The sequence below is a fragment of the Balaenoptera acutorostrata genome, chromosome 12 (genome assembly GCF_949987535.1).
Source record: "Balaenoptera acutorostrata chromosome 12, mBalAcu1.1, whole genome shotgun sequence".
Classification (NCBI taxonomy): domain Eukaryota; kingdom Metazoa; phylum Chordata; class Mammalia; order Artiodactyla; family Balaenopteridae; genus Balaenoptera; species Balaenoptera acutorostrata.
The window spans coordinates 47,877,410-48,165,767 of record NC_080075.1 but is presented as its reverse complement, the minus strand read 5'-3'; the positions used below and the strand labels follow the sequence as shown (position 1 = coordinate 48,165,767).

General features: G+C 43.4%; 2 protein-coding genes across 6 annotated transcripts; both read left to right on the top strand.

Moving 5' to 3' along the window:
• The first annotated feature begins 79,588 nt into the window (after nucleotides 1-79,588).
• On the top strand, nucleotides 79,589-79,828 carry LOC103013676 (CDC42 small effector protein 1-like). The gene has a single exon (XM_057558741.1). It carries the CDS (start codon nucleotides 79,589-79,591, stop codon nucleotides 79,826-79,828), a length of 240 nt encoding a protein of 79 aa, XP_057414724.1.
• Nucleotides 79,829-91,758: 11,930 nt separating this feature from the next.
• SPTBN1 (spectrin beta, non-erythrocytic 1) lies at nucleotides 91,759-287,826 on the top strand. 5 transcript variants are annotated; one of them, XM_057558643.1, is made up of 37 exons: nucleotides 91,759-91,993; nucleotides 94,803-94,884; nucleotides 145,436-145,630; nucleotides 218,987-219,138; nucleotides 230,203-230,376; nucleotides 234,187-234,278; nucleotides 235,520-235,600; nucleotides 235,973-236,088; nucleotides 239,824-239,936; nucleotides 240,721-240,908; nucleotides 242,252-242,369; nucleotides 243,418-243,576; nucleotides 244,253-244,555; nucleotides 246,407-246,560; nucleotides 247,262-248,132; nucleotides 248,227-248,364; nucleotides 249,192-249,948; nucleotides 250,897-251,099; nucleotides 256,016-256,106; nucleotides 260,913-261,059; nucleotides 262,341-262,604; nucleotides 263,775-263,999; nucleotides 264,626-264,715; nucleotides 264,888-265,166; nucleotides 265,836-265,966; nucleotides 267,194-267,398; nucleotides 267,782-268,156; nucleotides 271,751-271,995; nucleotides 273,142-273,280; nucleotides 274,091-274,175; nucleotides 275,986-276,182; nucleotides 277,286-277,398; nucleotides 278,102-278,165; nucleotides 282,478-282,716; nucleotides 283,938-284,111; nucleotides 285,617-285,659; nucleotides 286,490-287,826. In XM_057558643.1, the coding sequence occupies exons 3-37, from the start codon at nucleotides 145,483-145,485 to the stop codon at nucleotides 286,706-286,708; spliced, it is 7,092 nt and encodes a 2,363-aa protein (XP_057414626.1). In that variant the 5' UTR covers nucleotides 91,759-91,993; nucleotides 94,803-94,884; nucleotides 145,436-145,482; the 3' UTR covers nucleotides 286,709-287,826. The 5 variants fall into 5 exon arrangements, with proteins under 5 accessions (XP_057414626.1, XP_057414624.1, XP_007190078.2 ...); XM_057558642.1 differs by lacking the exon at nucleotides 91,759-91,993 and adding an exon at nucleotides 92,655-92,697; XM_057558641.1 differs by lacking the exon at nucleotides 94,803-94,884.
• Nucleotides 287,827-288,358: the final 532 nt, after the last annotated feature.

Here is a 288,358-nt window from a genome sequence, read left to right as displayed (position 1 = left end):
CAGCTTCCCTTGTATCTGGATTGACAATATGACTATGTTCTGAGATGTAACTAAAACAGCAGAAACAACTTCCAGAAATGTACTTAGAGGGAGGAGGTAGGCCCTTCTCTGTACTTTTTCCTTCCTAGTAACTGGAATGCAGATGTTATGGTTTAAGTTCGAGTAGAGAATCTCCTTGCTGAGAATGGTGGAACAATAAAATAGAAGGGTCCCTGAGTCCCTGACATCATCAAACACTGCTTGGAAGGCCTAGTTCATATGAGAAAGAAACTTCTGTCTTGTGTAAATCACTCTGATTTAGAGTTTTTCTGTTTTTTGTTTGTTTGTTTTTATCACTTGCAGCAGAATCTTATCCTAATTTACACAATAATTGATAATTTTGTAGGACTGAAGGAAGATGTGAGTCTTCACTTTGAAGGAGCAAACAATTTTGAGCTGGGAAAATGAAGTTAAATTCACACATGAACACATAATAGTGAAACCACAAAATATCAAGTGTAAAGAGAAAAAGCTTTAAAGCAAGTAGAAAAAAGAGATTCTTGCCTATAAAGGAAAGGCAATCATAATGGCAATGGACTTCTCATCCACAACTATAGATGTAAGAAGATAGTGGAGTAATATCTTGAAAATACTGAAGGAAATAATGGTCAACATAGAATCCCATGCTTAACTAAACTGTAATTCAAGAATGAGGACAAAACATGGACTTTTTTGACATATACAGATTAATAATAATAGCAAGTGTTATATAATACAATTTTACAAGGCACTGTACTAAGTGCTTTATATATTTTTATTCAGTAATCCCCACAGCAACACTTTGAGATATTATTAATATTACCTTATTAGAGATGATGAAACTAATATACAGGGAGGTTAAATAACTTGCCCAAGGTCATACAGCTAGTCAGTGGCCAAATGGGGATTCAAGCACAGGCATTCTGCCCCAGATTCCATGGTTTTAATCACTCGCAGTAATGCAGTTTGTTCCTCACAGACCTTCACTGAAATTACTACTAAAAGACATATTGAGCCTGAACAGAAAAAGTAGGATGTAAGCAGAAAAATAAGACAAATCAGTAAATCATATTGATTAACTCGTATATTAACTACACAAATATTCTTTTGTAAAATAATTCTGATACTAGATTCTGTGGGATTTTTTTTCCTGGTAGTGTCTTTACTTGGCAAAAGAAAATATTTGACAACTCTATGTTAGTTCTCCCAAAAAAAACTTTGGGAATTTTCCTAGTCTGTGAAATCACAAAGTCTGGAAACTATTGGCTTAATCTATTGTGCAACAAAGGTTTGTTTCTTTAAAAATCAAATTATCCAAGTTAATTACTAGTGTGTTATATAAAAAATATATTTATTGGTAAGAGGATATTTTGCTGAGTATTTGAATTCATGGTGTAAGGAGGACAGGCTACATGTAACCATTAGAGAGAATCACTGTTCTCTTAGAGACACAGCTCAGCAAAGGGCATGCTATAAATCAAAATGTAAAAAAGGGGGGGAAAAGCCCTTTCCACCACAGAAATTCATTGCTAACTTATTAAGATTTATGGAGAGAATGCTTTTGGTTGATAAATTATCTCAAGATGATCTATAATATTTCAGCCAGGAAGGCAGAGCCCAGTGCTGTTATATGCCCAACAAAGTCAGAGATGGATAACCACACTAAACATCTCTGAAAGAGTGAATTTTGTGAGAAAGAGAGAAAACATGTTACTTTTTATTTGCTTGTAATGATTGACTTCTTTATTATAAAACTTTCTTCAAATGACTCTGTAAACTATCTTTTTTAATTCTGTAGATTAAGAATGCCTAATATTTTACTCTTAAGTAACCTTATAAGTCACACAATTTCCTCATTCTTTAGTCAACTTTGCACTAATGTCCCCAAAATGGTCCCAAGAGTTCTTAGCTCTTTGTTTCACAATCATAAACAAGTGTGTTGAAGAGACGTATGACCTAATGGAGTTTTTATGGCTAGAATCTTAATTGTAGCCCTAACAGAAGTTGAGTTTTCCAGATTAAGTTCTTCTGTAAAAACAATTTCATTATGTAGGTTGTTTTTGTTTCCTTTGTTTTTGTTTCTTTATAGTATCAGCTGCTTATGTATTTCATTGTGGTGGGAGCTGGGTATAGTGAGAAGGTATTTTTATTTATTTATTTATTTATTTTTAAATATTTTTGTTTACCTGGTTGCATCAGGTCTTAGTCGCAGCATGCGGGATCTTCATTTAGGCATGTGGGATCTTTCGTTGCAGCACATGGGGCTTCTCTCTAGTTGTGGCATGTGGGCTCCAGAGCATGCTGGCTCAGTAGTTGCAGTGCATGGGCTCAGTAGTTGTGGCATGCAGGCTGTAGAGCACACGGGCTTAGCTGCCCTGCAGCATGTAGGATCTTAGTTCCCCAACCAGGGATTGAACCCACATCCCCTGCATTAAAAGGCAGATTCTTAACCACTGGACCACCAGGCAAGTCCCAAGAAGGTATTTTTAAAAGTTAAGCTATAAAGTAAAAAGTCCTTTGAAAGTCCATCATGTAGCCCAGGATGTCTAGTATACAAAATTTTGTGTATAGTAATTCTTATATACACTAAAGTAGCACTGAGCTATAAGGACAAAAGGAAAATCTCTATCAGATGTCTGCCTGCCTTAAGGGTTTCCTTCATTCTGTTTTTGTAAATTAGGATTCTATAACCCTACATGCTTGTGTAGTGAAGGATTAACCTTGCCTAAAAATAGGACTGGCCTCTACCCTTGGCTCCTGTAAGGTCACTTCTAAGTGACCTTGGAATATCCTGCCTGATAAGAGTATCTTTGTTGACCTGGGAACCTTGGGCCATGCCAGATGGTCTATGCAACAGTGTGATTTATTGAGGGGTGTCTTGGGTTACGCGATATTAGTTTGATCTCTGGAGGGGCTGGAGACTAAGGTCAGCCATGCAGGCAGTCAACAATGGCTATATGACCAAGCTCAATAAAAACTCTGGACACCAAAACTCAGGTAAGCATCCTAGGTGGCAATATTTCATATGTCTATCATGCAGTACTGATGGAAGTTAACACTATCCACAACTGCACAAGGAGACAACAACTGGAAGCTCATTCTTGGATCTCTCCTGGACACTGCCCTATGTGCCTCTTTTCTCTGCTGATTTTAATGTGTGTCTTTTCACTGTAATGAACTATAACCGTGAGTATAAGAGCTTTTAGTGAGTTCTGTGACTCCTAGCAATTTATTGAACCTACAGGTGATCTTGGGGACCCTTGAACTTGCAGTTAGTGTCAGAAGTGAAAGTGGTCTTGGGGGCTCTCAAACATTGCATTGCTGATTTATTTGTTGTGAGGATTAAACAAGATAATTAAGTCTATAGTGAAACTTCTTGGTAATGTAGAACCTCTCACTACATTAGATGGAGCTGGAATGATTGATAGAAGAAGTTAACAATAAATTGCATTTGTTTAGTTCTAAAAATATTCCCAAGCATTTTCAACCAAGAAATTCTGAAATTTTAAAGGATAAAGTATTGATATTACTACAACTAACCTCGGTTATGGTACAAGAAATGGCAAAACGAAGAAGAACTCTACATGAGTCGATAAAACTCTCATTTCTTTAATCAATCCTATAAAAGGTCTTTTCGGCCTTGAAGTAGTAGTTGCTATTTCTGGCTACGGTACAGCACCCTCCTTACTGACTTCTTTTAACTCTACCCACAGCTTTGTAAATAATCCCTTTATTCTCCACATTCACCCTGTTTGAGTGGCCATTATTATCTAGCTGGACCAGACTGATACAGTGATTGGCACTATCACATATGATCACAGAATCTACTCAGCACTGAGCTCCAGGTTGTAACTACGAATTGATTAAAGTTGACATTTGAAATGCATTTGTCATTCTTAGATTTGGGATGATATTCCTCTTGGTTTAAGCCTCCACCAAGAAACATGAAAACCATGCCTTATTATTGGACACTTGATGGCTCTCTCAATTTCAGTTCACTGAGGAAAAACTTCTAGTTAAACCACGTCTCAGGTATACCACTCTACCTGTGGCCTCAGTAATGGGAATTTCAGCCCAATATATCTGTCTGTTAATATAACCTTGACAACCACCAAGATGCCCTGTGACCCAATGAACTTCTGCATCATACCTCTTTGTTTGAGTCACCTGCCTCTCTACCTCAAATGTCCTCAGAGACCAGGCAGGTAAGCCAAAATAAGGCAGTGGTATAAATAAGAGACAGTCCTGATTTCTGGTATGTCAGAGAAAAGACTTCAGAAAATCCACTCCTCCATGAAAGAAATCAGAACACTGGCAAAAGTGGTTAAAATCAACTATTTCAAAACTTTGAAAATTAATCAAAGGCTTACAGTAACTGGAAGAGCAGTCATTCAATAAAAATGACTGAATCTCTATGAGAACAGTGAGCTTTGTGGTGTTTTAACTCGCTCTATTTGCATCCCACTCTCAAAAAGAATAAAACACTTAGGAATAAATGTATCAAAAAATTCCAAGTCTTTTAAACTGAAAACTATAAAATATTGTTGAAAGAAATTAGAGGATCTAAATAAGTGGAAAGAACGTGCATGTTCATGGATTGGTACAACTGATATTGTTAAAATGCAACACTCCCCAGACTGGTTTACAGAGTCAACACAGTACGTTTCAAAATCCCAGGTGCCTTCTTTTGCAGAAATCAAAGCTGATCCCAAAATTCATATGGAAATGCAAGGGGCCCAGAATAGCCAAACAACCTTGAAAAAGAACAACAAAGTAAGTACTCACACTTCCTAGTTTCAAAACTTACCACAAAGCTACAGTAAATCAAGACGGTGTGGTACTAAGATAAGGATAGACGTATAGACCCATGGAATAGAATTGAGATTCCAGAATAAACTTATACATCTATGGTCAATTGATTTTCAAGAAGGATGCCAAGACAATTCAAAGGGGAAAGAATAGTCTTTTCAACAAATGGTGCTAGGCAGCTGGATAACCACATACAAAAGAATGAAGCTGGACCTCTTTTTTACACCTAACAAAAATCAATTCAAAATGGGTCACTGATCTAAATGTAAGAGCAAAAATTATAAAACTTGTAAAAATAAAACATAGGTATAAATCTTTATCGCCTTGGATTAGTCAATGGTTTCTTAGATATGACACCAAAAACACAAGGAACAAAAGAAAACATAGACAATCAGACTTTATCAAAACTTAAAGCATTTGTGCTTCAGATAACACCATCAAGAAAGTAAAAAGTCAACTCACTGGAGAAAATATTTGCAAATCATATGAGAGACTTTTATCCAAAACATAAACAATTTGTAAACTCAACAATAAAAAAAAAAGGCCCATTTAAAAAAAAACGGGCAAATGATTTGAATAACTATTTCTCCAAGAAAGCTATATAAATGGCCAATAAACACATGAAAAGATTCTTAACATCTTGGGTCATTAGGGAAATGAAAATCAAAACCACAATGAAAAGCCACTCCATACCCCCTAGGATGGTAAAATCAAAAAGAAGACAAGTGCTGTTGAGAATGTGGAGAAATTGGAACCCTCATTCATTGCCGGTGGGTTTATAAAATGATGCAGCCACTGTAAAAACAGTTTGGCAGTTCGTCAAAAAGTTAAACACAGAGTTATCATACAACCCAGCAATCCCACTCGTAGGTATATACCCAAGAAAACGGAAAACATGTCCACACAAAAACATGTACACAAATGTTCTGGCAGTGTTATTTATGAGGCAGAAGGCAGAAACAACCCAAATATCCATCAATTTTTGAATAAACCAAATGAAGTACAGATCTTCCTTGACTTACAGTGGTGTTAAGTTTCAATAAACCCATCTTAAGTTGAAAATAAAAGTCGAAATGCATTTAATAAACCTAACCTACCGACTATCATAGCCCAGTCTACCTTAAAGGTGCTCAGAACATTTACATTAGCCTACAATTGGGCAAAATCATCTAACAGAGCCTATTTTATAATAAAGTGTTGAATATCTCATGTAACTTATTGAATGCTGTACTGAAAGTAAAAAAAGAACGGGTGTATGGGTACAGAATGGTTGTACATGTATTGGTTGTTTACCCTTGTGATCCTGTGGCTGATGGTTTCTGCTGAATGTGTATCACTTTCACACCACCTAAAGTCAAAAAACGCTTAAGCTGGGGGCCATCTGTATACGCATCCAATGGAAGATTTATCAGCCATAAAAAGAAATGAAGTACAGATACATGTTATGGCATGGACAAATGTTGAATATATTATGCTAAGTGAAAGAAGCCAGACAAAAAAGGTCACAAGTTATATGATTCCATTTGTAGGCAATGTCCCAAATAGGCAAATCCAGAGAGACAAAAAGGAGATTAGTGGTTGCCAGGGGCTGGGGGTGGGAGAGAGGGAGTGAGGAGTGACTGCAAGGTAAGAGGTTTTTTCTGAGGTGATGAAAATGTTCTGCAATTAGATAGTGGTGATCAACGCACAGCACTGAATTCTACACTTTAACATGGTGAATGGGGGGGGGGGTATAAATTAGGAGTTTGGGTTTAACATATACACACTATTATATATAAAATAGATAACCAACAAGGACCTACTGTGTAGCACAGGGAACTATACTCAATATTTTGTAATAATGTATAAGGAAAAAGAATCTGGAAAAGTATATACACACACATATATATATGAATCACTGTGGTATACTTCTGAAACTAATTCAACATTGTAACTCAACTATACTTCAATTTTAAAAAGGTGCATTTTTATTGCATGTGAATTATATCTCAATGAAGTTGTTATTACAAAAAAGACAATAGGCAGTGCTTAAATCTATAGAAAGCTCTGGAGTTCAGGCCCCTTCTAAAGATATAATTCAGAGACATTAAATATACAGGGCTCGTTAAATAAAATACAGACTCAGACTTAAGCCCCACGTAAGCATCCTCTAAGAAGGTCTTTATCTCATCACACCAGCCCTCTTAGAGATTCTGACCTCTCAACTGGGAAGGAGAAAGGGAGGGGTTTCCCTCTGAAGTGAGTCATCACCTCTTGGCTGTCACCCCCTTTGTCTCCCACACGTGGGACCTGGTCAGGAGAACACCAAGAGTGAACCTGAGGTGTCTCCCTGTCACGTTACTCCCTTCTTTGCTGCCCCCTTGCCCACCTGGGATTACTGATTCCAGCTCCAGTAGGGTGGCTCAATCAAATCTAGCCCAACCATCCTTCTAATCTTCTTGGAAACCTTGAATCCTCTCAAAACCAAGTCCCAGCTTCCTCAGGAGCTACCCAATCACTCTCATCTTCCTTATTGGCCCGTGGTGCCTCGTACCTCAGGCACGTGAAGCACAACTGGCCACAAGAAACTTCAACTGTCATACCAGCTCGTAGAATAATACTCCTCTCATAATAAGCACTTACATCCTCAGTTTACCAAAAAATAAAATTAAATTGACACAGGCAAAATGTTCAAGAATTTGTGTGGTGTGTGTCTGAAGCGAAATGATCCTAGACTTACAGACACTTTGACTAGAATCATCTGACAGTAATCCCTTCTCAGGAGGCTAAAAAAAAAAAAAATATCCTCAACATTTCTGGGGAGGCAGCTTGGACCAAACCTGAACCAAATGCCAAAAAACCTGATTTCTAACCAAGGCAGGTCTTGGAGCAGGTTATCTCATCTGTATAAACATCAGTTTTCTATTCCATGAAGTGAGAACAATTATATTCAGCTCTGCCTAAGTCACAGGTGATCTTGAGGATGAAACTGGAAACAAAAATTGATTGGAAAGTGCTTTAAAATTCGTAAAGCATCAGACAGATGTGAGGTTTCATGACGTCTTTGAAGTCATGATTCTATGAAAATTTTAATAGGCAAATAAAAATGGTTGTTTAAATAACTAGGACAATTCCTTGGTTACAGTGAAGCACTGTTTTAAAGGGAGAAAAAAGAATACTACTGAATGCACTTATTTTCATATATATATGAAATACATTCCTTCCTAGGCCACAGGGTAGTTTGTAAGTCAGTGTCATGCTGACATTTCTCATCACACCAATCACACCTAAGTTGCTAGAGTCTAAAAGAATTCAGTGACAGCAACGAAGGGTGTCCCGCTGCCTGATGGTCGAGTGGGAAGTTCCTTTCTTCATCTTGCTTCTAACGTTATTACCAGTAAATTCACACAGTACAAAAACACCTGGTAATTCTCTGCTACTTTAGTCCTATATTATATTTCAGTGCTGCCAGCTATCAAAAAAAGTCAAAATTACATTTTCAGGGAAGGGAGAGAGAAAGGAGGTAAAATTTCCTACTACCTGTACAAAAATGTTGTAGAAATCATGAGAGGTTAATTATAAAAATAACTTTGCATATTCCTTTAAAAGTACTTATTTCTTTTGAAAATACTAGTTGTTATTTTAGTGCTTTGTAAAAAAAAAAAAAAAACCATGTAAAGAAGAGTAGCAAGCTTATTAACTCAGACTTGTTGCTGCACAGCCTATATTTTCTGGTTTTGCCCTCCAGGATTCCACCTCTCAGAATCTGAATTGGGCTGGAACCCAAGTAACTTGTTGGAAACACACAAATCTGTGAAAGAGTTCAGCCTGGTGACTCCTCCTCGTCAGCTTAAACTGTGGGGAAAGGTGAAGTAGCCCCACTGGGCTTTAGAAGAAAAAAAGTTCCGTTTCAAAGGCCCCTTCCCTTGTGATGTGGGTGGAGAGGAAGCCTGGGTGGAGGGTGGGCTGGGACTCACGAAGACCAGACAGGGTTCCTGACGTTCTTGGGAACTTCCTGAGAGCCGTGAGAGGTGAGGCCCAGTCCCTGGAGGGACAGTCCACCGGTCAGCTCTGGCCGTACCCAGGGCCGCCTGCCAAGGGAACTGTTTTTATTGTTACCAAATGTCACTCCACCCAAGGCAGGATTTTCAAAGATTCCTTAGATGAATGGAAACTTCTGGTTGCTCCTTGTTTTCCAAAGTGTGTTATGACAGGCATTTGATCTGTTCCTCCTTTGTAATTCAGGAAAAATTCCTCAGGGCCTAGAGGGTGACCTTTAACAGAAAGCAGCGGACATTGTTATTCCTTTCCCCACGGTTTCAGGGTCTCTGCTGGGCTGAGAGATTCATTTTCTCACAGATGCATCCATGTTTTAGGCTATTCAAGGAGGAAGAGAAAACCCCTCATTGTTCTGAATATTTCCATGTCCGATTTTGAGCCCTCCAAATAGGAAGATGGGGTGGGTTGAGACTGGGAAAAGTCTAAGCTGGGCCCCAGCCCCCAGGGAGTGAGAGGTACCACCCAGCTGGGACCACCACTGGGGGCTGCCAGCCTTCCCCAGGGTGCTGGCTTATGTTGGGTTTTTAGGGGAAAGGCAGGCCTATCTTATTCAGCACCCCTAACCTCCACAGCCATCTATGCTGGGAAAGGGGTCAGGGACACCTGGGCCTGGCATCTGCTCTGGTGCTGGGTCCGGAGGGGGCAGAGAGTACGTTGATGCGTCCAATCCCCAGTTCCTACTGGCTTTGGGGAAAGGGCTCCACCCCACACCCATCCCAGAGCAAATGCGACAGTCGGGAGGTTTCAAGCAGGGGGAGGCCCGGTGCCTGCAGGAGCCATACCTGCTGTCACAGTTGTCAGCTTCTCGCCTCTAGTAAATTTCAGACATGCCGGTGGTGGGCGAGGGCCGAGGTGGCCACGGCGGCGTCTCCCGGGAGGGCGACATCAGTGCCAGAAACACAGTGGCTTTGCCAGGAAGCTAATCCCACAGTGTGGGTGGGCGCGGGAGTGGGCTCTTGCCCGGGGAGCAGCTGTGCTGGCTGCCGTGGGAAGAGCTGAGTCTAGGGAAGCAGCAGAGCAGGTTTCCGAGTTCCAGCTCAGTCACCTTCCAGCTGTGTGACCTTGAGAATGTCACCTAAGCTCTCATTCCTTCATCTGTTAGACGGTGATAACGCAAACAGCTACATCAGATGGTCCTAGTGAGGAATAAATGAGATGATGCATGTGGAATGCTCTGTAAACAGTAATAACTGCTAACATGTATTGAAGGTGCTGTGTGCCTGGTACTATTCACAGGTCTTACTGGAATCCTCACCAGCCCTTTGAAGTAGGTTACTATGATTATACCCATTAAAATGGGATAATAGATAAGGCACGAGGGACACAGAGATCAGTAACTCGCCTCTGGTCAAACTCTTCATATGCGCTGGAGCTGGTATTCAAACCCAGGCAGTCTGATTCCAAGTCTGCCCTCTGGTCCTAGCCATAACGTTATAATGTGGGAAATTTCGATGTGCATATTCAGCTTTGAGGCTTCCTCCCTCCTTAACCTGATATTCCATCAGCTGCTGAGATCTGAAGAGTCTATTAGGGTCTCATATTTGTCCTCTTGTTTTTTTATTCTCTCTAACTTCTTGTGCTGGTTTTAACACATGGCCTGAAACTTTTCAATGTTCCCCCTATTGAGAGGAGTCTGTGTCCCCTCGCCCTGAATCTTTTTTTTTTTTTTTTAACGAATTTCACTTTTATTTATTTTATTATTATTTTTTTGGCTGTGTTGGGTCTTCGTTTCTGTGCGAGGGCTTTCTCTAGTTGCGGCAAACGGGGGCCACTCTTCATCGCGGTGCGCGGGCCTCTCACTATCGCCTCGCCTTGAATCTTAGTGGGCTTCTGACTACTTAGACCAATAGACCAAGGTGGAAGTGATGACATCAGACTTCTGAGGCTAGGTCATGAAAGGCCACTGTCCACTGGTACAGTAAGCCACCATGTAAGAAGTTTGACTTCCCCAAGGCTGCCGTGCAGGGAAGGCTGCACGCGGGCCTTCCACCAGCCTGGGCTGAGCCAGCCTTCCAGTCTTCTCCACTGAGGTGCCAGATACATGAATGAAACACTCGTCTTGGAAGTGGCTCCTGACACTCTAGCTCTTCCTGTCCCAGCCATCTGAGTCACCCCCAGTCTCCAGCAGAGGCCCCAGATAGGGAACAGAGATGAGCCATGTCCACAGTATAATAAAATGATCATTATCGTTTGCCACTACGTTTGGAGTCATTTATTGCGCTGTGATAGATAACTGGAACACTCATCATGTCCCAGATCAGACTCACCCCTGCCTCCTATCTTCCCCCTCCCTTATTTCTGCCTTTAAGTTAATGGATCATAGGTTACCCAATGGGTCAGAAACTTTCATGTTCCATCTCTAGTTAGTCACCAAGTTCTATTTCATCCATCTGTTTCCTGTTTTCTATTTCCACTGCCTCTGCCTTACTTAGCTCAGGACTTAGCACTCACTCATCTACAGGCAATGCTTTCTGAACTGACCTGCCTGCCTTTAACTTCTCATACCCCATGCACTCTCTGCACTGTGGCCAGATTTGGTCTTTGCAGATTCACCTAAGCCTGAGCAGTCTCAGCCTTGCTGAAAACCCTCTAAAAGCTCCCCACGGCTGCCAGAAGGCCTTACGGGATCTTCACAGCCAGGCCGCCTCTCTCCAGCCACCCGGGCCCCAGCCCAATGCCCTGTGCTCACACCTGGAGCTACTCACTCTTTCCAGAATATGCCAGGCATGTTCATGCTTCTGTGCCTTTATCCACACTGTTCCCTCTGCCTGGACCGCCCACACCTTCACACCTCCCCCACGTCTGTAACATTTTTTTATTCTTCCAAGGCCTAGCTCAGATATCACCCTCTCTGAAGCGCCCCCTCAACCAACCCCCAGCAGAACAAACTGTTCCTTCCTGTACATCCCATTGTTTCCCAGTTTGCATGTCACTTTGTAGCACGTACTTGATGTTTGTTTGTCTCTACACTCTGCATCTCCAGGGCATACTGTGCAGCCTGCCTGGCATACAATATGTATGTATCAATGCTTCTAGGATATCTACTGCTGCTGCCCTAATTCAGAGAATAATCTCCACCCTGTCTTCTTAAAATATAGCCCCCAACAGGCCATCTTCCCCTCAGAAATTTAGGTGGTTCTCCACCGAGTAGAGACAGGACTCCTTGGTATGGCATCTGTGACCTACACCTATGTCTATGGGCTGGAGGAGACTCAGTAAAATGGTCAAACAGTTCAAGTTGCCCAATAAGTTGGGTGGGTGGTGCCCACCTCTGGGCTGCTTCTGACCCTCTCTGCCCTTGTCTGTACCCAGATATTCTCCAGCATGGTCCTGACCTCAGTTTTTGAATTTCTGCTCATATATTTATCTTCCTAATAGTCTCTGTCTCTTGGACAACGTTTATCCTTCCATTCCTCTCATCGAGTCTCCACATCAAGTCTCAGGAATGCCCATGAGGTCATACTTAATTCTAGGTGCCAGACAGCAAGTTCACCTTTATTGCCCATTGCCTAGGCAATGGCATATAGACACCTGGCGTCAGAAGTATTGGTTTTTTTGCTTCCTGTCCAATTATCTTAACTTGTATTTTACTATGCAGCGTGCCTCCTGCAATGCTCTTTTTTTCTTATCCTCAATACTCTCCATAGTAACTGGTTTTACAGTCTTGTCTGAGCATTCATTGCTCTACACTGTAATTCTTACAGATGGGTTCCTAAAATGTTGAAAATGAATGTCTTTTCTTCTTCTCTTTTTTCTCATTGTATTATGAGATATTTCAAGCAATTATATACCCATGTACTGGGAGTCCTATTTAAAACAAGGTATTCTGAGTAATTAGATTTGAGTTATCTGGTTGAGGAATGATAGTTAATAATTGCTGGTACATTCACAGTTCCTTTGGTCATTGATGGGAGTTCAAGTAAAAAGAAAAACTATCTCAGGGCAAAAGGAGCATACGGATTTTAATATTTTAAGTAAAGACAAAATAATGCTTAAAGAACCAATAAATGTGCCCTAGGTTTCTCAGAGAATGACTAATTCCTTCCAGAATAACAGCATTGTTTGTGTCCATTTAAAGAACTTAAGCATCAACCAGCTCCCATTTTGGTCCCTTTAGAAGAATGTCATACACATTATTCTAAACGTGTGTTAGAAAGGGAAAACTGGGATAGACCTGGCCTTAAATATAGTGGTCACTTTTCAAACACAGAGCACTTGACAGATTTCTAATTCTCTTTCTTTTCTTTTTACGTGGCAAATAAAGGCAGAATAAGCCAGTGCTAAATTTTGGCTCCAGAGCTAACGATGAAACGCGTACGTCAAGGCACCCTTTCCGTTTCCCATTTGCCTCCCTTACTCCATTCCCATACACGTTTACAGTAGCTTTCTACTCTGCATCATTTTCTTTCCTGATCTGTGAAAAAACATTTCTTAATCGTACTGGAAAATCATTTTTTGAGGTTTTGCTTCTGCATATAATAGAATATCTAGTAAAGTATTAAGTAAATGCTAGTTATTATTTTATGACATTAGTCAGACTTTCCAGGCTTCTCCTTAAGGCTTTCCCTTACCTTATCAGCCTTTAAAAAATATCCAAAACAAGACCCCCAAACCCAGAAGCCAGAAGGAACAGATCAGATTTTTCTACAAAAGAATGTTAAATGTTAACATGGCCAAAAATATAGCTCTAATAAAGTTAAAAGATAAATGGAAGAGAGAAAATATTTGTAACATATAATGAAATATTAATATATTCCCTAATATATAAAGATCTAAAAAGTTCTATGTAAAGAACTCATACAAATCAGTAAAATAAAGTCATTCAAATAAATAGGAAAATGGGCAAAGGACATGAACAGGAAATTCAAAGAAGAAATACAAAAAAAATGTGAAAACAATGTCAAATAATTGTAAAATAAGAACAAGATACAAGTTTTCACCTGAGTTGGGCCAAAATTTAAGATTGTTCATATAAAGTGTTGGTAAGGATGAGGGGGGGAAAGGTACTTTACTATAAGGTTGTAGGAGTATAAATAGGTACAACTCTTTTGAAGGGCAATTTGACAAAATCAAAAGTGTAGATGCACATACAGTTTTACCCTACAATTTTATTCCTTGGTAGTTATCCTACAGAAATATCTATACAAGTTAACAGGAGCATATTTATAAGGATGCTTATTTACTATGTTATTTTAGTTGCAAAACATTGAAGAAAACTTCAATGTTCTTCAATAGAGAGCTATTTAAATACATTATGGTACGTTGACACAATTGAATTCTCTAATGTACACCCAAAGCATGGGTTCGATCTCTAAGATATGTTGTGAACTGAAGTCACCAAACTATTTATACAGATAGTATGATCCAAATTTTTACCTAAAATTTTTCAAATCATGTAGATGAGTTTGTGTGAGTGTGTGTGTGTAGATAAAGTTCTGGAAGGATACACATCATTGTGATTATCCCAGGAAAGTTGGGATAAAGAGGCAACTCCCTTTTTAGCTTTATAATTTTGAATATTGTTTAAAAATTTTAGTGACATGAGTCACTTTCTAATTTTTTTTTTTTTTACAAAAATAATTGAAGAAGAGAAATAATATCCAAAGAAATCTTACCTATATTCCTGTCATGGGTATTGACCCACCAAGTTGGAGGTTCCCTAAGACCATATTTACCTTAAAATTTCAAGCTTACTTTATGGTTCCTTCTCTAGGCACTAGAGTAGAGGAATGATTTTACATTTGAGGCCTGGAGTTTTGTTTCTGAACCTCTTCCCAATTATTCTGAACTACTCATTCCCAGATACCTTATTCCCATGGAGGTAAATCTGACCTTTTGGGAAGGTTGCCTAGAATAAAACAGTGTACACACACTGGGGCAATGGGCTGGCAGTGCTCAGAATCAGGAGTCATACAGAGTGAGTTAAAGAAAGCCAGTCAGATACCATGTTCCACAACTTGCTGTGAGTGTGGGTCCGCACACCTCACCAGCCAGGGCTACCCTCTCTTGGCCATTAGCACTAAGGCCCAGGAAGAAGAGTATTCTGGAAAAAGCATTAGACACACTCCAGGGCTTCTGTCACGGTAAGCACAAGAAATTAGGCTTGGTTTTCCTGGAGGGCAAAGACTCTACCTTTCAGGGTCACTGTCAAGCTCACACAAGAGTCTTTGTGCCTCAATTTTGTGAAAGAACAAGTCTTTACTACTCAGCCCACCAACATTCCAACAGACTTTCTGTTTTTTCTGACTTCCCAACCAAGTCTCTATTGAGTGGCTGGCACTAGTGGGCTTATGGAAGATATTCATTAGTCCTTGCAGATTGTTTATTTCATGACAACACCCGTATGGGTTCTGCCCAGTGGTGTGTTGGTGAATGTATAACAACCGGCTCCTGGAGAAACTATGCCCTGGTTGGTAATATTTACTGATTTCCACAGTGTGGCTATAATTCCCATGGCCAAACTCAAACTACCAACAAAATGTCACTGAATGTCAGTTGGAAAGCAGTGTACACAGCAGCATACTGTTATACAGTATTTCTACCTCAAAGTGTAAAGTAAAGTGTAATAAAATATTAGGAAGCACTGAGTTGTAAAAATGACATTTGTTTTAATAAAATTTATTTAATTGTAAGTTTATATAAATATATTTCTAATAATGGCTGGGCTTAACAACAAGCTCACAAAATTCCTGAAAATTTAGCAACCGATGCTTGCAAGCCAGTACAAGAAGGCTCCAGCACACTCCTGAGACCACCACATTGCGAGATTTTATGCATATTCTTTCTCCTGGAAAACTCACAGTCATTTTTTCCTTAATGGGAGCTCAGATCTCCCAGTGTTTTGGACAATACATATGTCTGTTTATACGTAGACAGGAGGTGTTTGTACATTGATGTGTGTCTGTATTTGTGCCTTCTTGGGCTTGGTGTTGGGGCTGAATAGTGCAGTAGATGAAGAAAGGCATGGACATTGGAGTCAAATAGATCAGTGACTGCTCTGTGCCAATGTGCAATTTAATTAACCTTTAACTCTCAATTTAATAATATGTATTACCTATGGGATTGTTGGAAGAAGAAAGAGGAAAAGGAGGTAGAGAGTATACCTAAACACAGAACAGCTGTGAGGTTTAAGGACTGACATTTGTAAAACACTTGGCACATAACAGGAGCTATATACATGTCAATCCTTCTTCTCTTTAACAAGCATCTCCACGGATATCCAGGTAATTGACCAGAGCACTTTAGGGAGACCTGCAGAGCCAGGCAGCCTCAGGACACAGACAGGCTGAACTTGACTCTCTTTTTCTTTTTACCTGATTTGAGAATCAGGCTGGGAGACACACTGACTTTATCATTCTGGTGCCTGGCAACAGTCCGTAGTTTAATCCTGTCAATTAGGGTTGTCATTGTGGGGCAGAAAGTTCTAGAGATAGAACTCTCCTGGCTTTGTGGTGATAATATTCCTCTGGGTCACCAAGGTTGGATAAACAGTGCTACTCATTCTTGAGAAAAATCTCAGCTTCACATGCTTTGTGGCTGCACAAGCTTATCCAGCATGCTAGGCCTGCACCTAGCCAAGCCTGAAAGCAGTTTAAAAAGTTTTTAAACAGGAAAAGTATGTATTACAGCAATTTTAATTCTTCCTTAATGAATTGATCACATCAGATGCTTTATACATGCTAATGGATTTTTCTTTTAGAACATCAGAAATTCATTCTAAAATGTACTTGGGAGAATATGCAGGTGAAATTACCAAAAAAAATTGTCTAGAAAGAAGAAATAAAGGAGTGCCCAGCTTTCCCCCAAAATAGAATATATTATAATTAACAATAAAGTTTGAATAACAACAAAATGTAGTAACACATCTAAAAACAGACTAAAGGATATGCAATAACTCACAAAACAATACACAAAAAAGAGGTACTAAATGAAAGTAGAAGGCTGGAATGCCCTCCTCTTGCTCTGTCTATTCAAATCAACCCCCCTTTTCAAGTCCCAACCTGGTTGCCAAGGGCTCCAGTAAACCTTTTTGGACCCACATCTCCTGTATTCCTGCAGCTATAGAACTTGTTACTTCTACTGCCCAGTTTATACTTTCCTCTCATTCTGTATTGTTATTGTTTGTAGAGATTCAACTTGTTATATTTAACATCTGTTTTTGAGTGCAGAGAACGTGTACTGTACTTTTATGTAAGCTTCGCGTAACAGGCAATTCATTTCGTGAATGAATACATGAACCAATCAAGCAACAAATGAATGAACATCTATGGATTTGGGTAAAGCACAACTTCCATGGCCCTCAGTTTCCTTGGCCTTACACAAGAAGATTACATTGATTCAGCTGAAAAACCAGGCTTTTGCTATAAATGTGGTTTACTGGCCTCAGGCCACTGTGACCGACGTCTCTGGAAAGCAGTCTGGCTGCTCCTAACAACCCGTCCTCATCCACCTGGATAATAAAATAGCCAGAAAAAGACCCCTGCTATTCATCTGAGATCTTATCCTTTGACTTCTATTTTCTTCTCTAGTTCCTATGTCCTCCAGGACAATGTTTTTCAATGTGTGGTTGTCCGATCAACTCATCCGATCACCTGTGGCCCTATTTAAATATGCTGATTTCTGGGTCCCGTTTGCAGGCTACTGGCTCAGATTCTTGTAGGTGAGGCAAGGCCTGCATCTCCCAGGTGGCTCGTATGTTACTCTAAAGTTTGAGACTCTCTTATTGACAAGAGAGGGAAGGGAAATAAATGTGCTGTCTCCCACATGCCAGATGCTTCCTTTGATTCTCGCAACACCACTAAAGGTAGATTTTAGCATTTCTTTTGGTGATGAATCTCAGACACTAATGTATTGATGAGACAAATTGCCAAAGGCCCCACAGTGAGTTAGTACTAAGGCTGGATTCCAAAGTCCATCTGACCCCGTGTCTTCAGTTCCTTCCATGACAACATACTGCCTACCCCACCCCAACCCAGGACACCTTCCATTTGCACACATTCAAGATCCCAGAGTCCAGCTATTTCCTATATTGACCCAAAATGACCTCTGAGATGCTACTCCACAGCTCATTTGCCATAAGAGATAAAAGCTCAAAAAGCTCCTCAGTTTAGTCCCAACCATCAGCACTGTTTATACATCCTGACCATGGCTTAGAGAGTACAATTCAATTCAGTTCAGCAGGTCATCGTTAGGCCTGCCAAGACTGGAATCCAAAAGAAGCAGGATTCCACTAGGCCTTGCAGATGTGAGGAGAGAAGACCTTGGTGGGGCGTGGAGCACCGCAGAAGGGTCAGAGCAGTCGCCACCAAGCCTGCCCCAACAGTGGTGGAGTATTGTGGGCAGCCTCTGAGATGGCCCCCAAATGTGGAATCCCCTTTCCTTGAATGTGGTCTGGGTTTAATGACTCGACTTCTAACGAATAGAACACAGCAGAAGTGATGGGATGTCACCTCTGAGATTAGGTTATAAAAAGACTGCTGCCTCCATCCAGGGTATGAGAACGCAGGACCTGGTGAAGCAGAAGGAGGAATATAAACAATGTCCAGGTGTTTAGACTGAACACCTGAATGGATGTGGTGTCATTTACTGAGATGCTGAAGATTCGATTAAACTCAGCCATAAAAAAGAACGAAATAATGCCATTTGCAGCAACAAGGTTGCAACTAGAGATTATCATACTAAGTGAAGTCAGAAAGAGAAAGACAAATATCATATGATATCACTTACATGTGGAATCTAAAATATGACACAAATGAACCTATTTATGAAACAGAAAGAGAATCACAGACTTAGAGAACAGCCTGGTGGTTGCCAAGGGGAAGGTGGTTGGGGGAGGGGTGGAGTGGGAGGTTGGGGTTAGCAGATGTAAGCTATTATATATAGAATGGATAAACAACAAGGTCCTACTGTAGAGCACAGGGAACTATATTCAATATCCTATGATAAACCATAATGGAAAAGAATATTTAAAAAAGAGTGTATATATATGTATAACTGAATCACTTTGCTGCACAGCAGTAATTAATACAACATTGTAAATCAACTATACTTCAATATAAAATAAAAATTTAAAAAATCAGTCTAAGAAGGAAAATGTTCTTAATCATAATTTTGGATTTGGATGTGAAGTTTGAGGTGTCTGTGTGACATGCAAATAAAATGTCTGCTAAGCAGGTCAGATTTAGATCTGGAGCTCAGAAAAGAAGTTTGGGCTTGAGTGTAAATTAGGGAGTTTTCAGAAGAAAAAGAAAGCTCCTGGGGAGTCCTCATCCACCTATGGATACTACATGGGACCATGTTCTTATACCCTCCCTCCCAACTGCAACAGCATGTGAACTGGGTGTGGGTCGTCCACACCTGCCCCCCCACCGACACACACGATTACGCCCATGCCTCTGGGTGTAATCACCCCTATAGACGTGTGCTGCCATGGGAACGCGGGCACAGAATACGTAGCTGGTTCCCCTCTTTCCCTTATAGATATTTTCAAAACAGTGTTTCTTTGGTGATATCTTTTTTAGTCTCCTTGTTTCCCTGACTACAGATTGAGAACGATGAAAATCCTTTGGGTGCTTTTTAGTAGATCTTTCTCCACTGAGCACGGTGGCTGAATGACCGTATTCCTAGTCCTGACTCAAAGTCTATTGTACTAATCATTCACCTATTTGCAACCAAATCTCAGAATATGTTTGCATAAACCACCACGCTGCCCGAGAATTAAGGTGCTTCGATCTCAAGCTCCTCTCCTGCTTTCAAGGGCTGCTATTGCCCTGCCCTGCTCTGCCCAAACCCTCCTCTGCCACCTCTGGTCCAGGCCCAGGTGATATTTCTGACCTCTATGCCTTTGTTCATGTGAGGTTCTTTATATTTATCTATTTATTTATTTATGGTTGCGTTGGGTCTTCGTTGCTGCACACAGGCTTTCTCTAGTTGTGGCGAGCGGGGGCTACTCTTTGTTGCGGTGCATGGGCTTCTCATTGTGGTGGCTTCTTATTGCAGAGCACGGGCTCTAGGCACGTGGGCTTCAGTAGTTGTGGCATACGGGCTTCAGTAGTTGTGGCTCGGAGGCTCCAGAGCGCTGGCTCAGTAGTTGTGGCGCACGGGCTTAGTTGCTCCACGGCATGTGGGATCTCCCTGGACCAGGGCTTGAACCCATGTCCCCTGCATTGGCAGATGGATTCTTAACCACTGCACCACCAGGGAAGCCCCTGTGAGGTTCTAATGTGAGTTTCTAATCCATTTCCTAACTATTGGGTTGGCCAAAAAGTTCATTTGGGTTTTTCCATAACATCTTTATGGAAGAACCCGAACGAACTTTTTGGCCAACCTAATAATTTCCTATGCTATTTTGAGCAAGTTGTTAAAACTCTCTCAGCCTGTTTCTTCCTTCGCCATGAAGAGGTTCCATTGATCCTTGGAGCTACCGTTTGCTGCCCTAAATATTTTATGCATGTTTTCTCAAATCCTCCTAATACCCGTTCAAAGGGATATAATTGTTCCCATTATACAGATGAAGAAACTGAGACTGAAAGGGACTAAGTAAATTGCCCGAAGATACACAACTACTGAGGAGCAAAGAAGGAATTAGAAGCTGTGAAAGGAAAACTTGTTTTCCTCTACTTTACTCACATCTGTGACCATTTGTGTGGGTTTTATCCCCACACCAACCAATTTTCCAACACAGCTGGGCATCGTGCAATTTGACCAGTTCTGACACCATCCACCTGGAGTTAGCATTCAGTCCCACAAACTGCCCTCTTACTTCAGATACCAACTGCATGTCTCCAGTTATCACCTGCACTTCTGATTGACTGGCTATAAATTGGGGTTCTCATGACCCCCTCCTCGGGTTTGATAATTTGCTAGAATGGTTCATAGAACTCAGGGAAACACTTACTTACATTTACCAGTTTATTATATTATAAATGAAATAGATGAATAGCCAGATCAAGAGATACATAGAGTAAGGTCTGGAAGGGTCCCAAGCATAAGAGTTTCTGTCCCCGTGGAGTTGGGCAGCACCACCCTCCTAGTACATGGATGTGTTCACCAATCAGGAAGCTCTCTGAACCCCATACTTTAGGGACTTTTATGGAGCCTTCTATCATATAGGCATGATTGGTGATTAACGCAACCTCTAGCCCTTCTCCCTTAACTAGAGGTTGTAAGGAATGAGGCTGAAAGTTGGTTCCCCTGGCAACCAACCCCTCATCCTTAGTGGCTTTCAAAAAAACACCACATTAAAATTAAAATAAAATCAGGTGTGGTTCAATGGGGCTTTTTATAAATAACAAAAGACACTCTTTTCACTTTTCTCTGCTCTCATCACTTAGGAAATTCCAAGGGTTTCAGGAGCTCTGTGCTCTCTATATATTTGATCCACAAATTCTTCAACACTCCTCCTTTCATGAATTGGAGCTTAATTCCTCTCCCCTTGAGTGTGGGTTGGACTGAGTGATTCTCTTTTAGTGAACAAATATAGCAAAAATGGCAGCATGAGACTCCTGCGACTAGATCATAACAAGCATTAGGGCTTCCTTTTTGTTCTCTCTCAGATCCCTGGCTCTGGGGGAAGTCAGCTGCCATGTTGTAAGAACACTCTGACAGCCCAATGGAAAGGTCCACATGGCAAGGAACTGAGACCTTCTGCCAACAGCCATGTGAGTAAGCTGTCCCGGAACAGGATCCTCCAACCTCATTCAAGTCTTCTGATGACTGCAGCCCAGCCGAATCTTGACTGCAGCCTCATGAGAGACCCAAAGCTAGAACCACCCAGGTAAGCTGCTCTAAAATTCCTGACCAATGAGATTATGAGCTGTTTTAAGCTGTTTAAGTTTGGAGCAATTTGTCACACAACAATAGATAACTAATAGACAAGCCTAGTTACAAAACATCCCAAGCAGTATTTCACACACACATCCTCCTTTTTCCTACTCACCTTCCTATTTTCTTTGTCCTTTTTCCTACATACTTTGAAGTGAATGATACTGAAGCTCTAGAAGGCCACAAGATGGAAGGAGCAAGGATCCCTGAGTCCCTTGGAGGAGAGGTAAACTCGAAAGTCATCCCTACCATGTTAAACCACAGGCTTGGGGCTTGTGTGTTACAATAGCTAGCATTACTTATTCTGCTGATACACCCTCCTTTCTACTTCTCCTAGCGTGTGTGGTTCTTTACCACCTATGATATAGTTATGAGCATAAATGTGTTTTTTCCATTCTGGCCTACAAATTGCTTTCTTTTTTAAATGAATATCAAATGAGCAATTAGAAGATGCTTATGCTTGGTAGTATGTGCTTTGCCAGCATATCTCAACTAATTCTCACAATAGCCCTATAAAGTAGATTCTGTTATTATTCTGATTTTTCAGATGCTGACTCTGGGGCTGAGAGAGGTTAACTGACTTGCTCAAGATCACAGAGCCCAGAAGAGGCAAAGCGGACAAGTGTTCGGATTGCCAAATTTGAACTCTTAGCCACTCTCATCTCCTCCTCCCTCAGGGACCCCTGGATCTCACACTGTGCCCAGCAAAGTCTGTTGCATACTGTTGTTGCTTAATTAATGTCTGCAGTTGCATGAGTAAGTCAATAAACAAATGGTAATATGTTAAGAGGGGAAATGTCATGAAAGTTCACAAATAATAAAAAAAACTCTGTTGTCCTGAAATATTTTGTTCCTCATACAAATGTCTCTTTTTACTTGTATGCCTCTGAACTTCAGGGTGTTAGTGGCTGGGACACATAAAGAGATTCATTCACTGGATGAAAAGTATGCTTTAGAGAATGATAAATTCTTCGTAATGTCTACGTTTTCAGATAAAGAGCCACGAGTGCTTAGGACACCAAACACATTCAAGACTTTTCTGAAGAGCAGATTCATTAAGGAAAGCGGCTGAAATCCACAGGCATGTCTTAAGGAGAAGAAAGCAACTACCGTACAGCTGGGCCCCCCTTTCACCAAAACCCGCGTCCATTCACGGACCTCAGAAGCAGGACAAAGTCCGGATTGTTCTCTCCAGAACAACTACGATAGTGCAGTGGAAGAGTGGGCGCCCTGTGTACTGAGGGAAAAGGCAGTAAATGAGCCCCTGGCACTGCCACAACAGGTCAGCCTTGACAAAGAAGGGACAGAGCTCTTCGCCAAAAATCCCATCTCGGCTAGCTCGCTCTCTGAGAGAAGACTTGATCAGATTTAAACTAAAACCAGCTAAATTTCCAAACTCTGCAGCCAGTGCACCATGAGAAAAAAAAAGACTGTCCATTCCTAGGGAGGGTAAGTAAGTAATAAATAGTCTCAAACTCTTTTAATGAAAGCCAAGCTCAGGCCTTCCTTTCTGATTTGTTCGGAAGTGGCATTATCTTCAAGTCACCCCCCTGTTTCCATTACTAGTTGACACTTTTGTCTATTCCAATTCTCCCAAAGCAAAGCTTAAATTTTCCTACTGTAAACTTTTTTTTTCCCTGAAATGAAAAATCTTGAAAGTGGTGGGCTCTGGGAAGAGAAAGGGAGATGGGAAGAGAAAGAGGGAGATATTTGTTTTCTGTTTTTACCTTCTGGTATTCCTTTCTTTATTGTATTAATTATTTATTTTATTAATGTCAGAGTTCATCAGAGTTAGGATTATGACCTTTTGGGTCTTCATTTTTCTATTACTTTGTTTCAAAAGAAGTCAAATATGCTTTCGTGTAAGTTTTGTAACCACAAATCCCTGCCCTAAAACAACACTTATTCCCATGAACAGAAGCCTTGATTCTCAGAGAAAAGTCCCTTCAGTGTGTGTTTCTTGCAGCAGAATGTTACAGAACACCTTCACTGAACAACAACAACAAAAAGTGGGTTATTGGGGTTTTCTGTCATTTTAGTATTGCTTAAGGTGGCATAAATATATATTACTCTTTAATATAGATTCATGGTTTCCAACTCAGGGTGATTTTTCCCCAGAGGACATTTGGTAATCTAGAAACAGTTTTTGTTGTTGTAACTAGGGAAGTGGGTCCTACTGGCAGCTGGTGGATAGAGGCCAGGGAAGCTGCTAATATCCCACAGTGCTCTGGACAGTCCTCACAACAGAGAACCATCTGGTCCAAAATGTCAATCGTGCCCAGGTTGAGAAACCCTGATATAGGTATGATGACTCCACTGTTTAATATGTAGAAATTCACCCTAATGTTGTACTCACAGAATAACTGATTAGATTGGGGTGGGGAGGATGGTGGTCTCCTGTTTGGATGACACACCAAGTGTGAGGTTGAGATTGACCAGAGTTAGGGGCAGCTGTTTGTGTCTGATCAAGGCACTCAATAAATACACATACAAGCCACTTGATAAATTCTTCAAAACAGAACTGAATCTATCCTTTATTCTTTATTCATTTATTTAACAAATATTTGTTGAATCTCTGCTATGCTATCAGGTAGACACAGCTTATAAGTGAAATCACACTCCAGCTAGGAGTGCATCTGTTCTTAATAAAAACTAGAAGTACCCAGGCCATGTCAAAATATTACAATCAATATTTTGGCCAAGATATGTCTTTGAAGAACTGAAACGAAATGAGAATGAAACTGACATGCTTAAATATCTTATATATTAAACGTGCATACGATTAATTTCCAGCATGACTGATTTTGTCCTTCAGTCATTAAAAATAAACTCCTATTCCTTTAGAAAAGCCAGATCCTCAAAGGGCACCAATTCAGGGAGGCTAAAATAGGCTGAACAAGCCAAGTAAGAATTTAAGCCTGGGATATGGATGGCAGGAGCTTCTGGTACTTTCGTTTTGTATTTCTGACTGGTCCCCACCCTAACCAGTTGTCTTGGGACAGGCGGTGCTCCTGGACTTCCCTCCGCAGCTAGAATAGCCAGAAGGACATGACCGTGTGGTCCCAGGGGCTGGACTTGTCTCCTCACTCTGAATGGAGTCATTAGGAAAGTTCCTGAACTATCCCTCCCTAAGCAATCATAAATCCACACTTAATTCTCCCCCATCAAAGTAAGCCTCATAAAAATATTCTCCCTTAAAGAAACCCCAGCAGGATGAATTCTCTCAGAAGTCGTAATAGGTGTAGCATTATTGATCCACGAACAATTGAATTCTTTGAATTTGTGCCTAAGAACACAAAAGAAGACCCTATACTTTTTCACAAGTCCCTGTAGCATTTCTCATTCCAATAAAAGCAAGTTTCACTTTTTTTGTTAATTTAGCAAGAGCACCGTTTCCAACCGAACTAACCACTTAATATAGTTTTTTTACAATTCAGAAATATTTTATAATAAAAAAAGAAATGCAGCTAAAAAGTATTAAGATCAGAAAAACTCTATTTGCAAAAAATATATTGCAAATACAATTTTATCCTATTTTTGATTACCATCAAGGAAAACTTTAAGTTAGAAGAGCAGCATCGACACCCATTCAACTGGGTCAAAACAATAGTTGACCCAGAGTTGGGTGAGCCCACCAAGCTGAGGGCAGAGCAGGTCGAGCCTGACCTCCCTGCTGGGCAGGAGTCTGAGTAGGATTCTCTCTGTCTCAGATCACCCCGCCTGTGACTGCTCCTGATTAACCCTGCCTCCCACCCCCAGTGGATCTTAGCTTGGAGCCCAACTCTAGTTCTGTACACGACCAAAGCTCTGGTCAGGGTCTAAAGCCTACTGTCATTCTCAAAGTTCAGGATGTCCTGGTCTGGCCTGGAAATAGCCCAGATTGTTTGGGACCATAGCAGTGGATGCTGGGTCAGAATCAGCCAAGGAGTCCTGGATCAACCTCATAGCTACTCAAATCCAAGCATTTTGACTGGAACCAGAAAAAATATGGGGAATGCAGCAAACCATCTGTCTGGCTGCATTCAGCCCTCTGGGTCAGTCACAATAGGTGTTCAGAACCCCCAGTCCCGTGTAATCAATCAAAGACAGACAACTTCCACTAAGAACTAAAAACCTGGGCAGGCTGTCTGGCTTTAAATCATGCCTTGTGTCACTTTGGAACTATGGAATGAGTTAAACCTCAGCATGCTCCTTGACTTTTAACTCATTCCAGTTTCTCAAATGAGAACAAAGAAAACATCAGAATGTATCCATCAGCAGCACGATAGGCTCCACACTGGGCTAAGCACTGTATTTTCACCCCTAACTCAGAATTTCCTTTCACTTACAGATTTAATGCAAACCCTTTGTTTTGTTAAATGGTGGCACACGTATTTGTTTTTGTTTATTTACTGTGTGCTCAGAGGTGTCCTAAGTGCTTTATAAACATGAACATATTTATATGTATTTATATATGTACATGTACATTTATCATAAAATGTACATATCATGGGGTTGCATAAATTCCAGCAAAGGATGCACTTTTTTACGTTTTATTCATGACTGAATTTATTTTTTAAATATTTTAAATTGCTGAAGCAATATGGGCTCATTTTAAGAAAGTAAAGATAAGAAAGTTTTATGAAGAAAAAGTGAAAAATCTTGTTGTCCCCTTCTAGATCCATCCTTCCGAGGTAATACCGATGGTTAGAGTGGGATAAGCCTTCCGAAAGGAGTACGAGAAAGAGCCTTTGAAGGAAACCCAAGTCTCAAAGCAAACAATTAGCATGAGATAAAGAATGACATTCTTTTAAGTTAAGAAAAGAACTAAGAGATGAAGTGGAACACAAGATAAAGGAAAATGCTCCCAGCATGGAAAGAGGCTCAATAGCGTAGCTGAGACGAATGGATAAAGAAGATGTGGTACATATATACAATGGAATATTACTCAGCCATAAAAAGGAATGAAATTGGGTCATTTGTAGAGACATGGGTGGATCTAGAGACTGTCATACAGAGTGAAGTAAGTCAGAAAGAGAAAAACAAATATCGTATATTAACGCATATATGTGGAACCTAGAAAAATGGTACAGATGAACCAGTTTGCAGGGCAGAAATAGAGACACACATGTAGAGAATAAACGTATGGACACCAAGGGGGGAAAGTGGCGGGGGGGTGGGGTGGTGGTGGGATGAATTGGGAGACTGGGATTGACATATATATACTAATATGTATAAAATGGATAACTAGTAAGAACCTGCTGTATAAAAAAATAAAATAAAATTCAAAACAAAAAGAATTTTTAAATTAACACTGTTGAGGGAGGAATAGTGAAGAATGGACCATAAGTCAGCAGACCTGGGAGGTGGGTAGAAGGGACAATGTGACACTGCAGGCCTCCCATAATCGATACGGGAGTTTCTAATGGTACAGAGAGAGAGCCTAGTAGTTCCTTTCAGCAGACATTTCCTTGCAAGAGTTTAGGCGTGTGTCCTTTTCAAAACAGTCCAGTTACCCCAAGGAGCCCTGCGTTTGCATTTGAACAGTCTGGCAATGCAAAAAGGAAATTTCGTCCCTCTTCCCTGGAAAGAGGAATGCAATGGCCTAAGAGGCAAATCTGGAAAAGTTTGTCCACTGAGACCCAGCATCTCCCAAGAGCCTTCCTTCTCCCCTGTGACGTGTGCAGGAGTCATCTTGGCCTGACCTTCAAAAAGGCTTTGCAGGGCTTCCCTGGTGGCGCAGTGGTTGAGAATCTGCCTGCTAATGCAGGGGACACGGGTTCGAGCCCTGGTCTGGGAAGATCCCACATGCCGCAGAGCAGCTAGGCCCGTGAGCCACAATTACTGAGCCTGCGCGTCTGGAGCCTGTGCTCGGCAACAAGAGAGGCCACGATAGTGAGAGGCCCGCGCACCGCGATGAAGAGTGGCCCCCGCTTGCCGCAACTAGAGAAAGCCCTCGCACAGAAACGCAGACCCAACACAGCCATAAATAAATAAATAAATAATTTAAAATAGCTTATTAAAAAAAAAAAAGTCTTTGCAGCTGAGGGAAGTTCACAGGTGCCCTGGAGAATGAGATCTAAAGTGGTCAGAGCCAAAGAATCCTTTGTGGAACCAAAACATAGCACAACATAGTGGAGAGGATTTTGAGTCGAGGGATCAACTGGAAGATAGAGAAGGTAGCAATCAGGACAGAAAAACACTGTAAATCCTTTGGGGTCACGATTGCAAACCTCAGAATAAAATGAAAGTTTCAGGCTCCAGGGTCCACCCTTTCAGCTGCAAAAATGTTTCAGACTGAGCATCTTTGTCTTTCAAGAAGACCAAAACAAAGATCAAATAATGGAGGGGGTGGGGAGTGAGAATACAGACCCCCCTATCTCGCTGACCTTGACACTGCATGTGATTTGGAAGCTTTGTCGTATCACATAATAATCAGCCTCTTAGGCCTTGTAAAAATACATGTGTTAATAGTTATTCCATATCTGCATAGAGAACGCCTCTCCCCATAGCTAATTAATAATTCTTAATGAGGGCAGGTGTCTTGACTTTAACTTCAAAGTGTTGGAAATACTCATGGGACGTGGTGAAGATGGTATTTGTCCAAGGCAATGGTTCAGCACCCTGGCTGCACGTTAGAACCACATGGAGAGTTTTAAAACATTGAATCCTGGATTCTACCCTCAGAAATTCTGATTTAATTGTTCTTTGGCACGGCCAGGTTATCTATATTATTTTTAGAACCTCCCCAGGTGATTTGAATGTGCAGGAAGCCATGAAAAACAGGTGTAGGATCATTGGGATCCTAAGCCCTTCTAAACAACGCTCCCCTTCCTATGAGGTACACAGAGAAAAAAACAAACCAAGTAACCCTTTACCAGCAGCTTGGGCCCCAAATCTCACTGTGGCACTGCAGTGAGCTGGGCTGGAGCTAGTGAAGAATGCTTTAGCACACACCTGAATAGCCAAAAACCAAAGCCAGATGAAGAGCTAACTCTTGCTCTCCATCCCCACATCCAAACCCAAGTCTGAGTTGTTACCACTCCAACAAGAGGGACAGCCACATCCACCAGCAAGAAGCAAAATAAACACAACATATTTGCAACTCATATTTTCGATGAAGAAAGGATTCGTTTCTCGAAATAGAATGAAATACAAATCAATAAGAAAAAGGCAACAACCCAATGGACAAGTGAGCAACGGGTATACACAGCTAATAAAAGAGTAGCCTTGAAAAACTAATAAATATATGAAAAGGTCTTCAATCTCATTAGTAATCAGGGAAATGCCAATGATAATAACAAATGAGATCGATACCACTTTACACTTACCAGAATGACTAAAATCCAAACGTTTGGTAATACCAAAGGTTAGCAGGCATGTTGAGGAACAAGAACTCTGCTATATTACTTGTTGGGGTATAAATCTGCACAACTTAGAAGAGCAGTTTTTCAATATCTGCTAAATAATAATGTAGAAGATGCTCATACCCTTCAAGAAATCAATTTCCCTTTCAGGTATTTGCTGCTCAGACAGATACAGAAGGAGATACAACATAAGGTGTCCATTGCAGCATTCTTTGTAATGTGAATAGGTTGGAAGGGTTAATACCCTCCAAGAGTGGAACAGACAACTGTGGTCTCATCACCATACGATGAAATAGTATACTCAGTTACAATGAATAAATAACATTTACGTATTCCAACACAGATTAATCTAAAAAGTAATGTTGAATGAAAAGTACAAGTTACACAAAGTAATTTTCAGTATGATACCCTTTATGCAAAATATTAAAACACAGAAACAATAATATATCTACTCATGAACAAATATGTAGAAAGAGTATAAAAGCATGAGCATGAAAAATGTGCATGAACAATAAATAAGAAAGTTATTACCTTTGGGGAGAGGGAATATCTCCTCACTTGAGATTGGCAAGGCATTTCAACTGCCACTAAGATGTTTCCCTTCTTTTCCTTCCTTCCTTCCTTCCTTCTCTCCCTCCCTCCCTTCTTCCTGCCTCCCTTCCTGCCTTCCTGCCTGCCTTTTCTTACTGTTGTTTTTTAATTTGAAACAAATGTGGCCAAATGTTAATTCCAAAACCTGGGTATAGGTAAATGTGTGCTGTTATAGTTTTATTTGTATCTTATTATACATTTGAAATATATAATAATTAACTTAACATTTTTTTCTTTCTTATTATTTTTCTTCTAATAATTAACTTTTTAAAAACTTTCTAAGGGGAAGATAAAGAAGCCATGAGCATCTCCTTCAATAGGAGTTTTGGTGTATTTACTCTCTCTTCCTTTAATACTGAGATGGCAAAACAGCTGTGGTAAACAACCTGCTGCTGGCTGCCAGGACCCACTTGCTGATGGGGACGGAGACTTCAGGGCTCCCAGGTGGCCCACTCCATAGCCACCCCACCAGGCTCTTGCTGCATCATCAATGTCCGTTCAGTAACTCCACTTTGGAACGTGGGAGAGATTTAATCTGACTTCTAGTGGGACGCAGGAACCCTGGAACGAAGGACCCTCCTTACTTACATAATTGGTGTTTTATGAGGGGAAATTGACTTGTATTTAACCTACGTTTGATGTGTTTCAAATACCCTGGTCCCTACAAAGATCAGGTTATGAGTTATTGATGAGCAAGTTGAGGGCATATTGGGAGCAGCTGAGGTGTCAGTGCTGCAGAGCTTCTGATGGACAAGGAAACCGAGACTAGAGAAGCAGTGGGGCTTCGCAGAGCCTGCAGCTGTGCCACTGCTGGAGCCAAGGCCCCCGGGTCCATGACTCCCCTGCACAGTGCTCTGAGACCCCAGGCTGCCAAGTTGTCCTTTTTATGGACAGGTGAGACATCCTCAGAGGAGAAAACTAGAAAAAGTTGAAACTTCTTGCCTGTTTCTTTTTCTCTCCGTGGTGTTATTTTATTTCTACACTTAAAATTTACAGAAACCATGTGCTAAACGTTTTAGGTAAGCAGTTTATTTGAAGAGCCTTAAACTGAAGAAGGATATATAAGAAAGTGGCTTTATACATATTTCTGTCATTGCTTTCAACCGTGTCCTGTCAAATCATCCTTTCCATCACTTAGTGTCATTGTAGGCAGATTTGGTATCTCTCAGGTCACTTTTAGTTATTAAAATTTGTCCAAACTAATCTCATAAGGGATTCAAAGTTCTTCTCTCCTTCCCCAGGGTAGGCTTGGAGTGTGTGTGTGTTTGTGTGTGTGTATGTGTACGTATTGGGCCTGGGGGATAGGACTTGGCTCTGACACTGCCAGCCCCTTGCTTCTCAGGCCCTAGCTTACTTGTTGGGAGCTTTTGAGAGGGACAAGGGAAGCTTAAGAAACGTGCTTCTGTGGCTAGTGGTCCTCTGTTGGGGATGGGGGCTGCTGGTGTCACACTGTTTTGTTGTGAATCTCTCTGAAACTAGAGGCCTCTGGTAATTTCAGGGCCACCAAGAATCCATATGGTGCCTAAGCCAATGAGAAACAGGTGCCCCCAGGAAACCTTCTGGGGTGGTGGGAATGTTTTATTCCCACCATCTCTAAGGCAGCCACAGGAATAGTCCAGGCTCTTCAGTCAAGCCCTTCAAGGCCAAGGGTAGCACAGAGAGCAGATTGTTGGAGAACACCGGCTATATATGCATGGATTTTCCGGGCTCCACTGCCATCCAAGCCCACAGAGGCATCAAGATGCCTTTCCTGATTCAGTGTAGCTGCCAGAAAGAGGCTGAGTCCCTCTCACACTCAGAAAAGGCCTTGCTTTAACCCTGAGAGAAGTCTGTTCTAATCTGTTAAACTAAGGACTGGCCATCGAATCCTCATGAATAATTTATAAGCACCTGTATCAATGTTTTTTCAGTGAGGAGTTAGGAAAAGAGGGGAAGAACAATGGGCCTCATCCATCCAGGTGGTAAAGTCTAACGGGGAGAGAGGAAGTGTTCAAAGCCTTCATTCCGATAGCTATTTTGTTGTTTGGTTGTAGGGAGGAAGAACAAGAGTGGAGGGGAAGGAAGATGTGCCTGTTCTAATAAAAAAAAATTTTTTTAAGAAAGAAGTTCACCGGGAAGTTACCTCTGGAGAAAGGGTAGTCCCCTCATCTGACCATGTCCACTCCCTACAGCCTTTACCTGTCCCGCTATCCACTGACTTAGTTTAATGAAGCCTTTAGGTAGTGATTCTTTCTGAAGCTGCCCTGCGTTTTAGGCTCCTCCATACCAAGGGGGCTGTGAGCATTCGACTCCCGAAAGGAAGCTGTCCTTAAAGAGAGGGCCGTCCATACCAAATGGCAGGTCTTTTGGCTCTTTGGACCTTGTCAGGGACCTTCCTTTGGATGAAATGCACCACATTTTAATCCCTTTCAATTTAGAGACCTTAAGCAGTTAAGGCTCTGTTTCTTATGAGCTCTTATTTAAAATTCTGGTTTTAGTGTCAAAACTTTCAAACCTTAGAAGGGTCACTATATTTGTCTCTGGGTAGAAATTGATTTGAACTATATAGATCCTGAAATAATCCATGGAATACTTTGGTTAAGCACTACAATCCATATATTAATGTTATTTCAATATTTTTTATGTAACTGGGGTGTTCCATAATCAATACATGTTCTGTGCTCAAAAGATGTTTCCAGTTCACAGGGGTCAGAAGTTACAGAGCTCACAGTCAATACAAGTTGCACTTACACCTTCTAAGTGTAGAGGCCTAACTTCTATCAAACATTAAAAATAACATTCTGAAGGTAATGCAGGATATCCAGGGAGAGGTTTTGTTTCTTTATAGGGTCAACAAGAGTCCTTTTTACCAATTAAAACATGTATTTCTTTATTTTTTTCCTCTTAGTTTAAATTTTCAAGACGTTAATTTCCCTTTCAAATGTGTAGTCATTATTTACATTTTATGTCATTCATGTTAGTTAAAATTCTCCTCCCCTTAAAATATTGTCAAATACAATACTCTCTGGATTTCTGTTCAAGTTGTGAGGAGCAACCTGGTGTGCAATTCAGGGAGGAGAGGATGAATCACAGTCATCTCAGACGAGAAGAGGACATGGATCTGAAATACTTATAATGTGGGCAGGTAAAGGATAAGTGCACTTGAGGGTGATTGTACGTATGCAATTAGCAGGATGATATATTAGCCTAATGATATATAGAAAAAGTGACAGTTACAAATAACATAAGCCTCTCTAGCTAAATATACGTCTTCCAAATGTCTCTAAAACATTTCAGAATGTCTGTCATTAGCAGTGATCACAGTGATGGTTTTAAAGAACTGCCACATCTCTTTGCACGAGTGGCTGGATGTGACTCAAGGCTGTAGTTTCCCATGAGAGAAAATTACGGGGTTGAAAAATGTGTGTGTGTGAGAGAGAGAGGCAGACAAGAATTCCAGGAACCCAATCATAAACCCACCATTGGGACCCCCAAGTTGCTAATACTGGCAGGTCACATATCATGGTGTATTACTTCACCTGACCCCTTAGGATGATTCAGCAGAGGCACCTTCTCTAGAGATATTGAGAACTGACCCAGGAGTGCTTATCAATAGGGAACTTTCCTTCAGCAGGAGTTTTAAAGCAGAGGAACTCCTTGGTTTTCTCTCCTGCACATCCCTGCTCCTCACTCAGAAAGAAGTCAGTGAAGACCTAAGTGTCCTTTCAGCTGGAGCTGTTATTGCTCTGGCTACTAGAGACCCCTCAAGGAAACTTCTTTTTCCCCTGGGGCAGTTCATATGCCTTTAGCACCCTTATTCTACTCAAGATGTCTATTAATTTTCTCTATATCTTTTTATATTTCGAAAAATTTATGCTGGGCTTTTAGTTTTTATATGCTCCGTCTCAGACTCTTTTTATCATGTGATGTGAAAATGCTCACGTTTTCCCACCATCAATTAATTGATCTGGCTACTTGACTGTAAAGCACCTTCAGTGTTCCATTCAGAAACACAAGCGAGATGCTAATATTTTTACAGTCTACCCAGCTGCCTTTTTCTTCTCTGTGGCGAATGTGTATTGTGTCAGTTTAGCTAAGCTTGGACTACATTTCCCAGAATTCTCCTCCTTACACAGCTGGCTTGGGTCGGAAGAGAAATTTTGTTTGTGATTCAGAAGGCAGGCATGAAGCAGCCATATTCTTTCTGTGCTCAGCAGGTTGATGCTGGTGTGGGGTGTGGACGTCCCTCACAGGTGTCATCGCGGAATTGCTGGTTCCACAGGTTGGTGTGGGGCAGAAGCCTGGCCCACAGCTCCTCCAGATCCCACTAAGTCTCCTGGGTCAACTTCTCTGACTCCAGGGCCAGGTCCACGCTTCTTTGTGGACCTATCCTGCAGGTCCCCTGTATCCTAGAGTTGGAGACTTGTAGGTAATTGAGAGTCCAATTCGAGGTCCAGCCATTCTCATGGTTTCTGCCTCATGCTCACATGTCCCAGTGTGTCTGTGCTTCCCTTACTTCACACCCGTATTTCCTTCCCAAACTTCAAGTTCTAGCAGCCCCAAAGTAAAGCCTCACAGAGACATTTTAACCAGCTTCCACAACTGAATAAAGTCAAATTCCTAAAATGAATCCCTTAATATTATGTCACCCCTAGTTGTTGTGCTTCTCTGATAAAACCTTGATGTATACACTAACTTTACTTGCTTGGGTGTATTTTGGCGAATAAAGGAAAGAGGACTTAGACTACAGCTCTTAAGGACAAGGTTACCTGTCCCTTAGTCTCACCTGGATGGGAAATCCCCAGTCACACTTAAACATTTCTATTTGGGTCAAACACCTGGAAGTTGAACCAACAGTGTCATCAGCTTCCATTCTAGTACTCAGAGCATTTTAAGGTTTTTGTCAGCAACTTTACTTTAGGTTCTCTGACATGAACAACCCCAGGATGGGTAAGTGGAGCACTGAGTGGCCAGGGTATAATCTTCACCTTTGGGAGTGTCCTGCTGCCAATCTTCCACTGAGGCTGGATAGTTCAGGGCACCCTGAGGTCCTCTGACCTGCCCAGTCAGCCTCCCCACATTACAGGATGTGTTAAGAAGAGGACTTCTTAGGGAAAAAAGTAATCTTCTTGGGTAGCCAAGCAGTGAGAATTTATTTGACTCTTCTACATGGGTGGGTCTGTTGATTTTAAAGGATATGTTTTAAATTATGAGAGTTGCCTCAAAGCCACAAAAATACATTTTGGTTATACGCATGTTTATGCACAGAGAGCTGGTGGGATCTGGAAAACACTTTAGCAAACTCTCAGTATTGTTCCCATGGCTGAACTTTCTTGAATATAATGCCTTTTTTTTTTCTTTTTTTATAAACATGAGAGTTTCTTTTGGATCTGCTTAAGTATATGGGTCATGACTTGTACAGGATCTTAAATAATCCCAAATCTAGCTGAATAAGAGCAGTTTCCAAACACAGCTGCCTGCCAATGTTCTTTTTATGAAGGGAAGGAAAAGATATTTTCAGAAATCTGTTTTCTTTCCTCCTGGAGTTTGTTTTTCACTCAATTCAAGAATGAAGACTTATTTTTTTGTTAACTCCAAATATCCATCCTTGAAGTAATTTGGGGGTGGCTTTACTGCCTTAATCATCTTTACACCTTACCTAAATTATGCTGGATTCATTTTGTACAAGTTCAAGCAAAAAGACTAAAATCATATTATGTTTAGCAAAGTAAGTCAGAAAGAGAAAGACAAATGTTGTATGATATCACTTACATGCGGAATCTAAAAAATAATACAAATGAATTACATGCAAAACAGAAACAGACTCAAAGATATAGAAAACCCACTGGTGGTTACCAAAGGGGAGAAGGAAGTGGGGAGGGAGAAATTAGGGGTATGGGATTAACAGATACAAACTACTATGTACAAAACAGATAAGTAACAAGGATATACTGTAGAGCACAGGGAACTATAGACAGTACCTTGTAACAACTTATAATGGAGTCTAATCTGCAAAAATACTGAATCACTATGCTGTATACCTGAAACTAATATAATATTGTAAATCAACTATACTTCAATAAAAAATAAATTAAATAAAGTGGTTTATGGTGTTGAAAAAAAAAAAGACTAAAATCAGTCCAGCTGGGCATATATATGTTCAACTACATGATCCTGGCAGGAAAAATGTCATAAATGGAAGTCAAACATTACCCAAACAAAGGAGACTACACCTTTTGATGCTATCTTCCACAGTCAAGTTTACAGTGTGGATCATTAGAAACTTGAGTGTCCTCCGGCCATACCAGGCTGAGGATACACAGGGGTTCATGCATTTAGGGATATTAGGATGTTCATACATACTACCTATCTTTTACCCATCTGAGTTCAATAAAAATTAAGAACTAGACACAGGTGTCAGAAAAATAACAATCAAAATTATCAGCTTTGTAACTGAGAAAGGCTAAGTTAGAGGACACAGCTGAGTTGTGCAACAGTAGGCTTATTCCATGCTGCCCCTGTCACCGGCACAGCTGGATAACCTCCATCCTCAAGCACAGGGTCAAGGGCTGTCCACTAAGCTTCCTGCATGATCAGGAACAGATGAGTCAGGAGACCCCAAGGGAGTGGAGGGAGGAAAGGAATGAGCTGAGCATGCCCAGTTCCTGCCACCAAAATCCCCCATCAGAGAAATCACTACTCCTCTCATACAGAAAATGGAGTAAGGGTTGGGGAGAGAGACCAATATGTTGTTCTGTGGAATTTCCTCCACTTGGACATTGCTGCCCTTCCTGAGCTCTGCTGCTGTCTCCTACCACGTTCCACCATGGCTTCTGGAGCTGTCAGGGAACCCAACAATCTTTAGCAAAGCAGGAGAGAATATATCCATACTTTTTATACTTTAGTGCAGCATCTTGCTAACAGAATCCCAATCTTGCTCAGGTTGGCAATGTAGCAAGCTAACTATTTGCTTCCCCAGCCCCTTTGCAACAATGGATGGCCATGTGACACAATTTGGACCAATGACACATTAACAAAAGTCTCCTAAATTTTTCTGTGAAATATTTCAAATTTTAAAAATACATATAGGTAGTATTATCCTCCCCTCCCACTCCCATCTTCCTTGGATTGGAAATGATGGATTTATAGCCATCTTGCAATCACGAAGAGTCAAGGATGAGGATGAAAACTGGCGCATTAAGCATGGTGCAACAGATACATAGAGACTAGGCGCCTGGTGTTACTTTGATCAGCTGAGCTAAACAAGCATCAGACTACTTCTGGGTTTCTTGTTATGTGGGAAAACAAAATCAAAATAGAAAGACATTTGTATAAGACACTCTGAGATGGGTTTTCTGTTACTTGCAGATAACTGCGGTCTGAACTGATAGCAACTCTGTTTCCCCAGGCAGCTTCTTCAGGAAGGAATTTCGTGAAGCAGTAAAGGAGGAAGGAGGCTCCTCATGCTCTCTTTCCCCCTACCTCTCAGCCAGCCAGAGCACCCAAACCAACACCGGGGACCACAGGGATGAAACATGTTATGGCCATTTCACCCCTACTCAATCCTCATTTAATTACACTGTGGGGCAGAGCCAATTTCTTCACTCTTATCACCCATGTGCTACTTAAATTCCACTCTCCCTGCCTATACCAAGCCACCACCTCACCGACAATAATCACAGAGTCCATTCTCCTGACTTCCTTGTTTAATCTAAAGGTCAGCTAACTTGCTAAGTCATCTACCATTTAGAAAAAATAGAAAAAAATAATAAAAAGAAAAAATAAGTTAGAAATGTATTTCTAATAAAGAGTCCATTTATAACAAGCTATTTTGTCACCAATGTCTCTAGCTTTTAGACAATCAATTCCTTTCTCAGCCAACCCCAAAACTTATTATCTTCAAAACCAGATTTGTATTGAGTAGAGACAGAGGCTGAGTCGAAGAGATTCCCGATACTAGATCAATAAAGAAATCATATCTCACCCCCTAGGTGGTACATCCTCAAATCCCAGGGAGCTCCATCTTACATAATTGAGTAGTATTCTATGGTAGTCAAAGAGGTCGGAGGATATAGGGAGGGAGAAAAACCACCACCATATCATACCCTCATAGGCTGCTTCCTGACACATACAAACTTGAAAAAGATTACAAGCCAAAAGTGTCTGGATGCTTGTTTTATTTTAGTCAGAAATATAAAGTAATATTTTTTTCTACCAGGAAATATTAACAGATCCAAGGAGCCTTGCAACAAATAAATTCTTATTGGGTTATTGGTTTTTCACTTCCTTCTGTAAGACTATAACACTTTTCAAATTAATCTGTATATTTGTTGTGATGTTTCCTGTCACTTTGTGGTTTCTATACATTAGATAGATCTGTGTGCCAATAAGTTTTGGGATTTTTTTGTTTTGTTTTGTTTATGAATTTATTTATTTATTTTTAGCTGTATTGGGTCCTCATTGCTGAACGCGGGCTTTCTCTAGTTGCGGCAAGCGGGGGCTACTCTTCGTTGTGGTGCGCGGTCTTCTCATTGCAGTGGCTTCCCTTGTTGCGGAGCATGGGCTTTAGGCACGCAGGCTTCAGTAGTTGTAGCATGCAGCCTCAGTGGTTGTGGCTCGCGGGCTCTAGAGTGCAGGCTCAGTAGTTGTGGCGCATGGGCTTAGTTGCTCTGCAGCATGTGGGATCTTCCCAGACCACAGATCAAACCCGTGTCCCCTGCATTGGCAGGTGGATTCTTAACCACTGCGCCACCAGGGAAGCCCCAATAAGTTTTATTTTTGTCTGGCTGCATCAGTTAGAATGCACCGAGCTTCAAGTAACAGAAAACCTAACAGTGGTTCAAACCACAAGGACATTTACTGTTTAGTTATCAAGAAGTCTTGAGACAGTCTGTCCTGGAGTTTGTCCAGTGACTCGGTGACGTTGTAGACAACATCATGTACTAAGGCTCTTTCTATCATCCCACTCTGCCTTCCTCAAAGAGTTGGTGATGACTCAAAATGTCTGCCACAGCTTCCAGAATCAGTCCTCATAAGCAAAAGACAGAGCAAAAAGACAAAGGCAAAAAGGATTTTCTTTATGGGTCTCACTTCTTTATCAAGGGGGAAACTTTTCACAACAGCACCCCAACAGGCTTGCCATTGGATTTCACGGCCAGGAATGGGTCACATGGCAAACACTGGCTGCAAAGGGGGCGGGGAAATCCAATATGGCATTTTCAACCTTGTGCGTAGGAAACAGGCAAAGAGGAAGGGCGTTGGGAACAGCTGCTGAGTAGGCCATGAATATCTACCACAGATATAAACTTTTAGAGATCACCAATTCCATATTTTTATTTGCTCTCTGTGTCCTTTTGTAACCAAAAAAACAAATTAAAACAATAATAACAGTGAATATATTCAAATAGTACTTTGAAAAAAGAAAAAAAAATCACCGTAATTCCACCCTTATTACAAAGATTTCTTTTTTGTGTATTGTCTTCTATTCACTGTCCATAGTCCATATTCATAAACATTTTTTACCTATTTACAAATTAATTTTATATTTTTTCATTTAATATCACATCATAATTATTTTCCTATTTTTTCTATATATTTTTCATAATTATAACTTTTAATGTAAAAATAATTTTTTATTAAGATTTATATATCACAATTTACTTAACCATTTCCCTATTATTAGGGAACTCAGTTGATTTTCCATTTTTTGGCTAAAATAGATTATACTACAATAACATCTTTGTGTGTGGAAGTTTTCTGTGCAAGTAGCTTAAGTGCAAAAAAACTATGAAGTCATAGGGATGTAAGGTACAGCATGGTGACTATAGTTAATAACACTGTAGTGCAAATTTGAAAGTTGCTAAGAGAGTAGATCTTAAAAGTGCTCATCACATGAAGACAAAATTTTAACTATGTGCGGTAACAGACGTTAACTAGACTTACTGTGGTGATCATTCTGCAGTATATACAAGTACAGAATTACTATGCTGTACACCAGAAACTAATGGTATATGTCAATTGTACCTCAAAAAAAAACTATGAATATTTTTATAACTTTTAAGATATTGTCATAATCTCATACAATCAGAATGACTGTTGCAGTTTAAAATGCTACTAATCATACATATATATGCAAATTTCGTCACAACCTCACTAGCATGGTGCCATCATTATTTAGATGCTTGTTTTGTTCGTTTGTCTGCTTGTTTGCTGATTCGCCAACTATAAAATGTTGCATTATATTTTATTTCCATTATTTTCCTTTTTCCTGGCAAGGAGACCAGAGGACTAAACCAGCCAGGGAGGATCTTATATGACTACAGTTGGGGCCAGATTGTTTCTTATGCAGAGCTAAGTTAAACCAAAATGCTAATAATCGTTTGAATCTTTCAGAGAAGTATGTGAGGGAGATTTTGTCTGATTTTTATTTTCTGCCTTATTTTTTTCTAATTATATATACATATATTGAACAGGTATTACTTTGATAATGAGTCTAAAGCAATTACAATATATTATTTTACTTTCAACGAGTTGAACTTTGATAGTACTGGCATAGGTGTGTTAGTAAAGAAAAGGGTCCAAACGGGTCATCGGAACATGGTGAACCTAAGACGAGGATACACAGATGGATATACAGCCAAGGCTTGGGGAGTCCACGGAGACTGGAGTCTGGAGCAGCATGCCAACTGAGCAGTCAGGAAGCTAAAACAAGGGCTTAGGGGCAGCTGCTTCTCATGAGCCCCTGAAGCAAAGCAGGAGACAGACCAGACCTTTAGACAGTGGAAAAAAGAGCAGATTGTATCTGTGATTACTGCCAAGGTGTCTTCTTACTGTTAACTGTTCTTGAGTGAATTGTCTATTCACATCCTAAAACATGCCTTTGTAATTATAACGGTCATTCATTCCACAAATATTTATTGAGCACCCACTATGTACCAAGCATTGTGGTAAGCACTGGGATGCAGCATTAAACACAGTGGACAAAGTCCCTAACCACAGAGGAAGATTAACTGTCACAAAGAAAAGAAAAGAAGGATAAGTGTGTAGAGAGTGTCTGGGAGAAGAGGGAACCTCTCTCATGTGGCAGGTCCAAGAAGACATCTCTGATGAGGTGACGTTTGAATAGGACCTGGATGAAAGGAGGAAATAAGATATGCAAATATCTGAGCAAATGGCTTTCCAGACTGAGAAAACAGGAAGTAAAGAGGTCCTAAGACCTGAGCGTACTGGAAGTGTTCAGAAAAAGAACAAGTTCAGTGCGGCTGGTGGGTAAAGTGAGGGAGAAAGTGGTAAGAGAGGTGACTGGAGAGAAACCCAGAAGCCGCATCCCCTAGGCTTTCATAGGCCAAGGTAAGAATCTGAGATTGTGTTCCCAGTATGAGAAAAGTAGCTGGGTTTGCAAAGAGTTACGTTTTAAAGGAACCACACAGTGCTGTTTGGAGACTAGATTAGGGGTGGGGGATGGTGAAGGCAAGAGTGAAACCTGAGACTTATTGCAATAGTCTAGGGGTTTGCACTGAGGTGGAGGCGATGGAGCTAGTGAACAGCTGTCAGATTCTGGAGAGTTTTTCAGGATGGAGTTGCCAGAATTTGCTGAGGGAGTAAATGTGGCATGTGAGAGAAAAGGAGGAACCCAGTGTGACTTCTAGGTTCTTGGCTAGGTGAATCTGTAGTCCTTTGTACTGCATTTTGGAACACTGGGGAAGGGGCTGGCTTAGAGGAGAAAATCAGAAGTTCAGCTCTCTTCAGTTTGAGATTAGGTATTCAAGTAAAGATGTTGAGTTGGCAATTGAATATATTTATCTGGTGTCCAGGGCAGAAATCGGGATTGGAGGTTTAATTTTCGAAGCATCAGGTATAGGTAGTCTTTATTTATTTTATTTTTTTTTTAATTACATCTTTTTTTTTTAAATTTTTATTTATTTATTTTATTTATGGCTGTGTTGGGTCTTCGTTTCTCTGGGAGGGCTTTCTCTAGTTGTGGCAAGCAGGGGGCCACTCTTCATCGCGGTGCGCGGGCCTCTCACTATCGCGGCCTCTCTTGTTGCAGAGCACAGGCTCCAGATGCGCAGGCTCAGTAGTTGTGGCACACGGGCTTAGTTGCTCTGCGGTATGTGGGATCTTCCCAGACCAGGGCTCGAACCCCTGTCCCCTGCATCTACAGGCAGATTCTCAACCACTGTGCCACCAGAGAAGCCCTATAGGTAGTCTTTAAAGCCAAGAGCCTGGATAGGATCACCAAGGGAGTGAGTACAGGTGGAGAAGAGAAGCAGCTCTTTGTCAAGTGGGGACTGGGAAGTTGAGGAGGATCCAGCCAAGGTCACTAAGGAGAAGCCAGAGAGGTGGGACGAGAACCAGGTGGGTTCAGAGTCCCGGAAGCCACATGAAGACATTGTTTCAAGAATTGTTTCAATTAACCATGCCAAATGCTATCAAAAAGTCTAGTAAGGGCTTCCCTGGTGGCGCAGTGGTTGAGAATCTGCCTGCCAATGCAGGGGACATGGGTTCGAGCCCTGGTCTGGGAAGATCCCACATGCCACGGAGCAATTAAGCCCGTGCGCCACAACTACTGAGCCTGCGCGTCTGGAGCCTGTGCTCCTCAACAAGAGAGGCCGCGACAGTGAGAGGCCCACGCACCGCGATGAAGAGTGGCCCCCACTTGCCACAACTAGAGAAAGCCCTCGCACGGAAATGAAGACCCAACACAGCCATAAATAAATAAATAAATAAAATTTAAAAATAAATAAATAAAAAAGAAAGTACTCTTTAAAAAAAAAAAAAAAGTCTAGTAAGATGAAGACTAAGCATTGATCTGCACTTATGCCCTGGCGCTTGGTAATCTTCCACATGCCCAAGGTGGATCAAAAACATGTAAAGCAATCCCAGCAACCATCTCTCCCTGGATGCTTCCAAAGTGACACCAGCAGGATTTGGATCTGTCTTTATGTAAGTAAGGACCAGTCGGCTGGTAGCTGGAAGTTCCACAAGTTGTTGTAATTCCTTGTTGGAGATGAATGCTCGGGTATTCCTGAGGTTATTCTGAGAGGATTAAATGGGCAATAAATGCAGAGTATGAGGCACAGGTCTGGCACATTGTAGTTACTCAACAATGTCAGCGCGAGCTCTTATTGTAACCCTAGTGAGTCTCATTTAAGGTTTAGCTCTCATTTCAGGCTGTTGCTTAGCAGTGTTCCAAAGATAAACACTATGTTTTCTGGAAATGATTGAAAGTAATCACAATGCCTTACAGCTGAAAGGAGTGTATGGATTAATTACTCCATTCTCTTCACTTGATAGATGAGAAAACAGAGATCCAGCAAGATTAGGTGACTTTCTCAAGGTCACCTACCAAATTTGTGGCAAGACTCAGACCAGAACTCAGGTCTCCAAATGCCAAATCCTTGAGAATTAGAGTAAAGCTCACCATTAGAGAACTGAACATTCCATTCCAGGGAATATCTCTCAGGTAACTGAAGCTTGTTCCTTTTAACCACTGAAACCTACCAACAATCATTAGCATCATCATTATCACTCTTAATTAAAATCTTCTACTGCTTTTGATTAAAACACTTCAGCACAGTGGAGTTATTTTAGTCTAAAAGATTTGAAATCCTGAAAGGCAGCTTTTCTTGTTACCTCATTTCTTTACCAGCTGCTTTAAGCTTTGAGCAATCCCTTTGACTTGTAAAGCAAGTGACAACTTCATATGATAGTGTTACAATATTGTCAGATTGATCACTTGATATTTTCTGAAAGGACAGAACTCTAAGAAGTTAAGAACAGAAAGAAGCACATGACTGCATCTAAGAGGATCCATGATTATGAGTACATTTTTAAATATTATATTCAATATATGCATGTAGAATTGTAAGTGTATTATTATGGAGATTTCAGTGCTCAACACAGATCTGAAACTCATAGAGAAATTAATCTTAAATGAGTCTGTGTTATCGTTCCTTCAGTTTTTCAGAGTACGCATGAAGCTCATATATATTTAGTTATTGAAAGAATTTGTGTCTGTAGCATTTTTCTGTAGAGAAATTCTGAATATCACTTCATTTAACACCTAAATACTCCTATGAGGGATGAGGAATCAGATATTACTATTCCTATTCTAGAAATGAGAAAACTAACATCCTCAAATGTTAACAGGCCCAGAGGACCTATATGAACAAGAAAAAAAGTCCCTTTCTCCCTTCGCCTTCTCACCAGGCAATCTTTGAGTCTCATCCAGGAGTCTCAATTTAGCCCTCAGAACTTTCAGCTGTTCCAGGAATAGACCCTGTCAGAAAATAAAGCCCACTGATTCCTGGTGCTCACAAATCCAACCTCGACTTTTCCCATCGCTAGTGACCTCAGGCTCAGCCTCTGCCTGCCTCTGAGGTGGTGGGGTCTCTGTTGCTACAACAACCGTGAATCCACCACATTTCACTATTACAGGTAAATTGCCAGTTACTTACATTCTGTCTGGTCTTGTTAGAGCAACCGAGTTGTGCATCTCTAGAGTGAATAGCAAATAACAGACCAGCAAAGGATTCCTTCTCTGCGTATTTAGATTTTGGTGCCTGTGAGTGACGAGAGATATTGGGCATGTGGAAAGTTCTGGAGGAAGAGATGACATATGGATAATTACAAGGTGGTTGAAAGGATTAACATTAAAGGAGATAACACATGTAAAGTGCTCACTAAAGGGTCTTGCTCAAAGAAAATGTTCAACAGATGTTAACAGTTGTTATTATTAGTATTTGTAGGTTAGCTGGTAGAATTTGGGAAGAGCTAATAATCGTAATCATGGTTGCCATTTATTAAAATAGACTTCAATTTCACAACAAGGTTACAAGGTGATTATCATTTTTCCCATTCCACAGATCAGAAAGTTGCAGACTTGGGATCTCACAAAGGTTTCTCTGATCTTAGCAAGCTTATTCATTCATTCACAAATACTAACTAAGCTACTGTGTACCAGGCTCTGAGCTAGGCAAAGAGGTGAACAAGACAGACCTGGTCCCTGTCCTCACAGGACGTGGAGCATAGGGAGGAGTACAGTCAGGTGAAACCCAATGTCATCATGTCCCAATGCTCACCCCCATTCTTGCTCTGCCACCTTGAATGCAAATCTCTGCCCTTCTCTTCATCCTCCTAAAATAAATCCATTCTATTAGGCAAGGAAGAAAAGGATATTTTACTGAAGAATGCACAGGGGACGGAATTTACACTTCAAAACACACATAATTTCTATCCATAAGTTCCCCATAAACTCTTTGTTTTTCCCACCAGATCAATCCTTAACCTCCTCACCCAACCCTACTCTACGCCCAGGCTCCCAGCCCGGGGACAGGCCCCTGGCCCAGGGTCACCCTGCAGGCCATTCTATGGCTCTTCCTTCCTTACGCAGACTATTTAAGTCTTACATCTCAGGTATCAAATAAAGGTCCTCTCATTAACAAGATAAACTTCCTTAGAAGATGGCCAGGGGATTACAAATACGTTATTTTTTTCTGGTCCCACAAGGAAACAGGCAGATCTACTGTGGTATAATCCCCTGTGTTACAGGATCACAAAGAGGGTCTTGGAACTTGGACTTAGGAAAGCAGTTCAGGAGTCCTGGGAAAAGTAACATCTGAAGTGTGGTGGACGTTATGGTTGCCTTCTCAACATCAGTTGTTCAACCCTTGGTAATTGCTCTAATTTGGTGGTAGAAATTGGAGTGGAGGGATACTTGTACCTCCTACATGAAGCCCACAAGCCTTGGGGGGAACAGTTCCAAACCCCCACTCAAGTCTAAGCTAAATAGCGTAATTTCATCCCCGTCCACCCGACCTTGCCACAGTTATTGGTTCAGGGGTGAGCGAGGACCTAAGCTTAGCCAATAAGACTGAAAAAAGATGTTGCGGAAAAGAGAAGGGGAGAAATGCGGGAAGGTCTAGAAAAGAAACAGTATCTTTAATGGACATAAATAAGGAAGTGCATAGGCTTAATCATTACTGTTGGCCCTCTGATCACCAGAAGGACCACCAGCCTCAGCAGGAAGGCTATGTGGCCCAGCAGAGAGAAGAGCTAAAAAGAAATGAAACCCTTCGTTACCTGGTAGAGCTGCCGAACTAACCTCCGTGTTGTAAGCCTCTCTTGTGTAGGGCAGTTTTGGCTTGAGTTTTCTTCTACCTGCAATCAAACCCAGCCTAACCGACACAGGTGAGATTAGATCAGCAAGTAGGTAGGCAAGTCCCAGATCTACAACTTAAAGTTCATTTAAATAAAGATTGGCAAACCTGTGAGGAAGAACTTTTTTTCCTTAAAACTTTATGAGGGGGCTTCCCTGGTGGCGCAGTGGTTGAGAATCTGCCTGCTAATGCAGGAGACACGGGTTCGAGCCCTGGTCTGGGAAGATCCCACATGCCACGGAGCAGCTGGGCCCGTGAGCCACAGCTGCTGAGCCTGTGCGTCTGGAGCCTGTGCCCCGCAACGGGAGGGGCCGCGATAGTGAAAGGCCCGCGCACCGCGATGAAGAGCGGTCCCCGCACCGCGATGAAGAGTGGCCCCCACTTGCCGCAACTAGAGAAAGCCCTCGCACGAACCGAAGACCCAGCACAGCCAAAAATAAATAAATAAATAAATAAATAAATAAATAAATAAATAAATAAATAAAAAATTAAAAAAAAAAAAAAAAAACTTTATGAGGAATGGTAAAGAAAGAAAAAGATAGGTAAATTCACATATAAATTTTAAACTTCTATACAATAAAAAATAGCAAAAACATAAAAAAACGAAAACAGAATATGAAAAATATCTATATCATATGTTACAGACTATTGGGTCATAAATAAAATATAAAAGGAGCTTACTTAAATTTATTAGCTGTATTTCTTCACTCTGATAGATAAATGGGCAAAGAACACGAAGCAGCAATTCCCCCAAGGAGAAAAAGAAACAGTAAATAAACACCTGAGAAAATGTTTGGCCCTGGTAGTAATCAAAGAAATGCAAATTAAAGCAACCTTGAAATGTCATTTGACACCTACTAAATTAGCATTTTAAAAAATGAGGGGCTGGCAAGGTGACAGTGATATTGGCACCCTCATTCATTTCAGGTGGCACGGCAAACTAGTACTGCCTTTGAGAAAGCACTATGGCAACATGGAGAAGCATTCGTGCCTTTTGACCCAGTAATTCCAGTTTTTGTAATTAGCACTAAGGAGAATAATTTGACAGAAGCAAAGAGACACACTCAGCATCATTCTTCAGAGCCTTGGCCGAATCAATTAAATTCAATTAGCATATATTTTACACCTTCCACTGGCCAAGCAGGGGCAACAGGGACTCAGAAATTAGTAAAACACTGTATCTGACCTCAGGGGGCTCACAGTCTGGCAGAGGAGTCACGTAGGTAAATAAACGCATTACAGAATGGTTCAGTAAGTTCAGCAAGAAAACCACAGATGCAGTCAGATGAACTTGACTTTTATGATGGGGGGTAGGGTAGGTGAGCAGAGAGCAGGCAGCTTGACAGGAAGCTTACGAAGGGGACAAGGTGAAACTGTAGTTGAAGAGGCACAGAGAGTTAAAACAGGGACAATGAGTGTCCGGTACTGTGGGAACAGGGATTCCAGGAGGAAGCTTGTGGAAAACCAAGATTTGTGGCAGAGTGGAAAGAGAATTTTATTGCCCTTGTTTGACATCTATAATAGCAAAAATATGGAACATTCTTAAATCACCAACATTGGAAATACCTCTTTATGAATTATGATACACAGTGGACCATTATTCCACCATAAGAATGAAAATTATGAAAAGTGTATACTTCCCTGGTGGCGCAGTGGTTAAGAATTCGCCTGCCAGTGCAGGGGACATGGGTTTGAGCCCTGGTCCGGGAAGATCCCACATGCCGCAGAGCAACTAAGCCCGTGCACCACAACTACTGAGCCCACGTGTCACAACTACTGAAGCCTGTGCCTAGAGTCGGTGCGCCACAACAAAAGAAGCCCACACACCGTAACGAAGAGTAGCCCCCGCTCACCACAACTAGAGAAAGCCTGCAGGCGGCAACAAAGACCCAGCTCAGCCAATAAATAAATAAATAAATTTATTTTTAAAAAAAGAAAGAAAAGTATATAAGACACTTAAAAACATTTATGATATGTGGGCAGGATACCTGGGGGAAGAGCAGCTGACCTTAACAGCCCTGAGCATTGCTCCAAAATTCTCCTTTCTCCCTTTTTCCCTCAAATTTTTTTAATTGAAATATAATTCACATACTATAAAATTCACTCAAAGTATACAAGCCAGTGCTTTTAATAATATATTCACGAAGCTGTGCAAAAATCACCACTAATTCCAGAACATTTTCATCACCTGGAAAAGGAACGCATTAGCAGTTACTCCTCATTCCTCCCAGACTTTGGCGACCACTAATCTACCTCCTCTGTCTGTAAACTTGCCTATTCCTCACACCTTGCCCTTTGAGAAGCCTCCCAAACCTCTGCTGTCCTCCCCAGGCCTGGGTAGGCAGGGGCAACACCTATGCGATGCTCTGGCCCCAGTGTAGCAACTGGCCTTCCCCAGAGTGTAGCTGACTGAATGCAAGTAAACACCACCCATTAAAGGCTCAGAGAGAACACAGGGAATTCAGCATAGACTCAAGTGAAACTGGAGACTCTGCTACAGGAACAGGTAACTTGCTCTGTGAGGCTCTCAGAGTCACCATGCTAACTTGAGCCCCTCCTCCCTGAGGCGAGCACTATCTTAGCTCCCACCCCGCAGCTTCCCTCTAATATATCGAGAGCCAAGAGAGCAGGACCAGTGAAATCCAGCGTGAGGAGAAAATGAGGGCAAGGCAGGAAGCACACCGTCCTGGGCTAACACACGCAAAGGAAACCTGGGGGTGAATTTTCACTTTTCTACCATGGCACTTGCAGGAGGCATGGTTCATGTGGTGGCTAGGCCCCGGCTGCCTTCACCAAGTTGATTAACTCTCCTCTCCAGCCTTATCTACTGCAGGACACTGTTTTATTCCTTTCTTGGGGACATTGAGTGTAAAAGCTCTAGTTCTCTATGGAAATGACCGCAGGTGAGTTTCCTTGCAATTTGTGTTTGCCGTGTTTTCCTGACCAGTTAAAGAGGATACTGCATATTTGATGGTGAAGTTTGACATTTTTGTCACCACAGCACATTTTCTTTGGTGGTCTCAGGGGTTAGAAGACCTTACTCTTCACAAACAAATAACGGTAATAATTTATCACCCCATTTCTCCCAGCCTCCTGATAACTATGAAGTGAAGATGGGGATGAACCAAAACATCATGTCGCAAGTGCAAACACAGAGGCAGCCTGGTGGTGTGTTAGGAGGAGCACTGACCAGGAGTCAGGTGGGTTTGGGACTAACCTCTCTGTTCTTGGTTCCTTCATTGACAAAGTGAGGGTTGGAATAGAAAGAGGCCCCAGCACTTGCCATTAAATTGAAATTCCATAGTTTCTCTAAATTAGTAAGGTAAGAACCAGGTCTCATTGTTTAGGAGATGTCTAGTCTCAGGGCCTTGTGAGAGAAAAAATGAGGAGGGGAAGGAGAGTAGGGGGCAAGAAACAAGAGAGGAGGGGACCTATAGGAACGGAGGGGAAGTTCAGGAGGTGATGGAGGGGAAGGGGACAAGAGGGGATGAGGAAGGACAGAAGGGGAGGGGAGGAAGGGAGGGAGGGAACAAAAGGAGAGAGGGAAGGGAACAGGTGGGGATGAGAGGAGAAAGGAAAGGAGGGAAGGGGACAGATGGACAGGAGGGGAGAGGAAGGGAATGGAGGGGAGGGAACAGAAATATGGAGGGGACAGGAGGAGAGAAGAATGGCAAATGAATTAGACTTCATTGGAGAGAAGATGGGAAGAACAGAACTAACATTTCTGATGTCCTATCAGATATCACTTCTCAAAATCACTTCCAAGGTACTGCCCTTTCACTAATGAGGACCTGAAATTTCAAATTCTTCGGTACCCTCTCCTGTATGTTGGATGAGCAATACCCCTCTCCTCCAAGAGATTTCAGTGCAATCGGACAGGCTCTGCGACAAGATGGGCTAAGTAATTTGCCCAAAGTCTTACACTGATGCTGGAATTCAGACTCAGGTCTATCCAGTTCTGAGACAATGTTCTTTCCACTCTACTAGGCTGAGAAAAGAAAACACAAAGAGAAGTGAGGAAAGGTTTCAGAGTAGATACCTCTCCATGCACGTAATAAGAAATGAGCTAAGAAACCCTCTCAATAAAATCCACCCTAAAAAAAAAAAAAAAAAGGAGGAAGGAAAGAGTAGGCTAGTAAAATCTATTCAATTCAAGGGAACAGATTTAAGATAAAGTCTCAGAGGCATTCTTGGAACAACAGACTTTTTCCATAATTAATACGTCTCCCTCTGCACTGGGCTGGCAATAACTCTTACTGCCTATTCTTTAATAGTGATCTTGATTTAACAATAATGCTTTTCATTTTATAGCAAATTCACAATCTTTAAAACACTCTCCATTTATTACTCCTTTTGACCCTTAACATAATAATAACAATTATAAGAAGCAGAAGACCTGTTTTTGGAATAAGACCTCAGTTTGATTGTCATCCCTGAAACTTGTGAGCTGTGTGACTGTAGGCTGATTAATTAACCATTCTGTGCCTCAATCATCTCTCCTATCAGATGGAATAATAAAAGTGCCTATCTCATAGGGTTGTGGTGAGCCTCCAAAGAGATAATACATGTCAAGTGTTGCTCAGCAAAGTGTTAGTGCTTAAGAAACGCCAGCCAAGTATTATTGTTATACACGTTTGTCAGAAAAATTATCTGACATTTGAAAATAGGCAGAGAAGTTTACTGGGCCTTCTTTCAGTGCAGCAATGGGATTGATTTTCTACTGTGCAGAGGCTAACTTGAAACTTTTTGTCTGGTGAAGATGCAAATAATTTCTGTTTAATAGAACAGATAAGCGCAAAGATTACAGTCTGTTGTCCTGTGGGACATTAACCAGTTTTGTATTTAACTTGCCAATCTTATTTTTTTTAATTGAATTGTATATACACACATCTCTAATGCTCTTTGGGCCAGTTTTAACATCTTAATGTTCCCCTCGATAAATAAAATCTTTGACAGGTATTCATATTTTATTTGCCGGAGAGATGTGATTTTACCCTTTTATATTGTAACACATTAGCTAGTACAGATAGGCCTGCCCCATTTACCTGAGGAACTCTGAAACTCAAAGAGATTTCAAGTTGCCCAGAGTTAGGAACAGAAATTGGTTTTCTCAAATTCCAGTCCCATATTTTTTATTCTACCTTACGCCTTTGCGCAAATGATATACAAAAATAGAACAATAACAATAAAGAATATAAGGCCTCCTCTTCTCTTAGGCTTCAGCAGTTTCCCAGCTATCTACACAGCCATCACTCAAAGAGGAATGGGAGAAACATCACGTGAAGCTGCTTTCAAAATGTTCTGCTTCTCTAAATATTTTTCAAACATGTAGGGGAAAAGAACCCTCTGTAAAGACAGCAATGGTCTAGAAAAGGGATGAGGTGGGGAATCCAATAGTTCACTAACCTAGTTAATGGGAAATCAAAACTATTCTATGCAAAATACATTTAATCTATATTGATTAGGTAGAGGGAGACTGGGTTGAATCTATCTTGGAATTTGAGCAGACTCAGCGTCTCTGAAAATTTTATATTCTCTTTTGTCAGCATGAGAGGAAAGTAAGCTTTCCGAATTAGGGGGTAATTAATAGTGATCCCTGTTCCAGTGGGCTGAACTTGCTGTAATGCCCTTAATGCGGAAAGTAACCAAACCTAGCATGGCGCTCAGAATCCAGCAGGCCATTCTGTAAGGCAGAAGCAGCAAACAGAGCAGAACAGTGGGAAGGTGAGTGTGGAACCAGGGTTAATTTAAATGAAGCAGTGCCTGAATCAAGTGAAAGGAGCTCTCTGTACATTTACTACAACTGTGGGTTTATTAAAATTATATAAATGAAGACGGGTTTTGGTATTTTAAAAATTCTACCAACACGGCATTTTGGCACAGTTGGCCGCTCACTTGTGCAATTCTTTGGTCTCCAAATTTCCCTGGATTTCCTCCTATCTCTCTAGCTGTTTCTTCTCAATCTCCTGATTGTTCACCCTTAATTCCTCACTGTCAACTCACACAAGAGTCATTCCTTCCTTGGCCCTATCTTCTCATCCCTGCCTGATTTAAAAGTCATCCACAGACTGACGCTTCCCAAGTGTTATCTACAGCCTCAACCTCTTGCCTGAACTTAGAACTAATACATTCTGTTGCATATGTGAAATCCCCATCCGATGCCAATGATCAACTTAAAATTAATATGTTCAGAACAGAGTTTTGGTTGTGTCCCCTAAAAGAACAAATTCCAGGTTAGGGCCTTTGCACAAGCTCTTCCCTGGGCCTGGAACACTCTTCTCCCAGTCATTTCATGGAAAGCTCCTCACTGTCATTCAGATCTTGTCCAAACATCGCTTCCTTCATGGAGCTGCCCCTGAGCCCGCATCTGAAGCAGGCTCTCCCTTCCCCGGCACCACCAGTCATTCAGCAGTCTTGGAGATAACCTGGAAACTGCTCCATAACCTCATATTTATCACTATATGGAATTCTATTACTTCAGTGTTGACCTGTTTCCTGTCACCCCCACCCCGCAGTTCTGCCCCCCACCCCAACAGAAAATGAGCTTTGCGGGAGCTGGGACCATGTGTCTTAGTCTCTGCTATTCCATCAACATCTAGGCGCTCAGCAAATTGTTATTGAATGTGTACATACATGCACAAATGCATCTCTGGAGGTCTGTTTTCCTGTATAACCCAAGGGTAATTATCACAGAAAGCATGCGTGATGACTGGGAAGGAAGAAGATACCAGTGCAGGCATGACCTTCAATTTCTAAATTGATTCAGGGTTAGCAAATGCCATTGGGATGGTGAGGAGAACAGAGGATGTGTGTAGGGGTTTGGAGGGGTGGGGGGAGGAGGGGTAAGCAAATAGAAGAACACAAGGAAGTGAATTGTTTACTTTCCAGACTTTGAGATTCCAATAATTCCTAAATGTCCAGAAAAACTAAGAGGTTGACATAGAGTAATCATTTTATTTTTATTTTGCCAAGTAAAAATATTAAGGGGAAAAGTTATCACCTACTGTCACCATCACCATCATAAAACAAAGAACATTTAATTTCCAAAAAGTAGAAAAGATGTACATTTCACAGTTTTTTCAAACTGAATAAACTTGGTTTGATGTAAACTTCCTATATTGACTTTCTCATTGCTCTATGGTCCTTTGGAAGTGTCACCACTGACACTGTGAGAAACCATTGACTTAAATGACAGTTCAAGGTCAATGGGCAATCACTGGGAAGTTTCCCAAGTCTGTACTTCTCAACATGTCTATGGCCAAGTAAAGCTCTCTGATAAATATTCTCTTCTAGGGTATTGTAATGTGCACGTGTCCTCAGAAACTTGACTTTGAAATGTTACTTAGAATTTTTCTCATACATTAACCAACGATAAGGCCAGACATACAAAAAAAGGTAAGATATTTGAAATAAATAAATGAATACTTGTGCATGCATGCATGGGTGTGTGAGTGTGCATGTGTACGTATAATGCACTAAGGAAGAAGCTGGTGGTGGATATTCAATAGAGTTGTATTATGTAAAAAAGATCGGTAGTACCTACTGAAAATAATGACCAACATATCTCGTATCATGGTTACATTACATAAAATACAAAATAGAATTTCCTTTCATTTTACTATAAATTGTTTTAAAAATAAATATTTTTTAAAAGAATAAGATTAAAAGGTACACATAACAGAGACAACTGAAAAAAAAATGTGTAGTCTCTTGGGGAAACTAAGAAACAAAACCACGTGAGGTGGATGACATCAGGGTTATTCACATTGACTGCTGAAACAATTTCTTCAGGAATAACACCCACATGAGAAGGAGAATATATTTTGAAAATGGAAATGTGAATAATTTCCTCAGATGGCTTACTTCATATGAAAAGAGAAAAATCTGCTTGCAGAGAATACGCAGAACACAAATGACAGTGAGTAGAAACAAATTGTAAAGGGAGGAGAGAAAGATCTGGGCAGAGGAGGCATCAGCCAGCCTGTATGTGAAAGAAGCAGGGGTGGCTGGGACATGCGTTACCGCCCATTAGATGCCACTTTAAGAAATTAATAATTCAGGGCTCAGGGGTAGCATTGGGTGACTGTAGTCATCCATATAAGTAAATAACAATAAGGACAAAGTGCTCTGGTCATTTCATTGACCTACGGGCTCCTGGAGGGCAGTAAACAGGGACTTGGTGTCTGGCTCTCTAGATAAACAACAATAATAAGAGGAAACAATAATAAGAGGAATAAAGGTTCCCATCTGGAACTCTAGCTCTGCAGGGGGCAGCCACAAGTCAAGAAGTAAGAAAACTCAATTAGCAGCTGTCTCCCCACCCCCTCTGATGAGGGAAAGGAGTAAAATTTTCTCCCACACACTCTCTAAGCTGTAGGGGTGTCTTTTGAGCTTCTGAACAACAGTCAGGAAAAGAGGCTGTTCAGTAAGTTGATACTGTGAACCACAGGTCCCCTGAAGAGATTAAGTGGAAAATAATACTAGTAGATAGATTCAAATTCTCAGTAAAACCAAAGTTATTCTTCCTACTTAGTTCTAGTAGAAATTGTCATATTTTAAATAAGCACTGCACTACATTTGTGATTTAGAATCAAATTCAAAAGCTTACCTTTTGATGCAACAAGCAGGCAAGCCTTTTATTGGTACTCTGGGTAAACTTGGTACCAAGTTTCCTGGACCATAGAATGCCCACCCGACACGTTCATCCTGGAACCATCTTGAAAGCAAAATGGCTCCCAGACCCTCTGGTTTCCCTTGGTTACGGCAGTCAGAGCCCTTCATGGGCTGAAATCCTGCATACTGTTGGAGATATATTCCCAAGCAGAAGAGAATAGACCCAGGGACCGTGATTTATTTGAATATTAATAAAAAGTTTGCAAAGACTCCTATCATTTTTTGCTTCAAGATTCATCTCAGCTGAACTCAGGTTAGTCTTTCACTCACAGGGAGAGTCTCTGTGAAGAGGTGGGGATGGCAGGAGAGAGAAGGTGTCGCGAGACCTTCCAGCAGCCAGCTGTGTGTTGGTGGTGGTCATGCAGTGGTCACTTACCTTCTCTGCACTTTCATTTCCTTGGCTGGATAATTGGGGTATTGATGATCTTTAAGTTTCTTTCTAGTTCCAAAATAATATGATTTGATAGTTATAACTCTGTGTGATTGGACACAAAGTTTGAATAGGTCTGTTGCCCAAGAATAAACTAGTGATATCATTCAGTTATTTGAAATGACCAAGATAACTAGATTAAAATAAATGCTTGGCTAATTATTTCAGCAACCTTAACACTGACTGGCTTGACCATGAAGCAGTCCTTTTGATTGCTTAAAATAGCTTTAAAAAATAAGAATAGCCATCCATCCTTTGGTCTCTGATCTTGTTTATGGATATCTTGAGACATATACCCCACAGGGTTATTTTGTAAACTCTCCCCTATAGCACATTTTTGCTGCATCCTGGATGCTTCTTCTTGTTCTATTTTACAACTTGTCTTTCTCTGCCCACTCCCTAAATGTTACTTCCTTAGCATTCCTCAGAACTTTTCCTCTTACTGTATTTGCCTTCTTTGGATGATTTCACCCTCAACCCACAAAAGTGTGTGGTAAATGTTAACAAACAGCTCTTCCAGGGGGATTAAAAAGCCCAGATTTGTAGTGTTGGCTGATTTCTGTGGTGTAATGTTCTCACCACTGTTGATTTCAAGCTACCAATCCTTGTGGAGTTGGGAATTGATGCACAAAATCAGCCCTTACCAGCTGTATGAGCCCACGCCAGCACACCACTGCACCCACCACTGCTACTACCACCTACAGGCTGAAATCCCTCCTCCCTCTCTCTCTCTCTCTCTCGTTTGAACCAAACTCAAATCTACTTGAATATCATATCTTCTCAACATCATCAAAGGCAAAAGGAACACATGATCTTCCCATATACCTTTTCCTGTATTCCCAGTTTCTTACGGTAACCGTGGATAAGAGTGATCTACCCAGCCTGTCAGAAATATGCTAACCTTGAACTATTGTGTGAATGCATCTTCTGAGCAATAGAATAAGACCACAGGCTGGTGAATGGATATAGAGTTTTTCCCAGCAGAGAATGTATGTTTCTGCTCCATCGTCCTGTGATGTGGTTTCTCTTGGGACAGAAATGGGGGGGGGGGAATGCTCTAAACAGGAGGAGGAGAGAAAGATCTAGGGCCTAAGACCAACTGAGTCTAGATACAGAGGAGCCTAGAGTCGTTCTACTAGCAGAGTAACTGCTTCTATCACATGGAGGCAGTGAATGGTAACACCAAGTTTCTGATCTAGCGGCAACATGGAGGCTGGAAAAGCAAGGCCAAAAAAGAAAGAAAAGGTGGGGTTTGGAGTGGGGGGTGGGAAGCAGCTCTGGAGATGCCAAACTGAGGCAGCAAATGTGGACCTGGTTAGTCCCTAGAGGGCACATCTCGTTTCCGAGGCTGGAATGGGGTCCATAGGCAGCAATACCCGTAAGTCATCTGATCCCCAAGAGCAGGGATCTCAGAATGGCATTAACAGTAGCAGCAACAATGAAGCAGCAAGATTAGGTTAGAGGCGAAGAACCCAAGGAACTTGCTCTGTAACTCAACTGAGATGCAGTTGCTCTAAGATACAGTCAGAATTAACAAACCAGACACTGACAGGAGCTGGTTTCCAGCAAGTAGTTCCAGGGCAGGCTCTATGCTATAAGGATTTAGATAGACTAGGGAAGAATCACTTTCTGTCGTAGTCACAGGCTAGTGGGGCCAGGGTATTCCATCTGGATTACATTTATTTCCATCTAAATCAGACCATTTACCCCAATGCATAAGTCTGAGAACTAGGAGTCATTCTGTATTACCTGACCTCCCCTGGATAATCAGTCACACAGCACTGTCAGTGCCATCACCCACATTTTCTTGAATCCATTTTTTTCTTTTCATGCTTACAGTCATTCCTTCAATTCAGGCCTTCATCCTTTCTCACGTGGATTACTCTGAGAGCCTCCCAACTAGTCTCCCCAGTTTCTGCCTTGCTTCCTCCAACCAGCCCACCTACCACATTGTTACAGAGTGATCTTCAAACAAAAACTTGTTCAAGTCACTCCTTTGCTAAAAATCCTTCAGGATGAAATCCAGACCCCTTGGGATGGTATATGAGATCCTTCATGATCTTTCTAGGTTCAGCTCATTCTCCCCTCTTCTTACCTCCAATACACAGAGTCAGCTAGGTATGGGAGGATGCTTTGAATCTTTTCCCTACCTCTTTTTTTATCTTAATAACGTGGTTTTAAACTCTCATGCTTTTTATTGTTGGTGGGAATGCACATTGGTACAGCCACTATGGAAAATAGCATGGAGATTCTCAAAAACTTAAAAATAGAACTACCATATGATCCAGCTATCTCACTTCTGGATATTTATCCAAAGAACACAAGATACTAATATGAAAAGATATATGCACCCTTATGTTCATTGCAGCATTATTTACAATAGCCAAGATATAGAAGCAACCTAAGTGCCCATCAACAGATGAATGGATAAAGATGTGGAGTATATACACATGCCATAAAAAGATGAAATCTTGCCATTTGCAACAACATGGATGGACCTTAAGGGTATTATGCTAAGTGAAATAAGTCAGTTGGAGAAAGACAAATACCATAGGATTTCACTCATGTGGAATATAAAAAACAAACAAAACAAAATAAATGAACAAATCAAACCAAACAAAAACAAACATGAAGATACAGAGAACAGAGTAGTGGTTACCAGAGGGGAAGGGGTGGTGAGTGGGAGGGTAAAGGGGATCAACTGTATGGTGACAGATGGAAATGAAATTTTTGGTGGTGAGCACACTGTAGAGTACACAGAAGTAGAAATATAGTGTTGTACATGTGAAACATATAATGTTATAAACCAATGTTACCTCAATTTTTAAAAATTGAAAAAAAATGAGGGCAAAACTCTCATGCTTTCTTCCATTATACACTCTCTTCTGGCTTTCTTCTTACATCCCTGATTGTTCCTTCTCACATTCTTCTTCCTCTACCCATCCCTTAAATGTTGATTTTCCCCAGGTTTCTTTCCTCAGATCTTTTTTCTCTCTTCCTGGAAAATGAAACTCATTTCTGGGGCATTCTCTTAAATCTTTGCCTCCATATCAGACTGTACTTCTCAACATCTCTACGCTATGTCTCTTAGTTATATTAAACTCCATATGTCTGAAACAGAGGTCTCCCACCTTCAGATAGGCTTTCCCTCCTATATTCTCTCCCCCAGTTTATGTCTCTGGAAGTTGTATCAGTTATTTACTGCTGCCTAACAAATCACCCCCAAATAGTGGCTTAATATAACAGTCATTTATTATTGCTCACAAGTCTATGGGTCAGCTGGGCATTTCTGCTGACCTGAGCCAGACTCAGTTGATCCTGGCTGGGCACTCTCATGTCTGAACCTCAGGTGGGACAACTGGGCTAAGTGGGCACATATGGTCTCTCACCCTCCACCAAGTTAGACTAGGTTTATTCACGTGGCAGATGGGCAGAGTTCCAAGAAAGAAAGCAGAAACCATTCAAGACTTCTGGAAGACTAATATGGGAATGAATACACTATCACTTTCGTTATATTCTATTGGCCAGAAGTCACAAAGCCCACCCAAGCTCAATGGATGGAGAAGTACACACCAGCTCTTGACTGAAGAAACTGCAAAGTCAAATTGTAAGTGGTGTGTATACGCAGAGTGATGGAGAAGTGCAGTGATTTTTGCAATCTACCACAGAAGTAATCCCAAATACCTCCATAATGATAATGTGCTGCTGGTGGCGGTGGTGATGAAGGCAGCTAAGGTTTACTGAGTGCCTAGCATGTACCTTGCTCTGAGCTAATGTCAAGGAAAAGACAAATCCTGCATTGTGTTCAAAGTTATTCATTAAAATAATCTTTCATTTTATTTATAAGAAAATCTCAACATTATGATATGATATAGGATACACGTACATTTAGTCAAATTATTTCACAAGGATTAAATCAAAACAAAATACTTGTCATTTAATGGTAGCTTTGATTTACTAATTCCTTGTCCTGGACTGGACTAACTATAGCTTTAAAGACTTTCTGGGTATTTTCACCTATACTTTTCATCAGCTAAATATGGGCAAAGAAAGCTGAAAGATGTAATCTTGTTGTCATCTTCAATACAGTACATTTTCATATTTGCTAAAATATTGCATTTAGAATAGGATGCAAAATGTATATGTACTGCACAACTATATGTATTCACAAAGAAAATAATGGAAAATAAGTGCTCAGACTTTTAAAAAATGTCCTCATTCTTGCAAGTTTAATAATAATAAACAAATACATTTTAATAATAAAGAAGTTGTAGCCTCTGGTTTCAGCTTTAATTTTACTCAAGGCTAAATCAAATATATTTGGGGTTTATATTATTTTTTTTCCAAATAGGTACTTTTCATTATCTCATTTAGTCCTCACAGTAACTCTAGAAGGAAGTTATTATTTTTATTAATTCTTTAATTTATACTTGAAGTAATAGAAGTTTATTTAGTATGGTAAAATGTGAAACTCAAGGTCACACAGCTAGTAAATGATGGGGTCAGTGTTTGAGTTCACATAGCCTGACTCCAGCGCCTCTCTTAGACAAAATGCTAAATTGGCACCTCTTTCTCTTTACTCCCCATTAATCTGCCAATTCTACCTCTTTCTCATTTATTGACCTAACCCCTCCTATCCGACCCACTGGCCCTGAATTTGTTCAGGCTTTCTTAAACTCTTGCCTAGATTATTCCTTTAGCTTTCTGATTAGTTTCCTTATTTCTAGTCCTGCAGCTAAAGTACAAATCTGATAACTTCCCTCTCTTATTTAAAAGACTATGAGGAATAACACACAAATTAAAACTGGAATGTTACTCCACAACTCTATTAGTCAGCTTGCCCTGCCGTAACAAGATACCACAGACTGGGTGGCTTAAACAACAGACATTTGCTTCCTCCCAGGTCAGGAGACTGGAAGTTCAAGATCAAGGTTCCAGCAGTGTTTGTTTCTTATGAGGGCTCTGTTCCTGGCTTGCAGTCAGCCGCCTTCTCACTGTGTCTTCACATGGCTTTTCCTGTGTGTGTGTGTGTGCAGAGAAAGAGAGAGGTCTCTGGTGTCTCTTCCTCTTCTTATATGGACACTACTCCTATTATAGATTAGGGCCCCACTCTTATGACCCAATTTAACCTTAACTACCTCTGTAAAGGTTCTAACTCCAAATACAGTCAGAATGGGGGATTAGGGCTTCAGTATATGAATTTGAGGGTGAGGCAAAATTCAGTCCATAACAATTACATACACACACACACACACACACACACACACACCCTGGAACGGCTAAAATGAAAAGGACAATATCAATTGTTGGAAACTGGAACAGCTGGTACTCTTATACACTGCTGCTGGGGTTTTAAATTAGTCCAATCACTTTGTAAAACTGGCAGAATCCAATAAAGCTGAATATATACTCAGCTTATGACCCAGAGATTCCACGCCTGGGTATTTTAGCCAGTGGAAATGTACACATATACTTACCAAAAGACATGTTCAAGAATATTCACAGCAGCAGTGTTCATAATAGCCTCAAACTGGGAAGAACTCAAATGTTAGTACATAATAGAAAGGATAAATAAATTACGGCAAATTCATACAATGGGAAATTGTACAACAGTGAGATTGAATGAGCCACATCTCCATAAGACAGAATAGATGGTGCTCAGAAACATAGTGCTGGCTGGTAGAAGACACAGAAGACTATCTGTCTTACAATTCCACTTAAATAATGTTCAAAACAGGCAAAACAAATCTATCATGTTAGAAGTCAGGCCAGTGGTCCCCCTTCGAGAGGGAAGTAGTGACTAGAAGGGAACAAGAGGGGTCTTCAGGGGTTTTGGTTACATTATAACCTAGTTTCTGGCTACACAGCTGTGATGAGGTCATAAAAATTCATCCAGCTGAACACTTATCATATATGCCCATTCCTGCATATATTTTATACTTCAGTAAAAATTTTTCTTAAAAAAGAAATATTCTGAAGACTCCATATCAATCCAGAATAAAGTTTCAATACTTTAGCCTGGCCTAAAGTCCTTTGTGACCTATTCCCAAGCCAACCTCTCCAGCCCTATCTGTACTACTCCTGGCCTAAACTCCAGCCAAAACTAGCCATCACCAATACCCACAATGCACCATGCTCTTTTGCTCTTTTCATGCTCTTCCCCTGCCTGCGTACCCTCCTCACTTCATCTACCTGCTTATCTCCTTTCTCAACTGTAAAAGTCAGCTCAGACCTCATTCTCCACCAGGAAGTTTCTCCTCACCCCACTCAACCCAGGCTGAGTTAGGAGTCCCTGCTCTGTCCTCCTTCAACATTCTATGTATTGTATTTATACCCTTAGTATATCACACTGTCATTTTTGGTTGATACATCTGTTTTCACTGCTGGTCTGTGAGTGTGATGAGGACAAGGACTGTATCCTTTACCTCTGCATTTGCATCCTCTAACGTAGTGTCCAGCACATAGTACATACCCAGTGAACAGCAAATGACTTAAGAAAGGGATTAATGAAATTCAGCTTGCATCTTGATTTTGGCACAGAATTTTTCTTTAGTCATTCTAACAAAAAAAAAAGAGAAAGATAGAAACTAATTTGGCAGCACAGATTATACCTTACCCAAAATTTAGTTTGCAATGAGTGTTTTGTTCCCCCTGAACATTAATGTCAGGAAAACCAAATACACATTTCTTAAAATATGTAATAGTAATATAGCCCATTCCCTAAAGACTATCCAACTGTACAAAATGATTGCATTCCTCTAGAATATGGGTGAAGTGTTAATGTTTTTGGTTGGCTTGAAACTCAAGAAATTCTTCTAACATCTAGATTGGCCATGTTTCTTGGTGAATCTGCCAAAAATTCCTCAGATATCCCAGTCTGGGATTTATGGACTGAGACGTTTATGATATTTTAGAGTGTAGAATAGGCTATTGTTTTACATATTAGACAAGTCAAGTAAATGCAGCAAAAGCTGTGATTGGGCTGGGGGCCCAAAAAATGAACCAAGTTGACAATAGTCATTTTCTGTGCAAGTTTCAAATAGGCTTAAACCAGGCAAAATGCTAAGCAGTCATCATATTGAATTCTCAACAATGTTTCTTCCTACTTTGAGTTTGGCTGAGAGATACGGCTCCATAATAGAAAGCCAGAAAAGGTATTAATGATGAAAGGTGGGATGATGAGGATATTGCCATGATGATGATTCATGTAAATAAGGGTACACGATGTGCAACAGAACAAGCACAGATGCGAAACCTGACCTCAAACTGCTTATCATCCAAAAATGTTAAGGCAAAGGTAAAGAGGTAGTAGTCTAACTATTTTAAATATGTGTACAACCTGGGTCGTGAACCTATGCCTACCTTTGGAACAGGGGTCCCTAACCCCTGGGACATGGACCACTACCAGTCCGTGTCCTGTTAGGAAACGGGCCGCCCAGCAGGAGGTGAGCAGTGGGCGAGTGAGTGAAGCTTCATCTGTATTTACAGCCACCCCCCCATCGCTCTCATTACCGCCTGAGCTCCACCGCCTGTCAGATCTGCAGCAGCATTAGATTCTCATCGGAGCGCGAACCTTGCTGTGAACTGCGCATGCGAGGGATCTAGGTTGCACGTTCCTTATAAGAATCTAATGCCTGATGATTTGAGGTGGAGCTGAGGCGGTGGTGCTAGCGCTGGGGAGCAGCTGCAGATACAGATTATCATTAGCAGAGAGGTTTGACTCCACAGAGACCATAATAAATCAATTGTTTGCAGGCTCATCAAAACCCTATCATTGAGTGGCAAGTGACAATTAAGCTGCATCTGGTGGCAGGCTTTATAGTGGCAAGTGAGTTGATGTACTTCAATTGTACAGCTGCATCTGGTAGCAGGCATTAAGTTAGAATCTGACACTTATTTTAGTCTGCAAGTGGCCCGCCCATTATTTTATTTACCACTTCCATCTTTGCCTCTTTTCTGCACTGCACACTTGTCTCAGTCACAGTTTTGGTAAGCCCACATGCTAACCCTAGCCAAAATGAGTAAAAAACAAATGTCACTGGAGAGCTTCTTTGAAAAGGAGGAAAGACCCAATGATGAGGCAGCAGAAGACGCTAAGACTGCCAACAAAAAAAGGCTGCATTTAAAAGAAAATACCAAGAGTCCTACTTAAATTACGGGTTCATTGCAACAGGTGATTCACATCCTCCAAGCCCACTTTGTATAACATGTGGCGACCGGTTATCCAATGAAACCATGAAACCTTCAAAACTGCTTTGCCACATGGAGACCAAGCACCCTGCATTAAAAGACAAGCCTCTGGAGTTTTGCAAAAGAAAAAAACGTAAACACGAAGAACAGAAGCAATTACTGAAGGCCACCACTTCATCAAGTGTGTCTGCACTGAGATCATCATTCTTAGTGGCTAACCACATTGCTAAAGCTAAGAAGCCCTTTACTATGGGTGAAGAGTTGATCCTGCCTGCTGCTAAGGACATCTGTCGTGAACTTTTAGGAGAGGCTGCAGTTCAGAAGGTGGCACGTGTTCCTCTTTCGGCTGGCACCACAACTACATGACTTGATGAAACAGCAGAAGATATGGGGGAGAATTATGGGGGAGAAAGGTGAACATTGGGATTTTTGACATGTTTCAAACATTAGCAGAGATTTTGGAAGAGCCAGGGCCTTCTTTCTCCCAGCTGGTGCATGATCACCTATCTCAGCTTTCAAAAGAGTTTGAGCATTACTACCCAAACACAAAAGACCCCCAAAATGGGAAGGAATGGATCCACGACCAATTTGTGAATAAGCCAGGTGAATCAACTTGTCTGTGCTAGAAGAGGATCAGCTGCTTGAGATCGCAAATGACGGTGGCCTTAAAAGTATATTTGAGACAACTTCAAATCTCCATACGTTCTGGATTAAAGTCAAGGCGGAATATCCTGAGATTGCCACAAAAGCACCGGAAAGCCTGCTTCCATTTCCAGCATCCTATCTTCGTGAAGCAGGGTTTTCTGCAGTGACAGCAACCGAAATGAGATTATGGAGTAGACTGGACATAAGCAACACACGTCGGGTGTCACTGTCTCCCGTCACCCCCAGATGGGACCATCGAGTTGCAGGAAAACAAGCTCAGGGCTCCCAGTGATTCTGCATTATGGTGAGTTGTATAATTATTTCATTATATATTACAATGTAATAATAATAGAAATAAAGTGCACACTAAATGTAATGCGCATGAATCATCCCAAAACCATCCCCCCACCCCACCGTCCGTGGAAAAATTGTCTTCCACGAAACCAGTCCCTGGTGCCCAAAAGGTTGGGGACCACTACTTTAGAGCATTTGCCCACCCCCTCTTCATGAGGACTTCTCACCCACTCCACCCCAAGGATGTGACCTGCAGGTTTATTTGTACTGTCCCAGACTCTATCCATCCTCTTTAGCCACAGCCAATTGGACCAGACACGGGCACCTGACTCAGGCTGGACCAATCAGATGCTCTGGATTTGGAATTGAGCTGCAGTTAAACCAGAGCTCCAAACCAGAGGACATGCAGCGCTGCCTGCCCAGCTATTTGGGGTGCAGAGGAGTGGGGAAGCAGAGAAAAGTGGATTGCAGGGAGAAAGAAGTGATACAATAAACTATCGTGGCGGGATAGGGGTTGGCAAAAAGAAAGATCAGTTCCTGGTGCCTTTCATAATTCTGTTTCCAATCCTCTGGAAGGATCTGATACATTCCCTGCTCAAGTCTGGCCTGCTCTTTATGACAAAACACCATATTTTGTTCATGTTGCTTTGGGTGGATTTCTGAGGTTCCAGGACTAGGTCACAAGGGCTCTGGTATTTGGGCAGGTCTGTCTTCACTCCCCCAGTGCCTTTGGAAAAGGAGAGAGGGTGCTAATGAGCCCAGCCCTCGGATGAGTGGGAATGCCCTGCAGCAATCCGAATCCACGGGCATTGCCCACTGGAGTTTTAGCTCTGAGTGCCGGGGCTTGCAAGCTGCTGGTGTGTCAGGGTGTTAAAGTGGTTCTTTAAAAAGGCAGCAAGACACCGTGAATGATGATATTTGAGTGTCAACAATACAAAATTAAGCCTGTGGAAAATTTTAATTATGATAACCAACACAGGAAATTGCATTTATGTATGGAAACTAAATTTAGAAGCCTGGACAGATTGACAGGCTCCTTCCTAAAACCATGTAAATAGCCCATGCCAGGTGCCAGGAAGCAACTGCAGTAGAGGGACTGGCTAGGCAGGCAGGCCTTTTGGCTGTGCTAAGTCTGAAGAAAGAAAAACGGCTTTCTCTAGGTAAATTATTTTTTCAGAAGCGTTATCTTCCAGGGTTAGAGAGAATTAACAGATTTTAAAGGAAACATTTTCGAGGCAGTGCCTATTCTTTCTTTCGCCTTGTGTTCGTAAACAAGGAAGGGTGTGGTCAGGATTTGGATTTGCTCTGGGCAGTGTTTCTGCAGCCTGTCCAGCTGCTAGAGGCAGGACCCAGTGGCAAAGGGAACGTGTGAGAGTGGGTGAGGGGAAATCTCTGTGCCCCCTACTCTTAGGGCTCCTTCCTTCCCACGGCATTCCTCTTCAGCTTCAATTTCCAAATTGGGGTCAGAGGCAGAGGGGTGACATTAATGGTGGTTGAGTAGGGCAAGGACATTGGAGTCAGGCAGATATGTTTGAAGCCCTGGTACTGTGACCAGTGCTACTCTCAGAGCCAGGCAACTGGGCCCTCTGCCCTGGGCCATGAGCTCCAGAGGGTCCCACTGCCTGCGGCCCTCCTCAAGGCGTGCTCCACCCCATGGAGTGAAGGTCAAAAACCAGGTCATAAAACATGCCCACCAGAGCCCATATCCCTCCCTCTAGACCATAATAAGACACCAGAATTCCCCTGTCAGTAGCCCCGAGCCTGCTCCCAGGACCTGTGCAGGCCATTCCCAGGGGTGTCCTCCCCGGGGTATGCATACCCTAGGCTTCAGGGTGGCTTGGGGCAGCTGTTTGTAGAGAGTATGGACAGGAGTAGGTCATGCACACTAGAGTATCTGGATGTGAGTTTCAGGGGTGAGAAGAGAAGGGTACTGGGCCAGGGACTGGGGTATGACTCTCTGTGCCCCACCTCTTCTGGCTCAGACAAAGAAGTCTGAAAATTCTAAATTTGAATCTGGTCTTCCAGGTTGTTTTGAAGGTTTATTTGTCAAAACAACGGAAGAGAGCACATTTTATTTAACTTTAGCTTGATGTAAGAGTTTTGCCGTGGAATATGGGTCTCTGTACTCTTGCTCCAGCTCCCCCAAATGTTAGGGGTGGGCCATGCCACCACTTCAACACTGTGTGACCTTCGATACATTACTTGCCTCTGAGCCTCAACTTCCTTCTCTGCAAAATGAAGGTAATATCAGGAGTAGTTATTTTGAGAATTTAAAATGTAATTAGTTCAATTATTGTTATATGCCCTTTGCAAGTTACTTAAACTCTCTGTGCCTCAGTTTTTTCATCTGTCAAGTGGGAGGATACAAATAGTACCTGTCTTATAGGATGTTATCAGTGAATGCATGTGCAAGTCTTAGAACAGTGTCTGGTGCATAGTAAATGCTATGTAAATGTTAGTTGTTGCTGTTGTTATTATTATCCACTGCCCACTATCACCACCTGGCCAATTGGATTAAAGGAAACAGCATATGCAATGTGTAGGTCACAGTGAAACATGCCCCTGCCACATATTTTAGTTACTTTGAGACTTGTCTCATACTCCAGACTCATCCTGCGATTTCAAAATCCCTACCAGACTTCTTAGGAAACATGAAGGCTGTTCCTGCTTCCAACTGTGACTGTTGCTTTGGCCAAGTATAATCTGATGAATACAGACTAAGAGTCCTGTCCTGGGATAACCCTTATTCGTGTCTGTAAAGGGCTTTGAGATTCACTCAGAAAGGTGCAAAATAAATCTTAAATCTCTGGGCAGAGACACGATGGTGGCAACGAGTGAAGAATGCAGCTGGGACATTGGCCCTTCTCTTGAGATCCACTGATTGCCGTTCCTTGGTGTGGAAGGGTTTCTGCAGCCCTGTGCACTGGCAAGCTCTCAGCCCTGGGCTGGGTTTGGGAATTAACTTGAAATATTAATTTTGTAAATATCTAGAGAGGGCTGATCTTCCCTAAGAGGAGACTTGATCATATAGGAAGAAGCTATAAGCCACAGAAAGCTACAAAAGGGTTTGCCATCCACAAGTCGCATTTCTTTCTGCTACACAACACTGCCTCTGTGGCGCAGCAGCTCTTCCTTCCGCTCAGGACCCAGGCAGCTCACTCGGTTTGCTTCAGCTTTGTACGGGATCACCAACAGGCAGCTTAGACACCAGTGCTCTCCATGGGAATGAAACTTACGAGGGTTCCGAGGGAGGCCATTAGCAGAACATCAAGCATCAAGCCCTTAGCTCCTCACCTTCAAGAGCATTCTTTCCCCAAGGGTTCACTGCAGGCAGGTTCTTCCTACATCTCCAAGCTCTGTGGGTACTTTATCTTAGAAACATGCTATTCCTTACTCATATTAAGACACGGGTAACTAAGAACAGCATACAGTATTATACCTCTCTCAAATATTTTCATTTTAAAAAGGCTTATCAAAGCCCTAAGCCAAAGAAATAAGGCAATTTCAGACAGCATTTAGCAGTTAGAGAGGGTTTTTATCAGGATGGTAGTCCCAGGAACCGTAGGCCTATTCCAAAGTCCTTCTCATCTCAGGATCCATTTATTCAGCCTAGACAATTTTCTACCTGTGCTTTTAGGTATGATATTAGGGATCAACTCCACAAGGTCACTGACATCACTGTGGTTTGGGGCCAGTCATACAACAATTCTCCAGGGCCTATGAACAGTGACTGCTAAATCCATGTGGCCGTGGTTTCCAGCGAGGCCTTTGCTTTGGAGTTCCCTTCTCCTTATGGTCAACAGATTTGAGTTCTATGGACACTCATGGAATGGTGCCTATGCCAACTTTTACTTGTGTTTTGTGGTTCTGACCACATATACACACTCCTACATCATAGGAATGGGATTATTTTAACATCTAGAAAAATGCTAGAGTGAGGAAAAGCAGAGCCATGGGGTTGCCAGTAAGGGTGCCTACTTTGATTGGCTTGAGCAGTGCCTTTAAGATCCTATTTGATGCTGGATGTAAATATGTAAGTTGATTTGCATGCTATGCTGAACAAGCCCAGCAATAAATTATAAACATCCTTGTGACATTTCTTAAAGGAAGTAGTTGCTATGTGTGACTAGTAACCACTTTTTCAAGAGTTAAGCATCTGATCTATTTAAATTCCTCCACAAAGTATGAAAAGCAAATTAAGTCATCATGGCACAATCACTCAAATCAGAAGGATGAGGAGTGCAGTAGATTTTTTTTTTTTTCTTTCTTCTAACTGGTGAGGTGGCAGGGGAACATCAAATCTGATTGTCAAAATTCAGTCAAAATCTCTAGCAATTAAAAATTTTAGGAGATAAATATCCCTGACAGATGACTAGCTAGGATGAATATCCTTGTGGTACAATCAAATCAACATGTATAATATTTGAATGCTAACTGTTCGCTGTGTACTACAGAGTGTGTGTAAGTCCAGGGCGTGGGGAGACCATTGTATGAATGTGTTACAGGTGTGTCCATGAAGCAGCAGAAATATTTTTCTCAATGTTCTGTTTATGAAGCCTAGTTCACTGGACAGCTGCTGAGGAGTCCAACCAAAGGATATGATCGTCAGTATGTTTCATCCATAAGACCTAATTTGAACGATCTTAACAGTGGTACAATAGCCATATACTGTGCCAACTCTTTTCTGTTCAAAAAAAACAGAGATATCGCTAGGTTATTTCCCATGAAGGAAAAGTTTTGATTCAATCCTGAGTGTACCTTGGTTTATTTGTAGAGCAATTTCCTGTTTTTCTTATCAAAATATTTCAGCTGTAGCTTAAATTCAGAAGGTATTGGTGGCTCTATCCCAACCAAGTCAGATGAGTGTGTTTAATAACAGCTCGCAAGCAGATCCACTATGTTAGCAAGAAAAAAAAATAAAGGGAAAAATATTTTTATTCCAGTGAGTATCTCCCATGGGAAAAAAGATGGAAAGAATAGCAGTGACGAGACAAAATTAATATATCCATATTATATAACAACCCAAAAAGCTGCCATGTAACATTTCTATGTTTTCTTTTACAAATAATGTGCATTTTTTTCTTTGAATACGCGTTTATGCTTGAGTGGACAGCAGTCAAGCCTTAAAGGCATAGGCTAGATTATTGATTTCTGCCCCTTTAAGGAGATTTTACATATCTCTGCCCAGTGCCATTATGTGTTGATTTCAGAGTTTATCACTCAGAAAGTATGCTTGTTTCCTTATTTCCTATTTCTTGGCTGTATGTGTTTTTTTCTCTATTTCCTATTTCGTGGCTGTTAGGGGGGCTGGGTGTTGACATCTTACTTTTGCCCTCATGAACCTCATGATTTCACATATGTGAAATCAAATTCCGAGGTAATGTCTTCTAACTCCCTCTGAGCAACATACGAAAATGTTTTATTATCAGAGACTGAATGTATTTCAGATTGCTGACAGATCCAGCTCTGAGCTATCAAAAGTTAGAGACTTTTTTCCCTCTGTTTCTTTCTATAGAGGAGTCAATAGTATTGAACAAGAAAGAACTGCATTACTTTTAGGGCAGAGGAGTGCGGGCAGCTCTTAGAAGAAGTAAGAGAGTTAATCATGCGTCCTAAATGCAGCTGGCGGCCATGTACCTAGTGCATCCAGTTAACTAATCTTTCATTTTTGTACTGGGCACAGAGCCAGCACATCCAGGGACCAGGAGAGATAATTAGGGAGAGCATTGTAAAACTGCTGAACGTAATTCCCTATCACCAAATATAGACATCTCTGAAGCTGACAATCTTATTCATAGGAAATGCAAGGACATGGTCCAAATTGTGAGAAAAGGAATCCAACTTGGTTGGGATAGGAAAGGCAAAATGAAAACAACAAAACTTTGGCCCACAAGTCCTTTCTGTTTGGAAAGATTTCTAAAGACTGAACTTAGGCCTGCAGTACACCTAACAGCGCGATCTGCAGGCTGCTAGCGGGCCACCACGGAACCAAACCCAGCAGCTCAAGGTGGGAGAAAATTAAGTGGACAGAGTCTACCTTCTGAAGATGCTCTTCTTGTCAGAGCTTCCTGAGACCTTCCAGAGTGATGGGTTCCACACTATGTCCAGTCATTGTGGAGGGGGAGAGGGGAGATTTGGCCACCTGTGGACACTGGGTTTAATAATCTACAGCCTATTTCCAGCTTCAGAACAATTTCTGCTTCTACCTTATAACCCACCACAGCCCAATTTTAAAGAATCTTAATGTAGTTTATTTTTTTGAAAGAAAATGACCACAGAGAAAACATTTCTTAAAACAACCACTTTCAAATTATACATACAGTGTATGTATATGTATGAATACATATATTTTATTCACACTAGAGATTTAAGTCAAGCAGGTGTTCTGGCTCTTTTCCCTATATGGCAAGTTCAAAGAGGAGAATCTAAACATGGCTTCTTCCTAAGTTAGGCATATTCTTTGGAGCACATTTCACAGGATGTTACTTAGGTGCTCTAATTAGCTGGACAAAATAATAATTACAAGTACACAAAACAAATGGTTAATTTCTTTAGTATAAAAATGAGTCTTAGAAATCAATAAGTAAAGGATAATCCTGTAGGAAAATAGGCAAAGGATATATACAGATAGCTCAGAAAAAGGAACAAAAACAGGAAATAGACATACAAAAATATGCTCAACTTCGCTCATAGTTTAAAAATTCAAATGATGATGAGATAGCAATTTTCACTTCCAATTGGCAAAGATTAAAAAGAGTAGTAATACCAGGATAAGATGTGAGGAAACAGTCACTCTCACGCATTGTTGGTGAATGTATTGATTGATGTAATGTTTTTGTGGTGGCAAGTTTGTAATATCAAAGTTGATCCAGGAATTTTACTCCAGAAGGTAACCAGAAACACATAAGTACACAAAGACAAATTTACATGGATGATTGCAGCATAGTTCCTAATAGCCAGAAACTGGAAACAAACCACTAAAAAAAATGAGGTAGATCTATATGTACTCACACAGAAAGTGTTCTAAGATATGGCAACAAATGAAAACAGCAAGTTACAAAAATGATATAGAAAATGGTTCCATTTTTGTTATATGCAAATGAAAAAAATCTGATGGCATATATACTAAAGTGTAAATACTAGTTATTTCTGGGGGTGACATTTTGGAGCACCTTCCATTTCTCCCTATGTATTTCTGTAATATTTGATCACATATCAAAGGTAAAATAAAAATAGTTTTAAAAAATAACAGTATGAACATCACTGAAGTCGTTTTTCTGACAAACAGATTAAATCTGAATCTCAACATGAGGAAACAATCCCGTAAATTCAGATTATGTAATATTCTACAGGACAATCAACCCAGACTCCTCAAATGTATCAATGTTATGAAAAATGGGAAGAGACTGTTCTAGATTAAGAGTAACTAAAGAGAACTAATAACTAGCAATGTGTGATCTTTGGATCCTGCACACATAAAAAACATTATAAAGGACCTTGTAGGGCACAATTGCCTTGGTGAATCTAGGTGAAAGAATAGGATTTCTAGAATTATATTTTGGGAAATATTAGTATAGGAAATGCCTCTTTAACTGAAATGTATTGATGGCCTATCGATGCTAGGTGGTCCCATGGATATATTACCTCATAAAAAAGGAAGATGACTTCTTATTGTAGCTAAAACTCTAATTATTACTATTATTGCTGAGGGATACCAATAGATTCAATTCTAGAGTATCTTAGCTGGTTTATAGATTTCCAATTAGTGCCTAGATGCCAACTAGGATTTATTACGAAGTTGGGGAATTTCAGAGCTGGAGGGTTTCTTTCAGGTTGCATGCGCTCAACCCTCACGATTTTACAGATAGCCCAGTTGGGCTATGATGTACCCATAGTCAGTTAAAAGGAAAACTGGTTTTGGAAATCTTGCCTTCAAATTTAGTACCCTTACAATAAAACCCTAAAGCCTTATTTAACACTAGCTGAAACATCAACAAGGGACTAGGCATCATAATGGCCTGCCCTGAGATGGGCCCCTTCTGCATGGAAAAAGGCTTAACACTTGGGAAAAAAAATGCATGATAATCCTCAAGGCACACAGAGCCTCCACCTCTTAGCACTTGTGATAATGCAGGCAGGCTGTGAGTCCAGGTCGAACCAAGACATGCCATTTGCTTGACTTTTTTATTACATCAGAAAGCATGAGGGGGACATCCCTGGTGGTGCCGTGGTTGAGAATCCACCTGCCAATGCAGGGGACACAGGTTCGATCCCTGGTCTGGGAAGATCCCACATGCTGCGGAGCAACTAAGCCTGTGTGCCTCAACTACTGAAGCCCACTCGCCTAGAGCCTGAGCTCTGCAACAAGAGAAGCCACCGCAATGAGAAGCCCACACACCGCAACGAAGAGTAGCCCCCGCTCACCGCAACTAGAGAAAGATCTTTGCAAAGATCCAATGCAGCCAAAAATTAATTAATTAATTAATTTTTTAAAAAAATCACGAGGAGTTCAAGCCAACACTTTCTTTCTCCCTAAGGAATACAAAAGAGAAAAGTGCCTGCTTATGGAAGGTAGATAACAAAAGAGTCCTAAGTGCTCTACTATCCTCCTGATAAACATCTCCCTCACAACATTCCCAGCAGGCCTCACCCCATCTGGTAGAATGGTAGGAGAGACGGTAAATCATTTATCCTTTATAAAAGTTCTGTACCTCCTTCTTGACTGGACTAAGACTCCAGATTTACATCCCCTATTTTATATTTCCTTCTGAGAATAACTCCTGCCCTACCCGGTGAATTTAAGGAAATCAAAACCCTCTGTTTGTAAAATGATTTCTCTGATTGACTCGTGCTGATTCCTCAGGGGCCAGTGGAATGTCCTATAATGGTGACGGTGAGAGTGTGACTTCTTGTAGTGGGGCAGGTACTAGGGGTGGGGCAGGCAAAGGGCTCTAGAGGACACAGAGCACAAAGGTGAACAAGGCTAATGTTTGTAGAGGGAAGCCCAAGTCAAATAGCTGGAAGAACACATACAATGTCAAGTCAGGAGGCTACTGAGATTGGGGTTGCTCAGTTTGGGACTGAATGGAAATGGGCCCATAGGACAAACAGTTTAGAGCCAGGCAAGGTCTCTTGGAAAACAGTCCCAGATTCTAGCTGGCATATACAGCTCACCATTTGTGGCTGTCAGGGCCTGGTGTCTTGAAGCAACCAGGATCATGTGGACCCAGAAGAGCCACTGGTCAGTGAACAATAGTAAAAGCATCAGGGCCTGCATTAGGGTCTGGAGTGAAAAGTGGATCCCCACGTAAAAGGAGATCAGCAGGATGTAAAGTCAGGGATAAACACATCGTTGCCCCAATAATCAAATCAAGGGAGGAGCAAGAATGTAAGCATGAAGCCTAGGATAGCAGGCAGCCAAGGGGGTCAATCCTGGAGGAGTCCACACGGTGCTGGGGTGGGATGGGTTGAAGTGACGCCAGGGTCAAAGGGTGGATGGTACAGCCACTTTGCATTCTGTTCCTACTGCTCTGAATGGGATGTGTCTTGTGCCATCCAAAGTTCCATCAGAAAATTTGTTTACTCTGTTTCCTTGCAATTAACTGGGAGTATGAAGGAACAAGGAAATGTTTGCTTATGGGGAAGAGTGTGATTGTGTTGACAGGAAGTTTGAGTTGAAAGGAACCCCAGAATTTCAATCCTGCAGGCATTTCTACTGGAATTTGCTGGAGCAGTAGGAAGGGGGGAATATGGCCACAGGGACTGCACCATGATCAGCTACACCGAGTTCTCCAACTGACTGGATGGGGATCCATGGGTCAGGCCAAGGTGTTCTGTTTAGAAAAACTGTGAGAATGCACTTGTTTTGGAGAGGGTGGGTAACGTTAGCACACACTCAGCTAATGAGACATTTAACAACTCAGCTAAAAGACATTTATGCTTAAGCCTGGAGAGAATGGAACGGAGGAATCTTGGGTTCTAAGGAAGGTGAGGTTCCCAGCATGAAAGCCTGAGAACACAGGGCACCAGCAGGTCAGGGGACAAAGGGAGCCTGCACCCTGGGGGTGCTCCAGGGCCTGCTCAGAAGAGGGTAGAGAGTAGGGTCCAGCTGACAGGATGCCAGTGTACCTACCTTTACCACAACTTCTACCACAGTAGGTCAACCTTTGTTTATTTTGCACATAGGGTTTCTGTGATTTTCTTTCGCTTGGCTTTAGATCACTTGAAAACCACCACCTTATACCAATAGCACTGAGTGCTGTCCATGTTCTCACCTCTGTGTTAGATGCTTTCTTGGTTATTCATGTAGGACCCTCTTCTCAAGGAGTTTACAGTCTCTGGAAATCCCAGTTTTATCTAATGGCAAAAAGGAGAGAACAGGACTTCCCTGCTGGCGCAGTGGTTAAGAATCCGCCTTCCAGTTCAGGGGACATGGGTTCGAGCCCTGGTCCGGGAAGATCCCACATGCTGCAGAGCAACTAAGCCCGCGAGCCACAACTACTGAGCCCGAGTGCCACAACTACTGAGACCGAGCCCGCACGCCTAGAACCTGTGCTCTGCAACAAGAGAAGCCACCGCAATGAGAAGCCCATGCACCACAACCAAGAGTAGCCCCCGCTCGCCACAGCTAGAGAAAGCCCACATGCAGCAATGAAGACCCAATGCAGCCAAAAATCAATCAATAAATATATAGATTTATTTTTTTAAAAAGGAGAGAACAATAGGGGAGCACTTAAGTGCTAAGTGTTAGGGGCTAGAAGTGAATCACAATTGCAAGGAAAAAGAGATCCCTGGGTAATGGCGGTGAGGGGCCATGTCAAAAAGGTACGGAAATTTCTACCCAAAAAAGTGGCATTTGAGTTGAACCTTAAAGGAGAAGAGGATTTGGAAAAGTGGGGAGGGTATTCTTAGCTTTGAGAACAGCACGAGCAAAGGTATAGCGATAGGAACACTCAAGACCAGTTTGGAAAATAGTAGATATAGAAAACATATGGATGACTGACAGTGTTTTCCATTTTCTAAATTACTTATTCAGACTGTATCCTGAGCAAGCACAATTTCCTGTGGTTTATAAATAGGTCCCAGTTATTTTAGTAGAATGTAATGCTGATGATCATTCATGGAATGTTCCACAGAGACTTCAGTGTCCCAAGAGCCAGGAGAAAATGTATAAATGTGTAAGACACGGTGCAGCACATGAAACATCATACATTACCGTAGGTTCATCAAGCCTAGCACAAAATTTATGCAGAAACTTAGTGCTACTAACCAGTAATTGTCTCTCTGTCTCATTCTCCCTCCTGGATTTGTTCCTGATTTACTATGCAAAGTGCATAAGGCTTCAGATGACATGTACCTCTGGATACAAAAGAATGAGAATAGAAATTGGGAGATTAAAAAAAAAAAACAGGCACAAGAGATGAAGCCATTTGTCTGAGCTCACAGGGAGGGGGTGCCAAGGTTACAATTCAGGATGCCCATTGCAAGTTTCCTTTCACCCAAGATCTTGAAAACAGAATTCCTACCCACCTCCATAAACTGAGAAGTCACCAGAATTGCACAGAATTCCAATTCCCATGATTCCTAAGATGAGGAGCTTTTCACAAGGCAGGTATGTTTCTTGGGGGCTGGGGATCCCAATTTCCTATACTTGAGAAACATTCAATTGCATACGTACATGTTATATGGTGTCCAAAAGAAAGAAGATATTTATATTGGTAATTAATTAGTTGAGGGATGGATCTGTATTTTGTTGCAATTAGCATTATCCTCAATGTTCCTATTCTATTTTCCAATCTGCTTCACTAGTATTTGCATCGCTATATACTGTTCATTTTGGGCTAAGAAAGATAATGAATGAACACATTTTTTTTTTTTTTTTTTTTCCACACACACACAGTGTATTTTATTTTTACAAGAGATAAATAGACTGACACCAAGCATTGTACATGGATGACCACAACAAAAGCAACAATGATTGCAATTACCAAACATGAAACACACTTATACTATGTCATAATATTGACATTCAGTCCAGTAATCCTCCACTGTAACAGCTCCTTTACTTTGCAGTGAAAATTGATTTGTATATTCTTTTCCTCTGAGTCCTTGTGGGATTTTTTTTTTTTTAATTCAGACAGAAAGTCACAAAAATTATACTCATCCTCATCAGTTCACTCAGTCCCATGTAATTAATTTCTTTTTTTTTCATCTTGATCTTTTGTTAGCACTTTTATGAGTTCATCAGTTTTTCATTAGAGTTCTGAAAATGCTTATTCATTCAGTTCAGCAGTACAGTCAGTTACCAGAAACCTGTACTTGTCAGAGTCTTTTCCATGAATTTCTTGAAGATGAAACCCTTTTATAGGAACATATTTGCAAAATCATCAGAGTACACCCAGAACTGTCTGTAAATGACAAAAGACTTAAAAATGACCATGGTTAAAGATTTGATGAAAGTTCATAATAACGCAGTTGACAAGAAAATTAGTTATTTCTGAGATATACATTTTAAAGTAATAACTAGGATTATTACTTATAACATTATACCAGAACATATAAGATTTTTAGACGTTTCCTGTAATGTCTGAAACATTTATATTAACATATTTCCATACATATTTCCATACAAATACAAATATAAGATTTTTAGAAATTTCATGTAATGTCTGAAACATTTATATTAACATATTTCCATACATATTTCCATACAACTACAAATATAAGATTTTTAGAAATTTCATGTAATGTCTGAAACATTTATATTAACATATTTCCATACATATTTCCATACAAATACAAATATAAGATTTTTAGAAATTTCATGTAATGTCTGAAACATTTATATTAATATATTTCCATACAAATAACCCAATGAAAGTTTAGTATTAGTTGTTTTGTTTGTTTTTTTATACTGCAGGTTCTTATTAGGCATCAGTTTTATACACATCAGTGTATACATGTCAATCCCAATCGCCCAAATCAGCACACCACCATCCCCACCTCATCGCAGTTTTCCCCCCTTGGTGTCCATATGTCCATTCTCTACATCTGGAACACATTTTTTTATTTGTGTTTTTCCTTTGAGTTCCTCTTCCCATATGGACTAAGGACAAACAATGAACTGATGATAATTCTCGATACTCCACCTTCTAGTCATAATGCAGTTGGTAAAAGAGGGAGCCTAGACTTCATTCACAGTTTTGAGTGATGAAAATTAAGTTTGAGTAGCAGTAGCAGCAGCAGCAGACTACTTATTACAAAAAGTTTCTTAGGAAAAGCATCCTACACTCAGTTCTGTCTTATATCTAAAGGGATCACTACCAAACATTCCCCAGACTATGAAATAACACTACAAGTGATTCTAGAAGTTTTTGCAAAATTTGGAGGCTTCACCCACACACCGGCTCTCTAAATAAGAACAAGTGTTATTACGTAGCCCTTCCATTCTTAAAATTAGGTCATCTTATTGAGTAATTAAAACCACCACCAATAGCATTTCTGGTCATTCCAATAATCCTCCCCCAAATTCTTAAAATACTACCAGAGTTGAAAAGGAAGTTCCACCCAACTTACCAAATGTAATAAAAACTGCCTACGAAAATGTCCTTTGACAGGCAGAATTTGTAGCCAGTCAAAGAGTATTATTTTCACACAGTGTTTAAGATTTACAGAATCCTTTCTTTTTTTAAAATTTATTTTATTTTTTGGCTGCGTTGGGTCTTCGTTGCTGCACACAGGCTTTCTCTAGTTGCAGCGAGCAGGGGCTACTCTTCATTGCGGTGCACGGGCTTCTCATTGCGGTGGCTTCTCTGGTTGTGGAGCTCTGGCTCTAGGCACGCGGGCTTCAGTAGTTGTGGCACATGGGCTCCGTAGTTGTGGCTCGCGGGCTTAGTTGCTCTGCGGCATGTGGGATCTTCCTGGACCAGGGATCGAACCCGTGTCGCCTGCATTGGCAGGCAGATTCTTAACCACTGCACCACCAGGGAAGCCCCAGAATCCTTTCTTAATGCCTAAGGTTTTACTTGGTTCAGTCATGCTGGGTATAAGTTTTACACTTTATGAGGATTTTCGGAAGGGAGAGGGTAAAGGTATTCTTTTTTGGATATACTGTCTTTTATAATGATACGATAACAACACTGGATTATATATTAAACCACAAGCTAAATACAAATTAAGTTCACAGGCATAATCCAATCAAGCATGACCTACATATATTTTTGGGTTTTGACATCCCAACATCTTAACCTTAGGGTATGAGAGAACTAGACTAGGAATTGGGAGATTCTACCATAGAAATCAAATCAGGTTTTTCCATTCTGATCCCTAAAACAAACAAGGACAATTTATTTGTTTTAGGGATCAAAAATTAAACAAACACAGGGAGATCAGCTCGGTGCTTTGTGACCACCTAGAGGGGTGGGATGGGGAGGGTGGGAGGGAGGGAGATGCAAGAGGGAAGAGAAATGGGAACATATTGTATATGTATAACTGATTCACTTTGTTATAAAGCGGATGCTAACGCACTATTGTAAGGCAATTATACTTCAATAAAGATGTTTAAAAAAAAAAAAAAATTAAACAAAGACAAAAACAAAAAACAAAACACACCAGCTTTCCGAGATGTGGAAGTTTAGATAATGTCTCTTCTGTGTTGTTCTCAGGAAGTAAGATTCAAGTGCCCTTTGTTTGTATTTGTAAAGAGTGGCCACACACCCAGGTGATCAGGAAACACACCTTTCCTTCCTTTCTCCAGTATGGTCTATGTAGGCTTTCCCAAACTAGTATCCTCCCAGCACTCTCTCCACTGAATGTGACTTGAACAAAGGGCTTGGGGGTGGTGGGAGAGGAGGGTATCGTGGTAAAACTAGCTTTGGAAATGTGAGACGTCCACCTTATGAAGCATGGTAGCCTATTAAAGTCTGAGAAAACCTGCAATTAAATTAACATCTGTTTTGGATTATCTGAGCATTTCCCAAGCCAGCTTCACCACGGAACTCCATTCCCCTCTAGGCCGGAACTCCATTCCCCTCTAGGCCGTGCATTCTGTGGGCTACATTTAGATAAGCAAGAACACTAGCTTTCACTCAGACACAGGTCCTCAAAGGCTTTCTTTGCCACTTGACAGCTTTGAGAATTTGGGTAAGTCACTTACCCTCTCAGAGTCCTGGTTTCCTCATCTGAATTATGCAGAAAAGAAATCTAGCTCTGCCAGCCGGCCCTTGGCTCCACCACCCCGCCGAGGAGCGAGCCTGGAAAGCCCACACTGGTGGGCCCCAAGCAGGACGCCCCCCCCACCAGCTGCCGCCAGTCGCCTCAATGCCGGAGTAGAGCAGGGTTCCAAGTCTGTGGAAGACATAATCTTGTGCCTGCCTGCCCACCGCACTCTCTGACCTTGCTTGTCTCTCAGGGTCTGAGACGCTGACCTTCACTGCTCAGCTAAGGGCTCCAGAGACTCTACTTTCTCTACACCCGTCCAGCTGAGTAAACCTAGGATGTTGTTACACCTGAGGGGAGTGAGGAGTGGGAGGTCAAGGCACCAGAGTAAGAGCCCTCTGGGGCCTCAGGCAGAGTGAAACCGTAACCATCAGGGGATGAGTGAATTTTGGCACAAACTGGGCTGCTGCGTGGTAGAGAAACCCCAGCTGAAGAAGAAGAGGAGGTGGCTTGACCAGGCCATGATTGGGGAACCAATGAATTTTGTCCACCTGCCTCACATTGGCTCTAGGGAGATGGGGGTTGGAGATGGACTGGCCATGACAGGTGCAGTTCAGGAGCAGATCAGATTCAAGGGAAACCAAGACAGGCTGTGGAGCAATTCTAGGGGCTTGTAGCTCCAATAGGAATGGTTTTGCTGTATGTCCAAGCTTCACTCTGTCCAGCCCAGAAGAGATGCTGCCCCTACCAGTTTCCCTCCTAGAATCAGTGACCCCAGGGCCCCTCTTTTCCCTATCTAATTAATAGTGCCGTAAAAGGCTTGGGCACTGGACTCCCTCTACTCCCTCTGGCTGTAGCCCCTCCTGGAGATGGGGTCAAGGCAGCAGGACTGACCAAGTGACTACTCGTTAGCCAGAGGAGCTCAGCTGAAGCCCTGAACACTCTCAGATCGGAGGTAGGAGTTTTCTTGGACTTGGAATGTGATCCCTTCTGCTGAATGACAGCCTAGGTGCCATGCTTTTAAACTCTTAACCTGGAGCTCCTTAAATATGGTGGGTAGGTGAGATTACCAAAGCTGAAGCTGGCTTTGCTGAGATGCTCCCTACCTCCCTGCCCTTCTCTTTCCTCCTGGAATGAACTGAAGCAGATGTCAAGCAGGGGCTGGGAGGGTGACCACTGGCTAGTCTACTCTTTCTCTTTAGATCTCAGACTTTAAACTCACAGTCCCTTGATATCTCTCTGCCAATACCAGGGTCTTTCTCTAGGTAGGCCTCTAACCCTATGTTTCTGTAGCATTGCTGGCTCCCTAAAATCTTTCCTTTTTTTAAATTAATAAAAAATTGAATTAAAAAAAGAAAATAAATCTCTCATCATATTTTGAAGACATAGTATATACTCAATAAAGACTTGTCTCCTTCCCTTTGCAATCCATGGTAGTATAAATCTTTCTGTGTCTCACCAAGTGTTCCAGCATCCTCTCTAATGTGACCACTTTCTTTTTCCAGTCTCATCTCCCAGTAACAGGGAGAGGTGCTGACGCTCTTTTAAAGCCAGACTCTCTAGAATGCAAACTTACTAGCTGTGGGACTTAAGCCCAGTTACCTACCTTCTCTGTGCCCAAGTGTTCCCACCTGGAAAATGGGGCTAATAATGGTAACTGCTTCATAGGGTTGTGAAGATTAAAGGTTAATATTGATAAAGCACTCAGAATAACATCTGGCATAAGGTAAGTGCTCAATAATCTCATTAAAGCTACTAGTAGTTTTATTTTCTAATCATACACTATACTCCAGACACACTTGGCTCTTGGCTACACAAAGATACCTGATGCTTTCCCATGTCCATGTCTTTGCTCTTGCTGACCTCTTCACCTGGAATGTCCTTCTTCACCTGTTCAACCTGGTAAAATCCTATGCATTCTTCCAGGCCCAACCATGAATGCTACCTTCTTGATGAAGCCTTTCCAGATTTCCCCTAACCTGGTATCTTCCTCTTTGAAGGAATCCCCTCAGGGCTTTGTAGCTCTCTCCTGGCTCTTATCATGTTCAACTTTGTATCCAATGAGTTTTATACTCCTGGAGGAGCAATACACACACACACACACACACACACACACACACACACACGCAGCACCCAGCAGTGTGATCTAGCAGGGAAAACTTCAGGCTGGGAACCAGGAAAACTGGGCTCTGGTCCCAGACCAACCACTCTGTAATCTTGGGTAAGTCACTTCATTGAGATTTGGTTTCCTCTTTCTTAAAACAGCGGGTTGGATTAGATGAGATCCGAAGCCTCTTCTATCTCTACCCTTCCGTAAGTTGAGTGTACACTCCTTGGACTGCCGTATACATGCCTGTGGGATTTCCAGTGAATAGAGGAACAAAGTTTGATCCAGAAATATCTGGTCACAAACCCTTGATTGCATTGTTTTAAAAGCAAAAGACTGAACAATCCAAATAAATAAAGTGTGGCATATAATGGAATAGTAAGCAGCTGTAACAACAACAACAACATAGAATAAGGAAGCTTACCATGTGCTGAGAAGGAGAAAGCTTTAGGATGCATTAAGTGAAAAAAAAGGCAAGATACAGAACAGTGTTTGTAGTATGCTACCTGTTGTATAAAAAGGGAGAGAAGTAATAAAACTATATATTTGATGTTGTTTATACATGCCTAAAGAGACACTGGGCAGGTATCTCTTTTAGAGAGGTGCCCTGTTAGTGTACATAGAAATTTAAAAAGTGGTTGCCTATGGGGAATGGAGGTGGGGACAGGGTGAGAGTGAGAATTTCAATACATACCTACGCAAAGAAAAAGCTAAAGTTAAAAGAGAAACCTCTGATGGTGACAGTATTTTTAAACAAAAACAGATATTTATCTTACTTGTTGATTTTCAGTTTTCAGTGAGGCTAGGGAAGAACTAAGGAATGATTTACTAATTTATTGCTGCAGCTTTGTACTGGGGTGTGAATCCCTGTGGCAATATTGTCATTGGAAAGGTGAAACTTTGGCAGTTGAGATATTCCTGGAGTTTTCTTCTCAAGCCAGCCACATTGATTCTCCAGTTCATACGACCTGACACAGGTGCTCAGAAACCAGAGGCCTCCATCTGTCTGGGATGTGGCCGGTGATTGTGTGAAAGGCCCACAACTACGGCATCAGCATCCTTACTCTTTCTGGAGGATCTGGGAGAATTCAGTTGAGGAGGAGGACAGGGGCAGCCTAGCAAATTCTCAGATCCTCTTGGAGGGCAAATTAACAGAAGAATGACTGGAGAAGGCTCTGAGTAGCACCTACATTGCCAATAGCTAAGACACAATTCAGAGAATGCTTTCGGAAAATTTTCCCAGCCTTCCCTATAATCTACCCCTCAGATAGCATAAATCTTCCCACCAAATGGGTAAAATCCCCAGTTCTTCTCAGATTCAGTTAGCCCACTGCCTTAAGAAACTTAGACCTAAAAATATTTTTGTTCCTACCAGAGCCCTGTAGCAATTAGAAATCCAATATATGATTTTCTCAGCTTGCTTTGGTCTAAGGTCCTCTTTGGAGAGAATCCTGAGAGTGTAAATTACTTGCAGCTGAGACAGACCCATACTTACCCAGCAGGTATTGTATCAAACCCCAGCACTCCCTCTTGGCTGCTCCTGGGAAGGCCTCAGAAGAGCTTTTCAAAGCAGACCTCATAAAAACAAACACTCCCACCTCTACCCCCATCTCCTGTCCCTTTCGAAAAACAAACAATACCGCTCTGTTCACCAAACACAGGGGGATTTTCTGTTTAAAGTATTTTTTCTTATTCCATATTGGCAGCACTTATTAAGGAGCAGATGACTTTCAAGTTGGGTGAACTTTGAAACATAAGCACATAAGAATCCAGGTGCTTGAAATTTTTTCAAACTTAGACACATCCTTACAGCCCTCATCTGAAAAATATCTTTTTAAAGTTTTATTAAAACTATGTCAGTTTTAAAAAAAGGGTGCCTTTGACCACATCTTGAGTCATTATGTTTGCTTTTAAAGCTTGTAGTAAAATGACTAAAATCCTATTTCCCTTTTCAAACTTTTGGAAACAGCTTTGGTGTCAGATGGACCTGAGTTTGAATTCTGTTTTCATCAGAATTCAAGACCTGTAAGACCTCAGGCAACTGACCCAATTTCTTTGCCTCAGTTTCCTCATCAATAAAATGGTGATAATTATGGTACATACCACATAGATTAGCTGTGAGGATTAAATAAATACATGTAAAGTACTTAGAGTGCCTACATATATATGTCATAAAAATAATAATGTCAAAACAAAAACCAAAAATTATTATACCTTGCATCTCATTTGGGGAAAATCCTTATTAACTGAAATTTAGCAAATATTTCCTCATTTTTGTGAGTCTTTAAGGGCCCACATTTCAGTCTTAAATAAAGGCTTATTATTAAAATTGAACTCTTGCTTCCTCTAACCTGTGTGTAAAAGAAAGAACCCAAGAGAAGAGACCAGCCTGCAAACCATGAGCAGCAAGCAAGGACAGAATTTCATCGCCTCTATGGCAAATGTTCAGACAGTCTTAGTGTTTTTGTCATCCTCTGAGAATGAGGTGTAAAGTTTGTGCTGTGACCACACATCCCCACCCACTCAGTACCTGAGGACAGAGGATGGGAAAAGAAGATACCCCAATGTCAGAAGTATGATTAGAGGACAAGATCCAATCACTCAATCCAGACAGAAGAGTTTCTCTTCAGACCAGCTACATGTTAAACTTCTCTGACCTCTGTGAGGGAGTGGTTTTCCTCTCTGTTTCTCTTTGTTCCTCACCCATCAGCCTATGAATTTTTGCAATTTCTTAAATGAATTCTAGGCATGAATCTAGCCCACTTCTGGAATCCTGTACATAGGCCAGCAAAGTACGTCAAATTGGGGTGGGTGGGTGGTTTATCTTGAGGCAATGGCAAGATGTCATTGCCAAGGTCGTCTTTGGACTTCCAAAAGAATGATACCAGTCATGAAAACATTAGCCTCCTGCTCTCCTGCTCTCAAAAATCATCTGGCTTGCTGACCACAGATACCGAGGCCATTGTGATGGAGGCACTATGGGAAGCCTGGGGGTTGGAAATGACCTCACTTTGGAGTTCTTGCTTTGTGGCATATTCCAAATTCTAGTTGCTTTTCTTTTTTCCCAACCCTAAATAGTCAGAATGCCAGTGACCGAGGTCCCCATTGACAATGTCTGAAACAGCGTTATCCAATAGAATTGTAAGGTGAGCCACATATATAATTTTAAAATTTTGCCATAGTTTTATTTGAAAAAAATAAAATAGAAATGGTGAAAATAATTTTTAAAATGTTTTATTTAATCCATTATACCCAAGATAATATCACTGCAATGTATAATTGACATTTTACAAATTGAGATATTTCACATTCTTTTTTTCTAAACTAAGTCTTTGAATTTGGTGTGTATATAGAGTTCATAAGATTTACAGTTAGAACAAGTAGTTTCAAATACCCAAGTTGTTCTAAACATACTTAAAAGTTGTGTAATAACTAAACCAAGAATCAATTTTAAAATTTAAGTTAATTAAAATTAAAAATTCAGGTTTTCTGTCACTCCAGCCACATTTCAAGTGCTCACTACCAGATGTGGCCTGGGGGCTACTGTATTGGACAGTGCAGGTTGGGACGATGAAGAAAAATACACGTTGTTATATGGAGAGCCATCACACTCTGAGCTCTTCCCCTCCTCATTCTCAGCTGCTACTTAGCACAGGGAGATTCCAGAAAATTCTTTTTAAAAATTTCTACTTTGGTTTCAACAATAAGAACTCAGATCACTTTTATATTTCTGTAGTGGGATAATGAGAATCAAGCTGCCTGAAAATATGCAAGTGGAATAATTAGCTTATATCTGAGAGGTAAATTGTGATAAACCCTTTCTCAAGAGGAGCATGTAGGAAAGTTCTTTTTTTTTTTTTAACTTTATTTTCTTTATTTTTTTGGCTGCATTGGGTCTTAGTTACGGCACGTGGGATCTTTGCTGAGGCACAAGGGGTCTTTCCTTGCGGTGCACAGTCTCTTCATTGAGACGCCGGGGCTTCTCTCTAGTTGTGGAGCGTGGGCTCCAGGACACATGGGCTCTGTAGTTTGCGGCACGTGGGCTCTCTCGCTGAGGCGTGCAATCTCAGTAGTTGTGGCACACGGGCTTAGTTGCCTCACGGCATGTGGGATCTTAGTTCCCCGAACAGGGATTGAACCCGAGTCCCCTGCATTGGAAGGCGGATTCTTTACCACTGGACCACCAGGGAAGTCCTGGAAAGTTTTAAAGAACATGCAAAAGTCCGTTTACCTGATGTGACAAGTGGTTGGTTGGTTATGAAAAAATGATGTTAAGTGAGGAACTAATAAAAAAAAAAGATTTTCAATCTTGAATTGCATTTTTTAAATTGAGATGAAATTCACATAACATAAAGTTATCCATTTTAAAGCAACCATTTCAGTGGTATTTAATATATTCAATATGTTATGCAATTACCGCCTCTATCTAAACATTTTCATGACTCCAAAATAAAACCCCATACCCATTAAGCAGTTATACCCCATTCTCACCCAGCCCCTGGCAACCACAATCTGTTTTCTGTCTCTATGGATCTACCCATTCTGGATACTTCATATAAATGGAATCATACAATATGTGACTTTTGTGTTTGGCTTTTTTCACATTATGCTAAGTGTACATTGTAGCATGTACCAGTGCTTCATTCCTTTCATGGCTGAGTAGTATTCCATTGTATGTATCTATCACAGTTTGTTTATCCATCCATTGACGGACATTTGCGTTGTTTCCACCTATTGGCTATTGTGAAGAGTGCTACTATGAACATTTGTGCACAAGTGTTTGAGTACCTGTTTTCAGTTCTTTTGGGACTATAGCTAGGAGTGGAATTGCTGTATTGTATGGTAATTCTATTTAACTTTTTGAAGGACTGCCAAACTCTTTTCCACAGCAGCTGTACCACTTTGTATTCCCACCAACAGTGCATGAGGATTCCAATTCCTCCACATTCTTGCCAATACTAGTTATTTTCTGCTGTTCCCCCAGTTTTGTTGACATATAATTGACATACAGCACTGTATAGGTTTAAGGTATACAGCATAATGATTTGACTTACATTTATTGTGAAATGATTACCATAAGTTTAGTTAACATCCATCATCTTCTATAGATACAAAATAAAGGAAAAACAATTTTTTTTCCTTATGATAAGAACTCTTAGGATTTACTGTCTCAACAACTTTCACATATATCATAGAGCAGTGTTAACTGTTGTCTTTGTGTTGTACAATTATTTATCTTATAACTGGAAATTTGTACCTCTTGACTATCTTTGTCCATCCTCCCCTCCACCCCCAACATCTCTGGTAACCACAAATCTGATCTCTTCCATTTTCTTGTTTTACTTTTTTTTTTTTTTTTTTAATTAAAGCTATCCTAGTGGGTTGCATTTCCCTAATGACTAATGATATTGAACATATTTTCACGCGTTTGTTGATCACTTGAGTATCTTCTTTGGAGAAAAGTCTATTCAACTCTTTTGCCCATTTTTGAATGGGGTTGTTTGTCTTTTTGTTGTTGAGTTGTGAGTTCTTTATATATTCTGAATACTAGACCCTTATCAGATGTATGATTTGCAAATATTTTCTCCTATTCTGTATATTTTTTCACTTTCTTGATACTGTCCTTTGATGGACAAAAGTTTTAAATTTTGATGAAGTCCAATTTGTCTATTTTTGTTGTTGTTGTTCATGTTTTTGGTGTCATATCTAATGATTCATTGCCTAAGTCTTGGAGCACATTTCAAAAGAAAAATAAAATTATAGCTGTATATCTGGAAAAAGACAAAGTTTTGTTTTACTTGAAACATAAATTTATATTCACCTGTTAATCTGTTGAAAAACAAAGTGTTTCTCTGAACATGTTTACTGAGTGAAAGGTCACTTCTCTTTTGCAAAAGCCACAGCTATTTGATACACATTTTTGTCTTCTTTTAAGTTGATTAAGAACTTAGAGACACCTGCAAAGCAACCTGTCTCCTAATATTTCAAGGTTTTTATAATTTCCACCCTTTCTAATTTTTTACTGTTAGCTTGACCATGTGTAATTTGATGGCAATATTTTTAGCCTTTCTTGAGACATTTCAAAAATACTCATATTTAATTGGTGTATGTAATGCTTAATTATAATAAGTATAATTATTAGGTATAATAAGTATAACTGGCATAAACAAATTTGGGGACAAACACATCTGCCTTGGTAAATATATAACACAACTGGTAGGAGCTGAAATACACAGATGTAGAAGAGAATAGTCTACCAGCAGAGTATGTTTGTTGTGCCTTAGACATCAGTGTGCTTACAACACAGAGCGAGTGAACAATGTCATCCAACAAGTGGGCTAAGTGAAGAATCATTAAGAGAACGTCTACTCTACTATTCCAGAGGTTTAAATTCAGAATTACTTTAAGAACTTTAAAAAACCTGTGGTAACATATACATAATATTTACCATTTTAACCATTTTAAAATGTACAGTTCAATGGCATTAGTTCAGTCACATTGTTGTGCAACCATCACCACCACCCATCCCTAGAACTTTTTTTCATCTTGCAAAGAGAATTACTTTTTAATAATTAATATGCAATTCCCAGGCACACAGCTCTGATATACTAGCTTCCAAGTAGATATCATTGGCACTTAGTAGCTGTGTAAACTCGTACAACTCAACCTACCCATGTCTCAGTTTTCTCATTTGTAAAATGGGTTTGATATCTACCTCACAGAACTGACAAAAGGACAAGATAGTGTGGCATTTGCTAAAGCACTTTAAAAACTGTTAAGCATTTTATAGTTGCTACTTATGATCATTATTATTGTTAACAGAAAAATTTGAAGATCCTTTATAGAAAGCTGAGACTATTCTGACCATGTTACAAATATTATTTCTAAATATTTACATTACCATATAGTCAGATTGATCATCATACATATATTTTACTTGCTTATTGATTGATTGTACCCCCTACTACAATGGAAGATTCATGAAGGCAGTGATTTTTTACTGTTTTGCCCACTGCTCTATTTCAGAGCCTAGAACAGATTAAGGCATACATATTTCTTGAATAATTGAAAGAATGAATTATTTTATTCAGCAGTAAGTGTGTTTGGTGCTCAAAAAGTATTCATTCATGGTAATGACAGTTTAAACATGTAAGTCTTTAGGTTCCCCCAGTGCAAAATTAATATGTGTAAATCACCAAATGGAACATTTCTAATATGAGGAGACTTCCCAGACTAGTTCAAGGTTAAAAGGAAGTCAGGTTTAAGAATATTAGAAATGAAAAAAGTTATTCAAGTTTTCAAAATGTGTCCTGATTTTAAAATTTTAGAGTACTATTATTATAATAAAAGATGGGCTTTCTTTTTTTTTCTTAATTTTTATTGTGGTAAAATATACGTAACTTAGCATTTATAATCTGAATTATTTTTTTAGTTATTATAAAATATCGGCTAAATTCCCCATGTTCAACAATATATCCTTAGCTTATTTTATACATAATAGTTTGTATGTATATGGGTATTGTGTTAATATAACCAAGGAAATAGTTAAAGTACCATTCTCTCTTTTCTAAATAAAACAGGTAGTGACAGACAACACTATTGCTCATTCATATCTCATTTCAAGTGTAGCCACATGACTTGCTTTGGCAAATGAAATGTGAGTGGAGGAAACCTTGTGTCATTTCTGGGCAGAAGTATTTAGTTGCTGGTACTTAACCCTCCATTACATTCTTTCCTTGCAATGGATATTGTGGGAGTATCCATTGACATGAAGGTACCATAGTATTAAAGTATTCTGAAATGTTGAGCTGACACTTGGAAGACAGCTTCCCCAGAGAGTCTCTTGGAACCACAGTTGACTTTGTATAAGCAACAAATTAGTTTTTGTTGATTTGGAAAGTGCATATTATACTGAGATCTGGGAACTAGGTGTTATCGTAACACAGTCTATGGTGTTATCATAACAGTCTATAGTGACTAATGTATGTTGACAAGATTTTCCCCTAAATTTTGAATGGAAAGTTAAAATAACTATTTATAACTCAAAAATTTTGTAATGAAGTATTATTTCTATGGGAGACAAAGCCATATATACCCACATGGTTTTAAAAATGGAGAGTAGAATGTTACAGACAGGAAACCAAGGAGTTTAAGGTTCCTTTAAATCAACCTTGATTCTAATGTGAGGATAAACTTCAGCAAAGTTGCTTCTGAGATATCTGGGAATAATCCTTTTGAGTTACCATCATTATTGCCTAAAGTTTTTTCTTTTTCTAGATTCTTTCTTTCCACAGAGATATGTGTCTTCTCCAATAATCTCTCCAGATTTAGACTTTTTTTTACTTGTTAATTTTTCTTGGTCAGTGATACACTGGGCTCTCCTGGGTGATGCTTCCCCCACCCCCACCCCCAACCCCCGCCCCCCACCAAAAGGTAAGAATTTGAAATTGCTAGTCAGGTATTTATAGTGAAACTCTGAATCCTTGTCTTTCACATGTTTGGAATACTTACTGCCACTTTACTAAAGTATCTTGCTAAAGTTATGTGTGGCTTTCCTTTTTGAAGGAAAATTTTAAAACTAAGTGGGAGTGGAATGGGGTAGGGGAGGTGACTCATGCATCAAATGAAGATTTATTCGAGTACTGTTATCTGTGATAAAGGAAGCAGTTAAGAGTCAAAATTTCAGAATAACATTGAAAGAATTTAAACGGCATTTCTCAGTACTGCCATTGTTTTCTTTGGTATTTCATTAACACTGTGGGTGGGGAGGTGCTGGGGGCTCTGGCACAAAATAAGTGAAAGGGAAACAACTTTTATTTCTAGTGGGTATCCAGCATTACCTAATAAGGGCAGCCACATACATGTTGATTCTGTTCAATTCAACAAATATTTTTTGAGTACCTTTTAAATGCCTGCCACGTACAAGCAGTGAACAAAGAACCTTGCCTTTCGAGAGTTTACCTGGCTGTGTTGATCAACCTTGTGAGAAAAATGTTAAATCATTTGCCTTCCTCAATTTTTTTCATATAGATCAAATATAAACTTTTGGTCAAACATTCAAACTGATGGCGAAAGCCTAAAAGGAAGAATCATCTTCACTTTGCGGAGACTATTTTGTTTAGTTTTATTTTAAAATATTCATGAAAAATACATACAAAAATATAAATCCATCATGTCTACTGATTTGAGACATAAGCATGATCCTAGCTGTTTGACTATTATCATCATTATTATTTATTTTTTGAAAAAATTTTTATTCAGGTATTGAGGGTCAGATCTTTAGGAGAAAAGCCTTAGGGCTTTTTTTAAACAACGGAGAAGGCCCCTCTTCGCTCTGAAGGCTTAGAGTGCCGCTTTGGGCACTTACAGAGCACGCAGAAAGTCAGTTTCTCCAGGCTGTTTTCTAAAGAGCATTTCTATTCGTGGTCCTGGTGATGACACCATCTTTTCTCCTCAACAGTGGCGGTTCCAGAATTTCTACATAGCTTCGGTGATTGCGAGGGTAGGCAAGCTGGTTGAGAATCGGCTCTAGCACTTGCCAAGTCTCGAGGAAACGTCCCGTGTCCATCTCGCGGTACATGGGTAGGGGGAGAACTCAAGCCCTCAGGCCATCGCGGGGCCTCCACCGCACCCGGGACGTCCCCACTTCCTCGGAGTGGCTCGGGAAGGGCACCCGAATCAGGCTAAAGTGAGCCGGCTTCACGGCGAGAGAGGCAAGAGTTGGACGAACCACTTGTAGGGTCTATTACCAGCTACCCCGAGGGAAAGGGTGAAAAATCACTCATAAAGGAGGAAGATCTTGAGTTCGCCGAGGAACAACCGCCTTCCCTCCATCGCCCAGGTTTCCCACGGAGAGGTCACCACCGGTCTTCATCAGGCTGGGCAGAACCTATAAGGCATCACCACCTAGAACTAAAACTAAACAACCAAACGACTCTCCAAAGCCTCCCTCAACACGCTCTCTCCATTGCGTTCCAAACGCAAACATCGAGGGCAAAAAGAGGCTGCACGAGTCACGTAGAAAATTAGGCTGCCCTTTTCCATGGCGATAATCGAATTAGCCTCAAATTAAACATGAAATTGGCCCTTGCCGGCTGTGGGGACAAAGCCCCCATTGTCCCTTGGCTCGGACAGCGCGGCGGCGGTGCCCACCCTGCCCAGGCCAGCCCCGGCCAGTCCCCGCGGCAGGGGACAAGGTCGGCGCTGGGCCAGGGCAGAGGCTCCGCGGGGAAAGCGTGGACGCGCCCGAGGTTCGGGTCGCGCGCGGAGCAGGCGCCGGGTGGTCGGCTGCGGGTCTCTCGGCGAGCGCGGAGGGCCGGCGGCAGAGGGAAACCGAGGAGGGAGGAGCGCAGCAGAGGGGTGGAGGGTGTGCGGGAGAGAGCGTGTGTGCGCGCACCCGGCGCCTGCCCGCGTCCGCGCCCTCCCTCTCCCCGCCCCTCGCCCCCTCCCTGCAGCTCCCTCCCCTCCTCCCCCCGCCCCGCGCTCCCGCCCAACCCCCGGAATCAGTGCAGCTGTTGCCGAGCAGGCTGCGGATTCCTCCAGTCTCTCCCTCGGCCGCCTCTCCGCCCGGAGCGAGCGCGCAGCCCCGCGCAACAGCGCCCACTGGTCCCGTCCTGTGAGCCCCGGCCCCAGCCGCGGACAGCCCCGCGGAGTCGCCTCCCGGCCCACCCGCCCGGCCGCCGAGGAGCGGGAGGAGGACGGGACCCCGGCGCCCCCACCCCCCTATCCGCGGGAGGTAGGTAGGGGGCCTGAGGCAGGAAGATGCCAACTCACTGGGGCTGTCTCCCGGGCTGGCTCCTGGGCGGCGGGAGGAGGGGCGCGGGCCCAGGCCGGGAGGACGCGGCTGTCCCGCCGTTGCCCTGCGCCCGGGGAGCGGAGTGGGGGCGGGGAAGCTGTAGAGCCCGGGCGGGGGCGGCGCGGGGAGCCGGGTCTCCAGTGGCGTCTGAGTACGCGGGCGGTGCGGGGCGGGGGGCGGCGGGCTCCGCAGTGAGGCGGTCGCAGAGCAGCCGTGCGCACCGCGGCTGCCCAGCCTCATCCCTGGACGCATTGGGGCCGATTCCTTCCCCGCCTCCGCCGCCTCCTCCCTCCAGCCGGGCGCAGCGGCCCCCGGCGCGGGGGTGGTTGCGAAGTGGGCAGACGGGAGGGTGTATTTTCGGGTGCCCTCTCTCTAGCCCCGGCTGGTGGCGAGCGGGGGCGGTGTTGACAGGGCCGGGCTTTGCGCGTAACGGTACGGGGGATGCGGCCAGGCGTGGTCCCGGCTGCGCCGCGCTGCAGCTGAAACGGAGGCGGCGGCCCGGCGCCCCCACCCCCGCCCATCCTCGCGCCCGCCCCCCGCCCTCCCTGCCGTCCCCGCTCTCCCAGGGCTGGGCGGGAGCCGCCTCGGGTCGCGGAGCCGCCGCGGCGCCCGCCCTTCAGCTCCTGCCACCCTCTCTTCAACAGGTTTGTGCCAGCGCGGGGACCCTCCGGGCTTGCCTTTGGGGAGGTGGGCTGGAAGCCCCTCTGGTCATCAGCCCTCACACGACGCCCGCGGCCCTCTTTTTGGGGGGAGCCTTCCCTTTGTTTTTGTGATAGGAAAGATGCCAAGTGCCTGCCGTCAGATGGGGAGGGGGGAGTGTTGTGGGCATCGGTACACAAACCGTGTCCGTTATTTTTCCAGTCAAAAGCCGGGCCAGATAGTAAGTGAGGAGAGGGCGAGTATGGGGGTGCTTCGGCGGAGGAGAAAAATGGATTCGGTGGGGTTTATCTGGACGGGGATGTGATTTTTTTGGCAAGATGGATGGCTCACGGTGCCCTCGCCGTGATGCAGCACAATGCAGCAGTATCGCAGCCTCCCCTGGTTCTCGCTGGCGGGGCTTGGCAAGGCCACTCGGCGCCTGCGGCCCCCGCGGCCCCCGCCGGGCCCCACCCAGGCCCAGGGCTGCCCTTGGCCGAGACTCGGAGCTGCTTCTACCTTGTCATGCTGCTTCAGCTGGATGTGGCGTCGGGAGGACCAGGTCACCTAGTAGTGGGGGGGGGGGGGGAGTCTTCTCTTTGGGTAACCCCCTCCCGCCTAGCCTGTTGGGCCGTGCTGGGATGAAGGGGTGTCCTGCAGTGCTAATGCGGGCAGAGGGAGTCGGCCTGCGGCTGTGGACCGGAATCTGATCTCCGACCGAGGGACCTGAGCCGTAGGGAGGGGCTGCCGGGAGGACCGGGCCCAGTGGTGTGCGGAGGCAGTGGTGCAGTCTGTGTTGGGAGTCGCAGCGTCTTTTCACCCGTAATCCGTAAACCACAACCCAACTCTCCATCAATTTCATCATATGTGAAAGTTGATGTTTATTATTTGGTGCTTTACAGCTACGACATTACGGTACCTCTGTGTTTGATCAATACTAAGAGTATGAATTTTTCCTGTAGGAAACCATTTTTTGAAATGAAACCATTGATATATTTTAGTTCATATGTCCCTGAGACATTTTAAAAAATATTAACATGCAGTAAATTGTTTTAAAAAGAAGTTATATATGTTTTTGATGGATGGAAAATGATTTTTTTAACCTCTATTTGCTTTGTTTTCATCGTTTGCTTTTTCTGTAATCAAATACGTTTACATATTCGGATTCTTTATTAAGGATTATTTGGTAAATGTGTCATGGTTGATGGTAAATTGGTATTCAGATTGGCTTTGATAGCCAAGTTAAGTCTCCAGTCATGAATAATGGGATTGTGGTGGTAACTGATTGCATTTGTTTGTTTATATATATATGTACTTCTTATATACATATATTTTGCAGATGTGGCTGGGGAGGGGATTGTGAAGGGCAGACCACCAGGGCCTGTGTAGCTGGTATCTGGTCAGAAGGAGATGTTCCAACATCCTCATCTATTTAGTCTGGGGTAGTACCCAAGGAATTTCCTTTATAAATGCCACTTCTGCAATTCAATGTGGGATGGCAAATGAGATACATTTCAGATTTCACCCCAGGCTCTTCTAGAATGTATAGGTGAAAAAGAGAATTTCAGTATGTTAACGGGAAGGGAAGATCAGTGTTTCAAAGCAAGGGTGTGTCTGCTTTTATTTTTTAAATCTCTAATGAACCCAGGTTAGTGGCATTTGATTTTATGTGGCTCTGCAGAATAGAATTGACTGCAGATTGTGTGGTTTATGTGCATTATTTTCAGTAATAGAGGGCCATTAAAAGGTGGAATTTTTTAGATTTGGGCTAAATCTTTGTGCTGGTTGTATAAAATCATGTTGCATTATGATGTTTGGGAGTATTCCTTCCATAGATTATCCAGACATTTTGGATTTACTGTGTTGTAAGAAAATACCCTGTGTTGATGTCACAGGAAGTTTAGCTGTTCTGACTTACCAGGTGCAGAATTCTGTTAGGTTAAGCTCTTTGTAACTCTGTTGGCTCTGGATGGACCAAAACCTTCATCAGAGAGAATGAGAAGTACTGGGGCAGTGAAGAAACTGCTGTCACTTGGACGTCTTCTGCTGTGCAGGCTTTCGGTAAAGAGCATCTCTCGGATGAGAGTAGTAACAACTGTCTGTGATGTTGCAGGAGCAAGCGACAAGACCTCACTCTACTAGTGACACATCCTTAGCAGAGACTTGGCATTGGCACAGTTTCCTTGGAAGAGTATGTGAGTGGTTATTTTGTCTTGCTGTATGAAAGTATGACTTTACATGTAGAAGTATTATTTTGAGATGGGAGGATTTTACTACTTCTAAACAAACATAGGCATGATGAGGGAAAATTATTCGGTGTGGTTTTTGTTGAGATAATAAGCTTTTCGTTTTAATAGCATATTCTTAGAGAGAATTTTAAAGCCCAACATATATATTTTTTACATGCAGTGATGGGATGCTCCTTTAATTTTGTGGGGCCCCCCCACCAACATCTGCATGAAAATCAGGCCTTAATTAATGTTTTGTGAATCTCTTTATGGTAGTCCTGGTTTCTTCCTTTGAGACTTTTGGGAATGTAAACCATTCTTCCATAAGGAAAGGGCTAATACCCCTGCTGGAAAAGCGATTTCTCTAGGTCTGTGGAGGTGAGTAAAACCTCTCCTGGAGTTCTCTTGGAAGTTTTCGGTCTTTGCTGTTTCTCAAAGCACCTTTTCTTTGCAAAAGACCTAGTTTAGTACTCTTGATTTTTTTCTGATAACAAGCGTCCTGTATCCAAGTTTTTATAGTGTAGGAATAACATCATCTATCTCTACTTTGGGGGAAAATGAAACGGTCTCAATTAGATACTCCCATATTTCTATTTTTAAACATCACCAGAGAAGGCATTTTCATGATGTCTCTTGCTACCATAGTGAGGTGAGGTTCGTGGGCCAGCAACATCAGGACAGGATCACTTAGGAAGTGGGAGCTTGTTGTATATGTAAATCCTTAGAGGCTCAGTCCTTTCCAATCAAAATTTGCATTTTAACATGACCCCTAAGTGGTCTGTATGGACATTAAATTGAGAAACTGCTCTGCTCCTTCAGCTAAAAGGCTTCCATATCAAAAGGTTCTTACTAGTATCTTACTTTTGTCTTTTGCTGAAGTATCAGCACATTTTTTCCCCTTGCATCACTAAGAAATTGATGCATGTGTTGTAAGTTATTTAATACAGAAATATTTAATTTAAAGTTCTTCTGTAATCTTTAGGTGGAAGAGCTCTATTTACTATGTTTATTTAGATTAATCAATTTTTTAGGTTCTTTTCTAAAACACCTCTAATGTTGAAAAAACAAACTCCCCACCCCCCCCAGAAGAAGGCATTAGTTTTGAGATAGCAGAACTGGAGTCCAGGAAGCTAAACCCCTGACCATAGGGTCCCCTCTACTACCTCTGCTCTCCTCTGGCATCTTGTTCTCTCTCATCAGCTATTTTTCCTGGTGTATTCAATATCCTGACCTTCTGGTTCATTTTTTTCCCTTAAAGTTGTTTTTTATTAAGTGATTTGTATATACAAAATAATGTTCATAAAAGATATATTACAGAATCACAAGCCAATGGACACTCAGGCAGCCATCACTTAATTCAAGAAGAAGAACCTATTATACATTCAGAGTCCCCTATGTGCCCCTCTGTCATCTCATCTGAAGCAGCCACGGTCCTGAATTTTGTGTTTATCATTCCCTCGCTCTTCTTTATGGGTTATCCTTTTAAAAATTCTTATTTATTTTATATGTTTCAGAATTTTATATAAATGAAATTACACTTTACGTATTTTTCTGTGACTTGTCCTTTCAGATTAACATATTCCTGAGACTCCTTCATTTTGTTGCTGTAGTTCATTCATTTTCACTGCTGTGTAGTATTTCACCATGGCTTATTTATTCTTTCTACTGTAGATGGAGATTTGGATTGATTTTAGTTTTTTTTTTTTTCTTTTGCTATTATAAAAGGACTGCTATGAATGGGTCTCCTACATGTCTCTTATTATGTATGTGGGGATACATGTACATGCACACAAACATATTATTTGTTTTTCTCTCTCTCAGGAATGAAATTTGCTGGCTCATAGGGTATATGCATCATCAACCTTACTAGATAATGCCAAACCTTATTAGATAATGCCAAAGAGATTGTATTGATTATATTCCTATTAGAAGTGTACAGATGTTATAGTTTTTCCACAACCTTGCCAGACTTCAGAATGTTGTCCAGTCATATTTGTGAAATGTTATCTCATTGTGCTTTTTATTTGCAATTTCCCTGATTATTGAGGTTAAGTATATATTTATAGTATTGACCTTTTGGGTTCCCTCTTTTGTTAAGTCCTGTTTAGTCTTTTGTCTGTATGTCTTTTAGATATTTTTCTTATTGATTGATTTAATGTAGATTGCCTAATAATCCCTTGTGGATTATATGTGTTGCAAAAACTACCTCCCAGTTTGTGTTTTTTTTTTTTTTTTTAAACTCTTCGTGGTTTATTTTGATGAACAGTCACTCATCATTTCAGTAGAGTCATAATCAAGTTTTTGTCCTTTAAGGTCTGTAAGGATGATTATGTTGTTGCAGAAAATTTTCCCTTAGTTTGGAAAGAGCTTGGGTTTTAGAGTCAAACAGATCTGGGCTCAAATCCTAATGCTATTGTATACCAGCGATGTGGTCACATCTAGGTCCTTGGGTTAGTTCATTACTCTTGGAATCACGATTTCCTCACCAGTAAAGTTGAAATAATAATACTTCCTCATACAGTTGTGAGATAGCAGTGTACAGTGCTAGGCACATAGTAGGCGTTCAGCTGATAACGGTTCCATTCCTTTCTCTTTGGACTATCCAAGCTATACCAGCCACTGACCCCTCTTGGAGTGCTTTCTCAAAACTACCTTAACATTTTTATGCCAAAAGAGCTATTATTCTTTTTTTTTTTTTTAATTCTGTGTTACCAATGGAATTTTCATATTGATTAACACAGGCTGTGCAAGACCACTTAGTGGAAACCCTTTGTCAGTTCAGTTTCCTGTTCTTGAAAGTAGTGTAATTATAGTTCTTTTACCAAGAAGCACTTATATGAATGCTATTCCTTTGCTGCTACTCTAAGATTACTTTGCAATATGGTTTTTAATGCAGTAAATGACTATTGGGTACCTTCTGTAGCCAAGGCTTGTCATTGGGTTAGGATGATGGTGGTGTGGGCTGGCTTAAAGCTGAATAAGAATTAGTTCCTGAATCCAAGGACTTTATACTCCTAATGTATAGAATATACTCTCTATATGTACACGGAAGGTAAAGATCTTTTACTGACCAGGTGTGTGACTTCAGCAAGCCATTAATCTTTCTGGTCTCAGATCTAAATTTATCAAATGAAAAACTTAGATGAAATCCTAGTGGGGGTTAAAACCTGGCACATGGGCACCACTCCCTGTGTCCCTGGGAGGCATAGAAAATCAATCAGGGTGCTCTTTCTGCAGAGCTGAGATGGGGCCCCAGAAACACCCTCAATACAGTGTTCGAGTCAGGAACTGCCAACTGATCGGATCTGGCACTTAGGTTTCAAGATCCTGTACACCTAAAATTCTGTGATGGTATTTGAGTAACACAACACTTTGGCAGTTGTTCAAAACACAGTGGAACAGGAAGAAACTAGAAGCAAGGAGACAGGAAAGAGGTGATGGTGAAGGTCCAGAGATTAAGGGAGCAATTGATGGTGGAGGCTGAGAGAATGAGGAGGAGGGGAGAGATGGGAGAAAGGTTGTGAAGACCCAATCCTTTGCTGACAATTTGCAGGGTGACTGGATGGGAGTGGACCTGAGTGGATAAGGAGCTAAAATAAAGGGTTCAGATTCAAATAATGACAAAGAGCATGGTTGTCACCATGATGACGGAAGTAGACAGGTTAAGGGGAAGAGTGGATATCTGGTTGGGAAGAGAATCAGTTTTGTGTTTAAACATGTTGAATTTGAGGTTCTGGCAGAACCCTTCGTGGAGGTAATGCTCAAGAAGTTGAAGGAGACAGGTCAGGGCTAGGGTGGCTGAGGAGAGGCTGTTGGATGCAGGAGTCCCGAGCCTTGGGCTCTGGAATTACTCCAGCTTGTCACTCCATGCACTGGCTAATTGACCTTGGGCAAGCTGCCTTGATCTCTCTGTGAGCCTCAGTATCTTCATCTGCAAAATGGTGGTATTGACAGTTTCTGTCACAAAGGATTATGAAAGCTAAGTGGGATAATCCAGTGCTATCACAATACGTTTTAATTATCATAAAACGTGGAATTTTTGCTTAGTTTGTCTCACTTTTATGCTTCCTTTCAAATAATTTGATTTATTCAGAAAAGATACATGCCAGTAAACAATACCATCATGCAGATAAATAATGCTAAGTCTATATTAAACTTGTCCTTATGTCTAATTAGTAGGAAAAGCAAACCTGATTAATACTTATTTTTAATAAATAAGAAAACGCTAAAACCCTAGTGCTTAGGGAAAGGATAGGAACATAGTTTGTAAAAGAAGATAGCATAGAAGCCAATAACCATATTCAATTGTTCAAACCCACCAGTAATATGAAATAAGAACTAAAACAATTAGATTAATTTTCCACTTAAATTGGTAGGTAATGCTCTCTGGGATGCTGTGAGATTGGGCCTCTGCATCACGTGTTGGGAGAATATGTGGATTAATACAAACTGAGTGGAAAACAGGGGGTCCTTTATATATAACAGAAAACTTAAATGTTTATGCCTTTTGGGCTGGAATTCCCCTTGTAGTTCTGTAATCTAAAGAAGGAATTAAAAATAAGGACAGGCTTTTAAGCAGGGATTTTCTTAGCAATATTAATAGTGAAAAAGCAAATGTGGCATAGTCAGATAAATTATGGCACAGGCATAGGATAGAATTCAATGTACTGCTTAAAATAACGGCTTGTTAGAGTATTACTGACAAGGGAAAATGCTAACAATATAATATTCAGTGGAAATATCTGTATGCAAAGCTGTACAATATGGTATAACTCCAGTTTTGTTATATTAAAGACTGGAAGGAAATACATTAAAATATTAATGGTTTGCTTTGGATGGTGGGTTGATGGGTGATTTCCTTTCTTATATGAAAGGAAATTCCTATGACTTAATGTTTCTCATTTGGAGTTTTGAAATATTTTACAAATAGAGAAGAGTACAGTAAATAATATAATAGACTACCATGAGGATCATTTTTTAAGTAATAAAAAAAGCAATCAACCATTTAGTTTTTAAAAAAGAAATGAAAAAAGTAAGCCTGGCCAATTGTAGATTATTGTTAGGGGATGGTTTAAGAGTCCGAAGGGTTGTCATGTCTGTCCTCTGCACTTATCTAGAGCAGTGGGAAAACATCAGCATCTGTAAGTCACCTTCTGAAGGGTGTGGGTCTGAGAGGGGTAGAGCATTCAGATGTAATGGAAGGATAGCTAGACACCACTAGTCTGGGTCAGCTTAAAGAGTGGGGAAGACCAGGTTTCTTTATTATTTCCAAACCGCACACTTGTGTGACGAGAGCAGTGGAATTCTGTGACATATTTGTTCTCACTTGTAGAAGCCCAAACACTGCTGCTGGAGCTAATTTTGTAACCATTAGACCACCAGGTTTCATTGGTATTGGTCAGAAATGTAGATAAAATTCCAAGTGAAATACTGTATGCTAACACATATATATGGAATCTAAAAAAAAAAAAAAAAAAACGTTCTGAAGAACCTAGGGGCAGGACAGGAATAAAGACGCAGATGTAGAGAATGGATTTGAGGACACGGAGAGGGGGAAGGGTAAGCTGGGACGAAGTGAGAGAGTGGCATGGACTTATATATACTACCAAATGTAAAATAGATAGCTAGTGGGAAGCAGCCGCATAGCACAGGGAGATCGGCTTGGTGCTTTGTGACCACCTAGAGGGGTGGGATGGGGGGGTGGGATAGGGAGGGTGGGAGGGAGGAAGACGCGAGAGGGAAGAGATATGGTGATATATGTATATGTATAACTGATTCACTTTGTTATACAGCAGAAACTAACACACCATTGTAAAGCAATTATACTCCAATAAAGATGTTAAAAAAAAATTCTGAGTGAAAATTTTAAAATAAAAATGATTCCAGATTTAGATTACTTCCAATTAATGGTTTCTCAGCATCTCAGGAATATTCAGGCTAAGAGTGGGAGGAATGAATTTTAATGATACCCTTCCTTTTTTCTTATGAAAAGAAATTCTTATATAATGTTATATATGACATTTATGTATGTATATAATGATATCTATTTTATCTGTCTATCACATAAATGAGAAAGAGAGTTGTGTGTGATTGAGAAAGCTCCACCATGAAGGGAGACAAAGGGCTATTTTAAGACTTTTTAAGTGGGGAATTTTATAGAGATAGTATTTTGAAGGAAGGTGAATCCCAGGAATGAGTCACTTTGTCCTTAGCTGGTGAGGGAAATGTTTGAGAGGAAATAGTACTTTCTGTTTTATGGTCCACGTCCTCAGCTGTATTGGTACTTTGTAAAATGTAGCTTATAAAAATGAACTAATTTACTTTCGGGAATTTTGTATTTTTTCTGCCATGAACTTTAAATGGTTGATTGAGGAGGGGTTCAGGTGAAGTGTGCTTTGAGATATGAAAGTAAGATGTTATAACTTCAAGATTGCTTTAAAATTGGCCCTTGTATATAGGCATCATAATTCCATTCTTAGTGAACTCTAAAGAACCATTTGACATCTCTGCTCTAGGATCCTAGAGTTCCTTGCTGATTCTGATCTTTAACATAAACTTGAAGCCATTACTTAGGCAGTAAAATCTGTATCAGAATATAACTACGAATTTTTTACTCAACAGATGAAATAGGATGAAATTTAGAATGACATATGAATAGAATTTATTCTTTTGAAATATATATGTTCAGTGTTTAATTTGTATAATTAAATATGTCTCTGCATAGTAAGTTCATTAGCCTAACAGTGGTTATCTCTGGGTGATGGGATTGTGGAGGAGTTCTAATTTCATCTCTCCATATAGTCCAAGTTTTTTGAAAATACTTACCAATAAACTTTTGATCTTTATTAAAAATATCCTAACACCAGAACAAACGTCATTTTAGCTGGATAAAAACTAATGAGTGAAATGATTAATCAGCTAAATATACCCTCTGCTGTTCAGTTTTTTTCTACCAGGGCTTTCAGAAAGGCAGCATTAATAGTACTGAAGGTGTAAAGAACGCCAAAGTTTTGAAAAGACTTTTTCATTCCTCATTTAAATGTGCAGTTTGTTAGAGCCTTGCCATTTCCGTGGAGTGTGGGAAAAGATGTAGAAACTGGGCCACAAGGGAGCCTGACAGAAGCATCATCCGGGCGGAGACCAGCCTCGAATGGCTACTGCCTTTGGTTCTGGATGAAATTTCTTGTTGTTTCCCTACCCTCTTGGATGGCTGTTTCAGGGATAATTTTTGTCCTGGTGTGTTTGCTTCAAGGCCAAATCTAAATGTTCAAGGGCTACACATTTTTCCAAGTGTTCTTCACCAGCTGTACAGAGTCTTTGGGGTGGGATAATGCATACTTTTATCATGGTCTAGGGCTTTTTTTTCCCCCCCTTTTATCTTATTTAAAGGGGAAGAAAAACCTAGATTCTTCCCTAAGGCAATACTTATTATTTTTCTCTGTGATGTTTAAACATTTTCCATTGTATTTTATAACCTGTAGCATAGGAGTGCTTTTATAGGGAGAACAATCATCTTAAAAGTTAAAATATTCATTTTCTTCACCTTTTAGAATCCCTGAATTTTTGAGTGTCTGCTACTATATACAGTATGTTAGGTTTTTTCTGAATAGTTTATGTAGAATATATACTTTCAAAAAGGTATAAATTAGCATAAAATCATAACATAACAATTTCAAAATTTTCAAAATAATATTTATTACCAAAATAATAAATATTGTAGAGCATATGGAAAATAAAAATGAACACAAAGAAGAAAATTAAAATCACTGACCCCATTCAGTGACCCCAGAGACATGCAGTTATCATTTTGGTGTTTGTCTTTTAAACCTTTTTCCCTCTGTACATATGGGTCAGTCCTCAAATCTCAAGCTAAAGATGTAAAGTTTTCACAGTCTGAATAATCCCTTGATGTTTATCACCCTTCCAGTTGGTACATGTAGCATGACAGAACATAATATCTTATTACTACTGGCCATATTTAAAACTGTGGCTTATGGATACTGTCGGTTTCCCTGAGTTGTTTCAGTGGCGGGGTGTTAAGGAAAACGGCAAAGATTGAGAGAATCCCAAATTTGCTTATTGTAGATACTTCTCTTCTTTAAAAAAATTGTTTTATAGTGGAAAAGTACCAGAAATTAAGCTATCATTAGATAATGTGTGCTGTTTGTTTTGAGAGGAATTCCCATCAGAGTTGCATTAATTCCCTGAGAGACATCTCTGTATGCTTCGGACAACATCTGATTTTACTTTTGTCTTCAGATTTCAGAGTTTTTGGAACCAGCTACCCTATAAAGTGTTGCAAATGGAATGGATGTGGTTATTATAATCTTGGTTTTAAATGTAATAAATTTTACTGGGCTGGATTTGGTTGTAATTGTTGAAAGCATACAGTATAGCTCAGCTTTCCTAGGGTATTTGTATCAGCTGAACTCTTTAAAATTCTATCTTCAGATCCGGGATCTATTTCAAGGAGAAAAAGCAATATGCATATTTGATTATGCAAACCAGTTTCTTAAGCCATGGGACCTCAGATGGATGGATGTGATGCAGGTGACTTGCTGGCACTTCTTTGTTGCCTTAATTCTAGTATAGTTGGCCTCTTCCTGAAGAAGGTGCTAATAGGGTTTCTTCATGTGCTGAGGGAAAGAGGGAGTGGGAGGAGGGGAGAAATTCCTTTTCATTGGAAGAGAAAGAAAGCCCTTGCCAGCAATTTCTGTGAGGTACTTTGTGGTTGTTACTGGTCTCACTTGGGTTAGTTGGCCACAAGGAAAAATGGCAAATGATCTTCTTCCCAGGTTTAAACACTAAGGCCAGTGGTGGCACCTTGCACAGTTTAGAGGGGACATCTGAGCTGGGCCTGGTGGTGGATGGAGCTGGGCTGGGTGATGGATGGAGCAGGGTTGGGTGATGGAGCTCAGTTACCCTCTGGACTTCCTCTCTCCAAATGAGGGATTGTTCAGAAACTCCCAACCTGGTGGGAGTCATTCTCTTTGAGGGTGGCCAAAACCCATCAAGGGAAATGTTTGCTGGTTAATGTGCCTGGGCTGACTGAAGCCTGGAGTAGGGAGGGATCTCATCTTGACCTACAGGCAGCTGCAAACGTTGAGTCTTGGCACCTGGGGAGGCACTGAGCTGAGACAGTGCCCAGTGTCTGGTCCCGGTGCCCCAGGTTAGGGAGAGTAGGAGGCTTGAATGTAGCCTTGTCTGGACCTTTGACTGGATGAGCACACCTGTCTCTATTTTAGGAGGCGAGTGGTTAGAGGTATCAGTTGGGTAACTTCTCTGAAAGGGGCCTGGTCCTTCTCACAGCGAGGCTGCTGACTCCGTGCTGCCAGCTGCCCTTAAATACCCGACTTATCTCCTGGGGCGGAGTCGAAGAAGCACCCTGATCCTGGAGCAGAGACGTTTGTGTGCCATTTGAGCACAAGAGAAACCAGTGCACACTTTGTGTTTTATTCTTTAAGGTAGGTTTTTTTTTTGTTTTTTGGGGGTTTTTTTTTTGGTCTGTTTGTTTGTTTTTAAATCAACACCCACTGCCAGAAGAATTCCTGAATTTCCCTGATAATCAGGATGATTTCTCATTTCGAAAGGCTTGTTTTGCTTTTTGTGTTCCTGACATTAAGAACATCAGCTTTCATCCTAGTTCTAAAAATCTTTGATTCAGAAAGGGTGGAAGTTTAATTAGACAGCAGGCTAATTTATTGTCTTGTTCCTGAGGAAGACTGTTCTTGTCTGTCAGTTGAATTTTATATATATTGATATATATAAATATATATATAGATATATATATATATATATATATTTCCAGCTCTGAAAAATGATTTTGTTAGTGTATGTTTGCATGAATATTTTATTCTTAATTATAATATATTGTCCTTTGGACTATACCCTTGTTAAAGGAAACTTGTTCACATGAAATAAATATACCTTTAGTGCGTCATGCTTGAGAACTGCTTCTCAGTCTTCTCAACTTTTGAAGTCAGTAGGTTTTTAATGTAAAGAGTGTATCGATAGCTGGCCCATCACTGGAATGTTGTGCAGCTGTGCAGACCATGAGGACCAAATGTGCTAATTAAATATATTTTTTTTAGCAAGAATGGAATGTAACAGCATGTGGTTAACCATTCCAGTTTGTTTTTGAAGAGGACTTTTTTTTTTGGCCAAATACTAACAATTAGCGAGTACATTGACTTAGAGGCTGTAATGCTATGTTAAATCGTTCTTTTCACGGAGGTAATGGGACTCATTAAATCCTGAGTTTATCCTTTAAAATACACCCTGATTAATAATCTGCCTCAAAATGTAGGCAGTGGCTGCATGACTAGGGTCTAGCATCTGTAGTCGGGATTTGATCTTGTTTTTTTCCCTCTGTATCTGTTCTCCTTCCTTGGTTGGTGAGTATTCAGCCTTTCTCTGGGCACTGACACACAGCATTTCCTCCCGGTTTGAACAGTATTCTGATACTTGTTTTGGGGACCCATGTGAATTGGATCATTTGGATTAAGCTGCATCCACACAGATGGTGCTCTGATTTTTTTTTTTTTTTTTTAGTCAGACATTGTTCAAAGTGAACGGATGGGAATAAATGGCAGGTTGGTTGTGTAATGTGGCAACATCTTACTTAGTGTGTCTTTAGAGATAAGTGGGGTGAGATTCCAGCAAGGCTGTGCATAAAAAATTAGAATGTGTTGGAGAACTGCCAAGAGATTGGGAGCAAGCTGTGTGACAAGCACCGATGCAGCTTTGTCCTGCCTTAAAATAGCTACAGTTTAACAAAATATCTTGAAACTTGTCATTTCACTTGAGCAAAGAATTGGAATAGAGGTGGTGGCTTTCCTCTTTAGCAAGGTTTATTGTTATTTATTTATCTTTTTGTTCCAGTAATCTTAAATCTTGTGACTATATGGAGGAAAACACTTCTGTGTAACATCAAATCTTGCATGGTTTTACCTGGACTAATGAGTAATGCGTTCTGCCAGACTTCACGTGGAGGTTCCCCTGCCCTACCTACTCCACTCACTGCAAAATATGCAGTCTTTGTGGTTTGAATGAAAATTGGGGCCCTGAAGGTTTAAAATAAAAGTCCTATATTTTATATATCTGACTGTCATTTGTATATGAATTATTGATGGTTGGATGCCAAAACATTGTAGAAGCAGAATAAAAGGCATTTGGTTACTGTCATGCAAAATCTTGTTTTTTTCTTCGCTTACTCACTTTTTGACTTCGTGTCATTGGCCATTTGTCTGCAGTACTTGATTCTTGTGTGTAATTGATTTACTTCCTGACTGTGGTCTTTCAAAATTGTTTTTAATTGCAAGCCTTGTTTTTTTAAATCAGCATGGTAGAAACAAGGTGGGGGGGGGCGGGGCTGTGCAGTCTTTAGGAGGAGTCCCCTGCGGGGCGCTGGGAGCCTGATGGGGACATGAACAGGTGGGGGTGGTGGGTTGGGTGGCTGGGTGGAGGCGGGGGCTGCCTGTGGGGATAATCCAAAGAACCTGTTAGTTTGGGTTCTGTGAAGATGAAATCTTTAAAAATGCAGTATTTGGATTATTGAGTGGAACTAAAATAAGAACAGAGGATTTAGATGTTAACTGTAACAGGAAAACAGTGAGTGAACTTTATCTTGAAGCGCTTATATACAAACCAAGTTCCTAGTAAGAATTTTCTGAAAGTTGGTATTAACAGATATCTTAATTATCCTCTAAAGTCTGTTAGAAGTTTGGACTTGGACTAATGGCAATAATTTTAAGCTTTTTAGAGTGCCCCGCAAATGGCTTTGTTTCTTTTATTTTGCTGTCTGCAGATCTATAATATTTTGAATTTTGCTTTGCCACTTTTCGTATCTTACATGTATTTCAGAGGGCTTCTCCTTGTATGGAAACATTATTTCTGGCTCTATGTAAGTACCTTATACAGAGATTTATAGTTTCTAATTATTAGGTCTTTGGTCAGTAAAGTTAAGGTTACTTTTCTAGGTGTGTTTTCAGAATCTGTAAAAAACATTTTGGTTTTTTTACAACATGAAAAATATTTTGTAGAAAATGTGGAGATACTTAGCTTCTGAGAAGTATTGATCTTTTTCATTCTTAAATGGCAAATGACTTCTCTATGTGGTATGGTTGATGTATTGGAAAATTTCTTTATGATTTCTAAACTTTTTAAATTATGCTTTTGCCTTTCCCTTCTTTTACACATTCCCTGTTTTTTAAAACATACTCTTGGATAGCCATGCTGGTAAGTTGAATTCAGAAGATGTGAACCGTGAGCCAGAGCCACCAACCAGTTCCCTTTTTACTTAACACACCATTATCTGATCTGCTTGTGAAACTTGATTTTGGGTTATTTTCATCTCAGACCATTCTTTTAATCTTGCAAGAGAGTTCAGTCATTCAGTGTAAGCAGTGAAAAGCAGGCAAAAAGTAAAATATTTGAATATCCCTTTTCTGGATTATTGTCTAAATTAGAAAATCATTCATTTTAATTTTATACATGCATATAGCATAGTATCTCTCTTTGTATGCCTTGTGTTGCCACAAGCTTATAAGACTAGGGACAAATAAGGTTAGCATTTAAAATATTCCAGACATAAAAATTTACGGAATTTGCTTATATATGTTGGGGGACACACAGAACAGACCCAGGGTTTTAATTGGCTCTTTGTGCCGTGTGAAGGCAGATGGAAACGTTACAGAAATCTGCTGCAGATGGCAGTGGGGTGGACAGGTGAGGACCACGTGGAAGTTCATACCAGGGGTAGGTGGAGCAGTGAGTTGGTTTATGAAATGCTAGCTGTCTTAGATGTTTCTACAGCTGTTGTCAGCTAGCTGAAAATAAATTGAACTTGTTAAAATGGTAACAGTTTTGCTGTCTGAATAGGTTTAGATAAAATATTGCTTCAGATGCCTATAAAGATGTTTATTGTTAACATTATTATTGTAATAGAAAAAAAATTGGTAACAACCCAAATGTCCATCGTTGGTAGGTTAGAGGAAGGAATATTATGGAGGCAGTACAATGTAGTGGTTAAGAGTGCTCACCCAGGGGCTGCCTGGGTCTGGATCCCGACTCTCCCATGGATTCACTTTGTGACCTTGGGCAAGTCATTAACCCTACTCTGTCTCAGTTTCCTCGTCTGTAAGATGGGCACAATTGTAATACAGGCCTTAGAGAGTTACTGTCAGGATTAAATATGTTAACGTAAGTAAAGTGATTAGTCTAATACCTGGCAAATATGTAACTATTAGTTATTATTATACTGATAAAAATATTATTATTATTGAAAACCTAATAACATAGAAAAGTTTTTAATATAAGGGGAAAAAAGCAGAACACAGGATTTATATAAATGGTATGATCTCAACTATGTACAAAAACAAAGAAAAAGAAATAAGAAAATACTCCAAATATTAATTTTGGGAGAGAGTGGTAGGATTACTTGTGATTTTTATTTTTGTCTCCATGCTTTTCTGTATTTTCCAGTGTTCTACAATCAGTATGTCTTTTATAATTTAAAAAGATAAACTTTGTTTGGAAAAGTGAATGTTATCCATTGCAAGCAATTAGTATGTTAATTATAAGAACATCCTGTTTATTCTTTAAAAGCTCCAGGTCTTCCATTTGGCCAAAGTTTGCCCCCTTTTGATTCTACAATACTTTCACATTCTTACAAAGTGCATTAGAGTAATGACACTCCAAACTATTTTTTTAAAAATTTCATAGTTCAGGTGTTTCTACTAATTCAGACTAATGGTGTAATAAAAAGAATGTAGACAAGGTATAGTTACATGAAAGCTGTTTATTGGTGGTATGATCTTAGACGAATTATGTAATAGAATTTTGGTTTTCTCATGTGAAAGGGAGATGATGCCAACAGTTATCATCTGCCAACTATCACATTGTCAAGATTAAAAGCAGCAATCTGTACACTTTGTTTCTCAGGGTCTGGTACATTATAGGCACTCGGTAAGTGTTGTTGCTACCCTCACTGCCCACCCGTGCCAACAAACTAAACTGCAAACAGGCTAAACTTGGCCACTTCAAATAGTCCATACCATGGCATTTAGTTTTAGCTCACTGATCTTTAGATCTTTAAGATTCTGTAGACCAAAGTGGCCTTCTTAAAGATGCATCCTTGTTGTATGCTTATTGTACTATCTACCTCCCCATCCTTCAAATATTTCAATCTCTACATTTATTTTCTCACTTCAATTTATATTGTCACTTTAGTCAATTTATGTTGACTTATTTAAGAAAATTTACCTCCATAGCATATCAGGCAGGTTAGGCTGGTGCTGCAGTAACAAACATCTCCAAAATCTCAGTGGGTTAAACCCACAGAAGTGCATTCCTCATTCATATTTTATGTCCATCATAGGATGGCAGGGGTCTCTCCCCCATGTTTTTCTCCCTTAGGAACTCTGGCTGATGGGTCCTATAAGTCAGTGACCAGAACTAGTCACACGACCTTGCCCAGCTGCAGGGGGGAGCAGGCAAGTGTAATCTACCCATGTGACCGGAAAGAGAAGAGACTGGCTATTATGAGCATTAGAAGTTTCTGACCAAACGTAGATGATGGTATAGGTAATACAGTCTAACTTGGCATTTCTTACCAAGTTTTTGAAGTACTAGTTTTGCAGTATGTTAACGTGTTATTTAAAAGAATGCTAGGGGAAGTAAAATGTAATAGGTTTCTTTAGTGAGGGACTCCTCAGAGCCTTTATAAGCTGATAGGCATTGTAGAGGGGAGAGTGATGTATGTTGTTTCCCAAATTTAGCTGACTTTGGAATTCTTTTTTTTTTTTTCATAGCCTCTCTTAGGCCAGGGTTTCATAGAATATGCTTTGGGATGCCCTCATCTAGTCTATTCTCATACAAGGGAAAACTATTAGAATCACGTTTTAATTATTACATATGCTGGGAAGAAGCTTTGTATTTATTGTTTGCTAGAAGAGTTGATTATTTGAAGAGTCTGGTTTCTGCGATTATGAATCAAATTGCAGGCAATGTTGTTTTAAAATTTTAGTCATTGGTTACATGCCTGTGTTGAATCCATAGGATTTTGTCTTCATTTAGTTGCTTTTGTGTTCTAAACTTACCACTGAAAAGAGAGAGGTAAACAAACCAGGACCGCACATCTTTGTGGTGATAAAAGATTAAATTGGTTTGAGCAGATGGCCCAAACACATATAATTGTTTATTGGTTTCTGCATTTTTCTTGATTCTCTCTGACTTGCCATAACAAATTTTCTAGAAGTTTTGACGTTACTGAAATGAGGGCTCTGATAAGAAGGAGAGGGACAACTTTTGTCAAGAGGTATTACTTATTTCTCTGCCAGAAGGCTTTGGATTTAAACGTGATGTTTGTTGCCAGGGATTTATGCCTGCATATGTAACAAATCTCAATGTGGAAGTTTTCCCTGAAATGTGGCTGTAAACTTCATGCAGTAAAACTTTAGGTGAGAAGGTAAGGTGCTCCTCCTGTTTCATAACTATGCATGAGTAGAACTTTATCATGACTAACTCCCAGGCCTTTGAGCTTATGGCTTTTTTTGTTAAGTGATGAAGTCAGTTTCTGTGAAAAATCGTGTGAAATCCAGGCTGAGAATTCAGTTTTCATTTTCTGTTTTGTTTTTTTCCTTTGTGAGCGAAAAGACATGAAGGGCCATTGCTGTTACGTGACAGGAAACACACTTGTAAAGCTATCGGTTAAATCAGCAGCCCCAATCCCGCCCCTTTCCCACTGCTTTTATAATCAGGACCTGACCAGCAGTAAACTTGCCTTGTGAGGATTTGAGGCAGGAAAAAACCTTCTTTGGAGCCATGGTTCCTAGTTTTGTCCTTTTTGTTGATTTTAGTGTCATTGTAGAAGAAGCATTCATGACCCATCACAAAAATAAACAGTAAAAAACATTTTTCACATGGCCTGGGGATGACAGGAGTCAAACTTAATATATCAAGGAGTATGACAGACGTGAGAATATCACTGTTCACCACAGGGCTGCTTCTGGGCCAGGTCACAGGACCGTTGCCTTTCAGGTGTTCGACCACCTCAGATGCTTGTGTTGGCTTTCAGTAAAGGTAGCTTTGGTGTAAGTCTGCTTTTGAGAGAGGAGCATTGATTTCCTCACCCCTGGGGACCTGTAGTGGTGTCCTTTCGTGGACCACCCTTGTGGACCAACCAGCTGAGAAGCCAGATGTTAGGAGGGTTTGTGGTGGAGCAGAGTTTTCACATTGTAGGCCGCAGTGCATGGTCAGGAAGACTGTAGGGAGTATGTAGAATTGGACGTTTCAGGGCCAGGCAGGACCCTGTAGACCTTAGTCCGTCCACTCCATTGTATAAGGAAGAAATAAGCTAAGAGAGAGCAGGTAAAGTCATACAGCCTCAAGTGTTAAGGGCTGACATTACCGTGTTAAGTGGGTGACACTTTCTTCGGAAGCATTTGCAGATACGTGGGAACACTTAGTCTGCTTGTGACCATTTCCTTGTGCTGAACCTTGAGAGGCATCTTACTTCTTGGACCACTTGTGATGCATTTCACAATTATGTATATGAGGAGAGCCTACAAGTTAATGCTCATGTTCTGTGTCTTAATGCTGTCAAACTAGCATTAATGTTTATTGGGAAAATAGTGTTTTGCCAAAGATTTTTTTTTTAAAAAGAAGAGAGGTTTTTATTATAGGGAAAGAAGGAAAGCTCATTGTGTATGGAACTAAAAACCAGCACATACAGCATGCGCACCTTTGTTTTAATATAAATAGCAACAACCAAGCCCTGGCTGCCCAGACCAGGCTGAAGGAAGATGAAGGTCATTCCAAAATAGAAAAGGATCTAGTTAAATATTACTCTGATTAGTCGAGTAAGTTTAAAAATTTTTAGACCCAGTGATGTGGATATAGGTTGGCTGAGGAATTCTCTCTGCTCACAGGTGATTTGTGCTGTGTATTATCAATGATTTAAAGGGAGATAAAGGACAGTTCTGAAAAACATGACCCTCACCTACCCCCTGCCTTCAACTCACTTTGATTTGTAACCCTGCGGGATGTCCAGTAAAAAGGTTAATCTCATCTCCTTTTGGAATCCTCTTCCTGGAATGTAGGACTTGGGAGCGAGTATGTTTCAGTGACTGGCTTCTGTTTCTGGGACCACACTACCTGGATGGACCCCTGCCTCTGCTCGTTATTGACTGTGGGTCCTTGGTAGGTGACCATGTAATTTATCATCCAAACTGGGTAATTCATGAGCGTGATGAAAGGGGGTGCTTTTAATAATTGTACCAGGACAACAGGCATAAACTGGGACTGTCCGAGGCAAACCAGGAAATATGGTCCCCCTAGTCTTATCAAATTACCTAATCTCTGTGTCTCAGTTTCTTCATGTTGTAAAATGGGCATGCTGATAGTACTCACTTTTTAGGGGATTAGAATTAAGTGCAATGAAACATGTAAAGTGTTTGGAATGTCATTTGGCGCATGGTAACTGTTCAATAGAGTTAACTATTGTAAAAAATACTATTTAGGATGCTTAGTTCACATAATAACCCCTTATATATTCAGTTTACTGTCTGTTGTCTTCATATTGTTTCTCCATAGCAAATTTTGCTTTTAATTTTATTGAATAAATAATAACATTTACTAATGACTTCTGTTTAGGGTAGTACCTACTCATATTTAATTACTTGCTTTATCTGAGCCCTTTACCCCTGGCACTGAGTTATATAATTAGCATCTGTGGTCCAGAGAAGGATGGGCATTGGGGCTATTGTTTATCAGATGGTGGCTAATTAGTAGCCACACTAGAGGGAAGAGTTTTCACAGTTGACCTTGAGATACTGGAATGGTTGGGTGGTAGCGTCCCCAAACTAGACTTCTTCCTTGCCTCTCTCAAATTGGATTTTCCTAGCATACTGATATGTAGGGTTGCCAGATTTAGGAAAAACAAAGAAACCAGAATACTCCATTAAATTTGAATTTCAGATATTTATCTGAAATTTAGCATATCTTTTTTAGTGGAAGTATGTCTCATGCAGTATTTGGCGTGTACTTTTGCTAAAAGTTTGTTTATCTGAAATTCAGCTTTAACTTGGCATCTTGTATTTATCTGGCAATTCAGTTATATAGTCGAAAGAGACTTTTTATCCTATAACCCATATTCAGATGTATGTACAAAAGTATAGTCCAGTTCCTGTTGTAAGTACTGTGTTACCTGTTAAAAAGTCCACGTTTTTTGTCCACCATTGCAATGGACAGTTGAGAAGTTGTTACTGTGTAGCTGCTTCTGGGTATCCACTAAGGCCAACACAAAATGGGCTTCAGTCTTCAGTTGCCACAGCAGCAGGGCTTACATTTGCTCCATGAGAACTCCTTGTCTGTGAGTGTGGATGGACTCAAGCCAGCTCTTTCTCTTTTAACGGGAGTCTATTGGTGAAGGTGACTTACTGAAGTCTTGGCTGACTCGGGGAGTTCTTGGTTTGAGATTGAATTACTTTAGTAATAATTTGGGGAAGGGCATTTAATTATGGATGATTTATATTTCACTTGTCAACATAGAGGCAACAACTTTTATTGTCATTAAGAGTGACCTTCAAACACTCTTCACATTAAAATCTCTTCTTCCTGTTTTTGACTTTCAGTAGTGCTGCTTAGAAAATGCTGGTGAAGTTTTTGCATCAGCCTTGGAACTCTGTCAGCATTCAGCCAGAAGGGCACTGCATGCCTTTGGGAAATGCTGATTGGAAGGTTAGAGGCCGCGGAAACCTGAGTGTCTGTTTGCATTTCTTACACTCTGGGTATGATGCCTCTGTTAAGCCAAGTCTTGGAGAAAAAGCTTCACCCCGTTAATGATACACTTTGGGAAATTAGTAATGGCAAGTGAAGGTTGCCATTGTGCCTGCTGGAGAAGAGTGAGCCAGAGAGAGCGGGTTTTGGACCAATGCTGGCTTTTTAATTGCTGCCATTTAAGAAGTTTAATGTACCCAGTGAAAAAGCACAGGTTTCAGATTATCCTTTGAAGAAAAATGCACAGTGGTGAGAGCTTACTCTGAGGCACAGATAGTGTGTGGGTGGATTATAGCCAAGGGAAAAAATCCGGTTAGAGCTGTTTGTTCAGAGTATCTGATTTTGAGGTGTATTTTGTCGTTAACTGGCGGCTTTCCAGAAAATAACTCATTTACATGTAAGGGCTTATGCTAGCCAGGCTTTGGATGCCGATAGTTATTTCAAAAAACTCTTCCTTTCCTTTCTGAGCGGTCTCCTTGTCTCCTCATTGCTTCCTTAGGTGGCCCTTTGCTTTTGGACATGATTTGCTCCTCAGGCTATCACAAGCCTGAGGTTTATCATAGTGTTGTAGAATTGATTTGCATGATGGGTGGAATATTTGGCCTAGTTGTTTAAATGGCTTAGTACTTGGAGGTGTCTGGTTGGATGAGGATTGGCTATTCATGGTGGAAATTTTCACCTCTTAGAGCAGTGATTCTCTATCTTGGCAGCCCTCGGGGAGATTTTAAAAATGCAGATATGTGGGTCCCACCCCCAGAGAATTTGGTTTAATTATCTGGGGTACCAAATGGGCACTGGGACTTTGAAGAGCTCCCCAGGTGATTCTAACCAAGTTTGCACGTTATCCGTTGGTGTACTCAGAACTCTGGCTGTAGCGTATGCTGTTCGGTAGGGAAGCTAGGAGCCCCATGTGGCTACTAATATTGAAATTAATTAAGGAAAACTAAAACCTGAGGTCCTCAGTCACACTAGCCACGTTTCAAATACTCAGTTCTCACATAAGACTCATGGCTACTGTATTGGATTTTGCAGATACAGAATGTTTGCAACATGGCAGAAAGTTCTGGTGGACAGCCTACATTTAGGCTGTCTGTAGGATGTCAACAGAACAGGGTGGGGAGCTGTGAACATTTGAGAAGTCTGACACAGGACGGACAGGCTTGGAATAGAGCTAATCCAACGGGACTTGCCAGTACCAAATTGCCACATACATTTTTAGCAGCCTCTTTGTCAATGGTCTTTTGGCACCAGAAGCTCTGCCGCAGCTGGTGCAATGGATTAGGTGTCGCATCTTGTTGAAAGGCCCTGTTTAAAGCAGGCCAGCCTGAAGGGGTGTGGTGAACTCTGAGGGCAGGAGAATGTGAACCCCGGGGAGTCCAGGGCCAGCGAGGGGAGAATTAAGCTTTATTCCTGCAGAGCTGAGGAATGCCCTTTTAGAGACTGAAGCATGAGATTTGGGGTGAAACTAGGTAGAGCAGATTCTGTCCCTTCTGTTGAAGAGACACCTGCCTCAGTCATTTGCCTCTCCTGGCTCATCTCTAGTGTGTGGGAGAGAAGGATGGTGCTGGCACATATTTCTAGTGAAATAAAGTTCCATGTAGGCCCCTATGTTCTTGGGGCATTGAGCAGATAGGCGTTGAGAGGATGGGAACAGACTAAATCATTTTTATTCAGACATCTCACTTAGACAGCCAAGTTGGGTAGAGTCATGGAAAAGAGAAAGGATAGAGGAAGAATGAAGTATGCTAAAGGATGTGGATTTTCCAAAGGACACTCCCCTCAGGCAGGTCCTCTGCAGGAGTAAGAAACCCGCAGGTGGAGAGGCTGTCATGAGGCTGGCACTTGAGTCTGTACCCTCCAGGCTGAACCCCCTCTCTCGCATGTCACTGGACATTAGCACCTCCCCAGGAACAGATTTCCATTGGTTTCTCTGAGCCCACCAAAAAGAAAATGTGAAGTGTTCATGGGCACAAGGAGAGCGTGGGAAGAGCTCTGACAGTGTGTGAATCAAAAGCATACAAGGGGTCCAGGGGTGTGTGTGTCCCAGCAGCTTAACAGGATCTGTGAGTCACTTGAGGTTTTTCCTGTTTTGTCATTGTCTGCTGTTAAATCGGGTGAAGTGTAAATGCCTGTCGCAGGCCTCATTTTCTCATTTTGGTACACTTTTGGCCAGTAAGTGTTCTTGACAGGGTAGTATCTAAATATCTGGACTGACAAATAATAACCACGTGGCACTGCCTGCTTTGTTTGCCCTGAGGAGTAGGTGATCAGGACCTCCCGCATTACTTCCAGTCTGCTTTATTTTGGGGGGGGGGGTGTTAATATTTTATTTTATTATTTTTAAAAATTAATTAATTTTTTTGGCTGCACAGTGCGGCTTGCAGGATCTTAGTTCCCCGACCAGGGATCGAACCCAGGCTCCCAGCAGTGGAAGCACAGAGCCCTAGGCACTGGACCACCAGGGAATTCCCTAATATTTTTTTTTTTTTAATTTTTTAAAATTTTAAATTTTTGTTGAAGTATAGTTGATTTACAGTGTTGTGTTAGTTTCAGATGTATGGCAAAGTGATTCAGTTACATATATATGTACATATATATTATATATATATTCTTTTCAGATTTTTTCCCCTTATAGGTTATTACAAAATATTGATTATAGTTCCTTGTGCTATACAGTATCCCTGTGCTATCCTTGTTGGTTATCTGTTTTGTATATAGTAGTGCGCATATTTTAATCCCCAAATCCTAATTTATCCCTCCCCACCCATTCCTATTTGATTACCATAAGTTCGTTTTCTATGTCTGTGAGTCTGTTTCTGTTTTGTAAATAAGTTCATTTGTATCATTTTTTTAGTATATTCCACATATAAGTGATATCATATGATATTTGTCTTTGGCTTACTTCACTTTTTATGATAATCTCTAGGTCCATCCATGTTGCTGCAAATGGCATTATTTCATTCTTTTTTATGGCTGAGTAACATTCCATTGTGTGTGTGTGTGTGTGTGTGTGTGTGTGTGTGTGTGTAGTATATACCACATCGTCTTTATCCATTCCTCCATCGGTGGACATTTAGGTTGCTTCCATGTCTTCGCTATTGCAGATGGTGCTGCAGTGAACATTGTGGTGCATGTGTCTACTCTGCTTTTGACTGTTGGAGAAGAGGCATATTTCCTTTTCTTCCTATTGTCAATAATTTTTATGCATTTTGTTAATACCCATCTTTATTGAATTACGTTGAACACTTTTATTTTGCCTGATTTTGTATATTCTCTTTTCTCAAGGTCAGAGATCTAGATAGGAAATGTTAACTTTTTTTAAAAAGCAGGAAAATGGAAGATTGGAAAGGCCAAAAAGAAATGCTAAGGAGAATAATAGGAAAGCAAGCATTGACTCATCAATATCTTGTGTAGTAGGGAGCAATCCTGGTAACTTGAGTGCAGCTGGTCCTCTATTGCTTGTGGATTTCAGAGGTCTTTATAGAATTGAATTTTAAAGGGCAAGTAGAAAAGGTATCCCCAAGCCATTGAAAATTTGTGTTCTGAAATACCATAAGCTTTCAGTTTTTAGTATAGTACACAGAGAAATCCTCTAGAAATAAATAGACCTGGGTTCTCGACGGTGAGGTTAAATTGCAATGAAAAGGATGAGGTGGTCTTTAGAGATCATCTTGTTTGGTGGTTTCCAGACATGTACATCAGAACCACCTGAGGGACTTTTTTAGAATTACAGGTTCCAGCCACATCACACCCCTGTTGGATTAGAATTTCTAGGCACGGGGTCCAGGAGTCTGTATTTAAAATTCCTAGGTGATTGTGGTGAGTAGCCAAGTTTGAGAACTACTTGCTTCAGTTTTCAGATGAGAACTGAGGACTAGGGAGGTACCGTTAAAGGTAGCCAGAGGAGGACTAGACCAGGGACCTGCCTAATTCGTCCACACCTCCCCACTCCCCTCGAGAATCAGTGACTCTCTAGTTTCACCTTAGGCAGATGTGATGTCTACCTCACTCTTTAGTCTTCTTTCTGAAATTGACATCATTTTATTTTTTAATTTTGACTTCTCCCATTTCATTCCCAGAGTCCTTTTTTTTTTTTGCTTCATTTTAAAGGGTGGCATGTCACAGGTCCTGCGTGGTCACACTAGCTTGTGTGAGCTTTGAGGGTGATCTGTGGGACCTCTTTTCTCAGATTTCAGTGTTGTGTGTTGTCTCATCCTAGTGGCTTCTTTGTGATTTACAGTTTCTTTCTTCCTCTCATCATTAAAAAAAAAAGTCCTATCTCCTGATATATTTTTGGCTGCAGAATAACTCCAGATGGTACATTTTGTATAGGGAAAAAATAATAGAATTTTTCACACTTTTCCATGAATTATTTTCCTATTTTCAATTTTAATGAAGCTATTAATCTTACAAAGGACTCATTTTGTAAAGAGACTAAGCACTGAACAAACACAGTTGTATACAATATTTAATTCCACTGTTAACAATTAAGAGAATTGTTACTCCTACATCTTTACATCATTTGTTACTTTTTTACATCTTCAACACCAGATGTTAAAATAACAATACAATTTTCTAGATTTAGAAAATTTAGAAAAAGAACTTTTAATCCTTGGATTTGACATTGAGAAGTGAATGCTGAAAATGCAATCAAATAAAGTGATGTAATTGAAAGTACTTTGAAAAATACATGGCACTATACAGATCTAAGTTACTCATTTTTAAAATCACAGTTCTGACTTGAGAGCTGATCAGCTTCAGATGATTAAGAGCTTTTGCAAAGAGCATGCATACAGAAATCCCTAACTGAGAATGTTTTGCAAAATATTACTGAGTATATATATGAGTTATTTATACAGAATGTTCTTTGAAATGATCTTTTCACTGTGATTTTTAATTAGTTGGATTTTTCTGGATCAAGGAGAGGACCTGTGATCTGTTCTTTGAGCCTAAAATATTTTTAATCCTAGCTGTGTGTTTCCATAGGAATAGGAGAGCACCTGAGCCTTAATCATTCATGCTGATCTCGCAGAGCCACCCCAAGTCTGTTTAATTTTGCTGGGTTGATGATGCAGAGGATAGAAAACAACTTTCTGGAGATTTTATAAACAGATCTTTTTAATTCTGAAAGTATTTAAAGGGTCTTTTCTGGTAATGCTTTAGGTAGGGTCCTAAGTTCAGGTAGGGTCCACCAAAAAGGGAAAATAGGACATTTGAACAATCTTGAAATCAACACTGAAATGGCGATAAGAGCATTCTTTCAAAAGGCAGTTTCCCTAGAAATTTTGGATTGAGAATAAGTTATTTTAAAATAACTGGATACTTTGATGAATGACCAGGTTTGGGTTTCCCCTGAGTAGCGGATGTCTTTTATTGGACTAATAAGTAAGACCACTGCCTTACTAGCATCGATGGGCATGGAGCTTCAGTCAGAATGTCGAGTGCTTCCCATTGCTGAGCTCTGTGCGGACACCAGGGCACAGAAATGAGACAGTTCTGCCCTCACTGGGCTAGCGTTCAGAGGAGGAAACAGGGAACCAGTGACAAGTCCTTGTCTTGATTACTGTAAACTGTGGGCAGGTAGATGATGGTTGCAAGGGGATAGAAACACCTTTCTGAAGAAGGATGATGCCTGAGATGACTCTTGAAGAATGAATGGTGTTAGCTGGAAAGATTAGGGAGTGGGAGCGTCCCAAGCAGGGTGAACAACTTGTACAAAGCCAGGGAGAGAGAAGAAGATGGTGTGCTTTGGGGGAAGGGTTCTGTTACGGCCAGAACAGAGGGAGCATGTTGAGGATGAAGGGAAATGAAACAAGGCGTAATGCCGTGTACCCCTTCAAAGGAAGTCTTACCCAAAAGATGAAGGGGGGAGGGTGGTGAAAGATTTTAGGAAAGTTTGTGTGTTTTTCAAAGCTCACTTGAGCTCCATTACGGAAGAGAGTGAATTTCAGTAGGGCATAGTGATGGCAGAGTAAGCAATAATTAAGTCAAGAAACGCTATAACCAAAGTCAAGGTTATAGTTCATAATTTGGGGGGGATCCAGAGAAATTGCTAATAACCTGACTGACAGGAAACACTGCATCCTAGGGCATCATGGTCCACCACTGTGAGGATTTACTTTTTCTCCCACGTAGTCATATATTGTGAAGAGTCTCCAAATCCATATTCAAAGGTTGAAGATTTGCCCACGTTATTAACAGGACTTTATAGTTTTCAAATGTGTTCTCTTTTGATTACAGTTTGGTAGAAAAAATTTTTCATTACCCACTGGATATTAAGATTTGAACTGTTTTGGTAGTCAACATTCTTGGTGAAGAACTGGTCAGAAATTACTGGTCATATTATGTAAGAATAATTTTTTGGAGTCAGTATATTCCTGAAGAGTTGCATGTGAAGTAAAATTTTGAACATTGTATTTTAAGTGCCTTCTAACCATATGCATCATTTAAATTAATCTTTCTGAAACGTCTGTGGTTTGAAGAATCACTTTTATGTAATTTCCTTCTTTTTCTTCTCTTGTCTAAATCCAGATTTTCCTATTAGCTTTTGTTTATAGGCCCTTAAAGAAAATAACTCCTGATTATGAAAGTAATACAGTCCTGTAATCCCAGGGTAACTCTTGTTAACATTTTGATATACTTCTTCCTGGTCTTGCTTATTTGCAGTTACACACACACATACACTCACGTTCTTACATTACACTTTTTAATATAATTGTCCTCACTTTGTTACATTATGTGTTGTATTCATGTTAAAAATGTCTTTTGGAAACTTTTTTTGTGGCTCTGTAAAGTACCCATACAGTGCCTTATTACTGGGCATTTAAGTTGTCTTCAGTATTTTTGCTGCTATAAAAAGTACAATGATGAAGAGCATCATTGAATTCAAATTTTTATCCGAAGTCACCTTTTCCCGTAGATTCCTAAGAGGGGAACTGCTGGATCTAAGGAGTTTCATTTAACACCTGTTTCTAAGGCTGTGCGTTCCAGGGACCTCCTTGCAGGTGTCTTACTTACTGCCCTTGTGTTGGCTGACTGACTCCTGTGGCAGATGCCTTCAGACTTAGGCAGGCTGGTAACATTTTATATGGGATTTGGTTTTTGCTGCTTAAAAGGTTTGCTTCTGGAACATTTATGTAAATCACAGTGGTCTTCATGTTGAGGACACATGGACATGTGTCTTATGTCTCAAGCAAAGATATTCCTAGCCTACAGTAGAAATGTAATTGACTACTGGGTGGATTTCCTTTCTTTTCATGTGGAATAAGAATGAGATTTATTGGCTTGTATAAACTAGAGCAGAAAAGTTAACAGAAATAGTAAAAGCTGTCAGACTCTGTTTAGCTCTATTATGCTTTTATACACAGATTCTTTTAAAACTATGTTTAGAAAATCATGTGCAGTTTAATGCGTCTACAAGAATATTGAATACAGTATTTACCAGAAAACCCGATCCTTTGAAGTTTAGATAGAACCAAAGAGCACTTTTCTTATAATCTCCCCGATGTTCCAGATTACTCATATTCTGTAAACTGTATGCTTTTATGTGTTCTGAATTTAAATAGGTTTAAGTTGGAGGTGAGGGTCCCAGCCTAAGTGCCAAGATAGAATATTTCCATTTAGAATCGCTTTCTTTTTTCAGCCCATGTCATATTCACTGCTGAATAGACCTCTTCAACAGAAGGCCTTTTAAATCTCACATCTAATTTTGGGTGCTGATAGGGTGGCTATCAAAAGACACAGAAAGTTAATATAACTCCCCCGAAGTCACATGAGCGGGTTCCTGTCTTTTCTTGGAGCACATACAAAGAAAGGATCCTTCTTCAAGGCTGATATAATCACAACATCATGCTCTTTCTCACAACACCACTGTAGAGAATGCCAGAGAGAGGAGCAATTAAGTGATGCCGTCCAAATCCTGAAAAGAACAAGGCTCACCGTAGGGGAATTGGGCAGTGGAGGGAGCACAAATTTTTATATAACTGTAATTAATATAGGCATGACTCATTTGATGTTAAAAAAACTTGGTATGTGAAGATTGAATTTTAAAAGTCACAGAGAATGATTATTCACACTGTAAAATGACTCATCCCTTATAAAAGGATTTATTATGTTTCTTTAAAAAGGATATTCCCCTGGTGCATTTGGGTACTTGTCTGCTCATTGTTTTTTGTTTTTTTTAAAATTTTGTTAGAATGTCCCATGGTTCAGTTTCTTAAAAAAAGTTACCATATGACCTATGATATGACCCAGGTGTTCCTAGGCATTTACCCAAGAGAAATGAAAGCACATGTCCACACAGCAACTTGTACACAAATGTTCATAGCAGACCTATTTGTGGCAGCCCTAAACTGTAAACAGCTCAGATGTCCATCACAGGTAAATGGATACATAAACTGAGTTGTATCCATACAATTGAATACTCCTCAGCAATAAAAAAAGAATCAACTATTGTTATATGCAGCAATATGGGTGAATCTCAAAATAATCATGCTGAGTGAAGAAGTCAGACAGAAAAAGAGTTCATACTGAGTGATTCCATGTATATAGAAGTTACAAACTAATCTATACTGACAGAAAGCAGATCTGTGGTTGTCTGGGGGTCAGGGATGGGGATAAGCTGAGGTGGGCCAAGAGGAGTGGACTACAAAGGGGCATGAGGAAACTTTTTGGAGTGATGGATATGCTCATTTTCTTGATGGTGGTGATGGTTTCACAGGAGTATACATATATCAAAATTTGTCAAATTGTGTAATTTATATATGTGCAGTTCATTATAGTTATTATATGTCAACTCTACCTCAAGGAGCCCTCTCTCCACTTGTCTACTGGCTCCACCACTCTGCTGTAACCCACCCAACCCACTCACAGTCAAGAAGGTGGGCAGGAATGGGCCAACGATTGTGGTCCAGTGTGCAGAATGCTGTCTAGATATGGGACCAGGGGTACCGTGAAGCCCCCCTGCAGGAGATGAGGTTGAGCTGAGTGTAAACAAGGGTTTACACTCAGTGTGTGTGCAGAGTCTGGGAACTGCGAGAGGGTTGAGCTGCCTGGAATTAAGGGTGCGTGGGTTTGTGGCAGGGGATGACACTGGGGAAAAGCAGGGGCCTTGTGTGCTTATCAAATAGTTTGAAGCTTTGTTTTGAAAGCCTTGGGGCATCATTGGTGGGTGGTAAGCAGGAGAAAGACAAAATCAGCTCGGGCCCTTTGCCCATGTCCGGGAGGATGTGGGGAGGTGGGAATCTCAGGTTCTGAGCTCAAGGAACCTTGATGAGATGCCACTCCCCAGTCTGTCCACAGAATGTTCCTGCCGGAGAGAACCTTGTTATCCAAGAGGGACCTGTCTCGCCAGACAGCTGTGCTCTGTCCAAGAAACTGCACACGCATTGGAATCCCACCTGTACAAATACTTAAAATTCCTCATTTCAAAAATAAAGTGTTCTTTGTAGAAACTAGGGAAAACATGGTTTTCTTTAGAAAATAAGAAAATTTAAATTGCCTTTAATACCACCACCCAGTGCTAATAACTACTTTTAACATTTTGGTATACGTATTATTCCAGATAAAAGTATGTTTTCAAACAGAACTAGAATTGTCATATGCTTATTTTGTTACCTGTTATTTCATCTGAGCACCATCCTGTTTTACACGTACATATAAAATATCATTGTTTTTATTGATGCTTGACAGTCTACATATTATATATATCATGATTTATTTAACTGAGCTCTGTTTTGGGACTTCTTTGTTGTTATAAAATTTTGTTATAAAATTTAAAAAATTCTGGAAAAATCAGAATTTTATTAAAAGTAAATCCAAGAATGTACAACTTATTAAAATTTAATTCAAATGTACTTTTGTTTATATTACAGAAAAATAGTCTTGGTCTAGTGGATATTATAACTAAATGAAGGAGACAGAGATCTACTTCTATAGAATTACACGTGGGTACATACAGTGGTTCTTTGTTACCCGGTGATAATAATTTCATCTGTGCTGTTCAGAAAAAGTAACCACCAAGGTGAACTTTATTGTTTCAAAGGAAGATTTCTTCCTTACCAGAAATAAGTTAAAAAGTATAAAGAATAATAAAACTTTTTTGAATTTTCCATGAATTGTTTTAAGCATTTTACATGCATTAACTCATTTAATTCTCAAAACAATGCTATGAGATATAGGTTCAATTATTATTCCTGTTTTACAGATAAATAAACTGAAGCACAGAGAGGTTAGTAATTTGCCCAAATAAGTGATCAGTTGAGATTATGAAAACATATTCAAGGTCACATCACTGGTAAGCAAAGATGTGCAATTAAAATAACAGTGAGATGTCACTTTAGAGATATCTCTTTTTTTTGTAGTGATCTTAACCTACTTGGTGTGATCATGGAGGGGAAACAGGCCTTCTCCTGCAGTGCTGGTGGGAGGAGCCATTTTTGTAGGGCAGTAAGTTTCTGATCTAGAAATTTACCCTAACAAAATAATGGACAAGGTTACAATGATACTACCACATTCATGAAAATATTCTTGAGAATAGTGAACAATTATGTATCTTATAGTAGGGACTCGGTTAAATAAAGTTATGGTACATCCATAATGTACAGCAGTGCTCAGCAGAAGTTACGGACAATGATTTGGGCATACGGTTGTGGAAACAGTTGTTCAGGAAATTGTATTCTCGTCTCTCGGTATCTGGAGGGCATTGGTTCCAGGAACACTCTCCCACCCCATACAAAAATCTGCAGATGCTCAAGTCCCTTATATAAAATGGCATAGTACAGGCGGCCCTCCATATTCGTGGATGAACTCATGGGTGTGGAGGGCCAAGTGTAAACGGGGACAAACATACAGCATGGAACATGAAGATCCAACGTCTGTCCACAGTCTGAGCTCCTGGTTATAGGTATTCAGGCCCCAGCAGGAAGCCGGCATACTCAGCTCCCGCCTCTGTTTACTGCCAGAGAAACTTGTCATCTGTTGACCCATACGATGCGTGTCTGGTCAAGGAACCCCTAGGGTTTCTGTGGGGAACCTCTGGGGTTCTCTGAAAGTTAGCGTCATAAAAATGCCTTGATTAGAAGAGGGAGAGAAGGAATGAATATATTTTGTTAGAGATCTTTTATTGACTTCATTTAACAAACGCAGAAATAGAATTTTACAACCGGGAAGTCCAGCCACAGCAGAACTATGAATTAGTTTTGTTTTTCTGGTCTTCCTACTTTCATTCTTTTTCCCTTGATACTCCACCCAAAGAGTTTTTCTCTTTACTTCTTTATTTTCTTTGCCCTCAGTTCTGGGGCTTGACTTTTTCTCCTACCAAAGTTTAGCTGTCCTGTGTCTCATTTCCCCTCAAGTTCTTTTGGATTCAGATGTTATGTTGAATAACGACTTGATGTGTTACCCTTCTTAGGTAATTAAACTTTCACAACTGCCTTTTCTCAAAGGTGTAGCTATTTTAGGAGTTGCAGAAATCATAACATCCACCCCCATCCCACCCCTCAGGGGCAGCTCACCCTGAATCTTCCTCTGAGACAGAGAATTTAAAGGCTGCATTGATACCAAAAACTTTATTTCCGTGTTACAGAAAGAACCTTTTGTGATGAACCTTCTGCGTTTTGAAAGAATGTCCGCAAATATTTTGGGAGCTGAATTTTGGGGAGGGCTACCCTCTGGCTGAACTCTACTTACAAAATCCATAAATCAGGGTTTCTGCCCTTCACAGCAGGACAGGTGCAAGTGTGCACCAGTGACCTAAGAGCCAGAGACCATTTCTGCAGACATCCTGTCAGGAGAAGAATAGAACATAACAAAGGAAAAAACCAAGCCAAGCTTTCTTGTTGAGGACATTTATCAAGAATCAAGCTGCTGTTGACTTGTTTTTCTATACTTTTGCTTAAAGAATGGGCGTTAGAGAGTCCCAGTTGGAAAGCCCCTTTGTGTTATGTTTTATTAGGTTGGGGGCACAGCATGGAGATGGGAGTGCAGGGTCTTGAGCCACAGCCAGAGGGAGAGGCAGCAGTTGAGCATTGCCTGAGAGCGTAGACCGTGCTTCCAGTGGGGCTTTCTGCCATGGTGGAATTGTTCCCCATCTTCGTTTTTCAGTACTGTCGCTCTGATTTGTATGTGGCTTCTGAGTGCACATGGCTAATACATTGGAGGGCTGATATTTAATTTTTATTTAATTTTCATTCATTTGAATTTAAATAGCCTCATGTGACTCGTGGCAACCATTATTAGCACAGGATACACTCAGAAACTAGACCACTTGATTTCAAATCCCAACTCCACTGACTTTACCTTTCTGACCTTAGGCAATTCCTTAACCACTCTGTGTCACAATTTTCTCATCTATAAAATGAGAAAGATAAGAGTGGCTACCCCGAAAAGGATATTTTGAGGATTAAATGAGTTAGTATTTGTAAAGCTCTGAGGCCTGGCACATAGAGCTATGTAAGTGTTTGTTAAATAATGCAAATATACATACATCCATAAAATTAAAAATTAAAGCCAGATCCATGTTATATTTTCTCTCAGGAAGCATTTTTCTTAAAATCCTTCAACACTGTGGAGATCAGAAACGTCGTTTATTCAGTAAATATTTATTGAGCCCTGACTTGTGTGCCCAGTGCCGTGCTGGAGATACACATCGTGGGGCATAAGAGACTTGGTTCTTATCCCTCATCCTAATAAAATCGGTAACAGAGTAGCAGAGTGTTCTCACCTAGTGGTTATGGGACTTTAGAACAGGAAGGTAATTCAGAAGTAGGGTAAATATCCAGGTATAGTAGCAGAAGCCTGGAGAAGCTTTGTGCCTGTTCCTGGTCAGCCAGCTGGTTTCAGCTTTCATCGTCTGACTACTGACTCATGCTTCCTTCCCTTTGCACCTCTGGGGCCAGGAGTGTCCTGGGGCGCTCCCTGCCCACTTTAGAAGCCTTGATGTAAAATCACCATTTGTTCTCTTCAAAGGATTGATCTTTCAGTTCTCAGATTATGATGATGATCCTTCTCCTATTTTGAGTCTTCTTTATACAATAGTGGTGGTATCAGATAGTAGTTTTTCGTGTTTGTTTTAATTTTTACTCCTTACTTAATAAAAGTTAGAAACCCATGTTGGTCCCTCCAATTTTTTTTTTTGACTTTTAGAGGTTTGCGAGATTGAAAAGTCTGTACTGGACCATACCACTCCATTTGGTTTATATAAACATTTAAAGAAAATAATGTAAGCCCCAACATTTATGAAGTACTAGAAGTGAGAGGCTTTTGAGCCGTAATTGATTTGACAAGAAATGGATATAATGAAGGAAGGGGACTGACTGGTTGTTGGCCTGTTGATTTGCTTTCCCCACTTGCTAAAAAGTAGAGCGAGAAGGGGAGAAGATTGACCAGTTTGCTTTACATATGAAAAATACTAAAATGTCAGCATGGACCAGCCACTGACATAAGAAAAATTGTTTAACGTTAAGTCTCTAAATGATGTCCTAAAAACATAACATTTGTAATTACCTAATTAAATTAATAAAGGCTACAGGTAATAGAAGTGATACAGGAGGCATTTTCTGGCACATAAAGCTTCAGAAACTTTCACATCTGCACACGATTATGAAGACCCTGTTGTTACTTCGCTTTCTCCCTTCCTTAGCCCACATTTCTCACTATTAACTAATAGTACGTAATAATAAAACCCTGGATGTCAGCCAGCCCAGAGTTCTGGCCAACTTTTAGAGTGTTTGTGAAAGTTGAAAAAGCAATGCAGCTGTTATACTGGGTACTTTCCAACGGAGGATATGTTTTCCAGATGAAAGTGCAAATAGTAATTGAAATGTAATCAATATTTTTGGCATCTTGGTATTATAATTCTTTTCACTTTTTGTTATGTTAATTGTTCATTTCTTAGGACTTGTTTTATGTTTTTTTCTGTGGCCTATAATCAGCTGAAAGTGAGGGAATGAACGAATGCCTAAGCAGATTTTCATTCTTTGTTTAAAAAAAAACCAAAAAAACAATGGCAGGCAGTCTCACTTGTTCCACGAAGACGTTATTTAAAACAACCACAACATTTTCTTTTAAGATAGTTTATTGTGAGACTCAGTTTCAGGCAGCAGAGGGAAGAAAATCTGAATTCCAAATACGTTGTCCGAATTTTAGAGCTGACTGGACACTTCGAGATCCTTCAGGTAGGCTGCAGCCTCAGTGCTCATCAAGCATTTTCAGGGCCAGGTTGGCCCTACTCAGTGATGAGCTCGCTTTTTTCATCCCCATCCATCACCCTTTAGGGGGAGGGGTGCAGATGATTTCACTGATTTTTGGGACTTAGGAAATTTTTGTTTTGTTTAAGGTAGAAAGGGCTCTAGTTGATCAGTAGTTCTCAACCCTTTTACAGATCCTGCTGCCCACCCACAGCTGACCCTAATTAAATCACAGAATCACCAAAAGTGATGGTGATGTGCACCCAGGGCTGGGAACCGCTGTTCCTTTCCAGTCCTCTCTCTTTACAGACGAGGAAACTGAGGCCCCGAGCCTCTCGGTGACTTGTCCCAAGGCCTCCCCTGGGACTGAGCTGAATGTGGGGTCATCGGCTTCTGGAAGGGATATCAGAGTTTCTGATTGCAGATCTCTGGTGATCTTCTCCCCAGAGGCCTGTGGACGGAGTCAGGCCAGGAGGCTGCAGGGAGCAGGATCCAGTGCACAGGATGGAACGCTGAGGTCCCTGCCCCTTTCACCCACGTAGAAACCGCCCTCTGTTTTCCCACTAGAGCTACCTACGTTCCTCAGTGAGAGGGGAGATAAACTGCCTCAGGTGCTCCTTTTTTTTTTTTTCAGAAACAAATAGGTTTGTAATTAGCTAAATGAGATGGCAGCTTCCAGACCACTTGCCATTTATCACCAAAGAGCCTTTTGAATAGCTGGTCCCCTCCTGCATCTCTTAGACGCTTCCTTCTCCCCTTTTAGGGAGCAGTATATATTAATTAGGCACAGTGTTTGGTGGAACTGACAATTGCTAATGCTGTGTTTTGTCTGTTAGGGATAACTTAGCTGGACAGCAAGGTGCAGGTATGTGTTATCCAAAAAGAGGGGCCGGACCCGGTGCACTCTGAGTTTGTCACTTCCAGCCCTTCTTACGTCCGAGGCTTTGTCTACGATGCCCTCCTTACCTGTACTTCCGCTGCTTGCTGCTTGGGCAGGTGGGTGCTGCTGCTATAGCTGCGCACTGGACAGTGGTACTGAGGGTGATAATGCAGCTGACCCCCTCTCCTCGCACTGGGCACCTGTGGCGCACCCCGCCTGGGGGAAGAAGCCTCTAGGAGAGGAGATCACAAAGCAGGGGGCCTGGGGAGTTGTGAGAGGAGAGGAAGCCAGGACGTGGAGCAATTTATGTGCACAGACACTTTCCTTGAGAAAAGTTTGAAGAAATTTTGGTAAGTATTTATAGCTCCCTGAAAATTTGTGCTGCAGGTGATGATTAGCATATTTTGGAGCGTTTGGTAGAAAAACAGTTGCATTGTAAAGCAAGACTGGATTAAAGGGCTTTGGTTCATTTCCAGACCTGCCGTTTATTCTTGCAATATGACAGCATCCGTTTCCAAACGTGAAACTCAGAGAAATGAAGAAAAGAAAGATGTTTGCGTTTTTCTTCTCAGGATGTCAATCAGAGAATTCGCTCATCCTTTATTTAAAATACTAACTGGTGTCTGAAACGACCCTCCATCCCCCAAGAGGGAGACTGTGGCTGTGATGGGGAGGCTGGTGATTTTCTGCTTTCTGGCCCCGAAGGCCTCACCCCTGCTCTCATCTGGAAGCTGATGGTGAAGGTTTGTTACTCTTGTCAGGAGCCGGTAACAAGGACCTAAGGAATGTAGGCCGCAGTGGGCAGAGGGCATGAACTGAGCCCTGTGGGATGGTCAGGCTGCCAGAGTGGTCTGGCTCTACCTGCTTACCCACTGCTCTGTGAGGAGCTGGGTTACGTCAGAGAAGGCTGCTCCTGACATCGCTATTTCTGGCAACAGAGGCGCAGCAGAGCTGGAAGAGGCCGCCTGCCATTTAGAGGAAGTCAGATAAATATTCACTTCAGAGAATGCGTCTTGAGGCCTGCATGTGTAGGCATGGGTGACAGCTCCCTGCCAGCTTTTCCTGCCCACGGTTCTGGATGTAAAGTTTAACAGACTTAGCCTGAAGTCAGTCAGAGGTGTGTTAATGAAAAATTTATCTCAATGCAAAACCAAGGGCAAGCGCTGGCTTTGCTGGCCTTTTTTTCCTTCTTCTTCTGTTTGGAATGTACACTGAAAGCAAGGGGGAGGGGGCTCCTCATCCCTCACTGGGAAAGCCTGTTGAACTGGTTAGCAGGAACTTTCTGGAACTTCTAGAAGGAGGTTCCCGGAGAGTGTGTGACTGGTGAGCAGTCGGGATGAAGAGGGGCTGTCCCTCATTCAGAGTCAGGCGGGAGCTCCGTACAGACTCCTGGGATAACACAGCAGCCCCCTGACCGCAGGGGAGAGCGCACTTGACACCACTGCACGTTCCCTCTGTGGTCATGAGCAAAGAGAGCTGATCCTCCCGGCCTGCGAAGCTGGAGTCTTTCCCGGCACAGCAGTCATTCTGGATTTTACACTAAGAGGGGTTTTAACAACTGGGTACATTCTTAGTCTTGTAGTAGCGATCCCTAAGTTTAAAAAAAAAATCCTTTTCCTGTGTGGAGCTTACTCTACTGAGCTTATTAATTAAAAAAAAAAAGAAAAAAGGAAAAACATTTTTGGACCCTGGTCATACAGTCTCAACCTGCCCCCAAGACTGGAGTCTCCATTCTGATGTATTTTACTCGGTTTCTTTCCATCTGGAGATATGAATGATCTCGCAGGAACTGGGCCAGTCTTTCAGCACACCGTGTAAGCCGACGGCTGCCTTCCTCTTCTCGGAAGACTAGGCATAGTGTGAGGGGTTTCTTTGCTCACCTGCTTAGGGCTTTTGCAGGCAGAGCAGAACCCTTCCTGTCATCCTTCTACAGGCCAGCGTGGGGCAAGATGCATTTTAGAGAAATCTCTTTGACACTGGCTCCTTACTCCCTCCCTTGGAGAATCTGAGGGATTTAAAAGGATCCAAGGCAAGAAGTGTCTCCACAAGCATGAAAATGACCATCCTTATAGGTCACCGTTTTGATCCATGCTCTCATCACTGGTCTTACAAACAGGCCTTCTCTTTCTAGTCTTTGAACGTATCAGTCAGTTCTTTTTGAGCAGCACATCAATACAGAAAACATAGGCCCATTGCCATAAGGCAAAACCAACCAACTTCTGGCTCAGAAACTGCTAAATGCCTAACTCTTCATCATCCCGTAGCTGAGTGTGGTTACAAAGAATGGCTTTCCTGTATTTTCTTGATGCTTCCAAATGTATCAGTTCACTTTTTTCAGACGTGTTTTGGTGATATCATGATCTGCCTATAGAAAGTGAGCGAGATAAGGACACTTCTGGGAACTGCATTTAAAATAGCCATAATAAAACAAATTCTGCAGCCGGTGTGGTACCTTGTTTATTTGATTTGGTTTGTCACCAACTCATCTTCTGAGTAGCCCCGTAGTTATGCCAGCACTGAACTGTAAAATGACCGATGCTGGATACGTGAGCATTGACCTTTAAGTGCACTAAGTGTGACTGATGTGGTCCAGTCCCCTCTGTTAGATCAGGAGAATCACAGAGAAGTTTCTTAGGGAAACTTGAAATGCAGTCCCCTTCTCCCCAAACTGAAGAAGCAAAGAGAGGTACAGAAGACTTGTGAAGCACAAACTGTTTTATATTCTGATATTCTTTGACTTTCTTAGATAAAAAACTTTTCACATTTTCACATCTGTTTAGATAGCAGGACTGTCTCTACTTTTTGTGAAGGACAAATTCCCAGGCTCAGTAATATGCCCTCAAAAATATGTCACATCAGCATAGGCAGTATTTGCCAATGAAAAGTTTTTTAATAAACATGTTTTATTTGCTACCTTATGATATTAAAAAGTATAAAATTACCTAATAGGATAATTGTTTTGATAATACATATTTCCAGTGGTACACTTAAAATTAATGTTTTCATCAAAATGTGAAAGCTATTTTCAAAACTTTTTGCCCGTTTTTTTTCAGTGGGGTCGTGAAACCCAATGTAAATGTTTATAAATGTTTGCAGAAGAGTACTTTTGTTTTAAAGAGAATGCAAATGTTCTCTTAATGCGAAAACACCCCAACAAAGAATGGTTGTAATTAAAGTAATAGAGATTCAGTTAAAAATAGGAAAAAACCCATTCTTTTGGCATATCCTCAGCTCCATGGAAGAGAGTGTGGTGTATACCTTGGGAACCAAGTTGTGAGTACTGTCGTATTACTGCAGTGTGCTGATCAGAAGAACGGTAAACATTTTCTGGTTAACCAAATCACAGAGGCCTGTCAGTTGGGAGGGATCTTGGAATTCCTGAAGCCCAGCTTCGCACCCAGTGCTCTGTCCTACTATGGCTGCCCTGTCAGGTGATACTTTCCCACCCAGGGTGAGCCTCTGGTGGTGCTGGTGAATTGCTCTCAGGCCAGCCCTCTGCATTTTTGGACAGCTCTAGTTGTTCAGAAAGCTCCTTCTAACCCTGAGTCCCTATGAGTTTGTTGCTCACTGCCTGCCAAGGAGTCTCTGCCAGTGCCGACATGAGGGCTCCTGAAGCTACTTAAAGATAGTTGTCTGGTGTCTCTTTAAGACTTTTTTCCCCCCGAGGGTCCTAAGTCCTGGCCGGGACTCCCAGGTGTCTTACATCCTGGCTGCCCCCTTCTGGACACACTCAAGTTGCTCAGTACCACGGGTGGTTACTTCATGTCTAACAATTGCACTACCTTCTGCTGGTGATTTGTATTGAGCTGACCATGTTTTCTTTGCACTGCTGTCAGTTTTCACCTCTTCTAACCTTGGGTACTTAAAAAATCTAAATGTAGGACTCGATGTATTCTTAGTCTCTTCTTGGTCCGGGGTCCTCCGTGGGTACTCAGTGTGCTTTCTGAGATCGTAAGGAAGGTGTTGACTAGCTTGGGCCCTGGGTTATGAATTTGTCCCACCACTCTTTAATCTTCAAGTCAGCACCCTTTGAGTATGGCTGTTCAGCCAGCAATAAAGATTTGACTTGGGAAATCAGCCTCTGTAATTTAGATAGAAATTTGAGGTTGCCATTTGAAGTTTTTACTTTGGTGACTATGGGAAATCAAAAATTCTAAGGCGGTAAGTAGAGTAGAAAAATTAAGATGTAGATAATCCTTTTATCATTTAGGGGTTTATTTCAGTTTTGTTTGTTTTATTTTTACTATTTCTAGCTTTAATTTGAACAAACTTACCATGGATAAACTGGAAAATTTTTCTTCTTGATACAGCTGCTGTGGTAGGGAAAGTGCCTATCATACCCTTGGAAGATTAAAGTTGTTAAGTATAAAGTTTATTCATTAAATGTTTACCGATTGCCTGCCATGTGCTAGGCGTTATACCTAGGGATATATTGCTGAAAAAGAAATACCTAATAATTCATGGTGAGTATGGTATATAAAGTGAGATAGTTATTTAACAATTACACAGGTAATTTTTTAAACACTCTTGATACATGCCACGAGAAAAGATTGCAACAAGAGCATATAGCAGCAGGCCCTGGTCTGGGAGCTTCAGAAGAGCCTTCCTGGAGAAAGTAATGTTTAGGCTGACCTGTTTCTTGTTTATCTGTTGTCCCTATCTTTAAAAATCACAAGTTATTGAGAGAGAGCAGCTCCGCTGCTAATGAGAATAGAAAGCCTTCCTAATTGATACTTTTTGGGTTGGAATTGGCATTTAATGGCACGAAAGACAGCTTTAGGGTTCACTCAGACACCACTAAAAATCCAGCCACTGCTGGGGTGCCCACCCCTTGATTTTCTCTCTGTGCAGAATCATGGGATGCTAACATAATTTGATTCCCTCCACTTCTGTAAATTGCCCTACTGTCCTGTTGTTCATTCTTCACTCTTGCTGAGTCTGACAAAAGAAACAGCGAACTTCTTTGAAAGTGTTTGCAGGAAGGAAAAACAAAAGTACGGTGTTACGTTGTAGATATTTTGGGAAGTAGAAAACTAGTTTATTAATAACATATTTCAAGGAGTTGAAAATACAGGCTTGATTTTGGTCAGGCAAGGAGTTCAAAAATACGGTTTCCAAAATCACATCACGAGGGAGCTTTTAAAGAAGGAAATTCAGAGCAGTCTGGATGTTCTGGTTCTTGTTCTTTTAAGCCTATATCCCCCTGTTGCGGAGACAAGGAAAGTTGCTGGTTTCCTTTGCTCTCGCGTGCGCTCTCTTTTTTTTTTTAATTTAAAAAATTATTTATTTTTATTCAAGTATAGTTAATTTACAATATTATGTTAGTTTCAGGTGTGTAGCATAATGATTCAGTATTTTTGCAGATTATACTCCATTTTAGGTTATTACAAGATAATGGCTGTAATTCCCTGTGCTGTACGGTATATCGTTGTTCCTTTGCTCTTGAACCTGATTGAGGACTTTACCAGCTAAGACCTCATTTTCATTTTGAAGTAATTTGAGCAATAGAGGGGGAGCCAAGCAAATATGAATTGCAGGCCCCTGCCCCTGTAGCTTTGGAAAGGCCGTGCTTGATCCTTTGCCTTTCTTCCAAGCTTGGAGTGATGGGCTGCTGGCAGGGTTGGATTATGGCCTGGCCCTGTGGTGGATGTGTGTGCTTGTGTCTGGTCACCTGTGGTGAACGCACGCTCATAGTTCTGTATCAGAGAGCTCCTCTGTGATTCTAAACTTACGGCAGTATTTTAACCACTGTGGCTCATTTTTCTCGCGTGGCAGTGTTTAAATATTATGGAAAGCCAAAGTGAATCTCCACATTTGCCTTAACTGACCTTTGTTACCAAGCTTCATACCCAGCACCTTTGTAGTCAAGTTTTTAAAAAGTAATGTGTGGAATTCTAATGGATTTCGGTTTGTATATGTTGTTAACAGTGTTTTTTTTAAAAAAAAAAAAACCCTTTTTTTCAAATTGATAGGTTTAAACAAGTTTTAGTAACAGAGGTTTGATCATGTTAAAATGGTAATTATTTGAATGTTTTTTCTGGGATTGATGTCACTTCTCCTTTTCAAGTATCATAGGCCAACCTTCACTCATTTTGTTTATTTGAAAGGTTACAGATTTCTAAATAGTTTGGGAATCATTTACCAACCATTGCAGAGGGGGAAGGCTTGCTGCTGACATGTAAATCCAAGCAGTGAGGGTTGTTTGAACTGCTGTTTGAGACAGTTTAACTAATAGTATTTAAACCTTTGGAAATTTGGCTATTATTAGACAAGCCTGAGATTTAAGTCATTTTCCAGAGGAGAATGATTCTCAAAATATGACATATTAAAAGAAGTATGTTTGTTTATCCCAAATGAGATTGTGAAATTTGTGATTATTCCTTTCCTATCCAAATATGACCCTTCATATTTTGTTGGTTGAAAATAAATTTCTTATAAAAATGTATCCTTTGCTAAACGAATCTGGGTGAGGAGACTGTGGCCCCTTACATAACAATTACAGTTTATCCTGATCCAGGATACATTATTATTTAGGCAGAAAGAAGCATTGTGCTTCAGCATTAGAATGCTCTGTGGTGACGCTGCCCCTGCCACCTGCCATTTTCTTTCACGATTGTTCTTGAGCGTCTGCGGCGGCTTAAGTGCTGGTGCTGGGGATATAAAGATGAGCAGGACAGAGAGAACCCTGGCCCTCATGGAGCTTAGCGTGTGTGCCTCGTTCATCACTTCCTGTAGTGTTGCTTTTCATTGTGGTTTTACATATTTCTGTCATGTGATCATTATTCCAGGAAATTGTGATACGCATTTTCGCTTGATAAGATTTGCAGAGAATTTAGGCACTGGGCTGTTCTGGGAGTAGAAGTCTGCTTCCAAACAGCATGTTATTGCTCCTCTGTTGTTCAGGCACTCAGGCCTTATAAAATTTCCCGAAGAGGAAGGCCATGAAGTGCCAAACTCACTGAAAGTCAGGACTGGCGTTTTGGCAGCAGTACCATTAGACCTACACCCTAATGTAATTTAAAACTATTCTGGAAGTAAAGGGAAGACCAAAGTGGTGATTTATAGCGGCTCAGAAACCCCACGCTGGCCGTTAAGACCATGGTGTTAGGTCTGCATTGAGTTAATGATTTCACTTTTAATTGCTTTTCTCTGTTAATAGAACAAAAACAAGGATAGCCTTTAACTGCCAAGTATATGACGAAGCCTTGTATTTTAATAGGAATTATTTTTAAATGTTTTTGTTTGGTTCAAATTAGGTGATTTTGAGGCTTATAGATAGATACTGGAAAAGCTGACCTTACTTTCTTGATCTATTTTTGAAATAAAGCTAGTGTTAAAAAATTTTAGGGCTTACAAATTTATATTTAGAATCTAGATAATATCATATGTAGGCACAGAAAAGAAATAAGGTACTTTGTTTAAAATTTTAAAGTACAAATAGTACATAAGGATAAATTTCTATGCCATATATTAAGAATTTTTCTTTTGTTTAAGGCGCTCAAATAATAAATCTGTTTATAATTTTACTGTTCATTGTGCAGTTCACTCTGTAAAGTAGAGCGTCAGGGAGATGCCTTGTTATTCCCCCTACTTTCTACTTTTCCTTGTAGAAGAAATGTATTCTTGGTCATACTGTATAATGGTAAGTTCTTAAGCCACCCTGATGTAATCTTTTAAACAGATTGTTTTAAAATAAAACGAATTATGGTCAGTGTCTTTTCTGATAGTGAATCTTTTAAAATAAGTAATTTTCTTTATAGTTAGGGTAATTTTGCTACTCCAAGTAGTAGAACCTGGTTTAACCTGCCCATGTTAAAAAAAATAAAATTTGTCCCTACAGCTTTATTCATAAAATTAGAACTGGCCTTCCAGTGGCATCTTTGATCTGGTTAGGAAAGAGGTTACTTCTGAATATTGGGAATGAAGGTGTCTTAGTCTGTGTGAACTGTTGTTACAAAACGTCATAGACTGGGTGGCATATAAACAACATTTATTTCTCATAGTTCTAGAGGCTGGAAAGTCCACGAACAAGGTGCTGGCAAATTTGGTGTCTGGTGAGGGCCTGCTTCCTGGTTCATAGACTGCCGTCATCCTGCTGTGTCCTCACATGATGGAAGGGGTGAGGTTACACTCTGGGGTTTCTCTTATAATTCCATTCATGAGGGCTCTGCCCTCATGATCTAATCACTTCCCGAAGGTCCCAACTCCAAATGCTGTCACATTGGGCGTTAGGAATTAACATGTGAATTTTATGGGGGAGGGGGACACAAACATTCAGTCGGTAGCAGCAGGCTTGTAATGAGTGCTTTAGTCTTTGAGTGTTGTAGGCAGAAGATGGCTAAATCATCACTGCTTCTCTGAAGTACATACGTTAGTGCTAGGGAGGAGTTGCCTAATGTGAGTTTTTATATCAGAGGCATGATAAATGGGACCCATGGTGTATGAAATTCCAATTCTTTAGTACAGGGCAATGTACTCTTCATGTTCCTGTCTTCTAAGGCCTGCCTTCAAGTCTTAATTTACCTGAAGGTGGTACACATCTTTCCTTTAGCTTGGACAGTGTTTCTTAACCTGTTTCTTCCCACTATTCTTTTCCTCCACCAGGAGTCTTTTAGACAGTTTGAAATTTTAATACCCATGAAATTTTAATACTACAGATATACTGTATCTGTGCTTACATAAAAGAAAGTTTTTTTGCCCCAACGCCCAAATGAATTTTCATCCTTTGGGACCAGTATTGCCCCATTGAGTATACATGAGCTAGGATACCTGGCTGGGTGGGTTGCTGCCCTACCTAGTAATTAGGCTTTGAAGGAGGCTTATCTATTATTTATTTAAGAACCTTGAGTCCGTTAGACAATTTTCTGATATGGACCGCTGTTAAAGGGTTGTTCCTCAAAGCACAAGCTGTTTATTCATTCATGGAGTCGTACACTTGTTTCAAACCCTCCTGGCTTCCTCATTTCCTTGCTGTGTCACCATGGGCACAGCCTTAGTTTATTCATTTGTAAAGTAGGCAATAATAGTATCTACCTCAAAAGGTTGCTGGGGAAGACAAAAAGCGAGTAAAGCACAATGCTTGGCATAAAATAAGCCAGCAAAAAAATGAAGTTATTTCTAATAGTACTAGAGTTTTCTTTGGTTGTTAGTCTCATCAACTGTCTGCATTTTAAAGATCAGACAAGTTCTTACGGCTCCGGATTCAGTGGTGATAAAGATATTATAGATGTTGGGTTCATAGCTGTATGACTTGATCCAGTTGTTTAAATCTTCACACCCCAGTTTCCACATTTTGTTAAGGTAGAAAGCAAGGTAAGTTGGTTGAAACTTCAAATATAGCAGTAATCCTAATAAATGTACATGGGTTATATTTGCCCACTAAATGACAGACTCTTGGATTGAATTAAAAAATAAGAGACATACCTAAGACAAAATGACTCTAGAAGGTTTAAAGAACAGAAAGGGGGTGGGGAGGGACAGGCAAATATTACTGTCAATAAAAATAGAATTAATATATGAATATGGAGGAAATAGACTATTTCATGTTAACAACCCACCAAGAAGATAAAATAATTACGATTTTGCATGTATCCAGGGAGTTACAAGGGAAATCTGTTAAAACCACAATCATAGTGGTAGATTTTAACATACTCTGTCACTGATAAATAAAACAGACAAAAGTTAGTATGACTATAGAGTATTTGAAGACCACCTTTATTAACGAGGTTTCATTTTAAACAAGTCTCTGAGTACCGTTCCCTCGCAAAATGGTCTGAGTCTATGAATTTTGGCTGGTTTATGCAGCCATATAATGCTCTTTGTACAGTAGATGTGTTCCTGTAAAGCTCCAAGTAAACTAGATAATTGTAAAAGTGAATGATAAACTTTTCTAAAGGACTTTGTATGCGTGTGATTTTTCTTACGTTGTCAGCTGTCACACTAGGACTTTTTCTGTGTCTCCTGGTGTTTGTGAGCAGAGAACTTTGAATGTTTAGGTTGGACTCTTGAGCCTTTTTATGGAACTGGGTCCGTGAACCTGAGTAACAGTCGGTTAGCCAGATTTATTCATCACAGTGGTTCTAGATGTGGCTTCTTGCAGAGACTCCTCTTTTTTTTTTTTTTTTTTTAAATTTTATTTATTTTATTTATTTATGGCTGTGTTGGGTCTTCGTTTCTGTGCGAGGGCTTTCTCTAGTTGTGGCAAGCAGGGGCCACTCTTCATCGCGGTGCACGGGCCTCTCACTATCGTGGCCTCTCTTGTTGCGGAGCACAGGCTCCAGACGCGCAGGCTCAGCAATTGTGGCTCACGGGCCTAGTCGCTCTGCGGCATGTGGGATCTTCCCGGACCAGGGCTCGAACCCGTGTCCCCTGCATTGGCAGGCAGACTCTCAACCACTGCACCACCAGGGAAGCCCAGAGACTCCTCTTTATTGGCCATTTACACGTGCTGCAGAATGCCTCGGTGGCAAACTGTAAATGGGGTGTGACCTTCTTGTTTTCTGGCTACTGAAGAGTTGAGAGGATTGAGGCAGAACTCTCAGAGGTCCCTTCCTGGAAACTCTCGGACATAGTTTGGTCCCTCCAGAGTCCCTGAGCAGGATCTTTTTTTTTTTTTTTTTCTTTTTTTTAAGGTGGCACACCAGCAGTCCAGTGTATGCTTTTTCAAGTTTTTTTTTATGAGTGAAGTGGGAGGGTTTTTAAGCATCTGCAGAACACTTGGGTTTGTGAATTCTGTCGAAGCAATTGTTGGCATATGGTTTTCCTCCTCAAGAAGGGTTGGCAAATGTTAAGTCACCTTTTTCTTTAATTTATTTGAGCCTTTAATTAATATTGGGTATTAATGAAGTGTGTGTTTGTGCATGTGTGTAGCGCCAGTGAAAATTCCATTTATTCCCTGTTTGTTGCTTTGTTCTCTAGTTTGGACAAAAAATAAATTATTTTCATGGGTAAAAACTAAATTAAAAAGGAAAACATACATTTTAATAAGTACGAAGAGAAGCACCTTATTAAATATAAGTTCATGTTCATTAGCAGCCTAGTCTAAAAATGTGACTGCCTTGAAATTGAAGGCAGAGAGCCCAGCAGATCTGTGTAACTTAAAAGAGTATGTGTTCTGGGCTCTATGACTGATGGAGACGGTACCCCCGTGGCAGCTTGAATTGTCATTGCTCCTGTGGCCTCACCTTCCCATCCTCCATCCAGTCTCCCACCCTCCCAACCAGTCCATAAATAATTCACAAGCACTTACTGTTTCCAGGCACCTTGCTAGGAGTTGAGAAATATAAACACAGTATGATGGGGACATGACCTTAAGAGCCTGTGTCCTACTGATGATTAGTAAATAGAAGTTTTGTAATTATGAAACAGTCTTATGATGATAAGTGATAGGGCAGAGGTATATAAGGAGTCTAGGAAGGAGGACATATGTGGGTCGTCTAACTCAGACTAGGTGGTGGTGGTGGTGGTGGTGGTGGTGGAGGCATCAGGCGTGGCTTCTTGGATGAGGTGATACATCAGCTAGGATTTGTTGGAATAGGAGAGAGCTGTTCTAGGTAGTAGTTTTGGAGGTGAGACCGGAACATGACTTTTCCTTCAGGAGCTACAAGAGTTAAAGACAAGAATATTGAAACCAGGCTGGAGAGCTGGGCAGGCCCCTCATGAAGGCTCTCATTTCTCTTCAAAGGGTTCTGGGCATTATTCTGAAGGCATGGGGATTTATTATTCTGAAGGCGTGGGCATTGGTGGATTTTAGTCATGGGAATAAAGTGATTAGAATTACATTTTAGAAAGGTCCCTCTGGCGGCAATGTAGGGTGGCGGATTAGGGGTTAAAATGAGAGGTGAGGCGCTGGAATAAGAAACTATTGCTTGAGCTGATTTATGAGATTTTCAGGAGGCACAGGCAACCTTGGGGCCTGAATATGGGAGGAGAGAGAGAAATGAAGGATGACCGCAAGGTTTCTAGCTGAGGTCAGTGGGAGAAATGAGGGTGCTGTTCAGTGAGGGAGTGACAGAGGGAAAACAAGGTTTGGAGGGAGGAATTAGGAGTTTAGTTGTAGACACGAACTTGTTGATCCTTAGGAGACGCTGCCCTTAGCTGTCCAGGGAGTGGTTGTCAGCATAGGGTAGGTGGGTAACATCATCCAGGCAGACGGAAGAGGGCAGTGGAAGGAAGCCTGGAGATAAACTATAAAGAACAAAACCCTGTGTGTTGATCTAATACCCATGTGACAGGGAAAACAGATACGGTACCTTGGAAAATAAACAGATCAAGTGTTTTCCCTCTGGACTTTGCCAGGTGTTGACTTTCAGAATTTTAGTCAATGAAGAGAGCTATCAATAATAACTCCTAAAGCTGGGAGTGGTGAAGCTCCAGTTTTTTTTCCTGATGGTTATGACCTTGTGGTAGCATGTGCCAGAGCTGGAGGAACCTCTTTGCCTCTTTGGGTCTGTCTTTGTCTGCCAGTTTGAAGAAATAAAATTGTCTTCTTAATGAAGCAGAAAATGATAAAGCTTTTGGAATGTCTTTGTATTTTTGGAAAATTCCAGTTCATAGCAATTAGAGAAGGGCAGAGGATTAGAGAAGAGTAATTTGTGAAGGGGGCTTGGCTTTTTTACTTATTCCTTATTTTTATACGTATACACACACACACACACACACACACACACACACACACACACACACACACACACAAGTTAGGATGGAGAAGAGCAGGGAAGCAGTTTTAATCATCTTCCCAATGTCTGGCCACAGAAGACATGGATATTATTCATAACACATCTGGGATATTAGTGATTTGTATTCACTCAAGGAGTATTTAATGGGTTCCTGCCGTGGTGATCAAGTCAGAATTCAGGCCGCACCGAGCCAGCTGGGACAGTGAGAGCCCTTCTCTGGAGTGGAGATTGTCTTACCTCCCGCCACCCTTACGTAGTTCTCTCAAGCTTTCCTAATGGCAGCCCCACCACCAGGCCCAGTTCCAAGATGGCCAGCCCTCCTCTCTTCTCTCCTCCTAATCTTCCCACAGCCATAGAAGTACAGATTGCTTCACTGGCCCTTGGGACACATGGCTGATAGCTAGCACCTTGGGAAAATCTAGCCCTTTATAGATAACCGCCTGGGGACACCTATAGGTGCGATGTAAGCTGCCCCCGCAGCTGGCACTGTCCTTTGTTGAAGTGGGTTAGGGGATAATGATGGTAGTAGCTTGCTGGGCTTTCTGGGATCCCTGTGCCATGGGCATGCTCTCGTCCATGCTCTTGCCTTGACTCTGACTGTTCCTTCACCCTCAGGTTCCTGCGTTGTTGCTGTTGAATACCTGGAAGCACCGTTTCACTATGGCCCTGGTGGGGATGTGGGACTTTTTTGCTTTGACATATCCCTGAAACTTAAAAAAAAAAATTCTATCATTACGAAAACTCTTCTGTTTGGTGAGGATATTGCCTTAGGACAGAGAACGTTGAAGACAAAAATACCCCTGATATCCAAGTTTTTAGATGCTCGAGTGAAACAATCGAATAAAAAGAGTAACTTATAGTCGATACTTATTTTGTATACAGACTCCTAGGAACTTTTGCTCCCCAGTCACCTCTTTGTTTTGAGGAACAATGGCGTTATTAAAGAACAGCATTAAAGAAGAATTCTTAGGAAACATGTGCTGACATTCTCTGAATGACTTATTTTAAACTTAAGTCAAGGACTCAATGTTTGCTTGTCGAGAAATTTGTGGGTAAGTCAGTGGTAGGAAGAGATTCACGGGATGTAGTTGGGCTTACTCTGGAGTCAGGGGTGGTGGGAGCTGGAGCACAGGTTGCTTGCTGCCCTGGAGGCCTCGGTGTAGCTTGTTCTCGTTGGTCAGCAGGTGGCACCAAATAGCCAGGACGAATCTGGAGAGAGGTATGTGGTGTTCAGATTTCACCTTGGGTTGGGTTAAACATTTTGGAGTTAATAGCACTATCACGTTTTTTCCCCCTAGAGATGGCATCCTCCAAAGCTGAATTTTGTAGAAGTCTTTGGTTTTGATAGAGTCATAAAACTTAACCATCACCAAGGTCAAATGGTACATAACAATATTGATTTTTTTTTTTTGGAGGGTTATGACTCTGAATGCTAAAAACCAACTGTAAGATCCTTCTATAGAATATACTTACTGGCTTAAGTGTCTGAATTTTTTTGTCTTTTTATGAAATCTTTTCAATACGTTGTTAATGGAGGTGTTAAAATTGATCTACTGATAAATTTATATTTTTGACCTTGATAATGTCTGCCTGATGGGAATCCAGGATTTTACTCCCATCCAAGATGTTTCTGTTTGAGCAGAGATGGGTGACTCTGAGTTACAGATGGTGGTTCAGTTGTGAGCGGGACACGGAGGATGTGTTGGGGATATTCTTGGATATCTTGTGAGAAAACAGCTAATGACAAAAGAGGGGGCATGTTTGTGCTTTTGCCCCCAATTATTACACTACTTGAGGTGCAGTTCATTTGTTTCAGCTTAATTTATTGTCCACGGACACCTGGTTGCATGTGCCTTGTGTGGTTCTGTGCTAGAACTTGAGAAAAGCTGCCTTTTGAAGCACAGTAAGAGGAATGTTTCTTTTCTGCGTATGTGGCTTTGTTTATTTTCTTTGTTTGGTGCCATGTGTGGGGGAAAATGTGAGCTCGAGTGGTCCATTTGTGGTTGCCGGGTGGTGTCTGGTTTGATTAGTGCATGAGCTCCAGTGATTAGGCTTGCTAACTCTGGTCTGTGCGTGCATTCTTGGTGCACACTGAATGAGGTTTTCACGAAACGAGCATCCAGGTACAAAATCTTATAATTAATTTTTGAGTCTTAAGATGGGGCCTGTGGGAAGGGATGGGAGGGGGAGATGACAAACATCTTTTCCCTTGGGATATCTTCCTACAACTAAGTGGGGGGAGTGTGTGTGCATCTTTCTTCCTCCTCTTCCTCCTCCTCTTTTTAAGTTACTTAGATAGGCTTGTATATAAAATATGCAGGAAGTTAACCACACCCATAGGAATTAAGCACATATCCTTGCCTCCTAGAATCTGTTTTTCACACAGCACCAGGATTGATCTTTTAAAAACATACATCCAGTGATGTCAGTTATTAGGTTAAAATCCTGCCGTGGCTTCCCTCACACTTAGGTTAACAGCCCTTTGTGGTCTGGCTCCACCTAACCTTTCCAACCTCATCTCCTTGTATCTCTCCCTGCCCACCAGACTTGGGCCACACTGAGCTCTTCATTCCTCCAACAAGCCCTGCTGTTCTCACCTTAGGGCCTTTACATGAGTAGTTTCCTTTGCCTAGAATGTTATTCCTCTTGATCTGGGTGTGACAAGACCATTGAGAGCTCAGTTTAAATACCGACTGAGGCCTTCCCTGACCACCAGCTCTAAACTAGCCATTCATTCCTTTTCTCTCTTTTATTTTTAAATTAAGATATAACAGACACATAATACTTTGTAAGTTTTAAGGTGTAAGATATGTTGATTTGATATGTTTATATATTGCAGTGTGATTACCACTGTGGCATTAGCTAACACCTCTATCGCTTCACATAATTATCATTTCTTTTTTGTAGTGAGGATGATTAAGTCTAGTCTCTTAGCAGCTTTGAAGTTTATAACACAGTATGATTGATGACTAACTCTGTGTCACATCACTCCAGTTTCATTTTATTTTCTTTCAACTGTCTTGTCGTTTCTTGTGTGCTTTTTTTTGTCCAGCTCTTCCTAGTAGGATGTAAGCTTCACTAGAGCCAGGTCCTTATCTTGTTTACTGTTAACCCAGCATCTGGAACAGTGCTGAGCATGTACTAGGTCCCTGGAACATTTTGGTTCCATGAATGAATAATAGCTGTATTGAGGGGAGAAGCTATATATTTAAAGCTACATGTATCTCTCTTAATTCTCTGAGGGCACTGTGATAAAGATGGCAGTGGGCCAAACGTTGAGGCTGAAGTTCTTGTTTCCCATTTATCCCTGTAAAACGCTGTGGCCCTGGGTGGGTCCCTGAGACGTGGGTATTGGGGTGGATAGTAGAATTTGTAATAACACAGTCATATACATAATTTCAGTCATTATTCAGTCATTTTTTGGTATCTGTTAAACACTAGTACTGTCCTTGTTGCTGTATATTTACTATGTCATTTAATCTGAGGCATCAGTTTTCTAATATGTAAATGATATGCTTAGATAAAATGATCTGTTAGCTCTCTTATATCACATTATATGAATTTCTAGGAGAAGCTAAAAGATTATAGTTTATGGTGACACACAATAGAAACAGATTAGTTCATGCAGAACCCCAAGGTAGGTATTCATCCAGCTCTAATAAAACTTTAAAATTGCAAAGTTTAAACTTTAGAAAGGAGGAAGAAACCCACCCTTTGTTGGGTATCCGTCATCTCATTCAGTCTTCTCAACAACCTGTAGAGTATCTTCCCTCCTTAATGTCTGCGGAAGCGGAGGCTCAGAGGTGTTACGTGCCTTGGCCAAGGTCACACACATGTTACGAGGCAGTGCTGAAGTTCCCAGCCAGCTTCGATTGACTCCAGAGACCTGCTCGCAGCACACAGGAATTGTGTTATCTTCTGCTCACCTTTCCCCAGTAGGTTTTGTGGGGATCAACAGCTTAGACTTCTGACGAGGGTTTTCCTTCTATTTCTCACAGACCTCTAAGAAGGAGCTGATGTGGAGGAGCAGCTGAGGCGGTCCAAGATGACGACCACAGTAGCCACAGACTATGACAACATTGAGATCCAGCAGCAGTACAGCGACGTCAACAACCGCTGGGACGTGGACGACTGGGACAACGAGAACAGCTCCGCGCGGCTCTTCGAGCGGTCCCGCATCAAGGCTCTGGCAGGTAGGGGGCCCTCGTGTCCCGTCACAGGGGCCTGGGATGCCTTACAGGTCCCTTTGAAATCACCCACCCTGTCCCCCTCTCAAGATCAGCTCACCTCTGCTTGAACACGTCCCACCAGAGCAAGCTGACTGTTTCCATAAGGTGGCCAGTTTCCTATTTGGGGAACTGTCAGTCCCACAGCCAAAATGATTCAGAGCACCAGGTGGTTTTTATAGCCGTTCAGAAAGAGATGCCCTAGGCTTGTCAGAAATCTTTTATTTTTAACACATCTTACATTTCAATATATTGAAGTATACAATACCTTAGACAAAATAATACAGTTTGACCCTGGAACAGCATGGGGGTTAGGGGCACCAACCTGCTGCATGGTTGAAAATCCATGTATTTGACTCCCCCAGAACTTAGCTACTAATGGCCCACTGTTGACCTGAAGCCTTATCCGTAACATAAACAGTCGATTAACACATAATTTGTAAGTTATATGTATGATATACTGTATTCTTACTGTAAAGTAAGCTGGAGAAAAGAAAACGTTATTAAGAAAATCATAAGGAAGGGAAAATACATTTACTGTACATCTATATATTGATTGAAAATAAATGTGTAAGTGTACCTGCACAGTTCAAACGCTTGTTGTTCAAGGGTCAACTGTATACAAATTAACCTGTCTACTTAGGGCCTGTGATGTATAAATTAACTTGACCTGTTACAGTACTTGCTTTGAGTGACCAAGGTCAGTTACTATCACGTGCAAAGGTTTTGGATTTGAAAAGCAATAGCTTAATCTGATGAGGGCACATTTAATGCTATAACAGGTAAGTCTGCCATTGATAAAGTTAACAGGCACACATCCCTTACTTCATGATTTCTCACTCCCTTGTTGCTGTTGAATACTTAGGGCACACTTTTACCAGGGCCCTAGATGGGGTGGGAGTGTTTTATCTTGGAATTGCCCTGAAAATCAGGAAGGGGTTCAGTCACAATGAAAACTCAGCAGTATTGGATATGTGTAAACCAAGGGGCCAATGTGGAGCTTATTCAAAAGCTTGCCTCTGTACTTTGAGACTCCAAATAAAATGATTTCCAAGTGAGAAAAGTGGGTTTATGTATTTTTTCCTAATATCTTTAATTATGACAGGTAAACAAAAGTCATGACTTAAACAGGTAAGTTTCCTGTTAATTGTGAAGATAGCTGACTTTTGTTACCTTTACAGTGTAATCTGTTCATGAGGCATGTATCATTTGGAGTTCTCTTGATTGTAAGCAAAAGGAAACCTAACCCAAAGTGGTTTAAATGACAAAGAGACATGACAGAGAGTAGTAGACAAATTCAGCATTTAAGCCAGACTTGCTCCTGGGCTTAGATGGTATGACCAGGATCCAGTTTCTTTCCACTTTTTGGCTTTCCTTGCTGGTGTGGACTCCATTCTCAGGTAGGCTCTTGGGTCCCTGGAGTCCCAGGATGGCTGCCCCACGTCCCAGATCTGTTTGTAAGGATATCCAGTAGAAAAGAGCACCTCTGCTTGCCCAGTACTGTACTTCCACTGTGGCCGTGGGATCAGTCTCACTGGCTTGATTGACTGTGCTTGGGTCACGTGCCTCTCTCAGAACCTCTCTCCACTGGAGTCAGAAGAGGATATGCTGATTGACATCAGCTAATCAAAATGCATCTTGGGGTGCAGGGAATTGAGGGGTTGGGAGTGGCAAGGGGTCAGTCCCACCCAAACAGCTTGGCTAGAAAATTTAGAATATAACAGGAAGGAGGAAGAGGGAAATGGATGTTGAGAATGCAGGCAACTAAATGCTATGGAAAAATTGTTCAGCTGCCTTAGGATAATTTGTTTTTTGAGTGGTGGTGATTTGTAGGTCTTTCTTGAGCTTGCCTGATTTGAGAGCATAAATGATTAACCAGATAGTCACTCTAGAATTAGAGTGTTATTTTCTAGCTTATTCATTAACATGGAACCTTATGGAAACCATGATCTTGTCTTGTGCTAGTGGATCGATTTGTACTTTAATGTCTTACCTCATTTTTCTTGAGGTTCATTTGAGCCATTAGACCAGTATGATATTAGTGGCCGGTTATCTTTGATCATGAGTCATTTACTTTCTGGTTCCAGACTACCAGGTACAGTTGACCCTTGAACAACGGGGGTTTGAACTGTGTTCAAACTCACCTCTGTGTTGTTCAAGGGTCAACTGTAGTATCGCCCTTTTAAGAATTTTACTCGCAAACTGCAGAGTAGTTCCTTGCTTTGTTCTTTTCTGTAGTTCCAGAGGAGATCCCCAGCTGTCCTTAGGATTAATCAGTTGTCCTTACACTTCCTAAGATGTCTTTCCCTCTGTGTTATCCAGGTCCTTGAACAAATGCTAATAATAGTAAGCATACTTACAGTGTGTCAGGCACTGTTTTAAATGCATTGCATATATTAACAGTTAATCCCATAACAACTATGAGAGAGATTGTTATCTACAATGTATAGATGAGGAAACTGAGGCACAAAGAGATTTAAGTAGCTTGCCCAAGGTCACACCGCTGATAAGTGACTGAAGGCAGACTGGCTCTAAAGTGTATACTGTACTATTTTTTTTATATTCAGTAAAATGCAAAATGATTCAAAGCTCACTGGTGTAGAGAATTGATGATGGGTAATGCAAACATGTTAAAAAGATCTTTAGAAGGCTCAGAAATGCATCCTGTGGCTTGAAGAAGCCATGAGTAACCACGAGAAGTTACTGAAAAGAAAACATGCTGCCTCCAGGATAAATAATGTGGGGGAAAAAAGAAAAGAAAAGAAAAACAAAAAAAGAATTGCTTTTAGTGAATCCAGAAGATACCAGGAAAACCACCTGTTCATGGAAGAAATTATCTTGCTTATTATCTGACTTCCCAGTTCTGTGGGACAGAAAAGTCTCTGAGCTCTCTAAGAAGCCTTATAAGCTGATAGTGGGAGTAACAGATCAGACCAGCACCGTCTAGAACTGTGGTTCTAGAATTTGAGTGGTCTTCAGAATCACCGCACAGATTGTGGGCCCACCGCCAGAGTTTCTGATTCAGTTAAGTCCAAGATGGTACTTGATAATTTACGTTTCTGACAGGTTCCCAGGTGGTGCTGATGTGGCTGGTCTGGGGAATCCCATTTTGAGACTGGTGTGGAGTATCGATGGTCATCTGGTCTACTTCCTTGGGTGTCTGAGGCCATTTCATCTAGAAACAAAACAAATGAACAAACCAAAAACAAACTCACAGATACAGAGATCGTATTAGTGGTTACCACAGGGAAAGCGGGGTGGGCATGGATGAAAGGGGGTCGACTGTATGGTGAATGGATGGTAACTAGAATTCTGCTGGTCATCACTTCATAGTGTATACAGATGAGGAATTCTATTGCTGTAAAGCTGAAACTTACATGTTAAAGAAACTCTTTAATCTTTTAAAGAAAGGTAAAAGCTAAACATTTTCTTTTTACAAGTGATGGGTGTTTATGGTTTAGATTATATTTTGTGGAATCAACACAAAACATAGGGGAAGTAGGAAAAGTAGTCTTTTTAAAAGTGCAACATTTAGCTTGAAAATATTGATAAAGTAATTAAAATTAATATCTTTATATCAACACTCATAAATAGTGAATTTAAAAAATTAGGAGGCTATGTACCAAAATATTCCATGTTTTTCTGAGTAACTTTTTTCTTATTTGTATTTGAACTTTTTCCTGAAATAAACGTGAACAATTTTGTAATTAGGAAAAAAGACAACATGAAAACATCTTAACATCTAATATCACATTCAAAAGTTTTGATTAATTTTTCTCCCAAAATAATGGCATAGAGAAGTAGTAGGAGAAAGCCTGTGTATGAATGAACATTTAAAAAAATGACAAATTAAAAACAAGATTACTTTGGGAGTTGCCACTTATTAGCATTTATGAGATAAAATTTTGCAGGAGAGCCTTCCTGCTAAGGTATGGACATGGGAAAAGGAATTGACCTTGAGTTTATGTGGTTATGGGGAATTAAGGACAGCTGAGAAACATAGGAAAATGAGGTGAAAGCACCTAATTGTATCTTTTACATTACATGGATAGAGTAAATAACACTTATTAGTGGCTGTATGTGTAAGCCAGATTTCCTTTAAACATAAGTATTTATTTGAGTGACCAAGAATTTTGGTGGAGCATTTAATCAGCTAAAGCAGTGATGTACTTTAAATGTCCAGATCAGTGCTGTCTGAAAGAAATATAATACTAGCCACATGTGACTTTAAATGTTCTAAGTAAGATATTTCACTTAATCAGACAATCCAAAAATATTGTATCAACATGTAATCAGTGTAAAAAACTTACTATAAATGAGATACTGTACATTTTTTATACTAAGTCTCTGAAATCCAGTATATATTTTATTTTCCACGTCTCACATGGTCATTTTTAGTCCCACATGGCCAGTGGCTGCCGGTTTGGACAGTGCATCTCTAGTGCCTTCACGTAGATGTTTTATTGGTGAAAACTTTATAGATCCTGCTGAACAAATGTGGGCTTTAAAAATCCCTATCATGGGGACTTCCCTGGTGGCTCAGTGGTTAAAACTCCGCGCTCCCAATACAGGGAGCCCGGGTTCAATCCCTGGTCAGGAAACTAGATCCCACATGCATGCTGCAACTAAGAGTTTGCATGCCACAGCTAAGGAGCCCACCTGCCGCAACTAAGACCTGGTACAACCAAATAAATATTAAAAAAAAAAAAAAATCCCTATCACGAATTTGGTCTCGAGTATAGTTGTGAAGCCATGAGTAGTTGGCCACTTGGCAAAATGTGAATTTAAATTCTGATGAGGAATAACCCATCAATTGAATCATTATTTTTAAAATAATCACTCTTTATATGTGTGTGTGCCTTCCACTTCTAAACTTTTATTAAATGGATGCAAAGTAGCAACAAAGATCCTCCACAACAGCCACACTCTGCTGTTTCAGCTGAAAACTTTGGCCTTGTTCTTGAACTCGAGCACTGTTTTTGGAGGCAGAAGACTCAATAGCAGACTTGTTTAAACATGCATATTCCAGGGTGTCCACGCTCCCTCCAAAAAATTGAGATTCACTTCAGTGGGAGGGAGCACAGGAATCTGCATTTTTAATGCATACAATACTCTTTGAGAAACACTTTCCTGTGACATGGTCTGAAGTGTTCTCACTTAATATTCAAATCTTATTATCCTTGAGTATTCTCACCAAAGTGAAAATCAACTTTTCATCTCTCCTTTAAAATATTAGTCTGCCCTTTCCCCCCCCCCCAGTAAGTAGGTCACAGTTATGTTTTGATATCTCAGCACCTAAGAAGGCTTAATGTTCTGCCTGAACTGAGTAGAGAGCTGTCTCGTGGCAAGAGGAACACATTCTTGCTGTAATCCCTGCCCTCATTATAGCCCCTGTCTGGGGCATCTTCCTGCAGGAGGTGATGGAGGTTCCCCCGCCTAACCCCAGCCCCTAGAGTTGTTTGGGCCTTTTAATTTGTAGTCTCCAGGAGGGCAGAACATTTCTTGGGGGCCTAAATTAGCTCTCTAGTGCTAATTAAAATTAGTGGGGACTTTTCAAAAGTTATAGATAAAAAAATTCAGGCACAGGGTTTTCTCAGGAGGAAAAGACTTGGACTCCATACACTGAGAATCAAAGCAGAACTTGCCATCTACTTTCTGCCAGTTGACTGCAAATTTCAAGCTGTCATTAAGGTTATATGCTTAAATTATTTACTTAATCCCCAAATAGATAGACCTGTGCATATATGGTGGAAACTTATTTTAAAACTGTAAAAGATTTTTTAGTTTACCTTTTTTGAGAGATGTCTTATTGTCTTTTCTGCCTATAATCATGAATTTTTAATTAGGTGGTTTAGATATTGGCTTCATATTTTTTAAGATCCCCTGTGCTACGGTGGTTTTACTTAGAAACTTCCCTGAATACGACTGTTAATTCACAGTCATTCCCCCCTGCCAAGGCTGAATACACAAACAAACAAATATATGTAAAATATTTTACTTCCTTCTAGTGGAAGTCTGGTGCCAGCTTGCTATTGAATATGCAAAGAGATCTATAAAACATGGTCTGGAATGATCTAATTAGGAAGATAAAACCTATTTCCATGAAACGTGAACTAAGCTTGTGTGCAAGTGCCAAGAAAGTAGTGCAGGCAATTAGTGCTCTAGTAATTTAGAGGGAAGGATTGATCGCAAGAGGGGAAAAAAAAAAGGCATTTTAAGAGGATGGGTCAAGTAATGTAAAGAACATTGGAACTTGGAGAGAGAGAGAGAGTGGAGCCTGAACCTTGGCGTGGCTGCTTCCGTTTCCACTGCAGCAAAACAGAAGAGGCCTTTCGCTAAAACAGAAAGTGCTTTTGGCTTCTCAAGATGATACACCACCTTGAGCTTGGATTCGTTCCTTGAAAATTAAGCTAGAGCTTTTCTTGTTTGCATACTCATCACCCTGTTCAGATGGAACACTTTTATGCCCCAAGGGAAAGGCTTCTTGCATGATGGAGTGGATTTTTATAGTTAGGATTAACAGATTTAATAGCTACCCCATCTTTTTCCCCATCTACTCTTGAGGCTGTTTGCCTAAATTATGCATTGTTTGGGATTATTTGTGAGAGCGGCATGGTCCCTAGTGCCACTAAATACACCACCCATTACTTGTGAAATCTGAATCTGAAAGAGCATTTCATATCAAAGAGGTTCATGCAGGCTAGTGAAGAAAAGGTCTGTTTAGGTCATTAGAAGTAGTCCTGGATTATACCCTCAATTTATTTTCTGTATATGTAAGGCTTCAGTAGTTTCCTGACTGTAGGACTGCAGGAATCTTTTCTTTCTTTTTTGGGTAGAGGTTCCTCAGATTTCCCTCCCCTTTCTTTCTCCTTACTGCTGTAGATGACACCCTCCTGACTTTTGAAATCAGCTTGGATTTCCGCTCCTGTGCCTTATATTCTTCAAATTTTCTTCTCATCTCAGCAATGGCTGAAACTCCATAGCAGCTGAGATGAATGATCCTGGCTGGGAGAAACAGCCTACTTACTATTCCTCTCCTTCATCAAACCTCTTAACCACACACCATTCCTCTTCCTAACCCAGCCCCCATTCCTGCCCTTCAGTCTCTTTCAAGTTTCATTCCTTAGGTCAGAGAACTTCTCAATCCTCATCCCCTTACTCATCTCTTACTGCACCTTAGCCTTTGTCTTAACTTCTCACCCCACCAGAATATTTTCCTTAAGTCAGTCCCTTACTTTTGAGGAACTCCAATCACCATTTCTAGGGGAGAATCCCATCTATTTTATGCTTGATTTGTGATTGAACTTAGGGAATGTGACCTGTCTTTTGTTGGAGACTGCCTAGGTAAGCAAAAGAGGAAAAATTCATGATTTTTCTCCTCTCTTCTACTTTTCCTGGCTCTCTCTGCATATGTGCACCCTCCACCCACCGCCATCTGTCTGTATTTTAAATATCAGCTTTATTGAGATATTATTTACATACCATAAAATTTACCCCTAAGAAGTGTACAATTCATTGATTTTTAATATACTCACAGAGTTGTGCGACTATCACCACTAATCCCAGAACATTTTTATCACCCCCCAAAGAAGTCGCATACACATTAGCAGTCGCTTCCCATTTTCACTCCTCCCCAGCTCCAGGCAGCCACTAATCTAGTTTCTGACTATGGATTTGTCTATTCTGGGCATTTTATCTAAATGGAATCATGCAACATGTGGCCGTTTGTGACTGGTTTCTTTTACTTAGCAAAACATTTTCAAGGTTCATCCGCGTTGTATAGCATGTTATCAGTACCTCTCTGATTTCTCCCTCTGTTCTCTTATGTAAGTAATAGTGGTAGATTAGTGAGGAAGAACAGAAAAAATTCTATGAAAGTTACTGACAGCATAATACTGTGATTTTAGTTGGCAGTTGCCTGGGAATAGATGGCAAATACCTCGTAGGCATCTGTAAGTACTATAGAGTTAAGTACTTCTTCATTTACCTGGATGTGGTCATCAGATAAGCCTCCTGGTGGGTGTTTGGTCATCTCACATGGTCATCTTTGTTCCATCTGTTAAATTCACTTATACTGTTTAACTCTTCTGCCAGTTTTCTATCAAAGTGGACCTGTGAGCAGGTAAAGAAGAAAATATAAGAAGGTAAAAAGAAAATACATCATTTACATACAGGGCATTTATAAAGTCCTGTCCACCTTAAAAACATGTCCCACAATGAGAGCAAGCTAAAAATGTCATGAAGTAGGTTTTATATTAACAATGGCAATTCGGATAGCTAAGGTTTTTATTTAACCACCATCTGCGGCAGTACCATTCAATTTAATTTTCTAATTTGTAGAGAAAATTGATGCTGGGTAGATGTTAAATAGTTTCTTAAATTATGTTTTGATGTTTGACACCAAGTTGATTAAAGAAGATGGCTTTGATTATTAAACTGCGTATTCGTCGGTAGTTTTGACACGATCACATAAATAGTAACCCAGTGGGAGGGTTCTGGGTAAGAAGGTAACAAGGTGGTGTGTGTCTGCTGATTGGCTTCTCTGGAAAGAATTCTGCATTCACAATTATTTGGGGTTAGTTCTTTCTGGTTTTCAGGAACAGGGATTCACTTGAGTGTCTGAATAAAAAAAAGATAGTGTGTGGTGGAGTGGGGGTTGGGAGGTTACTGCAAAGTTTCAGGTGCACGAGCCCCAGAAATCCATTAGTGACTGAGGCTGCTGTAGGGCTGGAGGTGATCGTCATCTTTCAGGTGGGGCGGGTACCTCATGGATGGGAGCCCCCTGCATAGTGCTGGTATCTGCTCATCATAACTCAGCTCACCAATGGCTTTGGTATGTTGTGTTTCCAACTCTACCTCCTGCCAATCTTTCTCTTTTGATGTCATTGCTAAACGACTCAATATCCTGGCCTTCTTTGGTTCAGATCTCTGTGAGGTTGAGTATGGAGTTGGGGCTCTGATTGGCCCGGATAATATTTTTATACCAGGTCATGACCAACTGGTTACTTACGAATGATTACCTTTAAAAGAGTTACCCAGAACATTGGTGAAGAGCAGGAAGTCCTATGTATAAAACATACTAGCTGCATTCATCCACGGATTAGAGGGGATTTGGCTGGCAGTCGGAGGCTATGGTTGGCATTTCTAATGCAGAATTGTGGTGTGGTGGGGGAAGGTATTTTATATTAGGGCTTTCGGGGAATGATATTGGTATATTTTGTGTGATCAAGGGAAGAGCTAAGCAGCCAGTCTGAGGGAAAGGCAAAGTGCAAGACAGGCCCCGGAACAACAGAAATTAAGGCTTTCCATCTCTCAATCTCTTGATTTTAGCTTCTGTCTCTGCCCCTGCAGGTGGTCTTCCAGGTAGCAGGAGGTGTGGTTGCCATGTGCCCCTGGACCTTGCTATCCACCACTTGCCCCATTTTTCTAGTTCCAGTTGGAAACGTTGGGGCTGTTTGCTAAGGAGGATGTAATTTACGAGGCTTTGGTCACGGGGTGACTCCTGAACCTGTGCACTGTGGTGTAGGGTGTAGAGGGATGTAAGAACACGGTAGCTCTCCCTGGAACCACAGGGAGGTCCTCCTGAAAAAGGGAGTGGGTGCTGGGCAGATGGCAGTATATAACAGTAAATGTTCACGGCATGTTTTCAGATAGATTGATGTCCTTGATTCAGAGGGAACACTCTTTTATAAAAATGGCAAGATGATCTTCACCGCTGATGAATAGCTTCCTTAAAACAAAGCAACCAATAACCTTACAGCTTCCTTTAAGATCTTTGAAAACATAAACAAAGAGAAATGAACATTAGCGTGTCAGTCTTTAGAATAAGCTGTTCAGTTTGAACCGAAGTTAATTTGTGAATTTGCTTGGTGATTTAGTGACTTGGAAACAGTTTATCCCATTCTTTCTTCTGGGGCCTCAAGGACCAGCACATTCTTAGAGTATGACAGGTGCCCAGTAATAGGGTGTCATTCCAGATTTTTTAGCAGTATAGTGATGTAAGTACAATATTAGCATGTTCCTTACCGACATGTAATCTGTTTCGGGAAAATAGACTGTATGTATAACAGTCAGTGCATGCGACAGTATTGCACAAAAGTGTTGTGACGCTTCCCCAAAACCTGAATCTTGATCTCTTCATTTTCTGGTTGATAGAGATGTCCATTTTCCACAATTCTTATCTCTTCTAGAGTCTCATTAGGTACTTTTCAAGGGAAGCTTTGATCTCTTTCTTGCAAACCTGTGAATTTTCAGAACCCTAAGGTAGTGACATAATTGGGTGATGGGCACATGTCACTGGGTGAGGCTGATAAAAATTTTGTCACATAGGTTTAAATTTCTGCAGACTCCTTTGATGTCTTGAACATGTATGTGAAATTGCTTTATTAGCCACATCATTGTGTCTGTAGGCATCGTAAGAAACAGATGGACTGAAGTCAGGGAGATGCTGGGCCATTTGCCAGGTCCCTGGATCCTCCCTGCCTTGCATGTTACCGTTTGGATCACCCTATAAGTCTTCAGCAAACCCAAGCCCTCTCCACTGGCTCCAGCCTGAGCCTTATTAATTTTGTGTGTGTGCTCAAGTCAAGGTGGATGTATCCATACTTTGTCTCTCTGGCTGACTGCTAAACTCCTCAAAGACAGTGACAATGAGTAATGTTTTTTTTTTCGGTATTCCTCACATAAGTCAGAATGCGATTATGTACTTTTACTTGTCAGACTGAAGAACTGATTCATGATCAGAACTACTAAGTTATCACTTCATTTGGGGAAAATTTCTCCCTAGTTTCTGTAATACCATTGAAAAATTAGTTCTACGTATTTAAGAATTTTACATTAAAATATATTATAAAATAATGCCTTGCATTGTATATTGTATGTTACAACGCATGCATTGTTTAAAAAAAAAAAAAAAAAGTCCAAACACTACGGAAGTAGACAGTGAATGTTTCCCCTTCCCCAAACCTGTCTCCATCCCTAAAGATAATTCCTTTTAAAAGTTTGATGTATATCTTTTGGGATATTTTCCATGTAAATTATTATAAACAGTAGCAGGACCAGTTGATTGTTAGAATCTGGAGTTTAGTCTTTTCCCCACCAAAGAGGACTGTCTTAGATTTTCGTTCTTGCAAGGAGCCGATCTCCTTACTGCATTGTCCCCTGAAGAGAGGCTTTTGAAAGTTTGGGGCATTGTTTGGAAGCTGGTACAAACCATTCTACAGTGGATCAGACATCCTTCCACGATGCTCTCAGGGTGGTACCTGCCTCCTTTTGTGCTGCACATGTCTGCCCCTAGGGTTTTATGCTTTTTGGCCAGAAGAGCTAAAGCTAAAGATTTCTTGATTTGTCTTCTCCTCTTTCATGTCACTCCAGTGTTTCTGGACCTCTTCTCTCGTTGTCTCTTTGCCTTCCATGTTTCTGGGATACTAGAGGTGCTCAATGGGGGGGCATCTCTAAAGAGGCCCTCACTCCTGGGTGGGCCTGCAGTTTGCCTGTGTTCTCTTGTGTGTCACCATTAGCCTCAAGTGGGTGCCGGCAGTTGGAGTTTGATAATTTAAGGGTTCATCACAAATTTGTAAATGCTGGCCACAGTTTTCCTCCTGGAATACTGTATTGTGACTTTAAGGACATAGGGAATTTGGCAAATATGGTGGCCACACACGACAGAGAAGGAATTGCTATCATTGTAGTATATGGTTCCTAGAATACTTCCATTTTGCTTCAACAGCCAAAGTCCACTCATCTGTCCCCTAGATTAGGCTCCAAGTGGACTTGAGTGCTGTTATGATGGTTGTTTTCACTGATGTATAATTTAAGCCTTTTAACTGTGGTTAACAACAACAGAAACAATCTAGTAACTTTCTGAATCCATGGGGCTAGCGGCCTGTCATTTATCCAGCTTGGGCCCGTGGTCAGTTTTTACCTTTTCTCTAGCCAGGATGTGGGTTTGACAGTTCCATGGATTGATAGTCCTGAAGCTGTGTTATATACTGATGTTGGAAAAATAAGTTTACAGACCACATCTTTTAGCCCTTTGTGTGTCTCTACTGTGAAAATACAAAGTTTTGTACCTGGAACTGGTCGTCCTGCAGAGGATCAGCGTGAACCTCCTGCTTCTGCCCTGAGCCCCTAAACGCACCATCCGTGGAGCTGTCTCCAAGCGTTTGAGGGAAGGCCAGTATTAGTAGGGATGCTTGTAAATAATGGAGAGGTATTTAAGACTGCCTTGAGAATTATGGGATGGAGAGGAGGCAAGGCTGGAGAAGGCACTTGATACTAATTTGAAACCCAAAACCCCTGACACTGAATTAACAGGTGTGCTTGTGCTTTCTTTGTGCATTTAATCAGCTGTAATCTTCAGGTGTGCCCACATGTAGGTTTTTTTTTGTTTGTTTGTTTGTTTGTTTGTTTTAACTCCCTCACATTCAGGGAGCCATTTTAATTGACACACCCAACACCGTTATTATCTGAACTGAATTTTATCATGAACGATGAAGTTTCTATGTTTTTTAAACTGAATGGAGGACTTTAGAGTAATCACATTGATCTAATCTATAACTGACTTAAGATTTTGAAGGAAAAAAATTTGAGCAAAATATCGGTAAGAAATAGTTTACACGGCAATCTAGTACACACATAAACTTATGTCCAGATCTTCATTGACTTACGATAAGGTTATGTCCTGATAAACCCATCAGCAAGTTGAAAATGTCGTAAGTCCAAAAAAATGCATTTAATACACCTAACCTACTGAACACCATAGCTTAGCCTTGCCTACCTTAAACGTGCTCAGAACACTTACATTAGCCTGAATCTAACAAAGCCTATTTTATAATAAAGTGTTGTCTATCTCATGTAGTGTATTGTTTGTGCTGTATTAAAAGTGAAAATGAGAATGGTTCTAAGTGTATTGGTCATTTACCCCTGTGACCGCCTGGTTGACAGGAGCTGCTGCCCAGCATCACGAGACAGCATCATACAGCATATTGCTAGCCCAGGAAAAGATCAAAATTCACAATTCAAAGTATGATTTCTACTGAACGTGTACTGCTTTTGCAAAATCGAGTTGAACCATCGTAAGGAACTGTCTGTGGGTATGTGTGTGTGTGTGTGTGTGTGTGTGCACCCACATTTCAATTTCACAAAGTAGTGTTTACGTGTATTTCATGAGATGCTGTGATATTTTTCATTCTATTTTTTTTAAATGCTAGTATTGATCCGCTAATTAGAGTTTATAACCAACAGTGTTGGAAAACCCTGTGATAACAGGTCCATTTGAAAGAACATCTAAGTGGTCTCTCTGTTTTTAAGCTTTATGAATCATGGTTATTAGAGTGATTATTTGATGTTTTTGTTTCATTCATTTATTAGTGAATGAATGAATAAATGAAATCTTTATTGAGCACCTACTATGTACCAGGCAGTGTGATTAACATTAGAAATGCAGTTGACCCTTGAACAGTGTGGGGGTTAGTGATGCAGACCCTCTGTGTCAGTGAGAAATCCGAGTACTGTGTAACTTTACAGTTAGCCCTCTGTATCATGGTTCCTCTGTGTGTGTGGTTTTGCATCTGCTGGATTCAACCAACCGTGGATCATGTAACACTGTAGTGTAGTATCTACTGTTGAAAAAAAATACACATAGAAGTGGACCTGCACAGTTCAAACCCACGTTGTTCAAGGGTCAACTGTATAGAGATAGGTTATGAAGTGAAAACAAGCTTGTGGCCAGCAGAAAAGATTTTCAGTTCTTTCAGAGGAGAGGCAATGTCAGTAGATGGAAGGGAGCTACAGGCTGAACAGGTGGTGCCCAGAATGGCACGACCGTGCCCGGCTGTCCTGGGCAGCCACGCAGAAGTGCAGAAGGAGCTAGAGGGAGAACCCTAGAAGTGCACGAGGAGGGCCTCGAATGCCACGCCAAGGAGTTGTCTTTATCCTTAAATTTAGCCTGTGGGTTTCAACATTGAGTTTGGGAGAATTGTTATTTTTAAGTAGAATTGTATTTGCTACCTCAATATGTAAAATGGCAAACTTGGAGCCACTCTGGATGAAACAGAGTGGCCTCACCTGGATTTCTACCCCCAGGGGTCCTGAGCCTGAGAACCATTGGTAGGATGGCACTTGGGTCTCAGCAGGAGCCCTCTGAGCCCTCCACCATGGAGGAAGGCCTAGGAGAAAAGCTAGATAGAGGGAAGCCATTTGGGGAGACTGTCCTGTTTGTCTGGAGGAGATGAGTAGGAGGCCCTGAAACTGGGGCGGTCGCCAAAGGTTTGAGAGAGCAAGGGCTTAAACTGTTAATCAGAATCCCTAGGACTTGCTCTCCAGTGGGCTGTGGAGGGGATGGGAAAGGAAGGCGGGAGGAGCATGAGTTTGGTTTTGGTTATATGAAACCTCATGCTAAGTTTTTTCTTCTGGGTTCCAGATGCTTGGGGTATCTTGAGAGCTGTATGGGGTATTTTGGTCACAAATATGCAAGGCAGGCCACTGTTCAGTATTTTGTTTTTGCTCTATCACGTGGCCTCTAGTTTTCAGGGTTATACCACATTTTCCTTAGCTTGCATTTGCCCATATTCTCCCCAGCCTTTGGAAAACACATGGGCCCCGAGCTCTCTCATCTGCCTCTCCGCATGCCCATGTGCGGGTCCTCCTAGGACCTGAGCACCCGGCTATTCCTAGGCTTGGATTCAGGCATCCAGGACCATCCGTCACAGGGCTGATGCTGAGAAAGGAAGAGTGGCTTTCGAGGCCTGGGGTCTGAGATTAAATCCCTGCTCTGCTACTTACTAGCTATAAGGTAGTGGGCAAAGTTACTTCTATAGGATGAGAATCATAATATCCTCCCTGTGGGATTGTTGCGAGAACTTTAATGTGGAAGCTGCCTAGCTCAGCGTCTGCACAAGGTAGGCATGCGTGGGAGGTGCTAATTATAACCTTGCACTAGGAAGATAAATCTTCTGAAGAGAGGTCTCCTCTCTCCTCCTGCTAGGAGGCCTTCCATATTAAGAAATGCTACATTAATACACGGTCGGAAGATCAGAAGTCAAGGTGGAAAAGCAAGAACGTTCAAAGGACGCCTGTCTGATGGCCTAAAGATAGTGCCGACCTGTGGCTTTGTTTGCTGTGGTGTTTAGAGGGCATTTGTGATTCCAGGCCTTCTTCTGGGGAGTGGGAAAAGCATTGGAAAAGCCTCCTTTTTAATTAAAAAAAATCCCTAATATGTTCTTTGCATTTGCATCTTCTCTGGCTGCATTTTCCTGTTTTGAGTTTGTACTCAGTGCACATTAAAATAATTGGAACCCTAAACATTCACTGAGGGAATGATTTAGGGGAGAAGTTCCATAAAAACATTTTAAAACTTTTCTTGGAGTAGAGGTTGAGAAATTTATTTATTTTTTTCCCTGCAAATAACCAAGATTGGAGGGAGGGAGCGATGGAGATGGGATTGGGAGCCCTGTGTTGCTTGGAGGGGGCGGGGGGAGCTCAGCATAGAACATCCAAGTCAAGTAGGCCGGCCCTTGCTGGGAGAGGGTTGATCCTTTATGGGGGTGATTAGGTTTGGTGCTCTTTCCTTCTTGTTGAGACAGCTGTAGTTTGGCATCAGGGGATAATAAAGAAGAAATATTGCTAGATTTTCAGGGGGATTATTTGTAATGCTTAAAATTTGTGTATCACTTTCATCTTGGGGAAGATTATAAAAATATTACTTAAATATTAAGAGCAGTCTTCAGTAGAGGGCATTAGCCCCCATTTCACAGATTTCAGTCGGAGATTTTCTGAATTAGGTTGTTATTTGCCCCAGCCTTCCTACTTTAGTAGTAATATAAATCAGAGGCCCCTGCGTTCCAGGGCAGTAATTGAAAGCCTCTGATGCCTATCTTTGACCTATCTTCTCTAACTCTCTTGTAAATTGCCCTCCTTCGCATAAGTATTTGTAGGTATCTGAATGCCTTTTAATTCATGAAAAAAAAAATCTTGTATCTCTTCCTACAGTTACTCCATATCAGAGAATTATGAGTAAGACTCTGAGATACCTTGCATAAACTTAGAAGATTAGAACTGCTGGAGGAACAGAAATTAGAGCAAAGTTTTTAGAGTTTTTTTTTTTTTTTAAGTAATGAATACTCATTTGTGACATCAGTGGTGATTGAGCTTATTTTAAAAGCTTTCCTGATACAGCCAAACATTACCTATGTTTAACAGGAAAGCTGAATCAAGAATCAGATATTTTACAGAGTTCTTTCTTCTGATTGTCACGTGCAAGAGAAATGTGACCAGTTTAAAAAGGGAGGCCTAAGTGACTTATTTTTAAAAAAGGTCAAACATTTATCTGTGTTAAATAGTATACTAAAAAGATATGGTGGTATGAATTACCTTATAAGGTATGGAGGTATAAAATATATCCTAGATATGACTGTTCGCAGGTTGTAGAAACAACTTGAAAAACATTTTTAGAAAAGGGGTATGTTTATATTTAAGGAAGGACGAAATTAAATAAGTGAAGGTATCCTGGGATACCTGGGCACTTGATTTAACGTGCCTACTATTCCATTGCTCTTCTACTGTTAGAGGAAAGCCAGGCATTAAAGATGGGCATTATATCCTGGGGAAAACTTTTTTTAGGTCCCAAAGCTTTTTACGGCATTGACAAAAGGGCTTCAGCTGGGAGGCTGTTGTCAGTATTGTTTCTGCAGCCAGGAGATGGAGGTGCTGCTGGGCTTGGCTGGTTGAGACTTTAGAGAAATGGTGCAGCCTCTCTCAGCTTCACTTTCACTTGAAAAACGAGGGACAGGCTGGTTAGGTATTCCAAGGTCCCGTAGGCCTCCAGGAGCGTGTGTGGGCTCCGGAGGAGTTAGCAGGCTGCCTTCCTGTGGTTGCCAAGGTGAGTTTTTGGCCTCTTTTCCCAGTGGTTTCTGTGTACACAGTGAGATGCAAACTGTGTATAGGGATGACAGCAAACTTTGTCCTTCTCCAGGAAATGATAAACGCCATGTGACTCTGACTCAAGTCCTAGTCTCCTGTTAATTTTTTGTAAACTTTTTATGTTTGATGAGTCAGAAATGCAGGCTCTTGTAGAGTGTTAACAAGACTTTTGATTATAATCACTTCAAACTGCAGGCCCGTCTCCTGTGTAATGATTTTTGCCATTCGCCTTTCCATAATCTTACATAGGCAGGATAGAAGGACCCTTTGATCAGTAAGAACTGTGCTCTGTTGCTTCATGAGTCCTTGTTACACTAAAATTATTCTTAACAGAAAACTATGTATGTGCCCACACTAAGAGGATATCAGCAAGTCTGAATATTTCATGAGAGTTGATGGAGTATCACAGAACCTTAGGAGTACAGAAAACTTCTGTGTTAACATCGGCCAAGGTGATCCTGCGCACATGTGGGCCTGCTCGTGGATGCACACACCACACCCACACCCAAATTGTGTAGATGTGTGCATGCCTGCTTAACTATGATGTGTTGCTACTGACTCTTCCTAAACTACCAAAAACTACTACTGCAAATTTGTGTTTTGGGGATTCCGTCTCAAAGAGGCTGACTGAAAAAATAGTTTTTGAACAATTTCATGAAGGGTGGACTTGCAGAGATCAGAAGGCCTGACCCTAGGCGTAACTGCAGTACATGGAGGTTACTCTACAGCACTATGTACACAGACATGAGGCTTGGAGGCAATTTGGAGTCAATAAGTATTTTATTGGGAATTTTGTTGTAAAAATGAGAGTTGGTAGGATTCCAATACAGTTTTTTTTTTTTTCTTAAGAGTTGAAGAGAGGACTTGGAGGGATCAGTGTGTTGGTTGATAGCATTTGAGAACGTTTTGTTTGAGTTTGGAGTCATAGACGCGTAACATGGCCTTAGATCAGCTTTTCTTCCCATACCCAGTAGTGGATTCCCACAGAGTCAGTACCAAAGCTTTTTAATTTCATTTAACTTTATTTTTAATTGTGGTAAAAAACACATAACATAAAATTTACCATGTTAACCATTTTTAAGTGTACAGTTCAATAGTGTTAACTATATTGACATTGTTATGTAGCAAATCTCTAGAACTTTTTCATCTTGCAAAACTGAAACTCAAAACCCATTAAACAACAACTCCCCAATTCCCCCTCCCCCAGCTCCTGGCAACCTCCATTCTACTTTCTGTTTCCTTGAGTTTCACTAGTAGATACCCCACGTAAGTGGAATCATACAGTACCCGTCATTTTATGACTGGCTTATTTCATAATGTCCTCATAATGACTTAGCAGAATGTCCTCAAGGTTCATCCATCTTGAAGCATGTGACAGGATTTCCTTTTTTAAGGCTGAATAGTATCCCATTGTATGTATGTACCACATTTTCTTTATCCATTCATTCATTTGTAGACATTTGGATTACTTCCACCTCTTGGCTCTTGTGAATAATGCTGCAGTGAACATGCGTGTGCAAATATCTCTTTGAGATTCTGCTTTCAGTTCTTTTGGATAAGCCCAGAATTGGGGTTGCTGGATCATATGTAATTCTGTTTTTAATTCTTTGAGAAACCATCATACTGTTTTTCACAGCAGCTTCACCATTTTACATTCCCACCAATGGTGCACAAGGGTTCCAATTTCTCCCCATCCTTTACTGAAACTTTTATTGTTATTAAGATAAGATGTAGTGGAAAAAAGATACCATCATGGTCACAATTCGTGGTTTTCCTGGTGGATGGTAATTTAAAAGGGTGATAGAAATGGTAATAAAAAGGTGAGTGGAGGGCTTCCCTGGTGGCGCAGTGGTTGAGATTCTGCCTGCCAATGCAGGGGACACGGGTTCGAGCCCTGCTCTGGGAAGATCCCACATGCCGCAGAGCAACTGGGCCCGTGCACCACAACTACTGAGCCTGCGCGTCTGGAGCCTGTGCTCCGCAACAAGAGAGGCCACGATAGTGAGAGGCCCGCGCACCGCGATGAAGAGTGGACCCCGCTTGCCGCAACTAGAGAAAGCCCTCGCACAGAAACGAAGACCCAACACAGCCAAAAATAAATAAATAAATAAATAAAAATTAAAAAAAAAAAAAAAAAAGGTGAGTGGAGAGGTGGTTAGAGGTGAGCATGGCAAGTTTTAGAAAAGAGCTTAGTCTCTCTCTTCTCTCACTTCATTCTTTACCTGTCGTTAAAGTGCTAGTTATAATGAATAGATTCATTCATCAGATGTGTTTTAAAAAATGCCTCCTGAGTAAACTATTCCCTCTGAACATCATAAGAATAACAGAGGACTTCTCTGGTGGCACAGTGGTTAAGAATCCGTTTGCCAATGCAGGAGACACAGGTTCGATCCCTAGTCTGGGGAAGATCCCACATGCCGCGGAGCAACTAAGCCCGTGTGCCACAACTACTGAGCCTGCGCTCTAGAGCCCGTGAGCCACAACTGTTGAGCCTGTGTGCTGCAACTGCTGAGCCCGCATGCTGCAACTACTGAAGCCCACACACCTAGAGCCCGTGCTCTGCAACAAGTTGAAGCCACTGCAATGAGAAGCCCGTGCACCGCAACGAAGAGTGGCTCCCGCTTGCTGCATCTAGAGAAAGCCCGTGCACAGCAACGAAGACCCAATGCAGCCAAAAAAAAAAAAAAAAAAAAAGAATAATAGAGAAAAATCTAGTGAAGAAAACCAAGAGAAAGGGGGTCTTCGAACAACAGACCTTGGGATTTAGTTTGTTTGGGGCTGACTGTGTGTTTGGGTCTCTGCTGGGCTGGGAGGGTGAGATCAAAGGGGCCAGTACCACAGTCTGGGGCCTCCTTGTCTCTCAGCTGGTACAAGTTGGATGTCAGAGAACACACGGAAAGATATGGGTCATCTGCCACTTAGTACAAGCCTGTCTGCTCCAACTTGGTGTTGGATCCTGGAAGGGAGGCGGGAGAGGGGATGAGGATGCCCTTTCTCTGATTTCAAGCCCTGGGCCCGCTTCACTGACTGAAAGGCTCAAGAAATGCATGCCACTGCCTTTGTCCTCAGCCCCTGATACCTTCACGTTTTCCTGGGAAATGAAAGAGGCAGCAGGAATTCAGAAGGCCTGCTTTCTGATTGCTGGTGTGCAGTAACTTACTCTGTGTCTGTGGGCATGCTGCTCTATGCTTCATTTTCCTTCTCTGTAAATGAGATGGTTGGCTCAGGTGGGTGAATTTTGAAAAGGACCTTCTTGACACCTGTTCAGAGTTCTAGCTCTCATCTCCTTGTGAAGGATTAAGGTATGGATGGGGGGTGTGTTACATAAGGTGGAACAGGCCCTGCGGTTTACCATATGGTGTCAAGTTTTATCTCACAGAGCCCTTGCTCTGTTCAGGCTTCTGTTCAGTGTGCAGGCTTCTGAAATGCCTAAGTCGCTTTTGAACAGTTGTTTCTTAGAGGATACTGGGCTAGGTGTGGAGTGAAGGTTATGTAAGACTTGCATCTGCCCTAAAACAGATCATGATGTATTTCCAAGAGCATTATATCCAGAGAACCCTGGAGATTTTCTATTTTATATCTCTTCATTTTTAGGGAGAGCATTGTGAGAAGCCAAGGGCCGGGCTCTGGGTCAGCAAGGCCAGTCAGTGTCAGAAGTTGAGACTGGAGTCCACTTTTCACTTCTCTTGAGTCTGTAACGAGTGCATTCTCCATTATTTTAATTAGGTAGATAAGACTGGTGCCCAAGAAGAGATAAGCAATACTCTAAGGCAGCACACAAAAGGTGCCAGACGATGCAGGGCTGACAGTATGGGTATAGGGTTTCTGAAAAGGAGCAATCATTCCAGCTGGGATAATCTGGGAAGCCTTCCTTGAGGAGGGAAGTTTTGAGTTGGGCTTGAAGGATGGGTGGACTTTAGACGGAGAGGGAGAGGAGAGGGGAGCGCCAGGACAGGAGCAGAGGCGTGGAGATGAGAAAGCCCGAGGCAGGCTGGGGCAGAGAGACAGGAAGGAGGAGGGGACGAGGACTGACATTTATTGAGCATCTGTCTGGCGGCAGGCACAGTGTCTGGCTCTTCACCTGTGTCATCTCAGCATGCTGAGTGGGGGAATGACATCCTCACCAAGCGCTCATTTGAGGACGTCACTTTCTCCCCTCCCCATCTGTACTTGGGACCTGTCCTCCTTAGAGTAAAAGTCAGTTACACTTTGATCTGGTGGGAAAGTACCTGGTTTCAAATGGGGAGAAAAAGAAAACAGGGAAGGATTGTCAGGTTCTGTAAAGAAGGTCTCTGAGGCTGTTGATAGTATTTCATTCTTCTACTGTAAGCCTGGAGCCTGCCTCCCAGTTAATGGCAGCTGGCGGGCCTTGGCGCTCCTGAGTGACTGGGCTGACCATGAATTATTCAGGGCCTGTACCCAACGAGTGGCTGCCTGGCCAAGCCCTGTGGGAAGGAGACTGTGCTATGTCACTGAGGGACCAGCAGAGGCTCAGGTGCAGAGGATGAAGAAATGACGGCACCCTTAAAATATTTCACGCTTTAACATGCCAGGGCTGCATGCACTGTTCCGTGGCCCTGCAGCTGGGTAATCGGGGCCTGTTTTTCAGAGTGAGAAATCACGTCCCCCACGCCCAATTAATAAGTGCAGTAACCTACACACTCGTGTTAGCATGGCACATGTTGTCAGGGATTTGGTGAGAAGCCACATTAAAATTGCAGATAGGATGGTATGGCAACAGAGAGCATTCGGGTGGAAGGAACCCCACTCTGCTCTGTTCTTTTCTCAGCCAAGGAGAAGAATACTGTCGTTGATCCATTCAGAGTGGTACTCACACCAACTCTCACCAACCTCACTTGTCATGCATTACCACATCTTTGCATTTGTGTGTACATGCCTGTGTGCGTTTGTGTGTCCTGTTTCCTCCTCTGGGCCAAAGGTGCCTGCAGAGAAGAAATCACTTCTTAATGACGCTGTGGGTCCCTCAGATGGCCTGAGCTGAGAACACGGTAGGGCTGAGAACTTGTAGGATGGGTTGGCTTTTGCTCTGTGCAAACCAGGAGCGGCGGGGCCTGTGTCTTGATGATGAGGTTTGCATCCCCTCACTCCCTTCCTTTTCTTCCTTTCCTCTCCAGGTGCTTGTTCAACCTGCTCTTTTCACCCTATCTCATTACAGCCAGTCTGTGTTAAGCTCCTGGAAAAGATAACCTGGGTGTGGATACCTGTGGGCAGGGTCCAAAGGCCTATTTTCACAAAGAATAGATTTGTATTTCCTCTTTTCCCATTTCTTTCCCAACAGCCGGTAGCTGTTGCTACCAGGAAACAGCGTCTTGTCACTGTTCCATCTGCCCCTTTGTAAAACGCTGGCCCGATGGCTCTGAATACCTGTGTGTGTCAGCCTTTTCCCTCCAAGTTGGAGGTGGGGAGCAGAATCAAAAATCCTGGGCAAGAGCAGACCTGGCCCCAACTGCATTCCTCAGATGTTCTTTCCTGTGAACCATTCTACCTGTGTGGAGGAGCCCAGTCTTGGCTCTGGCTGGTGTTACATATTCACAGGCATAGCAACACCTGTTTGCCAAAGGTGGGGCCTCTGGACTGGAGCATTTCTTTTGCTGGTGAAGCTTTGCATGTGCAGATAACAGATGAGATAAGAATGCAGGATAAGGTTTGGCTGGGGTAGAAGATTCAATAAACTGCATTCCTTCCTTGCCCCGGGGCCTTGGGTGCTGGTTACTGAGTGTAACTTGCCATTTTTTCTCCTTCTCAGCAGAGATGTCAGTGCTTTGTATTCAGTTCTGCTGTGACCAGTGGAACAAGAAACAGGAAAAGGATATGAATAAAAATTAGATTTGCCCTGGTATTTCAGCCATAAAATTATATGATTTTGTGGGAGGGGTGAGTGTGTGTGTGTGTGTGTGTGTGTGTATAAAAAGGGAGAGAGATCCATTTGTCCATCCATCCATATCCTCCAAGGCACAGAGATAGCAATTGTTGTGGATGGAAATACCTTTAGCCTTCCCTTTAACCTTTGTTCTACTTACTCTGAGTCCCCAAGTATCAAATCTGATAGCCCCACCTCAAACAAACATTGGCCTTGGTAAAAACATAGGCCTTTTATAACTTGTTTCATAGTGAGTATTGTGTTCTTACTATCTCTGCGATATTGCTACTTTTATGACTATAAAATACGATTTTGAATATGCCTTTCCCAGTGCATAATGGGGTGAGTTAAAGAGAGGGAATGGGGTTTGTGAGTACTTCCCGGGTGGAGGACTGGTCCTGCTATTCCGAACTGTCCTTGTCCCAAAATCCAAAGGGGTTCCCAGCCTGAGGACAGTGATTCCGCGTGGAACCTATCACATCCTCCATCTGGTAGCCGCCTTGGTGAAGAGGTGGGGCAGAATTAGTTTTTGAGATTTCCTCTATGAGAAGTTTAAAGACTAGTAATCATAGCTGCTGTGATGGTGCTAAGATCTTTCTAAACATTTAACTCAATTATAGAAAAACTCTTTGAGGTTGGTCGCATTACTGGGCCAGTTTTTCAGGCTCAGAATCACAAAGTTAGAAAGTGGCAGAGCCAGCTTCCTAGATTCCAAGTCTGTTTTTAACCACCTTTCCTCCTCTAGCTTTGCATTTCCAAACCCTGACCCAAACACTCAGTGGGCGGTGCTCTAGGGGTAAATATGGGGGTGGTCTCAGCCCTGATCTAGGAGTCCTGTGGGTTGTGAGGGGAGGGGAAGTGCTGCTGACTGCTTCCAGCCGCCCAGGCTGTAGGCCCTGAGAACGGAGACATTCTGGAGGGCTTGGCAGGCACAGAAATGCCAATGTCACAGATGTGCCTGCCAGTGGGACTTTGTGAAAATTGTTCTTTGGGGTGGGAAAAGGAGGTTTCAGATAATTTTTTGTTTTCTGGTTTTGGCTGGATTTCATGGTTGTGTGCTTGGTTGGTTGGTTGAGTTTTCTGGTAAGTGGGGCCGTTTCCATTGAAAAAGGGATGGTTTCTAAGAGAAGGTGCATCCTGAGGCAGGCTTTGGGGAGTAAGGCCAGCAGTAACTAGGTAGTTATCGGGTGGGCGGCTCTCCAGGCATTATATAGTAGAAGTAGAAGAAGAATGATCACAGTTAAGGTTCAAGACTGGGGGAGGTGGGCAGGAGGCTCCTGGAGGAGGGAATGGGTGGGCCAGAGAGGTAAGACAGAAGGAAAATTGGGGAGACGAGACAGAAAGATAAGTTTCAGCTGCAGGGAGCATAAACGCAGCAGTATGGTTTGGAGCCCGCTTGTCTATTTGGCCACATGGGTGGAAGAGGATTATTTTAGTAGTAGTATTTTGGTTTCCTATAAAGAAAGGCTCAGGAGAAATTGGCTGTGGTCGTCCAACTGTCAAGGGATTTAACCGCGATGAACACGAAAGGCAGATGTGGAAACAGCAGTAGAAAGCGGCAGAGAATTTGGCAAGATAGTTTTTATGTGAAACCTTGTTGTTTCACTCCCTGTTCCTACCACTTCTTTCCCAGCTCTTTGGGTTGGCTTTTCAAGTCCTTGAATGTGTACAAATCCCATCACATTTTAGCATTTTGGCCATCCTCTCCCAGACATTTCAATCTTGCTGATGTTTAGATGTTCAGGAAATGAACACCCCACGGTTTACCCTTTCAAGCTTGCTGTAATGCAGGAAAAGCAATCTTTTTTTTTTTTTCTTTTGACCTCCCAGACTACATAAAGCCTCTTGGAACAAACAGAGGTTTAATCTCACTCCCTTAGTGTTCCCCTTCACGTGCTACATGCTAAATCATACAGAATCTTAGTTATAGGTCCACCAAGTATGAGAAAAGGAATAAAACAAGACCAGACAAAACCCATTCACAACAAGGGAACCCTCCAAGTAAGTAGCAACTTCTTTGTGAACCAGCAGAGAATGTGCCTGATCCTGACCCAAACTAAGTGTTGTCTAGGTTCGTGTGGAGGCTTGCTTGGGTTTTAGGTTTACCTTGAACCATTTATCGAGTCTTAGGGTTTTCTGAAAAGCGTAGACACCATTAGTAAGCTGAGATTATACTCTGAGTACACAGGAGAAACATCGCTAGACCGGCAGGTCTGCCGTCCAGGTGTGGCTCTGCCTCAGCAGCTGTGCAGCCTGGGGCAAGACACTGTATCTCTCTGAACCTCGGTTGCCTTGTCTGCAAAATGGACACAGTACCTACCTCACTTGAGAAAATGTATATGAAAGCTACAGGGTGCTGTAATAATGTGATGTTGTTGTTATTATGGCTGTTCAGTTTATGTGGAGATTGAACTCAAATCACTCATACATTTAGAACCAGAAGGAGTTTTTATGACCATAGATTCCAACCTGTTGGATTTGTGGGCGAGGATTGCAAGGCCCAGGGAGGTAAGGCACCTGTGCGATTACTTAGCTCCTTGGTGGCCCTCAGGAGTTGGGGTGAGCCTGAGAATCTGACTGTGGTCTTGAGTCTTTCCACCACACCACAGCACTTCTGATTTGTGCCGTCTACAGATAACCGTAGTGACTTGGCTTTGCCTTTCTGACATCACAAGGATAGCAGATACATGTTACTTGGGCTTCAGTTGCTTCAGTCCCATAGCTGACTTGACCAGTCAATCGTGGCCATCTTTCATTACGCCTTGGAATCTTTTTCTTTTTTTTTTTTTGGCTGTGTCGTGCGGCTTGTGGAATCTTAGTTCCCTGACCAGGGATTGAACCCGCGCCCTTGTCAGTGAGAGCACCAAGTCCTAACCACTGGATTGCCAGGGAATTCTCACGCCTTGGAACCTTGATGCAGCTTGAAGGCAGGCACAACCACTTAGCAGGGTTGGCCACATGTGTTGATATCCTTGGCGTTGGGGAGGGACAGTAATTTTTCAGATTAGAAAAGATTGAGGGGAGAGGCCAAGATGGCAGGGTCTGTTTCTGCGGGAAGCTTGACCGTTGAGCATTCTGAACCCCGCCCCCCGCATTAATGTTCCCATTCACACGCTGCGTGTTTCTGTCATAGGTGTCTTCAGGATTCTTTTTCTCAGATCACTAGAAATAAAACTGTGACTCAGACCCCTGGCCTCTTGCTTTATTGAGTTAGAGCTGGGCAAGCTCCTTTAAATTCCTACTTTCCTCCTCAGAACGTCTCCGTCCTTGCCCGCCTGCCTCTGAAGGTTAGTGGGCCTCCTCTTGGCTGAGGCTGCCTGTGCCACCCACACCGATGAGCCATTGCCCACCGGCCTTTTCCTGCCCGTGCCACCTCGGGGCTGAAGCCTGTGCGCGGAGGACATGCCAGCTCGGCCCGCCCCAGAACCCTTCCCTGGTCCTGTAGCTCCCTTCCCTCATCTTGCCTTCACCACTTCTACCTTCTTGTCCTCCATCTTCTGTTGTCTCGTTCTCCAATTCCCTGTGACCTCACTTCAGCTTGTATTATCCCTGTGACCTCCTAATTCACACACTGGATCACCTGTTCTCTGTTCCCTGTTCTTTCTGCAGCACGTGCTGCCATCCGTCTACCACCTTTCCTGCTTGAGTATCTCTCCCCTCTCTTGAACTTTCATTCTATGAATCCCTTGGTATCTCCACTGTTGTTTCTCCTTCCTCCCAGATGCTGGCCTTCCCCAGGGCTCTCTGCTCGGCCGCTTGCCTCTTACATCCCTTCCTAGACTTCAGCCCACTGCAGTCTCAACTCTCAGTCTGTGCACGGGTTGTATCTTCAGCCTTGAGCTCTGTTTCCACGTCCCTGACTGCTTCTGAACATGTCACCCTGTGGAGCTGCAGCCTGTCTGGAAGAAAATGTTCATTCCCCCCCTGTACCCCACAGCCAGCTCTAAAAACCCCAGAGTCTGAAGTTCACCCCTAGCCTTTGAACCTCCCAAAGACTTTGAAGTCCCATAGGACTTGAATTGGTTACCAAAGTCCTATGGATTAACTCTTGCATCATCCCATTCCTTTCTGCTCCTGTTGCTGTACCCTGACTAGCCCTTTGACCTGGACAACTGCAGTGACCACCTTGCTGCCTTTAATGTCTCTCTCCTTTCAACCCATTCTAATCTACCACTGCCAGATTAATCGTCCCTAGAGCCCAACCCAGAACCCGTCCTCCTCTGGCTCAAAAATCTCCAGTGGCTCCAAGCCTGCCTCCCTTGGCTTTCCTCCTGCCTGACCCTAGTTCCTTATGTTTCAGTCAAACGGTAGCACCCGCTGGTGCTGTTCCCCCGACAGTCCAGTTGGTGCCTTTACTTGGGCTGCTTTCCCCCAACTAGGAGAAGAGCTTCCCCCTCATCCCAGCCTGTTGATAGTCTACCTGTGCTTCAAGATCTGGTCAAATGCCAGTCCCTCCTGGAGTTGTTCTTCCTGCCTTCCTATGCAGATGTGACCTCCTTGTCCACTGAACTCTTGGCAGCTCCCCTACCTACTCCTCACTCTGTTCTGGTTTTGGACTATTGGCGTATCTGTCCCATCTCCTTTGGCTACCATCTCTCCCAGTTATCTTTGACTCCTCCAAAACACCAGGCAGTGTGCCCTGCGTACAGTTGGCATCCAGGAAATACTGCGTGGAATAAAGAATGAGTGCTCTGGCCTTCCTTTACCTCCTCCCGCTGCTGAGGTGGAGGTGGTCACCTGAGCCATTAGGGTTGGGTCCTCTTCTTCCCTGGCCCCATCACACCACAGCATTCCCACATCTCACCCCCTGCCCCTGTGGGGCTATTAAACCCTTTCCTAGCCTCAAAACCTTTCTTTCTAATATTTACATGTGTCCACTTCACCTGGCTTGTTCTAAGTCTGCTCTTGAGGATCCAGTGTGGTTACACGAGCCCCAGCCTCTCCCTCCATCACATCGAATGTAACCTGGCGAATTAGAAAGCTTATTTTACCTACTTCCCTGTACCAGAGGGAACTGAAAGGGAGACTAAGAGTGGGGACTCATACTCTGTTCACTAAGTGGCTTAAAGATTAAAAATGTGTTGTAAATTGTCAAGCACTTTGCAGTCTCATTTTGTGTGCCCATAGCTAGACACTTAGAGATTTACCATATCACCAGTATATTTAATAGTGAAGAGGGGCCTGTTAAAAAGATCTCAAATGAGAAAATTCTCCATTCTCCTCTTTGTAGCCTTGATGTGATACGTGGGGGAAAAAATCAAGAAGAGGTGCATTTTGCAAAACATACTTCTAATTTTGAATAGTATGACCATTTTTAGGGCATTTTCACATCATCCCCTCAGTAACCTTGTAGGTAGGCATTAATTATCCCTGTCTGACAGCAGAGGTTTAGAAAGAATCCAGGGTTTCTTCTAAGGTCATAAGTGATTAAGAGGCTTGGCCAGGACTAGAAACTCAGGTCTTGGGAATCCTAGTCAAGTGCTTCTTCCAAGACCCTGCATTTTGCCACCTTGCTGTCAGTGTTTTGAATTGCAGTAGAGGGGCTTTAGAAAATGCTCTACATCTTGGATGTGGAGAAATATCTTTGAATCCTGGGCCTGGCTTTAGAAAGCTCAAGGTTGACACTGGATGCATTAAAAACCCAGCGGTGTGGATGGAAGGAGTGGGGTGGTTCTGAGTTGAGCAGTTAGCTAGACTCTGGGTTTGTTTTAACTTTAGCCCTGAACAGGATGCAGTTGCTTGAATTACAAGTGCCCTGGGGACTAAAGTAAACCTGTGGTGGAGGCCCATCTCTTCAGGGCAGATTGGACTCCCTTAGGAATGAAATTACCTTCTTCAGTGAGTATGACTGCAAGGCTACACGCTTGAAACGCTAAATTTGTAATTTGTTGTCTGCCTGTAGTTACTGAGAAAGGGGATTGGTGGGTGGGTGGGTAACTAGGGTCAGTTATTTCCCAAGAACACATTTTGATCACTGATATTGTCTATGTAGAGGATTTTGTTTTTGGTTGAGACTGGTGGGAGAAGTTAGCAAGGAGAGTTTTAAATTTTTGAAGAACTCAGAAGTTTAAAGGCTTTGTTTTGCAAATCACAGTAGATTTCAGGGTGATTTCTTTTATCTCCTCATTGGTTCCTAAAATCATCCAGGTCAGGGATCCTGGAGGTGTTTACCTGTGTACCTTTCTCCCACAATGCCTTGCAAGTCGGTGCTCCCATAAAGCTTGCATTGAGTTACTGTTATAGGGCCGGTGTTATCCCGGAAAACCTCCGCTTAACGTCTCGTACTGGCAGCGGCAGGTCTGCTGAGAAGATCCTTCCGTGAGCCTGAACTTACACGCTCCCCCCCGCCCCCCTCGCTGTGGCCTTGCCCAACGCCCAGAGGGACTTTTACTTTGACCCGCTGGCACGGCCGGGCCGCCTCCGCGTGGTCGGCGCCCGCGCGGTGAGGACGCTGAGCGCCCAGGTGCGCGGCCCGCATGGCTGCGTGAGCTCCTGAAGCTAAATAGTGGAGGAGCCGCCCCGGCCAGGGACCTGCGGGGCGCCTTACCCTACCGGGCCGCCTCCTTTTCATGAGATAGTAATCGGAGACTTTTCCGTTACGTGAGGCTCTCAACAAAAGATTGTAATTCCAGCAGCTTTGTTTTGGGAAGGTACCACCGCTGCAGGCGCGTCCTGGGCCCGACCCGGGGGTCGGCGGCTCCGCGGCGGCCGTTGGGTGGGGGCCGCGGCCGGCCGGCCTCCCCCGCGCCCCTCGTGGTACAGCCTGCGTTTCCTCTACAATGCAGTTATGCTAATCAGGTGACATCACCACCCAGCGCACGGCGAGTGGCTCCTGATTAAATTACAAACCGGCGGCCGCCAAGGGCAGCCGGGAGGAGGTGTGTGCGCTGTGCCCGAGAGCTCCCGGGCTCGGCGACCGAGGCGTGTTTAGGGTTGGCCATATTTTTAAAAAATTTTAAGTAGGACTTGCGCCTCCCTCCCTCCGTCCTCCCGCCCCTCCTCGGTAATTTATTTCAAGCCTAGAGCCAAGGGCCACAAAAGGAAGGAAAGCCACAAGGAGTTAGATGCGTGAGTGGCCTGACTAAGGTGGACTCTCCTGCGGCCAACTTCCTATCAGATCTGCCTGCTGGACTTTCACACCGGGATGGGGCTTGCCTAAGGTCCAGCCCTTTTAGCCGGGGCCGGGAGCCAAGCGTTGCGGAAGCTGCTGCGTGTTGGATGGGGGTAGGAGGGGGCCGGAGCGGGATTTCCACCGTGCAGCCCGCCGGGGCGTTACGCTGGGCATAATGGAATTGCAGAGGACGTCAAGCATCTCCGGGCCGCTGTCGCCGGCTTACACGGGGCAGGTGCCTTACAACTACAACCAGCTGGAAGGGAGATTCAAGCAGCTACAAGGTAAACTCCCGTCTCAAAGGCCGGGCCTGCCCGGGGGCCGTGCTGCCTCCAGGGGTTCTGAGGGTTTATTTGTGCCATATGGTACGTGACCCTAATGAAGACCGGCGGCCGCACGCCCGGCCCCAAAGCCTCTGGTTGGCTGCGAGCACCCCATTCACTACTTAAAGGAGACAGTTTCTCACTCTTTACTCCAGAAAAGCCACCATTTGGAGTCTTTCTCTCCAGTTTCCCTTAGGCGCTCTTGGTTGTCAGGTATCTGCTGCCCACTGCACACACATTTTCTCTCTTTTTAGCTGTCTTTGCATTTTAGTAGATCAATGATAATAGGCCTATTAGTATGCAAGTATTTGATTCCGGGTCGCCTCCGTTTCCCAGCCCCCAGCCTTTTACCTCTGGGAAGCCTAAAGGTGTAAAGTGCACTGCTGGACACCCTGTAGAACAATAGCAAAAGGAAGGAGGGAGTGGTCTTTTTGTTCCTAAGCCTTGGGTAAATTACAGTTTTGATTCCGAAGCTTCATTTTAACTCTTTTGATGTATTGTGTTGGGATAGAGCCTTGCCATCAATTTAGTGAGCTATGTAATTTATAATGAAAACCAGTTATTGTCATTCCAGTGCTATTGGGTTAGATTAGTTGGATCAATTACAGGCTTCTTGGAGTCTGTATTAATCTCAAACAGTTGAACGAATCTAATATTTTTATGGAGAGCATTGTGTGGGGTGATGGGCCTGCTGCCTGCGGCCAAAGTGGCCCCTGCAGCCCCCTTGGCTGTCCCTGCCCAGCCAGCAGGCCTGGCCGGTGGTGTCTCGGAGCTTATACATGAAAAACGATTTGTAACTGAAAACAGAACTCCTTCCGTTAGGAAGCCCCTGGAATCGGTAATAGGCTGGGAATGATTCTAGTGCTGTGAAAAAGTAGCCTTTGCAGACGGTGTATGTTTCTTATTTTAACTCTTCTTGGTGCCTCAAATGTGGACCCTGGGAGGAGGAGGAGGAAGGAAGGAAGCAGCTCAGTCTTAGAATGTTTTCACTGGGGAGAGGGGGAGGCTATATTTCATTCACAGGTTTATTTGTCTTGTGAAATAGTTGACAGTAATGACACTTTTCTGGAAAACAAGAGGCAGAACAGGACATGATTTTAAACATTTGCTAGGCTGTGCTGCATTCCTTGGGCAGTTAGCTAAGAGGAAGCTGCATTCCCTCTAGGGAATGGTTGTGTGTCTTTGCTTCATCCCTCTTGAGCTCTTCGAAGGTAGAATTTGCTTTTTTGGAAAACTTAGGGGGGGCCAGAGCTGGTGGCGGGGTGGGGACTTGAAGATGGTAAATAGAGGAGTGGGGTGTGTCCATTATCTTCTGGGTGTGTGGTCAAAGGCCCACAGTTTGAGGTTTGAGGTTCTGAGAATTCAGAATGCACTTCTTCTTCAAATGACCCAGGCTCCTCACTTCATTGTATCATACTGCCAAGGAGAAAGCACCAAGGAGGATCCTCGATCTGAAAACCTATTACTGAGGTCCAGTCAACCCCCTCCTGTAGTCTCAGAAGAAATGAAAACCAAGGAGAAAATACAAGAAGGTGTGGGGACCAGTGTGCCCACAGGCCCACCCATAACAAAAGGCTGTCACTCTGAAAGGTTTGAGGACGGTTGTAAAACTGCTCACTGAGGAGGGTGGAGCTTACACACAGGAAATGTCTTAAACTGTCCTCTCTGGAAAAGTAAAATTTAAATTTAAAAAAATCACCGTGTGCCTGTGATATTTTACCTCGTGTTTCCCAAGGAAATTCCTTCAAAAGGGGTGAGCTCCACATTTTGTGTGGTGATTTTTTTAAATGACCTTTGTCCCCTAATTTAGTTGCAGATAACTTTCTTATTTCTAAATATTGCGGTTTAGAAGTTGCACAAGTTTAGTGTTGGTATTTCTTCTATAACAGAAAACCACCCGTGTTGAGGAACTGAGACAGGGTGAATTAACTCTCAAGTATGGTGGATCCCAGGAGAATTACAAACAGTTGGCATCATCCTTAGTTACACATGGAATTGATTGCATTTTAAGCAACTTGAGGAAAATTTTTGATAAAACCTTTTCCCATCCCCACCTACCCCCGATCCCCGTCTGGTATTTGTTACTTATTGTTTAGTATTTGTAGTTCTTCCAATCATCACATCTTTGATAACTTATAGATTCTGTCTGCTGATTTAATTTTGTACATGCCTACTAAGCTGCCTTTTTCCTCTTTTTAATCCTTCCTAGTACTTATAACCCAATACTGGCAAACGGCACCTCTGAATCTGTATCGATTTTTTTTTTTTAGTGCCTCTTATATGAACTTATTCATTTAGCGTCTGTACCTTAGAGTCTGAGAGTACTGTGATTTTGTAGGAGATATTTCTGCAGTTTTCTTGGTTTCAAATATTTTCACACTGGATCCTAAAAATCTCAGGAGGGGGTGGAGTTTTAATGTTCTAGCTAAGGGAAATACAGTGTTAAAATGAGTCTGGTCTTTTAGATAAAATAGTTTATAGAGATTTATCAGTAAGTAAATAAGTGTGATTAGAAACAAAACCTCACTGAGGGGCTTAAGGGGCCGAGATGCAGAGTGATGTCTTTCACACTGATGCTCCTGGCATAAGAGATAGGACCTTCCACCTCTGATGGCTTCAAACATTAACCACCGACGCCCAGCACACACCTGACAGGCACACACCTGACAGGCATATCCACTGCGCACTCGAGATCTCTTTCGAATTTCACCTGCAAGATTAAGTTACCACCTTCCTGAGAATCTGTTCGTGTATCTTATGCAGTTAGATTTGTTGTTTTGCTTTTCTTTTTTAAATAAGAGAGGACTGCTGAAACACAACAAAACTCAACCTCACATGTTTTTAAAAAATGTGTTTGTAGTAGCAGAGAAGTTCACGATGATACCTTTTCTCCAGTTTCACACCAGCCAGCTCCACTCCTTATCAGACGATACTCCTGCTCCTCCTGTACTCAGAGGCTGTTGTGCCTGCCTCTTGCGTAAATTAAATTCCAGGCTCCTTAGCTTGGCATTCAGGACCCTCCCCCAAATGGCCCCAGACACGAAATTCCTATTCCAGCTCTTACATTCCAACCAAATAAATCTTCCAGGTGGGCAGGCCTGCAGCTCCTCATGAAACCCAGCCCTGGGTTTTTCCTTCATTGTCTACCTTCTGCCTCAAAGGCGCTGCCCTTCCATTTTACCAATAGAAATCCTTCCTACAATTTTTTTAAGACTATGCTTACATTCCATTATTCAAGAAAGCTTCTCCTTGTCTCCTCCGTTGGGTAGTGGGAAAAAGATTTCACGGAGTGCTCACCATGCACCAGACGTGTTAGTGGGAGCTTTGTCTGTATCTCATCTTGTGTTCATAGCATACTTAGGAGATTTTTTTTTTTAATTGAAGTATAATTGACGTACAATATATGTTACATGTGTACAATATAGTGATTCACAGTTTCAAAGGTTATACTCCATTTATAACTAGTATAAAATATTGGCTTATTTCCTGTGTTTTACAATACATCCTTGTAGCTTACTTTATATATAGTAGTTTGTACCTCTTAATCCCTTGCCCCTATATTGCCCCTCCCCCGCCCCACGGTTTTAAAGATGAAAAGGTAGAGTCAAATAGCTTGTTCCAGGTCCCAGGCGCTGTTGAGCTCAGGCTGAACATTGTTGTTCTCGAACTTTCTCCTCCCAGACTTCTAGATATTAATATTATTTTATTTCTGCAAAAAAGAGAGAGAAGGTGACCTTGTGAAATGCCAGCCCCAACCTGCTTCTCTCTTCTTCCTACCTGCCCCCTCAGAGCACTGATTCTATCAGTTCTGTCAGTGGAGTTGTAATGAAGACAGAATCTAGTTTAAATGCACCAACATGAACTTTCTCTGCCTTCTTTGCAGCCTGACCCTGACATCCAGCACCTGGTGTTTCTGGAGAAGGTGCTTTCTCTTAGCTATTCTGGCTCAATGAATTTTTCCAGCTGTCCAGAAGGAATCATGGAGTCACCTGTCTTCATTGGGACATAGAGGGAGACTAAAGAGTTGCAGGCTGTGGGAACGCGTTACACTCAAGTTTATTACGTGCTCTCTCAGGGTTGCCTCCTTGAATTTCTTCATTTTTTTGGTTTTGATTTCTGAACTGTTAGGGAAAGAATTTTGCTAGTTTTATACCCGCAGATCACGGGGAAAATGCATTCTTAAGTGTTTAAAAAGAACTTTCCAGTTTGTTATGGTACCTAGATGTTTGTCTTGTGTAATTTCGTAAACCACAGAGAGAGAAGATTGCTGGGTTTACACCTGCTTGTCATGAAGAAAACTTTGAGTTCTTAGATATAAAGTAATAGCCTTCAAATATTTCCCATTGTGGCAGTGAAAAGAGTTGGTGACAAATGGTAACCCTGTTTTTTTTGGAGTGGCCAAGATTTATAAGAACACTTTCTGGGCTCTGGTCTGGATACCTGCCAATGCTGTACTATGATACTATAGATTTTTCTAAGCCCAGATAACTTTGTGGGATAAGTCACCAATTAAAAAAAAAACTCTTTTCACCAGTTTACCACAGTTTCAGCTCAAAATTTAGAACTTCCAAGCAGATTTGTGAATTAGAATCTTTTCTGAGTGATGTACTACTATTAATTATTATTAATATTTATAGCACTTAACTATAATATGTACCATCTTGCTTAATTAACTCCATGAGATTATTCAGAGTACCCAGCATGGGAGCCAGTACTCAGTAAGTTCTAAATAAGTGGGCGTTTCCTTAGTACTAATAATAATCCTGTGGGGTATTCTCTTCCTTTTTATAAAGAAATAGATCATTGGATTAAGATCAACCAGTATGAGGCTACCTGTCCAGAATCCAGGTTTTCTGACTCCAAATTTGATCTTCTCCTATAGGACCACAAAGTGTAGGTTAGGTATGAGCCACGATACCCATTACCCAGATATCATGAATACATTCTGGCGGCATGGAAAATTAACGAGCACAGAACTGCTCAGATTTCTGGACATGTGGTGCCCTCAGTTTTTGGTGGTCTAGGAACACCGACAGTCAAGGGAACACTGATTCTTTTAGCTTAAGTCCAATGTTTGACTGGGGTGACTGTAAAAAGGACTTTTGGAGACCGGTTAGGAAGAAGAGGAGGGGGAGATAGTTACTCCGTTTGAGGAAAAGATAACCACTTACGGTAGTGAAAGAATGGGACTCTAAATGTCCTGGTTACTGAGGAAGCTTTCTGGATGATTGTGTTCCCAATTTTCACCTCTTCTCATGCCTTGGGCCTAGAAAGGGGTCTGTTCACAGCCCCACTGCTGCCTCCTCTGTGTTAGTCTCTTTCCGTGGTTTCCTAATGCCCCACCCCCACCCCCATGCAGCTGCCCCAGCCTCCCTAAATGCAGGCTCTGATAAGAGATCTCCCTGCAAAAACTTGGGATTTGACTCCAGCTGACCTTCCCACCTCCAGCTCCTGCTATTCCTTACTCCACGGTACTCATGATTCCCTAAACCTACCCTGCATTTTCCTGCTCTCCTGGTTTCTTCCCCCTAGGAATTATTTCTTGTGTCAGGATCTTTTTTTTTTTTTTTTTTTTTTTTTGAGGTTCAGTTCAGATGCCACTTAATTCAGGGGAGAGGTGATCAGAATCTCTGCTTGGATTCTTTTCCTTTAAGATTTAAAGTTTAAGCACTTGGTCATTCTCCTGTGATTTTCACATCCTGCCTTTGGTTACAGTTTGAGTATCTGCCTCTCTGCTTTCCTTACATTTCACAAAGTCTGGGATCGTAAAGACGAAAGTCTGATACAGCCTGTCTTATCCATAGAAGTCACTAAGTATTTATTAAGGAGTAAATGAAGTAGTATTATGGAATGCTTTGTTTCAGTGGTTCTCAAAATGAGGTTCCTAGACCAGTAGCAGCATCATGACCTGGGAACTTGCTAGAAATATAAATTACCAGGCGCTGCTTCTGACCTACTGAATCAGAAACTCTCCGGGTGAGGCCTAGTCATAAGTTTTTAACTAGCATGCCTGGTGACTGTGATGTACACTCAAGTTTGAGAAACGCTCCCTTATTGGATCATTTGTACCCTCTTTGCAATTTGGGGGTGGGAGGATTTGGGAAGAATAGATTGCATGAATTGCTCCCAGATAGGAGCAAATATTGTATCTGATTTCTTATTGAAGAATGAAGAGTTAGGGAAAAGTATGTTTTAGAACAAAATTGTGTAGTAGTGGAAAAGGTATTTAGCTAGTCAGGAATGAGCTCTACCCTGCTAAACGAGAGGAGCCATTTAACATCTGCAGGCCTCAGCCAACTCATGACTGCCAAATGGGGTCAATAATCTGTCAGAGCTTCAAGTTTCCAGTGAACCAGAGCTTCACAGCCATTCATCTGTTCCTACTGGAATCATACTTGTGCACATTATCAGAAATACGCCAGGTAGGGCTTCCCTGGTGGCGCAGTGGTTAAGAATCTGCCTGCCAATGCAGGGCACACGGGTTCGAGTCCTGGTCTGGGAAGATCCCACATGCCGCGGAGCAACTGGGCCCGTGAGCCACAATTACTGAGCCTGCGCGTCTGGGGCCTGTGCTCCGCAGCAAGAGAGCCCACGATAGTGAGAGGCCCGCGCATCGCGATGAAGAGTGGCCCCCACTTGCCACAACTAGAGAAAGCCCTCGCACAGAAATGAAGACCCAACACAGCCATAAATAAAATAAATAAATAAAAAATTTAAAAAAAAAGAAATACGCCAGGTAGATCCCAGCCATTTTTAGATCTTAGTGCCTTTTCTCCCTTTTGCCTGACAAGTTTCTATCAACTCTTAGAAGCCCCAGCCATGAAAAACTAATGACAGGGGGAAATAAATGATGGGGGCATTGTAAAGCCTTTTTCTAACTTCAGTATTCTTTGCTTGATTGGCTTACTTAAAAATCTGGCAGTTGTTTGTATATCATGGGTGCAAAGGACTTGCCATTTAAAAGCTCAGTAGTTGGTTACTAATCTAGGCTATTTTAAAGCAAGAAGACTCCTAAGAAATAAAATGATAAAAGTGTTTTAAGCAGTATAGGGCATGCTTTTTTGTTCTCTTTGTTTATTAACACATATTTATTGATCGCCTGCTTTTCAGTAAGCAGCTGTCCTCTGGCTAGGAAGTGTATGAGTAAGCGTGGCTCAGCTATGCTGCCGAGCTGACTGATGAGTAGAAGCAAGTGGAGAAATAAACTTGTTCCATGTGGGGACCCAGGTAGGGGAATTCAAGCAGGGCCAGGGTGGCGGAGCTTAGAGTCCAGAGTGAGGAAGGGTTGGTAGGAGGGGTACTAGAAGGGATAGTAAACAAAGGCCAGAGGATGCACGGTCCTGTAAATCAAGTTAAGGAGTTGGGAAGGCAGTGGGAGGCTACTGAAGGATTTTAAATATGGGAGTGACTTGTTCTGATTTTTTCTCCTTAAGGAAAGGCCAGTCTGATTCCTGAGTATAATGATTGTTTTGGAAGGTGGGTGGTGGTCAAGAGAAGAGGCAGGAGACCACTTAGGAGGCTGTTGCATTTGTTGTGATGAAAAACAGAAACAGCATAACCTCCTTGAATTTTGAACTGCAAGGTACTTAGAACCTTATTACTCAGTGTGTTCTGTAGATGACCTGGGAGTTTGTTAGAAATGCAGAATCTCAGGCTCGCCCCAAACCCACTAAGTCATAATTTCCTTTTAGCAAGATCCCCAAGTGGTTTGTATGCACAGACAAGTCTAAGAAGTGCTGCCTTGGAAATAATCTCTGCCTGCTCCCCTACCCCTTGAGCCGAGAAGGAAATAGTCCTAAAGAGGCTATGACCTTTCTGAGGTTTAACGTTTGTGTTTCATATATAGTCTGCTTTAAAGGAAGGAGGACGGGGCTTCCCTGGTGGCGCAGTGGTTGAGAATCTGCCTGCTAATGCAGGAGACACGGGTTCGAGCCCTGGTCTGGGAAGATCCCACATGCCACGGAGCAGCTGGGCCCGTGAGCCACAGCTGCTGAGCCTGCGCGTCTGGAGCCTGTGCCCCGCAACGGGAGGGGCCGCGATAGTGAAAGGCCCGCGCACCGCGATGAAGAGCGGTCCCCGCACCGCGATGAAGAGTGGCCCCCACTTGCCGCAACTAGAGAAAGCCCTCGCACGAACCGAAGACCCAGCACAGCCAAAAAATAAATAAATAAATAAAGGAAGGAGGAGTGTGTGTGTGTGTGTGTGTGTGTGTTTCTTAAGTAAACTGGATCATTTTAACTGTAAAAATAATATAGTATCCAAATGAATAATAGTTAATTAAAGAAAGTTTAGCATTACCCTAGGAGATTACAGGGCTTTAAAGCATGTTTGGTTAATTCCTAGCTTTATAAATCTTTGTAGAGTTTGGCTAGGATTCTCTTACTTGCTAATCCTGCAGTTCTAGAAATTTGTGAAGTTAAAAAAACACAGTTTCTTTTCATTTATCCATTTGGTTTTAATGGAGAATTACAAAAATACTCTGGGCTACTTTCTCTAAGTTCTTCCAGAATTTCAACATGGTATCCTGTGAAGTAGAGGCTTATTAAGTCCATACTTGCTTCATGACTTAAACCTTTGATATACTTCTAAACTATTTTTTAAAGCAAAAATACCCCCCCCCCACCTCCCCACACTCCATCTTACTAAAATGATCCTAATTAAATGAATGTTGGTGTTCTTGTAGTTGGTGAGACTTTAGTCCGGTTTCATATATATCAGACTTACCCAGCAAGTGCCTTCAGGTTTTGGTGTTAAAGCTGGATTTGAAATACATTAAATATCTGTTACTTGATAAGCGCTCATTTCCTGTGAGTCTGCAGGTGAAGCTTTAAAATTACTGGTTATTGATTAGGTAGGGGAGAAAAAGCACCTGCTGAAACTTGTTGGCCAGAATTTTTTGCCCCTTAGAAGAAAGAAAAGGGGTGGGGAGATAAGTGACTTCTGTTCTGACTGGCATCACTCCAGAACCTTTCTGACAGGGGAAGGGGTGTGGGTAATGAAAGCAGTAGTATTCAGATGGTGTTCTTTCAAAGGCAAGGTTGAAGGTTATTAATAGACAAAAATTAAATTTCTAGCTGTTCTTTGTATTACTCCAACATTTTTTATATTTATTATTTCACAGCCGTATCAGGTCATCTCCAGAAGAAATAAAAATGAAAGAATAATTCATGTAAAATCCCGCAGTCCCAACAAATCTTAACTTTCTGATAGTTCTTGTTTATATACAGTTTAACAGTGTTATAGTCATTATATAGATTCAGTTTTGTCTTGGCATCTTTTTATTTTTTTACTTAACATTATATGACAAACATTTCATATGTGGTTATTTTCTGTGCCTCTTGCCAAATTGCTTTCCAAATCCGGGCAATTTATTTACCAACCTGAACCTGCTGTCTCTTCTGTGGGATGGGAGTAATACAACTTCTGTGTAATAAGATTGTTGGAAGAGTAAGCGAGATTCTCCATGGAAATTGTTCCGGCACAAGGTGGGCCCTCAGTAGTCAACAACAGCCTTTATTATTACAGGTCCTGGTTAAAAGGCAAAGCAGTACCCTGCAGCGGCAAGTCTTTTGAACTTGAGTTGAATGCCTCAACCCCGCCCCTGCCCCCCGAAACCTGTTCTGGGTGTGGCTTCCTTCAGCATGTGTAGAAGAGCGTTGAGTGTGCCTGAAAATGCACCCAGCCGAAAACACCCCCTTTTGTGTTGCCCTTTAGAAAGTACACAGGGTTGGCAGCAGTCCCTTGAGCCTGGTGACTTTTGATGTTGGTTGAGGACACAGTGGTGGTGCCTCTCCCAAGTTCATAAAAAGCGTGCGGAGCACTTAGTGCTGCAGCCAGAGCGCCCAGCACGTCGTCAGAAGAGACGACTGTAGCCAGACTCACATTAGCCGCCCTCTGTAGAATGCCTCTACTGTGTTTGCTTTTGAAAGGCCTCTCTTAGTCTTTCTCTCTCTCTCTCTCCCCCAGCCTTGTTTTCAAGAGGCACAGGACCTTTGAGTAGCAAATCCAGTAATCACACACAGTAGCATGTAGACACAGGCTGGCCTGTATTTGGTCTCACAAAGGCCTTGTGAACGATCTGGCCTTAAAGTCTTTTTTTAATGCTTAAATGATGCAAGTGGAAAGTTAATTTGAGGATCACTGAGGCACGCTTCATTCATGAAGAATGTGAGCAAAACGTAAAACGTCCAGAGGCTCTGTTCTTCTCTGGTGGCAAGGAAATTACATAGGCTGTGTCATTATTTGGGTGAATTTTACCCCCCCACTGAGAGTGCAGTTGTGTTGGAATTTTGGAGTGAGAGCTGTGGGTTTAAGCACGACTAGTTGCAGGAGTGTGTGTGTGTGTCTGTGTGTGGCCTGAAAGCCTTATACAAACCATAGACATTATTTTGGCCACACTGACAAGCAAATGGTGGTTATCCCTTGGAATGTGGCCTTGGCATTTTGAATTAGGTTCGTTTTTTAAAGAGAAACTTTGAAGGTCTGGTTTAAAGTGGATAGAGCCTTTGAAAATCTGCCTAGTCTGTTTGAACTGTTAAACGCCAGTGAGTTTCTGTAGATTGCTAGCTTGATTGTATAGTAGTTGAGAGGTGAATACAAGTCTAGTGCAAAGTGTGTTTCTGGTGCTTGAAAACGGTGCCCTGATTTCTGTTGAGGAAGACATTTATTCCTACAGAGGTTTAAACGACTTGCTATAAAAAAAATTCAGTCTTGCAGTGGTAGAGAGAGATTATGAATTATCTGCGAACAACTGCCAAGCAGATGAAATCCCAGCTGCACAGAGTTTGTGGTGGAGAGTGGGTGGCAGTGACCAGGGGAGAAGCAGGCGGTCGTGAGAAGGGCTGTGTTCAGAATTAGGACATTTTATCTCTCATTTTAGAAACTCAACGGTGGTGGAAAGTTCATGGGCTGTGGATTCATATAAGCCAGCATTCAAATCCTGGCTCCACCATTGACCTCACTGAGCCCCATTTTCTTCATCTGTAAAAACTGGGAAGAATAAATAGCCCTTGGGGGTGGTTGGGAAGCTTAAATTCGTATATTGTATAAATAGGGTGACCAACTCATCCTGGTTTGACAGAGACTTCCCCAGTTTAGCACTGGTTGTCCCACATCCAGGGAATCTCCCAGATTCTAGGAGAGAGAGAATCTCTCTTAGAGTACCAGGCAAGCTGGGCGCTAGGTCACCCTAATTATATATAAAAGCACCTATTACTGTGTATAGAGGACGGAGATGATGTCTGTATGTGTTAGTTCACCCCTGCATTCCTTCCTAGTGCTTGGCACATAAATAAATGTCTCATAAATAAAGGAGTGTATGAATGAATGAGTAAAGTAGTGAAGGCAGTAGTAACACATATAGAGTAGTTTTAAAGTGAGTTAGCGGCTCTTCTTCCCTGTTGACTCTTATTCCCTGAGAAGAGGTGGCCTCACCAGCCACATGGTAAATAATGTGCTGAATGAAAGAATGAATCACTCATGATAATGATTTTGGCTCTATGATGTGGCTAAACTATAACTTCAGGAAGAGCTTATCTGAGTCTGTCTCCTTTTTTGATAAAATGAAATCTTGATAGGACCCTAGGGACCTCCCTCATGTAGTCCCTGTACCCTACAGGGCACTGGGGAATTGACTTAACTTTGGTGGGAAGGAGAAGAGAGGGGAGCCCACGGCATTACGGTACTTGCAGAGAGAGGAACCGGTCCTTGGAAATTAATTAGGCATCAGGTTGTCTCTTCATTTTTGTTGCTTTTCTTTTTCCTTTGAGTGGGTGGGCAAGAGTAGTTGGACCAGGAGAAAAGTTTAAGGGTGACACTAGGACATAGCAAAAGAGGTAAAAGTGTACCCCGTGAAACTGCAGTCCGTTCCTCTAGGTGTGGTAGCCATTCAGAGCTTTATATTGTGTGGCTGTAAATAAAATGAATGCGATTTCTCTAATGTGAATATGCCTTTTTACTCAGAGTGATGCCTCATGAGTAATGCTTTTCTGGAAGCCAGGCAGTTAATAATACTCTGAGCAAATAAAGGCACAGCCTCAGAAGTTTAGATACCAGCTAAATGTGCAAGCTTGGTCTTTTAAACTGAAGAAACAGTCATGGAGAAAACTAATTTTGGCCCAAGAACTACTACTTACCAGCCCTCAGTGCCTTACAATCTCCATCCCCAACACCCATCCCCCTCCCCCTTTAAAAAAATCTTTGGTTTTCCTCTGCAAATATATATGATTTCAATTTTGAGACAGGAGGTTATTTTTTCACTTGAAACACGAGGAAGCAATTTTTTAAAGTCATACTCACTCCGCAGTGGGCTTGACTGTAGCTGGACTTGACTAGGAGTTCTTGGCCACAGAACCACATGCACTGTTTATCAGGGTAGTAAATTCAGATGGCTTTTGGGGAAGGGAGAGGGTTGGAGTTGAGGGAGGTGCACTAGAGCGAGATCTGCTGGGCCAGATCTGGCGCTGGCTGTCTCTGTGAGGGTTTGCCCCTGGCGTGCTGGGGGTCCGATGGGAGGGCGGACCCAGATGTTCATCTCAGCCATTGTCATCCAGGGATTCTGAAATGACCTTTCTTACCTCGTTTTCCTACGAGCTCATAATTGTCTGCACACATAAATTGTGTCCTGGGTCCTGGCTCCCTCTTTGTTTGATCAGGAGCTGCTCTTCTGCTCAGTGCTTTTTTGGGAGAGTAAAGCGAGGCCCAGGTCATTCTGTGATGCAGCAGTTGATTTGGGATCTTCTGTCTTTGTTCCCCCTCCCGCAGTGGGAATTCACACTGTAACTCATCTTCTGAGGTTCCCTGCCTTAAAAACCCACAAACAAAACTCCTATTGGAGTAGGAGCCCTGATCATTAGAATAATGAATGGTGTTACTCAACCCCTGTTGAATATTCTGCCTGACAGAGGGCCTCTGTCTGTAGCTCTTTGCTAGGCACTGGGGTACAGTTTCTTTTCCTGTCCTCAAGAAGCTCACAAACAAGTCAAGACACAGGAAAACAGTTTTTGTAATAGGATTTGAATGGGTATATATGAGGAGGTGGGGGGGCTGCTTTATACACCTGCATAGTGAAGAACACCGGCCCTCCCCTCTCTTCCCGGTTTGCTCTGACAATCGGTTACATCATATCATAATTCGCAAACTCCCTATGAAAAATACAAATTCATAATCGATTCTAAGAAGTTTTTGTTGGGGAAACAATGGCGTGGCTGTCCTTGTGCTCAGGTACACTCAGCTTCCTTCACTGAGGAAGGAAGCAGACACCTTTCAGTAACAATAGCCAACATTTATTCTTCAGTACCTGACTCTGTGCCATTTATTATATGCATTACCTCATTGCATACTCGGGAGAATGCTGGAGATGGGCACAGCTCTGTTTACAAGTGAGGAAACTAAGCCTTGGAGAGATGAAGCAACTTGCTCAGTGGCAGACGGCTAGTAAGCGGTGGACCGGGCCGGGCCTGGCAGTCGCGCCCGGCTGTGTGTTCACCGAGCCCTACTCCACACTGCCTCTCCTAGGTGCTTATCTTCCTGGGAGGATCTAGGTGTGGCTGGGTGTGGAGGGAGCAGTTGGACCACATCTTCTAGCAGCAGCCTGCACAGTGTCGTGTCTGCTTTGAAGCATCTCCCTCAGCCCTAGCTCCTCAGAAAGCATCCTCCCCTCTGGGGGTGAGATTTATGATGTGGTTTCCTTCCTCCTCCCTCTGGAGGTCAGCTCTTCCTTCTCCCCCAGGGTCAGAAAGCCCCTCGGTTGCTGATAGTCGGCCCTGCTGGAGTCGCTGCCCGCCCTGTGTTCAGGATGGGTCATGCTTGTGTCACCACGCGGTAAGCCGGGGGTGCTGTGAGGGCCGGATCAATGCGGTCTGGTTTGGAATTGCAGGTCACACCCTTTCCACCACATTGCTCATGCAGCTACTGATGCCTGTGATGTAAAAGTGAAACCACAAGCTGCTTTCTCTTGCCCTGAACGTGACTTTTAAAAAAGTTTTTGTGGGCTTTCCAGCCTGAGCTCTAGGTATAAGTCAGGTACCTTCACCTACATATGGTTTATCCATTCAGTAGCCCTGTGAGGTAGGTGGTATAACGTCTGCTGTGTGGATTGAGAAACCTGAGGATCAGAAAGGTGAAGTAAGGTGGCAAGGTTCTTAGCCAGCATGTGACAAAAAGGGTGACTTTGTGAAATCCTGCAGCAAGGAGGGGCCTTTTTCAACACCTCTTTGAACTTAGAGCAGGTGCTTTTTCTAAATAGGTGGAGGCACATATCAAAGTGTATAGTGTACGTGTCTGTCAGCACATGTGTGGATTGCATTGATTTTAATTTTTGTTTTAAATTTTGTTTAAAACGTGTATTTAATTATTCTTATTTGACATCTAGCCAAATTCACAGGTGTTTAAAAGTGTACCATCTAGGGACTTGCCTGGTGACGCAGTGGTTAAGAGTCCGCCTGGCAATGCAGAGGACCCAGGTTCGAGCCCTGGTCTAGGAAGATCCCACATGCAGCGGAGCAGCTAAGCCCGTGAGCCACAACTACTGAGCCTGCGCACCTAGAGCCCGTGCTCTGCAACAAAGAGAAGCCACCGCAATGAGAAACCCGTGCACCACAAGGAAGAGTGGATCCCGCTCGCCGCAACTAGAGAAAGCCCGTGCGCAGCAACAAAAACCCAACGCAGCCAAAAATAAATAATTAATTTTAAAAAAAAAAGTGTACCACCTAACCTAGCAACAAATCGAATACACAGCTTGAAAATGGAAGGCTCACCAATAGGTTTCTCACGTGTCAATTTCTGATAAGACTGTTGCTATTGCTGAGTAAATCCTTCCATTAAAAACAATGCAGTCTGCTTATTTGCTTATCTTTGATATTGCAAGGGGCATAATATTGTGGGGATGGGTAACGTATCTACATATCTTAAAGGACAGAGCAGACGTTCACCCACGTGTGGATACAGCGTTTGGTAAATGCAGTTAGGCTATTTGGGGGATGTTGAGCCATGTAATAGCCTAAATTCAGGTGATTTTGAGCCTTGGCGTATCAGGATCCTCTTGAACGTAGTTAATAGACATGGATATAGATCCACTGCTAATACCGTGAGGGCGCTGGATCCCAAATTGTTGGAGATGAAATACCTGCAGCCAAGCATCTCTTTTTTTTTTTTTTAAGAAATTCACGTTCTTTTATTTATTTATTTATTTATGACTGTGTTGAGTCTTCGTTTCTGTGCGAGGGCCTTCTCCAGTTGCGGCAAGTGGGGACCACTCTTCATCGCAGTGCGCGGGCCTCTCACCATCACGGCCTCTCTTGTTGCGGAGCACAGGCTCCAGACGCGCAGGCTCAGCAATTGTGGCTCACGGGCCCAGCCGCTCCGCGGCATGTGGGATCTTCCCAGACCAGGGCTCGAACCCGTGTCCCCTGCATTGGCAGGCAGACTCTCAACCACTGCGCCACCAGGGAAGCCCCAAGCATCTCTTGATGCAGTGATGTGGTGGTGACTCAGTGACAGCCAGACTGCTCGGCTTCTAGGTACCAATGACTCATTTGAACCTGCCCACAAGCCTCTGAACCAAAAGGAGAGGGAAAATATGCTTACCTACATTTGGAAAACTGGGTCCCAACACACCTCTGCTTAGCCCGTCATGAAAACCTTGTCTTTCTTCCTTTATCCTGGGTGAGACAGGAATTAACTCGTAGCACAAAAGAAACATGTTTGGGTGGGTGCTTAGGGCAGCCTCCAGAATCTGGTTCAGTTTAGGTTATGGCAGCAGAGTTAGAGGGAAAGGTGGGTACGGTGATGGTCTGTGTTAATTCTTGTCATCACCCAGATCTGTTTCTGCTTTCTGCTGCTCCCGTGGCTCACGTAATGACTTAAAGCTAGAATGTTGATAGGAGGTGTATGTAGACCCAGTTTTTTCACTGTTGGCTCTAGTTTCTTCACTTTGGTGATAAATATTGTTATCTAGAACTTGTCTTCAAAACTCAACTGTCGGGGGACTTCCCTGGTGGCGCAGTGGTTAAGAATCCACCTGCCAATGCAGGGAACATGGGTTCGAGCCCCGGTCCGGGAAGATCCCACATGCCGCGGAGCAACTAAGCCCATGCGCCACAACTACTGAGCCCGTGCGCCACGACTACTGAAGCCCGCATGCCTAGAGCCCGTGCTCCGCAACAAGAGAAGCCACCGCAATGAGAAGCCCACGCACCACAACGAAGAGTAGCCCCCGCTCGCTGAAACTAGAGAAAGCCCATGTGCAGCAATGAAGACCCAATGCAACCAAAAATAAATTAAAAAAATATTTTTTTAAAACTCAACTGTCAAAAAATCTGGAAGTCAGTTGCTTATAATATGCTGTAGTTGATCTCCCAGTTCATATTGGCTGTTGGAGTAGAATAGCCTGCACCTCCTCAGTAATGAAGAATAAGTGCTGTGGATGAAGGCAGGGTATGTTTTTAAGAACACCTTCATAGCTCTAAGATCTCTAAAGGAGCCAACAAGTGTGTCCACCCATGCAGTCGTTCAACAAGCACAAGTGAGCAAGTTGCAATGCTAATAAGCACATTAGAAACACAGAGGTGTAACAGACAGCCACTGTCTGAAGTTACATTCTAAAAGAGAATACTAGGTAGAAAGTGGCAGGTGTTCGAAGACATGCACATAGCATTCCTGGGTTGTGGGATGTGAGAGAGGCTTTTTGGAGGAGTTGACATTTGAGCTGCAACTTTAAGTATGACCAGGATTAGGTAATGAGATGGTGGGTGCCTGGGGGTGGGGATGGGATATGACCAGAGGGGGCTGCAGAACCGTGAGGGATGCTGGGGGAACGGCTAGACTTTGGCTAGGATATGATGTATATTTTTTCCCTTCCATTTCAATTATTAATGCTTATTATTATTAGTTGGGGTTTTTGCCTCCTTTTTGTTAGCCAGCATTCAGCTAGTGTTGGCATAGGTTCAGGGAATCAGGTGCTTAGCAGCTGATGTTGGTGAAATGACCTTGCACAAGCAACTTGTATCTCACTTCTGTTACCTGTTATGAAGGGTTGTTAGATCATCATTGGTTGCAGATTTAAGGACCTCTTCAAATAAATGCATGGAGGGTCCTACTGGCCATCTTCGGTAACTTTCATTTCACCAAACGCTTCTATGAGATTCTGCTGGGTAGATACCCACTGCTTAAAAAAATGGCTCCTCTGTTCTCTGGGCTCACAGAACCAGTCCTGCGGTAGAACTAACAGGCTAGCAAGGAGAGGGAAAGCAAAAGAAAAGTACGTCCTCATGCAAACAGAGAAGGAAAGTAGGTCCCTCCTTAAACTCTAGCCCAGAAGTGGTAGTGGCTGTAATAGTAATACAGCTAAAACTTCTTGATACTTAACCCTGGGCCAGTGCTGTTCTAATGCTCCTCACAGCACCCCTGTGAGGTAAGAATTATTTCCACTGTGGAGGTGAGGAGACTGAGGTACAAGGGATGCTTTGCCCAAGAACACATAGCTAGTAAGTGGTAGAGTCGTGGATCCCAACCCAGGCAGGCTGCTTCTGGACTCTGAATCCTTAACCACTTTGCTGTACTGCCTCTCAGGAGTGTTTCCCACAGGATGATGGAAGCCTGAGTGTTTGTAGATCTTGGATTGGCATTTTGTTAGGACCTGGGAGACCTTGGTTTGGTGAAAGCCATTGCCGAGAAGTGGAAATTCCTGATCCTCTTCCAAGTGTAAAGGATTTGTTGACTTTTGCTCTTAATTGGCAGCGATGGTGAGGGGCAGCATGGTAGATGTGATGTAAAATTCAGGCCTTGCTTAATCTTGGAAGGCTTTGTTTCCTTTTCTTTGATGGTAGTTTACTTTGGCAATTCTGGCAGAATAAGGGACTGAACTGACAGCGCAGACTCTGATTTTTTTCCCCAGTGGTACAAGTTATTTGTCACCGTATCATAAACTCACCATTTCTGTTCTCGCAGTATTGAGTTTTTTGTTGTTTAGATATTTTGGTTTTGGTAGTGGTGTTTTTGTTTGTATTTGCCTGGTATCTTGCTAGTATATAAAATTATCCGTAAAGGAGCTTTGAGAACGTGGAATGAAGGGTACCAGCCCTGAAGTAGAATTTTGGAGTTACAAGTCTGATCTTGACTCCTTGGTACAGGCTATACAGAAGGGAACCCTGGAGCAATTTTCAACAGCGATGGCATTACCTAGGAGCATGGTGTTGAGCCCAAACCCACGTTTTAAGTTCAGATTGTTGGAATTTGCTGATTTTCCTTGACTTTAAACATTTTCAGCTGCTGGAGCATTTGCTGCTGTATTTAGGCCAAGTTGCCTTTTGTTCTGTGATTTCCAACGTGTGAATAAAGTAGATAATCCCTGTTCCTGGTTCGGCTGCTGCCAAGAATATGTGAAGACTTCCAGCTGCTATTCACATTTTTTTCCAGGCCACCTTTTGAGTTTCCCTGTGGCAGATAGAAAAATAGGTTTTAAGAGGGACACCTGTTCATCCTTACTTGTTGTTATACCCTAAAAAACACAAGCTTGATTTTGTTTGCCATCTATTGTGTTGTGAATTTGGCATAAGAGAAGCAAGTCATTTATGTTTGTTTATACCCCATCTCGTTCGAGAAATGATTTAATTTGGCTTAGGCAGGTGTCTCCTGATGGTTTTGTGTGCATGTGTGTGTGTTGTGTGTGTGTGTGTGGTGATAATTCTGCTGCTGCAGAGTCTGGAATCACAAGACTCGTCATGGGATCGTTGGGTTGGTGAACTCTAGGTTTGCTCTCTTCCTGGGCGCCTCTGTCTAGAAAAATGTGAATGTCTTTCGTCTTTCTTGGGAAGGTCTGACATCATTAGACTGAAAGGTGCCATGTCACTGCTACGTGTTTTCCCCAAGAAATTCTCCGTTGCGGGTGCTGTAGAAGAACCTTCCTGCGTGGTGAGTGTGTGTGTTGTAAACTCCCATTTTGATCTCTTTTGAGAGTAAAGCTTTTTTGATGATTTTTATAGTTCGACTGATCTCTTTCACCTTCTCTTTGAGCTGCAGTGTACTTAAAATGTAGGAGGAGCATGCAGTCAGAAGCAAGCATGCAGTCAGAGTGAATTATAGTAGCTTCCATTCAGCATGGGGTGCCTCACAGGTGTAAGAATGTCACCCAGAGGGAGAGAATACAGGATTATCAGTTACCATTTTTTGAGATTGATTCTGTGGAGATGACAGCCAGTGTGTTTGTGATCGTGATTGTGTTTGTGTTTGTGACATTATATGCTGTATGGGTAAACCATATCATATTATCACAAACCAGGGTTTCTAAAAACACCTAACCCGCCATCTTTCACATTTCACACGGAGGGTCTGTAGCACCCAATGAGGGTTGCTTCTTCTCTTTACAGTAGGAACAGCACAGCAGACAGGAAACTACTGCTCTCCTAATACCAACAACAGTCTGGATGGAGCAGAGCCTCACTGGCTGGGGCACATCAGGGGAGTTGAGCGCTGCTGCCCAGTTCTGCTTTTGAGTTGGGAACACGTATCTGCTGTGTGGGGTTCTGAAACGCACCTTTGTGAGTCTCTGTAACTCCTGACTGTTGACCTTTGGGTGTAGATAGAGTGTCAGTCTCGGAGGGAACCAGTTCTGGCCACTGCATGAAGACTTAATGACTGTATTGTGTGTTAGAGCTTTTGAGAAAATACAATGTGACAGAGATCCTAAAACTGTAAAAGTAAGTAACCTCAAGCAGTTGACTGTATTTAGTTTGGAAACAGGTTAGAAACCCAAAGCTCTGCTGAACGAATGAGAGTTTCTTTTCGTCTTTCCGGGCCGGAGTAAAAGTTGCTGGCGAGACCTGCTCTCTGGTGTCGCTAGGACAAGCCTGTATGACCTTCCTCATGTCAATAATTAACAGTGGAATATTTTTATTTATGCTACGGCCATATAAGAAAGTGGTTTCCAGGCTGGTTCTGACAGCCTCTGGCCCAAGGGGAAAGGAAGCTAATGCTGAAAAAAATGCAGGCTTCCCCCTGGAATATCCTCTTCATGGCAGTGATGGCTGCAAGGCTTCTTTTCTTTGAAGTAAACACCCAGCGTGTGAAGGTTACTCTTACTCTGGGGTGACTTTATTGTTACATAAGGAGTAGCTTTTTGCCTCTTGCTGGTGTGCTGAGTGGTGGAGGTTGAAGGTAGAACTTTGTGTGGAACTAAAAGGCACCTGAAACTGTTAGAAAACCGGCAACATTTAGAGGCTTCTGGCCCACTCTGGCCGAGCACTTTTCACTTTTAAGGCCTACACTGGCTCTTCCCAGCCTATTTCTTAAGTACGTAAAGAGCAGATTCACCCACATTATTGGGAAAACAGTTTGAAGCACAGGCCTCGTCAGTTGGGAAGATCAATACTATTGCCATCAGCTGCTTATTTGTGTGTTTGTGTGGAGGGGAGAGATTATAATCCCAGTATTGTCAGATTTCTCTTTGAACAGAGAAACTTCCCTCCCTCACTGTTTCTTGACAGAATGAGAAATTTGCTGCCAGTAACTAGTTACTTCTGAAAGAATTTGGGTTCCTACTGTGCAGTTCTTAAATGATGATCCAAGTGCAGGATGTAGAGCAAAAAGAGTTGTCCGTTGTCATTAAGTGCTTCTCCTTCATAATTAATAACCTTCTAAATATTCTTAGTATTGGGGAGCAGGGGACGCTCAGATCTGAGAATCCTCAGCGAGGTCTTCAGTGAGACACAACATGGTGACTGTCCAGCTTGCCCAGGATGTGGTCATCCTTTGATGCCGACAGAATTTGGTGTCGCTCCCCAGGGAACCGTGCTGGCCCTGAGCAGCCACGGCCTCTGCGCTCCCACAGTTACTCCTGCGCAGCTGGAAGCCAGCGTTCATGCTTTGGTTCCTTTGCCTTTGTAAAAAAAAATTTTATTTGCCCTGGGACCACTTGGAGGCTTTTCAGGAATTTTCCTGGGGGCACAGCCCCACAGTTGAGGAAAACTGTCCAAGGCCTGAGCTCATAACAAGAATAAAACCCTTTTTCCCGTGTCATTACTGCTTCCTCTTCACTGACTAATTAGCCAGCTGCTGCAAGTCTCATTACACTTCATTAATTCTGAGCATCATCTGCCTATTGGAACTGCCTCAAGATAAAAAGGGGACACTCAGCTGAACATTTTTGTTGCTGCTGCTAATTACCCCAAGCTATATATTTTTTTTCATTAATTAATTGCTCTACTTACTTTCAAATCTGAATGAAGACTTTTCCCCATGCCAGACAACAGGCATTTCACTCTCCCCTGGCTGCAGAGGTGCTGCTCTGTGGTTTGGTACATGGAGTGCCTATAATTATCAGGGCCAGGAATAGGGTGGCTCTGGAAACCAAGGTAAAAGAAAAACACCCCTGGCAGTCTGGCTGTGTATAACCTAGGCTTGTTCAAAGTTTTCAATTGATATTGATGCTTTTTTAAAAACAGGTACAATCTTAAATGATCTCATCTGTTTGTTAAAATACATGATGGTAAAACAGTTACAAAGCTAGTTTTCTTGACTCAGTGGTTCCAGAGTCTAAAAAATAATTGAAACGGGGGTCAGGATAGGAGAGAGTCATGGACATTTCTATGCTGTGGCTAAAGGTGATGTCTGAGAAGGAAAGTGTTGATCTTGGGTTTGGATTGGTGGTGACCGGGAGCAAGATGAATTACACTTCTCCCAGGTGTGAGGCAGGGGAGAGGAGCACCTCCCCTGATGGGACTTGAAGAGAGACCCTGATGGAATTGAAAGAACAGTTGAAGAGCTGGAGGGCTTTCCGATGAGGCCTTCTGCTGTCACTGAATTATAAGTAAAACGGTTGGTTTTAGAATTGTCAGGAATTAAGGTGCTTGGAACTAAGAGACTTAGTTCCACGTGCTCCCTGTAGGTGGGGAGGAAGCTAATTTAATGTTCAGGCTTGAGCCCCGTTTCATATCAATTGCACCGCAGGGTCCGTGCCAGTGTAGAATTCTGTTTGGAGCCGTAGGGGCTGTGGCGTCAGACCTTGGGTCAGACTTCTGGGGCCGCGCTTTCCTTGTGGCCATGGCAAGCCACGGAACCTCTCGGAACCTTACTGTTTATTCTTAGGCAAGATACGTGTGACGAAAGAGTGCCTGCTGCACAGCGCAGTTGTGGGAATTAAATAAGTTTGGGTGATGTGCTTAGAAGGGTGTTGGACCCTTCTAGTAAGTGCTCCATAAACTCTTAAGTATGCGGGTGGATGTGGGAGATGACACTGGAATTCCCCATGATTCAGGATCCCATCCATGGAACTTGCCACTTGTGTAGCTGGAGTACTGGTGGACCAACCCCAGCAGGCTCTGATCCTCTCCTTGCTGCTGATTCATGATGTCTTCTTGAGTCAAATCTCAGCTGTGAAGCTTTGACCGCTTGACTCACCTCCGCTTGGTTGATCCCTCTGTGCTTTGCTTGTTCCTCATTACCGCGCAATATAATTACCTGTCGTCGAGGGTGGCGTGTCATTAAACTGTAAACTGCTCCAGCATCTCTCTTTATTTCCCATCGCTTAGTACAGCGATTTACAAACATTTTTTTAAAAATGGAATTTGTTTTTCCCCTAGATTAAATCTGAGGTGGGATTCCAGTAAATAAAGGGTGTAAAATGAAGTGTTTCTGACCAAAGTACAGGTGAGAAGGTGGTACTTGGAGCCTGACCTCCAGGAACCTGGTTTGAAAACTGCTTCCCTAGACCTCAGTGTTTCTTCAGTGATTGTCACTTATTTTTGTGTTAATAGCCTCAGTTCCACGTCTATTGAAAGGAGGTATTAATAGTCATTTGCCTTATTTTGCTTGTAAGTGTTGTATAAGGTTAAATACTGATTTAGTATTCTCCAGAAGAAAGACATGAAAATTCAGGGTGGCGTTTTATTTATTGTAGAGCACTCACTGAAGACAGCATTTCACATATGACCTCTTGTGGTGCCCTGGGAGACTTTGTTTTCCTCCAGTGAGTGCCCTTTTTATTCGTGCTCCTCAATCTCAGACCCATTGGTGAACCTTATTAGTTCTCTTATCAAATAAAAATGAATTGTCTGTTTTCCCTTCAAATAGAAATTCCCTTTACATATTTAAAAAATGGTATGTGCTCATTAAAGAAAAAAAAAACAGTAAACAGTGCAGAAATACAGAAGCGGAAATGCCTTCTGCATCTGCTCCTACTCCCTTGGTACAATTAGAGTTAATAGTTTGGAAAGTATCCTCCTGTACTTTTTTATGTGATTACTTACATTGAAATAAATAAATAAATATTCATAGGATCATACTAAATATATATATATATATATACTATTCTGTAAGTAACTCTTTATTCATTTCCCTTACTCTTTTTAGAGTGTACATACTGTTCTTTCATATGAATGCATCTTTTTTTTTTTTTTTTTTTTTCCTCTGTTGCGCCTCATAGCATGCGGGATCTTAGTTCCCCGACCCGGGATCAAACCTGTGCCCCCTGCAGTGGAAGCGTGGAGTCTTAACCACTGGACTGCCAGGGAAGCGTCTGAATGCATCATATTTTAATAAATCAGTATATTAATATATTTACTTGTTTCTGGTCTTTTTATGTTGTTCTCGCTATCCATTTTTTACAATTATTTTAAAAATCTGCACTTCATATCCTGTACATCTTTTTTTTGTTAAGGTTTGTGCATTTTATTGAATGTGAGTTATAATTCAATTTTTTTTAATTTTTTTATTTTTTGAGGTGATACCTCATTGTTTTTTTTCCCTTGAATTTTATTTTATTTTATTTTTTATACAGCAGGTTCTTATTAGTTATCCATTTTATACATATTAGTGTATATATGTCAATCCCAATCTCCCAATTCATCCCACCACCACCCTCCCCCCACCCTTCCCCCCTGGTGTCTGCACACCTGCTCTCCACATCTGTGTCTCTACTTCTGCCGTGCAAACTGGTCCATCTGTACCATTTTTCTAGATTCCACGTATATGCGTTAATATACGATATTTGTTTTTCTCTTTCTGACTTCACTCTGTATGACGGTCTCTAGGTCCATCCATGTCTCTATAAATGACGCAATTTCATTCCTTTTTATGGCTGAGGAATATTCCATTGTATATATGTACCACATCTTCTTTATCCATTTGTCTGTCGATGGGCATTTAGGTTGCTTCCATGACCTGGGTATCATAAACAGTGCTGCAATGAACATTGGGGTGTTTGTGTCTTTTTGAATTACGGTTTTCTCTGAGTATATGCCCAGTAGTGGGATTGCTGGGTCATATGGTAATTCTATTTTTAGTTTTTTAAGGAACCTCCATACTGTTCTTCATAGTGGCTGTATCAATTTACATTCCCACCACAGTGCAAGACGGTTCCCTTTTGTCCACACCCTCTCCAGCATTTGTTGTTTATAGATTTTCTGATGATGCCCATTCTAACTGGTGTGAGGTGATACCTCATTGTAGTTTTGATTTGCATTTCTCTAATAATGAGTGATGTTGAGCATCTTTTCATGTGCCTCTTGGCCATCTGTGTCTTCTTTGGAGAAATGTCTATTTAGGTCTTCTGCCCATTTTTGGATTGGGTTATTTGTTTTTTTAATATTGAGCTGCATGAGCTGTTTATATATTTTGGAGATTAATCCTTTGTCCATTGGTTCGTTTGCAAATATTTTCTCCCATTCTGAGGGTTGTCTTTTCGTCTTGTTTATGGTGTCCTTTGCTGTGCAAAAGCTTTTAAGTTTCATTAGGTCCCATTTGTTTATTTTTGTTTTTATTTCCATTACTCTAGGAGGTGGGTCAAAAAAGATCTTCCTGTGATTTATGTACAAGAGTGTTTTTCCTATGTTTTCCTCTAAGAGTTTTATAGTGTCTGGTCTTACATTTGGGTCTTTAATCCATTTGGAGTTTATTTTTGTGTAAGGATGGTGTTAGGGAGTGTTTTAATTTCATTCTTTTACATGTAGCTGCCCAGTTTTCCCAGCTCTACTTATTGAAGAGACTGTCTTTTCTCCATTGTATATCCTTGCCTCCTTTGTCATAGATCAGTTGATCATAGGTCCGTGGGTTTATCTCTGGGCTTCCTGTGCTATTCTGTTGATCTATATTTCTGTTTTTGTGCCAGTACCATATTGTCTTGATTACTGCAGCTTTGTAGTATAGTCTGAAGTCTGGGAGTGTGATTCCTCCAGCTCCGTGTTTTTCCCTCAAGATTGCTTTGGCTATTCGGGGTCTTTTGTGTCTCCATACAAATTTTAAGATTTTTTTGTTCTAGTTCTGTAAAAAATGCCATTGGTGATTTGATAGGGATTGCACTGAATCCATAGATTGCTTTGAGTAGTATAGTCATTTTCACAATATTGATTCTTCCAGTCCAAGAACATGGTATATATCTCTCCATCTGCTTGTGTCATCTTTGATTTCTTTCATCAGTGTCTTATAGTTTTCTGAGTACAGGTCTTTTACTTCCTTGGGTAGGTTTATTCCTAGGTATTTTATTCTTTTTGTTGCAGTGATAAATGGGATTCTTTCCTTAACTTCTCTTTCTGATCTTTCATTGTTAGTGTATAGGAATGAAAGAGATTTCTGTGCATTAATTTTGTATCCTGCAACTTTACCAAATTCACTGATTAGTAGTTTCCTGGTGGCATCTTTAGGATTATCTATGTATAGTATCATGTCATCTGCAAACGGTGACAGTTTTACTTCTTCTTTTCCAATTTGTATTCCTTTTATTTCTTTATCTTCTCTGATTGCCATGGCTAGGACTTCCAAAACTATGTTGAATAATAGTGGCGAGAGTGGACATCCTTGTCTTGTTCCTGATCTTAGGGGAAATGCTTTCAGTTTTTCACCATTGAGAATGACGTTTGCTGTGGGTTTGTTGTATATGGCCTTTATTATGTTGAGGTAGGTTCCCTTGATGCCCAGTTTCTGGAGAGTTTTTATCATAAACGGGTGTTGAATTTTGTCAGAAGCTTTTTCTGCATCTGTTGAGATGATCATATGGTTTTTCTTCTTCAGTTTGTTAATATGGTGTATCACATTGACTGATTTGTGTGTACTGAAGAATCCTTGCGTCCCTGGGATAAATCCCACTTGATCATGTTGTATGATCCTTTTAATGTGTTGTTGGACTCTGTTTGCTAGTATTTTGTTGAGGATTTTTGCATCTATATTCATCAGTGATATTGGTCTGTAATTTTCTTTTTTTTGTAGTATCTTTGTCTGGTTTTGGTATCAGGGTGATGGTGGCCTCATAGAATGAGTTTGGGAGTGTTCCTTCCTCTGCAATTTTTTGGAAAAGTTTGAGAAGAATGGGTGTTAACTCTTCTCTAAATGTTTGATAGAATTCACCTGTGAAGCCCTCTGGTCCTGGACTCTAGTTTGTTGGAAGATTTTTAATCACAGTTTCAATTTCATTACTTGTGATTGGTCTGTTCATATTTTCTGTTTCTTCCTGGTCCAGTCTTGGAAGGTTATACCTTTCTAAGAATTTATGCATTTCTTCCAGGTTGTCCATTTTATTGGCATAGAGTTGCTTGTAGTAGTTTCTTATGATGCTTTGTTATTTCTGAGGTGTCCATTGTAACTTCTCCTTTTTCATTTCTAATTTTACTGATGTGAGTCCTCTCGCTCTTTTTCTTGATGAGTCTGGCTAAAGGTTTATCAATTTTGTTTATCTTTGCTATTGTTTTTTTTGTTTCTATTTCATTTATTTCTGCTCTGATCTTTATGATTTCTTTCCTTTTGCTACCTTTGGGTTTTGTTTGTTCTTCTTTCTCTAGCTCCTTTAGGTGTAAGTTTAGATTGTTTATTTGAGATTTTTCTTGTTTCTTCAGGTAGGATTGTATTGCTATAAACTTCCCTCTTAGAACTGCTTTTGCTGCATCCCATAGGTTTTGGATCATCATGTTTTCGTTGGCATTTGTCTCTAGGTATTTTTTGATTTTCTCTTTGATTTCTTCAGTGATCTCTTGATTATTTAGTAATGTATTGTTTAGCCTCTATGTGTTTGTGTTTTTTATGTTTTTTCCCCCTGTAATTGATTTCTAATCTCATAGCATTGTGGTCGGAAAAGATGCTTTATATGATTTCAGTTTTCTTACATTTACTGAGGCTTGATTTGTGACCCAAGATGTGATCTGTCCTGGAGAGTGTTCCATGAGCACTTGAGAAGAAAGTGTAATCTGCTGTTTTCAGATGGAATGTCCTATAAATATCAATTAAATCTATCTGGTCTCTTTTTTCATTTAAAGCTTGTGTTTCCTTCTTAATTTTCTTTCTGGATGATCTGTCCATTGGTGTAAGTGAGGTGTTAAAGTCCCCCACTATTATTGTGTCGATTTCCTCTTTTATTGCTGTTAGCATTTGCCTTATGTATTGAGGTGCTCCTGTGTAGGGTGAATATGTATTTATAATTGTTATATCTTCTTCTTGGGTTGATCCCTTGATCATTATGCAGTGTCCTTCCTTGTCTGTTGTAACATTCTTTATTTTAGTGTTTATTTTATCGTATATGAGTATTGCTGCTCCAGCTTTCTTTTGATTTCCATTTGCACGGAATATCCTTTTCCATCCCCTCACTTTCAGTTTGTATGTGTCCCTAAGTCTGACGTGGGTCTCTTGTGGCCAGCATATATATGGGTCTTGTTTTTGTATCCATTCAGCAAGCCTGTGTCTTTTGGTTGGAGCATTTAATCCATTCACGTTTAAGGTAATTATTGATATGTATGTTCCTGTGACCATTTTCTTAATTGTTATGGGTTTGTTTTCGTACGTCCTTTTCTTCTCTTGTGTTTCCCACTTAGAGAAGTTCCTTTAGCATTTGTTGTAGAGCTGGTTTGGTGGTGCTGAATTCTCTTAGCTGTTGCTTGTCTATAAAGCTTTTTATTTCTCCATTGAATCTGAATGAGATCCTTGCTGGGTAGAGTAATCTTGGTTGTAGGTTCTTCCCTTTCATCACTTTAAATATATCGTGCCACTCCCTTCTGGCTTGTAGAGTTTCTGCTGAGAAATCAGCTGTTAACATTATCGGACTTTCCTTGTATGTTATTTGTTGTTTTTCCCTTGTTGCTTTTAATAAGTTTTCTTTGCCTTTAATTTTTTTCAAGTCGATTACTATGTGTCTCAGCGTGTTTCTCCTTGGGTTTATCCTGCCTGGGACTCTCTGCGCTTCCTGGACTTGGGTGGCTGTTCTTTTCCCATGTTAGGGAAGTTTTCGGCTATAATCTCTTCAGATATTTTCTCGGGTCCTTTCTCTCTCTCTTCTTCTTCTGGGACCCCTATAATGCGAATGTTGGTATATTTAATGTTGTCCCAGAAGTCTCTTAGGCTGTCTTCATTTCTTTTCATTGTTTTCTCTTTATTCTGTTCTGCAACAGTGAATTCTACCATTCTGTGTTCCAGGTCACTTAACCATTCTTCTGCCTCCATTATTCTGCTATTGATTCCTTCTAATGATTTTTTCATTTCAGTTATTGTATTGTTCATCTCTGTTTGTTTGTTCTTTAATTCTTTTAGTTGTTTGTTCTTTAATTCTTCTATATCTTTGTTAAACATTTCTTGTGTCTTCTTGATCTTTGCCTCCATTTTTTTTTCTGAGGTCATGGATCATCTTCACTATCATTATTCTGAATTCCTTTTCTGGGAGGTTGCCTGTCTCCACTTCATTTAGTTGTTTTTCTGGGGTTTTATCTTGTTCCTTCATCTGGTACATAGTCCTCTGCCTTTGCATTTTGTCTGTCTTTCTGTGAATGTGGTTTTTGTTCCACAGGCTGCAGGATTGTAGTTCTTCTTGCTTCTGCTCTCTGGCCTCTGGTGGATGAGGCTGTCTGAGAGGCTTATGCAAGTTTCCTGATGGGAGGGAATGGTGGTGGGTAGAGCTAGGTGTTGCTCTGGTGGGCAGTGCTCAGTAAAACTTTAATCCGCTTGTCTGCTGATGGGTGGGGTTGTGTTCCCTCCCTGTTGGTTGTTTGGCCTGAGGCGACCCAGTACTGGAGGCTACAGGCTCTTTGGTGGGGCTGGTGGTGGACTCTGGGAGGTCTCACGCCAAGGCGCACTTCCCAGAACTTCCGCTGCCAGTGTCCCTGTCCCCATGGTGAGCCACAGCCAACTTCCGCCTCCACAGGAGACCCTCTAACAACAGCAGGTAGGTCTGGCCCAGTCTCTTATGGGGTCACTGCTCCTTCCCCCTGGGTTCTGATGCTCACACTGCCTTGTGTGTGCCCTCCAAGAGTGAGGTCTCTGCTTCCCCCAGTCCTGTTGAAGCCCTGCAGTCAAATCCCGCTAGCCTTCAAAGTCCGATTCTCTGGGAATTCCTCCTCCCGTTGCCAGACCCCCCAGGCCTGGAAGCCTGACGTGGGGCTCAGAACCTTCACTCCAGTGGGTGGACTTATGTGGTATAAGTGTTCTCCAGTTTGTGAGTCACCCACCCAGCAGTTATGGGATTTGATTTTATTGTGATTGCGCCCCTCTTACCATCTCATTGTGGCTTCTCTGCTGTCCTTGAATGTGGTGTATCTTTTTTGGTGAGTTCCAGTGTCTTCCTCTCGATGATTGTTCAGCAGTTAGTTGTGATTCTAGTGCTCTTGCAAGAGGGAGTGAGCGCATGTCCCTCTACTCCTCCATCTTGAACCAATCTCCCTTCATATCCTGTACATCTTTATGTGCAAGTAGTTCTAGAAAGTATCTAAGGTGTGATTGGTAGGTGGAGAAAATGCATTTTAATAATTTTGATATTGCCCACTTACCCTCCCACCAGCTACATACTAGTGTGTCCATTTCTCTGTGTCTTCAGACAAGATTTGTTTTTCAAATTCAAGGAACAGAGTTTATTTTCGCCTACTTTCACCTAGTCCTGGAAGTGGAACTTTTGCTGTCTGACGCCCCAATGGAAACTCTCTGGGCCTCCAGCCCTTCCCACTCAATTCCAAGATTATTATCTTTATAGAGGCTGTTGAGGAGGAACTGCCAAGGACTTCATGAAGCAATAAAATGTCCCAAAGAACAAATCAGCTATAGCAGTAGGTTTCCCAGGCCACGTCCAGGTAATAGGAGTAATACTTACCCTGTGACAGGCCCATTCCCCTACAGACAGGCAAAACTACAGCAAACAGGGACTTCCCTGGCAGTCCAATGGTTAAGACTTTGCCTTCCAATGCCGGGGGTATGGGTTTGATCCCTGGTCAGGGAGCTGAGATCCCCATGCCTCAGGGCCACAAAACCAAAACATAAAACAGAAGCAGTATTGTAGCAAATTCAGTAAAGAGCTTAAAAATGGTCCACACCCAAAAAAAAAACTTAAAAAAACCCCAAAAAACGAAACTACAGCAGCCAAGTTTCGCACACCTGTTGTTAAGCTCCCAGTTTTGTGGAGTGAGAGTTAATGCCTTGTTAGTGGGGGTGGGGGCCTGCGGGGGTGGTGGTGGTGGTGGTGTGTACTTTGGGACATCATAAAGCTTCTGTGGGAAGATACTTACATTTAAGTTAAGCGGCACTGGGCAACAGGTTTAAGTTTCCAAATCAAACAGAACAACAGAAAAACCAATCTCCCCATTTATGCCCCGTTTTTGTGTTTTCACTTGAAAAAATTAAATTAAGGTAGATGACCAGCTGTAAGCTAGGAAGATTCAGTGTGATCCAGGGCACATCTTGTGCATTAGCTTCTGTAAAGCTATGCTTAAATCTTTGATGAGGGTTCCTATCAATGAGAAATAGGTACTGATTTAAAAAAAAAAATAGTATCAACCGTTAACTGTCCTGCCCTCCTTTGATTAGTGTGAGCCACCCACCTGTTGACTAGATTATTACAGGGGTTGACTCTGAGGTCATTTCCTCCTCCAGTTTTTCTGTCCTCCTTTATTAAAACAAGGTACTGTACATTGTGTACTTATAGAATCTGCCCGCCAAAACTCTGTGCCGTTTGGCTTTGTAAGAAATTTCGTGTGGCCATTTATTCTGTGTGTGGGGTTGAGGAAAGCCACAGAGGAAGCTAGCAGAATTGTTGCGTATTTGATGCTGTGAGTGATAACTTTCTCTTCATTTTGATACCTTAAAAATAACTAAACGGTAGTTGAGTATGGGTATCAATTATCTACTGCTGTGAATTTCCAAGGAATTGAAAATTGCTGGTGAACTTTTAAAAACTGAAATACAGTTGATGTACAGTATTGTTAGTTTTAGGTGTACTACATAATGATTTAACATTTGGGTATATTATGAAATGATCACTATAAGGTAAGAACTCTTAATGCTTTTAGGTGCTCTTTCCAATGCCTTCATAGCGTTTACTCAATAAATGGTTGCTCATTGGTTGATAGATTGATCCAAGATGAAAAAAAGGACAGTAGACCTGTATGGCTGAATGTCAAATACTAGTGTGTAGACCATTTGCTCTTCTGTATGGAATCAATTTCCAGTGAAGTAGTTGGCTGAGTTACATATATAATCGAGGATTGGGTCAGCATTTATCATTCAGTAATTACTTCTTGGATGAAGGATATGCATCGTGAGAAGTGAAATTTTGGTTTGATGCATTGTGATATCATTTAGAAAGTAGTGCTAAGCTCTGAAATTATTTAGTTCAGTCCAGAGAGCAGGTCATCTTTATAACATTGTGCATTTTGTATTTTCATCTTGGCACAACTACTAGTTATTTCTGAAATCCAAGTGTAGTTTGGACACCTTTCTCCCAAACACACATGAAAGCTTGGACTTATTTAATTTTGGAGTTTGGCACTGAAGTTGAGAGACAGTCTTACATAATTTATTCTGCCATTTCAACCCTCATAGTTTTTGTGGTGCATCATGGTTATTGGCAAGAAGGGGTTTAGGTGACTAATTTGTAATGCTCTCTAGGGCAGAAGCCAGTTTTAAAATTCTTTTGTTCCATTTGTTTTTAAATATAATTTCTCTTCTCATTAAGTGGAACCTTGTCATCATTATATAGATCCAAGTGGTAACTGGGCATCACCGTGGCTTTCTTTGTTCCAAAATGCCAATCCTTTGTAGATTAAATTTACACACATAGCCTTATTTGGAGGACTTCCATGATATCTTAGATTTTCTTACATAGGCGCTTGCATAATCAGTTCATTCAGAAATGATTATTTTAGTAAACACTATACTATCCATGAAAAGCAGACAGCTTTAGGGTGACTTTTAGGTCTTTGACTGTTCCTTCTTGTTTGTGTGTCTTTCTAGTTTAAAAAAAAGAGTCCCTTGGAGCTGAGCTTTTTGGACTCAGTGAATTACAGTTAATTTGGACAGCCTCATTATACAGGAGGGTTATCAGGAACTGTCCTGAGTGGCTGCAGTTGGTGCAGGCATCTTGTTGGCCGCCTCAGCCTCTTTGAAAACACTGAGTAGTAAGTGTCCTCTTGCATCTTGAGTGTCTGACGGTAATGTGACTCTCGTGTATGAAAGAGAGTTCTGTTTTCCTCCCTGCACTGTTGACCTTAAGCATGCTGGAAGACTGGAAAAGATCGAAAAATCATAAGCAAGGGCCAGGGCACACACTTTTTGATTTTTAATATACTGGTTTAGACCAACTACATACAGTCCACAGAACAGAATGGCTCCCTTTTTTGTTCATTGCACGAAAAAAGAGGCATAGTAAACTTCTCTCTCACCACCTGCACTTAATCCCAAGACTCCTATAATAAAAACCTACCTTTAAGCCCTTGAAAATGAAATACAGGATTTTGTCTTTACCAGTGAATTTGTGTGCCACGTAACAGTCTGGTTTAGAGTATATTATTTACTGCTTTTTTAGTTGTTGCTTAGAAAAAGTAATACCACACAGACACACGCCTTCATATATTACAATTAAAGTACCTTCATAAAGTCTTATCTTTAGTGTACCTATTATATTTGTTGCCCCTTAAAAAATTCTCTCCTAGTCTGTATTAATGTGAGCATTCTGCCATATAAGTTTAATAATTAAGGATATGGTATCTGTTTAGGTCCAAGCCTTTTCCATCTTTTGAGGATATTACAAATTACCCTCAGTCTACCTTGACTTAATAGTTCGTAGTCTTCCTTCCAGGGAGGATTGGGGAGGAGAGGTGGTGGCGAATAAAATGTCCTTCAGGGTAGGAATTGAGGACCTGAAGCTTGTGTACCTGGAGAGGCGGGTGGGAAATCTGGTCTCCAGCCTCCTGGCTCTTCCTCATCCTTTGAAGGGGAAGAGAAGGTGCGGCCTTGAGTTCCGGGAGCCTGTGGTGCACATCATGCTTTGTCCCTCCTGACAGCTGGGGTAGCGCTGTTAATCCTGTTGTGTCGTGGTAACCAGATAAATACCCCTCAGCTGAGAGGGCCCTGAGTTGTCCCCACACCACCCCCTGCCCCTACTGACCTGACATGTGGGCAGCGTCCTAGTGAAATAACTTAAAAAGAAAAAAAAAGCGCATGTGGCTAGAGCACGTCACCCTGGCCTCATGTCCTTGAAAATGGAAGCTAACAAATAGGATGTGGGACCAATGACATTATAAAAGGTGTTTTAAACCAGGACTTGACAAACTTTTTCTGTAAAGGGTCAGATCGTAGCTATGTTAGGCTCCGCAGGTCACGTGGGGCTCTCTCTATCTTATCAACTCCTCCTCCGATGCCCCTCCCCGACCCTCAAAAGAGGGAAAAACCCTCTAGCTCCCAGGCTGTACAGAAACAGACTATAACGCCCGAGTTTGCTGATGCCTGTTTTAAATTTCAGTCATGAAGAAACTGAGCTGAGATGGATGGCTGTGATTTTTGTGCTGTGTGGGGAGGTGGCATCACGTTTTCCGCAGGCACTGTTGGATGGGATGTGCGTAGGAGCTTCGGGATTCTTCAGGGTTCGGCTCCTGGGTGGGCCTTTGCTGGCTGTACGCCCTCAGGAGAATCCCTAGAACCTTTCTGGGCCTTGTCTAGTTAGAACTGACGGCCTCCACCAGTGCGTAGGAGCAAAGGAGGACTGACTTCATCCTTCGTCCTCCTGATTCTCCTTGGCTGTGGTTTCAGGCTGGTTCCTGCTGGCCTGTCCCACAGAGGTGGAGAGTAGCAGGGCAGCGGGCTCATGGGATGGTTTCCTGTCTGTGAAGGCATTTTGAAGCATGCCACCCATTTTCAGGCAAATGGAGCGGGCGGTTTCTGAATATTTCTTCCTGAGGTCCTGACTCTGTGTTTTAAGGCACTTCGTCTCCCCTCCTGGTTTTGGCATCGTGCGCTACTTCCTTCAGCCTCATTCTCATCGCAGAGCAGTCGGTGCTGTTGCTCTGCCGTGTGCTTTCGGAGCTGGCCCCCGTCGTTACCTCCACCTCCTCCACGGCCTCAGCGGCGTTGGTGGTTTGTGACCTTGAGGAGATAACCGTGGCAGGGGCGGCGGGGGCCCTGGAGTGTGGCTTGCTTTCTCAGTTCATCACTGCAGGCTCTCCTCCAGAGCTTCCCCGTGCAGTGCCTTGGTTTCCACGCTGGCAAAGCAGGGGCTGTGCTGCTCAGGAGAAAGACCCTCTGGAAGCTGTGAGCCGGGCCTGCACAGCTGACGTAAGCCGTGGGTGCCGGGTTACAGGGAGTTCATGCTTGTTTTATAGTTTGCACATCAGAGTGTTAAGTACGAGCAGAGAATTGCATGCTTGCTACACATGCATTTAGAACAGATGTTTACATGTGTTTTGTCCATGAAGCTGGCTAAACTGTTAGGAAAAGTATTTCAACTCAAGTTCTATTTATATACAAGTCAGCAAACATAAATTAAAGGCCCCCAGACTAATCCGTCACAGGGCCTTCAGTCAAAAGATTAGTTTCCTTCCTTTTGCTGCCTCAGGATAACAGTTTGATTTTCTATTATCAGTACAGCCAGTTGCCTGTTTCCGGTTTCCTGTTCTGTGTGTTTTGCATGTTGCTCTTGGGAAATGATTTATTTATTTTTTCAAGCCAAGGCACATATGGGGACTCCACCCTACTGTATTCTTTTGTTTTGAATTAGAATTCTTTTTTTTTTTTTTTACCAACTCAAGAATTGAGCTTTAATGGATAAATTGTTAAAATTAGAATAAATTAAGTCTTGTGACTATTGGCTTGTTTGGGTCATGTTAAAATCATGTTATAATTATACCCTTATATGTTTTGCAGCTTTGCACTCTTACTGTATGGGCGTGTGGTGGCCATTGCCCCCAGAACAAAATAAAAACAAACAAAATTTTGTGAAACTTTTTAGGTTAGCTTTGGATCCCTTTGAATCTGAAAGACAGTACCACAAAATTGCATTTTTATCATTTATCAGACCCTGAAGAACAATTACAGTTCAGGTGTTAAAAGTTTTTAGTGACATGCAATGATAACGTTTAACTGCTTAGGGCCTGTCTATGTGATTTGGAAAATGTCTTTCTTCGTTAACAGTGGGGGCCGCCATCAGCAGCAAGACTTATTGGGAGCCTATTTGTTGGGCACTGGAGGTTTGTTTATTCATTCAACAAGTGTGTATTGTGATGTGCACCACCCCCCTGCCCCCTGCCCCACAGTCCCCAGGCACATGCTGAGGCCCTAAATGGATATAGAATTGGAGGCAGTTACAGGCTAGCTGAGGAGATAGGACACAGGATACATAATAAAAAGATGAGAGGGACAGAGACCTCATCCCACCAAGTGAGATCCTCTTGGAAGAATGACTCTTGGCCTGGGTCTTAAAAGAAGGGCGAAAGAAGAGCAAGTACGTTCCAGGTTAGGAGAATGGTGTAAGCAAAGGTGGGAAGAAGGAATGTGCAAGGTGAGAGTTGAGAACACGATGAATGAAGAAGATCTGTTGGGTTGTATTGGAACACAGAGATGGGTGGGTGTCAGGGAAGATCCCAGACGAAGCAGGTGCCCTGGGGGAAGCTGCTGAGGAGGCTTGAACACCAGGCTCAGATTTGGACCCTCTTGTAGATGGCTGGGGTCCTTTGAAGGTGTTGGGTTCAGTGGTATAACTTTGAAAAACCACTGTTTGGGGGAAGACAACTATGGCAGTGATGTTTAAGCAGAGTAAGAATGGGAAAGGCAGAAGGCCGGGGATTTTAGTAACTGTTGGATGACGGGACCCGAAACCATCCTAACTGTAGTGAGTTTTTTCTTCCAAACACCCAAAAATACATTGTTGAAATCATTCTCTTGGCACCTGATCCTGTACTGTTTTGTAATATCTTCTGTTATTTCTTTAACTTTCCATGTAGAAAGTTTCCCCAGCTAGACTTCTAGTCCATTGAGGGCAGGAGAGCTTGTCTTATAGAGAGAGTTCTGCATGCAGTATGCACTTTGTAAAATGTTGGAGTATTGTTGATTTAAATAGCCACTTGTGGGGATGTGTTCATGGGACACTTGCTTTACCATCTCCTTTTGATGTCTTTTCCGCTTCCATCCTTGTACCTCCTTTCCTTCTATGAACCCAACTCTGTACCTAATTTAGCTATGTGTTTATATGGAGAAAAAAGTAAGGGATTGCCAGCCCTTGCTTAAGATAGGCCATTTATCTTAGCACAATTGAGGAAGATCTTGATAGAAAACATTATTGGGTTATATCAGCAGGTTCAGACTGTTTGAAAAGTAGAAGAAAGATTTGCTGTCTTTCGCCAGGTATAAATTCAGTCTTTGAGGGAATAATAAATGGGGTCATTGGTCAGTTCCCGTTTCTGTATTTCCCTTATTTTCCATCCAGAGATGGTTACATGCCTTCAGGCCTTTCTTCATCCCTGGCCCCCGTCCCTTTCCATAGCTGGAGCTGTGGCATATGGTGAATGTGGTTATGTTTAGCATTCTGTACAGAGGGTGTTGCAGAAAGATACTGTACAATCATTTCCATAACACAATGCCCTTCTGTTCATCAAAGCTATTTCTGTATCCTGTAGCTTAACTCATGCTAACACAATGTTCATTTTTCCAGTTACAGCCAATTCTCCAGAGTAAGTAAGTTTTGAAGTGTTCCAGCCTTCCAATATTGATCATAGTCATTCCCTAAAGAGAAAGGAAGTTGATTATGTGCTTCTAGAAGGGGAGGATGGAGAGGATATTCACAGCCCTTTGGTTGATCCTAAGCAAGTACGGTTCTCTGTTCTGAATATCTCCTCCTCTTTCTGTAAGACGTCTTCTAAAAATTTCAAGTTAGGTATCACCAACAAAAGACAAGTGAGTCTCGATACTCAGAGGAAAGGATCCTAATCCTTCTTAACCTAAACAGTGGAAGAGACAGACCAACACCCAAAGACACCCACCCAGCACTCCCAGTGTCACTGCTGGCTGGTGACACTGAGCAGCCCACCACCTCGCCAAGCCTTGGGCTTTGCTGGCGATCACGCTGGTGTCCCACCTCCCTGACGGAGTTGGTGTGCAGATCTAGTGAGCTTTGAGAAAGCGTAAATTGCTCTTCAGATGCATGATGGTGCATTGCGGGCACATCATCTTGTGAAATTCTGTTTTCGGGAAAGAGCACCATAATAGAAAGCCATTTATAATTCAGTCCTTCCAATCAGAGGCCAACGCAGATGTTGTCACCCATTCAAGGTTGGGTTTCTTGTTGGCTTCCCAGTGGTCCTCATTGACCAGGTGGTTGGCTAGTTCATGTCTGAGGCTGTGGAGCTAAGAAGACTTAGCTGGCTGGATCTTCACACTTGGAACGGCTCTGGTTCCTAGGTTCTCGGGGTTCCACGGACATTCTGGTAGAATTTGTGGTTCTGGCAAACTTATTTTTGAGAGCTGCTTTAAGAGCCGTTCCTGACTACCACCCCTGCACTGACACACAAACTGCCTCACCAGGCTCTCTTCCACAGAGGGCTGCTGGGTTCTTTTTGCCCTTTCCTCACGTGGTTCCCCACTTTTGTTGCCTCCGGACTGCTGCTGCTGTGGCTGCCTCAAGTCCCGGCTTGTATCGGTCAGGTGTGCGGTAGGTAGGCTTGTGTCGGTCAGGTGTGCGGTAGGTAGGCTTGTGTCGGTCAGGTGTGCGGTAGGTAGGCGTGTGTCGGTCAGGTGTGCGGTAGGTAGGCGTGTGTCGGTCAGGTGTGCGGTAGGTAGGCGTGTGTCGGTCAGGTGTGCGGTAGGTAGGCGTGTGTCGGTCAGGTGTGCGGTAGGTAGGCTTGTGTCGGTCAGGTGTGCGGTAGGTAGGCGTGTGTCGGTCAGGTGTGCGGTAGGTAGGCGTGTGTCGGTCAGGTGTGCGGTAGGTAGGCGTGTGTCGGTCAGGTGTGCGGTAGGTAGGCGTGTATCGGTAGGCCACCAAGAGGTGGCTGTGTCTTCAGGTACCATCTTGGGTTCCACGCTGCCCACCACATTGTGACAGTCATGCAAAGAGGGGTCGGTGAGGAGTGTTCGCACCTGAAGGCCTTTACGTGGAGGAGTGAGGAGCCCTATTCTCTGTAGCTTCAAAGGTGGAGCAAGCTTCCTCGGCAGGTCACAGAGCCAGATCTCGTCTCGATGGAGACGGCATCCCAGCAATTGGAGCTACCCAGTGATGGAGTGGACCCTTTCACAAAATAAAGACTTGGGTTAGGATGGTGAGATTACGGGTGATTCTATATGTTGTATCATTGAAACTTTTTTTTTTTTTAATGTTGTGGTAGAGACATTATTGCATAGTGACTGAGAACCTGGGCTTTGGAGCCAGCCTGCCCTGGAGAGTTAACAGATCCTAACTAATGGAGTAGTTAGGAGTGTAAAGCACACAGATCAGTACCAGGGATGTAGTAAGTACGCTGTGTATGCTATTATTATTTTAATAAGAAAGAACGAGTCGTTTTCTTTCTGTACAACTATTAACCTCCTGCTGTGTACACACACAGTTCCCCCCCCTCCTTTTTTGGAATTTTAAAATAGCTGGTCCAGGTACAGGAGGAGGGAGTTTTTGCTTTTGAAAGAAAGCTGATTCAGATGACTTGTAAAGCCTTGTTCCACCCTGAGATGATATGATTCCCTGATCCCTGGTAAGTTTCTTGAATAGTTTGAGTTGTTGAAAGGGCTGCTTTGCTGGGGAAAGGGAGAGGGAACCAAGGTATGAGAGTTACAACACGCCGGGCACTTTGACGTCCTCGCATTGAATGCCAGAGCAAGCTTTAGGTGAGTCCCTCCATATAAGTATCATGTGGGGGAGAGGGGCACGTACAGCTGAAGGATACTCACAGGGAGCAGCTGTGGGGTCCCTGTTCCTCGGAGGCACCACTGCTGAGTTTGGGGCAGAGACGGGTGGGAACCTGCCGCAGCATCAGGCTCCTCCAGGTGAATACTCCTCGGGGGGAGATGCGGGCATGCTTTGGCTTGATTAACAGCAATACAAGGCCCTGAAAGGGAAAAGGAGGACAGAAATGGCACGGGGGACAGAAATGCCCATGTCACACTGACCCAGACTGAGCCCACCCCTGCGGTTGTCCTTCTGCCTTGCAAGGAAGGAGGCAGCTCTTTGTGGAATTGGGTGGGCCTGAGGGCAGGGAGTTTCTGCTGCCATCAGCTAACAGGCACACCATCCGGATCAAAAAGCCTTTGATGCAGGCATAGGGAGTCATGAATGAATAGTACCCCAACTCGGGTGTCCTAATGTCAACTCCAGTTGGTGTAAGCCCAGAATGTCTCAAGCAGGGTTTCTCAACCCAGCTCAGGCACTGCTGACATTCGGGGCTGGATAACCCTTTGTTGTAGGGGCCGCCCTTTGTGCTGTAGGGTGTTTAGCAGCGTCCCTGGCTCCTACCCACTATGTGCCAGTGGCACCTGCCCCCTCAGTTACGACAATCAATCAAAAATGTCTCCAGGCCTTCCCTGGTGGCGCAGTGGTTGAGGGTCCGCCTGCTAATGCGGGGGACACGGGTTCGAGCCCTGGTCTGGGAAGATCCCACATGCTGCGGAGCAACTGGGCCCGTGAGCCACAACTACTGAGCCTGCGCGTCTGGAGCGTGTGCTCCCAAGAGAGGCCGCGATAGTGAGAAGCCCGCGCACCGCGATGAAGAGTGGCCCCCACTTGCCACAACTAGAGAAAGCCCTCGCGCAGAAACGGAGACCCAACACAGCCAAAAATAAATTAAAAAAAAAAAAAATGTCTCCAGACATTGCCCAGTGTCCCCTGGGGAGCAGAATTGCCCCCAGTTGGGAACCACTGGTCTAAATAACCAGATCAAGTGGAGCTTGTGAGGACTCCCAGAGCTGCTCATCCTTGTAGAACTAGAAGTGGGCGCTCTTCCCTCTGCTGCCCCCACCACCTCCTCACGTAGCTCGGGCACAGTGACAGCAGCTTGAAGTTGGGAACACGCCTCTGGACTGTCTTCCATTGTCTGCGTCGAGGGCCTCCAGCTCCTCGGGCAGGCGTCTGGCCTGGCTTCACTGGGTTGGGAGTGGAGGGGTGATGTCACTGCGCCTTCCCAGGAAGGGTGGAACAAAGGACGGAGTCCCCAAGGACAGGCAGCCTCATCCTCAGCTGGCCCGCTGGGTAGGTTTTTTCCCTCCCTTTCCCTCCTTCCGGTTTCAGAAGCGTTTGTTGTTCACCAAGTGCTCCATTGTAAGAGGACACGCTGAGTTGGCTGGGCTTTGTGTCTCTCGGCTGAGCCCATTTCCTGCCCCTTGTGTGTCGTAAGGGTGTTGATTCTGGTCCAGTCCCTGGATGGAATCTTCCATGCCTTTTCCAGTAAGCCCGAGGAACTTGAGCCCTCCGTGATTTTTCTAGCATGCTCTCGCTACCTGGAGCCTGCTCCTGAGGCGGGGGGCAGAGTAGAGAGTTGGGAAGCAGGAGAGCAAGCGCTCATTCCTTCTGTTTAATTTTATTTTTGAACTTCTCTTCCTTCTCTTCTTTCCTCCCTTCTTCCAGGAGGTTCTGAGGACCCCAGCAGCCCTGGGGAGCCGTCCTCTCACAGATCCTCAGCCTGTCCTGTTTCCACTCGGTTCGCTCTGCGCCACCCGTGGCCTCTTTGCTTGCTTGCGTCTTCATGGGGAGGAAGGTTGGGGTCAGCCTCCAGCTCTTCAGGACAGGGCGCTGTGGGAGCGCACTGTCTTTAGGAGGAGATCCTCGAATCTGCTTGTAAAGGAACCTGTTAATTCAGAACCTGAAGGAAGCCGGGGGTGTTTCTGTAATGTGAGATTCACCCAAAGCAGTGACAGTTAGCTGGGGACACATTTGGTACTTGTTTATTTAGAAATAACTTAATCCAAGCAGGTTTTCATTTTGACCTTGTTCCCGTGATAGGCTGGGTGTGGTAGCGATTTGGAGCCCCAGACCCTTTAATAACAACCTAGGATACCCATCAAGGGCTTTATTAAAGACATTTCCAACTGTGTAGCACGTAAAAGATATTATAATTTAGAAAAAAATTAGTTGACCCTAAATGCACCTGAACCTCGAGTTACTTGCCATCTGTGACATGTCCCTAGGAGAAGCTTCATGTGTCTGTGTACTCTGCTCTGGACCTGCTCTTTCCAAACAGCCAACCTTCGGCCAAAAAATACAGCTTCTGTGTCACTGTCATAAAGTTACCGTCCATCATGATGATTGTGTGATGAATAACGCATGGGATCTTTTCTCTGCGACCGATCATGATGTTATTGGTGCAGTGCCTTTTTCAGTCTGCACTGTGTCCCTCACTGCCTTTTTCCTTGTTCCCCCATCCTGCCCTTTCTGATCCCTTGCTTTCAGTTGGCCTTTGTTGCGAGGCAAGGCCCTCTTTCCCTCTGGCGGGCTGTTCCCTCGGGGGAAGGCTGGGCCAGGAGGAGCTGCTGGCTTCGAAGGTGGGCGGCTGTCTTGGCAGGTGGCCCGGTGGCCTCACCTGCCAGGTTGGCAGCAGTAAAGGCTCATCTCTTGTTGCCTCTGCCTCATTCCCTCCCTGTGGTGGGTGGAGGCCTCAGCAGAGCCTTCCCTGCAGACATTCCCAGGATACCCTGGCCAGCCTGGGAACCCAGTACACCCAGGCCACCAAGTTCATGCCCCATCAGCAAGGGTGGCTTTTTAGCTGTCACTCAGTGATGCGGAAATACACAAAAAGTTGTTGGAGTCTGCTCCCTTTTTTGTAGATTGGTGGTTCATAAGCATTTGGTGGGTTTGGGCCTAACGCTGAAAGGAGGAAGTCTTGGGTCCTTTTAGGACAGATTTATGCTGATGGAACTGGAAGTGGGGTGAGTATGTGACCAAAGGGTAGCTCAGTAGAGAACAGTCAGGGAGTGTGAGTCGGTGGGTCCAGGGCACATTCTGTGGATCCCTGTCGAAGAGCTTCAACAGCCTGCATTTAGAACATTCTGCAGAGGCAAGAAGATGGGAAGCCTATTTGTATGAAATGTGAAGGGCCGGTTCTAGGCACGTGTGTCTAGAGTTTTGTGCTTTGAATTGGACAGAACTTGATCACTGAGGCTTGAAAAACTTAATACTGTTTCCTGGATGATTTAGATGTGCAGCTACCCCACCTTGGACCATAAACCAGCAGTTGCCTTTTCAAGGAATGGTTGAAGTTTGGAGATGATAGTCGTCTACTCACTTTACGGAAGGGAACACTGAGCCCAGGGTCTCAGCACATTTTTGACGAAACCTCAACCTCGGGCCCAGGCCCTGCTCTCCCAGTGCCTGGCCAGGTCTCCTTGTACTCTGCCAAGTTGCCCACCATTGTTTCTGCTGTTCACTGAACATCCCACTCAGCAGGTGAAAGGGTCATTGCAGATCAAGGTCATGAGTGAATTTATCTCGTCAGGTGTTGCCTGATCCTTTGTACCTGAGGGAAGCAATTTCTGGCTGTCTCCTGAGCTCTTCTGCCCCACGTCCTTCTGTGTACTGTGTGCGTCCCCCACACTGGGGAGGAATAATAGCTGACGCCCACGTTAGAAACTTTACCAGCCAAGTATTATACTATCGGGCAGGGCTGCAAAGGACCCCACCGTGACCTTCTCTGTCGTGTTGCCTCTTCAGCAGAGGTGGGAGGAAATGAGATGAGTGCGAGCAAAGGATGCCCTGCTGGTGGTTATGCTTAGGGGCTCCAGTGTTCAGGGATTGTATGGTTCCTCTATTCCCGAGTTGCTGACCATGCTTTAGAGGAGCTAAGGTTCATTACAGTTGAGTTTTGCTCTTCTTCCTTTGGCCAGCGTCTCATGCCCCCACTGGCACACACCCACCACTGCCCAGGCTGTGGTTGGTGGTAAAGTGAGCTCTCCTCTGCTTGCAGATGAACGTGAAGCCGTGCAGAAGAAGACCTTCACCAAGTGGGTCAACTCCCACCTCGCCCGGGTGTCCTGCCGGATCACAGACCTGTACACTGACCTTCGGGATGGACGGATGCTCATCAAGCTGCTGGAGGTCCTCTCCGGAGAGAGACTGGTAAGAGGGGATGTGAAGTGTGGTGCATTGTAGGTGGGAAAATGTTTTTTTGAAAAATCAAGTGTGGAGTTGTCTCCTGTTGATTTCTGCAGTTAACGGTTGATATTTTTGAGGAGGAGACTCTTCATAAGTGAGATGAGCACGCTGGGGAAAGCTCCAGGGTAACATTCTGAATCTGGGTGATTTTCTTGAACTGTAGTGAAGCGGCTTCGTTCTGGTTATTTGCAAGGTTACTACCTTTGGTCAGAAAGGTCTTGGCTGGTGTCCCCTGTTGAACAGGGCACGGTGCTGGAAATTTAAGGGCCAGCCTTGGGTGCTGGCTCCAGGATGTACCTGTATCCCTTGAAATCATGGAATAATTTTCAGTTTGTGTCTTACTGATTCTCTGGAAAATCTGAGCTGCTGTTTTAAGGTGGCAGGAATTGAATTCAATGGTCCCTGGTGTTTTTTTGGTTTCTTCCGTGCACACTTTTTGTTTTGGGGGTGGAGGGAGAGGCTGGTGCTGTGTCTCCTTGGAAACTTGGAGCTTTGATGAATTCCCCCGAGCCGCCTTTTTGGGCAGGGGAGTTGTCAGCCTACAGTGAAACTGTTCTCCCCATTCTGTTTCCCAGAGCTGCCATGGCTGTCTCTGATGTGACTTTTGTCTATGGACCTTTAACGGAGGAATCTTAAACCAGTCACTGTAACTGACCCAACAGGTTTTGTCTCGCCTTGGTGTGGAAATGGGTGCTGTCTTCTGCCAGAGCACAGGCAGTTCCATAGGTGCTGGTGGGGGCCCAGCCAAAGGCAGGCTGACGCCCAGGGATCGAGCCCACATCTGCAGTGACATCACCAGGAAAACATGATGCTGGTGGTTGGCAGGGCTGCCAGAAAGCCTCACTTTTAACTCGAGCTCCACCCTGTAACTTGACAGCCGCGGTGGGTCTGCATGCAGACCGACCCACACACCTCTGACCACAGGCCAGGGGCTGCGGTTGCACCCTCTCCCGTCATTAGCCCACAGGCAGAATGGCCCCTTTGCGCTCGGGTAAGAACATCAGGTTTCCCTTTCCCTGCCCCTCCGTTCCAGCACAGCCTCCTCTAAGAGACAGTGAAGCCCCGCCTCATCCTCAGTGCCTGTGGTCCACACGCTCTTTGTTCCCTGAGCGTGCATGTTTTGTTGCCTCGTTTTCTTGAGAGGTTGTGGGTCAAGCTAGACACGCTGGAGAAACAAAGGAGGCTCCTGCCTCCGTGACCGTGATGCTGCCCTGAAGGCGGTGTGTAAGGTGCAAGTGGGAGCAGTGGGTCCACAGGGGGAGGGCCAGTCATTTTGGTTTGTTTTTTGACGTGAGTCTAGGCCAGAATTATTGTGATATTCATCTTTAAATACAATTTTGGTAACCAGACTTTCTCAACCGCCCCACATTTTTTTCCCTTTTAATGTTTAACCTAGTATGATTGTCTATTGATTTTTGTTTTTTTTTTTGAATGATGTTTTGAAAGTAGCTTAAAAAAAAAATCATTAAAGGTCACCTGAAACTAGAAATTAGTTTGAACATTAATTTTTTGTCCCAATAGGGTCCCGTCTTCAGGGCTGTGGGGAGTAAATTGTTCACCCTGGAAGGTCCATAATTCTTTCATACCAAGAAGATTGTGTCCTTGATAATGTCCACATAATAAACGGGATCAGACCCTTTGCCCTTTATTCTGGAAAGGGCAACAAAAACATTAGGGAGAAAAAAAGCAACCAGCAAAGCATAATTCTTGGTTGTTTGCAGATACCTCCCACTCCTCTGTTTATTTGCTGCCAGCAGTATATATATTTATATATATATATTTTTTGCAGTGACCCAGAGGCCTGGGAGAGTAGAGATAGAGAAGCATGAGAGGGCTGCCATCTCCATCCTTTCAGGCAGTCAGTGGCAGAAGCTGTGTTTAGCCATGACTTACCACTTTGTAAAACCCCAAGAGCCTTGACTTCTTTTATTATCCTTTCTTCACAGCCAACTCTGACTATAGGTTGGGCAGTCTGATTAATCTTCTTGTTCCAAAAGTAAGGATACCGTAGATAGAGTGAGCTACAGCTCTTGTTCATTTGTACTGGAGATTTTCGGCCTCTTTGGCCCCATGGTTTATTTGGTTCATGGAGCCTTCTGGAAGGGACACAGACCACACTCTGCTGTTGGCTGCAGAAGCTGCCAGGGACTCAACGTTAGAGACCCTCCCCGCAGGAGAGGACATCCATCCATGAGGGCTCACCCCAAAGGATTCTTGCATCTTCAGATTCCAAAACGAATGAGGTTGCTAGAGCTTCCAGGCCTGGGTAAATTAATGTCCACAGCTAAATGGTTGTATCATCAGATAACGTTCAGTCAGCACTGGGCTTTTTCTGCACCAGTGATCCAAAGCCCGGGGTCACATAAACATTTGCACTCCATCTGGAGCCATGTCTCCATCGCCGTTTCAGCGCCAGCACTTACCACCAGCTTGGCAGTAGGTGGTAGATAAATGTTTGAGGGACTGCAGTATCTAAATTTATTTTATTAATAGATTCTTGGAGCCAACTCATCCCTCTTTACAGAGGGGGAGATTTGTCTTATTTTTACTAAGTTCAAAGAAATACATTAGCTTAATGATCCAGAGCATTCCACCCTAACCCCACCCTGCATTTCGGCTTAATGAAATTTGAGTTAGATTTGAGCAGGTTTTGGGTAGGCATTTTGGGTTATCAAGGCACTTGATTCCAGTGTACTGGGGAACACGAGAGGGCAGGAATCCTCACGTCTGCTCCTGACTTGGGCGGGATCTGTGTCCGGAAGTTGTCGCTCTCTTTGCCGCAAGGTATGTCAGATCCTGGAGCAGTGAGGAAACTCTTTGGCTGAGCCCGGAAGCTGCTGCTAATCGGGATTGGGTTGATGACAAAGAAAACCTTTCCTTTCCAATGTGTTACTCTGAAATTACCATGTACTATAAGTTCATAAATGTCTTGCTTTAAAGTTCCATAAAGAATATAGACCACCCTTTACAACATCAACTGACCAGGTAGAAGCGGTCACTGTGCTGGTCACTTTGTCATTGGTCCTAGGTCCCAGGGCCAGATGAGAAATGGGACTTGAGGCGTAAAGGTTTGTCCTGCGCAACCCACTGACATTTGGAGGGAGTGGAGCCTCTGGACTTCGGGGGTGAAGTGGAGCCCACGGGTCCTCATCCAAGTTCGAAGTTGGCCAGTGCCTGCCCCCTTCCCTCCGTGGGCCTCGGCATGAAGGATGGTTCTGAATAAGACAGTTTCCTGCCTTGCTCCTGCCAGACTGAGCCCTCGCCTCTGACCAAGAGGACAAGGTTTTCTGAACACTTCTGCCCTCCCCCCAGCCCCCGCCATTTCCAATAGCGGGTACCACTGATTTTTGGTTGCTTGATGTTTTCCTGATATTCTGTCTTCTTATTCTGTTAATCAATCTCAAAGAAGACAATGCAACAAAAAGAGGATTTTTTTTTTTTTTTTTTTTTAACCACCGTTAATTCCAAAACAGGCTGAGCTAGGTGGAGAAGATAGATTTACCATGAGATTTGCTAAGCCTTAGACAAATCCCACGTTGAACTACCCTGAGTGCGTTTTACATAGAGCCTTTGTTAGGAGAACATGCTGGCATGTATTGTTATAGAAACGGGGTTTTATGGACTGGCCACAGAACCTGCCTGTTGTTTGTAATGTCTCTTGTGTGGGAGAATTTGCTTTTGTTCTAAACAACCAGACACAGAAGAATGCCCCTGTTAAATTCGGGTCGAATTGCACAAATACTAAAAGTGAATTAATAGTAACAGGTAATAGTAATACCATGTGATAAAGTACTGAATGAATGGCCCCAAAGCCCTAGAGTTCAGAAGGGGAAACGGGCCTTCTGGGTGGGGTGTCAAGGAGGGGCCGCGCGTCAGCCGTGAGGAAGAGTGAAGAGAGCGCTTGAGGGTGGGTGGCAGGAGGGAACAGGTGTAGGGAAAGCATCCTGGCTGAATTGGAGTTTGTTTTTGGAAGGAGTGATGATGGTCAGTCACTTTTAGTGTTTTCTGTCTCATGCATAATGTGTTTAGTTCTCACAGTCTAATCAAGGAGACAACTTACGCTTTATAGGAGAAACAGGCAGTGAGTGACCAGGGCCTCGCCCAAGGCCAGTATCACTACTGAGGAATATAACTTGGACTCCAGCCTACTCTCCTGTCTCTTGGTCCCCTCCTTTCTCATTGAGTCCTGCTAAAGGAGAAGATTCTCCATGGGAGTGGGTCCCGACCAGGAAGGAGACGGGCAGGAATTAATGGAACAAAGTATGTTGTTTCCTGTTTAATTTTAATTGGGCAAGAATCGTTTATACTCTTCTTAAAGCTCAAAGTATGATGTGTAGGGAGGTGTTTGGGGACATAATGTGAAATGAGTTTGGCTGTTGTATCAGAGGAGATTGTGGAGTTCCTATCCCCAAATCCCAAATTCCTATCCCATCCTACCCTCTGTATTAAGTAGAGGTTGTGTGTGTGTGTGTGTGTGTGTGTGTGTGTGTGTGTGTGTGTGTGGCAAACACTGATTTTTGATTAAAAGGCAAAAATATAAGCTAGTATCCGTTGCTCTGATATACTGAGACCAGTAGTGTCTTTTCTCTATTTCTTCTTCACCTAAACGAGAGATCAGGAGGCACTTTAGAATTCACCTTGCATGCTAGTGAGTCTTTCACCCTCCAACACATAGGTTGTATTTTATAGCCGGAAGGGACTTTAGTGGCCACTAAGTTAGATCCCTTTATTTCATAGGTCCTGTAACTGAAAGTCAGCAGCCATCAAGCCCATCCAGCTGGCATGTGGCAGTCGGCCTCTCCCAATTCCCAGGATTGGTGTTCTGTCCACCCTGCAACCCTTGGAGAGCTGTTGCTCCAGGTGGCTTCAAGGTGGCTTTGGATACCCATGAAGAAAATCAGAGGGAGTGGGGCTTACCAGGGTAGAAGAGTGGCCCAGCTCCCCAGGGTCCTTCCCAAAATACCCTGCCAGGAATCCTCCTTTATGTCTTCCTCTTCTATTCAAGGAGGCTAAAAATGGCTCCAGGAAACATTTGCTTTTTCTTTTCCATCTCTAGACTCTGACAAAGAGCCTGCCATCGTGATTACTCCACAGTTCTGCAAATCCTGATGCCCCACAGCGTGTAATCGATCCAAACTCCAGGCTGAGTGACAGTCGGGGCAGAGCCATGGGGGGGGGGGCGGCATCCAGCCCCCTCCTTCCCTTCTAAGGGCCTTGGGCCCACTTGGCGAATTTGCCCAGGACCACACTGCTTCTCAGGGGCAGGGCTCGGACTAGCTGCTCTAATAAGCAATCAGAAATATATTGTCAGTTTCTGGAGGTTGGTTATTTAGCCCTGTAATTCCCACTCCTCCTTTGGAGTTGGAAAGAAGATGGGTCTGGAGTAAGGCCCAGATGGGTTGGAGCTGTGGTTGAGAGAGATTTGGGACTAGAAGGGACAGAAGGGACCTTGGGAAGGGGAAACAGGAAAAGCGCCCGCAAGACACAGGCCCACAGGCCCTGGTGCGGAAGAGCAGGGACACTTGTTAGATTGATTTAAAGGAGGATCCGTAAAAATCGGCATTTCCTCAGAGGAGCCCGCGCCTGCAGAGCCCCCCTTGCTTGAGTTGCACGCGAGTCTGGTATTGATCCTTGCCTCCTCCTAAGTGGCATCTCAAACTGCCCCATCAGAAAGGACACAGAGGACAGAAATGCGCATGTTGCCGTGGGAACGGACCTGTGTCGCACTAGGAACTTGACAGTAATTAATGGAGACGAGACAGGGAAGGTTCCTTTTCTCGGCAGGGCGAGCCACTCTTGGGGCGAGGCTTGTGTTTATCCCTGAGCGATGCACCCCTCCCCCAGTTGCTCTGTGTTCAGTTCTCTCCATTGTTATCTCTTCTTCCTCTTGAGAAGATGGAGGTTGAGTAAAATAAAAATAGCTCTTTTAAAAAAAAAGGAAAACTGTCTGCCAGATGGGAACCGAGCCTCGTAATTTCCTTTCACGTAGACGTGTGTGTGTACTGCCCTTGGTTCCCGGTGTAGCCTGAAGAGGGCGTGCTCTGGAATCCCGGCTCACCGCACACCAGCCAGCCGCGCACCATCACCTCATCCCTCTAAGCCGGCATGTTCTCATCTGCAAAACGACAAGAATAATAATAATTATTGCTGTGCAGTGTTAGTGTGAGGATTAAATAAATGTAAACCACCTAACAGATAGGTTAACATAGTGGCACAGGAAATGGCAGCTAAGAATTTTTAGATCTTGGGAGTTTTGCCGTTTATATGACCCAGTGTGTTTCAGTGTATATAGTTCTGTGCAGTCATTAACCCGTCTAAAATAAATTCCCTGTAATGATTGCCCCCTAAACTTGCCCAGGTACCGTGCCTTAAAACACTTCAGAAGCCCTCTCTGAAGCAGATACAGCATGAGTTTCAGGAGTTGGTATTCTTGAGTTTTCGTCTTGATTCTTACTCCCCCCTCATTGTGCTACCCGTACATCATCTAATCACGCCACATCTGGTTTATTCTTTTGGTTTAAAAAGGGGTTAATATGCCACCGAAGATGAGTGAGCTTCGATTGAGATGAAATGTGGGAAAGTGTTTGAAAAACATAGAGAGGTATAGTGAGGCAATGAAGCAACTTTCACTGCACAACATTTAGCCTAGTTTAAATTACTAGCTGCACAGCATAATAGTAATATTTAAAATATCTCTGTAAATCGTGCTTTCCAGCCTTGTTTCCTAGTAAGCTCTGAGTCATAGAGGTCTTACTGTGTATAGAGGCGTTAAGTGTTGAGGTTTGGGTGTTTTCACATCCTCTCCGCTCTCTCGTCCTATCTCCCCTCCCTCCAGGCAGCAGCCAGTCATAAGTTTTCTCTACCACCTTTTCCTTTTATTTCTGTCCAGAGTTTAATTTGGGGTGTCAGGATTAGAAGAGTAATATCATTACCATTATTTGGGGGCACATTCCCTTCTGGTATTAAATTTGCCTTTCAGTTGATGTATACCAACTTCTCTGCCTCTCAGTGGGAGAGTTCTGTCTAGACCCTGAACATGTCCTGTTGTCGAACAGAGAGGTGTGTTATTTCTAAACAGTTTGAAGCCCAAGTGGCATGGAGAGGGGGAGACCCCTCTTTTAAGTAGAATCGTTGGGAGGAAAATCCTTGAGGCACCCCTGTTGGTAGACACACTTTGTGGGTTTGAGAACACCATAATCATTAGTTCACCATTTCATTTATGTAGCAGTCCTTTGAGATAATTATTCATATTATCCCCATGTTATGGATAAACAGACATTTGAGAAGTAAGGCGCTGATTGGCTAGAAAGTGGGGAAATTGTAACTTAAATGTGGGCATTTTAACATTAGCATCATCTTCTACGCTGAATTGCCCAACAGAAGCATATACAGAGATCCGGTTTGTTCATGTTTTATGTTTTAAAAGATATAAAGGCCAGGAGCAGTAGGAAAATTAAAAATAAAAAGGGTTTAGGGAGAGAAGAGCAGAGTATCATCCCCCCGAATCTTGGTTTGATTTTTGGGAGAATTGCCAAAAAAAAAAAAAACCAAGTGGGGTGAGGGGGTCTCCTGAAAGTTTTCCATTTCCTCTGACTTTTGGAAATTGGTGAGGTTTGTTTTTTAACCATTTGAAGAAGTCTGATCATTTACCCAAAGGTGTTTCTCTGCCGTTTTTATTTTAGTTCCTTCCTTTGTGTTCCCATGCATTAGTGTTTCTGATGGCTGGTGCTGGAGGGGACTTAACGTTGTGTCCAGGTCTGGGGTGAACCATCCTCAGATCCCACCTGGCATGGCCAGTCAGCATCAGCACGGCGTCCCTGCCACGTGGCGTTGGGCTTTTCCAGCCTGCAGGAAAGCGTTTGGACCCCTCTCGCAGCCCTCCCCCTCCCACACCCTTGCACCCCATACTCACGTGGAAACGAACACACAGTCGGCTGGGATGTTGTAACGAGAGAACAGAGGCTTGAGCGGTGTCTCACACACGTTTGAAGTTGAGTGTTTCAAGATAAAGTCTAAAAGGACCAACTGTAGTTACGCCTGCTGCAACCTGGGAAGGTCCTGACAGCCCCCAGCCTGTTCCTTGTTCTCCTGCTGCTCAGGTCCTTCTGTCAGATGACAGAACTGAACAATTTAGTAAAGAGTTTGATGTCCTTTATTCAAGGGGACACAGTCCGTGGACAGAGGAGTGCCGTGCCTCACAAGTGGTGGAGCATGCTTCCCTAGGGATTTGGGGCGAGAGCAGGTTTCCAGAGGTTAGAAAAGGGGCAGCGCGGGAGCAGGGCGTGACTGGCTAGGAGGTTGGAGGCTTCCTTAGGAGGTGAGCAGGTCCTGTTTTCTGGGCGAGGTGAGCTGGAGGACTGGGATGGGTGTGTGTTTGGGCTCCTTGACAGCTGTTTCCCTCAAGGGCAGTCCAACTTAGGTTTGTGACGTGGGCCGAGCCACTGCGGTGGCCTCTCTTTTGTGGGTCCTGGTACTCGAATTAACTTTACCAATTCTAATTCCATCCACACTGTTCCTCTCACGCTCAGTTAGGACATAACCTCTTCTGGCCTCGCAGATACCTGCTGCCATTAGGAGAATGCTTCCGTCCCTGTTGCTCTGCGGTCCTGGGCGTATGGTGCCTGACACACGCTGTTTGGTCACAGGCTCGCTGGTCAGGGCACAGGCATTAAAGAGATGAGAGGAAGAGGCCTCTCTAGAGCAATGAGAAATGGCAGGAGCCCCTGCCCCAGAATTCACATGCTTCCTTAGAGGCAGTTAATCCCCACCCCTCGACTTTGAACAGAGTTTCAGCAGGAGCCACCTGGACACGAGAAGAACAAGGGACCGCTGTGGGTGGTCACTTTGTCAACCTCAAGAAATGACCGCTGATCCAGAGAAAATGAGAAGAACCGAAAGCTGGCCCGCGAGAACCGGGTGCAGAGTCCGGGGACTTCTCCCCCGAGGGCTCTGGGCACACCGCTCCATCAGGGCCATCTCCCCTGTTAGGAGGGGACCCAGGGGAGGAGGCTGCTGGGCGCGCCTTGGAAGAGGGGGGCTCCAGTGTCGACCTCAGACTGTGTCTACACAGTCGCTCACGGAATCCTAGATGGAGTCCACCGCTTTCTGTTTTAAATATCTGACCTTTTTCTTACCTCACCATATTGCTTGATTTTGATGTAATGTTATCACTTGACCTAACATGAATAACAAATCCTAGCATTTCTGACATACCTGAAATGTATTAGTTGTGACGTTTCTGAGAGAGGATGCCTTTTTGCGGGGGGTGGTGGGAGGTTGTAAGTAAACTCTTATAATGCAGACTTCCCTCGATGCCCGAAGAGGGATTGGTTCCAGGACTTGCCGCGGGCACGGAGGGCCGACTGGAGCGTGAAAAGCTTGACTTTTAGAGACATTTCTTTTTCCATTGCTATTATTTGAAAAAATCTGCCACTTGTGGTAAGGCCTCTGGCCATAATCTTATTTCCTCGGGGTCAAGGCACATTCTTCTATGCTTGCCAGTCATTTTTTGTAGAAGAGAAAGTCGAGAAAAAAATAATCTGAGACTGGGTACTTAAAGTGGTCACTTGTTAGCCAAGTTACCTTCTCTTTACATGTTTTCCATCTAGCACTTAACTGAGGATCTCAGCTACAGAGGGTAAAGTGGGAAGCAGGCAAGACCTTACCGTAGGACTAGCTGCCGCCCACACCTGCGTGTGCCCAGGTTGCTGCACACCTGGCTGCCTTTCCTCTGGGAGGCCGGCTCATAGCACACACCGTTGCCCAGTCCATCTGTGGGCGTTCAGGTCACTCCATGTAGGCCCTGGGTGCTGAACCAAACCAGAGGCCACCGAGGATATAGCAGGCATATAAAGCATCATCCCTGCTCTCAAGGCAGTAGTCAAGTTGGAAGTAATAAAAACAACACATACGAAATAACAGCAAAAATATAAGATATGTGATTAGTTCCTGAACTCTGTGGTCCAGACAGAGACCACAGGCGTATAGGTTTGGGGGGGAAGGGGAGACCTGTGAGAACTGGAATGGTTGGAAACGACTCCTAGAAGGAAAGATGTGCCTTGACCTGAACCTTGAAAGGTGGGTGGGGTACAACGAGGAGGTAGGATGGCAGCCAGGCCAGGTTCATCTTCTGGCCAGGGGCGTGTGGGCAACCTGGTGGCAGCTTTGTGGAGTAGTGAGATCAGCCTGAGGTGCAACCTCAGCTAGAAGGGGGAGTAACGGGCGACAGAGAGGAGGGTGGGAAGGATGGAGGCGGGCGATGGAGGCATGAGCTTGTTCTTGACACAGGAGATGATAGAGACCCGTTGAAAATTTCGAGTGTGTGTGTGTGTGTATCTTTACCTATTGCTTTGTTTATTTAAAATGCTCACCTTGAAAACGCCTTTTTTTGATTTTGATATAACTGATTAAAAGGAATAGATATTTGAGGTAGTCAAATTAGACTACTCTCATATTTTTTTTTTTTACTTTATCCTTTCTTTCCAGTAAGTCACACCTTTTTACTCAGCCCCCCTCCATCATCCTCACAAAACCAGCACTTGAAAATTCCGCTGATTTGGTGGAGTGTCCCCCCTTTTTCATTTTGAGCCAACCTTGGGAAACGACCCGAACCAGCAGGTGGCAAACCTGTTTTTACGTTTAAAGCAGCCAGAAAGTCCTCAGAGGTGTTTTCGCTGTGCATCTGCAAAAATTATACGGATGGCCGTAGTAGCTCTGAAATTCTTTATGAAAACTGGGTTCCTTTTTCTCTAAGCTTCCAGCTTCTGTGCTCATTTGTAAATTGTGTCACTTCCATGATTAAACAAAAACCTCTGAAGAGTGATCGGTTACCATCCCTTAAGTAAACTTTTCTAAGGCTGTTAGATAAACTCTGTCCTTGGACTGAATGAGCACGTTTTTTTTTAACGTTTTGGTATGGGTCGGAAAGCGCTGCATGAATGGGCACGTGTGCACTTTCTGGGCTGTAGTTCTGAGGTGGTTTCTGCCCTCTTGGATGATCTGTTTCCACCTTCTGCTCATCTGTTTTAGCCTAAACCCACCAAGGGACGAATGCGCATCCACTGTCTGGAGAACGTGGACAAGGCCCTTCAGTTCCTGAAGGAGCAGCGAGTCCATCTTGAGAACATGGGGTCCCACGACATCGTGGATGGGAACCACCGGCTGACCCTCGGCCTCATCTGGACCATCATCCTGCGCTTCCAGGTAAGGGGCTTGGCCCGGCGATTCGGCCTCCCTCCTGGGTATGAGCATCCCTGTGAAACTGGCCTCCCCATTCCAGAGGGACCAGGAAGACCAGGTTGAAATGTCATCTCAGCGTCAGCTGTGCAGAGCGGCGGGTCACATTTGGCTGCCCTGTAGGCATGTGGCAGCTAGCCATATCCTCCCTCAGTTTTGCCAGCCCCTGAAAGTCTTGACTCTCCTGGCAAATAAGAGGGTTTCTGGGCTGCGTCTCAGCCCACCACTTCGCCGACACCTACTGTAGACGTCTGGTGTCTGCTGCTCAGCGTTCGGGAGCAGAGGTGTAAGGGTGTGGTCGATGCTAGGTTACTACCACTAGACTGTGTGAACTTTGCCAGATTGTGGCATGCGTCATAGAATATCTTTAGGCGAAGCTGCTTCGGACCATGACACATGCGTGGGCTCTGTTTTCACCTTCTCCTTCTCCTTCGGATGTGAGGAAGCAGTTTTCGGGGGGGTGTGCCAAAAAGCCTTCTGCTTGTTTGAATTGATGACGATTTTATGGGTTTGTTATACCCGAGCGAAAGGTTCTAAGTATAGCAATCCTGTAAGCCAGAAGGTGCTCTCAAGGTCACTTTGTCCCGTTCCTGCACTTTATGAGGGAAGGGAGGAGCCTTGCCAAGGGATCACACAGCCAGTCAGGGCTGCTGTGCGTGCTCCTGACTCCTTGGAAGAGAGCTCAGCCTTTCTCGTCTGTGAAGCACCTCCGGCCCGATGACTGGTTCTTTCTCCAGGCTGTTGCTTCATGCCCCTGCTTTTCAGTTAAAATCTGAAATTCAGGAAACACTGCTTACCATGGCGTCAGGTTACCCTGCAAACAAAAGTCCGAACGGTCCTGTCTCCACTGTGGCTGTGTTCTCTGTATCTTCCCTTCCTGTTAAGCCCCTTTGATGAAGTTTGATTGTTTTTTTTTTTTTTTCCCTACGTAAATAAAAATCTCACCAACAAAGGGCCATGTCAGAAATCAAATTATAGCTCTCTTTGTATTCTTACTAAAACGCTGAAATCAACCTCTAACCAATCGTTTTCCTTCTCGCTTCCCTCGGGATCGGGCAGCTCTAGTTCAGTGGTCTGGGTGGGTATGTGGGAGGAGGGAGGGGGTAGGGGACCAAACCAGAGCTGTACAGAGACACTCCCTGCATGGGGGGTTCCTAAGCCTGGACCTGCCTTGGGAAAGCCGTTTACTCATTCAGGTTCCCTGGTCCCAGCCCCAGCGCTTCTGATTAAATAGGTCTGAGGCCGGGAACCACTGTGAAGGTGACATCGTTAGTGGAGATTTAATTGCAACAATCAGTGACTTTATTTTGCAAACAGAACTCTTCTGCAGGTTTCTGTCATTTAGTTCCTGAATGATTTGAAAACAGAGTGAATACCATTACATTCACTAACTATTGCTCTTGGCCTTAGGCCAACAGGACTCTCCTGGAGCATCGCCTCAGTTCTGTAGAGTAAAAAGTCCTGTTTCTCTTGCCTTTGGCCTGTGGTAATCAGAGCGTGGAAGGGCGTCCTGACAGCAGCTTCTCTTGACAGCGGGTCTGTGCCCCTGGCGGGGAGCTGGCGCACACAGCCCTTTCCAGGATTCTCCACATGAATTGGGTTGCATCATTGACTAATTAGCTTCCTGCCAGCTTGCCTTTTTCTGTGCTTGAACCTGTAAATACTGATACATAGTTTCTCCCTTTCCTTTGAGGCTGATGTCACTGCATGGCCTGCAGGGTTGGTGTCTGACATGACCCCACCTCCTGCAGCAGTTTTATCAAATCATCCCGCGCTCCACAAACATGTATTGATTCTGCACCAGCCAAGGCCCAGCTCACATTCTGCGTCCTCTGTGAAGCGTCCCACGTATCTACAAAGATCTCTCTCCCCACCGCCCCCCAGCTCCTGAATGTGCAACCTTGTCTTACATTTCCTCTGTGTGTGTGTGTGTGTGTGTGTGTGCATGTGTGTGTGTGTCCACAGTCCCCAAGACGTGGCCTGCCCTGATGTGTGTAGCAGGTGTGCATTAAATACCGATGATGACAGACAGGTTTTATGCTGCTTTCCCTTAAAAGAGAGTAAAAGATGGTGTGAGAAACTGGAATGAAAGTCGTCGAGTTTGCCTAGTCCACATAGGAAGCTGTCTTCACTTCAGAAGGGTAGATTTTGTTTCTAAAAGAACAAGTCTGGAAACAGATTCCCTTCACACTGAGGCATAGGAAAGCTGACGGGGGTTAATGTGTAAAATTCCACCTGCCTTTCTTGGTGAGTCTGTGTCTTACTCCTTGAGCGAAGGTTATTCTTGCACACTCTTTGGAGTTTATGCAAGCTCAGACTTCACTTACAACAGTTAAAAATGCAGAATTTTTTTTAGAAGTGTAATTATTTCAATTTCTAGGTGTTTTTCCTAGTTGAAAGTTTCTAACTTTTTAATCTTACATGTATGTATTTTATCCTCCTCCTACCTCTTTCTCTTAAAAAGAATTCTGGGGCGTGTTTCTAGCTTAAATGGAAAGACCTTTGACAGGGGCCAGGACAGGGAAGCTTGGAATGGTTAGAGCTGAAAGAGAGGCCAACACCCTTTCCCTTGACTCCATCCCACATTTTATCATTATAATCAAGGAACTAAAGGCAAAGGGGTATTTAGAGCATTTGTTTAAAATCACGTAACTGGTAGGCAGCCCATGATCCAAAGAGCTGACGTGTATGGATCCTTACTAAGAGCCTAACCCTTCATACTTTGCATTTGTTCAAGTGTACAGCAGCGCTCCGAGATAGCCACCCCTCAGAGGGGAAGCCAAGGAACTCGCCCAAGGACACGCAATAGGTGGGGGAGCCTGGATTCGGACCCAGAGAGTCTGACTTTGGTGCCAGTAGACCAGGCTCTATGTCCTGTTGAGAATCAGCGGCCTCTGAGTAGCTGATGAATACAGGCTGTCTTAGTCCATTCAGGCTGCTAAAACAAAGTACCACAGATTGGGTGGCTTCCAAACAGTAGAAATTTATTGCTTACGGTTCTGGAGGCTGTAAGTCTGAGATCAGTGTGCTAGCATGGTCAGGTGAGGGCCCTCTTCCGGGTTGCATACTTCTCATTGTGTCCTCACATGGTGGAAGGCGCTAGGGGTCTCTCTGGAGCCTCTTTTATAAGGCACAAATCCCATTTATGAGGGCTCTACCCTCAAAACTTAAGCATCTCCCAAAGGCCCTACCTCTTAACGCCATCGCCTGTGTGGCTTAGGATTTCAACATAAGAATTGGTGAGGGTGTGGGAGACAAACATTCAGACCATGGAAGCACAGCATTTAAGGGCACTCTTTCTCTGAGAGTTTGGGTCAGTTTTCAGGAAATGGTGCATGCACTGTCCTCATCAACGAAGGACTCACTCACCCTGGTGTAAAAAAATCTTTGGTTGTGAGAAAACAAACGGTATTTTTCTAGGGTCTGCTGAGGTTCAAGGTGTACCGTATGCACCACTGTTCTAGCTTGTAGTTGGAGAAGACGGGCTATGTTGGGGGTAGAAATGACCCCTAATAGGTTCTTGGAAGTCAGGCAGGTGACTAGTCTTCACTTCAGTCTTATCTTTGTGCAAAATAGAGAACCTAGTTCTGGTTGGTGTTTCTAAGAAGTGAACCCTGGATTCAGAAAGCAGTTCTCATTGACCCTTGGAGTAGGCAGTCTGCAGGGCTAGGTGTTGATCTAAAGTTTACTCTTTATGTATATGCAGACCTGTTCTTCTGTGGCTTTCATTAGGAAGCTAACGCATCTATTGGTCTAATATTTCTTTGTAAATCTTAGATCCAGGATATCAGCGTGGAAACTGAAGACAACAAAGAGAAGAAATCTGCCAAGGATGCATTGCTGTTGTGGTGCCAGATGAAGACAGCTGGGTGAGCACGAACTCAGGGGGTTAGGGGCTGCTTCTCCCAGGACTAAGTTCTACCAGAGTCATCACTTACAAGGTGTTGACGAGTATCTTTTTCCACCACTTCCATTGAGACGTCTTGTTGACTCGTAAGTAGTTGATGCGCTGACATTTCAGCTAGCTCTCAGAACAGGAGTTGATTTATATCCTGGACCTGTCATTTGCACAATGAGTTTCCCTCTGTTTATTAAGGAAGTTCCAGAGAGAAGTTAATCTTGAATTTTAAAACCCTGAAACCATGTTTAAGAATCTCATCCATGATATTTGTAAAAAGTTGTGGGTTTTCTCCTCTCTTTAATTTCTGTTGCTTTGGGAAGCTCTGTGCATTAAACTTAAGGGTGGGTGGTCTTTGTACGTTTTCTCAGTTTCCCTTTCTTTTATTCTCTCATTGAAATTTCAGTGAAGATATTTTTTAGAGACTCGCATCTTGCTTATTGCTCACTGAAACTGTCGGAGCTCCTAGGTACTAATTGAGAATTGGTTTTGTACCAGGTTAATTTTGCACCAAGTCAGGACTACTTGGAGGACAGATGTAACTGTAATGGACATGATCAGTTAGTGGTAACTATGGAAACCATAAAGAGTGTAAGGCTTAGTAAGGGGATCAAGTTAGGAATGAACTTTTAATCAACCACAGGTAGAAAGTTATGAATAATCAATGTGGTGTAAAGTAGCTGATTGACTGCGGGTAAGTTTCAAACATAGGGAAGTATTTCAGGGAGGTACTAGATTTACAAAACTTCATCCTGTTCAATGGGATAAGGAAGAAGGAGAGCTGAGTCTTTGAACAGGTAATCCCAGCTACTTCCTCTCCTGGAGTGCCGTGTGAACTCGGGTCTTGGTGTCTGCAGGGCTCTGATAGCTGTGCTGGGGGCGTGGAAAGCCAGTGAAGCAGGGAGACCTCAGAGGCATCTAGTTGTGGTCACTTTTTTCTCAGTAAGCCTGGTGTTTTCAGTCGAGGACGCAGATCACAGATCGAATTACCAAGAAAGAAAAGCCATGTGGACGTGTGTTTTATTCTTATTTTCCAACAAGGAGAAGTTGAGGCGGATCTTAGCTGCGATTTGATTGTCCTTATTGATATTCACTGCCCGACATTTTCGCAGTGCCTACAGACTTTTTTTTTTTTAAACACTGTGTTTAGCAAAAGCACAGACCTTTATTTGATAATTGTGTCGCTCTTGTCTTGTGCCTCGTGTTTGTTAGGTACCCCAACGTCAACATTCACAATTTCACCACTAGCTGGAGGGACGGCATGGCCTTCAATGCACTGATACACAAACACCGGTGAGTCCTTAGAGGTCATGCTAACAATTTGGGGGTGGAATGTTGACATCCTTGTGTAGCAGATCTGGGTGACTTTCAGTCCTCATGTCCGTTGCCCTCGCTGTTGCATCATGGTGGAAATTCCTGCCTTCCCTGTGAGGGAGGTGAGAGTGTGTAAATTCTCCCAAACAAAAGAAACAACTTCACCCATTCTCTTCATAAACTTTGAGGTTGTTTATTCAAAAATCGGGTTTCATTGTTTGATGATTAACTAATATCGTAGGCTTTTACTCTGCTAAGTGGACACTTTTGGAGTAGTAATCGAGTCCCACTGGTCACGCGGTGTGTTTTCAAGCCACGGTTTCTGTTGTGTTCCACTGTTGTTCTACACAGGCCTGACCTGATAGATTTTGACAAGCTAAAGAAATCCAATGCACACTACAATCTGCAGAATGCATTTAACCTTGCAGAGCAGCACCTCGGCCTCACTAAACTGTTGGACCCCGAAGGTAAGGACTCAAGGGGTAAAAGGTGGGACTGTCAGTATCTCTAGCACTGAGGGGTAAATATAAAATCTGCTTTGTGTCAGTTTGTTGTATTCGTACAGTGTGCTTTGGGAATTATCTAAGGAAGAGGAGTTTAATTTTGGTGTGGGAGTTACTTGAGGATTTGTGTAAAGGATTACGTCTGAAAAGGCCTTGAAAGATGAGTATGATTTAAACATGTGCCAGAGGAGAGGGCAGGGCAGGCAGGGGGATTTGTGTGAGCAAAGGAACCAGTAAAGAGGAAGGTGTGACTGGGGACTAACAGTTCATTGGGGGTGGTGTTAGCGTGATGTTGGGAAAAATACAACTGGAAAGGTGGGTGGGGGCCCAACAGGCTACAGTCTTTAGAGGTTATTCAGCAGGCAGTGGGGAGTCATTGAAGCCCCCTAGCCTCTGTGCTCAAGGAAGAGAACCTGCCTTAGGCTCTCATACATGCTTGTTGACTGGCGTTCATCCCACGGTGGCAAGAGCGTGGTTTGGCCTGGGTAGAGATAGGGGCAGGGGCCTCCTTAGGAGACTGTGCAGTGTTTGCTCCTGAGCAAGAAGAGCTTCAGTGAGGAAGGTGCACCCAGAACGTGTGGGTGGCAGAAGGAGTAACACGCGCAGTCCCTCCTCGTGGCTGGCTGGTTGGCGGCCCAATCTCTGCACAGAACCAACCTCTCTGCTCTGCAGATCCCTGCAGCAGGACCCTGAAGACTGACTGCGGGTGACATGGAGCAGACCTGTGTGGGACAGACCCATAGGTTGTAAATCCCTTGCTTACCAAAATCCTAACTGTAGGCTTCATCTTAGCATGAGCTATCACAGGAACGTTTTCTGATGTTGAGAAGCATTTAAAATGTAAGAGGATTTGTTTGTAGGGCTGGAGCTTTTTAGACCCTCTCAGCTGTTAGCAAATATTAGAGAGAAAAAACTGTATGTGAGTGAAAGTTTAAAGCTCTTATAAATATAGAATAGGAAGTTGAACTCCCCAAGGGCAGATCGAGGTCGTGAGGCTGCCAGGCAGGCGTCTTGCTATTTTCCAGTGCATCAGATGCACTGATAGTTTCACTACAGGAAGCTGAGATAAAATTATCTTTGTGCTAGCCCATTAAATGATTTCTCAATATAAACACAAAACTAAAATTCCTTGGACTGTGATAAATCTTTGTGCTTAACCCCTGCCTTACTCTGGAAAGGCATCCTCCCTGAGCCCGAGCTCTTTGTGCTTGGATAAAGAATCTTCTCTTTTTTTTAATCACTGTGACAAAAAGAAATTTAATAAGTTGCTCATTAGTTACTCTTTCTAATCACCACCCACTACGAAAAGGGGATTGATGTTCCCCAGATCATTCGAAGACAAGGAGCTAAAAAAAGCAGTCGATGTCACTTACTCTGTGGGTTTGATCTTGATTATTAGTTGTCCTTAGCTGCTGCTTAGTTGTCCGGTGCCCCAGAGAGCATCAGTTAAAATAAAATTGTAAACAAGTTAAAAAAGGTTTTGCTTGCTCACTCTTTCCCAGTTATGTCGACATTTTGTGTTTATTCAATTGCATACAGGGATGGCATTTTTTCCTGGCCTTCCTCCAATTCTGTATCCATAGGGCCCACTTTGATGGGGCCAAACAGACACAGGAGTTGGCCACAGGGGCCCTGGGGTGGGAACAGTAGCTGTGGCCCCCACTGCCATCAGCTGCCTCAGTGACTCTGGGCAGGGAACTTTCCCGCCCTGTGCCCTGGTAGTCAAGTCTTTAAAACAAGAGAAACAACCTGCCTCACACAGGGCTGCCAGGAGGATAGAAGTGAAGGCGCGTGTGCGGATGCACATTGAAAAAAGAGCCCCATACGTCAACAAAGAGCCATCTGTGTGTTCTCTCCTCTGTCTATCCTGAGTTGAGTGCTTCCCTCAACATTGCCATACCCCGAAGACTGACCACCTTCATTCATTTGCTCCCTCCCTCGATAAATATTTATTGACCACCCACCCTGTATATAGACAGCACGTTAGGAGGTGGGGAGGCACGGTGGCCCAGGGCTTCCCAAGACTGGTTTCCTGCCTTGGAAACTCAGTCTTGTAAGACTAATGAAATGTGCATAAGTAATCATAGGACCTGGCAGAAAGCAAACCATAAACAAAGCCCTTTAGGGAACAGAGGAGACAGTCATTCCAGCTGTAGGGATCGGAAATGGCTGTGTTGGAGTGGTGGCTTCTGAGCTGGACCTGAAGGGTAGGAAGAAGGTGGTGTGCTGGGGAAGGCCCTTTCAGACAAAGGGAGGCTGTAACCGGAAGGAATATTGGGAATTGAGGGGTGGTAAATAGTCCAGTTTGGTTTAGATCTATAGTGCCTTAGAAGAACCAGTAGGCTATAGAATGAGAAATGTCTAGAATGGCACTTGGCACTTAGAGGAAGCTTGATAAATATTCGATGGATAGATGGAAGGAAGGGAGGGAGGGAAAGAAAGTTAGGGCAAATTGTAGAGGCCTTTTGGGGTTTATACTTTATTTTTCAGACTGCAGGGCACTTCTGAGTGATTTGGGCTTGGAGGGAGCTGTGCTTCACAGCTGTGCTTCTGGAAGATCAGCCAGGCACAGTGTGTAAAGTGAATCGAGTAGCAGGGAGACCCAGTGAGGAAGCCATTGCTTCAGGTCTGGTTATGTGACCGTGAGAGCTGGACCCAAGAGTGACAGTAAGGATTCCATAAATAGAATCATCAGGTCTCAGACCCGGTGACTAACTGGATATGGGTAACAAGGAGATAAAGATGTCCATGGACTCAGTGGCCGGGAAAGATTCTGGTGCCACTGGCAGAAATAAGGACCACAGAGAAACACAGACCAGCTTAGGGGTCGGGGAGGCAGGGAGGTGAATGTGGTGTGTCTGGGTGGTAACCACACCACTGAGATATCTGACTCAGTTCTTACTATGTTCTTCATTTCTGTGTAGTAGTTTTGTATATATTTTGTCATCTCAGTAGCCTGGGATCCTCTAGAGAAAGGATCATGTCTGTTAAGACTTTTATGTCCTTCTGTCATACAGAGTGAAGTAAGTCCGAAAGAGAAAAACAGATACCGTATGCTAACACATACATATGGAATCTAAAAAAAAAAAAAAAGTGGTTCTGATGAACCTAGGAGCAGGACAGGAATAAAGACGCAGATATAGAGAATGGACTTGAGGACACGGGGAGGGGGAAGGGTAAGCTGGGACGAAGTGAGAGAGTGGCATGGACACATATACAGTACCAAATGTAAAACAGATAGCTGGTGGGAAGCAGCCGCATAGCACAGGGAGATCAGCTCGGTGCTTTGTGTCCACCTAGAGGGGTGGGATAGGGAGGGTAGGAGGGAGACCCAAGAGGGAGGAGGAGACATGGGCATATACGTACACATATAGCTGATTCACTTTGTTATACAGCAGCAACTAACACACCATTGTAAAGCAATTATACTTCAATAAAGATGTTAAAAAAAAAAAAAAGACTTTTATGTCCTTACTGCAGTAGAAGGCACTTATGAATGTTCATATAATAAAAGAGCCAGGGAGGTGATTTCATCCCTGTTAGTTAACTTTATAATTAACACACTGATGGCAGAACTCTCAGCCCAAAAAATGAAGATACAGGCCTGTGCAGTGCTGAGCAGCTGTTCCGGGTTGTTCCTGCTGCCTGGGTGGCGGTGCTGTGAGCAGAGTACTGAACAGAATCTTCTCTGGGTTGCAGATATCAGTGTGGACCACCCCGATGAGAAGTCCATTATCACTTACGTGGTGACTTATTACCACTACTTCTCAAAGATGAAGGCCTTGGCTGTTGAAGGAAAACGAATTGGAAAGGTGAGCTCACACCACTTTTGTAAGTTGTGAGACGTAATTAAGGTTCGCATCTTAATGTGTCGCCACCACGCACTCAGACGTTTAGCTATTGGGAGTTCGTGGCAGGTTCTCCACACGGCAGGGAAGTGGGCAGCAGCCTCTCGATCCCAAAGAGTAACAGGAGGCAGGAGTGGTGGGTGGCTAAAATACTGAGGAAGGGATTTCAGGGGGATCTCAGACCCAGAAACACCCCTCCCCTCAACCTTGCCAGAAAATTGGGTATTGAAAATCTGATTGAGTCGCCTGATGTCATGGACGTGAAAATCCTACTTACCACGCTTGGAAAGGCCTCATCAGTATTACATTTTTTTAATTTTTTTGTTTGGCTGATGTTCCCCTGCCATATATTTCAAAACACAGCAGATCAGATGACATTGTCTTCTCAGTGCAATGGAATGGAAAATTCATGGGCATTCATGGGACAGGACCAAGCAAAATAGAGCCCTTTTTGTTCCTCTAGGAATTTCAGAGCTGAGGTATCAGGAGTCATTCAGGATCTGAAACCCTTTGCCTGGGGGTAGGGAGGTTACAGAACCAATTACAGTTGAGTTAAGTTGTCATTGCTCACAAATGATAGCCACGGTCTGAGTGCTTATTAGCACATGGTTCTTGGAGTTTTAAAAACTCTTGTGCCTAAGTCTCAGCGAGTGCTGAAGTGTGTGCGGGCTCCCATAAGGCTGCAGTCATGTCTCCCTTACGTAGGGATGCGATCTTGTTTTTCCATTTTTCTGACTCTTGTTTACAGGTGCTCGACAATGCTATTGAAACAGAAAAAATGATTGAAAAGTATGAATCCCTTGCCTCTGACCTTCTGGAGTGGATTGAACAAACCATCATTATTTTGAACAATCGCAAATTTGCCAACTCGCTGGTTGGGGTTCAACAACAGCTTCAGGCCTTCAACACCTACCGCACTGTGGAAAAGCCGCCCAAGTAAGATGCAGAGTGTAATGCATTGCCCTTCTTATGGGGAGAGAGGTGATTGCAGCCGCAGACCCCTGTTTTCTGACTTGCATGGTCTCATCTCTCAATGAATGCCTCTCGCCAGCGGCCTGTCCTCCTCCTTTTAATCTGAGCCTGTGTTGCCGAGATGTATTCCAAATTATACCCTCTGTGAGCCCTTTCCAGCAGAAATGTGCCACTGGTACGTGTGATACGTGAGAGTCCCAAGAAACGGTGCAGGTCCCCAGTTCCTTATCCAAAGCTCTTGTGCCTAATGTGTTTCAGAATTCCATCGTTTCTGGATTTTAGAGAAGTAACAGGGTACATGCCAGGTGGTTCTGAGGCAGTTAACTCGTATCAGGCCTCCTCACATATCTGTAGCAAAACATGTAATTATTCACATTGTGTGAATTAAAAAAAACAATAGTTTCATATCCGTTCAGATCAGGTTTTGCTGCCCCCAGAAGTCTGATTTTTCACATATTTTAAAGCTACGTAGTTGTCCAGTAAATATTGTGGCCCTTATCTCTTGCTTATTATGACAAGAGTCATCCCTCCTTTTTCTGAAAACTTCACTCAGTTGTGAATTCCTGGCTGAGGTCTCCACAACCCATTGACAGTGACCCTAGGTGGACGTTTGAAATGATCCTTGTTGAATGCATTCAGCTGTGCTCTCGGAATGAAGCCAGTTCATCGTCCAGGGCTTGGGGTCTAAATCTTGATTGAGTTGATTAACAAAAGAGTAGCATTCTGTGCCCCTGACTGTAAATCTCAGCAACAACAACGAACCACAAAAAAACCCCCACAGTTTGGCACATACTGAGGTCTTCAGTACCCAAAAACTAACCCACTGCTCTAACACGCACGCGTTTCACATAAAAGTCAGACTGGAGATAAATGCCTTTTAAAATTGTGAGGCTGCACGAAGTGTGTTTATTTATTTATTTATTTATTGACTGTGTTGGTTCTTCGTTTCTGTGTGAGGGCTTTCTCCAGTTGTGGCAAGCGGGGGCCACTCTTCATCGCGGTGCGCAGACCTCTCACTGTCGCGGCCTCTCATTGCGGAGCACAGCTCCAGACGCGCAGGCTCAGTAGTTGTGGCGCACGGGCTTAGTTGCTCCGCGGCATGTGGGATCTTCCCGGACCAGGGCTCGAACCCGTGTCCCCTGCATCGGCAGGCAGACTCTCAACCACTGCGCCACCAGGGAAGCCCCGAAGTGTGTTTTTTTATTTTATTTTATTTTATTTTATTTTTTTCTCTAGAAGCAGATGCATTTTTCCTTTTGAAAGAACAAAATATAGTATAATGTTTATGGCTGGTTTTCTCTGCTTAGATTTACTGAGAAGGGGAACTTGGAAGTCCTGCTTTTCACTATTCAGAGCAAGATGAGGGCCAATAACCAGAAGGTCTACATGCCCCGGGAGGGGAAACTCATCTCTGACATTAACAAGGTAAAACCGATCCGTCTGGCCTCCTTCGTGGGCCCTGTCCTCCTGTGTGGGCGCCAGCCTCCTGTAGGTTTTCAGGTTCTATCAGTGGGTCTTGATTGCTAAGAGATCTTGAAAGGCTTCCTTCCTGGCCTGCCGAGTTGATAAGCGGCAGTCATTGCTCACGTAGTGCTGAGGGTCAAGGGAGTGCTTGTGGTGGTTTGCGGGCAGGTGGCTGGCGGTGTATGTGTGTGTGTGTGTTAGATTTTATCAAACCAGGTTCAGCCTGCTTACCTTGTCACTCAGATACATAATCAGTTTACCTGTCATTTGTCCCAGGCAATTGGCTCAAACATCTTTAAATTGCAAAAGGGAGAATTCAAAACCTTATTTCATGTATCTGGAATCCCTAGAGGTTAGAGCTTAGGATTTTGACTCCTTCTGTCAGAGAAGCTGTCAAAAAATTTGTTTCCATGCCTGTTATATCTGCAATTATAGAATTTCATGGTGGGCATTATTTCCAAGCAGAAATCTGAAAAATCTAGAACTGTGGTCAGTTGTACACATTTAGATTCTTTTAAGTCGAATTTTTTTTTTAATGTGAAGTAAGATATATTTCATAGGAATGAATTTAATTGGTGACTATTTTGGGAAAAAAATACTCAGATATGTGAATTAAAAATAAGTGACTTCAGAGTAGGGTGAATGAGAGATTCATAGTATGATTTCTTAGAAGATGTCATTTATCTTTTTTACATCAGAGCTGTTGAAGATACTTTGCTTCCTCTCAATTAAAGTTAAGGGCTTTGTAACTTAGCTACGTTGCTCCATATCTACACTGTTTTGTTTCCCAGATGTGACATAGGATCTTTAGATTTAGATAGGGGAGAGTGTTCCCATGTGGCTCAACTGAGAGAAAATGATTTTTTTCCCAAGGCTTAAGAGTCAGTGAGGTTGGGAATGGGATTTCCCTTTCAAGTTCTCAGGTCTTTTTGAGAAGCACTGGCTGTTAACTGCAGCCTAGGATTGTTCCTTGAACGTAGCAGGAAACTGTTCTCTTTCATCTCTGTAGGCCTGGGAAAGACTGGAAAAAGCGGAACACGAGCGAGAACTGGCCCTGCGGAACGAGCTCATAAGACAGGAGAAACTGGAACAGCTTGCCCGCAGATTCGACCGCAAGGCAGCTATGAGGGAGACCTGGCTGAGCGAGAACCAGCGTCTGGTGTCCCAGGTCCTGCTCTAGAACAGTGTTCAAGAAAACTGCTCCCGGGGTCCGCTAGAACCTAGACCACGCTCAGGGGCCTTAGGACAGCTGTTTGTCAACATCCAGTGTCCTGCAGCAGCTGTCAAGTCATCTCACCCACTTCCCATGAAGAGGATGTTTATAATTTCTAATATATTTTCTCTTCTATTTATCTGACTTTTTATAGATCTGGAAGTAGTTCAAACAAAGTTTGTTTAGAGCCAGTGAGTGTGTGTGAACCGTTCATATTTAAAAATTTGTCTCCTTCTCCCAGTCTTTGGCCTTCAAGGCAGCTAGACTGGCCATGAAATAAGTAAGTGGCTTCTTTTCTACTTGGCTTAACCAAAGCCATCGCCTGCTCCAGTCTCGTAAGTCGGGTGCTACCTATGTGCTGCACCCCTCTGTAAAGTGAGAAGTTGCTGGTTTGCTTTGGGGGCAGCATTTGAGCCCAAGCACAGTTCTAAGGGCCCCCAGGAAGGCGGAGACCAGTGGGGGTCGGGACTCGGGAGTCAGTGTTTGGCTTTGGGACACCACCCCCCCCCCCCGCCCCCGCCAAGATTAAGGGGTGTGCCCAGGACTCCACCTCCGTTTTCTGTTTCTTTGTTCCAAATTGGATGGCTTTTGAATTTTGTGCTTCTTTTCTTTTTGTTCCCTTTTCTCTTAGGACAACTTTGGATTTGACCTTCCTGCCGTCGAGGCTGCCACGAAGAAGCACGAGGCCATTGAGACGGACATTGCCGCGTACGAGGAGCGCGTGCAGGCCGTGGTGGCCGTGGCCAGGGAGCTGGAAGCGGAGAACTACCACGACATCAAGCGCATCGCGGCGAGGAAGGACAATGTCATCCGGCTCTGGGAGTACCTGCTGGAGCTGCTCAGGGCCCGGCGGCAGCGCCTCGAGATGAACCTGGGGCTGCAGAAGATATTCCAGGAAATGCTCTACATTATGGACTGGATGGATGAAATGAAGGTAAAACGTGCCAGCGTGGAGGCCAGAGCCCATCCAGTCAGGCCTGTCTCGTCTGGGACCCGCCCACTAACCCCCCAACACACAGCCATGCCCCTGGTCTGATCGCCCACTTACAGCCAGAGAAGGGCCATGTCACCCACGGGAAGGTTGTTTGTTAGCTCACAAGTTAAATGAGACGTGAAGTGAGAAGAAGTTGTGACAAAGGTCAGTTCCGTAGCTGGAGGGCTGCCGCTGTGACTCAGGTCTAATTTAGGTTATATCCCCTGGTAGGGGGTCAGTCAAATTGTGGTCTTCTGTGGTTTTAACTTTTTAGAGTTGGGGCTGCCTTTCCGTCTCGTTGGCCTATGTGTGAGTGGCTCTGCTTTGGGGAGAGGCCAGGCGGGTGGTACGGAAGAGTAGTAGGCAGTGTGGACAGAACGCATCCCGGGAACCGGGCAGCCAGCGTTCAGATGGTGAGCGCCGGAGCTTCCCGATCTCCTTGAGCCTCCTTCCTTCACCTGTAAGCGGAGAGCTTACTTACCATCTGCCTCATCTACCTCATCCGGTTATAGCGAGAATTAAGCGCAAGATGTGTGTATGTATCACAGGGCGGCGTGCTGGTTGGAGAGGGCTGCCAGTGCCGATTTGTGCCTCCCCTTCCTTTACTGACAGCTCTGGGCATGGTGTTCCCAGCTTTCCCCCCAACCCAGGAAGAGACCTGCCGTTGTGCCATAGTCCTGTGCCTGTCTGTGTCCTCTGATGCAAGCCTCTTAGGAAAGCTCATCCATGTCAAGCAGTTCTCCAGCTGGCAGGCCTTTAGCCACATAGCTAGGACAGAACAGGGCAGATTTCAGGCCGTACCGTGAAGCCTCCTTTATCTCAACATGCTGTGTTCCCCAGCTTGACCTCATGCGAGGGGTTTCCTTCCTAGGATGTAAGCCCTTGCCTTTTGCTTACCTCTTGAACTGTTCCTGGCAGGGGGAGCGAGGTCACTTCATACCATGAGTTTTCCCTCTTTATTGTCCCAGGTTTATGATGTTCTCATGTATGGTCTGTCTTGACCTCTTAAAATAGAAATGTTCATAAAATCTAGCAGAGATGTGCTTTTCATTTTAGAATTCGTCATGCACTTTATAATTCAGATTGGGCCAGAGACTTCCTCATAAGTAAGAATGAAGTAGAAATTCCATCTGGAGAGGATGTGTGATGAGAGCCCCAAATTGGGCTGATGGAAAAAATGAAAGAAAATATTAGTGGGTCCAAACTTAAACCAGAGATGTTGCTCGGGACCTCCTAAGCGTGACAGTCACCTGGCCCTGTTAGAGATTTGGTTAGAGATGTGGTTTGTAAGCTTTTCAACTAGGTGTTTCTCCCGTTGATTGTGTAAGTATCGCAGAGGTGTACCAATGAGCTTGCAGGTGAGGAGAGCATCCAGTTAAGGGGTCAGCAACTTCTAGGAGACTTCTTTAAACTTTGACATGAAACAGCTCTGTTACCTTTATCTTATCTTCTTGAATGGTTGTTATTGCAGGCACTTCCTTCTTGGAGGCTCAGTTTATATTTCATACTGGTTCCTCCTTTTTTTTTTTTTTTTTCTTTTTTCTTTTTTCTATTCTTTACTTTTTAGTATAGGTTTGACTTCTTATTCCAAGGTAGATGGTCATTAGTTTATAATGTCTCTCCTGCTACAGGCTTTTGGGTTTGTTTTGCTCTGATTTGCATGCCATCATCTTCCCCTAAAGATATGGGGAGGATGGCTGGCTGGAGGGAGGGTGCAGCTTGGTTGCTGGCTCCCATCCCATCCAAAGATTATGAGACGCTGACGTCAAGGTTGTATTCATGGATGTCTTTTTTGTTGCCTCTTGCGCGCAGGTGCTGTTATTGTCTCAAGACTATGGCAAACACTTGCTCGGCGTGGAAGACCTGTTACAGAAGCACGCCCTGGTTGAAGCGGACATTGGCATCCAGGCAGAGCGGGTGAGAGGTGTCAATGCCTCCGCCCAGAAGTTTGCAACAGACGGGGAAGGTAAAGACAGACCGTTCGAGCCGTTACCCCCTCGTCACCAGAAGTCCATCTCCAGAGATGTAAATGGGTTATGTGTGGCAATGGGACCTTTAAAGTTACTTTGCTATTGTGGGTTCCCAGTGGGCCGTGTCGTGGGTATAATGAGATGCAGTAGGGTGGCCTTCCATTACATTTTAACTGTCTTGCTATTCTGAAATGGACCTGTCTTTTCCTTCAGTACTCGAGTGCTGCTTGGTTTTTAGTGGCTTGATGTTGGCCACTGAAATCTGCCAGACCACACTCTGCACACCGATAGCCTGGTGTGTCTCTCAGACACCTCATGGCTTTCACTCCTGGCTGGTGCATATCTTTGTTTAAAGGATGTTTGGAAGGATTTGGTTTTGTTCTGTTTTAGAAACAATTAAATGCAGCTGCTGCCTTCTTTCTTACAATTTACCTGCTTTTTTGGTTCCTAAGTGATCAAAAAAAAATAATGCTTGGGGCAAAAAAAAAAAAAAAAAAAAAATAGCAGTTATCCTTTCCTCTCCCCCCTCATCCAGTCAAGATCCTAGAAGGTGCTCCATTGCCCCATAACATGGCCCTGCACTTAGCGTAAACTGGTGATCTAGGAGGGAGAGCGGGGGTGTAGCCGACTGCCTGCAAACGCGCAGGAGCCTGTGCTGCCGCTGTCACACCCACGTGCCTGCCTTGGCGTTAAACAGGTTACAAGCCCTGCGACCCCCAGGTGATCCGAGACCGCGTGGCCCACATGGAGTTCTGTTACCAAGAGCTTTGCCAGCTGGCGGCTGAGCGCCGGGCCCGCCTGGAAGAGTCCCGTCGCCTCTGGAAGTTCTTCTGGGAGATGGCCGAGGAGGAAGGCTGGATCCGGGAGAAGGAGAAGATCCTGTCCTCCGACGACTATGGCAAGGACCTCACCAGCGTCGTGCGGCTGCTCAGCAAGCACCGGGCGTTCGAGGACGAGATGAGCGGCCGCAGCGGCCACTTCGAGCAGGCCATCAAGGAGGGCGAAGACATGATCGCCGAGGAGCACTTCGGGTCGGAGAAGATCCGGGAGCGGATCGCCTACATTCGCGAGCAGTGGGCCCACCTGGAGCAGCTCTCGGCCATCCGCAAGAAGCGCCTGGAGGAGGCCTCGCTGCTGCATCAGTTCCAGGCGGACGCCGACGACATCGACGCCTGGATGCTGGACATCCTCAAGATCGTCTCCAGCAGCGACGTGGGCCACGACGAGTACTCCACCCAGTCCCTGGTCAAGAAGCACAAGGACGTGGCAGAGGAGATCGCCAACTACCGGCCCACCATCGACTCGCTGCACGAGCAGGCCGGCGCCCTCCCCCAGGAGCACGCCGAGTCTCCCGACGTGCAGGGCCGACTGGCAGGCATCGAGGAGCGCTACAAGGAGGTGGCCGAGCTGACGCGGCTGCGGAAGCAGGCGCTGCAGGACACCCTGGCCCTGTACAAGATGTTCAGCGAGGCCGACGCCTGCGAGCTCTGGATCGACGAGAAGGAGCAGTGGCTCAACAACATGCAGATCCCAGAGAAGCTGGAGGACCTGGAGGTCATCCAGCACAGGTGAGCGGCTGCTGCGGGGACACCGGCCCGCCCGCCCGCCCCTCGCAGCCGAGGTGACCGAGCAGGTGACCCCCCTGTTGAATTGCCTCTGCAGATTCGAGAGCCTAGAACCAGAGATGAACAACCAGGCTTCCCGGGTGGCGGTGGTGAACCAGATCGCTCGGCAGCTGATGCACAGCGGCCACCCGAGTGAGAAGGAGATCAAGGCCCAGCAGGACAAGCTCAACACGAGGTAAGCGTGAGACAGGCGGCGGGCCGGCTCCCTGTGTGCCAGGCCAGGATGGCAAGGTCACCTGCTGAGCCTCGCGGTCAGGAATTTCCTGCACAGGGTCACTGACACTGTGGCGCTGACGCCATGATGTCGGCATCTGCCTTTCGACATACCCTGGTTTTTCAAGAAGCGTCTCTGTGGGGAGGGGGGTGGGCAACATCGTTCGGGGCAGCCCCTCCCGACGTGGGAAGCGAGGGCCTGGGTGTGAGACCTGTGCCCAGCGTGGTGGATCACGGCATCAAGGCAGCACCTGTCCTGTGTCTTTTAAAACGATTTCTGGAACAGGGAGGGTTTTAGCATGTTTGAGACGTAATTGGTGGATGAAAGTCCTGATTATCAAGGTGGACCTTTGTCCCCGTCTTATCTTTCTGTTGAATAAATACATTTGAGTAGGTCGTGGTGGCAAGCTGGCCTTGGTTCTGAAGGCTTTGGGTGTGGGAAACGTTCATTAGGTGCAGCTCGGAGATGAGTAAAATGTGCATTGCAGACATGAATTAAGTGACTCTTTGGGGGACAGATGTGTTGTCACTGCTGACTTTGCAGCTCCTTTGGCAAGTCCCCCTCTTGTCAGGCTCTGTCCCGATTAGATTATAGTGTGTCTCTGAGCTGTTTCGATGGTGATATTTGGTGTCCGTATACTGAGGGAGATGATTTTCCAAAGCGCATGTAGTCAAAGCAGAGTTGGAGGGGGAGCCGCAGCTTCAACCGTCACTGTTGATTTCCTTGTCCAGCCGTGAGCTTCCGGCCTCTCTCCCACTCTGCTCTCTGCTCCGCCCCTGCGCCCACAGGTGGAGTCAGTTCAGGGAGCTGGTGGACCGGAAGAAGGACGCTCTCCTCTCCGCCCTGAGCATCCAGAACTACCACCTCGAGTGCAACGAAACCAAGTCCTGGATTCGAGAGAAGACCAAGGTCATCGAGTCCACCCAGGACCTGGGCAACGACCTGGCGGGAGTCATGGCCCTGCAGCGCAAGCTGACCGGCATGGAGCGGGACCTGGTGGCCATCGAGGCAAAGCTGAGCGACCTGCAGAAGGAGGCCGAGAAGCTGGAGTCCGAGCACCCCGACCAGGCCCAGGCCATCCTGTCTCGGCTGGCCGAGATCAGCGACGTGTGGGAGGAGATGAAGACCACGCTCAAGAACCGCGAGGCCTCCTTGGGAGAGGCCAGCAAGCTGCAGCAGTTCCTGCGGGACCTGGACGACTTCCAGTCCTGGCTCTCCAGGACCCAGACGGCCATCGCCTCGGAGGACATGCCCAACACCCTGACCGAGGCCGAGAAGCTCCTCACGCAGCATGAGAACATCAAAAACGAGATCGACAACTACGAGGAGGACTACCAGAAGATGAGGGACATGGGTGAGATGGTCACCCAGGGCCAGACCGACGCCCAGTACATGTTCTTGCGGCAGCGGCTGCAGGCCCTGGACACTGGGTGGAATGAGCTCCACAAGATGTGGGAGAACAGGCAGAACCTTCTCTCCCAGTCCCACGCCTACCAGCAGTTCCTGCGGGACACCAAGCAGGCCGAAGCCTTCCTTAACAACCAGGTAACGTCCCTCCTTGCCTTGGCTTCCTTCCTGTCGGGGCAGGCCCTGGCTGCCTTTGGAAGCGTTTCTGCCGGGGCTGCTGGTTTAAACCTCACCTGTGGGAAATGAGAAGAATGATGGAAAGACATTTGTTTTTTTCCTGACATCTAAGGCACTGAAACCCATCACAACGTAGGGGATAGAGTTGAAGATTTCCACAGGGGCTATCTTGCCTTGCAAAGTACAGTTCCACTGCAGTTACGGTCGAGGACCTCTTAGTGGGTTCATAGTACGTATGTCCTCATAGCAGTTCATTAAATTAGCGACATTCTGAGAGGTGTTAATTCAATCTAAAAAGTATTGGGTTGGCCAAAAAGTTCGGGTTTTTCCATAATATTACGGAAAAATCCAAACGAACTTTTTGGCCAACCCAATATTTTAGGGGATATTTTTTTTTTCTTTTTTTTTTTTTTTTCTGAATGGTTCTGTCTTCGTTGCTCTAGAAAGGTCAGGGACTTGACCCAGTGACCCAAGGACATTAGAGATTAGAGAAAGAGAAAGAGCTAAGGATGGTCACCAACATTGTGGTTGATAATCCCTCTTAAAAGATTGGGTTTGAACAGTCTGTTGCTGTCACCTTATGGGCACATGAGTGGACCCTTGTGGCTGATGCACAAACCTTTGTTCACTTCCCTCACTCTCTTTGGGAAAAAAATAAGAGCATTTAACCACTTAGGGAAATTTAGTCACTTGCGGTGTCCCACTGGGATTTTTTTTCCCGCCCAACTTTTTGTGTTATCTGACTCCATAGATAATTTCATATAAGTGTGACGAAGCAATTGTTGCAAAGTATGTTGCGTGGAAATGCAGGATGTAGGAAAGAGTGCTTTTTTGTTGTTGTTCTGAAAGCAAGTTGTATTTCATGATTTCTCATCCTGCTCTGATTTTGTTTTTCCCTTTTTAAATAAGGAGTATGTTTTAGCCCATACTGAAATGCCCACCACCTTGGAAGGAGCTGAAGCAGCTATTAAAAAACAAGAGGACTTCATGACCACCATGGACGCCAACGAGGAGAAGATCAATGCGGTCGTGGAGACGGGCCGGAGGCTGGTGAGCGATGGGAACATCAGTTCGGACCGCATCCAGGAGAAGGTGGACTCTATCGATGACAGGTGCGGCATCCTGAGGTTCTCAAGGGAGTCATGCACCCTGGGGCTGTCAAACGTCTGAATCACTGGCCAACGTCTTTGGGGCTGTGGGTATAAATTCCCCCGGTGGGCAGGACGTGGGCACCTAGCAAAATTTAATCTACAATAGAAAGAAAGCCTGAGACGCCAGACTAATTCTTAACCAAAGACTTAGGAGAGCCAGAGTGCTGGGTAGCGGTGGGGTGTGAGCCTTGCCCTGTGAGAGGTGACACGTAGCGTGTCACCCAGTGGGACCCCGAAAGCCATACACTTCCGCAGCCAAGCCCACATTCTCCTTCATCCACACAAGGCTCCTCTGAGGCCTTTCAGGAGGGGACAGGGAGGAAGGGCAAAGTTGGCTTGTCCTGAGTACCTGGCAGAGGCAAAAGTGAACACCATCAGGCCTTTCTTGGAAAATTGGCTTGGGTAATGCTGTAATAGGATCTTTCTCAAAATAAGAAACAAGACTCTTTTCCTCCTTTTCTGCCAAGGCCTCTCCAAGATTAGATGCTCTTGTTTTATTTTTATTTATTTATTTATTTATTTATTTGCAGTTCCAAAAGATTTTTCTCCCTGGCCAGTGTTCTCTGTTAGACCCTCACCCCTGACTCCTAACTCTGCCTTGGTTATTACTGAAGTAGGAGGTCTGGGCAGATCTGGTTTGGAAGCGCAACCTGAGCGGGCCCTGGCTTGGTTCTGGACTGGCCGCTTCTCTCTGGGTGTGGCCCATCTGGGTCGGTCACTAGCCTCTGCTCCAGCTGATCTTCTCCGGTGCCAGTGAGCCCTGGGCCAGATTTAAGGGCTCGTTGTGAGACTGATGTCATCGAGAAACAACCTCTTCCTCAAGGGTTCTCTGGCCTTCAAGTGCAGCGAAGAGGAAGAACTTCTTGCTGAGAGCGTTTCCTTACTTACCTTCTTACCATGTCTAAGAGGGTCTACTGGGACCCTGGGCCAGATGAACATTTTACAGTGTGCAGTGGAGAGGGGAATTGCTCTTGCCCTGTAAAGATTGAGCTCCTGGCTTTAACCAGTCTGTCCTTTGCAGTGATTCAGATCCTAAACCCATATGCTCTCAGGGTGGTACTATGGAATAGGATGTAAGGTATATTAATTATAATTTTGTATCTGTTGCTTTTAAAACAGCTACGAAAAAGAAAAAGAAAAAAATCCCTCCACCAAGCCCTTCTTCAGTGAGTGTGAGTAGCAAGGATTGGGCAAGACAGGCTTAACCTGGAGGAGAAAGGATTTCTTTTCTCGTGTTGTTTTGTAAACATGATACACCATGTTCTTCCATGTTAGGTGCACACAGCTGGTCTCCTGAAGGCAGGCCGGGCCACTGGGGACACTTGTGTTCAGGCAGGCGTGCAGCTGCCTGGCAGCTTCCTCAGTGTGTTTATCCGTCCCCTGATGCTGCAGCTGCAAGGGCTTGTTGGAAGCAGTTGACTCTGTCAAGACCGGAGGCTCCTGGGTGTGAGAGAATGCTTCAGCAGATCTCAAGTGCTGGCTTAACCTTCCTTTTGTCCTTGACTGAGAGCCTGGGCCCGTGGGGTTCCGAGGCCTCCTGGGGATTTCTGTTGTTAAAAAAGCATTGGGAAGAAGATTTCCTACTATCCATAAGCATAAGAGAGATGGAAGGGGGATGGGGCTTTCCAGTGATCTGCCCTCAGGAGGACTACATTTTCTTATTTTCCTCAGCACGTGTTAACCGAATTCTGGTTTCACTTTAATATCCCCAGAGGCCTCGAGATCTGAAACTTGACCCCAGAGGACACTGGTCTGTTATAAAAAAAAATACACAAATCTGAGTTCCAGGTGGTGTCAGGGCGCAAGCTAAGTAAATATCTAACTCTTCGGATCTGATCCCCGTCCAGAAACATTCTGACGCTCCCGTGAAGCTATTTTTGTAGAAAGCAAAATCATCATAACCTGCTTACGTTCCGGAAATCTCATCGATTACCACTGAAGTTTGTTGAGAAGAAGTACTAGAACAAAGACACTGACTCTTAACAGATGTGGGTGGGGCGTGAGTGTCCTTTAAAGGGCTTGTGACTGGATGGAAAGGAGCCTGCTGTCCAAGCCTGCTCAGGGGGGTGTTGAACGGGTGAGCTTCCTGGCTCAGAGGGAAATTCCAGCCCCAGTGCAGTCCTGGGAGAAAAGGAAAAGTGCCCAGTTTCATAAAGCCAGACCTGATCTCACGTGGGAAAAAAAGCTTAAAAATCACCAACCCACTTTACTTAGGTACCTGTGGTTGTTTATTTTCCGTAAGAAACACAGTTAAGCCCAATACCTGCCTCCTGTGGTGAGGAGCTTTTGAGTCTCATTATAGGGGTAGGTGATGAGAGATGGAAAGAAAGCAAGAGATTTAACCTTGCCCCAAAGAGCACTCTTGGGAGTGTGGAAAGCTACGGCCAAGTTTAAGAAGGTCCTTCCCTATAACTAAATCCACGATCACCCTTTGAAAGACCTTCCCAAGTTTCACTTCCTGTGAATACCATTGGTGACCACCAATGCACGGTTAAGCCACGCTCACTTCTCTCCAGGGTTTTCTGAAGCAACAGCCATCTCAGCTGCCTGTGTAGCTGTTTTTCGTTCCACAGAGCACATCACTCAGAGGCCATCCTCATGCCTTCCTGATCTGTGTTGTTTGGACATGAGGCCTTAAATCACCATTTGGCCTTTCCCTCCTTCATGCACCCACCGAAAGAGGAAAATTGTCCAGGCAGAAGTCTACTGGGCACGTGTGAGTCTTGATTATATAAGACAGACATTCAAGATTCCGTCTGGTGGTATTTCTCTCTTAGTAAATTTTCTAAGTGTTTGAAGTTATTTTTACTCCTATTATTTCTACGAGCTTCAAAGTTGCACGTCCTGGTTTAACTGCCCGTGTCTCTGATTACTCCTTGCCATCGTAGCACTTTTGTGTGACGCTGGGGAAGGGAATGGGAACTTTCATTCAAGGCCTTTGGCTAAAGGCAGGACTCTTGCATTTTGTGACTTAACTCCAACTCAAAATTACCTTCCTCTTGAAGGTTTGCTTTATTTGCTTTCTTTCTCTTAAACCCCCCTACAAATAGTGACTGGAATTTGAGGGTTGGGAACTTGAAGAACTTTTCTTGACATTCCTTCCCCACCCACATTTTTAGATGACTAATTCCTTTAGTCCGAAATCACTAACAATCTTTAAAAAACATTTAAAAAATTTTTGATCTTTGAGAAAGGATAGCAATGAAGTAAAGGGGCTTTGGCCTTTATTTTTTATTATAAAAGCTACAATGTTAAAAATTCGGAGGGGAGGTGGAAACTACTACTTTTTAATCTCACCCTTAGCACATGCCATTTTAGTTTTTGCTTTTCCAGTTTGTGCCTTGGAGTTTTGTATCATTGGCTGTGCATAAACTCTTTTCATTTAGCATTATATGAGAAGTACTTTTCTATTGTTGCATTTTGCCTAAGTGGTATAAACATATTAAGACCCCTTTTCCTGAAGGTATGAAACCCCTTTCAACCGAAAAAAAAAAAAAAAAAAAAAGTCATCCTATGTATCAAGTAATTCCCTGACAGTATTATTTCCATTCATGTTATTGCTGTGTTCTGTAGTCGCCAGTACCTGTAGGAACAGAGGGCGTTTCCCTTTGGTCCCCAGGCAAGATGGTAGCTACAGTGCTGCTACTGTCCCTTGTTGCCAGCAGTCACTGCAGGCCTGTGTGACACATGCATCACTGTAAGGTCTTTCTTGCTCTTGAAGAAGGTTCTTTAAAAGCCAGTTGGCATGAGGTGCTGCTCCCTGAGCTGCCTTTTCTTGGTGTTGTAGAGAATCAGAGGTCGTGTTCTTCTTCCTCTCTGCCAGGGGGGCGGGCAGGGCTGGTCGAGAGACCTTGCCCAGGCACTGCAGCAAGAAATTGCTTTGGGAATTGGAATGAAAAACCAAACCTTCCCATTTGCACTCTTCCTTTGCCCTTCTTCGTACCCTTCACTTCGGCTGGCTGGCGCTTGGGTCCCTTGGGAATATGGGGGAGCTGTGTTAGGGTGGTGCTTCTCGATTCTCAGTGTGGTACGGCTCTGCCCCATGGCAGTAGAACCACGTGAAGGTAGCCCTTTCCATGGCACTCACAGCGTTCACATAGCTCTTCTTCACAGTCTGGTGGAGAAGCCCCTGGGCGGCGCGTAAAGGAGGCTTGCAGGGGAGTTCTGGCACCTCCGCAGCGTGTGCCAAGAAGCCCTGTGCCCAGCATCCGGGCTGGGGAGCGAGCACTCCACGTCCCTTGTCGCTCCCCGAGTTCAGCAGCTCCTTCCAGTTCTTTTAAGTTTCTCTGTTAAGGTTTTGTGCTTTAACTTCTTTAAACTTTGGTGACCCTTATCTATTAATGAAGAGTGGGATTGAGTTAGGTGTGTGATGTCACAGGTCTAAAAATTTTCTTTCTTGGTTTATTGTTGATTTGGGTGAGTTTTTCTCCTGGCGAGAATCTCATTATCAGGGAAGGTTCCTTTAAGCCAGTTACATGGTTTTATGCATTTTCTTAGCCATGTACGTGGCCTGTCACCCAGGTATGAGTTTCTTAAAGATCAATTTCATATTCTCGCCTAGTTCCTAAAATGGAGACCCTTACTCAGCACATGCTCAGGGTTTTTCTCCCCTAACACCAGATTTGTGAAGCTCTTTGGCCTGCATCCTGGCCTGTTGTGTGGCTGGGACAGGTGTGATGGTCTCTTGTACCATGGCTTACTCATTTGGAGGATGCTAAACTCTCTTGGTTATCTTGTCTCCTTGACATGATTGAGAACTGTAAGCAAACTGCTTTCAGCATATGTTGAGACCCAGGAAAGAAGCTGAGTTGTAAATTCTGCATTTCAAGATTCCCTACTTCCTCTTTTTAAAATTATTTTTCTTATCTTTGTAACAGACATAGGAAGAATCGTGAGGCAGCCAGTGAGCTTCTGATGAGACTGAAGGACAACAGGGATCTTCAGAAATTCCTGCAAGATTGTCAGGAGGTGCGTCTCCTTTTAACCCCTCCTTTCCTCTCTTCTCACAAGAGCCGCCGAGCATTTGGCATAAGAGCCCTTGGAATTATAAAATTAACTGAGGCCAGAAATTCATATCACGTATATAATTGGCAGGTGGGGCAGTGTCAGTTCTCCAGCCTACAAGCTATCATTCAGAGTAACCAGATTATTACAATCTAGAATGTTGTAGTCTAGAACTGTGCTGTCCAATACAGTAGACACTAGCTACATGTGGCTGTCTCATTTTAAATCAAATGAAATTAAGAGTGTAGTTCCTCCATCATACTCGCTGTATTTTAAGTGCTCGGTAGCCAGCTGTGATTCGTGGCTGCCACATCACATGGACAATGCAGATGTAGAACATTTCCATCGTCAAAGACAGTGATATTCTCAAGTATTCCGTAACCTAAAAGCATCTAATATTATATTTTAAACTATTTACAATAACGCACATTTAATAGTACAGAAGGAAAGAACTAAAAGGAACTGCAGTTGGCTACCCAGGTAAGAAGAAAGATTTAAAAAAAATACAAACTGACTTTCTTATTCACTGAAGACCTTGAAATATCCATCTTTCAGGCTCCTCAGGTGTCTGTCTGATACGCCAAGAGCAGTAATCCTGATTTCAAGCTCTTGAGTTTTAGCATGTGGTATTAATCTGATGATTCTCAAACTATTTCATGCTCCCCTGATACATGCATAAACAAACTGGGGAAACTAAAGTTAGCCAGAAAAATGCAATCTCTCTGCAAGCTAGTTGGAAAAAAGCATCTAGCTGACTTCACATGTGTGAGATCACGAGCACATCGTATTTCACTGTCTGCCAGAGAACCACAGTGAGACCCAGTCCTCTCTGGTTTATTAGACTTAAATCCCACTGGAGGCAGAAATGGGATGAAGAATATCCAAGTGAAGCTGCAGGGACCTTGGGGACGGGGAGTTTGAGGGGTGGGGAGAGGATCAAGGTCATGTGCTAAAAATATGACTGGATTCACCACGAATCCCTCACATGCAAACTTATAGCTGTGTGTTAAAAGAAATGTGGCTCTAATAACAGCTGAGTCAGAGAGATGGTGACAGAAGCGATCCTTCATGTCCATTAAACTGCTGTCTTACTGTGAATCTTAAAATATGCTTTAGTAGCTAAACCTTGAGAAGGGAAGAAAGCCCCTCAACTATGTGGCTTAGGGTCTACTGGCTTTCAGGGCCACACTGATGGATCTAGGTCTCTCGGGGTTTGCCTGGAGCCAGACAGGCTGAGGACAGGAGTGCCTCTTCAAGTGACACCTGAGCATTAATAACCCATTTGAATAGGATGCTCATTTAAAGAGGCATTCACGTCCCCAGACAAGGCATAGGGAAGAGTAACGGGCTCCAAGGTTGGCTGTGTAGAGTTGCATGATGTGCTGCAGTGAATACCAAGTGGCCCTTCAGTAATGGAGGGAGTGAAAGTTGTCAGGAGACGTTTGCAGCCTGGCCTGTGCCTTCCCCAGATCGAAGGTCCCTGAAGTACCTTGATGTTTCCCTTGAAGCACCACCAGGGACTTGTTCTAACCTCAAGACATATTGGAAGTGCTGTGCTGGGGAAATCAGTGGGATTCCATACCCTTCCTTAAAGGACAAGTTACTGAGATGAAATTCATTGACCTGAACATGGCGAAACCTGGACTAAATTTGGGAAAAAGAATGCCAGGAAATGAGCAGGAAGTGAGAGGTCGGAGGAACCTTTGAGAGAAGCTCAGTTGAAATTTCCAGCCCCCGATTTTCCATTTACATACGTGTGGATTCGAAAATAGAAATGTGTGGGAAAAGTAAGCAGAAAAAACGATAGTCCTTCCCAGTTGAATCACAGGAAATAGTTTTAGTAGATTTTTAGATCTTTGTTAACACTTGTTCCAAATTAGCATCCTTAGTTACAAGGAGTTCCCTCCTTAACACACACCAGTGACTGTTAGGCACGCCCAGAGGGCTCAGCCCTGCACGATTTCCCCTCGAAGTATGCACAAAGGTTTTGACTGGGCTTTTTTGTCCTGGAGATGATTCGCAGGTCTCTTTGTGACTGCTCGGCCAAGTCTCCCTGGTTTATCTTTCTCTCCTTGAACCTCGTTAAGAGTTAGCACAACCATAGGATCTGCTAGGGATACCACATCAGCATATATAGTTTCCACATAGTGACGGAATTTAGGTCAGGTTTGGGGCTCCAAAACCCTCAGTGTAGCAGTACAAGCAAAGGGGTGATATTATTATTAAGAGATAACTATTCTTTGACTATAAACTTTCCATCATTCAGCCTCATTAAAATACACCCCTTTTAAGCCAGAACCCCTGAGAATGGAGCTTGTGTGTGGACCAGCCGAGCATTTGAAAACCTATCTATTATTGTGCTGGTGGATTTTTACAGAGCACCCAGAGGTCAGACTTAATACTATTGCTGGCTGTTGGTATTGTTCAAGGTCTAGAGAATCCAGGTTGTCTGGCTGTCATGCTCCCTTCCTCGTGGGTTAGAGGCTAGAGGGGGCTGGGTTGTGAAATCTGCCGTCATTGCTAACCCCCCACAAACACTTCCTGGATGGGGAAATTTATCGCAGCGGTGCCATGGGAATGAGCAGGGCCCACCTAGTCCCAGTTATAGATAGCGATACAAAGAGCATCATAATTTTTGTACTGTTATTTTAACGTGATATCCTGAAAAGTGAATGATTTAAAAGGTACTGCTTTTCTGTTTTATTCCCTCCCACCGTACCTCCTGTTTTCTGAAATTGATTTCTTTTTTCCCCAGGAGGACAGTATAACTAGACGTGGTGGCACAGGGATAGCGAGTTCAGTGCTTTGCTTTGAGCTTAATTCAGTGATCAAAGCATTTTTTCCTATCCTTTTCCAATCTGCACAGTGTTCTGTTCTGCAGAGAATGAGTATATTCTTAAATGACCTTTGTAAATGCCCACAAATAATAACTGTGGTTCTGATTCCAGAATGCTGATGGAGGGTTGATAAGCTAGCAAGTTCCGTAGCTCCATTTCATTGTGCTGCATTGCACGCTGCTTTATCTGTAGGATGATGTGTTCAGCAAAGAGCAGATTTGTTTATAAGCCTCTGATTTTTATGTAGCTCTTTTTTTAAAAATCTCTCTTGGGTAGCTGTTTATGAATAGTGCAAATATGTGAATGTCCTTTGCACTTCGGATAAATGCCTTTTATTGTGTTTAGTGTGTGTGTACAGAGTACAGGGGAAAGTTTTACCATTTGCTTTCCTTTTAACCTCTTTTCTCCTTAGATTGAATGGCCATAGCATTTCAGATCTTAGTTACTCAGGTAACTGGAAGGAAAATAGGTAATGCTTTTAAAGTAGGAAATTTAGTGTCTCGGCTGTTGTGTAACAAATCTATGCTCCTTGCTTACAAAGGGCTTTATGAGATTTACTGGGTTTTTTTCTCTTAATAAAGCGTGACATCAAAGATCTCACTACCTTTTGCTTTCAACCCCACTCCCTCCCGTGTGGTGGGTGAGTATCCTGAGGAAAGTAGGGATGGTGCCTGGGGGTTCACGCATGTGCAGATCCGGGGTGCTCCCATGACCCGCATCACCCTCCTTGACATCATTTTCAAAGAACAGACTTTGTATTGTTGAAGCAAATTTATGGGGAAGGCTTTCCTAGCAGCAGCCCAGGGTGCAAGTGAATGGCCTCGGAATTGTTGATTCTGTAAGCGTTTCTGTTGGTTTTATGCACCATTTCTAAACCTTTGGTGATGGGACCATGAAGCAGTTTGGGTGCAGATTCGTTGTGGCAGCAACTGGTGTAAGAGTGGCTTCTTGTGGTCACATTAGGAGAAAGGGCACAGCCCCTGAAGACGTTTGCTTCTGGTTCCAGGCTGATCCTGCGTTTGTTTGCGTATCTTTCGCCTGGGCAAACAAAAGCTCTTCCTGGTTAGTGCTGGTGTGGCCAACTACAGGCAGGCAGTGAGGAGCCAGGCAAATCAGGATGAAAGCCAGCAAGAGAAGTGTGTCCAGGAGCCAGGTTGGGCTGACTCCCGCCCCAGGCTTCTCAGATCTGTCTGTCAGTGGCTGGCAGGCTCTGTGAAGAGGCTTCCTAGAGTTCAGATCCAAGCAAGACATGTTGGGTCTCAAAATCAAGTCCTGTGAAGTGTTCTTGGTCTGAATGGAAGGTTCTTTACAGACAGAGGCTATAGAAGAAAAGGCGAAGGTGACTCAGACTTGAAGGGAGCATTGAGAGGGCATCGTTGCTGCCTTACCCCTATAGTGAGCAAGTTACTTATGCTTTTTGGCATCCCCATAGATAGGCCTGTGAAGGAAAAGGGAGGGATAAAAGAGTAGGGGCTTTGGTTTTTTTAAAATAAAAGAACTAAAAGGGTAAAAAGATTACCGAACAGAGTAGAAGACACTTAATCATGATTAACATGGTATAGCTGGCACGGCTATTTGAAGGAGAAAGAAGGTTGTGACTTAGCCTGGTTAGGGCAGAATTTTAAACACAAGCCTTTGGGGGAAAAGCTGTTTAAGGGTGCCAAGCAGTTTGAAAGCTGGGTCGGGGCACTTTTGTACTCCTGGATTTAATGTTAGATACATAGTTGGGAGCAAGGCTCCAGTACAGCGTCCAGACAGTGGGGATACCTGCTGTGACGGGTCAGAGTTGTAAAGTGAACGTTTGGCTGTCTGTTGACATGGAAGCATGGAGTGTGTGTAGTACGACATAATGGCTCTTTCCGGGCACAAGAGAGGCTGATGTCTGTGATCACAATCTCTGAAACCTTCCTGATTTTTTTTTTTTCTTTCCTAGCTGTCTCTCTGGATCAATGAAAAGATGCTTACAGCCCAGGACATGTCTTATGATGAAGCCAGAAATCTGCACAGTAAATGGTTAAAACATCAAGCCTTTATGGCAGAACTCGCATCCAACAAAGAATGGCTTGACAAAATTGAGAAGGTGAGTTAAGATGTTTGGTGGGGCTCCGTCAGTGTGGCCGTGGTGAGTAAACGAACTGGGTGGAAATGAGCTCCTTTGTATTTAGCACGTTTTCCAGCATATTTGAGTCATATCTGACCACATACAGAAGTTACACAGCCGGGAGCAGTCCCACCTCCACCTACCAACTCCTGACTTCAACCCAGCAGAAGGGAGAAAAGCAGAAACCCAACCAGGTGGCACAAAATGCCTGCTTTGTCTTTTTTTTTTTTTTAATTTATTTACTTATTTATTTATTTATGGCTGTGCTGGGTCTTCGTTTCTGTGCGAGGGCTTTCTCTAGTTGCGGCAAGTGGGGGCCACTCTTCATCGCGGTGCGCGGGCCTCTCACTATCGCGGCCTCTCTTGTTGCGGAGCACAAGCTCCAGACGCACAGGCTCAGTAGTTGTGGCTCACGGGCCCAGTCGCTCCGCGGCATGTGGGATCTTCCCAGACCAGGGCTCGAACCCGTGTCCCCTGCATTGGTAGGCAGATTCTCAACCACTGCGCCACCAGGGAAGCCCTGCTTTGTCTTTTGATGACTACTAGGAGTTGAGTTTCTGTGGTGTGTCTCATCTGCTGCACCTGATGGACCGCAAACCCCTGGGGCGGCGTCCTCACTCTGTTGATCATGTTATGTGTGCTGGACTGTGACAGAGACTGAGCGGATCCACAGAACTTAGAAATATTATATATTTTAAATAATCTAAAATGTGTTGCTTCGGCACAGGGAGGTTCTCTGCAGCACAATAGAACATGAATGTGACATTCCCCACCCACCCTTCTCTTCCTTCACACTCTATATTGTTTCAAACTCTTAACAGTTAAAATAATGTATTATGGTCTCTTGGGGGTGATGTGGAGGGGATGGAGTTTTAGGTTATTGGCATTAAGTGTCCCTAAGCCCCAGCAATCACTTGGTGCTCCACGCCTGTGAAAACCACAGTAGGCCAGGCCATTGTCAGTTTTGTTGAGCAGTTAACTCTATGTGGAAAGGCTGCGTGTGCGTGTGTGTGTGTGTGTTGAATGACTAGGAAACTCACAGATCAAATATCTCAGGTTTGTTTTTCATAGTGACACCTATTCTCCTGCAAACTGCATGTATGTGTGTTTTCCATTAACTCTACGTGGAAAGGCTGCATGTGCGTGCGTGTGTGTGTGTGTGTGTTGAATGAATAGGAAACTCACAGATCAAATATCTCAGGTTTGTTTTTCACAGTGACACCTATTCTCCTGCAAACTGCATGTATGTGTGTTTTCCAGGAAGGAATGCAGCTCATTTCAGAAAAGCCAGAGACGGAAGCCGTGGTGAAGGAGAAACTCACAGGTTTACATAAAATGTGGGAAGTCCTTGAGTCTACCACACAGACCAAGGCCCAGCGGCTCTTCGATGCAAACAGAGCTGAACTCTTCACCCAGAGCTGTGCAGATCTGGACAAATGGCTGCACGGCCTGGAGAGTCAGATTCAATCTGACGACTATGGCAAAGACCTCACCAGTGTCAACATCCTGCTGAAAAAGCAACAGGCAAGTGGCTGTTTCCCTGCCGTGGTCCTGATAGTCTTAACTCGCCCACCGTGTTCTCAGACATCCCCTTGGTGTGGGAAGGGATTTTAACCCAGCACAGCGGGCTCTGACAGCATCGTGGGACATTTCCAGAATCAACTGGAAAGACACAGTAGCAGTGTTGGGTGTCCATGCGTGGAAATATTCTTTCATTATCATCTTGGTTGATGGATAGTATCACCACTTAACAGTTGAGTAAATATTAATTTCATTTAGTCCGCAATTTACATGAAGGAAAGTTATCGTGTTTGCATACTTCGCTGTATAACGTCTAGATATGTGATAGTTACCTGAGTTGTTTGGGGCACTTTATAAATAATAAAAGAAATTTGGGGTTTTTTGCATCACAGTTAAAGCCCTTCTAAGGGCCAATGAATTTACTCTGAATTGAGGAGGAAACAGCTCTGGTGAGGTTGAGCAAGCAAGTTGGTGGCAGAACCCGGCAGGAGCTCCCTGGGCCAGGTTTGCAGGGTGTGGCCGAGTCCTCCCCTACCTAAGGAAAGAGTCAGTCTATTCTCAGACGCCAGCCCCTTGTCTCTAAGCCGGCAGTGTGTGGGCTTCCCAAGGTGGTCTTTCCTGAGTGAGAGACCTCTGCTTCTGCTTTTGCTCGTGTTCCTCATGTAAATACACAGTTAGGATGTTTTTAGCCATTATCCAGTGTTTTAAAAAAGAATAATCAGCTTTCTGATTGAAGAAATCAAGAGAAGATGGTAACATTGGCTGTCCTTCTGGCCTAAAAGAACTGGAAGCAGAAGACCTGACTCCTTCCTGGGAGTTAAACTGGTTTCCAACGTCGTTACGGCTTCTGAACAGGCAGATGAAGACTGGCCTTTCCCCATAATTAATTCTTGTTTCCCCTGTCATTTGCCTCCTAAGTTCCTGGATAAACTTGACTGTTGCTCCCAAGTTGAAAAAAATCTTTCTAGGGATTTTTTTTTGAAAGATCAGCTGACGAAGTGGAGAGCTAATTGCTGGTTCGCTGGCCATGCGGAACCATTTCTTGGGCTCTCCACTGTATCAGTGAATATTCTTGGGTCTTCCATTTTGGCCAGTGCCACAAGGGAACATTTTACAGCACCCTCCGTGTGTCCGTCGTCTCGGGTGTGAAGGTGGGTCTGTCTTCGCCCTCAGATGCTGGAGAATCAGATGGAGGTGCGGAAGAAGGAGATCGAAGAGCTCCAGAGCCAGGCGCAGGCCCTGAGCCAGGAGGGGAAGAGCACGGACGAGGTGGACAGCAGGCGCCTCACCGTGCAGACCAAGTTCACGGAGCTGCTGGAGCCCCTGAGCGAGAGGAAGCAGAACCTGCTGGCCTCCAAAGAGATCCATCAGTTCAACAGGGACGTGGAGGACGAGATCGTGAGTACTTCTCCGCCTGGCCAGCCTGGTGCCCGTGTTCTCACTTCTGGGCCCGACCCACCTCGGTCACGTCAGTGGGCTGAGCCGTCCCAACCCTGCTCCGTATATCCACACAAAATGTAACTCTGTTTTTCTGTCGGGTTTTCTAAAGATAACTCAAGGGTTTAATGCCCCTAGAACGGTAGTTTTAAAAACAATGAATGAGGACTCACGGAGAGTCCGGTATTGAGGATGAAGTGAGGTCTGGAAGACTGGCCCGTGCCCTGTATCGGAGAAGAAGGGCAGGCTCCCCAGGCCGCCCTTCCCAGTGGGATTCTTTTTCTTTTTCTAAATTTTATTAAAGTATAGTTGATTTATAACGTTGTGTTAATTTCCGCTGTACCGCAGAGTGACTCAGTTATACATGTATATGTCCTTTTTCATATTCCTTTCCATTACAGTTTATCACAGGATATTGAATATGGTTCACTGTGCTGTAAAGTAGGACCTTGCTGTTTATCCCCCAGTGGGGTTGAACACACTTCCTCTCTCACGCTGGCCTCCCTGCTCTCCCCTCCTGCCCTCGTTTGCATCAAATATTTGTTCTTTTTGAGGGGCCCTGACCACCTATTTACAATTCCTTCCAGTTGTGGGTTGGAGAGAGGATGCCTTTGGCAACTTCCACGGATCACGGCCACAACCTCCAGACCGTGCAGCTGTTAATAAAGAAAAATCAGGTAAGCGTGTCTGCTGGGGCTGGCTCCTCCTGGTGGATCGGCGCCACGCTACGAGGCGGTGAGCGGGAGAGCTCTGAGGGCTGGCGGTTCCTCCTTGGCCCCCGCGGCGCCGCGCAAGCAGCGAGCTGCCGCGGCTTAGCGAGCCTCCGGCGTGTGTGCCCTGCTCCCACAGACCCTGCAGAAGGAGATCCAGGGGCACCAGCCCCGCATCGACGACGTCTTTGAGAGGAGCCAGAGCATCGTCACGGACAGCACCCTCAACGCCGAGGCCATCCGGCAGAGGCTGGCCGACCTGAAGCAGCTGTGGGGCCTCCTCATCGAGGAGACGGAGAAGCGGCACCGGCGGCTGGAGGAGGCGCACAAGGCCCAGCAGTACTACTTCGACGCGGCCGAGGCCGAGGCGTGGATGAGCGAGCAGGAGCTGTACATGATGTCCGAGGAGAAGGCCAAGGTGAGGCGGGGGGGCCGAGCCCCCTCCCCCCGGCCCTGCCGCCGGAGAGCCTCAGACTCAGAGCCTGAGCTTGTGGGCCGCGGGGGCGACGTCCTCATGAAACGTGTCGTTGCCGCCTTGGTCGTGGGGGCAGTGTGGTGCGTACCGGTGGCTGGAACCTGGCTCTTTGCCCCTCGACGCAGAATTTTCTTGTCTGAATCCCGGTATTGTCGTTAAGACTGGATTCATCATGCCCTCCGCTTTTTTAAATAGAAATTTGCCAAAGTCTGTCTTTTACAGTATACTAGATGCTTTTGTTTTGAGACAATCTAGAAGTATTTGAAAGTATTCTCACCAGAATGCTGTTACCTACATCTGTTAGACCGTGGAGAGTGTTTCAGCCAGCCAGGATGCACTAGGTTTGCCTGGGCTTTACCTTATACTTCAGCGGGTCCCCGTCACCCTGCGTCATCCTCACGTCCGTCTTTCAGAGGCTCCCACGGGCCAGTCCACATTGATGCTCATGGAGCGCTCCGTGTTCCAGCGCCCATATCACACGTGTGGCTTTTTTCTTTCTGCCAAGTCTTCCTCCTGCCACACCACGCAGTCAGCCGGGCGCCCCTCTTCCGTGGGGTTTTGGGTCAGGGGTGGGGGCACGGCTGTGGTTGTGACGGCCCCCTCTCTAAGCAGGATGAGCAGAGTGCCGTCTCCATGTTGAAGAAGCACCAGATTCTAGAACAAGCCGTGGAGGACTACGCGGAGACGGTGCATCAGCTCTCCAAGACCAGCCGGGCCCTGGTGGCCGACAGCCATCCTGAAAGGTGAGTGCCGTTCTGTGAAGGTGAGACTGGCCTGTCAGTTCCTCCCCAGTCAGGGCCTCTTGCTCGAGTAACTGGTAACGTAGATCTTTGGGAAGCATTTTTAAAACAGACCCAGTAGGCCTGTGCTGAACAGGAAGGGTGCACGGTTACATTACAGGAGCTCACTCTTGCGGGTTGATTATCTCCTGCTGGCCAAGCCCTATTGAGAAGATTATTGGTGTCATGCGTCAGAAGTACCGATTAACTTGCATGGATATATAGGTGATAAAAGCACCTACCCTTGGGTTTAAAAGTCATCCAAAAAAAAAAAAAAAGTCATCCAGTTTAGGAAAGTAATTACTAGTTTTAATAGAGCCATGGATAAGGATACTTGGACCTGTAAATTAAAAGGGCTGCCGGGAGAAGAAAATGATGCCGCCTCTGAACTCTTATACATTGAGTCTTGAGAATGCCTCAGGAATAAGAAAAAGGAGTGTGTGGTACTCCTGCCCTGTTACAGACCAGGCTTGCACGCTCACTTCAGTGGCAGTCATTTTAGGCTTTCTCTGGAACTGCCTGTTACGGCTCAGACAGACAAGAATCGGCTTTGTGTGTTAACCAAGGCAAGTTGGAGATGAGGTCAGTGGCTGGGTTGGTACAGGGGTCCTTCAGGTGTTTGTGATCAGGATTCCCAGGGAAGTGGCCTTCCTCATCTCCCAAGGACAGGCATCAATAAGTCCTTGTCTGACTGCTTTCATGCTGGAAGACTGTCATTCTGGGAGAAGTTGGAGGGAGGGGGACGGATGCTGCACCCCCAGGACCCAGGAAATGGGAGCAGCAGGGCCCACCCTCCTGGCAGAGAAGAGCATGCAGCCCAGAGAAAGTCAAGGTGTGTGCAGACAGGGATGTTATCTGTCCCTTCGACAGCATGGCACCTGAGAACGGATCCTGGGTTAACTTCTAATGTCAGAGGAAATCCTGACATACGGAGCCAGCAGTGCAGAGTGTTTCGATTTCTCTCCCCTCCCTCCGTCATCACGGTCAGGATGGCCTTTGTCCTTGATTACTGTGTTTTGTTACACGTTGGCTCTTCATTACTTGAGGTCAAATTTCAGAGTTTTCTTTTTTAGGCTAAATAGGTTAACTTGAAGTTTCCTTTGAGAAATGTTGTAGAACGTGATCTCTTGGCATTTCTCCTCATTTACTGTCCCCCTGAAGAACATGTCCCCCTCATCTCGCCCCCCGCAGTGAGCGCATCAGCATGCGGCAGTCCAAGGTGGACAAGCTGTATGCGGGCCTCAAGGACCTGGCGGAGGAGAGGAGGGGCAAGCTGGACGAGAGGCACCGGCTGTTCCAGCTCAACCGGGAGGTGGACGACCTGGAGCAGTGGATCGCCGAGAGGGAGGTGGTCGCAGGGTCGCACGAGCTGGGGCAGGACTACGAGCACGTCACGGCAAGTACCGCGGGCAGAGCCCGGGCGGTAGTGCGGCGCGCGCGGGCTGTGGAAGGCCCCTTGCGTGCCTTGTCTGCGAGCGGAGAACGCACCCCAGACTCGAGCCAAAGATGGCGGGGTTTTGTTTCAGCTTGACACTTTGATCACCGGGCGGCTTGGGGGTGGTTGAACCTCTCTGCTGCGCCCTGTCCTCCTCTGGTCGGAGGAGATGGAGCCCGTGCCTTACTCGGCGGCAGTGAGCAAGGAGGAAGCCTGATTGATAAGAGGCTTTGGAGCTGAGATCTGTTAAGTCAGGCATTTCTCTCCAAAGGACATTCGCGTGATCAAGAAATAAAGTGGTCACAGTAGTCTCACTGATTTCTTGGTGCTCATCCCTGTTTCAGATGCTACAAGAGCGATTCCGGGAATTCGCCCGGGACACAGGGAACATTGGGCAGGAGCGCGTGGACACGGTCAATCACATGGCAGACGAACTCATCAACTCTGGACACTCGGATGCCGCCACCATCGCCGAGTGGAAGGACGGGCTCAACGAAGCCTGGGCTGACCTCCTGGAGCTCATCGACACGAGGACACAGATCCTCGCCGCCTCCTATGAACTGCACAAGTTTTACCACGATGCCAAGGAGATCTTTGGGCGCATCCAGGACAAGCACAAGAAACTCCCCGAGGAGCTCGGGAGAGATCAGAACACAGTGGAGACCTTACAGAGAATGCACACCACGTTCGAGCACGACATCCAGGCTCTGGGCACTCAGGTGGGTGAGGCGCTGCCCAGCGATGGTGGCAGGGGTTCTTTCCGTACAGCGTCTTTGTGCCTCTCTGAGCATCTCTCTCCATTCCTTGGCTCCTCCAAACATGCCTCAAAGAATTGCCCAAATTAAACGGACATGTGTGTGCACACACACACGTATTACACATATTGTTGTAACACTCCATTTGGGAGAACTTACCAGTCCGTAACATTCTCAGTTTGCCATATTTTGCAGACACTGTTGGATGAACAGTGTTTATGATTAAAATAAACAACCCAGACACATACACAAACATTGACAAGTTTTAGGCCTTCTCAACAAGAATTTGAATTACGTTGGCATATCCATCCGGAATAATTTCCAAAATGATACCTCATTATTTTCCATCAACCAGAGTCTGAGTTATATATTGGAGAAGAGAGAAAACAAGATTCTAACGTTTTACTATGCCCGGTCTTCCCCTCCCCCCTATGAAGTGGTTAACACTAAGACTTTGTTTAAGAGCTGTCTGGCAAAGTGATAACAATACAACAGTAACGATCTGTAGTATAATCACTCTCTAGTTCACACTCTCATTCCTGCACAGTTTACTGCTTAGTCTTATGTCTATTAGATGAAAAATAAATTGTATCTGCCTTTTTCCTTAAATTTCAAGATCTTAGAGAAGTAGTCCGTTTTCTTAAAGATATCAGCCCTGATGATATCAGGAGGTTTGTTTTTACCTTTTAGAAGCACATCGGTGGTCTAGTGCAGGGGTTAGCAGACTTCTGTAGAAGCCCAGACAGTACAGATTTTTGGTTTTGTGGGACATACAGTCCGTTACAATTACTCAGCTCCGCCATCGTAGCATAAAGCAGCCACGGACAATCCGAAAGTGAAGGGCGTGGCTGTGTGCCAGCAAAGCTTTATAAAAACAGGGAGCCCACATTTGCTGGGGGCCAGCCCCTGATCTAGTGTGCCAGCCTTCTCTAGTGTGCTTTGTTCTGTGGAAGGACTGCTGTTGTCTTCCCCTTAATTTGCCCCTTCTAGAAGCAAAGGTAGGTCACAGCTGGGGCTCCATTCACGTTAAGTGGCTTCCCCTTTTCCATCCTGGAGGTAGAAGGTGTGGGGGGGATAATTTAAGAGATTTGTGGAGTGGCTGAGGGTCTGCATCAGGCAGAATTTAAAAGCGCCCACCATGCATTGTGCGGGTTTCGAGTCTTTCCTTCACGGCTGGCGGATTCTCCATTCAGAAGCTTGTCAGCTTCCTGTTCGGTGGCTCTCACTGCGTGTAAGGCCCTGGAGCACCATGTGAGCGCGTAAGGATCCTGAGCTGTGCACTTAGAGCATGGCCACCAGAGAAGGGCCGACCCTGGCTTGAATTGAGCCTGTCACGCTGTATCGCTGCAAGTTTAATTTCCTTCCTAAGCTTCGGTTCCCTAATGCTTTAAGGACTGCAGTGTGTATTGTTACAGTTTTTAAAAAGCTTAAGAGAACTTCTGGAATGCCTGGAAGCCTTACTAGCAGCAGGTCTTTCCTCTGCACCTGTAAAATCATTTACTTTTAGAACTTCAGGAGACTCCAGAGATGGTAGAGTTGCTCCTTCATTTTTTTTTTTCCGTTAAATCCCTTCACTTTGTGAGGCTCAGAGAGATGCAGGAACGTCCAGGGCAGGAATCTGTTCCGTCAAGCCTGATAGTCTGCACCTCACCATACCCGCTGGGCCAGGCCATTTCAGCCACAAAAGTATGCATGCCCCTCCTGCAGTTAGAGCAGAAGGGAGGGCTCTCGGTGCAGCCTCCAGAAGCCGATGGCGTTTCCTCCTTGGCTGCTTTACTCTTAATGCCAGCTGACCCGCCACCATCCTCCATTCTGTGCAGGAACAGTGGACATGAGGGAACCTGATGATGGTCTGCAGTGACTCCTCAAAGCAGTAGTTAATTCTAGCGGGAATTTCTGCTTTTGCTCTCCTCATCTACCTTGTTTGTTGTTGTGAGAACAAATTGAAAACAGCTAGAGGCCCAGGAAATTTTCTTTTTCTTTTTTTTTTTTTTTAACTTGTTTGGAAAGATTTGGTTAGTCACATAGGAGATAAGCTTTTCAAATAATTTCCTAGGAACTTGCTTATTGTCATTTGAGTTAATACCTGAGCCATATTTAAAGAATGTTTCCAAAAGTCTCTTAGGATATGGGAATCAAATCACCAGGGAAACCAAACCCCATTGATTCTTCTTTGCATCTCTTGCAGAAATTTGTTTTTCCTTACCTACCACCACCTAGAGCCTTTTGAGTGATCAGGGTCGGTACACCTCCCCGTAAGCCCCAGTGTCCATCCCCCCCGTGATATTTGTCCACATACTCCCCTCACGGACCTCTGAAGGCTGCTATCATTCAGGCTGGCTGTTGTCTTCAGACTTTGATCAGTAAATGAAGATTGAGTGTGCGCTCCCCATACGTGTGTATTTTAAATTAGATGTTGTGCACGAGTATGGCATTACTAATATGTACTTTATATAAAACATAAGAGAAGGAAATTTTTGAATACAAAATAAGCCACGGTTATTAGTTTCTCTTGTAAAGGTGTATCTGCCCTCCACCACCACCCTCTCCCCCAACAAAAAGGTGAAAGCCGTTTCTTGTTTTTTTCCCCTTTTTTACACAGAAAATATTGATATTATGTACACTCTCTGGGCTTTGCTTTCTCTACATAGCCGTCATCTTGGAGTACTTCTCATATGAGTACACAGAGCCCTTCCGCATTCTTTTTCATGACTGCCTGGGAGCCTCCTGTATGAATGTGCCATTGTGATTTAACCAGTCCCTCATGGACGAACAGACACTTTATTTTCAGTCTTTTGCATTTACAGACATTGGTGCAATAAATAACCTTATGTGTATTTCATTTCCTAAAAGTGCAAGAGTATATGTAGGATAAATTCCCCACAGTGGAATCATAAAATCAAAGGGCACACGCATTTATAAGTTTGGTGGGTACTGCCTGTGCCTGCTTGTAGGAGCTGTAACCTTTTGTCCCATCAGCAGTGAATCAGCTCACTGACACATACATCATCAAGCTTGATTTTTTGCCAACTAGGAGATGACAAATTACAGTATCTCCATGTAGCATATTTTCATATGACTCATTGGCATTTCTTGTTCTCCAGAGTTTTTATTGAAGTTTGGCTGGTTAAGATTTTACCTTCTTTGGCATCAGCATTTTTAACTACATTAAATGCTGCTTTTTTGTTTTTCACGTTGGAATGTGCCGTTGTGGGAGCTCTTACAGGTGATACATACATTGTTTTCAACAGCAACATCACATAGCTAATGGAAAAGGTGTTTTCAGAATGAGTTCTTGATGGCAGTTTCTCATTCCTGATTTAAAACAACACCATCTGTACCATGCAGGAGCAGATTAGGTGTTTATTCTTTACTGTATCTGGGTGCATACCGTGTGTTTCTGTGCCGTCTTCACATCCTGGGCCACCTCCAGGGACCTTTCTCGACCAGGGCTCCCATCAGCGCGAAGGCAGAATGGTGTGCAGAGGGGGAGCGGGAGGCCGGGTGGTGGCGCGGAGGCCCAGCTCTGAGCCGTCTCGTCTCCTGGCGGCTTCACAGGTGAGACAGCTGCAGGAGGATGCAGCCCGCCTCCAGGCCGCCTATGCGGGCGACAAGGCCGAGGACATCCAGAAGCGGGAGAACGAGGTCCTGGAAGCCTGGAAGGCCCTGCTGGACGCCTGCGAGGGCCGCAGGGTGCGGCTGGTGGACACGGGGGACAAGTTCCGCTTCTTCAGCATGGTGCGCGACCTCATGCTGTGGATGGAGGATGTCATCCGGCAGATCGAAGCCCAGGAGAAGCCACGGTAACGCTGCCGGCTTCCCGGCTGGGCCCTGCCCCAGAGCTTCGAGGCCAGAGCTGGGGCGGGGAGGGGTTTGGGGGGCGCCGCCGCTGTTCCACTTGTCTCCTGCACACGGTTGTCAGGGAACGAGGGGCCCAGTGTAGTCGAGCCCTGTGGAGCCCTCCCCATTTCTCCCCGACCCTGTCACCTGGGTCCACGCTCACCCAGGCCCTCCTGCTCTCATCTGTGGGTCTCGTGCCTCAAAGCAGCCGCATACCTGGGACCGGACTAGCTCTACCTCACCGCTGGCATGAGATGGCTTTTCTGAGTTCTTTTTCAATGTCTGTCAGATCAAAAACCACTCTATCCCTTTTCAGACATATTACTAAAGGTGCCTCTTACACTCAGCATCTGCTTTAATGGTGTCTCGGGATTCGTATTTAGTATTTGTTCTGTGTCTTCTCTTTGGCCATGTTTCATGCAAAGCGGTGAAGAGGAGCTAGTGGGTGTACAAGCAGGGACATATATAGCCTCCTGTTCCCCACTGCCGGCTCCAGCCCTCACCGTAACTGAGAAATGGACTGTGCCCCAAAAGAAGAAATACGGTTATTATATACATGAGGCAGTTGTGTTTCCTTAGGTCAGGACTTCCCAGTCAGTCGGTTTTGATGGATGAGACCTTCTCACGGCTCTGCCAGTCGCTGATTGCTTGGCTGGTTCCTGCTCTGTGTGTCTTCAGGTCTAAATAAGGAGACAGTATTTGCTGCTCTTTAGAACACACACGTCCTGAACCTTGGGCAGCTAACTCACGGGGGTACAACTGGGAACACCTGTACCTTCTTGAAGAGTCTGTACCTTCTTGAAGAGTCTGAAGTGCATTTCAAAGTAAAAGGTTGAACAGAGATCCAGTGGTTTTTCTGGTCTCCACCTAGAAAAATTGTTTAAGCGCACACACAAAAATAAAAGTAGCCGTATTCTCAGCGTTAGGTTGTGAAGCTGTGCCTGAGTTACACCATCGTTGTGCTGCAGCTCAGTGACCCAGCCTGCGCTCAGACTGTGAATCAGATACTGTGCCGCCAGTTTCCTTCAAATTAATTACGTGTTTTGAAACCTACACATTTATTTGAAAAGCTTGGTCTCCTAAAGGAAGTATCGTTTGTGTAATTTTAGGGATGTGTCCTCTGTTGAACTATTAATGAATAATCATCAAGGTATCAAAGCTGAAATCGATGCTCGTAATGACAGTTTCACGACCTGCATTGAACTTGGGAAATCGCTGCTGGCGAGGAAGCACTACGCATCAGAGGAGGTAGGATGCCGCTTCGCTTTGGGGCCCCTGGGGTGAGCGCAGCTGGTGTTCAGATGTACAGTGACTCACTCTTGTGAGCGTATGAGTATACACACTTGTGTGTGTATGTGTGTGTGGGCATATATAGACACACACACACAGAAATCTATGCTTACATTCACACACACACATGCACACACTTATATGTGTTTCAGAGCTCCTTGCTTCTTTCCTGTATGTGTAGAATAAGACAGGCAAGTCTCTAGGTGTAGAGCCAATCAATCCATGGCACAGAAGACAATTTTTGAGGGCCTCTGGTCAAGGGTTCGTCCTCTCTCACCTCCTCCATCAGTTCTCGAAGGTGCCACCCCTTCTCTGTCACCTGTGCCCTAGATCTGTTTGCTCTTTAGTGGATGGTTGCTAAGTCGAGTTGGGATGCTGGTGACACAGAGGTGAGTGGTTACCAGTGTGAGGCCTCCGAGAGCTCAGGGCTTTGCCCCTCTCACCGCCCCCCGCTCTTAACTTGAGTGTGTTCGCCACAGGGAGCCCTGGAGTCTGGAGGGGGCTCAGTGCATTGTAGGCCTCCTCACGACAGAGCAGCTTTGGGTGGAGCCCGGCCTTCCTCCCAGCCCCTTCTGGAAGGAACGTCGCCATGCTTTTCTCTCCTCTCCCAGTACGCAGATCGACTGAGCAGTCCTTAGATCTTTCCTGCCTTAGTGGTGGTCTCTACATAAAAAGTGTTTTTCGTAGATGAAGCGGCCCATCAAGGGGCAGACTAGGAGGATGTGATCTACTCTATTAAGATGTCCTTGGGGTCCTCTCTTCTCACAGATCAAGGAGAAGTTACTGCAGTTGACGGAAAAGAGGAAAGAAATGATTGACAAGTGGGAAGACCGATGGGAATGGTTAAGACTGAGTAAGGATGTACCTAATCTCTCTGCTCTTTTTGGGTCCCCACTGAAAGCAAGCCTGTTTATTTACCTGCTTTAATTGATTTGATATGATGTTATCTCTTAATGATTTTTGGAGTCTTTCTGAATGCTGCTTTTTTAATGTCCTATTTCACCATTTCCTGCTAATAAGTATTTTTAAGTAGTTCCCTGTGACATATTCATTATCTTTCATCTCATGATTGACCTCAGTGTTGTGAGTGTGTAGGAACAGCGTGGGGATGACAGGATGTGGCATCCCTCTGGGAGAGTGCAGACAGGAGCCCCTTCTCCTCCAGTTATCTTTAAGAAGAATTGTTACCGTGGAGTCAAGAAGATGGAAAGTTGGCTTGTTAGGTCTTATGAAAGCTAACAACGATAAAGATTTTGCAGTGAACCAGGCATTATTCTAAGTGTTTTATATGTTTTTCTTTATTGACTTCCCACAATAACCCTCTGAGGTAGATTCTATTTTTAATCTCATTTTATAAAGGGAATATGTGAGCTAACACAGAGTTTACTTTATAATATACAGTATTGGGAATAGCATTTATGATTGGTATGAACTGCAAAGGTAGCCCAACTGAAGCATTATTTACCATACTTTGCCATTCTGTGTTTGGGGCTCCGGGCTCTGTCCTTATATTATGTTATATAACCTTATTCTCAGGCACCAGGAGTGCTTTCTAGAAGCAGAATCCAAGGGGCCTTTTCTGAAAGGTGTGTAAGAGACCTAGTGGAGGCATCTCAATTCTTTTGAAAAAGAAATCCCACTTTTGATCATTGTTTGGATGAGGATTTGGTCTGTAAATTTTGCCAGATCCCAGGGCAGGTTCAGTTCAGTTCAGTTCAGCAGAACCCAGATTACACTCCACTGTGAACTAGGCACCAGGGTGCATGCTGGGCACTCCTGATGAGGTGACAAGTTTCTCGAGCAGTGGGGGCATCTTCTTGTGCCGTGTTGGAGGCCGCCGGGGTGACACCAGTGCTGCCCGCAATCTTGATTTCTTACCTGAATGACCCCAACCTTTGCTGCTTAAGGTATAATGAAAATGCCAGCCATAGCGCAGGCAGAGCTGAGGTCTGGCCTGCCTTCTCACAGCTGCAGTGGGTGGAGGTCATGCTGTGTTTCCTCACGTGTGGAGGGACAGAACGAATAAAGCAGAAGCCTTAGCCCATACTGTCCCTACTTTCCATACTGCCTCCAGATCCTTCCCTGCCTCTCAGCCCCCCAAAGTAAAACATAGCACTTCCACCCGAGAAAGGGTGATTGGTGAATGGCTCTCCCATCACGAGTAATCTGGTTATATGTAGATTGTGAATTCTTCAGGGCTCTGAGGCTTACCTCACTGAAGTAGGGCTGAGTGAGCAGAGCATACCTCCTGGCCCTGCATGGCCGTATAGTAGCCACTGCCCACATGGGGCTCTTCAGAACTTGCAACATGGCTGGTCCAAATTAAGATGTGCTCCAAGTATAAAATACATGTCGGATTTCAAAGACAGAAGAAAAAAAAGATGTAACACAACTCAGTTAATTTTTATACTGATTACGTGTTGAAATAACAGTTATATCAGGTGGTCTAAAATATGCATTTGAAATCAACTTCACCTGTTTTTAATGCGGCTGCTGGGAAGGTTAAAGTTGTACACGTGTGGCTCACATGACGTTTATGTGGACAGCGCAGGTCTAGACTAGACTGTAAGCTGGTTGTGCTGGCAGCTGCCAGCAGAGGGCAGCGCCACCCCGAGCTGCCAAGTCACCCTGCCCTCCACACTCACTCTTGGCTCCCTGTGCAGTCTTGGAGGTCCATCAGTTCTCAAGGGATGCCAGTGTGGCCGAGGCCTGGCTGCTCGGACAGGAGCCCTACCTCTCCAGCCGAGAAATAGGCCAGAGCGTGGACGAGGTGGAGAAGCTCATCAAGCGCCATGAGGCTTTTGAAAAGTCTGCAGCGACCTGGGACGAGAGGTTCTCCGCCCTGGAAAGGCTGACGACAGTAAGTGGGCCCTGGGAGCCGGGGTGCTCTGCCGTGGTTCCCGTGGGCAGCCTCTCCTTCCTGCTCACCTTCTAGGCTAGGGAGCTCAGGTCATTGCTCTGATTTTAAAAGCAGTAAGGATCTTCCTGCAGTTGGTTTTCTCTTGGTACAGGACATGGGGAGATGGTCCAGGGCTCCTGCCCCCTCAACCACTTGCTGGGCACCTAGGTCTGTGGTCACTTCCTGTCTGGGAATTGATCGATTGGGATTTGCTTTTCTCTTTTGATCTACTTTTCTTCCTGTATCTCATAGAAGCCGTGGTTTCTAGGGAGCATAGCCTTACAGTTTTCTTCCGATTTCAGGATTAGAATTCTCATCAAGCACTAGTAGCTCAATCTTAGACCACTGAAAACTCTCCCCAGTCCTGGTAATCTCTTCTGCCAAAATAAAGGCCTTAGAATAGGCCTTGCTCACTGGTGTTTTCTCTCCCAAGACACTTGCACTCCTGGTGGAAAGCTGATTCTTTATGGTGTGCTTCCCGATTTCTACAGTTGTGGGCATCTAAAATGTACCTGTACACGTGTGTTAAAACGGAATACTTCTGGTACATGCATATTGCTCATGAAATGGCTTAGTTCCAGTTAGTCTGTTTCGTGGCTTTTTTTAATGTGTTATTGGGGCTTGGCTGAACCTGAATCCCTACCGCAGCACAAGAAGCCTCTGTGGGAATTATTGCAGCTCTGACTCAGTGGTGTCTGTCTGATCTCTGATGAGAAGTCCAGCACGGACCCTCATGCTCAGGTGCTTTCTTCCTCAGCAAAGTTGAGAGCTGCAGAGTTCATTTGGAAACTAAACCCGATGTCCCAGGGGCACACACAACTCACAGGGCTTCTGCCAGCCCATAGAATGGATCTGTTTCATCACTCAGACCTCTGTTTCCTGTGGTTTGAGGTTGTAGCTGCAGTTCTTAGGACCTTAATGAGATTTTGCTTAGGATGTTAGAGCTTCTGGTTGTCCCACGTGATCCAGCGTAGACCACTCAGACAGGAGGGTTTGCCTGGAGCCCTCTCCTTAAAAGAGGCAGAGTCCGGGGCTCTGCCACACATCAGCGTATTCTCCCTCAGTTGGAGCTACTGGAAGTGCGCAGACAGCAAGAGGAAGAGGAGAGGAAGAGGCGGCCGCCTTCTCCTGAGCTGAGCTCGAAGGTTTCCGAGGAGACCGAGTCCCAGCAGCAGTGGTGAGTCACGGGCAGCCCGCCCACTTCAGTCTCAGCTTCAGTGACAAGAGGGGTTTAGGGAGCACACTTTCCAAGCCCGTGCTGATGTGCCCTTCCTGTTAGTCGCTTCCGAAGACTCCTGAGACTCTCTCTGTACAGTCACCCCTGGATAGTATTTGAGGACAGTGACTTGTCCACAGTCACGTTGCTGTGTTGGTAGCGGAAGTGGAATGTCGACGGCAGCCATCTCTGCTGTGCACATGTGTGTGTACACACACACACACTTAGAATTTCCACATGCGTAAATGGATGGAGTGAACTACCCAGATTTCAGGCCAGTGATTGTGTGGTGATGCTTTCTGAAAGTTCTGGGTGACTTTCACACGAAGGGCAGAAATTACTCTGTATTTCTGAAAGGCTGATTATTTAGCTGGGGTCCAAGCTCCATGACAACCCTGAATGCCACCTTTATGGGCAGGGATGCCTGTGGTCTTACTCTCTATCTAGAGTCAATTTGAAACACTTAAAGAGTTTTTAGAAAGAAATCACGTCATGTGAAAGAGGGCTGCATATGTTTTCCTGAGAGAGGGGCTCTAATAAAGTTGACTTGTGTTCTCCCCCGTCTTCTTCTCTTTCTCCTCCTCTTTTCTTCCCCCCTCCCCTCCCTCCTTCCCCCTTTCCTCCTCTTCTCTCCTCTGTCTTCTTTCTCCCCCTTCCCCAACAGGGATACTTCAAAAGGAGAGCAAGTTTCCCAGAATGGTTTGCCGGCTGAACAGGGATCTCCACGGGTTAGTTACCGCTCTCAAACCTACCAAAACTACAAAAACTTTAATAGCAGACGGACAGCCAGTGACCAGCCGTGGTCTGGACTGTGAAGTTCGCTACCATTTGTCAAGAACCACTCTTTCCAAATCCTGTTGGTTTGACCTTTTGGCTTCCACTTCACCCACAGTGTTAAAAATTTTACTTAATTCATAGCCTTCCTTGGTTTCATATTTGTTTGCGTTTAATTCATGTTTATTTGAGTTTTTTAACTGATGGATGCTCAGTTGCCTGAAAGCAACATACGTATTTTTTGTTTATTTATCGTGAGCTTTTTACTTTATTAAGATTTTGCAGCGAAAGCCTTACGTGAGTAATTGAAATTAAATGAGATTACAGCAAAATGAAGAAGAAAACTAGAATCTGACAGGTATGACACATCCAGTTATACTAACAGGGTGCAGTCCTGCACTATACGTAGCCCCCTTTACAGAGTTATTAACCTGCAATAGTTCACTAGGAATTGAGGAGGGAGACTTCCAGTACTAAGATTAAAACCTAGAGTCAGCTGTGTAACATTCCATAAAGGATGCATTCATTTATTGAAAATGATAAAAAAAAAAAAAAGTTGAATCTACTTGGGAGGGTTTTTTAAACTTTAGGCGCAGAATCTGAACGGTTTTGAGACCCTCGGATCATTTATTACTTTTTTACAAACCAGGTCCTCTCTTTATTTTTTTCTGCCAAGTCCTGAACTGAGAATTGTAGGCTCGCTTGCAGCAGATAATGCAGCCAGCCTCAGGAGTCAGGGGCCCACTGACTGCTGCCACCACCTCTGTCTGGGTCACCGCCGGGACGTGGGGTGTGGCAGGTGTGGCAGCGCTTCTCGGCCCGTTGGGGAAGCCCGCCTACCAGACTTCCACGCCTCTCCGTTCAGTTGATGACTTCAGGGTGTCAAACTGTTTAAATTTTTCAAACACATGGAACAAAAGCCATTCTGGTTCACCCTGATTACTTGAACGACGCACTTGGGGGAACCACCCCGGGAGCTGTTGCCTGCCTCCAGGCTCCAGAAGTCCTTCAGTGTCTCTGTAGACAGAAACTCCGTTGTATGTCATGTATGGATCTTCTGATTCATTTTTCGTTTTCCTCTGACCTTTTGTGACGCTCTCTAATAAAGAGTCGTTTAGGATGACATTTATCAGACCACCAGCAGGGATTTGAAAATGTCTTAACAGAAATTCTGTTCACCAAACCAAGCCCATATTACATCAAAGCCTTGTGAGACATTCACTTGCTCATTTGCCATATTTAGATGTTAGTGGAATCAGAAAACCTGTTTTGATATGTGTTCTCCATGAGTTAAGTCTAATTTGTCTTTTCATTTCATGATGCATGTCTTTTTTTTTTTTCTTTTGTCAGGATAACATCATATAGCATCTTGTTTGTTGTTTCCTCATTTCTATGTACATATCTATCTACTTGCGACCGTAGATGGGTATATAGATAGATGCCAAGCTTCTTATGTTCTGGGAGTAGTATGCACCATTATTGGGTCTCTGCCTTAAAACACACCAAAATTCATTTTAGAAAAGAAACTACTGCTTCATCTTTGGTGATTAGGGAGCCCTGACGTGTGTTTCTGGCTCCAAATGATATGTGTCATTGATCTATATGTATATATGTGGTGTGTCCATATATATATGTTTAAATTTTGTATCATGAGGACTAATACCCAATTTTATGCCTTTCGTATTCAGAAGACCAAAAACAAAACAAAACAAAACAAAGCCACATAAGCACACAGGAAAGGAGTGCTGTGATGCTTTCGGCATTTGTTCTCATGCCTATTTTTATCTAGATTTTTAAATTGTAGCTTGCCAGACAAATTTTTTTAATTGTAATTGGATTGTATCAGAAGAAGAAAAGCTCTTTTCATTCTTCTGAGTTACGGTGCAGAGACTCAAGTTAATGAACTTGAAAATAGTGTTGCTTCTTGCACTTAGAAAACCAATCAGGTGTCCCTTGTGCTACTAGTTGTCACGTTGCATTTATGTTCACCTCCTGATTGAAATATTCTCAGGTGTACGCAGCCACTAATCGCTAAAGAGAAGCAACGTGGGGTGGGGGTAGGGGTGTATCCACATGTACCCACTGTTTGGTCACAGCACTACGATTTGCTTTTGATGTTTGTCTCTAGTGGCGTGTTGTCTGTTGGCATGCTTAAGCACATGTCCATTAAAATTCATTTTGTTCCTTTTATTTTCCTTGTTTTCTTGGTTAGTGATTCATTTGCATAAACATTAATTATCTCTGCATACTGGTTTGGGGTTTTCTCTTTCCTTCTAACTCTAAAGAAAAAAATTTTTGCTGCAGAACTTCCCCCAGAAGGGGCTTCCCCTGGCCGTCACCTACCTTGAAGTTTGACCAAGTGTGATAAATTTTAGCCTTTTTCCAGTAAACATTCCCCTATCCAGGTCACTGCTGTCACTAGCAGTTTTTGAGTCACACCTGCAGCACTAATTTTTTTTTGTTTAACCTGGTTTCTATAGACACTAACCCCATGTCTCCCTGGACTCATGCCTGGCACAGGCCTTCCAGACCGATCTCATACTTCCTCCCAACCAGAAGTTTCCTGAAATCTCACACTAGAACAGATGTGTCAACCTTAAAATCCACTCACTTAGTTTTGACTCGGGGGTTTTGTTTTTTTTGGTTACTATTTCCCCTTTGTCTCTCCTTTAAAAGGGAAAGGCAAGAGAGATATTTAAATAGCATATTTCTTATAAGCACTGGTCGACAGGCTGTCACTTGCAAGGCCAGGATAATCACCATGCATCTCCTCCCTGTGCCTTTCTACCCTAAGAATCCTTTTTCCACGTTGCTGTGTGGATAAAGGGTTCTAATCACAGACACCCTTCAAGTGCGTAGCCTCTAGTCTTAACCTTAAACCCCCGCTGCAGACAGTGATCGTTTGTATAGACAGAGTATAAACTTGACTCCCAGCCCACCACTTAGATAAGGCCCAACAGAGACATCCCAGTTCCTGGGAGTTGACATATCGGATGTTCAAGCGGTGGTAGGCAGTCTCCCCTTGATCCTGTTGAGGTTGTTGCTGCTAATTTTGCTGTCACCTGGTTCTGGGCAGCAGAGGTGGGGGACGTATCTAATGAGCGTGCCGTTGACACCTCCATGTTTGTCCGTGTACGAAGGGTGCAGGTTGTCTGTAATCCACTAAAGCATCAGCCACACCCAGCTTTAGTAACTCGCTAATCCCACACCCTGGGTGTATCAGCCAGGGACCGCTTCAGTTCATGGTACACAGTTGATGGCACACAGGCTGAAAGCGATAATGAATGGAGACCCTACTGCATTTCCCAAGCCGCAAAGCCATGAGGGTTACAATATAAATGAGCTTGGGAAGGAACAGCTCCCGAAGACGTCTCCAGCCCGAAGGGTCAGAGCCGCTGGAAGCCTGGCTGTCTGGGCTTTCTCGTCTCAGTGCAGCAAGGCACCGTGATCAACCAGCACGTGATGGGGAAGGCCCTGGTTCTGTCTTTGTTTGGGGGTAAATAGCTGTGTGGTGTTGAGTGACTGTGATTGGCTTTTCCAGCTCCTTTAACACAAACTACAACCCACTCACGATACAACTTCGGCAGATGTGGTTAAATTGATGTTCGTTGACTTGCCTCATTTCCTTCCAGCTCTTAAGTTCCAAAGTCTAACGGGGATGGTAGATGTGAAATGCATGATTGCCGTCCTAATTTCTGCATGTGTTTATGACGATGTGTCGAGGGGTGGTGGGAGGAGAGCCGAAGAGCATTTTCAGAAACCAAAGGTCTTTCTTGTCTGACTTTGGGGGAATGCCGTGTAGTACTGATAGAGTTGTCTATCCATCTGTTTGTGAATGCCCTTTCGCTTCAACTTCCAGCCCTTCTGGTGGCGTCCTTGGTTGTAAGGTGGCTGCTGTATAACGTCCACTCTCTCATATTTTAATATGTGTGATTGTTAACTGCTGTCCTTTTGTTTTAAAGTAACCATAAGAGGAAATGATCTGAGTTCTATTAGAGAAAATGGATTGATCAGAGGAACAGAGTGCAGTAAAACTCATCCTGGCATTTCGCTTTTCTCATTTCCCCGTAAACGGGCGGGTATTAATCCATTCCCACCTTCTAATGTCCTTGGTGTCCAGCTGGCTTTGTGGGATGTGCAATGGTTTTACTGTACTGCCTCGATCTGTGCCAGGCATTTATACACAGCCACGTGTGCGAGTCAGAGCGTATGTGGTCACCCCCGGGGCTCACGGGGTTAGCTGAACGGCCTCTCCGCTGTCCCTAGATGGCAGAAACGGTGGACACGAGCGAAATGGTCAATGGCGCTGCAGAACAGAGGACAAGCTCGAAAGAGTCCAGCCCCGTCCCCTCTCCCACCTCCGAGCGCAAAGCCAAGACTGCCCTCCCGGCCCAGAGCGCTGCCACCTTGCCGGCCAGGACCCAGGAGACGCCTTTGGCCCAGATGGAAGGCTTCCTGAATCGGAAGCACGAATGGGAGGCCCACAATAAGAAGGCCTCAAGCAGGTAACAGCACAGAGGCTGAGGCGGTCCCGGGGGAAGTCGGCCCATTAAGAGGTGGAGGTGGGCCACTCTTGATCGAAAGGGGAGTGTGTGTTTATGTGGTTGATTTGTTCTGTAGCTTCCCGGGCATTACATCCTTCTCGGGACTGACGTTGGGAAGTGGGAGTAGTGTGCTTTTTTATTCACCGAGAGAAGGAAGAGTTAAGTGTGTGTGGGAACAGCAAGAAGAGGCCTTAGTAGTTCCTCCTGAGAAGGAATACTGCTAGATTGAGGTGGGGGAGTCTTCCCTAGAGTGAAATGATTTCACTGTTGTTTCCCTCCTGGGGGATGTTTTAAGACATTCACCATTTCCCCTACCTTATCTCCATATCAGTCTTTATACTCGTTATCTCCCAGTAGCCCTACTTGTATTATCTCCATTTTACAAATGAAGAAACTGAGGCTCTGGAAGGTTAAGAAAGCTCACTCTGTGTAGTGACTTAGTAAATGGCACAGCTAGGGTAAAGCTCATCTGACTCCACAGCCTGTGTGCTTAACCAGTAAACTAAACTGCCTGGGACCACCATGTACAGTTGCACAGGTTGTACACTGTACAAGGGAATCCCATCTAAGAGCTGCCATCCACATTGGGGACATTATAGATTTATTTGTTTATACAGGCAGGTGGCAGTAAAGTGTCTTGTTCTAATAAAAGCAGTATAGTAGGACAGTTTGCCGTACCCTGGGGGAAAGGCTACCTTTTTCTAATTCAGCCAGTGTACCCTAAGTGCTAGTGGCCCTGGGTCTGCCTCCCCCTCCCTGTCACATTGCCAGGCCACTTCATTACAGAATGAAGCTGAGGTGGAAGAGCTGCTTAAGGACAGGCATGTTTCCAGTAAGGAGCTTGGCCTGTACCCTGTTACCACAAGAGTGTACCAAACACCAGCAAAAGTCTTTCCCGTCAGAGCCAAGAGTACCTTTATTTAATGAAAGAGGGCACTGTGGTTTTCTTCAAACTCAGAGTGAGAAGTGGCCCTCAAAAACCTGCCACTAGCAGTACGTGTCTTGTCTTGGGAGTCCACAGAGGAATTCTGTTCCATTGCGTATTTTTAGCAGGATTTAGGAAGGGCCTTTAACAGGGGATCATGCCATGTTGTGTGAGGATCGTTTTCGTGTTAATCAGACCCTTAGTTCTTGAGGGGAGTGTGGAGCAGAAACTTGAAGTTCCTTTTTTTTACTGCTCAGGTCCTGGCACAATGTTTACTGTGTCATAAATAACCAAGAAATGGGTTTCTACAAAGATGCAAAGACAGCTGCTTCCGGAATTCCCTACCACAGCGAGGTCCCTGTGAGTTTGAAAGAAGCCATCTGTGAAGTGGCCCTTGATTACAAAAAGAAGAAGCACGTGTTCAAGCTAAGGTGAGCGTTGCCAGAGAGTGGGTGTGTGTTTATTTTCACTCTGGGGGTTGGTTTTCTTAGATAGATGCTGTGACCAGTTGATTCCTCTCCTCTGCCGTTTAAAAAATCACCGACAAAGTGACAAACTGGATAGGCACACGTCTTGGTTAGGATCTCTGGGCTCGGTGGCCGGTTAACGGCACAACTGAACATGGAAGAAAAGGAGCTTTCCTTTTTATAAGCTGGAACTTAGTGTTTCCTGAGACACGGTGAGCTAGTCACTTTTCACAGTTTAAGGGGAGCTTAGAAAAATAGTTTCCCCGTCTTTGCAGCTAATCCAGACCCAGGAGATGCTGTTCTTTGCTCATGACTTATCTGGAGATGGGTCAAGTGAGTCATCCCGGAGCCAGGTGGAGACAAACAGGAAGGGGCGGGTGCTCCCCTGACTCACCCAGCAGATGTTCCAGACGCCTCTGGAACCATTCAGTTCCAAATGTCTCTACCCTGTAGAACACATACGACTCCCAGCAGAGTGGATCCAAGCTCTGAAGTTCTGCTTGTACTTGGGAATGGGCAGAAAAATCCGTTTTTCTTTTAAAAGCGTGAAAAGCAAACATGTTAGTGGTTAGGACGATACTTAGTCTGATACTAACTTGATCTGTTGCTTTGGGATTCGAAAAGCAAACTTTGGTCCTCAGTTACACGTGAGTCTCATGCCAGCTGGACGAGGCCAAGGACCGCAAATGAGAGCAGTTCAAATGGGGCGATTCTTTGAGCCCTGGACGGGCACTGGAGGCAGGCCCCAGGGACCTGGGACGCTTTACACGCTGTAAGACCAGGCGCGGCCAGCCTGGCACCCACCCTGGCTGCACGCCCACTTTGTACTTCCTTGATGCGGCTTCAGAGCGTCGGGATGTCGGCAGAGGGCACTTACCTCCTCTGCACTGGCAGCACCCGCTTCCTCTGGACGCAGCAGAGAAGGAGGGGCCCTCCCAGCCAGCGTCCTCTCCGTGTCACAGCGATAGCCTGGCCAGGGCAGTTTCTCTTGTTCTGAGAGGTGTATAAGAAGAGAAGTCTAGGAGAACTTTTCTGGGTGTCAGTTCAGAAAGCCTGGTATTTGTTAATGTGGGGGATGTAAGTCCAGTGGCAGAATTTCAGGAGGGCCCGTGAGTTTTAAAGAGCTTTTTTCTGTGTTCAGTTTAGAGCAGTGATCGGTCATCCCAGTGGTCTTTGCCACAACAGATCCAGGTGTTGACATGTTCGGAGCTTTTTGGATCCTTGCAGTGATTGAAACACCCATGTTACCTGTGCATATTGGCCCAATTATGTGGCTTCTTGATGCCCCGGGGCGCGGCTGCTGGGCCCGTGCAGGGCCCCCGGCACGGTGGGCGACGTGTGCAGGGTTCTCACGGGCATTTCTGGTGTGATTCCTGCGGCTTGCTTGTATCCCACATGAGAGTTGGGGGATTTTTTTTTTTTTTTTCCTTAAGTTATATTGTGACTGAGTTTCTTCCTTCAAATTACAGACTAAATGACGGCAATGAGTACCTCTTCCAAGCCAAAGACGATGTAAGTTTCTAAGTTTCATTTTTTTTCAAATACTTAGAAGTTTGCAAGTGTTGGTGGCCCGATGAGCTTTATTTATGGTGTTCTTCACATAAGTAATGATCCAGTGGTGGCTTCCGTCCTCTGGCCTCCACGGTCATGAACGCTGGCAGGTGTTCGGTTCTCCTGTATCTTCTCAGAGGCAGTGAATGTCATCTCGCCGTCCTCCCGCCGCGGCAGGAGAGCTAGCGCAGGGTCCCTTCAAGTCCACGGAGGAGACCTGTGGGTGAAGCACAGGGAGCAGGTCCCAGGACTGGGTGTGGATCCTGCAGCCCAGCCAGGAGCCTCCCCGTTGCACCCACTGCGCCCCGCTGCCTTTAACCAACCATTGCATGGCTGTGCTCCTCCTTGAGAGGAGAGAGGGTCGGCCGATGGGAAAACAACACGTATGCAGGGCTTTAAATTCGAAAAAAGCAACTTCTGTTAAATTTATACAATGTTATGCGTCAAATATATTGCAGTTTAAAAAAGGAAAAGAAAAAGCACCTTCTAGGGTGGGACCTGACACCCTACTGTAGACCTGTCTTCCAGCTCGTCCACATTTGTTAGGGCCACATACTAGAGTGAGGACCTTCAGGTACCGTAAACCGAATTCTGGTGAGCGTTCAATCGTGTTCACTCCTGTCCTGACAAAGCAGAGGTTCGTTTGGGAACTGCTTTGCCCTCTCAGGCAGACACACCGTTCCCAAGCCTTCCAGCCCCCAGAGGCTCACACAGTCACCCAGGGGGACTGAAGAGCGTCTCGTGCCCGTCCCTCTTAGTTGAGTCTCACCTGTGTCCCCTCCTTCATCCAGGAGGAAATGAACACATGGATCCAGGCCATCTCCTCTGCCATCTCCTCCGATAAACACGAGGTGTCCGCCAGCACCCAGAGCACGCCAGCATCCAGCCGGGCTCAGACCTTGCCCACCAGCGTTGTCACCATCACCAGCGAGTCCAGTCCCGGCAAACGGGAGAAGGACAAAGAGAAAGACAAAGAAAAGAGGTTCAGCCTTTTTGGCAAAAAGAAGTGAACTCCTTTCCGTCACCTCCTGCCCTTCTCTTAACCTTTTCAGTGAAATTCCAGCATGCAAGCTCAGAACCAACACATTACTCTCTGTGCCTAAATGTTCCTCAATGTGGTTGATTTTTTTCTTTTAATTTATAGAGCATTTCTCGGGGGGGTGGGGTGGGGAAAATACACCTAAACACTTTATCTCCAAGTTACAAAAAAGCTTGAGGTGCAGAGGGAAGACCAGATTTTTTTAAACGAAATTATATAGATTAGATCTCAATATTTAAACTGTTCCTCAATTTTGTGAGGCTGTGTTGGAAATAACCCGCCTCTAGTGCTGTTGGTATGCAAGGCAGCGGTGCTTAAACAGTATTTCCTGTGCTCACCACAGACAAAATGTACCAAGTTCCCAACACCATTCTCTTCCATTTACTTCCAGTGGTTACCTTGAGTCTTGACTATTAGAAGTGCCCACGATGGGTCTAACCTGGAATAAACAGATTGTGTATTATGATCTCGCTGCATCCACAGTGCAGCTCCATTGTTAACTCTACAGACCAAACCATTTGTATCTGGCATCACTTACTAACACACGACATGCGGCTCTTCTGCATCAACCTGGACGACGGTTAAGAATGTTGGGATCCAAGAAGGAATAGAAAACTGATACTGTTTTAAATAATCTGTAATTTCAATTTTTTTTTTTTTTTTTTTTTGCTGAAATACATTATATTGTATGTTTGAGATAATTCTAGTACAAAGTATAATAAAACTAGATGTATAATAAACCCTTTAAATCATTGGTAAGTGTACAAGTGGAACTGAAGCATTTACTGGACAAAGTCCTGTTACCCTAATGGTTACTTGCTTGTGCGTTGCCACACTGTGTTATAATTTGCTTCATTACCTTGCTATTTGATACATAGTGTGCATTTCTCTGTCACTGTAACGATTGTAATGACAAATTTTCATCTTACTGCACAATCAAAATGGCATTGATAGGAATGAACTCCAGAGGCTGGGCCTGAGCAGGGAGGTGGTCACTCAGGCCCGGTGCTCAGTCGTTATGACCTGTACCTCTCGACTTTTGCCCTCTCTGTTAAATATATGCTATGTCATTAAATGCTTTTAAATCTAGCATGGTGGGTAATTGTTGTTTTTCCTCTCCTTGCATGCACGCCATGTAGGGAATTTGCGAAGTGAGAAATAGCAAACGGGAAACATTAGACTGTCCATCTGCGTTCCTATTTCGCATTCTTGTGCATGTCTGGTACCCCAGCTTTGAAAGTTACAATAAACGGAGTAATAAATATGGAATGTTTTGCAGCTCTACATCCAGATTTTATCTTCTATTTATGAAAAAGTTATCAGAGAGCTTGCTAAACCTGAGCTCTGAGGCAAGGGTTAGAAAACGTTTTCAGTAAATGGCCAGAGATAAGTAAATGTTTTAGGCTCTGTAGGCCGTACTCTCTCTGTTGAAACTCTGCCATTGTGTAATACAGAGGCAGCCATCGATGATACGTAACCAGTGGGCACGACTGTGTTCCGGTAAAACCTTATGTGTGGACACAGATTTGAATTTCGTTCAATTTTCATGTGCCACACCATAGTCATTTTTGATTTTTTAAAAACATTTAAAATGTAAAATCTATTTTACACAGATTGTACA

Coding starts and splice junctions, on each gene's coding strand:
- LOC103013676 (XM_057558741.1), top strand. CDS start 79,589: ATGAGTGAATTTTGGCACAAACTGGGCTGCTGCGTGGTAGAGAAACCC.
- SPTBN1 (XM_057558641.1), top strand. CDS start 145,483: ATGACGACCACAGTAGCCACAGACTATGACAACATTGAGATCCAGCAG. Junction 244,556..246,406: donor ACTGGATGGATGAAATGAAG/GTAAAACGTGCC, acceptor TCTTGCGCGCAG/GTGCTGTTATTGTCTCAAGA. Junction 264,716..264,887: donor TGTTAATAAAGAAAAATCAG/GTAAGCGTGTCT, acceptor CTGCTCCCACAG/ACCCTGCAGAAGGAGATCCA.